This window comes from Balaenoptera physalus (assembly GCF_965194825.1).
Source record: "Balaenoptera physalus genome assembly, chromosome: 3".
Taxonomy (NCBI): domain Eukaryota; kingdom Metazoa; phylum Chordata; class Mammalia; order Artiodactyla; family Balaenopteridae; genus Balaenoptera; species Balaenoptera physalus.
Window position 1 is genome coordinate 1281142 of NC_138890.1, and position 274536 is coordinate 1555677.

The window sequence follows — 274536 nt, forward strand, 5'->3', positions numbered from 1 at the left end:
TTTAATGACTCTCCAAAGAGGTAGGTAGGTAGGTTATACAAGAGGGGAAACTGAATCCCGGAAAGAAACCCGGTGTCACGCAGTGGCCCAGATGGGATTTGGAGCCCGGCGGTTTGGCTCCGGGACAGCGCGGGAAACTGAGCGGGAGACTACAGCTCCCGGCGTGCCGCGCGCGGCGGCGGCCGGACTACAAGTTCCAGGCTGCCCCGCGGTGGCGGCGGCGGCGGGCTGCGGGCGCCATCTTGGTCGGCGGGTCGGATTGAATGAGCCCGCCGAGCCGCGGCCGCCGTTCCGAGCCGCGCGGACACCGAGCCGCCGCCGCCGCCGCCTCCATGGCCACGCCGCCGCCCGGCCGCGCGGGCGGGCCCGCCACGCCGCTGTCGCCCACGCGCCTGTCGCGGCTGCAGGAGAAGGAGGAGCTGCGCGAGCTCAATGACCGCCTGGCGCACTACATCGACCGCGTCCGCGCGCTCGAGCTGGAGAACGACCGGCTCCAGCTCAAGATTTCCGAGCGGGAGGAGGTGACCACGCGCGAGGTGGGCGCTGGCGCCGGGGGCTCCCGATGGGGCGGGCCGGGCTCTCAAGGTCCCCGGGGGGCTTCGGGGACGCCCTTGCGAGAGGGGGAGACTGGGGCGGGCCCTGCCCACTGAGGCGTCCCCAGGGGGCTTCGGGGGCCCCGGCGAGGGTCGCACGCTTGGTTGGGCCCCGGCCTCTGAGTGTCCCCGGCGGGTTTCGGGGACCCCTCCCGTGCGAGAGGTGGAGACTGTTTCCGGCCCCGCCCATCGAGGAGTCCGGCGAGATCTCGGGGTCCCTCGAGTGAGGGGTGCACGCCGGGGCGGGCTTCTGCCTCTGAGAGTCCCCGGGGAGGTTCGGGGGGCCTGAGTGAGGGGTAGAGGCCAGGACGGACGCTCCCAAGGGATTCCCGAGGGGTTTCTACCCCACCTCCTAGTACGAGAGGTGGAGACTGGCGCCGGCCCCAGCCCCCGAGTGATCCCCTGAGAAACGGGTGCAGACTAGGGCGAGTCCCGTCCTCTGGTGGGTCCCCAGGGTATCTGGGGGGCCCCGAGTGAGGGTGCACCCTGGAGCAGGTCCCCACCCACCGGCGGTCTCCTGGGTGTTTCACGGATCCTATTAGTCTGGCGCTGACCAGTCCCCTGAGGGGGGTTGGCCTGAGTGAGGGGTGCAGACTGGGCAGGCCCCCTCCTCTGAGGGATCCCCAGGGGACCTTGGGGGGTTGTGCCTGGGGAAGTGAAGGGGGCCCTGCCTGGGCGGGGGGAGATGGGGCAGGCCCTGCCCACCAAGGGATTCGGGGAGCTCTAGGGGGCCCCTGAGTGATGGGGTGTGAGCCAGGGTGGACCCCACCCCTAAGGGAGTGAGCCAGGGTGGACCCCACCCCTAAGGGAGTTGTGGTGAGTCTTGGGGGATGTGTCTGGGTGTTCGGGTGTCCTAGGAGAAAATGGGGGAGGTTCTCGGGTCTCTGGGGAGACTGGGAGGCTCAGACCCTCTGAGGGGGCCCTAAGGAGGGGTGGGGGGGGTCTCAGGGGGTGTCTCTGGGGTGAGCCAGTGGTCTCAGTTCTCCTTGGAACTTTGCAGGGGTCCTGTAATGAATCCTGGGGAGTTCGGGGATTGGGGTGGGGTTAGGCAGGAGGTTCTGTCTTTTACCAGGGCCTGGGGTGGGCGGGGGTCAGAGGGGGGGAATCTGATGTCTCCCAGGTCCCATGGGAAATTTGGGAGGCCCTTAGTTGGGCCCTGGGACCCCTTGGCTGGTGAGCAGGAGCCTAGTAGTCTGGTAGCCCCTGCCCTGTCCTGGGGGATGTGAGGGGAGGGGGAAGCATGAGTTCTTGGGGAACCAGCGGGAAGTTTTGGTGCAGACTGAGGGAGAAGGGGCTGGACAAGCCCTGTCCCCTAAGGGGATGTGAGGGCAGCTGTCTGGGGGTCCTGGGTGGGGTGTGTCCGGACTGGCTGCCAACCTAGTGCCCTCCTTTTCTCCCACTGGCGCCCCCCCCCCAACCCAAGGGCAGGTCCTCAGAATAAGGGGGAGGGAGGTCCACCATGTGGTTCCCCTGTGGGCCCCGTGCAAGAGTCATGGTCTGAAGCTGGCACTTAGCTCTCTGAGCCTTGGCCTCCCACTCTGGAGAATGGGCCCAGTGACCGACTTCTGGGAGGAGAGCCTCAGGGGGGTTGGGAGGTGGGGGGGTGGGTCATTTCTGGGAGCCACGTACCCTCTGTGATCTTGGGCAAATTACTTAACCTCTCTGGGCTCAGTGCCTCTTCTGTAAATTGGAAATAATAATAAATACCTACTTTTGGGGCTTGTTTGTGGGGCCACAATGAGTTCACGTTTGTTTTGTAGAATAAAAGCAATGAAAGGAAGGACCCCATGCGTTCTGTTGTCCCTGTTTGATGGTCCCTAGGATAGGGATGGGCCCAGAAAGTGTGGCTTGGGCATCCAGGGAGGCAGAAGACTTGGTGGCTGGTGGTGCTGTATTAGGTTGCCTGAGATTGGTTTAAGACTCGGGATCCAAACCCTGGTTTTAATCTGTGACCTTGGGCAGGTCACTCAGCCTCCCAGAGCCTTGGTTTTGTTGTCTGTACAATGGGTCTGGAGTGGCCCGACCCAGAGCGTGGCCACCTGCTTCAGCAGCGCGTGCACGTCCTCGGGATGCAGGCCCAGGTCCCCCCTGCCAGGCTGGTCAGCGCCCGGGGTCATTCCCCCCAGCCTCTTGTGCCACCTGCGGGGTGAACCACCGTGCTGACCTTTGGCGGGGGTGGCCTGGTGGGCCTGATGGACGTGAGGTGCTGGCCCCCACTGGATGGACGTTGTGCCCGAGGGCGCATGCAGAGGCTGGGCCTGGGGAACCTGATGTGTCTGGGCAGCTGCCGAGGCTGGTTGGGATGCAGGACTGCTGGGTGGGAGCGGGGGGCCCGGCCCCACGGTGAGCACCCCGGGCTGTGCTCAGGGTCTGGGGCCACCCAGGTGACGGCGTGTTTGCAGCGGGAGTGGGGAGTTCCCACTGGCTTGCTGTCCTAGAGCTTGGGGGTGAGATGACAAATGCCCCTCAGCTGGACAGTGGAGACAGCCGGTAACCTACTGGAGCAGGAGGTGGTGTGGTCATGTGGGCTGTGCGGAGGGAGTGACCTGCAAGTGGCCAGGGCTACAGAGGGGCGGGGCTTGATGGGCGGGCCAGGCAGGGATGCACAGAGGGCGTGGTGGGCGTGGTGTGTCAGGCCTCCCAGAGGGCACTTTACTTGTTCAGCAGCTCCTCACCTGGAAGGAATCTGCCCCCAGGGGACACTGGGTGATGGCTGGGGACATCTGTGGTTGTCACACTTGGGGGGGGGGCCCTGGCATCGAGGGGCTGGGGGCCAGGGATGCTGCTCCACACCCCGCAGAGCCCAGGAGGGTCCCCCACAGAGGATGATCTGGCCCCAAATGCCATTAGTGTCAAGGCTGAGAAGCCACTTAAGGAATCCTGTGATGATGCAGTTTAAAATGTTGTGAGCGCACTGTGTGCTCGTAATCAATCCGAAGGGTCCAGGGGCATAAGGTAAAAAGTCAGATTCCCATCCACAAGCCTGGGCTGGCCACTTGTAGACTCTAGCCTTTCCCATCGGAAGTCAGATGATGCATCTTCTGGCCGGGTGAGCGGTACTGGGGCGAATGCCACGTGCAGATGTCACTGGAGGGTTTCTGGGAGGCTGGGGGCTGGCCAGATTTCTGTTTGGGAAGGATCATGGGTGCTGAGGGGGCAGGAGTGGGCCAGGGAGGGAGGGGGGTTCTCCGGGGAGCCTCCCCAGCCGGATGTTGAGTTCCTCTGGGCTTCGCTTTCTTCCCCCTCTGCCCAGGTGTCCCATTGCTGCGGGGGGCGGGGGGGCTCCCCAGGTGGACCCCGGGAGCAAGAGCTGAGCTGGGCTCTGGGAGTTTGGGGAGGGCCAGTGTTTGGCTGTGGTTCTCAATCCCAGGGCAGTTCTGTCCCCCAGGGACGCAGGCAGGTCCTCACAGGGTAAGCCTGGGACCCCAGGAAAAGGCCGCCTCAGGTGACGTGAACCCTGCTCCTCCACGGCAACACGTGCTAACACATTTGTTGGGATTCCTCAGGCTCGGCGATTGTGCAGCCCCGGCCGTGAAAGACAGAACTAAAGGCCCAAGTTGTGCCCGGGGCTCCCACAGGACTGTCCCAAGTGTCACAGTGCAGGGAGGTACAGGCCTGCCCGGAGAAGCCCTGTTCACTGGTCTGAAAGAGCCTTTGTGACATCGGCCGTCTGCGCGTCCTCCTCTAGATAGAATTTTCTGCATCGTCCCAGTGCTGTCGATTGGGTTCGGCAGATGCTTTCTGGAAAGGGCTGGAGTTGTTCTCAGCTTTGTGGGCTGACGGTTTCAAGCTTGAGCACTCAGCTCGGCCGTTGTGGTGGGGAAGCTGCCCCGGGCAGTACATGGAGGAACGTGCAGATTGCCTGACAATAAAGTTTTATTTATACACACTGAAATGTGCATTTCATATGGGTGCCTGTGTCACGAGATACCTTTTTCTTTTTTTTTTTTTTTTTCACCCAGCCAATTTAAAAATATAAAAACCATTTTAGTCCCACAGGCTGGACAGAAACAGGTGGTGGGCTGGAATTTTGGCCCCTGGGCCTGAGTTTGCAGCCCTGGCTGTAGAGGACTGCCTTACTAAGACACACAGATGGGTGTGCACACGCGCACACATGCCCAAAACACTGTGAGAACCTAGCACAGACACACCTCGGGTCATTGCGCTGCGCAGACACTGCATTTTTACAAATTGAAGGTCTGTGGCAACCCTGCCTTGGGCAAGTCTGTTCCCTTCGGGTCTCTGTGTCACATTTTGATCCTTCTCCAGATATTTCCAGTTTCTTCATTTGTGTCATTTGTTATGGTGATCTGTGATCAGCGACCTTTGACGTTACTATTGCAAAAAGATTACAGCTCGCTGAGGCTCAGGTGACAGCATTTTTTAGCAATAAAGTATTTTTATTTTTTAAATTTAAAAAAATTTTTTAAACATTTTATTTATTTATTTTTTTGGCTGTGTTGGGTCTTCGTTGCTGCGCACAGGCTTTCTGTAGTTGCAGCGAGCAGGGACTCCTCTTCGCTGCGGTGTGTGGGCTTCTGACCGCGGTGGCTTCTCTTGCTGCGGAGCATGGGCTTTAGGTGCGCGGGCTTCAGTAGTTGTTGCTCACAGGCTTAGTTGCTCCGCGGCATGTGGGATCTTCCCGGCCCAGGGATCAAACCCATGTCCCTGCATTGGCAGGCGGATTCTTATCCACTGCGCCACTAGGGAAGTCCTAATAGAGTTTATTTATTTATTTATTTATTTATTTATATTATTTATTTAATTTATTTATTTTTGGCTGCGTTGGGTCTTCATTGCTGCATGCGGGCTTTCTCTAGTTGCAGTGAGCCGGGGCTACTCTTCGTTGTGGTGCGTGGCCTTCCCATTGTGGTGGCTTCTCTTGTTGTGGAACACGGGCTCTAGGCACGCGGGTTCAGTAATTGTGGTGCACGGGCTTAGTTGCTCCATGGCATGTGGGATCTTCCCGGACCAGGGCTTGAACCCGTGTCCCCTGCATTGGCAGGCGGATTCTTAACCACTGTGCCACCAGGGAAGCCCTAGAGTATTTTTAAATAAGGGCTGTGCATTGTTTTTCTTGCCACAAGGCTATTGCACAGTCAATAGACTACAGGATAGTGTGAGCATAAATTTTTTTTTTTAGCTGAGCCATGTGGCTTGTGGGATAAAGATCCGTTCCCAGGGATCAAACCCGCGCCCTTGGCAGTGAGAGTGAGGAGTCCTAACCACTGCACCGCCAGGGAATTCCCTGGGCATAACTGTTTTTTTTAAATATTTATTTATTTATTTATTTGGTTCTGCCGGGTCTTAGTTGCAGCAGGCAGGCTCCTTAGTTGCAGCTCGCCAGCTCCTTAGTTGTGGCATGTTGGCTCCTTAGTTGCGGCATGTGAACTCTTAGTTGCAGCATGCATGTGGGATCTGGTTCCCTGACCAGGGATCAAACCTGGGCCCCCTGCATTGGGAGCGCACAGTCTTAACCGCTGCGCCACCAGGGAAGTCCCCTTGGGTATAACTTTTATATGTACTGGGAAACCAAACAATTTGTATGACTCGCTTTATTGTGATACTCGCTTTATTGCAGGGGTTCAGAACGGGACCCTCTGTGTCCCTGAGGTCTGCCTGCTCTTTAACAAGACCCCCGAGAGTCACCCAAGATGGCCTAGGGCAAGTGAGGCCCTCGCCTTGGGCACGGAGTCTAGCAGGACACCCACATTCTTGCTCACGGAGATGAACGCACGATGTACTTTGAATTGCTTGAGCTTACTTCTTGGGTCAGTGTTAGGTGTACAGACAGAGGTCGAGGGTGGTACTGGGTCCCCATCAGTATCTCATGTCAGTGGGTCTCACAGCTCACTCTCCGACAGTGCTACATCACCCTTGCTTTGCTCAGATCTCCTGAGCTGGCCCCCTATCCTCTCTGCCCCAGGACCCCTCAGGACCCCTGTGACATCCAGGTCTCCCGTCTCCTGGGCCCCTGTGGGCTGTGCTGGTTCCCCACCTTTCCTGGTTCCTGGGGCCCTGAGCAGCTGTGAGGTGGGGACAGGAGTGTCCCCATTGGGGTTCATCTGGTGTTTTCTCATGGGCAGGCCGGGTTAGGGGCGGGAGTGTTACCTTTTTTTTTTTTTGGCCACCCCGCGTGACACATGGAACTTCCCCAACCAGGGATCAAACCCACACCTGCTGCAGTAGAAGCGCAGAGTCCTAACCACTGGACCACCAGGGAAATCCCCATGAGTGGTATCTTAATGGGATATTTTAAAGTCAAAATTAACGCTGACGTCCACGGTGGATAAGCGTCAGGCGTACGTGCAGGATCTCGTGCTGGGTTTCCTGCCCCCTGAGCCCCAACAGTTTCTGTTCTGATCTCGCCTTGGTTTCCTGTCGTGTTGGTCCATCTGCGCCCCTCGTGCCATGAGGGGAGGCTGGAGAGACAGGGCCCCAGTAGGAACCCAGCCTGTGGGGCCAGAGATTGTATCTGAGATCCCTGCCTAGGTGCCAGGCCCTCCACTGGGATTAGGAAAGTTCTGGAAGTTGACATGGGTGGGGAGAGAGGGCAGAGACACATCCCCCGCGTGTCCCCCTCTCGGAATTGCCCCCAGCGGACTGCTCTGCCCCGTACCTTGACAGGTCAGGAGAGGGCAGTGTGCTGTCCTGTGCCTCAGTTTCCCCATTTGTGAAATGGGGCTAAGAGCCCATACCCCCCCTACCTGTGGGATGAAATGACCAGGAGTGCTGGATTGAGGTGGGAGAGCCAGGCCCCAGCCGGAGAGGGTGGGAGTCTGAGATCAGACTGGCTGTTAAATCCCACCTCTTCTGGATTTGTTCTGATCTGCCTGGGACGTTCCGGTTTGAACCCTGAAAATTCCCACATCCTGGAATCCCCTCGGTCCCAGGCAAACGGGGATGGTGGTCACCCAACCAAGTGGCAGGCCCTTGGCAGCTCCCCTGAGCCTCGTCAGCTCAGGGGCCTTTCCTGTGCAAGGGAGGGGAGTGACCCTCACAGGCCTTAAGCTGACCTCCGACCCCTGGCACAGACACTCACTGCCCTGTTGTAGTTTTGTGGGAAATGGTGCCACTTTCAAAGCCAGCTTCCTTGTCACCCTCTGTCTGCCTTCTGTGTCAGCCCCCGAAAGTGTTTTAACCGCTTCATTGAGGTATAATTCCCGTCTCACGAAGTTCACCCAGTTAAACTCTGCTCTAAGTTCAGAAGTGGTTAATATATTTAGAGCTGTGCAGCCATCTCCCCAAAGGAAACCCCTTCTTGGGGAGGGGCAAGATAGGGTAGGGGATTAAGAGGAACAGACCATTATGTATGAAGTAAATAAGCTACAGGGATATACTGTACAACACAGGGAGTATAGTCAATATTTTTTAGTAACTATGAATAGAGTATAACCCTTAAAAATAGCGAATCACTGTGTCGTATATCTGTAACTTATATAATATCGTATATCAACTATATCTCAAAAAAAACACAACAAAACAGAATTGCACTAAAAAAGAAAAAGAAGAAGAAGCCCCGTCCCCATTACTGGTCACCCCCTCACCCTCCTCCACTCCCTTGACATTAACCCACCCTGTCCCCGTGGATCTGTCTGTTCTGGATGTTTCCCATCGATGGAGTCACACCCTGTGGGTCCTTCTGTGTCTGGCTTCTCTCACTGAGCATCGTGTTCTCAAGGTCTGTCCTCGTTGTAGCGAGTGTCAGGGCGTCACCCCTTTTCACAACTGAGTGGTGCTCCCATGTGTGGAGGGACCACATGCTGTTTATCCGTCATCTGCTGATGGGCATTTGGGTTGTTTCCACTTTGGGGCCATTAGGAGTGATGGGGCTGTGAACGCATGCGCATGGGTCTTGTGCAAGATGTGTGTTATATCTCCTGGGTAGATGCCTGGGGGTGGAATTGCTGGGTTGGTGGTTGCTCTGTTTGTCCATCTGTGGAAACACCAGACTGTCTTCCGTGGTGGCTGTACCGTTTTAACCCCCTGGCCACGCGTGGAGGTGCCGATTCCTCCCTGTCCTCACCCGCATTTGTTATCGACTGTCGTTTCCACGGTAGCCATCCTCGTGCGGGGAGGTGGTGTCTCACTGTCCTGTTGGTTCCAGATATTTGTAAACACGCTCACGGCCCTGTGCCCCTCGGCGTGGGGCAGGTGGGGCAGGGAGGCTGATGGGAGACCTGAGGTGTGTGCCCAGCTGGCAGGAGCGACCTAGCGGCAGCCAGTGATGGGGGCCAGTGACCTGGGCAGGCTGGGGTGGCCCGGGGCTGGTGGGGCAGTGTCAGGGTGAGCGGGAGCCGTGTTGGTGGGGAAGGGTGGGCTTCACCTCGGCCTGGCTGTCCCCCCAGGTGAGCGGCATCAAGACGCTGTATGAGGCGGAGCTGGCTGATGCCCGCCGGGTGCTGGACGAGACGGCCCGGGACCGAGCCCGGCTGCAGATCGAAATTGGGAAGCTGAGGGCCGACCTGGAGGAGGCCAACAAGAGGTGGGGCTGTAGCCGGCGCGATGTCGCCTGATTCCGGGGCGCACGGGGGGCTGGGGCAGGGGTTGTCGCCCTGTGCGAGGTGGCGGCTCCCATCTGAGCGGGGCCCCCGGCTCAGGCAGCCCTCCTGGGAGTGGGCCGTGTGGGTTCTGGGGGCCGCTGGGTGGGTGGGGACGGCCTCTGTGGCCTGGCCCTCTGGCCGCCCCGTCTAGAGCCTTTATCCCCCAGTATAATTTGGCCCCAGGAAGAGTTAAAACCCAGCAGCTCTCCTGGGACTGAATCCCTGGTAGCTGGTAGCCCTGTGCCCCTCCCCTTCCCCAGAGAAGGGGTGCCCCAGGTCACAGAGCCCAGCCTGGGTCCCCGAGTCCCCTGGGGGCGCTCACGTGGGAAGCCGGGGGCGGCGGGTGACCTTCTCTTCCCGTTCTCGAGCACCATCTCCCACCTGCTCCCGAGTAAAAGGCTCAGGAAATTTGGAGGACAAGGCGGTGCTGGTGGTGATGGTAGCAGAAGGAACAAAGTGATGTAAACTCGATGAGTGTTTAGATAAAGGACCCCGTGAGGGACACCAGATCCCCTCCCCGCTGACGGCGACCCCAGCAGGTCCTGGCTGGCATCACCTCCGGTTGCAGGGGAAGCTGAGGACGAGGTGTGGGGAGGAGTCATCCATGGTCCCTCGGCGTGGCAGGGACCGGGGCTGAGGCCTGGGCCGGGGCTCCTGCGTCCCTGTTCATAGGCGCCGCAGCGGCTGACTGCCACCTTCACGTTTGCAGCGTTCTTTTTCATTTTTTTCTAATTAGTAGACTTTTTAATTATCATTAATAGAGATTTTTTTGTTTTTGTTTTTGAGCAGTTTTAGGTTTACAGGAAAATGAGTGGAAAGTACAGGTTTCCCCAAATCCCCCTCCAGGGTCCCCGATGATGACCACCTTGCAGTAATGGGTGTGACACTTTGTTAGGATTGAAGAGCCAATATTAATACCTTCTTCTTAGCTGAAGTCTGTAGTTGACGTAGGGGTTCTCCGTTGGTGTCCTGCAGTCTCTGGGTTTGGACACATGTACGCTGACTCGCGTCCACCATCATAGTATCACACAGAGTAGTTTCACTGCCCTGAAAATCCCCTGTGCTCCACTGACCCATCCCTCCCCCCAACCCCTGGAAACCAAGGATCCTTTTACTGTCCCCACATAGCTCTGCCTTTTCCAGAATGTCCTGGAGTTAGAATCACTGTGTGTTGCCTTCTCAGACTGTCTTCTGTCACTTCGTGATGTGTTTCTGGTTCCTCCGTGGAACAGAACAGAGAGCCCAGAGACAGACCCACACAGTATAGTCACCTGGTCTTTGATGAGCCGCAAAGGCAATCTGTACACTTTTAAAACAGCCAGGTAAACTGGATATCCCATCAATTTATTACTTTTTTTTTTTTTTCCCTTTTGGCCACACCTCATGGCTTGCGGGATCTTGGTTCCCCGACCAAGGATTGAACCCACGCCCTCGGCAGGGAAAGCGCGGAGTCCTAACCACTGGACCACTAGGGAATTCCCAATTTATTACATTTTTTAATTAAAAAGGGACTTGAGCTTCTTGGAGAAGATTAGGAGAATTCTGGAATTCCCCCAGCCCCTCTCAGCCCCAGAACCTCCCAGACACCTTTAACCTGCGTGTTGCTCCTCGTCTGGGCCGAGAGGTCACGTTTCTTTCTGCTTATCAGAGTCATAGATACTCCCTGGCGAGAAAGCAGATAATGCATTTAATTTAAAGAGAAAAATGAAAGTCTCCATGAGCCTCCGCCCAGACAGAATCTCCGAGGCCGGTCTGGTGCATTTCTTTTCCACCTTTTTAAATTTAAACTCAAGGTGGACGCCGTCAGACAACAGAAGGCTTTCCTGACCTCGAGCCTGGTCATCGATGGCACCTGTGTCGTGATGCCGTCCCAGCCCCTCGGCCGTGTTCCAGGCTCCTGCGACAGCTTCGGGTAGCAGCTGTGCCCGCCGTCGGGCACCCGGGCTGGTGGCTTTTACTTTGGCCCCTGCTCTGGGAGGACAGCTTCCCAGGCTGTGGGCACTCACATCCGCAGGTGCTTCGTGCGACAGCCTCGCTTCCCGCTCTTCGGCTCAGAGCCCTCGCAGACAGGTGTGGGTGGCACGTGACAGCGAGCAAGGTGAACCTCCTGACAGGTTACAGCCAGTGCTTTTCTTTCCCTACCAAATGTATCGCGAAAACCCTGTGATGATGGAAACGCAGGTGGTCGAGTGGAGGAGTGACAGGCCGGGTGCTCCCGCCTAATCCTCCAGGAATTAGGGCTCCAGGGGAGGAATCTGCTTTCGTGCCTTGAAGCTGTTAAGAAGCAGGCACTTAAGCCAGTGAGGGCTGCTGGCACCCCTGCTTTCTGGACCATTCTGTGTCGTTCTGTGGAACCCTAGAATGGGGTGAAGATGTCTAGAAATCTGTCACGTTTCCTGATCCTCTGCTCCCGTCGCCCTCGCCTCATGGCTGACCTTGACCTGCCTGCACACCTCACCCCAGGCCTCTGCATTCTGCTCTGCCCGACGCCCCGATCCTGCCAAAGACAAGGCCCAGCCCCTGGCTTCACGGCTCCGGCTCAAGGGCCACGCCCAGCAGCTCCTGCCCCACACACATCCCTCCCCTCCCGCTTCATCCAGCCTCGGAACACGCACGTTCACGGCTGAGGGCAGCAGGTTGCACTGCTGTCTGCACCCATGAGAAAGTTCTCCATGAGGACAGGGGTGTTGGCAGATGTATCTCTAGTGTGAGGACGGTCTTTCCATGAAGCTGGTCCTCAGGAATGATGTGTCAAATGGTTCTAGTTTCCCCAAACCCTCCAGGGATGTGGGGTTTGCAGCCCCACGCCGTGAGTGGAATAACCAGGACCGTGTGGCTTAAGCTCAGGAATGTGGGCTGCAGGGCCCCCAGACCCTCATAGAGGCCATCGGTGCAGCCCCTGCACAGAGCTCCTGTGAGGACGGGGTCAGCCTGGAGGCTGAAGTCACTGGACTTTATGCCCCGTCGCCTGGAACTGGTGTGGTGTTCCCAGTGGTTGTCACCCAGGGTGGTCCTGCCCCCAGGGGACACCGGGCATTGTCTTGGGGGCGTCTGTGGCTGTCAGGACCAGGGAAGGGGGTGGGCTGCCAGGGCTGCTCCACCTCCTGCAGTGCCCACCGGGAGAGACCCTGGGTGGCCCCACTGCTGCCGGGCAGTTTCAGTTCCTTGGTGGGGAAGTGGGCAAGCTGTCAACCCCAAGGAGGTTTAGAGCAGCGTTCAGAAACGTTCCCCCTTTTTTAAGAGTTGTGTGTTAGAAAAGTCTATTTGGCATCTTAAATATTTCATGTTGGAGATAATTGTCTGTTAGAAGCTGGGCAAGCCCACCTGAAACAGCTTAAGTTTACAAATGAGATCGACTTTTCAAAGGCCGAGGTTTTAATTTGTTACTTTAATAAATTATACACAGGGAATTCCCTGGTGGTCCATTGGTTAGGACTCGGCGCTTTCACTGTCAAGGGTGCGGGTTCGATCCCTGGTCAGGGAACTAAGATCCTGCAAGCCGCACGGCGTGGCCAAAAGAAAAAGTAAATAAATAATACATTAAAAAAAAAAAATCAGAGTTCTCCTCTAAATGACCCTTCCTGTGCCCAAAAGTCTTGGAAAAGGACATGAAAACCCACGTCTTGAGGGTTATTTTGAGCGGCCGGCGGGGTCCCCCTGGTACAGAGTGGGTTTGAAGATGGGGCACCTTTGGTGCCAAGAAGTGAGGGATGCTAGGTCGGGGCCCAGGGCCCAGAGGCAGATGTGAAGTTGGCCTTGGGCATCGGGGCTGCCTGCTAACTTCTGCCCCTGACTTTCAGCGCAAAGAAGAGGGAGGGCGAGCTGACGGTGGCCCAGGGCCGCGTCAGGGACCTGGAGTCCATGTTCCACCAGAGTGAGGCGGAGCTGGCCGCCGCTCTCAGCGACAAGCGCGCCCTGGAGAACGACGTGGTGGAGCTGAGGGCCCAGCTGGCCAAGGTAACTGTGAGTGGGCTGCAGGCCCCCGAGGACCGTGTGCTGAGGCAGACAGCGTCACCAGCTGCTTGTCCCACGTCTCCAGGCGGAGGATGGGCACGCGGTGGCCAAAAAGCAGCTGGAGAAGGAGACGCTGATGCGCGTGGACCTGGAGAACCGCTGCCAGAGCCTGCAGGAGGAGCTGGCCTTCCGCAAGGACGTCTTTGAGGAGGTGGGGCCCCGCCTGGCGGAACCAGGGTGCGCCCTCCTTCCTGCGTCACCCTGATGCCCGCCTCTGTCGTCACGTGGCCGTCTCTCTCTGTCTCTCCCCTGCTCACCTGTGTCTTCCAAGGACACTTGTCCTTGGATTTAGGGCCACCTGGATAATCCAGGATGGTCTTGAGACCCTTAACTTAATCACATCTGCAAAGACCCTTTGTCCAGGAAGGTCACACTTGCAGGTTCTGGGGACCAGGACGTGGGCACACCTTTTGGGGGGGCCGCAATTCAGCCCCCTGCAGACCCTCCCCTGCCTCCTCATCTCTGGGCCTCGGGGCTCCCCGGGCCCTCCCACCTCATCACAGCCCATTGTGCTGTCATGGTGCAGAACAGAACCCTGGTGGCTGGGCCACTTCCTGCGCTCACTGCCCTGGAAGAGCGCTGGCGGGAAGGGTGGCCATGCAGCCACAGAGCGGCTTCCAGCTCCAGCCAGGCCCCGCTCCAGCCAGAGCGGCCAGGGGCGCCAAGCGGAAGCCCACATCTGTCAGGGATCCCGTGAGGAGGCCGCGGGGGGCTGGAGGGTCCCTGAGGCGGGCCTGGGGTGGGGGGTGGGTGTTCGGCCGAGGTTCCACCACGCTCCTTTGTAAATGCGTTTGGCTTTCTTTAGAAACAATTCCTATTGTTCCACAAACCGGTGCCAGAGATGAGTGACTGATGTCTGTGGAGTGAGTTTCATCCGAGGCCCTGAGCTCTGGGGCTGCCCCCCCTGCCCTTGACTCCACCGCTGTCTGGTCAGCTCCTGACACATGTGGCCGGGGCATCTGTCAGCTGGTCACTGTCTCGACCCACTGCTGTCCTATCTCGGACCCCAGACACCTGGGATGGGCTCCATCAGGAATTCTTTTTTTAAATAACATTATTGAAACATTCCCATACCAGAAATCTTTCAAAGTTTACAATTTAAACTGGATTTTAGTCCATTCACAGAATTGTGCAGCCATCACCGCTTAATTCCAGAACATTCTGTCACCCCCTAAAAGAAACTCTGTACCTGTTACCATTAGCATTCCAGTTTTTTTTTAATATAACAAAACTATTTTAAAGTATACAACTAATTTAATGAAATTTAGCACATTCACAGTATTGTGTAACCATCACCTCTATCTAATTTCCAGAACATTCCATCACCCCAATAGAAGCCCTGTCCCTATTGGCAGTCACCGCATCCCCCTCCCCAGCCCCTGACAACCACGAATCCACTCTCTGTGTCTGTGGTTCTGCCTGTTCTGGACGTTTCCCATCAGTGGAATCACACGCTGCGTGTCCTGTGTCTGGCTTCTCTCACTGAGCATCGTGTTCTCAGGGTCCATCCACGTTGTAGCGAGTGGATGTCAGGGCTTCACCCCTTTACATGGCTGAGTGGTGTTCCCGTGTGTGGAGGGACCCGTGTGTTGATCGGCCGTCAGCTGGGAGATGCTGGGCGGCCGCTCTTCAGTGGTTGTGAATTGTGCCGTGGGGTGTGAGCAGGCCACCTGGCCCCTCCCCAGAGGGTCACGGTTGGCACAGTTTCGTGTCCTCGGTCCAGCCCCTGGTGGGTCGGGGACGCTGGTGAGCAGGCCGGGGCGGTGAGCGCGCAGCTGTGTCCCCAGGAGGTGCGGGAGACGCGACGGCGACACGAGCAGCGCCTGGTGGAGGTGGACAGCAGCCGGCAGCAGGAGTATGACTTCAAGATGGCCCAGGCGCTGGAGGAGCTGCGGGCGCAGCACGACGAGCAAGTGCGGCTGTACCGCCTGGAGCTGGAGCAGACCTACCAGGCCAAGGTGCGCATGCGCTCCTCTGGCGGTTCCCCGCCCCGCCCAGCCCCGCGCGGGCTCTCACGCACTCCCGTATCCCCGCAGCTGGACAACGCCAAGCTGATCTCTGACCAGAACGACAAGGCCGCCAGCGCCGCTCGGGAGGAGCTGAAGGAGGCCCGCATGCGGGTTGAGTCCCTCAGCTACCAGCTTTCCGGCCTCCAGAAGCAGGTGACTCGCCAGAGCCCCCTGTCCCCTCCTCAGGCCCTGTCCCGTCCCTCCTGCCGTTGTCGGTGCGGGGAAGAGGCCCGGAGGTGGCCGGGCTTCCCCCTGTGACGCGCGTGGACCCCCGCCCCAGGCGAACGCGGCTGAGGACCGGATCCGGGAGCTGGAGGAGACCATGGCCGGGGAGCGGGACAAGTTTCGGAAGATGCTGGACGCCAAGGAGCGGGAGATGACGGAGATGCGGGACGTGATGCAGCAGCAGCTGACCGAGTACCAGGAGCTGCTGGACGTCAAGCTGGCCCTGGACATGGAGATCAGCGCCTACCGCAAGCTCCTGGAGGGCGAGGAGGAGAGGTGGGCGCGGCGCGGAGTGGGCGGGGGTGGGGCGAGTGTGCTGTCCTGGGCAGGGCCAGTGGCAAACCCCCCCCCCGGCCCCCAGTCACCCCGCGACCCCGCCCCCAGGCTGAAGCTGTCCCCCAGCCCGTCGTCGCGCGTCACCATCTCGCGGGCCACATCGAGCAGCAGCGGCAGCAGCGTGTCCGTGTCCGGGCGCCTGGGCCGCAGCAAGCGGAAGCGGCTGGAGGTGCAGGAGCCGCTGGGCACGGGCTCCAGCGGCACCGGCTCGGGCAGCAGCGGCAGCAGCAGCTTCCGCCTGGCCCAGCAGGCCTCGGCCTCGGGCAGCATCAGCATCGAGGAGATCGACCTGGAGGGCAAATTCGTGCAGCTGAAGAACAGCTCGGACAAGGTGAGGCCCCCACCCCACCCGTGGGGAGGCCCGCGGGTCTTCTCGGAGCCATGGGCCAACACCCGTCCCCTTTGCCAGGATCAGTCTCTGGGCAACTGGAGGATCAAGAGGCAGATCCTAGAAGGGGAGGAGATCGCCTACAAGTTCACGCCCAAGTATGTGCTGCGGGCTGGCCAGACGGTCACGGTAGGTGGCTGCAGAGAGGGAGCGGGCAGGATGTGAGGTGCGGCTGCGATGGGGTGGGGGGACCGGGGTGGGGGTGGAGAGCATTACAGGGATGGAGCCCTGGCGCTGAGAACAGCTGCCCGCTGTCACAGATCACCTGTGTGCCAGTGTTTCTTCATCCGGGTTCCCTGGAGCCCGTGGGAGGGCCTAAGGGATGTGCGGGGGTCCCTGGTGGAGGTGGGGCTGAGTTCAGGCTGGCTGGGCTGTCTGTCCAGGCACTGGCGAGACACATAATAGTCAACAGGCATGGACTCCAGGGCTTCCGATTCCAGCCTGGCCCATTGGCCAAGATGAGAGCCCTTGCTCACTGTGAACCTCAGTCTCTTCCATACCCTGGCGACTACCATCCCTAGCCAGGACCCAGTAGGGCCAGAAGGATTAAACGCCCAGGGCATCGAGGGAGCCTGTGATAGAGGGCCGGCTGGTGGTACATGCCACTGGGACCGGAGCTGACATTAACCGGAGGCCCTCCTGTGTCCCCAGGTTTGGGCAGCCGGTGCAGGGGTGGCTCACAGCCCCCCGTCCACGCTCGTATGGAAGAGCCAGAACAGCTGGGGCACGGGCGAGAGCTTCCGGACCGTTGTGGTCAATGCTGATGGGGAGGTGAGCACCTCCCTCTGCCTCGGTCCTGGGGTCCCTCCTGGGGTGGGGCCTTGGCCAGCAGGGCAAGTGAGTGCAGCCTGGGCCTGGTCCTGGGCATGCGAGCATCCTGACCACCTCGCCTGTGGGCTGGGCCCCCAGCACCTGGGGTGGCTGTCTGCAGCTGCTGTGTCGTCTCGCATAGGAAGTGGCTATGAGAACCGTGAAGCAGTCCTCGGTGGTGCGGGAGGCCGAGAACGGGGAGGAGGGTGAGGACGAGGCGGCCGAGTTTGGAGAGGAGGATCTTTTCCATCAGCAGGTAGAGGCTCCCAGGCGGTACGCGCACACACGCACGTGCACACGCCTGTGGGCCCTGTTTACGCGGCTGCCCTGGGCACCACCCAGGTTTCGCCCTGGCTCGGCCCGGCTGCAGAGCTCACAGCCAGAGGCAGGCCGTGGAGCCGGCTGCTCTCGCCTCCTGGGCCTGCTTGTTGTGTGGACCTCAGGGTACTGGCCCGGGCACCCTGGGAGTGGGGTGTTCAAAGCCTATTGCATCTCAAAGTGACTCTGGTGCAGCCCTGAGGGTTCTCAGCGAACCCCCTGTTACCACATTTCCTCCAGAGTGGGGTGCTGGTGACTTAATAATGGCTTTGGGGGGAAGGTGGGGAGCCAAGGAACCACACTGAATGAGATATAAGTGCAAGACTCTCCGGGGTCTGAAACAATTGTACCGTGTTCTGTAGCTCAGAACAGAGATGAGGGAGACATGGAAGGTTCTGGAACAGGGACCATTGAGGCTGGGGTCATCTTGCTGGGAGCTGAGCTTCTCATGGTGGCTCAGGCCCTGCCCCGGTCCAGCCCCTCCTGGAGGGGGCTGGGGGCCACCAGCTACCTTCTTGGCCTCCTCACTGGTGCCGTCCTTCCTTGCAGGGGGACCCGAGGACCACCTCTCGAGGCTGCCGCGTCATGTGAACCGAACATGCCTCATCACACGTCTTTCTTTATCCAGGGCCACTGAAAACTATTTTTATATCATTGGCTTCTTTAGTCCTTGGTACATTTCTAGAGAGTTTTTAAGCAAACTGCCAGAGCGTGGGGGTGGGTCTCTGCTGAGCTTTCCTGTCGCTGGGTTTCCCTGGGCCCTTCATCACCACTGTCCAGAGTGTTCAGTGCCCCGTTCTCACCTTTCGGTTGAGTTCGGGGCCCAGGAGCCGAGTGGCTAGCGGCCTTTGGGCTGGGAGTCCAGGGGGCCCGTCCACCGCTTCGGTCTCAGCTGCAGCCTGGGGTCAGGGCGGGAGAGGAGGCCTGAGGTGGACAGAGTGGAACTGCGCGTAGGAATCCAATAGTTGTTTGTTTTATTAAGCTTTTAAAACAACCAGATTCAGAATCCAGGTTCTGACCTGGTGGGGGGAAGGGGCACCCTGTGGAATTTTGGTGGCTCAGCCAACCGAGCACCGGAACAAGGGAATCGCAGGCTTTTACCGTCAGGCCTGGGCTTCGGGGTTTGTCACAATTTCTGCTCTGCTCTCAGGAATTGGGGTGCGTGGGGTCGGCCTCCTGGCTCCCTCTCTGGCTGCTGGAACCTCACGTTTCTGGGGTTTTCTGCAGTTGAGTTTCTCACCTTACGGGGATGATTCCGTTGTAAGACTTGTCCTCAGGTAAGCCTTGAGGGGACAGGTGTGACGAACTCGGAAACAAATGCCTTGGGCTCCAGCACTACGTCCACCTGTAACCACCGCTTCCCACCCTCCCATCGGAGGAGGGCGACTTCAGGGCGAGACGCTGGACTCCCCGTTCTCCGACTCTGTGCCTTGTGCATGGGGCACGCTGACTCACGTGTATTCTTGGGCATATACTAATATCCCGGCTTCCTCTGTAACTTCTTGCTGAAGTGGTGTTTCTGAGACAGACCTGCCAGGGCCAGTTGGCCCCTACGGGATGGCTCCATGTCACGGTCCAGCTTCTGGCTGCCTGGAGGCCCCCTCCCTGCATCAGCTTACCTTCGACGCCTCTGCCACGTAGATACACAGAAATTATTTTTTTAACGGATATTTATTTTTTTACATCGGTCAGTACACACATTGCCGGGATCCCACCTCAGAGGCTCATTCATGCCAGGGTCACCAGGACAGTCCCCCGAGGGGGTGGCAGTGGGGGGCCTGTCTCTGTGGACTCTGAGGCCCCAGACGGCAAACTTCTTTCAGAAAGCGCAGCTCAAGTCTTAAAAGACGCAATACTGAGCCATGGAGGTGGCCTGCCCCAACCCCAGGCCTGGAGCAGCCCGTCTGCCTCCTTTCCCTGGGAATCATGGCGACAAGGGCCCGAGGCCTGAGCCCCAGGCCGGGAAAGTGCCAGTGGCCGATAAAACTAAGCTGCTGCTGAGTCTAGAATCTCCTACAGACTCTGGCTTTAAGTCCGAGCATCTTTCCATGGCCACCTGGACCGCAGGCTGTTTCCTCTGTGGAGGGAGACATCTCTTACCAGAACAGCTCCTTGGGGACAGGGCAGCCCCTGGAAAGCGTTTCTTGCCCTGGCAATGCGCCCCCCCCCGCCCCCCAGTGTGCACTTGCCCAGGAGTGCTTGCAGGCCTGTGAGGTCGCAGGCTGTCTTCCTTCTCCCAGACGTAGCAGGAGCTGAGGGAGCTGTGAGGGTCTGGGGAGCCTGATGAGATGCTGGGAGAGTGGGGCTAGGTGGCCCTCAAGCAAGTGGGAACTGCACTGGCTATATCCTTCAAGGTATTTTGGGAGTCTCTGGGGAACAAAGGTCTGTCCTGGAATTTGGGGCCTGAATTGCTGAAGTAGTTTTGCAGGCTGGGCTCGAGGACAGGAAAGAAGGGAGAGGGCCCCACCCTCCCTGCAGGCCCAGAGGTCCTGAAAAACAGCCCAAGGGCTGCCCTAGTGCCTGCAGAGCCCCCAGGCTCACTGGTAGGGGTTGTTCCCAGCAGCTGAATTTTCTTGCCTGCTTGAGATCTTGGGTGGAGCCTGGAAGTGGCCCAGACAGGTGCTGGGATGCCCTTGGCTGGTGGAGGGAGGGTGCACTGGACTGGTGGCCACTTGTGGCTGGAGGCTGGTGACGGTCATTGGTAATCAAGTATTTGAAAACACGGAGCAGAGTCCAATGTTACAATGTCAGCCAGGGCCTGGGAAATCGAATTTGCATATGTCCTTAAACATACTTAAAGCCACTTAAAATGATGCAGAAGCGATTCTTTTTTCTAAGCCCCTGTCATGTGATGAGCACCTTTCTGGAGAAAACCCATGCTTCCCAGCCCTGCGGAGGGACGGCCTGCGGGGATGTGGCCGGCAGGAACCAACCCCTGGGAGACACCAACGCCTCCCCCCGCTCCCCGCCCGCGGTCTGGGCGCTCAGCTGTTTCTACAACAGCCAAGCTCAGACTTGGGCTCGTTTTTACCCACACCATCTACCCAGCAGTTCTATTTATATCAGCATATCCGAGCTGGGACTGACATTCCTCAAGGACATTAAAGCTACTGGAAAGGTCTTAATTCTGAGCCCGAAAGGTATCATCAGCACTACACGCTAGTGGGCTCGGTTTCAAGAACTCGGCTGTTTAGACACGTCTCAGAGATCTGTTGGTGATTTTTACGATGCATGCCAAACGTGTGGTCTTTTGTTCTCTCCGAGGATTTGTAATACACATTTTATGACTGGAAACTTTTTTATACAACACTCCAATAAACATTTTGGTTTTAAATTCTCCCTCTGAGTCTGCTTCCACGCCAGGCTGCTGAAGCAGGAGCCCCAGCCCCTGAGTGAAGGGGGCGTCTTAGGAGCCTACCCTCTGACCCCACGGCCCCCTAGTTTTCTGCATTCTTTTTTTCAATTTATTTATTTCTATTTTTGGCTGTGTTGGGTCTTCGTTTCTGTGCGAGGGCTTTCTCTAGTTGCGGAGAGCGGGGGCCACTCTTCATCGCGGTGCGCGGGCCTCTCTTGTTGCCGAGCACAGGCTCCAGACGCGCAGGCTCAGTAGTTGTGGCTCACAGGCCTAGTTGCTCTGCGGCATGTGGGATCTTCCCAGACCAGGGCTCGAACCCGTGTATCCTGCATTGGCAGGCTGACTCCCAACCACTGCGCCACCAGGGAAGCCTCAGTTTTCTGCATTCTTTTCCCACCTGATCCACTGACACTCCTCAGTGCTTTTGGTCACATGACGCCCTGGTTTACCACCCCACCCCACAGCCCAAGGCGCAGTGCAGACACGCCCACCGCCCCGTGCGCAAGTGCGGAGGGACCCTTGGGGGGGCGGAGCCTGAGCGCGGAGGGGCGGGCCTCTGGCCCCGTGTCCCTCCCTTCTCCCCGGAGTCCTACACGGGAAACCGACTTTGGCCCGCTTTTGTCTGCGCATGTGCGGGAGGCCCCGCGCGGCCTTATTGGAGCTGTAGTCTCGGCCCCAGCCCGCTCGGACTCCATTTCCCGTGGGGCCCTGCGGTGTCCGACTTCCGGCGTGGGTGCGGGTGGGCACACGCGGCCGCCGTCTGGTTGACTTTGCGGAGCCATGGAGGGTGGCTTCGGCTCGGATTTCGGGAGCTCCGGCGGCGGGAAGCTGGACCCCGGGCTTATCATGGAGCAAGTGAAAGTGCAGATCGCCGTGGCCAACGCGCAAGAGCTGCTGCAGGTCCGGGGCGGGGGCGGGGGGCAGAGGGTGGCGGGGTCCGCCGGGGGCCGGCGTCGCAACTGAGGGCTCGCGTGTCCCCACAGAGGATGACGGACAAGTGCTTCCGGAAGTGCATCGGGAAGCCGGGGGGCTCCCTGGACAATTCGGAGCAGGTAAACGCGGGGGGCCGGCGGGGTCGCGGGCCCTGACCCGGCGGGGAGGCTTCTCCGCGTGCACGCGGACTAACGGGGTGACGCGGTGGGGCCGCGGCGCGTGCGCAGTCCGCTGCCGGGGGGGTGGGGGCGCCGGCTGCGGTCCAGACCTGAGCCGTGCGCCTTCCCCGTCCCTAGAAGTGCATCGCCATGTGCATGGACCGCTACATGGACGCCTGGAACACCGTGTCCCGTGCCTATAACTCGCGGCTGCAGCGGGAACGAGCCAACATGTGACCGCGACGCGCCAGCAGGCCACCCCCCAGCCTTGCCCCAGCCCCGGACCCATTTCCGTAAATGCTGTTTGTGAGGCGGGGTCAGCCTGTGCGTACTGCCTGCCAGAAGTTTATGAGAACAAGATTGGTGCTGGGACAATTGGGACTCTGCCCGGCCCCTCCGCCTACATGCACACGTGTAGTGGGTGTAGCTTGGGTCTTGGGAGGGCCCTGGCCCCGGTGCCACCTCCCCTTGTGCGCCCGTTACCGAATTAAGTCCTGTGGACCCTGCTGGGGCCGCAGCAGAGTTGACACAGCACGAGTATTATTCGGTGGCCGAATAAATGGAACAGCGGGAGCTAAGTTCACAGCTGAACTTCTCACCCACCTGGCGAGGGGGATTTAATTTTAAAGGGAGGAGTGAGGTTAATGATGGGGAGGTACACACATTAGTCTACTGGGGAAGGGGCAAGGCTTTTTTGAGGGAGTTGGGGGGGGGACACCGTTTTTATCCTGTTTTGGTCTTTAATGTATGTACCGGCCTTTGGTAGATGTGTCATTTAATATGTTAATATAGTAAAATCAACACATAATGAGGTTCAGGGTCTGTTGGAGGTTGGATTTGCCGCCATCTTGGTCCCAGCTGGTTCCACTTGGTTTTTTCTTTGTGCGTGTAGCTTCGTCTCTTATCTCTGGACCCTTTAACTTACAGATTTATGTTCACTCCTGCTGAAGGTGTGGCGGAGAGGGTGGCAGGTTTTGAGCAAAGACCTGGTTTAGGTCTGGCAACAAAATCCCCCCTTCCCTTGTCTGCTCCTCATTCTTGAGGGGCGCTGAAGGGCGAAAGTTTGATTTCTGAAGCTGCTTTTTGCTGAACGTGGGTGTAGTTTTTTCTTGGATTAGAGGAACAGAACTGTGCCCTGACTAACCTAAAATAAGTTTGATTGTCACCAGGATGCAGTCCCAGTTGCTTGTATCCTTGTGTTAGTATCATCTGAAGTTTGATGGTTTCAAGCCATTTACTAACGAAGTTGACAAGGCAGTCAAGGAGACAAAGCCCGAAGGTGAGCTGGAGGATGATAGCAGTTAGTGGACCAAGCAGTGGAAGAAACCCGTTCAGCTGCGGGGGCTCTGTGTGACCATATCCCAGATGGAGCTTGGCTCTTGACCTTGTGTGTTACATCTATGTGACCACTCAGCTTGTTCATAGATCTCTTTTTTTAAAGGTTTCACATTTTTAACTAATTAATTAATTTATTTATGGCTGTGTTGGGTCTTCACCTCCACGCGAGGGCCCTCTCTAGTTGTGGCAAGCGGGGGCCACTCTTCATCGCGGTGCGCGGGCCTCTCACTATCGCGGCCTCTCCTGTTGCGGAGCACAGGCTCCAGATGCGCAGGCTCAGTAATTGTGGCTCAGGGGCCTAGTTGCTCTGCGGCATGTGGGATCTTCCCAGACCAGGGCTCGAACCCGTGTCCCCTGCATTAGCAGGCAGACTCTCAACCACTACGCCACCAGGGAAGCCCCATAGATCTCTTTTATGTTGACCTCAGTCTGACCAGAGTTATCGACGTACATGCAGCAGGTTTCATTCAAAACTGCGCAGACTCCCCTTTGCTCAGCCAGGAGATAGTCAAGGGCTAGCCTATTGTCGAGAACAACGTTTGCTAGTGAGTCTAGAGAAGTACGGGGTCTTTATAAGGCAACCTCCATGTTTTTAGACGAATTCTCAAGGGCCGGTGTGAGATCTTGTAGAGTGATTTCATGGTATGTGAGACCTCCCCAGGGGGCCAGCAGTCGGAGAGCTATCCCTGCTCCTGCCAGAATGAGTCCCATTGCCCTTTGATCTCAGGGCTGGGTGATACTGATGTTATGAATGGTTATACCTAGGTTCCTAGAACTTGGCCGGCCTAGTGTTCATTGTTTCATAAATTGGGCATTATTTAAGCAAGGAGAGGCTAGAGCCCACCGCAGAGAAGGGAAGGAGTTGGGGTTGTTCTGATGGGGCAATTGGTTTATTCTCGGGCCGCAAAGGAACCAGGTACCCAGGGGGAGCGCATGCCTAGCGCACTTCTGAGGAATTGAACCACCTCCCTAAGTGGCTAGCCCAAGAGGGGGTTCCCTTGCAGTGTGAGGGGAGAGGCCCACCTGGGTAGCAGGGGTCACTGGGGGGTTCTTGACTAGCGGCTTTTCCCCAGGCCTCAGCAGGGCCCCACACTAAACCCCAGACAACTGGCGTCTTCCCTCCCCGATAAGTGCATCTCCTGTCTGGTCCCTGTGTGTATTCGTTGCGTGGGTGCAGAGGGCACCAGTGGGTGAGATTTCCATAGGAGTCAGTCCCGGGGCACTTAAATTGTGGGGCAGTGGAAGAAGCAGCGCTCAGAGTCCGGAGCAGCCCCAGGGCATTACTGCAAGTTTCTCCCTTTGGTAGGGGCTGCTGACGTGGGCAGTGGCAGCAAGACCGCACTTTAGAGTGAGTGCTTTGTATTTGCTGGAGGTGTTAACTTCAGGGATGAGATCCAAGCAGGAAAGCTGCGTTCAAGAGGGGTAGGTTTAGCAGGCCCGTTAGCCAAGGTGAGAGTGATGCTGTCATTCTTAGGGGTAAAATGTAACACCTTTAATCCACAGGCATCACTTTGTGGGTGGGGCTGACAGACCAGCACTGGGACAGAGTCTGTCCGCAGGCTGTAATCCCCAAGAAATGCACTGTTGCGTTAAGCTCTCATTTCACGTGGACAGTTACAAGGGACAGGCTTAGCCAGCTGCTAAGCCTGTCCCCCACCTTACTTATCTATCAGTAAGTTCTTCCTTTTGAAAAGTAACTTAAGGTCTCTAACAGGCTCACAGGTGTATGGAGCGGTGGCTCAGTAACTCCTTCCTCAGGTGTGGGTGCTGCCTTCACTCTGGTATGGCGGGTCCCCGGGGCTGTGCCGTGTAATTGTCAGGCAGTCTGAGTGGTCAAGATTACTAGATAAGGTCCTGTCCACTTGGGGTCTAACTGGTCTTGTGGTTTTCCAGCCTTCTGGGTTCTCAAATAAACCCAATCCCCAGGGGAGAAAGGATGGAAAGTGATGTCAGAAAGGGAAGGCAGTTCCGGATCCCTGTAGGCGTGTAAAGCTTTGCATATTTCCCCTTTCTATAAGGCATATTTCAGTCACTCCATATCCCTCAGGTTGGTCTTGGAGCCAGGTCTTCAGGAACGGGCCTCCAGTACACGAGCTCATATGGACTCAACCTGAGCTTTCCTTTGGGGGCTATTTGCATTCTTTTTTTTTTTTTTTAATAATTTTATAAATTTATTTATTTGGGGCTGAGTTGGGTCTTCGTTGCTGCGCGCAGGCTTTCTCTAGTTGCGGCGAGTGGGGGCTACTCTTCGTCGCGGTGCTCAGGCTTCTCATTGCGGTGGCTTCTCTTGTTGAGGAGCACAGGCTCCAGGCGCACGGGCTTCAGTAGCTGTGGCTCGCGGGCTCTAGAGCGCAGGCTCGGTAGTTGTGGCGCACGGGCTTAGTTGCCCCGCGGCATGTGGGATCTTCCCAGACCAGGGCTCGAACGCGTGTCCCCTGCATTGGCAGGCGGGTTCTTAACCACTGCGCCACCAGGGAAGTCCGCTATTTGCGTTCTGAAAGGTGTTGTGGGGAGACGGGACATCCAGGGTTGATAAGTGTCGGGACCTAGTTTGCCTAAGTTTCTTTTGAGGGTTTGATTTGTTCTACTTTTCCTGAGGACTGTGGTGTCGAAGTGGAGTGTAAACCCCATGTAATTCCTAGAGCTCTAGAGAGTCCCTTAGTAATTTGGGAAACAAAGGCAGGCCCACTGTCACTCTGGATGGACTTGGGGAACCCAAACCGAGGGATTATTTCCTTGAGCAGGGCCTAGACCTCCAAGGCAGTCTTGCTTCAGGCGGGAAACGCCTCCATCCAGCCGGAGAAGGTGGCAGTCCCAGCCGGCAGAAATCTGACATTTCCTTGTGCCTGGGGCATTACTATAAAATCAGCTTGCCAGTCTTGACCTGGACATGTGTCTCCATACCGGGTGGCGGTCGCTGCCTTGACCCCAGTGGCGGGTGTAAGTGTTGGGCTGATTCCGGAGGCAGATAGGGCAAGCTTCATCCCCCTGTTTAAGGAGACGGCGGAGACTGGGGGTAGTCATGGACTTGATGAGCCATTGATACAGGCCTCCTGCGCATAACGTGTGCTCGGGCCAGCTTCCCTGGTGGCCTGCAGTGCAGAGGCCGACAGGAGGAACCGTCACCCCGGGTATCCTGGGCTTTTAAAATAGCCCCATCCCAAAGCCTTTTTCCTTTCTTCTGGGGGGTGGATGGGAGTTAGCGTCTGGGGGACCCGGCAGGAGTGGCATCGGAAGTCCGTCCCCACCCTCTGCTGCTTGTTTAGCTGCCCTGTCCGCCCCGTTGTTTCCTCTTATAATTCCTGCTTCTGTCTTTTGATGGCTTCTGTGGTGAATGCCTGCTGCTTCCACAGGCGGGAGTGTAGCCTCCAGCAGCTACATCATTTCTCCCTCCTTCTTTGTTCCCTGAGGTCAGCGTTCCCCTCCCCCTCCACACGGCCCCGTGGGCGTGTAGGGTTGGACAGGCATATGCAGCGTCAGTGTAGGTAGTGACAGCTTTCCTTTCCCCGGCTCTAGTGCCCCGATTAGGACAGTTAATCCGGGCAGTTACCCGGGCCTCTGAGCAGAGCGGCCAGAGGGCAGAGCTTTAGCCTCTACCCCTTGAGCGATAGAAACCACCTGGGCCAGCACGTCCTGCCTTTCGTGTCCCGTCTTTCCTAAAGCTTCTCCCGTGCGTGAGCCACTCTGAGTCTGCATTCTCTCCAGGGGAGCTCTTCAGGTCAGGCTGACAGGGGTAACCCTGCTCCATAGCTTTCTCACGACCACGGGTTCATCTGGGACCTGGCTGAGGGAGCAGCGGGGCAGGGTGAGGACATTACAGGGCCTCAGTCACAGACGTGTTGTCCAGAAGTGCGGCTTGGACGTGCAGGGTTATGGGGGGCTGGAGGTGGTGGGAGTACCAGATGGTCAGGGCCTGTCCAGAGGTTAATCTGTCAGCCTCTCTGAAGAGCTGGGAAGTACCAGCTCCAGCCCGTAAGCACGGGGGACACCCTTAGCTACGACCCGAGTCAGAGGTCTCAGTTTTGTGAAAGCTCCCCCGGGGCAGTTCCTCCTCTCATGTACATATAGATGGAGGGAATGGCTTAGGTCGTGGGGGAGGGAGGGGGCTCTCACGAGACGGCTTTTCAGTTCCAGGAGTGCCCGGTCACAATTGGGGGTCCACTCCAAAGGTCAAGGTTCTTCCCTTTTAATTGTTCATACAAGGGTTTAGCAATTAAGCCAAAGTTGGGAATCCCTATACAAGCATCCCCAGGAAACTCTGGAGCTGCTTTCCCTTACTAGGGGTGCCTGCCGTCTGGCACATCAGCCCCTTCCTCTCCTTAGATGGCGCCCTGTGCCCCTTTTCTACTATAAATCTTAAATGTTCTACCCGCTGGAGGGGGATCCGGGCTTTTTCCTTTGAAACTTCCCGTCCTCTCTCCGCCAGATGATTGAAGGCGTTAGCTGTGTTACAGTCGGAAGGCTCTTTGCTGGGGCTGGTGATCGGAATGTCATCCGCATGCTGAAGTATAGTTCCCTGTTCTAACTCGCGGTCACCACGATCTTCAGGGCAGAACCACCCAGCACAGTTGTTTCCTCGTGCTGTCGGGGCTCCTGCCTTTCAGTTGCAAAATCTTAATGAGATTTTGGGGTTAGGGGCACACAAAGAAGGCATCTATTAAGCCTAACAGAGTCCCAGGTCCTCTCGGGGTTTAGGGTAGAGTAATGTGTACGGCTTTCGCACCACAGGGTGAATCTCCTCCGTAGCTTCGTTTATGGCCCAGGGGTCCTGAACTAGCTGGTAGCTCCCATTCGGCTCCTTTACCGGCAGAATAGAAGGGCTGCCAGGGCACTGGCAGCGTCTGAGAAGCCCTTGCTTGAGTGGGCTTTGTGCCCACCAGGGCTTCTTTGCTCAAGCGGTGTTGCTCTTTATCTGGGTGATTGTGGCCGGGTCGCAGCTTGATTAGGACCGGCGGTACCCTCCTGGCTCTGCCCACAGTGTTGCAGGACCATACAGAGGGATTAACCCCCTTAAGGATAATTGGGCCATTTTTTAAAATATTTATTTAATTAATTTATTTGGCTGCACCGGGTCTTAGTTGTGGCACGCAGGATCTTTCATGGTGGCGCGTGGGCTCAGTAGTTGCGGCGCACGGGCTTAGTGCCCTGTGGCACGTGGGATCTTAGTTCCCCGACCAGGGATGGAACCCAGGCCCCCTGCATTGGAGCGTGGAGCCTTACCCCCTGGGCCACCAGGGATATCCCTGGGCCATTATTTTTGGCCGAGGGCAGTAGCACTAGGGCTCCGGAACGGAAGGGGGTCTTAGGTGTTTCAGTGGTAAGGTTTTTGTCTCAGATAAAGCGTAGCTGCCAATCTGTATAGTAAGTCTCTTCCTATTAGAGAAATTGGGCGTTCCGGGACATAGAAGAGTGAGACAACATTCTCTCTTCCAAACCACACTCAAAAGAGCTCTATAAAATTACGTTCCTGTGACTCCCCTTCCACTCCCATCCTTTTACATTTTTCTTTGGTCATCCTGCCTTGTTGGGTGTTCAGGACTGAGTAGGTAGCCCATGTGTGACTAGAATGTCAACCGTTCTACCCCCGACGGTCAGGGTCAGCCGAGGCTCCTTCAGGGAGCCCCTGGGCCCCTTCAGCCCTCTGCTTCTTCCATGTGTGGGACCAGCGAGGGTGGGCCAGGACACCGTGGTCCCCTTGGCTTCCTTCCGAGACCTTTGGGGCACCCCCTTCCAGTGGCTCTGCTCCAGGCACTGTGCACCCTGATTGGCTTGGAGCCCTGCTCTCCACTGTGGGTGTGGTCTTCGAAACCCAGGGTGACTCTTCGATGTCACAGGGTCGCTTCGGTGGTGGGGAGGGGGGAGCATCGTCACTGGGCGGCTGGTTGGCCCTGAGTCACGGAAGCCGGAATACTGGCAGTTGGTTCTGCTTGTCTGTCTTCCTCGGCGTCTGCCCGCAGATCCCGGTTGTTGAAGCCCCGAAATGCTGGCTCCAGCCCTGGGAAGTGGGCCTGGGGGCCCTGTCTCCAACTTCTGTCATTTTCTCCTCGTGTCTGGACGCTCTGGGAAGTGGAATGGGCCGTGAGAATGGCCTGCCCTGCCCCTGACCCCAGGCTCACGTCCGTGTACACGCCGGCACTCCTGAGGCGTTCCAGGAAAGCCGGGGGTGTCTCCCTTCCGCCCCGGATGATCCCTGAACCCTAGTCGCGTTTATGGGTTTCTTCTTCGCCAACTGAATGCCCTTCACAGTCACACCCCTGAAACGCGTGAGGTGCTGCCGGCCGTTTTCCTCTCGGCAGCCCCACCCAGGGTCCGTGCTGGGAACGGCCTGGATCTCAGGCTGGTGTAGAGCGTGTCCTGCATTATTTTGATGGGTCTCATCAGTTTCCTTCCTTGCATTAGTATAATCGGTGCCTTTTCTTCCCCGGAGAGTAAGATGTTCAGGAGGGTTTGGACAGCCGCCAAGTGGGGAAGTGAGTGTGACTATTCCCTGAACTAAATTAAGGACTCCCTCGGGGTATCCTTCAAACCCTTGGATCTATCCTTCCAGTTATGTAGGTCTGGGAAGACAAGGGTACGTACATAATGGTCAGACTGCCTCCTGCTTTGGGGACCTCCTGAGGGGGAATAGCCCACTGATTCCAGAGGGCTGGTACTGAATGCGGCTACGGGTGTGCAGTGGACTGGTCCCCGAGGGAGGTGTGTGGAGAGATGGAGGTGGGAGAGTCGGGGAGGGGGCAGCAGGTAGGGGGTGGCGGATTGGGGGGAGTAGGAGGCATCAGAGAGCCAGGAGGGGGAGGAGTCTCCGGTGAACTGTCAGAAGGGGCAGTAGCTGCCCTTGGTGGAGGGAGGAGGTCACGAGGGCCCTCAGGCTGAGACTCCAGTACCAGGAGCGAGATTAGAAGTAACCTCGTGTTTTGCGGTTTTTTTTAAATTTATTTATTTATTTTTGGTTGCGTTGGGTCTTCGTTGCTGTGCCTGGGCTTTCTCTAGTTGCGGCGAGTGGGTTTCTCATTGCGGTGGCTTCTCGTTGCAGAGCACGGGCTGTACGCGCGCGGGCTTCAGTAGTTGTGGCGCATGGGCTCAGTAGTTGTGGCGCACGGGTTTAGTTGCTCCGCGGCATGTGGGATCCTCCCGGACCAGGGCTCGAACCCATGTCCCCTGCCTTGGCAGGCGGATTCTTAACCGCTGCGCCCCCAGGGAAGCCCGCTATTTGCGTTCTGAAAAGTGCTGTGGGGAGACGGGAGTTCCAGGGTTGGTAAGGGTCTGGACCCCACACCAAGAGGTCTCGGCGCTCTAACTGAAACCCGAACCAGTCTGCATAGGGGCTGGAAGGGGAGGCACTGTCTGAGAGGGCCTGGGTTATAAGGTCCCCTTTTAATTCAGCGACTTGACATTCCCAGACCCATTGTGGGGCTGTAGGAGATACTCAGTGTAGGTGGGTGCTTTCAGCCACCGGCCCCTGGAGATCGGGTGAAGGCGGAGTAGGAGATAAGGGTTCTCTCTCCAATCAGGCGAATCGCCCGCAGGGCCTCCCTGGCAGGCAAGGAGGTCTGTTCAAAGAGGGCGTGTCCCTGCTCGGTGACAGGTAACCAGGCAGGGAGGCCGAATGCTCATTTGGCATGTATCCAGTTTTCTCTACTCTCAGCTACAAGGACCCAAGGCCTTCGGACAATGTGGAGGTCCTCTTCCTTCCCCAGCCAGGCAAAGTGATTTTCCTGAAATCTGGCAAAAACAAGATTTTTAAAGGGTTTGTGTCTCAGAGGAGGGGTCCCTAGGGTCCTGCGATGGAGGGTAGTGGGGAGAGACCTGCCCAAGAGAGACGTGGACCCTGCCCGGGATGGCCAGTTAGGGCAAGAGGAACCAACACAAGATGTGCTCTTGGGTTTCCGAGTAGAGCCTAGAGGTGGGAACTCCGCAGCGGTGGGGCTGAGTGTTCTACTGCGTGCTTCCGGTCGGCAGTGGGCCTGGTGCTCACCTACCCTGGTCCGCGACCAACGCACTCTTTCACGAGAGTCTGTTTGGTGGCGAGCGCCCTAGTGGCCTGTAAGCGCTCAGCCTGTACCCATGGTTGCGGCACATACTACTTCCAAGAGCACTAGGACAGGCAAGGCCACAGAGATCAGAGCCTGACGCTTCCCTGCGCCAAGAACAGAGACTAGGGCTCACATCACACACACATGAAACAAGGAGGTGCTCTTGCCACGCCGTGGCCTCTCGAGGGCTTCCCGTGCAGTCCAGTCCCCTTGCCGGGAACCAGTCCAGCTGGGCAACCAACTGTGCGACCTCGCCTCTCCCCTTGCCAGGGGGTCGGCTCTATTTAGATGACCAGCTGCCCAGTCCAGCCCTCTAGACTGAGGTCTGTCTCCAACGAGACGACCAGGATCCTTTCCCTTAACTTGCCAACCCTCACAGCCAAACCTCGGCCGGAGCGGCGTCAGCGCCCACCCCGTGTCAGGTGTCCCCTGGACACTGCCTCAATCTGTAGCAAGCGTCCTTGCTGTAGATACGCTGCGCGGGGGGCCTTTACCTGGGGAGCACTCCACTTGATCCTTGGCTGCTTTTAGATCTCAGACTAAATTCAGTAGTCCTCGCTGGCCCAGAGGTTCAGACTTGGGGCAAACTGCCCAGTTATTTAGCTGGCCTTGCCAGCCCCGGGTCAGTGAGTTCAGCCCTGAGTTACAGGACGGAATGGGCCCCACGTTGGGCGCCAAAATTTGTTTCCGAATTAAATCGTATGGACCCCGCTCGACTGGCCAAGGCTTGCTGCCTCGGGATGGGGGTGGGGTCCTTTTCGAGTTCGGGAGTAGGTGAATAAGGAAGCGGAAGCTGAGATGCGCAAGCTTTATTCAGGGGCCAAAGACTGGAGAAGCCTGAGCTAAGTTCACAGACTTCACAGACGAACTTCTTGGCCACCGGGTGAGGGATTTAATTTTAAAGGGGGGAGGAGTGAGGTTAATGATGGGGGGACATATGCAGTAGTCTACCGGGGGAGGGGCAGGGCTTTTTCGAGGGAGTGGGGGGGTCACCCCCTTTTTATCCTGTTTTGATCCTTAATACCTGGGCCTGGCTGCCGGTAGGTGTGTCATTTAATATGCTAATGTAGTCAAATCAGCGTATAACGAGAGAGTCGGTCTGTTGGAGGTCAGATTTGTCGCCATCTTGGTCCCAGTGGTTCCGTTTGGTTTTTTTCTTTGTTTGTGTGTGTGTGTGTGTGTGGCTCTGGACCCTTTAACTTAAAAAGATTGTGTTCACTCCCGCTAAAGGTGGGGGGTTGGAGGGTCGTGAGCAAGGACGCTCCTAAGGGTCGGGGCTGGAGAGTTTTGAGCAAAGATCTGGAGCAGCTCTGGCAACACGCTCGGGGCGATCAACCTCATGCCCTGGGCATAGCATCCGGGTTTGGACTTGGGAGTTGTGGCCACACCTCTCTGAACCGTGGCCTCCTGGGGTCACACAAATAGATGCTGAGGGCGGCGGAGAGAACCCTGTGCGTCTCCCCTGTAGGGGCCGCTGTGGGGACTGAGCCTCAGCGCCCCCCTCCCCTTCTTTCCCGAGCACTCCTGGGTTCCCAGGTGACAGGGAGTGTCGGTCACATAAAAGGGAGCCTCGAAGGTGAGGCTGCCCAAGGCTTGGGGTGGCCCTCTCCTGGAAGGCCTCCCCGCCCCCATCTTTCCTCCCACCTCTGGGCCCTGGCTGAGGGGCGGGCAGTTGTCGTTTCTGTGACACGGAGGGCTGAGCCAGCGGGCTGCAGACGAGGGGCTGTGTTTATTGCAACAAAATATGCAGTTAGATTGCACCCCAGTTACCCACAACCCCTCCACCCCCCGCCTGCCACCTGGACCCCCTTCTCTGGAAGGGTGGCCGGCTGGTTCCTGCCACCTTCACGTCGCTGGTCCCAGGCCTGGGCAGCCGTGTGGCGGTCACTCTTGGATGTTCTGCCCGATCCAACCTCTCACAGCAGCCACCCGGGTGTAGACGCCCGGGAACTGGGGTCGCCCACAGCCGTAACCCCAGCTGGTGATCCCAGTTAGCACCCAGCGGCCAGAGGGCTCCCTGCAGGCCAGGGGTCCCCCAGCGTCACCCTGAGGAGAGGAGAGGAGAGGCGCTCAGAGCAGGCAGTGCCTCCCCGGCAGCAGCCAAGCGTGGGCTGGCCTGATCTGCGTGCTCCTGGGCCACCACGGCAGTGTCACCTGGGCTCCCTCTGTGACCCCAGCTAGTGGCTTCCCCTGTGAGCCTCACTCGTATTATCTGGGAAATTGGTTCAGCGCTCGGGTGAGCGTTCATCCGCCTGGCAGACATTGGTGGGCACCCGCCTGGCGGTCCAGGAGCAGAACCGGGCCTCAGCCCACAGCCTCTGCCCAGCCTGCTCCTGACCCTCTGAGGGGCGGGGGAGGATGCGGTGGGGGGAACGCCGGTTTCTTAGGCATGTCCACTAAGTGGTTGTCCAGTGGAAACTCGGAGGCCCAAAAGGTGCCCTGTTTGATCTAACTGAGGAAGCGCACCGGAGGGTGGGGCCTGGCCCGCGGAGCCCCGGTCCAGTTGCACAGTGCGCTCACCGAGCAGCTGTCCACTCCGCCCTGCGGGAAGCCCGCGCACAGCATGCGGCTGCTGATCTGCACCGGGTAGAAGCGGCGGCACGTCTGCTCACTGAGGAGGCGCACGGCCGCCTTCTGCAGCTGCCGCGCCATCGTGCCTGCGGGCGAGACGGGACCTGGTGGGCCCGCGCCCGCCCTGCGCCGTTGGGACTCCCGATGGGGGCGCAGGCGGGGGTCCTTCCCGACGCCCCCGGACCCTTAACCCTCGGGGGGCGGGGGGCCCATCCGCGCCTACCTCCCTCGCGCACGGAGCCCCAGCCGGTGATGACGCAGCGCGCGCCGTCGGGGGGCCGAGGCGCGGGGTCGGGCAGGCAGATGGGCCGCACCAGGCGGCTGCGGCGCACGGGCCCCGCCAGCTCCAGCAGCGCCACGTCGTAGTCCAGCGTGTAGAGGTTGTAGAAGGGGTGCTTGTGGATGCGCGCCACGCGCTCCAGCTGCCCCTCGGCACCGCTCAGGAACGGCGTGCCCAGGAAGGCCGCCCACTGCTTGGGGTCCCCGTAGCTGCGGGACGTCGGGGACAAGCGTCCACCCGGGTCCCCGCACCCCGGCGCTGCTCGCCGGGGGCTCCCCGGCACCCTGCCCCGCGGGGGCTGCGTCCGCGGTCGGCTGGGGAACCTCAGATCGGGCACTTGACCTCGGTTGAGTCGTCCCTTTGTCCTAGAACAGCGGGCAGGACGAGGGGGGCCCCGCGCCTGAACGCGCCCAGCCGGCCCCCAGGCACTGAGGTGACACTACAAGCTGTGTCCATTTCCACCTAATATTACGGCTCTCCCGCCTCCCCACCCGCTCTGAGCTTGGCACCGCGAGGCGCATCCTGAGCTGGGTTTCTCCGTGGAGGGCAGGGCCCGTACTGCGCACCCTGCCAGGAAGGGGACTCCCCACTGGGTGACCTTTAGGGTGGTGCCAGTCTGAGCAGGATGGCTAGGGATGGAGAGACCCGGCCTGGGGCCGCCCCGTTTGGTGGGGGTCGGGGACTGGACAGAGGTGCCACACCCTGAGGTTTTGGGCTACGATTGGGTCCCGGTGAACCACGGACACCGGCCATTTGGGGCGGGCGGGACTCACACGTCGAAGCAGTGCGCCGCCGACAGCAGCCACCTCTCGGCCACCAGCACGGCCCCGCAGCGGTGCTCCCGCCGCCGCAGCCACAGGCTCACCTGCCACGGCCACTCCCCGCGGCCCGCGGCGCTGCCGCCCACGATCCTGGTCAGCGCTGCTGCCGGCGCCAGGCCGCAGTCTGCGGGAGAGGCGGCGTGGGTCGGCGGTCAGACCGTGCCTCCTCCACGCAGACCGCCCAGCTCCGCCCCGGGAAAACGCCTTCCCCCAGGGACGCTGGGCCTGGCGCTTGGTCCTACAAACGAGCCTCTTCTGGGCTTTTCTCAGATAATGCATTTAAGTTTGGTTCCTGTAACCTCAGCCTTGGGGCCGCACCTCCCCAGCTGGGGGCCAGGCCAGCATCCCCTCTCGCTCCCCACTGCTCCCAGGCCTCTTTCAGTCCCCTAGGAGCCAAGTTCCCTGCTGCCTCAGGGCCTTTGCACACCCCAGCTGCTTGCCAGGAGGCCCTGCCTGGTCTCACCAGCTCCTGCACTGGCTGGTCTTCCTGGATGCCCCATCAGGGGCTCTTTACCTGGGTCTAGTGACCCAGTGTCCTTCCCAGGGTAGCCCCTCCGTCCTGTGACAGACACCCTCCCCCACCTGCAGCACAGGGGGCACCCTCGGAACACAAGAGTAGGAAGACCAAACGGGTAGCGCCGAGGAGTGCTGCAGGGACCGCCCTCAGGACCTGGGCGGGTGCTCAGGTACACATCTCATAATTCCCACAGGCTGTTTTCCAGCTCCACAGCCAGTGCCCCCTCCCCAGCCCTGCCTCCCACCAGCCAGCCGCGTCCCCTGCCCTCCATGGTCTGGGAAGGCCCTCCTGTCCCCACACCGAACAATATGTGCCGCGTCAGGAACCCTCCTCCACCTCCTGGTCCCCACGTTGAGAACCGTAGCTACTGGAAAAGGAAGGATCACCAGGCTGGAGGCCCGACCCAGAGACAGCCGGCTGCAGAGTTAACAAGAACCAGTATTTCTCCCAAGGACACGCTGCAGCCGTAAAGTATCAAAACACCCCCTCCTCTGAGCAGCCCTGCTGGATGGGCAGGGCAGCGAGGTCCCCTCGAGCCTGGAGGATCTCAGTCACAGAGACTCTGCCCCGATTTCCAGCCCAGTCCAGCACCTCAGCTGAGGGGTCTCTGGACTCGACTTTCCACCTCTGTCTTAACCTTGTGGTCCCCAGAGAGGCACCATGTCCAGACCCCTGGCACGTGGTCTGCTTTGCTCTGAGCCGGTCAAACTCTGCTTCCTCTGTGCATCCCCTCCCCCCCTTCTGCCCTGGATCCCACCGCGCCTGCCTCTCCCTCTGTTTGTTGAGCCGCCCCTTGGTTCTTTGGTGCGCGCTGCCTTGCTGCAGCGAGCCCATAACCCTGACTTTGTGGATGCAGGTCTGTGTCTGGGGACTTGGGCTGACTGGGCCAGCCTCTGTGTGAATTGGGGGGCAACGGAGGGCGGGGAACAGAAGCCGGGCCCCATTCTTCACTTGGTGCCCGGGACACTGCGGACGGCATCTATTTGAGCCATAGGAAATTGCCTACATTTGATGGGGCTTTATTTTTGACCCAGAAATATGGCAGTTTCGTATGGTTCTGATTAATATTTAATAAAAATGGACTCCACATCACAGACACAAGCTCAGGGCCATGTTCTCTGTCACATCTGTCAGCCAGTTACTGCCCTGTCGTATCCCCCCTTAGGCCTGTGGCACCAGCCGTTACGTGTGCATCTGCCCTGTCAGTGCCGGGTCCCTGCCGTCAGGGCCTACGATGGTCTGACTTGTGTCCCCTCCAAAATTCATAAGTGGAAGCCCTGACCCCCAGAACCTCAGGATGGGACTTTTGGAGATGGGGCCTTTAAAGAGACGATTAAAGTAAAATGAGGTTGTTCGGGTGGCCCTAATCCAGTATGATTGGTGTCCGTATAATAAGAGGAGATTAGGACACAGACACCCACAGAGGGGAGACCGCATGAGGACGCGGGGAGAAGATGGCCGTCCTCACAACGAGGAGAGAGGCCTCAGAGGGGACCAGCCCTGCCGACACCTCCATCGCCACCCCCCGACTGGGACGCTGTGACAGCAGCCCCAGCAACTGACACAGGACTCCCGCCACCCACCCACCTCACTCCATTTCTCTGGGTACCTGGTGGCTGGGAGCCCACGGTGGTCTCCGTGGCATGTGGAAGTGGTGTCTGTCCCCTGGTGGTGGTGGTCATGGCAGTGGTGGTCCTGTTGGCAGGTTGGCTGGTCACCCTGCTGGTGGCCCAGGGGGTGGGTCTGCTGGCCACGACCCCCAGGCCCGTGAGGCCAGCCGTCGTCCTGGCAGGGTGACTGCTGGTGGGCGTCCGCGTGGTGGACGGCGGGGGCGTGGCGAGGGGGTGGGAGGACATGATGTCCAGGATCCAGCCCTTCAGCCGGGTGATTCGGGTGTACACGCCCGGCTTCCTGGCCTGAGCACAGCCGATGCCCCAGCTCACGATCCCCGCCAGATAGAACACGCCAGGCGTCTCCTCACAGGCCAGGGGTCCCCCAGAGTCACCCTGAAGAGGAAGGACAGAGGGCTGGCTGACCATACCGGCACCCTCTCCGCAGAGGCACTGCCAGGCCCTCCCGTGCTGCCACGAGTGGGAGAAACTCCTCAGCAGAGCTGGACACGCACAGGACCTCAGCAGGACGGGCCTCGCACCCACGTGGGGCTGTGAGACCTTGTGTGACCTTGAGCAAGTCACCTCTCTCTGAGCCAAGATTGCTCTTAGTTTTGCATTGGAAACAAAACAAAACAGCAGAAAACCCTAAAGAAAAAAACAACTCTCCTGGGCAAGAATATACAATGGGAAAAAGACAGTCTCTTCAGCAAGTGGTGTTGGGAAAGCAGGACAGCTGCATGTAAATCAGTGAAGTTAGAACACACCATGCACAAAAATAAACTCAGAATGGCTTAAAGACTTAAATGTAAGCCATGACACCATAAAACACCTAGGAGAGAGCATAGGCAAAACATTCTCTGACGTAAATCGCACCAGTGTTTTCTTAGGTCAGTCTCCCAAGGCAATAGAAATAAAAGCAAAAATAAACAAATGGGACCTAATCAAACTTACAAGCTTTTGCACAGCAAAAGAAACCATAAAAAAAAAACGAAAAGACAACCTACAGAATGGGAGAAAATACTTGCAAATGATGCAACCGACAAGGGCTTCATCTCCAAAATATACAAACAGCTCATATAACTCAATAACAAAAAAACAAACAACCCAATTGAAAAATGGGCAGAAGACCTAAATAGACATTTCTCCAGAGAAGGTATACAGATGGCCAACAGGCACATGAAAAGATGCTCAACATCACTAATTATCACAGAAATGCAAATCGAAACTACAATGAGGTACCACCTCATGCTGGTCCAAATGGCCATCATTAAAAAGTCTGTAAATAACAAATGCTAGAGAGGGTGTGGAGAAAAGGGAACCCTCCTACACTGTTGGTGGGAATGTAAGTTGGTGCAGCCACTGGAGAACAGTGTGGAGGTTCCTTAAAAAACTAAAAGTAGGGACTTCCCTGGCAGTCCAGTGGTTAGGACTCCATGCTTCCACTACAGGGGGCACGGGTTCAATCCCTGGTCGGGGAACTAAGATCCCGCATGCCATGCGGCGCAGCCCCCAAAAAAACTAACAATAGAGTTGCCATATGATCCATCAATCTCACTCCTGGGCATATATCTGGAAAAGACAAAAAATTTAATTCAAAAAGATATATGCCCCCCCCAACATTCATAGCAGCACTATTTACAGTGGCCAAGACATGGAAGCAACCTAAATGTCCATCAGCAGATGAATGGACAAAGAAGATGTGGTACATTTATACAATGGAATATTAGCCATAAAAAAGAATGAAATAATGCCATTTGCAAAAACATGGATGGACCTAGAGATTACCATACGAAGCAAAGTAAGTCAGAAAGAGAACGACAAATACCATATGATATCACTTACATGCAGAATCTAAAATATGACACAAGTTAACTTATTTACGAAACAGAGACTCACAGACATAGAGAACAGACCTGTGGTTGCCAAAGGGGAAGGGGAGGGGGGAGGGATAAATTAGGAATTTGGGATTAACAGATACACACTACTATATATAAAATAGATAAACAACAAGGCTTTACTGTATAGCGCAAGGAACTATATTCAATATCTTGAAATAAACTGTAATGGAAAATAATATATATATGTATATATGTATATACATACAGACGTATAACTGAATCACTTTGCTGTACACCAGAAACTAACACAACATTGTACGTAAACTATACGTCAGTAAAATAAAGAAAAATTTAAAAGCATGATGTTTGCTGTAGGTTTCCATTATATGTCTATCATAGGGTTAGAATTTTTTAATTTTTTAATTAAAAACGTTGTTAAAAATTATCAGATGCTTTTTTCTGTGATTTTGACGATGGCCCTGTGTCTCCCCTTCAGGGTACTAATGCAGTGAATAGCATTAATGGATTGTCCTGTGTGGAGCCAAACTTTTTATGACATCAACTCACTTTGGTTGTGATGTATTTCCCTTATAATAAATACCCTGCTGGCTTGAATTTGCTAATATTTTATTAAGGGTTTTTTCATCTATGCTTCTAAGTAAGACTGGCCTATGCATTTCTTTTTTTTTTTTTTCTTTCTTTTTTTTTCCGCCGTGTCACGCGGCTTGTGGGATCTTAGTTCCCTAACCAGGGATTGAACCCAGGCTACGGCAGTGAAAGCGCCAAGCCTAACCGCTGGACCACCAGGGAACTCCCTGAATTTCTTTACCTGTGTGTTTCTCTGGCCTTGATAGCATGGTTCAGCTAGCTTCTTTTTATGTTCTGGAGCTGATTTGTTTCCCCTTAAAAATGGGTCAACCACGTGTCAAGTGTGACAGGGTGGTCGTATACGTACTCATGTATGATTAGCTTTTCTTCAGTTAACATATACGAGACGGCTTTTAAAATCAGTGTGTATATATTTTGTGTAGATCTACCACATACTTTGAAACTGCTGCCTCATCTTCTGTTTGGACGTATCACGATCTCTCTAAACCGGGTCCCTCCTGGACTCACCTGGCAGGAGTCAACCTTGCCCTCCAGGAACCCCGCACAGATCATCCTGTCCGTGAGCGAGAAGTTGTAGAGGGCACTGCATGCCTTCTGGTCTATGATGCCCACGGATGCCCGCTGCAGGAGGTCAGGCTTGGTGGCTGCCAGGACAAGGAGACCACCCCCCAGGGCCACTTACACAGGGACCACTGTTCAGTAGCCGGCTTCACTCTGACCACAACCCCAGAGGGAGGTGCCATCCCCGCCCTACAGGCCAAGGCCCCGAGGCCCACGGCCTTGCAGGGATGTGTGTAAGTCACACAGTGAGAAGGAGGCGGGTCCCACCCTAGAATCTCACCCCTGTCCCTGAGCGGATTCCCTAGCACCTTGGGTGACCTGCAGGGGGGCTACTCTGAGGTTTCAAAGGAAGCATTAACTCTTGGGGGGCCTCTGAAGGGTATAAGACAAGGGTCCCCAAACTTTTTCCATAAAGGGCCACAGAGTAAATACGTTCTGCTTTACAGGCCAGACAGCCTGTTGGGACCACTCAGCTCTGCTTTTGTAGCAGGAAAGCTGCCCGGGGCTATCAGTAAGTGAGTGGGCGTGGCTGCGTGCCAGTAAAACTTTATTTATAAAAAGCAGCCGCACTGGGCCCATGGGCTGGAGTTTGCGACCCTGAGTTAGTGGAGAGGTGAGTGGTTTGGGGGCGGTGGGACCAGAGCCCCAGGCGGGGGTTGGGGGCGGAGGCTCACCGTTTCCCTCCTGCGTGTTGCCCCATCCAGAGATCACGCACTTGCGGCCCACGGGGAACTTCTGGATGGCCAGGGGCAGGCAGACAGGCTGCACGTACTTGTTGAAGACCAGGGGCCTGGCCAGCTCCAGCACGGCCACGTCGAAGTCCAGGATGCTGGGATTGTACTGGGGGTGCAGCACCGCCCGCCTGAGCCCCATCTTCACGGGGCTCCCGCCGACGCCCGAGAGGGACGCGGTGCCCAGGTGGGCCCACACCAGCTCCACCTTCGTGCTGCCGGGAAGGGGCCGCTCAGACTCCCTGCCGCCCCCAGGGCACCGGGCAGAGCTGCGGGACCCAGGCCCCGGGGAGGGCACCACGAGACCGTGGGCAAGGCAGGGAGCCTCCCCGGGCCTCATTTCCTTCTGGGACAAGAAGGCATGAGAGACCCCCACGGCTCTGTGACAATCAGAGGTCAATGCCACCTGCCCTTGAGTGGAGGGGAGGAGCCTGCCCCCCAACTCGGCCCCTCTGTGTCCCTCCCAGACCAGCTCGACAGGATCCTCCCGGAAGCCACTCCCCAGAGCCCCCTACTTCTTCACGCTGCCCCCCATCCGCCCCCTACCGCCCCGCAGCTGGACGTGACCCTGGCCATGTGCTGGGTCCTAAGCGGTCTCTGCATGCACGGGGATTTGATGGTGGGGGGACCCGGTGATGACGGGGGAGCCGAGGGGGCCTTACTGGTTGAAGCAGTGGGCGGCAGACAGCAGCCAGCGGTCCCCCACCACGGTGGCTCCACAGAAGTGCCGGGAACCCTCCTTCAGGCTGACCTGCCAGGGCACCTCCCCGGAGGCGGCCCCGAACCCGCCCACGATCCGGGTGGGCTTCTCCAGCGCCGGCCTGGCCCCGCACTCTGCGGGGATGAGACAGGAGGGCCCGCGCATCTCAGCCCGCTCGGCGGGCGGCGGGACCACCCTGCTTCCAGAGGGGCCTCGGGACACAGGGCACAGCCTCCGGGCTCTGGCTGGGCCAGGGCACAATCATCCCGTCACACACATGAAGAAATGGAGGCTTAAAGGAGCCCTAAGGTCTCAAGCAAGTACAAGTACGCGGCCCAGCTGGGGGGATATGGGTGAAAAAGGAGAAGATAAAATCACAGCAGCCCTGTTCCCACCAGTGTCAGCGCAGCAGACACAGGCCACAGCCCGGGGCGGCTCTGGACAAAGGCAGAGTGGGGTTGTTACGGGGTTGGGGGCAGGGTGGGTGCAGGCGACTTTAAATGAGGCAGAGTTAAAACAACTACACTCCAATAAAAATTATTTTTAAAAAATAATAAAATAAGCAGAAAAAAATGAAAAAAAGTTAATTTGATATTCATTTCCATAGGCAAAAACAATATAATATCAAAAATTTTTCATTTTTATTTGTTACATATAACTTTTTCTATATTATGTGTTGTGTGATGTTTATTTGATTGTATGCATGTGTGTGTACCCCTGTGTATGTGTGTCTTTAGCAATATATCTTTGGCCAGGTACACAGTACTTTGAAAAACTGGTATGTACTCAACATAAATCATGTATTCTTTCTAATGGGAGTGTATTATTCTTCCTACTCTTTATTTTTAAATATTTAATAAAGATGGGGAGCACATCTTAGTTGACTTTGTATACCACTGTCTGTCAGAATTTCACATTATTAATTACAATATAAATCTTGAATTGTTAAATGATTGAGTAGGAGCAACCAAAGAATAAAGGAGATTTTTGTGTTTAAAAAAAAAAAAAAAAGAGGCAGAGTTTCGACTGGCTTTGAGCCTCGCAGGTCTGTGGGACCACAAAGGCGGATCAGCATCAGATCCGGGCAGTGACTGGCCCTGGGTCCTCGGAAACCACAAAGTCGAGACAGGTGGAGAATCTGTGTGCTTCGCGTGGGTGCCTGTGTCTGCGATAACCCCAGGTCAGTCGCTCTCCCACCCTGGCCCCATCGTCACGGTCACTGGCCTCTTGCTGCCCCTTCAGGATATTCTGAGTACACCCTCCTCCCGGCCGGCAGTAGGTGTTACCAGGCAGTAAATGTGAAGGATGACCACTGGCCTTTGCCTGGGCATTTGACAGACATCACTAATCAATCACCCATCTCTTCCCCACAGAGAGCTTCGGAAAGCCAGTACCAATCCACCCAACCCCGCGCGGAGCGGACACCCACTTCTGCTGTCTCCCCAGAAAGTACCTTGTGGCTTAGAAGCAGTGGCTGAGTCGAGAGGCACGGTGCTGGAGGCCAGCGTGGGTCTGGTGGGTGTGTTGACCGCCGGGCTCTGGGGGCTGGTGGGCCAGGCGGTGCTGGGGATGGCCGGGGCAGGAGCCGCCGTGGGGGCCGGAGGCTTGCTCGCCGCGGCAATGGCCTCCAGGATCCAGTCACGCAGCCTGGTCACTCGGGCGTACACCCCCGGATGCCGGGCTTCTGCACAGCCGATTCCCCAGCTCACGATGCCGGCCAGGAAGAACCTTCCGGAGGGCTCCTCGCAGACCAGGGGGCCCCCCGAGTCGCCCTGGGAGACAAAAGCACACCCTCAGGAGGGGTCGGGGCTCCCTGGCTGCAGCCGGTCCCAATCCCAGAGCCACAGGGTCAGAGAAGGAGCCCTGGTTGGGGGCCTTCTCCCCACGTGCTCACAGGGCACATGTGGGCTGATACCTCACATCTCAGGACTCCTCTTCTAAAAAAATAAAACAGGACAGTTGGACTATGAGATCTCTAAGACCTCTTTCAGTTCTACCACTGGCAGTTAAAAAGCCAACCCAAATAAACAATATCCCCTCCTCTCCTTAGCCCAGCAGACGTTGGGTAATGTCACCAGTGGCTTAGGAACCTCCAATCATCATGCGGCGTCCTCCTGCAGGGCCGCATCTGCCCTCACTCATCCTGTCTTGCTATCCTTTGCCTTCTCCTCACACCCAGCTCACCGTGACTCTTTCATCCTTAAACACAAGCTCTCTCTTACTATTTCCCGCCGTTTTCTCCAGCTTCTGGCTCTGACGTGGCAACCTGAGCACATGTAGCAGGCGCTCCCCACCCACCAGGCCTTAGAAAGGAGAGCAAAGATATAAACTAAAAAGAAAAAGGAAATCCACAGCCATGTGACAAACCAAGCAGAGGAAATCTTGGTGCTGGACCAGCAACAGAAGACTCCCCCTTCCGGGGAGAGGGGAACCTCGGGTGGAAACCTGGGGGCCTTTCCCAGCCACCTCAGGGGCTGGCAAGGCGTCATTTGGGGCCTCTGGCCTCTCTCCCAGGCGCCAGGCTCACCTGGCAGGAATCCACCTTCCCATCCAGGTAGCCGGCACACAGCATCCTGTCGGTGAGCGAGTGGCCATACAGGCTGGCGCACAGGGCCTGGTCCAGCAGCTCCACGGTGGCTTTCTGCAGCATCTCCGGCTTGACCACTGCCCAGGATGGAGAGAGACAAGCAGGGTGAGCACTCCAGGACCCTGGCAGCCACCCCGAGCCAGGAGGCTGAGCTTCTGTTTCCCCAGCTGCGGTGGAGCGGCTGCAGCCCCAGATCAGAAGTGAGCCAGGTCCATCAATGCCCACTGACCACCCTCTCGGCCTGGACAGCTAAGTGGCATCAAAGTTAACACCCCAAGACTAGGCTCCTCACCTCCCCTCCCCAAACCTGCCCGCCCTGAGCTCCCCCTTACCTGCTGGAATCTTTTCTTAGCCCAGCTGTAGCCCCATCTTGGCTAAACATTAAATCAGATTAGGTAGCCTTTTCCTCAAATGCTCCAGGGTGTTCCCCCCCGCCACCCCCCCAGCTCAATCCAAATACCCAAGCTTGGCCCACCTACCCCGGCACCCCAGGCCCTTTGCACATGCCGTTCCGGCTGCCTAGAATGCTTGTCCCTGCAGAATCTGTCCGCCTTCCTCATCTCATCTCCTATTTTAAATTGCAGTCCCCCCCCCCCCAATCCCTGCCTTATTTTTCTCCATTCTGTACATCACCATCTGACACTTATCTTGTTCATTATCTACTGCCCCCTGGAATTGTTCTGTCTGGGTATGGTAGCCACTGCCCACATGAGGCTATTTAAATGCAGATGGAAATTCATTACAATGAAGTGAAATGTAAAACTCGGTTTCTCTGTAGCGCTAGCCCCTGTCATAGGGCTGCTGGCCCCCGTTGTGGATGGCACAGATGTGGCTTGTGTCCACCACTGAGGGAAGTTTTATTGGGAGGCGCTGGTCTGGACCGGGGGCTCCATGTGAACAGGGGTTTCTGTCTGATTTGCTTCCTGCCAGTCCCTGGAGTAGGAAGCATGGTCTTAGCTGAAATGTCACCATCTCAGGCCCTTTCCTAACGCTGTCCCCACCCCCAACTCATTTTTCCTACTGGTTTCCTTCCCAGCATTTATCACCATCAGGTTACAGTCGATATGAGGCAGTTCTGTTCTATCAAATTGCCCAAACACTCAATCAGTGAACACTGCCCCACTGCTCCGGGGGATACACGGGGTCAGGTTCCTGAGAGCCTCTGGTCACAGCCGATCCACACGTACGTAACCTCATGATGGTACGTGTGTTCCTGCTTAAAGACACTTCACTTAACATACATTGTTGACGCGTTAACACTGAGCTCACAGCCCACAGCGCTGTAACTCTTGCCTGAACGAAGCTCACCTAACACACGTACTTTCTGCCCATAAGGCACATCCCAGCCCTCCTGCACTTAGGACGCTAGCCAGCACTTCAGCTCTACGCTTGGGGCCTGTTTAGATTTTGTGAAACCTGCCACAAAAAGCACAAAAATGCAGAAAAAAAAAAGTGGCAGTAAACAGTCCACGAAAAGGACACTGGTTTCCAGTCTGAGCTGAACCAAGAGGCAGGGAGGGCATTGCCCAGCTCCACCTCAGCTGGGAACGACTCAAATTGCACATCAGGGAACAATCACAGATTCCCCCCACGAGCGTCCGCTTGGGGAGACAAATGAATTTTAGCGAGTAGGCGAATTCGCAAATACAGAATCCGCGGCTAATGAGGCCGGACTGTGTGTTGCTTGCTTGGCTGGGCTTTGCTGGCTGCCTGGAGAGGCTGCGGGGGGTAGGTGCTTACGGAAATCCTCCTTGAGGTAGCCCCAGCCCGAGATCAGACACTTCTTCCTGGGCGGGAAGACGTGCACGGCGGCCGGGAGGCACACGGGCTGCACATGCCTGCTGAAGGGCAGGGGGCCACCCAGCTCGAGCACCGCCACGTCGAAGTCGGCCGTGTCAGAGTTGTAGAAGGGGTGCGTGATGATCTGGGCCACTCGGGCCCGCACCGTGCTGGCCTCCAAGCCGCTGAGGTAGGTGCTTCCCGCGTAAGCCACCCACTCGGTGGGGTCTTGGAACCTGCAGGGCAGACAAACCCCCGCTCAGAGGCCCACCGAGGATGGGGCCAGAGGGTGAGGAGGGCGAGGCACTCACCCGGCGGGCAAGTCTTAAGGAGGCGCCCCAAAACTCAGCCATCGAGACTAATAATGATATTTAAGGACTTCCCTGGTGGCGCAGTGGTTAAGAATCCGCCTGCCAATGCAGGGGACACGGGTTCGAGCCCTGGGCCGGGAAGATCCCACGTGCCGCGGAGCAACTAAGCCCGTGCACCACAACTACTGAAGCCCGCGCGCCTAGAGCCCGTGCTCCGCAACAAGAGAAGCCACCGCACTGAGAAGCCTGCGCACCGCAATGAAGAGTAGCCCCCGCTCGCCGCAACTAGAGAAAGCCTGCGCGCAGCAATGAAGACCCAATGCAGCAAATAATAATAATAATAATATTTTCATGCAACATTGTCAAAAATCAGAATGATTGCAAAAGAAAAAAAAAACCCCAAAAAAACACTCAAAACATGGTGCACGAATTATCAGTATTTTAAACAAAGACAGGATTCAACAGCGCTGGGATTAGGGTGAGGCGAGTGAGGCCTTGAATATGGATTGGCTACTGGATAACATTACGTGGCTGTTTTTAATTTTCTTGGGTGTGATAGTGGTATGTGGGTATGCGAGAGACTCTTGTCTATTTGCACAAATGCATGCGGGAGATTCTGAGGCAATGCATCATGATGTTTTCTACTTAATTTCAAACGGTTTGACAAAGATATATATGTATGAATGTGTGTGTGAATAATTACAGACGCAGATAGATGGAGAGAGTGGGAGAGAAAACGAATACAGTGAAATAGTAATAACTTTTGAAATCAGATACTGGCATATGGGGTTTTGTTGTCCTATTTTTTCATCTTTTCTACTTAAATATATTCATAGTAAAATATTAAGAGAAACAAAATTTAAAATGATAAAAAAGCAACTCTTCTTGCCCTGAATGTCAATGCTTATGTGACCTGTGTCCCCCAGACCGTCACTTCCTGGGGCAGGTTTCCCTGGGATTCCCAGCAGGCTGTTCCATTAGTGACCCTGGGGCAATTAGTAGGTAATGGTTTCCCAGGGGAGCCCATGCTTCCTGTTGCCCTGTCCTGTCCCTGAGGACTCCTCAGATGGAAATAACCAAATAGCAATGCCTGGCACTGCCAGAGGCTTCCAGAACCTTCTCCCACCTTTGGTGAGCTCCATTCTGATTGGCCACTCTCACTGTTAAAGATTCTGACCATCCTCAACAACAAAAAACAACCCAATTCAAAACTGGGCAAAGGGACTTCCCTGGTGGCACAGTGGTTAAGAATCCCCCTGCCAATGCAGGGGACAGGGGTTCGAGCCCTGGTCCAGGAAGATCCCACATGCCGCGGGGCAACTAAGCCCGTGCGCCACAACTACTGAGCCTGTGCTCTAGAGCCTGCGAGCCACAACTACTGAAGCCTGTGTGCCACAACTACTGAAGCCTGCATGCTCTAGGGCCTGCGTGCCGCAACTACTGAGCCCGCGTGCTGCAACTACTGAAGGCCATGCGCCTAGAGCTTGTGCTCTGTAACAAGAGAAGCCACTGCAATGAGAAGCCTGCGCGCTGCAACAGAGTAACCCCCGCTCGCCACAACTAGAGAAAGCCTGCACGCAGCAATGAAGACACAACACAGCCAAACAAACAAACAAAAAAACTGGGCATTGCTCCAAAGAAGATGGAGCAATGTCACACAAATGTCACACAAATGGCCAATAAGCACATGAAAAGATGCTCAACATCACTAATCATTAGGGAAATGCAAATCAAAGCCACAGTGAGATATTACTGCGCACCCGTTAGGATGGCTATTATTAAAAACAAACAAAGTAACAAGTAATGGCCAGGATGTGGAGAGACTGGGAGATCGGCCAAGATGGCGGAGTAGAAAGACCCTGAGCTCCCCTCCTCTCAGGGGCACAGCCAAATCACAACTACCTGCAGCACCACCATCGATGACAAAGACTGGAACCTACCAGAAAAGATCTTCTCCAACTAAAGACAGAGAGAAGGAACCACAACAAAATGAGAAGGAAGGGCAGACTCACGATGTGATCAAATCCCATGCCCCCAGGTGGGGGGACGCACGAACTGGAGAATAATTATGTGGCAGAGGTTCTCCCGCAGGAGCGAGAGTTCTGAGCCCCACGTCAGGCTCCCCAGCCTGGGGGTCCAGCACCGGGAAGAGGGCCCCCCAGAGCATTTGGCTTCGGAGGCCAGCAGAGCTTAACCGCAGGAGCCCCACAGGACTGGGGGAAAGAGAGGCTTCACTCCTAAAGGACACACAGAGAATCCCACGTGCACTGGGACCCGGGGCAGAAGCAGTAATCTGATAGAAGCCTGGACCAAACGTACCTGCTGGTCTCGGAGGGTCTCCTGGGGAGGCAAGGCGCTGGTGGCTGTGGGTCGCCCTGGGGACATAATGTTGGCGGCCGCCATCGTGGCTCTTTAGTGTGGAGACCGGGCCCCACACAATAGCCCACAGGCGCCAGTGGGGACACAGCCCCACCCATCAGCAGACAGGCTGCCCTGAGACCCCCCTGAGCCCACAGCTGCCCCTAGACACAGTCCTGCCCACCAGAGGGCCAAGACCCAGCTCCGCCCACCAGTAGGCGGACACCAGATGCAAGAAAACCATGATCCCGCCACGCAGGCCAGACCCTAGCCCTGCCCACCAGTAAGCCAAGGCCACCTTTGGGACGCTCCAGAACCCATACCCAACTGTAGCCGGAACCCGCCCCCTCCCCCCACCACCAACAATGACCTGAAACGAGCTCTGGGATCCCTGGGCCCTGCAGCCAGACTCCAGGAACCAGCTCTGCCTGCCAGTAGCCTGGCACTAACCCCAGGATCTGGCTTCACTGGCCAGAGTCTTCAGGACCCTGACTCTGCCCACCAGTGAGCCAGCACTAGCCCCAGGCCCCCTAGGATCCCACAACCGGCTACGTTGTGACCAAGCCCCGCTAAACCGTATCCAGCAGCATCCACATAAGACAGGGCCTGGCAGCCAACCAAGCCCACCAGACCGCCCACAGAGTCAGCCTGCGACAACAGAAGGACCCACGCAGCCCTCTTAGAGGGAACCCCTAGAGCACGTAGCTTGGGTGATGAGCGGGGAGTGCACTGCGGAGATGCACAGGACGCGTCCTACACAGGCCACTTCTCCAAGGTTGAGAAACATAACTAACCTACCACACACATAAAAATACAAACAGCAACTTAGACAAGATGAGGTGACAGAGGAACATGTTCCAGACAAAGGAACAAGATAAAACCCCAGAAGAAGAACTAAGTTGAGGTAGAGATAGGCAACCTACCTGAGAAAGAGTTCAGGGTAGTGATCGTAAAGATTATCATAGAACTCAGGAGAGGAATGGATGCACAGGGTAAGAAGTTAGACATTTTAAACAAAGAGAAAATATAAAGAACAGCTAAACAGAGATGAAGAATACAATAACTGAAAGGAAACATACGGTAGAAGGAATCAAAAGGAGACTAAATGAGGCAGAAGAACAGATCAGTGAGCTGGAAGACAGAGTAGTGGAAATCACTGCCACCAAACAGAAAAAAGAAAAAAAGAATGAAAAGAAATGAGGACAGTTTAACAGACACTAGGACAACATCAATCATGCTAATATTCACATTATAGGGGTCCCAGAAGGAGAAGACAGAGAGAAAGGGCCTGAGAAAATATTTGAAGAGATAACAGCTGAAAACCTCCCTAACTTGGGAAAGGAAACAGTCACCCAAGTCCAGGAAGCATAGAGGGTCCCATACGGGATTAACCCGAATAGTAACAAACCAAGACACATCATAATGAAAAAGACAAAAATTAAACAGAGAATATTAAAAGCAGCAAGGGAGAAGGAACAAATAACATACAAGGGAACTCCTGTAAGACTATCAGGTGACTTTTCAGCAGAAACTCTGCAGGCCAGAAGGGAGTGGCATGATGTATTTAAAGTGATGAGAGGGAAAAGCCTACAACCAAGAATACTCTACCCAGCAAGGCTCTCATTCAGATTTGATGGAGAGATCAAAAGCTTTACAGACAAGCAAAAGCTAAAAGAACTCAGCACCACCAAACCAGCTTTACAACAAATGTCAAAGGAACTTCTCAAAGATGTGGAGAAATTGGAACCCTTGTGCACTGCTGGTGGGAATGGAAAATGGGGCAGCCACTGTGGAAAAGAGGATGGTGTTTCCTCAAAAGGGTAAACAGAGAATCACCATATGACCCAGCAATTCCACCTCTGAGTTTATACCCAAAGCAATTGAAAGTAGTGACTCAGATACTTGCACACCCATGTTCACAGCAGCATTTTTCACAACAGCCAAAAGGTGGACACAACCCAAGTGTCCGTCGATGGATGAATGAATAAACACATGTCCATCCACACACTGGAATATTATTTGGCCATAAAAGGGAAAGAAGCAGTGACACACACTACAACGTGCATGAACCTTGAAAACAGGTTAAGTGAAATGTCAGTCACAAAAGGACAAGTACTGTCTGATGCCACTCACAGGAGGTCCCTGGGGGGAGTCAGATCCGCAGAGTCAGGAAGTAGATGGTGGGGGCCAGGGGCTGGGGGAGGGGCTGGGGAGTCAGGGTTTAAAAGGGATAGACTTTCAGTTTGGGAGGATGAGAAAGTTCTGGAGATGATGGTGGGGACGGTTGCCCAACAATGTGAGTGTGCCTAATGCCACCGAGCTGTGCGCTTAAAAATGGTAAATTTATGTTATATATATTTTGCCACAATTTAAAAAAATTAATGCATTCAGATTTAACAAAAAGAAAAGAGAGGGAGGGACTTCCCTGGTGGTCCAGTGGTTAAGAATCTGCCTTCCAATGCAGGGGATATGGGTTCGATCCCTGGTCGGGCAACTAAGATCCCACATGCCACGGGGCAACTAAACCCACGCTCCACAACTAGAGAGCCCGCACGCCGCAACGAGGAGCCCGTGCTCCGCAACGAAAGTTCCCGCGTGCCGCAACTAAGACCCGACACAGCCAAATAAATAAATAAATAATTTTTAAAAAGGAGAGGGAAGGAAGGAGGGAGGGAGAGAGGGAGGGAGGGAGGAAGGAAGGAAGGAACTAAGTAAGTTCCAAGGGGCTCTGAAGACACCCAGGAAAGGTGGCATCCCCAGAGTGGAAGGCAGGTGGGATACAGGGGTGGGGTGGGCTCTGAGCCCTCAGGGACGCGGACTCACTCATTGAAGCAGTGGGCAGCAGACACCAGCCACCTGGCGCCAACGATGGCGGCCCCGCAGAAGTGTTCGTTGTTTTCCCGGAGGCTGACTTGCCAAGGGAACTCCCCCGGGGAAGCCTCCACACCGCCCACAATCCTGCCGGCGGTCCTCCAGCCAGGCTGCAAACCACAGTCTGCAAGACAGAGATCACTATCCAGGACCCCAAGAAGGCAGGAGTGTGGCCACGTTCCTGGCACGTCTGTCTGCAGTCTGTTGTCCCCATGGCCCCCGCATTCAAAGAATGCCAGAGATGCCAGCAAACCAGCAGAAGCTGGGAGACCACATGGAACAGATCCTCCCTCACGGCCTCAGAAGGAACCGACCCTGCCGACACCTTGATCTCGGACTTCTAGCCTCCAGAGCTGGGAGAGGATACATTTCTGTTGTTTAATCCACTCAGCCTGAGGTCCTTTGATTCAGCAGCTCTAGGACAATCATACCCTAAAGTTAGCTATAAGGATGCTACGTACCTATGTGACCAACCCCCAACACAAACCCTGGACACCAAGCCTTGCCTGAGCTCCCCTGGCTGGAAATACTTTGTGCGTGTTGTCACATATGGTGCTGGGAGAATGAGTTAAGCGCTGTCCACATGACTCCACTGGGAGAGGATAATTGGAAGCTTGCTTGAGCGTGGTCTCTCCTGGACTTTGCACCTTTTGCTTTGCTGATTTTCATCTGTATCCTTTCACTGTAATGAGCTATAACTACGCATATAACAGCTTGACTGAGTTCTGTGACTCCTTCTAGTGAATCACTGAATCTGAAGGAGTCTTGGGGACCCCCCCCGACCACACCTGCCAATTTCAATCAACCTCTATATCATCCTCCACAGCCAGGTACCAGACACTATGAATGTCTCCCTCACCATGTATTTTGCAAGTTTCAAAATCTTTATATGTCCATCTTTTCATAGGATGCTGTGTCTCTCTGTTTATTTAGTCTGCTTTTATGTCCTTCAGCAATGGTTTGTAATTCTATATAATTATTATTATAGACAGGACACATGTTTATTTTATTTTGTGCTGCTATTAATCAAGAGTGTGATTTTTTCCATTATATCTTCTAACCCGTTATTAATTGTATAAAGCAAAACAAGAGCTTTTTTTATGTGTTAGTATTTATCTTATCTTCCCCTTATTGTTGAACTGTCTTATTTTTCTGATATCCTTTTAGTTAATTTATTGATTCATTTAGATAATCAAATTCAAATTATGATAGTTTTCCTTCTTCCTTTCCAATACTTAAACCACTGTTCTCAACGTACTGCATGGGCTAGCATTGCTAGAAAAATGTTGACTACTCTTACAGCATTTCAGTTGTAATTTTCCCTCGCTCAAATCCTTTTGGTGACTCCCCACTACCTATAGGACAGACCCCCAGTTCCTGGCATTCAAGGCTTCCCACGGTTTGACCTGATTTTTTCTCCTTCTCACCCGAGGGCTCTCCACTCCACACACCCCAAGGTTTCCCTTCTCTGCTTGCTGCTGATGTTTCCTGTCATATCACAGGTGCCCACTCGCTTTCTCTGCCCAGCTCCAGTGAATGCCAGGACCACGTGTCTGTGTGTGAGGGGCACAGTGGGCCAGAGAACCAGCACTTGAACCTGGAAAGCGGACACAGCCCAGAAAACAGGCCAGACAGGCAGACTGACCACAGTGGGCCTCATCGGAGCCGTCAGAGCAGTCCGCTGTGTCATCACACTCGGGGTTCACCTTGGTCACACACTGGCTGTTCCCGCAGGAAAAGGCATTCCCTGGACAGCGACCTGAGGGCAGACAAGAACCGCGTTCCTGACCTCACTCCATCTCTCCCGCCTGCTCTCCACGCAGAAACTCTATAGAGCGTGGAAGGCATCTCTTCTCTGCTTCCTTTTCTCTGAATGTTCCTGAAATAATTTTCTCAGAATTAGTACAGAGATGTAACACATGAGAATGCTAGTCAGCACCAGGGCCAGGGCTATGCAACCTAAGCGTATGTGTGCCATGTATGTACTTTTACATTTCTATCCGCCACGTTTTGTTTATTTATTTATTTATTTAAATTTATTTATTTATTTTTTGGCTGCATTAGGTCTTCGTTGCTGCGTGTGGGCTTTCTCTAGTTGCAGCGAGCGGGCGCTAATCTTTGTTGTGGTGCGCATGCTTCTCATTGCAGTGGCTTCTCTTGTTGAGGAGAACAGGCTCTAGGCGTGCGGGCTTCAGTAGTTGTGGTGCGCAGGCTCAGTAGTTGTGGCGCACGGGCTTAGTTGCTCTGTGGCATGTGGGATCATCCCGGACCAGGGATCGAACCCGTGTCCCGTGCATTGGCAGGCGGATTCTTAACCACTGCACCACCAGGGAAGTCCCGCCATGTTTTTAAAAAGTAAGAAATAGGGGGACTTCCCTGGTGGCTCAGTGGATAAGACTCTGAGCTCCCAGTGCAGGGGGCCCGGGTTAAATCCCTGGTCAGGGAACTAGATCCCACATGCATGCCACAACTAAGAGTTCACAAGCCACAACTAAGGAGCCAGTGAGTCGCAATTAAGGAGCCCACGTGCCGCAACTAAGGAGCTGGCAAGCCACAACCAAGGAGCCCGCCTGCTGCAACTAAGACCTGGTGCAACCAAATAAATAAATAATTTTTTTTTAACGTAAGAAATAGGTGAAATTAATTTTTTAAATTGTAATAAAGTACACATAACATAAAATTTGCCACTGAAGTGTAGGTTCACATTTGGGGCCATTCTCTGGGGGGCCGTCCTGGGCACTGTGGGATGTTGAGAAGCACCCCGGCCCCACTCACCGAATGCCAAGAGCACCACCCATCGTGACAACCACAGCTGTCCCCAGACATCACCCTGTGTCCCCTGGGGGGGCAGGATCACCCCTAGTTGGGGCCCATTGATGTAAAGCTAAGTAAATGTATCTGTAGATGTGTCACGAGCCGTCTGGGAGGAAAGTCACCAAAATAGTAAAAGCAATGAGATTCCAGGTGATACCTACTCTTTTTTCTTATTTTTCCCCCCAAACTGTTTTTTGTCTTTTCTTTTAATAACAACTTTCCATCACTTAAAACAAAACAAAACAAAACAATAATGCCTTCTCTTAATCATGCTTGGCTCTGAATAATTCAAAGTGCCTCATTTTTAAATCGTCTGCTCACACAGATATACATTCTTTTTCATATTCTTTTCCATTATGGTTTATCACAGGATATTGAATATAGTTCCCTGTGCTATACAGTAGGACCTTGTTTATTCATCCTATATGTAATAATTTGCATCTGCTAACCCAAACTCCCAATACTTCCCTCCCCCACCCCCCTCCCCCTTGGCAACCGCACGTCTATTCTCTATGTCCATGAGTCTGTTTATGTTTTGTAGATAGGTTCATTTATGTCATATTTTAGATTCCACATATAAGTGATATCATATGGTATTTGTCTTTCTCTGTCTGACTTACTTCATTTAGTATGACAATCTCTAGGTTCATCCATGTTGCTTCAAATGGCATTATTTCATCCTTTGTTATGGCATATATATACCACATCTTCTTTATCCATTCATCAAAACATACCTGATTTTAAGTCTCTTTCTGTCAGCGGCCCCTTCTGGCTTCCTGCAGCAAAATAGAGAAGAGATATAAGCTCATTTAGCAAGCACTGAGGTTCTTTGACAACATCGTATTGCAAAGCAGTGGTCTGCGCTGTCCACCTGGGATCCACTTAAATTCTGACTTAAATCAGCAAAGATGAAATCAGATGAAATACTCCATTCCTCACGATAAGAGCTCAACAGCCGCGTGGGGCAGGTGGCTGCCAGAGTGGATGGCGCCGCCCCAAAACATTTCCATCCCCGCAGAAAGCTGTCTTAGTGCTGGCGAGGTTACTGAGACTCACTGAGTGTGTCAGGAGTGGTGGAGAGGGGACTGTAAATGTCCTGCAGGGCAAGGGCAAGGCAACAATTTTAAAATCTGAGCAGTCTGACCTCATGCCTGGCTCTCAAATCATAACGCACAGCAATCTTAGAATTTTAGAGCATAACATTTACCCTTATTTCTATACCAGGGGCTAGGTGCCAAATCCGGCCCACCACTTGTTTTTGTAAATAAAGTTTTATTGATACACAGTGGTGTCCGTTTGTTTATATAGTGTCTTTGCTGCTTTTGTGCTATAATAGCTGGGTTGAGTCATCTGGACAGAGACCCAATGGGTGGCAAAGATGAAAATATTTATAGGTTGCTGCCCCCTGGTCTAGACCATAGAGGGTAAAGCAACTGGTATATGTTTCCTTGTCACCGAGAGGGGCGATTATGGAAAACCTCAAGTTTAATGCAACTTTCACTCGGCTCCCCTTCCCCAGCATGTCCCTCCGGTCCCTCCCAACGTCGCCCTGTCTCTGGGGCCACTCGCCTGTGAGCTGGGCGGACACGATGGTGCCATAGGGGGCCAGGGGGATGCCGCGGCCCTGCAGCCTCTCTCGGAGTCCCCGCTGCAGCAGCTCCTCCTCCAGGCCCGGGCTCGGTGTCCGCAGGGCCGGCTGCATAAAGTGCAGCCGAAAACGCACCAGGATGCTGGCGTTGCCCTCCCTGCGGGGAGGACACTGGCCCTTGAGAGGGAGGGCGCCTCTCGGCTGGAATCTTCTGCAATCTCTCGGGCAACCACCAAGCTTCCTCCACCTCCAAGGAGGCCCCAACTCACCAGTAACTGAGCACCGTGCAGCCCACACAGCTGGCCTCCAACTCTGTCTCCCGAAAGCTGCTGACAAACTACAACAGAAACAACCAACAACCGTAGCAAATGTGAGACCCTGCGGAGACTCCCTGGGGGGAGAGCTGGGAAGGGGGTGGAAAAGCATCTCCTCTTCAACTCCACGTGTGCGGCCAACTCACAGAACTAAGAGACAGGACAGGCATCTCGAAGTCGTGCCTATGAAAATATAGCTCCGCCAACAGATGATGGAGAAACCCCACGTGGTCCCTCCACACACAGGAACATCACTCAGCCATGAAAAGAGGTGAAGCCCCGACACTCGCTACAACGTGGATGGACCCTGAGAACACGATGCTCAGTGAGAGAAGCCAGACACAGGAGGACACACTGTGTGTGATTCCATTGATGGGAAACGTCCAGAACAGGCAGAGCCGCGGACACAGAGCGTGGGTTCATGGTTGTCAGGGGCTGCGGGAGAGGGGGAGGGGGTGACTGCTGATGAGGGCAGGGTTTCCTTTTCGGGTGATGGAAGGTTCTGGAATTAGAGGTGATGGTTGCACAGCTCTGTGAATGTACTAAATGCCACTGAATCAGTTACTTTAAAAGTGGATAATTTTAGGGAATTCCCTGGCAGTCCAGTGGTTAGGACTCGGTGCTTTCACTGCCGGGGGCCGGGGTTCAATCCCAGGTTGAGAAACTAAGATCTCACAAGCTACACAGCGTGGCCAAAAGAAAAAAAATAATAAAGAAAAGGATGATTTCATGTTATGTGAATTTTACATTAAAATTAAAAAATCCTGTGGCTGAGCCCACTTTGTGCAAGCAGATGCTACCAGGAAGGTCCTTGTCCTCCACGTGCTGTTAGGGTGACCACTGTCTGCGTCTCCTAGGATTGTCTCGGTTTGGGCACCGAAGGGCCCACATCTCTCCCCTCGGCAGCTCACGTCACCTACACATAGGGTGACTGCGTAACCCCATTTATCTGCTCTCCCAATGTAGTCACTGACAGCGTCCCTGTCCCCTGGCAGAATGTCCTGCTTAGGTGCTAAATCCTACGGTCACCATCCTCGCTCCCTAAACACACGTGATGCACGGTCACGCCTGTTCATTCCCCCCATCTAAAACACCCTTAATCCAATTTGCTTCTCTGAACTGCACCCTCTGAGTCCACACCCCCACTGCCCACACCCAGACCTGCACTGTCCTGTAGAACATTCCACAAATTTCCAAAATGTTCTCCACCTGCCTCGCCCCATATGGCAGCCGCCGGCCATATGTAGAAACTGAGCATTTGAAATGTGGCTGGTGCCACAGAGGAACTGATTTTCACATTTTGTTCAGTTTTAGTTAATTCACGTTTCAATTTCAAAACGGATACCTGATTCAGTCACTGGAAAATTCTTAACTATATTTGGAGCATCTTGGGTCTGTAAATGTTACAAATTCTAAATATGGATGGAGTTTTCCCAGTGGAAGCTCAGTATCCACCCTGAGATGTGAGTGTAAAAGACACATCAGGTTTGGGGGGCTTCCCTGGTGATGCAGTGGTTAAGAATCCACCTGCCAACGCAGGGGACACGGGTTCAACAGCTACTGAAGCCTGCGCGCCTAGAGCCTGTGCTCTGCAACGAGAAGCCACCGCAATGAGAAGCCCGCACACCGCAACTAGAGAAAGCCCGCTTGCAGCAACGAAGATACAACGCAGCCAAAAAATAAATAAACTTAAAAAAAAAAAAGACACACCAGGTTTGGAAGCCTCAATACAAAGGAAAGAATGTAAAATATCTCATTAATACCTGCTTTATATAGGTTGATGACATGTTGAAATGATAACATTTTGGATATTCTGGGTTAAATAAAATGTATTATTAAAAATAATCTTACCTGTTTCTTTTTACTTTTTTTTTTTTTTTAATGTGGCTACCAGAAAATGTTAAATTACACATGGGGCTTCTGTTACATTTCTACTGGACCATGCCGCTTTAAGATACGGGATTGAGATTAGCAATACGGCCCATGTGCTGAATTAGAATCATTGCCTGTTTTTGCACAGATCATGGACAAGAATGGTTTTTACATTTTTAAATGTAAAAAAAAACAAAAGAAAAATATTTCATGGTGCATGAAAATGGTATGAAATGCAAATTTCAGTGTCCATAAATAAAGGTTTATTGGCACACGGCCACGCCCACTCATCCATGTCATCTATGGCGGCTTTCAGGCTACAACACAAGGCCCAGCAGTCAAGACAGACTCTCTGGCCCCCAAAAGCCAAAAATATTGACCATCTGGCCTTATGGGGAAAGTTTGCTGACTCCTGGTCTAGATGATGGTGACTCCTAATTGTCCCCCTGCTTCTCTCACATCTTATCACACATTTAAAATGAATCCTTACCTAGTCACCTTTCTCTTTCCCTTAGGATAAAATTTTTAAAAACGTTTTAAAAGTCACCTACCATAAAAACTCACCTTTTACAAGTGTACAATTAGATGGGTTTTAGTATATTCACAGAGTTGTACAACCTCATCACAATTTTAAAACATTCTCATGACCCCAAAAGAAGCCCCATTCCCATTAGCAGTCACCCCCATCCTCTCCCCAGCCCCAGACAACGAGGAATCCACTCTCTGTGTCTGTGGATCTGCCCGTTCTGGACGTTTCCTGTCAATGGAATCACACCCTGTGGGTCCTTCCGTGTCTGGCTTCTCTCACTGAGCATCGTGTTCTCAAGGTCCGTCCACATTGTAGTAAGTGTCAGGGCTTCACCCCTTTTCATGACTGAGTGATGGTCCCGTGTGTGGAGGGACCACAGTTGTTTATCCACCATCTGTTGATGGACATTTGGGTTGCTTTCACTTTGGGGCTGTTGTGAATCACGCTGCCATGAACATTCGTGTACAAGTTTCCGTGTGGACTCACGGTTTTGTTTTTCTGGGGCAGACACCCAGGAGCGGAATTGCTGGGTCAGATAGTAACTCCATTTTTAACCTTTGGAGAAACCGCCAGACTGTTTTCCACAGTGGCTGCCCCTTTTCATATTCCCACCAGCCGTGCAGGAAGGTTCTGATTTCTCTACCGAAATGCAGTTTACAACCTTTCAACGTGGCCTACGGATCCTGCAGCAGTCAGTTCCCATCGAATGCTACCCTCCCCTGCATTCTGGAATGCATCAACCCTGCCCTGTTCACCCCATGGGGCCCCCTCCCTACCTCAGAGCCTGCCTGGGCCTCCCATTGCTCTGCTGCCTCAGTCAGAGCCCCTGGCCGCCCATTTAGCCCCCCTGGCTCCCAGAACCCTCACCAGCGTTTCCAGAGTGGGTGTCAGCGTGCGGTAATAGTCTGAGGTCTCCTGCTGCAAGCTGGGGGCAAACCGGATCCCTCGCAGCTCAGCTGTGTGCTCCACATTGACACCCTGTGTAGAGAGGGAGGCTGCGGACAAGACCAGGGCCCCGTGAGAGCGCCCACCTGCAGGGGCAGGGCTCAGCCAAGCCGGCCTCCAAGGCCCCCCATCACCCTGGGGCGGTCACCCCCAACAAACGGGGGGTGGGCTGACTTCCCGGGGGTTGAGTGATTATTAACAGTGCTCCCTTATCAGCTCTCACCCATCACCCACCCGAAGGCCCCCAGGTACACAAAGCCCCAGGCAACCCCAGGTTTCCTTAAGGGGAGGACTGGATCCTAGCCAAAAATGGCTGAAACGGCCTCAGAAGGAAGACCTTCCCTCGACTTTGGGACAATTCCCACCTCCTCCCTGGGAAGGGGCACCAAATACCCCAGGGGCACAGCCAGGGGTACCAGGACCCTCGAACCCCGGCCCATGACACCACCCTCTGAATAATACCGTTTCCAACGGTTGTCAAAAGTACACAACAGCAAAGAAGAACAGTCATAAAATGTTGTAAAGAATACAACCCTACATGATACATGAAGACACGTGTTTCTAACTGTCGAAAATATGTGAGACTGGCAAAGGGGTCCATCAGTCAAAAATGATCATCATTGCAAAATTAAAAGACTAGAAGTAGGGAGTTCCCTGGTGGTCCAGTGTTTAGGACTCAGCGCTTTCACTGCCGGGGCCCTGGGTCCAGTCCCCGATCGGGGAACTAAGATCCCACAATCCATGTGGTATGGCCAGAAAAAAAACAAAAAACTTAAAAAAAATTTTTTTAATTAAAAAATAGAAGTAGCAGCCACCTACACTGTGAAAGCTGGCTCCCAGCTCTATTTATTTGAATGAATATTCAACCAGCTCGATATTTAGATATTTGTTTATTCAATAGATAGAACAAATAGTCTAAAGTAATTCTAAAATTGGTTTGTTTTCTCATGCAAGGAACTAAAAAGAAAGAAAACAAGAACCCTGCTGTGTAGACCCACGTGCTTATGTTCTGGGCCCCAAATAAGCCTCACACTTTCCCTCTGAAATAACCATGGGCTCCCAGGCAACTGGAGAAACAGCCCAGCAAGGGCCTGTGTAAAATTTTATACTTCCAAATAAAATTTTGAGCTGTCCGGGAAGGGGACAAATTTGAATTGTAATTTAAAAGTTGTTTTTAAATTTTAAGTGCTTCTAAGAGCCTTCCTCAGTTTCAGAGGTCCTGCTGGAGATTTTATCTACCTGTTATCCCAAAATGTAGCTGTGCTTCTAGACTGGAGGTGTGCAACTGTCCCGTCTCTCCCTAGAGTGAGGACATATGGACACACGGACACACGGACACACACACCCACCCACCCCACACACACAGAGCCCAATTTTCATGCACTTCACCCCACAGCCACTAGGGGGCCTCTGTCAGCCGTGCCAGGCTCTGAGTTATTCCAGATATTCACAAATATATATATATATTTAAATATATTATATATAATATATATCTTAAATATATTTTAAAAAAATACATTAAAAAATATATATATATAAATATATATTTAATATATAAATATATATATATATATCCCACATTGGATCACCAACTTATTATTTTGCCGCGTGACAGCATTTTCCCCCCAAACTGCCAGTTACCATCACCATGTCAAGGACGAAAGGTGACCTTTACATCCCCACACAGAACTAGCAAGCTCATCTTAGAAAGAGCCCGGTCCAGAGAAGGGCTGCCCAGCAGAACTTCCCCTGATGACGGAAGGTTCTAGATCTGAGCATCCCCTGCAGGAGCCACGAGCTACTCGTGAAATGTGGCTGGTGGGGACGGAGGAACTGGATTTTACCTGTTATTTAATTTAAGCTGATTCAGTCTAAACAGTGCTGGGGCTCAGGGCTACCACGTCGAGGTGTGGGACAGCCCTGGAATTCTGTGCAGGAGGCAGGGCTCTGTGGACCCTTCCACTGACATAAAAAGACCTTCCTTTGTGTGTTTTTATAACTCAGCCTCACAGCATTCACCACAGGTCATCATTTCATATGTTTCATTGTAAATAATATGAATGTACATTAGAAGCAAATATGAAGTGGGAGCCACTTTTGACTGTGGGAGGTGGGAAAGTCAACGACTGCTCACTTATACTTTTGGGGACTTTTCAAATTTCTCAAGGGTTTTTATTTTTATAAATTTATTTATTTTTTATTTTTATTTTTCGTTGCGTTGGGTCTTTGTCGCTGTACGCAGGCTTCCTCTAGTTGCGGCGAGCGGGGGCTACTTTTCGTTGCAGTGTGCGGGTTTCTCATTGCGGTGGCTTCTCTTGTTGCAGAGCATGGGCTCTAGGCAGGTGGGCTTCAGTAGTTGTGGCGCGTGGGCTCAGTAGTTGTGGCGCACGGGCTTAGTTGCTCCGCGGCATGTGGGATCTTCCCGGGCCAAGGCTCGAACCCGTGTCCCCTGCATTGGCAGGCGGATTCTTAACCACTGTGCCATCAGGGAAGCTCCTCTCAAGGGTTTTTAAAACGTTCATTTCCCTACTGGTCTCCATTTCACCCTGGTTGTGAATCTTCATTAAGCAACTAAGACCCAGCGCAACCAAATAAAAAATAAATAAATATTAAAAAAACCAAAGTCAAATACATGGTATTAAAAAAAAAAAAGAACCCCACTGGTGGGAAACCTGAAATTTGCAGGTATTGCCTCAACACCCAGGCACCCACCGCCTAGCCCAGAACTAAGTGCAGCCATACTCAGCACCCGGTCCCATCACCTTGCTGTTGGGTGGCCTCTGTGTACTGCACGCTCAGCTCTTTGCTTTGGGACACTTTTGAGCCACTCCCAGGCGTCTTAGTGCAAGCTGCCTGCTGTGTGGACCCGTGCAAGTCCGTGGCCACTCACCCACGAGGACTCCCAGGGTGACCATGACGATGCTGGTGGCCACCATGGCCGAGAGGGCTGCCCGCCAGCATGTGGCGTCTGTAGCCTGGATGTCCTTGGTTGCCCTGGGCACCAGCTGTAAGTCACCGGCGGTGGGCTCCATGACTCCCAGACGTGGGGACGACAACCTGGAAGCCAGCAGAAAACAGACAGAAAGAGGAGGTCAGAGCTGGGGGCGTTTCTCTTTCCCTAAGCAAGGGTCTTCCTTGTGCAGGCGTGACAGCCATCAACAGCGCCCTAGGCGTCGGGGGCTCCACACAAAACATAAAAACGGATTCAACACGATTGCTGGCTGGGCTGGCACACGCGGGATCCCCGTGGGGCCCTTGCTGGGAAGAGTATGTATGAGTTTCCTGCAGTTGCTGTAACAAATGACGACAAACCAGTGGCTTAAAGGAACACAGATTTATTATCTTACGGTTCTGGAGGTCAGAGGTCTAAATAATAGAAGGCTGTGTTCCTTCCGGAAGCGGCCGTCTGCAAGCCAGGAAGGGAGCTCCCACCAGAAACCAACACCGCCGACACCTTGATCTTGGACCTCCAGCCTCCAGAAGTGGGAGAGAAAAAATGTCTGTTGTTTAAGCTGCCCCGTCTATGATATTTGTTCTGGTAGCTTGAGGTGACTGAGACAATTGCACAGAGTCCCCACATACCTCACACCCAGCGTCCCTAATATAAAGTCTGGTACATGTGTCACAATTAATTAACCAATTTTTTTTTTTTTTTTGGCCGCACGGCATGCAGGATCTTAGTTCCCCGACCAGAGATCGAACTCGCGCCCCCCTGCAGTGGAAGCTTGGAGTCTTAACCACTGGACCGCCAGGGAAGTCCCTTAACGAACCAATATTGATACACTATTACTAACCAAAGTCCACAGTGTATTCAGATTTCCTCAGTTTCCCCCTAATTTCCTCTTCTGTCGCAGGACCCCATCCAGGATCCCACGTGACCGTCATCACGTGTCCTTGTGACCTCTCTGGGCTATGATGGTTTCTCAGATTTTGTGATGCCCTGGGTAGTCTTGATATTTTGCAGAATGTCCCTCTTTGGGGGTCTGTCTCGTGTTTCTGTCATGGTGAGAGTGGGGTGAAGTGGGGATTGTCTGGTAGACCCCCCCCCCCGCCAGGCCCCACCATCCACCCCTCCATCTCTGCTCATGGGGTGTCTGGAGAAGCCCCTCCACTCTTGGTCTGGGTGAATGTCTCCTCCTTCAGAAAGCCCTCTTGACCTCTTCCACCCCCAGCTACAGACCGCCCTCTGTCACATTCAGGGAGTATCCTCTCTGCAACAAGCTCTTCCCTGAGCTTCCACATCCATCCATCCCCCTGGAAAATCCTCATCACAAAAGACTCACAAGACACTCAGATATTTGTTGAACGAATACGGCTTGTGGAATAGTCACCTGCATTGGGTTTTGGTTTCCCAGGTGTGCCCAGTCAGTTGACAGAACACAATCAGACCGTTTTCTAAACGCATTGTGGTTGGTAACACAGTCCCAGGGTGTACTGACCTCATCTTTTTTTTATTTTGGTCAGATCTCAACTTGATCTTTATTATTTTTTATTTATTTATTTATTATTTATTTTTGGCTGCGTTGGGTCTTCGTTGCTGCACACGGGCTTTCTCTAGCTGAGGTGAGAGTGGGCTTCTCACTGCAGTGGCTTCTCTTGTTGCGGAGCATGGGCTCTAGGCGCTTGGGCTTCAGAAGCTGTGGCGCGGGGGCTCAGTAGTTGTGGCTCGTGGGCTCTAGAGACCAGGCTCAGTAGTTGTGGCACATGGGCTTAGTTGCTCTGAGGCATGTGGCATCTTCCCTGACCAGGGCTTGAACCCGTGTCCCCTGCATTGGCAGGCGGATTCTTAACCACTACACCACCAGGGAAATCCTGACCTCATCTTAAAGGTAAATGTCTAGTCCAGGGTTGGCTGGCCTCACACCTTGTTTTTATAAATAAAGTTTTATTGAAACACAGATATGTCCATTTGATGACATCAGTGGTTCCCAACTGGGAGCAATTTTGCCCCCAATGGTGACACATGTTGATGTCTGGAGACATTTTGGGTTACTGCGACTGGGGGTGCCCCCGGCATTTGATGGGTGGGGACCAGAGATGCTGCTCAACACCCACAGTGCCCAGGACGGCCCCACACAGAGAAAGATCCAGCCCAAGATATCAGTGGTTCTGAGTCTGAGAAACCCAGAGGTATATATTATCTTTGGCTGCCTTCGTGATGCAATGGTGGAGGTGGGTGGTCAAGACAGAGACTGATCTGGCCTGCAAAGCTGAGCGTATTTACTCTCTGGCCCTTTAGAAACATTCGCCCACCCTGCATAAGGCCATCCCCAGCTGATGAGTCATCACTAACGCTTTGATGCGGAAGAGGATTTACGAATATGAATGTCAGAGTTTGCCCTGGTGTCACAATGCAGGTGCTTGCAGAGCAGCCTTCTCCTTCTGCTGGCGGCTCACTCTCTTTGGGGTGGTGGATTCACCCCAGGGTGGCCCACAAAATACTGCACCGTGGTAAACTGGCCCACTAAGCACAACCTGAGAGCTCGTCAGCCCCTGAGAGCTGGAAGGAACGCCATGGCAGACAGAATCCAAGATGGCGGCCATGACCTGAGGCCCTCAGTCCTGCAACCACAAGGAACTGAATTCTGTCCACAACCCTGTGAGCTGGGAAGTGGATCCTTCTCTAGTTGAGACTTTGGATGAGACGGCAGCCTCGACTGACACCTTGATTGCAGTCTTGTGGGAGACCCTGAGCAGCAGACCCAGCGAAGCCGTGCCCAGACCCCTGACCCACAGACACCGAGAGGTAATAGATGTGTGTTGATTTAAGCCACTAAGTGTGTGGTGATATTGTTTTGTGGCATAGAAAGTAAATACAATGCCACTTCACCCATTAAATGCTATTTGAAAGTCAACTGTTGGGTTCGTTTTTATGAGTCTGAAAATTTTGAGCATTACGCTGATTCTCCCTCGTAACAGTTAACTCTATTTCTTCGTTTTTTAATCTCTTATTAGGGAGGATGCAGGGTAAGAATAGCTGTGTGATCTAACAACTCTGGCATCCAGCTTCCTCCTCTGTCAAATGGGCAGAATGTAATGCCTGCCGTCTGGTTGATTTTTCCTCTCCACGATCCAGGATCTCAGGATCTCAGTTCCAAGAAGCAGGCTGAGCTCTGGCACTTTTGCCTCTGAAACTTCTCTGGGTCAAGAGCCAACAAATTCACTTCAGGCTGTTGATTTCTGCTACTAAAAGAGCCTTGAACGTGTTAAGCGATCCCCAGCCCCCTGCTGGATAATTCTCTTCCATTCATGAGACTTGAACAGACCTTTACTCCAAACCCAGCACGTTCTCAGCCTGCAGAGAAGCTTTTTTCTCCAGGGGGGATGAATCACCTTTACATCTCTGTAGAGGTGGATCTCATTACCACCGCTCTGCCTCTGCTCCCCGCGGGATGCTGGTCCAGCGTGGGCGGAGAATGATTCACACCTGGCCTCTGACACACTCTTCCCCATTTGAACACCACAGAGGAGGAAGTGGGGGGACAATCCCATTCCATTTCCCTTGACAGGGCTCCATGAAGGTGCCCACTCGGCCAGGTGCTTCTCTGGAGGGAGTAGAGCTGTTCTTGAGGCCTGTACAGATGAACGGCAGGCCTGGGTGTCAGATAAAATACAGTCAAACCTTCTGGTAACTGACTATACTGCCGAACTGAATGAATAAGCATTTTCAGAACTCTAATGGAAAACTGATGAATTCATAAAAGTGCTAACAAAAGATCAAGATAAAAAAAAATTAATTACATAGGACTGAGTGAACTGATGAGGATGATTATAATTTTTGTGACTTTCTGTTTGAATTAAAAAAAAAAAAATCCCACAAGGACTCAGAGTCAAAAAATATACAAATCAATTATCACTGCAAAGTAAAGGAGCTGTTACAGTGGAGGATTACTGGACTCAATGTCAATATTATGACATAGTATGAGTGTGTTTTGTGTTTGGTAATTGCAATCATTGTTGCTTTTGTCGTGGTCATCCATTTACAAAAAAAAAAAAAATACAGTCATACTTGAATTTCAGATTGACAAGACATAAACAACCCTGTGATGGTTAATTTTGTGTGTCCATGGAGCTAGGCCATGGTGCTGGTTTCTGGTCAAACATGATTCTAGATGTTGCTGTGAACATGTAATGAACATTTAATGAGTTGAGTTGAGTAAAGCAGATAAGCCTCTGTAGTGTGGGTGGGCCGTATCTAGTCAGTTGAAGGCCTTAAGAGAAAAGACCAAGGTTCCCCCCCAAAAAGAGAGAATTCTGCCTCCAGACAGCCTTTGAACTTGAGCTGCAACGTTTCCCTGGGTCTCCAGCCTGCCCTGCAGATTTCAGGTTTGCCAGCTCCCATGACTGTGAGCCAATTCCTGTCTCTCTGTCTGTCTCTCTGTGTGCATCTCTCTCTCCATTCTCTTGGTTCTATTTCTCTGGAGAACCATGACTCGTATAGTTGCTAACATGTCTTGTGCAAAATTTGGGACATACTTGTACTAAGAAAAAGAAAAGTATTTGTTGTTTGCCTGAAATTCAAATTTATCTGAATGTGCTGTATGCTTATTGTTATACCTGGGGCCCAGCCAGAATGTCCCATCCTATCAAGGTAACATGTCTCTGCTGGGAATAGCCACTCTGTGCCTCACTGCCACCGTCCAGAGTCAGCGAAAAAGGGGAGCTGTGCAGGGGTGGAGGGGGGGGCGAGGCTGTACAACACTTACCCCTTTATTCTTACACTTGAGCTAAATTGCCTTCCGAGGAGCCAGAGAATCTCTAAGAATCACTTGATGAAATGTTTTAGGGACAAAGACACCAAGATTCACTTCTGTGATTAGGGCTGGAAACTCAAATGTAGTGTATGAGCTCACTGACAGCACCCCCTACAAACACACACACTGTGTTCATTCAACCCCAGACGATCCTGCCACCCCCTCACCCCGTGGGTTTTCTAAGGATTCCTGTGTTCTCTAAATTGTCTTGTCATCACTGTCATTAGGGCACAGAAGGGGCCTACTGCTACTTAGCATTGAATATAGAAGCTCCATTCATTGTTTCCATCAATCCGATATTTACAAAGGGCCAGGCCTGGCTGCTCTGTGCTGGGTACCCAGCCCTGAATGAGACAGATGTGATTCTCAGCTCACAGAGCGTAAATCTTAGTGACAGAGACCCAAGTAAATTAAAATCGCGGCTACAATAAAGGCTGGAAAGGAGAGATGCATCCATGGGGCTTTGAGTCTCTGTAAAAAGGAAGCTTTGATCTAGACAGGGGGCCAGGGGAGTCTTCATGACGGAGGGATGAGTTATCTGAGTTCTAAAGGATAAATAGGAATCCAGTAAGTACCCAGTGGAAGCAACAGATGTCCACATAGTAAGAACAAAATATGTAAAAGCCCTGTGGCAGGAGGGAGCAAGTAAGGGCCATCTTAGAGGAAGTGTGCCAGTCAACTACTGCCATGCAACAAATCACCAAGACACAGCTGCTTAAAACAATGCACATTCATTATCTCATGGTTCCTGCAGGTCAGGATTCTGGCATGTTTTAGGGGTCCTGTGCTTCGTGTCTCACTCAGCTGCAATCAAGGTGTTAGCTGGGGGAGTTCCCTGGTTGTCCAGTGGTTAGGACTCAGTGCTTTCACTGCCATGGCCTGGGTTCAATCCCTGGTCAGGGAACTAAGATCCCACAAGCCATGCAGCACGGCAAAAAAAAAAAAAAAAAGTGTGAGCTGGGCTTCATTCTCATCCAGAGGCTCAACTGAGGAAGGATCCACTTCTGAGCTCCCTGTTGTTGCTGGAATTTGCTTCCTTGTGATGTAAGGCTGAGGTCTCATTTCATTGCTGGCTGTTGGCCCAGGGCTGCTCTCAGCAATGGGGAGCTGTTTAGTTTCAAGCAAATTTAGAAAGCATTTCCAACTCCCATCTTGACACTCTCTCTCTCTAGATATCTTGCCAACACCTGCAGTGACCAACTGTCTCAGTTTCCCCGGGATTTCTCTGTTTTAGCCACAAAAGTCCCACATCTCAGGAAACCCCTCAATTCCAGGCAAACAGAGTCAGTTGTCACCCCACAGGCAACACCTAAACACAACCTGTCCAAAATTAAACTAATTTTCTTTCTCCAAACCTTCTCTCATCCACACAGTTGCCCAAGCCCTGAATTCTCACTTACAGTCGACCCTCCATATCCAAGGGTTCTTTACCCACAACTCCAACTAACAGTTGATCGAAAATATTCAGAAAAAAATTCCAGAAAGTTCCAAAAAGCAAAACCTGAATTTGCCACATGCCAACAACTATTTACATAGCCTTTACATTGTATTTACAATATTTACACAGCATTTACATTGTACTAGGTATTATAAGTCATCTACAGATGATTTCAAGTATACAAGAGGATTGCATAGGTTATATGCAAATGCTAAGTCATTTTATATAAGGGACTTAAGCACCTGTGGGTTTTGGCATCCACGGCGGGTTCTGGAACCAATCCCCCTCAGATACTGAGGGATGAATGTAATTACCCCCATCATACCTTGTCCGTCACCAAGTCCTGCAGATTTTATATCCTGAATTTCTCTAGAATGGGGGTCATTAAACTTTTTCTGCAAAGGGCCAGAGAGTAAATATTTTCAGCTTTGCAGTCCCACAGTCTATGTTGTAACTACTCAACCCTACCATTATGTCATGAAAGCTGTACCAGGCACATGTAAACAAATGGGTATGGCTGTGTTTCCATAAACAGGCAATGGGCTGGAGTTAACCTGTGGGCCATAGTGTGGCGACCCTTAGTCTAGGATCCAGCGTTTGTCTTTATCCACACTGCCTAGTGCAAGTTGTCACCACCTCGAATCTGAATTATTGCAACGGCTTGGACCCTCCACTTTATTATCTTCACTAGAGCCAGACTAACCTTTCGCCAGGAAAACCCAGTTACTCCTCTGCTTGTAAGCAGTCAAACCCAATGGGTGGAGGACAGAAAAACAAAGTAAAACAAAACCTTTCAAGAGAGACACACCCTCATCTCAGATTCTGCAGGATTCTCACAGATAAAAGCGTGCTAAGGATAAGCTCCCAACCTCAAAATTGCAAAACACACGAGGGAAAAAGCCACCACCAGGAAGAATCAGCAGACACAAAAAGGCACTACTAGACACTGAAGACGTTCAGAAAGTGAAACTATCTGAGATTATAAAACAAGTATGCTTAAAATTCGTTCAGACATAAAATAATTGAAAATATGACAAACGATCTCATGAAAAAATGGGTACAACTTTTAAAAAAATGGAAGTTCTAGCAATGAAAACTACAGTCATTAGGATTAAATTCTCAGTAGATGGGTTAAACGAAAGATACAGATCAATAAAAACTAAATGACTCAGAAGATAGATATGTTACCCAGAATGCAGCAAAGAGAAGTAAAAAGATGGAAAACCTGTGACAGAAGTTAACAGATACAGGACACAGAAAAAATGGAAGGCCCCACTGTATATCTCACAGGGGTTCCAGAAGGAGAGACTAGACAAAGGGAAGAGAGGAAATATTAGAAGAGAAACTAATTGAGAATTTTCTAGAGTTGTTGAAAGACATGCATCCTCAGATTTGAAAAGCACCATGATCTACAGAATAAAAACAAAGAGAAAATTATAGAAGTAACCAGAAAGTAAAGACAGGTTATCTATAAAGGAAGGCTGATTCAGAGTGATAGCAGATTTCTTGGGACTTCCCTGGTGGTCCGGTGATTAAGAGTCCATGCTCCCGCATGCCGTAACTAAGAGCCCACATGCTGCAAGTGAAGATCCTGTGTGCCACAACTAAGACCCAGCACAGCCAAATAAATAAATAAATGGATAAATATTAAAAAAAGAAAAAGAGTGATAGCAGATTTCTCATCAGAAACAAAAGAAACTGGAAGGGAGAGAATAATATCTTCAAATTGCTGAGAGGAAATAGGTCAATCAACAATTATATGCCTAAACCCATTTCGTCAAGGAAGAGAATGTAATATAGACATTTCTAGGAAAAGACTTAGAAACTTAACCACTAACAGACCTTCACTGAAAAAGCTACTAAAGGATGTATCTGGGGAGGAATAAAATTGAATTTACAGGAAAGATGTAAAAAGCAGGAAGCACTGTGAGCCCAGAAACTGGTGAACATGTGGGAACATCTAAATAAGCATTATGTATATAAAATAGTAATAATGACCAATTAGGGATGTATAAAAACCAAGGTTGAACTAGCACACAAGACGGAGGGGATGACTGCAGTCAAAAGACACTAAGGTTCAGGGACTTCCCTGGTGGGGCAGTGGTTAAGAATCCGCCTGCCAATGCAGGGGACACGGGTTCGATCCCTGGCCCAGGAAGATCCCACATGCCGCAGAGCAACTAAGCCCGTGCACCACAACTACTGAGCCTGCGCTCCAGAGCCGCGAGCCACAACTACCGAGCCCGCGTGCCACAACTACTGAAGCCCACGCACCTAGAGCCTGTGCCCCACAACAAGAGAAGCCACCACAATGAGAAGCCTGTGCACCACAATGAAGAGTAGCCCCCGCTCACTGCAACTAGAGAAAGCCTGCGCACAGCAACGAAGACCCAACGCAGCCAAAAATAAATAAATAAATAAATAAATAAATTTTAAAAAAAGACATTGAGTTTCAGGGGAGACTACTGACAAATTCCAAATCTGTTAAGTGAAGCATTCATGATAACATTTTAAGGGTAACTTTAATAATAGAACTAAAATGGATGACTTCCAAAAAAGTATAGTGAAAAAGATATGAAAGAAAAAGGGAGGAAAACAAAGAAAAAGAGAAAGAAAAAGTGCAAATGTACTAAATTTACAAGGTAAAAGACAGAATTTTTCAGGTTAGACTTTTTTTTTAAAGCTATCAGATGTTTTAAGTGGTCTCTTGCAAACAGTGAAAGTCACAAAATGGAAGAGATAAAAATTCTAATTTCATATGTACCAAATAGCAAGCTAGACACCAGATAATCTTGTTTAATGGAAATATATATTCATGGCATTAAAGAAGAAACTTACCTTTTTCAGGCACACATGGAATATTCGCAAAAATTAACCATACAGTAGCCACAAAGCAAGTCTCAACAAAACCCAAAAACTCTCTCAGACCACTTCTCTCACCACAGTGTAATTAAATGAGATGTCTAGAAATAACAAGAAAATTATGACTGAAAATCTAAAATCACTTCTAGTGAATTAATAATTCCAAGAAGAAATTATAGCTAAATTAATAAAATATTTAGAACTGAATGATAGTGAACGTGCTTCACGTCAAAATCCTGGATGCAGGGACTTCCCTGGTGGTCCAGTGGCTAAGACTCCGCACTCCCAGTGCAGGGGGCCTGGGTTCGATCCCTGATCAGGGAACTAGATCCCAGATGCTGCAATGAAGAGTTCACATGCCGCAACTAAAGATCCTGCATACTGCAACTAAAAGATCCCGTATGCCGCAATGAAGATCCTGCATGTGGCAATGAAGATACCGCATGCCACAACTAAGACCCAATACAGCCAAATAAATAAATAAATATTTTTTAAAAATCCTGGATGCAGTCAAAGCAGCCCTTACAGGCAAAGACGTGGCAATCACCATCCACGTTATATCAAGTCGGACAGCTGGACAGGCATTGATTTCAATGCGGCAGTCGCTGGGGTCTCGACCCTCTGTGGAAAGCACAAATCTCTAGGCTCGGCCCCCCCAACAGCACTCACTGCACTGAGGTCAGCTGCCAGGGTCCTGGCAACCCCAGCAGAGAAGGCCACGTTTTGGGTTTTTCTGTCCCAAGCAAAACCCCGTCTTTGCACAAGTGGTCCCAGGAGTACGCATGGGCCATTATACCTGCTTTCTCTTCTCTTAGTTTTTCCTTAAGAAGTGTCTGAGAAGGCAAATCCATCAGGAAGAGAAAGGGGTAGGAATTCAAGGGGGTAGAGATACCTCCTTATGGGGATGTGTAGTCAAAACTTTGGCCTTTGCCAATAAAATTGCCTTGTAAGCGAACTGGATTGTTAGGTCATCAGAAGGTTCTTGTGGGTTTCCTAATGAGCTACATAACCCATGCCCTATTTTCTCTGACATTTCCTCATATTCTATGACTTAATGACAAAACAATGGGAGGTAAAAAATAAAATAGGAAGAACATTCTAAAAACAAAAAGTACAACAACAAAAACGAACAAACAAAAAAACCTTTGGCCTTTGCCTCTGGTTCTGGGAAGTGATCTCTGGGAGGCTGAGGTCAACCACGTGGACAGTCAATGAATCAGTTATGCCCAGTGAAAGCTCTGCACCCTGTAGCTTGGGGGAGCTGCCCTGACTAGCAATACTTCATGTGTGTTATCACACATCAATGCCAGGAGGATAATGCATCCTGAGTGCACGGGGAAGAGGACAGCATCGCTTCATGTCTGGTGATTCTCCTGATTCTGTGGCCTAATGTTTGTGCCCTCCCCCAATTCTTATGTTGAAACCCTAACCTCCCATGTGATGGTGTTTGGAGGTGGGGTCTTTGGGAGGTGATTAGGTCATAAGGGTGGGGCTCCCGTGAATGGGATTAGTGCCCTTATAAAGGGACCCCCCCCCCCACATCAGAGAGCCCCCTGGACCCTTCTGCCGTGTGAGGACACAGCAGGGAGACAACCACCTACAAACCAGGAAGCAGGGCCTCACCAGACACCGGACCTGCCAGTGCCTTGATCTTGGATTCCCAGCCTCCAGAACTGTGAGAAATAAACGCCTGTTGTGTATAAGCCACCCAGTCTGGGTATTCTGTGATAGCAGCCTGAAGGGACTCAGACAGCTGGACTAGCCCCGTGAGTCTCTCCCTTTGGTTGATCTTAATCGATAATCTTAACCCCTCTAACTGTTACAGTTAATCTTAAATCATAACTATGACTAGGACAGCTCTTAGTGATTTCTGAGTTTTTCTAGTGAATTGTCAAACCGCAGGGTGGTTTTGGGAACCACCCCCCTTATTAGTTTCCTGTCATGACAAAGCACCACGAGTGGGGTGACTTATATCAAGGGTTCCCCAACCCCTGGGCTGTGGACCGGCACCGGTCCGTGGCCTGTTAGGAACCGGGCCGCACAGCAGGAGGTGAGCGGCGGGCGGGCGAGGGAAGCTTCATCTGCCACTCCCCATTGCTCGCATTACCGCCAAACCATCCCTCTGCCACCACCGTCCATGAAAAAATTGTCTTCCACGAAACAGGTCCCTGGTGCCAAAAAGGTTGGGGACCACTGCCTTATATAACAGACACTTGTCATCTCCCAGTTCTGGAGGCCAAGAGTCAGAGGTCAGCGTGTCAGCCGGGCTAGCTCCCTCTGAAACCACGAGGGAGAATCTGTCTCGGGCTCTCTCCTGGCTTCAGGGGGTCGCTGGTGATCTTTGATGTCCCTTAGCTTATAGCAGCATCACTCCCACCTCTGCTTCCATCTTCACATTGCATTCTCCCTGTGTGTGTCTATGTCAAAATGTCCGCTTTTTAAAATTAATTTTTATTGGAGTGCAGTTGCTTTACAATGTTGTGTTAGCTTCTACTACACAGCAAAATGAATCAGCCATGCATATACACATATCCCCTCCATTTAGGACACTACAGTGCATTAAGTAGGGCTCTCCATGCTATATAGTATGTTCCCATAAGCTGTCTACTTTATACATAGTATCAATAGTGTATATGTGTCAATCCCAGTCTCCCAATTCCTCCCCTTGACCCCTTTCCCTCTTGGTATCCATACATTTGTTCTCTACGTCTGTGTCTCTATTTCTGCTTGGCAATTAAGGTTTAAATAGAACTACCATATGACCCAGCAATCCCACTACTGGGCATATACCCAGAGAAAACCATAATTCAAAAAGATACATGTGGTGCTTCCCTGGTGGCACAGTGGTTAAGAATCCGCCTGCCCAAAGAATATACAAATCAATTTTCACTGCAAAGTAAAGGAGCTGTTACAGTGGAGGATTACTGGACTGAATGTCAATATTATGACATAGTATGAGTGTGTTTCATGTTTGGTAATTGCAATCATTGTTGCTTTTGTTGTGGTCATCCATGTACAATGCTTGGTGTCAGTCTATTTATCTCTTGTAAAAATAAAATACAGTGTGTGTGTGTGTGTGTGTGTGTGTGAAAAAAAAAAAAAAGAAAATATATAGATGGCAAAAAAAAAAAAAAAAAAAGAATCCGCCTGCCAATGCAGGGGACAAGGGTTCAAGCCCTGGTCTGGGAAGATCCCACATGCCGCGGAGCAGCTAAGCCCGTGCGCCACAACTACTGAGCCTGCACTCTAGAGCCCATGAACCATGACTACTGAGCCCACATGCCACAACTACTTAGCCCGTGAGCCTAGAGACCCTGCTCCGCAACAAGAGAAGCCACTGCAATGAGAAGCCCGCACATCGCAAAGAAGAGTAACCCCCGCTCGCCGCAACTAGAGAAAGCCCGCACGCAGCAACAACGACCCAACTCAGCCAAAAATAAAATAACTAAATTAAAAAAAAAAAAAGACACATGCACCCCAGTGTTCATAGCAGCGCTATTTACAATAGCCAGGCTGTGGAAACAACCCAAATGTCCCCTTTTTATAAGGACAGCAGTTGTCTTGGCTTAAAGCCCACCCAAATGACCTCACTCTAACTTGATTACATTTGCAAAGACCCTATTTCCAAATAAGGCCACTTTCTGAGTTGCTGGGGCTTAGGACTCCAACATATGAATTTCGGCGGGGGGGACACAGTTCACCCAGAACATCCCTGAACTTGCAATTGATCTCAGAATCGAGGACAGTCCTGCGCGGAGACCGTGACCTCTGATCTTGCAGTGGGCCCTACCAGCCTCACGAAGGAAAAGAGTTAAAAAGACAGAGTTCACGCCCCCTAGGACGGCTATCATCAAAAAACAGAAAACAGCAAGGGCTGATGAGGATATGAGGAAATCAGACCCCTCGTGCACTGGTGCTGGGAACGCAAAATGGTGCAGCTGACAGGGAAGCAGTCTGGACGTTCCTCAAAAAATTAAGCATAGAACCACCATACGCTAAAGCAATTCCTCTCCTGGGTACACATACACCCGAAAGAAAGGAAAGCAGGGTCTCAGACAGATATCTGCCCACCCATGTTCACAGCAGCGTATACACAATGGCCAAAGGTAGAAGCAACCCTAGTGTCCACTGATGGATGATGGATAAACACAATGTGGTCCATCCGTACAGTGGAATATTATTCAGCCTTAAAAAGGAAGGACGTTCTGACACCTGCTACAATACGGATGAACCTTGAGGACATGATGCTCAGTGAGAGAAGCCAGACACAGAAGGACAAATACTGTCTGATTCCACTCACAGGGGGTCCCTAGAGAGTCACATCCACAGAGACAGGAAGTAGATGGTGGGGACCAGGGGCTGGGGGAGGGGTGGGGAGTCAGTGTTTCATGGGGACAGAGTTTCAGTTTGGGAAGATGAGAAAGTTCTGGAGGTGGATGGTGGGGATGGTTGCACAACAATGTGAATGTACTTAATGCCACTGAGCTGTGCACTTAAAAATGTTTAAATGGTGAATTTCATGTTATGTATAATTTACCCCAATAAAAATAGATAGGAATTAAGAGGGAGAGGAACTGACATGCCAGAAGCGGAGGTGTGAGAAGGGAAAACTTCACAGACAGAAACATCCAGAATGTGGAGGCCAAGAGCGAGTATCTGTGAACAAATAAGGAAGCTTAGGAGAGGCCAGGCCACCCTCAGGGCCAGCCCCGCCCCACCTCCGAGTCCAGCAAACGCTGGGCTGGATGCGCGCCAGTGCATCTGTGACCCGGCCCGACCCCAACTCGGCCTCCTCGAAGGGCACAGAAACCTCACCCACCCAGCTGTTGGCAAGGCTGGCGGAGTGCAGATAAAAATCAGGCTCCAAAATCTGCCTTGGAACCAAGCAAAGCTCAGAAAAGGCAGTGACTGTTTGGTCCAAAACATCTGACAGTGTCTCCAGGTCCTTCCACAGAAATGGCATTTTGCTTGGACACTGTGACAGGCAAGATAACATCCCCTGAAGACGTCCCCGTCCTGGTCCTGGGACCTGTGGATGTGTCACGGGGCAGAGGGGACTTTGCAGACAGAATTAAGTTGAGGCCCCTGAGATGGGGATGACCCTGGATTCCCCGGGGGGCCCAGCGTCATCCCAGGGTCCTTATAAGGGGGAGGCGGGAGGGTCAGAGGCCGAGAGAGACGGGAGATGCTGCGCTGCTGGCTGTGAGGATGCAGGAGGGGCCGCGAGCCAGGGATGCGGCGCCTCTAGAAGCTGGAAAAGGCGGGAACCGATGTTCCCCTTTCTTTGGGGGAAGAAAAGATGCCCCAGTCATGATGTCCCACCCATCTGGCCCCCAGCCCTGCCAATCACAGTAATCACCCCTCCATCCCTATTGATGACTGGGCCACACTGGACCCAGGCCTGCCAATCAGAGTACCCATCCCCTCCACCCCCATCAGTGATTGGTCCACACTGGACCCAGGCCTGCCAATCACAGTACCCACTCCTTCATCCCCATCAGTGACTGGTCCAAAGGATTGCATGACTGAAGTAGGCCAACCAAATTTCTTCCTTGAATTTCAGCAGTATAAAAATTGCCACTTTGGTAGGCCAAAAACAACAGGACATGATCAATTTCATAGGGTTTAACTAATAATAGGAGGGAGGGAGCAGTCTTCTTCCCAGCGGGGCTCCTAAGCTGTCATGGCTAGGCTTGGGGCCATTGGCTGCCATCTTTGCCTCTAACAGGAAGGAGGGATGAGGTCAATCTGGAAGGAAGAGTCTGGATAGATGTAGGGGGCACAGCCAGGGAAGGACCTCAGGGGACAAGACAGAGTGACCCAGCCCTCCCTGGGGCCAGGTCTCCCTCTGGACTGCCCAGGCACTGGAGCCAACCTTTGCTTGAAATGGTTCAACTTGGGGTTCCCTCTCTTAGGACATCAAGATTTCTGGCTCTTGGACAAACCAAAGCAGGGAGCAGTAACTTCTACAAGGACACTACAGCCCTTCACCACCTCTTCCACCATTGTAAAAAGAGAGCGCTCAATCAACACGACCTCAGGCTTCTCCAAATTCTAGATGGCATCACCTCCCCACACACGGGGACGCCCATTCCCATGAGGCCTGGGCAGTTCCATGCACAGCCGGCGGTCAGGAGAGGACCTCCCTCCTAAGCGCACCTTGCAAGTCTGAAAAGGGGCCCCGGAGATAGAGGAGCCTCACCTGAGGTCTTCGTGTTCTCAATACTGGCCTCCTTTGGGGGCAAAATCTTGATGGGACGACGCGAGTAGCCACAAAATAAACAAATAAAATAAAGCTTGTCGAAGTATTTGTAAGTGCCCACACCACAGTCCGTGCAAAAGCCCTTCTCCCTCCCAAGGAGAGCCCAAGTCAGCAAGGATCATTTATCCACTGACAACCCCCAAATAGAAGTTTCCAGCTCATGTCTCTCTGGAGCTTCAGGCAGGAATGGACACCTGCATATCTCCCCCTGAAGCTCAGCATGTCCCTGGGATGGGGTGTCCTTCCCCTGACAAGCCTCTTACCCCGCTTCTCCTGAGTTCTCGGGTACCACCTCTCCTCCCCCCGATACCCTAGACCAGCCTCTGGGGTCTCCTGTCACGTCTTCATCTTTCTCCTCCTCCTCGCTGGTCACCTTCAAATCTGGCTGTTCCACCTCCTTCCTCCTGTCTAGGGGCCCCACCCAGCCATTCCCGCTCTCACGACCTGCCCCCCTTCCCTGGGCTCGTGGTGGTCTTGCTAACCCCAGGCTTGCCGCCACCTGGCCATTTTTCAGACAACTGGAGAGATGTGCCTAGACCAGGGGGTCTCATCTGGGCTGATCCTGCCCCCCAGGGGACACTGGGTGATGTCTGGAGACATCCATGGTGGTCACTACTGGGGGCTCCTGGCATCAAGGGGGTGGGGGCAGGGATGCTGTTCCATCACTGCACCGTGCTCGGGGTGGCCCCCCAGAGAGAATGATCTGGGCCCCGTGTCAGCAGTGCTCGGGGGGGAGACCCTGGTCTATGCAAATACAATCGTGCAACTCCCCTGCTGTCAGTAGCTCCTCACTACCCTTAGCACCAAGTTCAAAACCTCGGCCCTGACTTCCCTCCCCAGCCTCATCATTCACCATCACCCGCTCTCACCACCAGTCACTCCACGTTTATTCTGCTCCCAAGGAAATTCTGACACTCACTACACCGTGGATGAACCTTGAAGACGTGATGCTCAGTGAGAGAAGCCAGACACAGAAGGACAAATGCTGTCTGATCCCACTCACAGGAGGTCCCTGGAGGAGTTGGATCCACAGAGACAGGAAGTAGATGGTGGGGGCCAGGGGCTGGGGGAGGGGCTGGGGAGTCAGTGTTTCATGGGGACAGAGTTTCAGTTTGGCAGGATGAGAAAGTTCTGGAGATGGATGGTGAGGCTGGTTGTACAACAATGTGTATGTGCTTAATGCCACCGAACCGTGCACTGAAAAATGGTTAAGATGGTGCATTTTATGTGACACACATTTTACCTCCATAAAAAAAATTGTTGAGAGACATCAGCACAGAGTAGACAGGGTGGAAGTTTGTGTCTCTCCTTGTGACTGTGGACACAAGAAAGAGGAACGTTTGGTGCTGGTAAAATAACTTCACACAAGTAGAAAACACTGATGCCATAGAGGCGGCAGACTCCCTGGCTGGGGAAGTGATTATAAAGTACCACAGGGATGCACCTGGTTCAGAGAAACTTCCAGACTCTCATATACTCCTAAGGACAGAGAAGGGCCTTCCACACCTGTCCCTTACCCTCATCTCCCTGCAAAGTCTTTGCAAACAGTTGGTGCAGAAAACGTGTTTGTTTCTCGAGTGAAAAGCTGACACTTCTACCAAAGGAGAAACGGGCGTGTGCTTATTAGCCTTGCAAGAAGTGGACCAAAACCCTCCAAGTAGCAACGTTTCTGGGTTGCTTTATCTTCCATCTAATGTTGAGGCACAAAAAGCAGAAGGTTGGATTGATCCCCTGCGAATTATCCGTCTTCAGTCATAACATAAAGTCCATTTGAAACCCAACTTTCCCCAAACACCCCTATTTCTAGATTGAAATAAACTTCTCAGCAAGATGTAAAGTCCATTTATTTATTTTTAAATATTTATTTATTTATTTGGCTGTGCTGGGTCTTAGTTGTGGCCCGTGGGATCTAGTTCCCTGACCAGGGATCGAACCTGGGCCCCCTGCATTGGGAGCGCAGAGTCTTAGCCACTGGACCACCAGGGAAGTCCCTGTAAAGTCCATTTAGGGTTTTTAAAAAAACAGTCAGCTCAGACAAATTATTTGGTGTTGGGTAGACCAAAAAACAAACCTGCCTGTTTGGATGTATCTCTCCCCTTTCACTCAGATGTAATGGAGACAGCCCGGCTCGGGCCAGTGGGTGTTTTCCTGAAGAGAGAGGCAAAGGGATGGAAGATTCAAGAAGATCCTACACACCCCTAATCTCAGACGGCAAAATATCTTCTAGAATTTGCTTTATTTTTATTATTTGCAAAGATCGGGGGTGGAATACAAAAGCAGAGTAGAAGGAGGGAAGATAAAGAGAAATCAGAGAAAACAGAAGAGGCGATTGCTGGCTCCACATGGAGACCCTGGGCTGAGAGAGCGCCCTTGACAGGTTGAGGCCTAATTTATTTTTCTAAAAGCAATGTTGGAGGATAAGTTACCGCCTGAGCTTGAGAGATACGTGAGAACACCCCAGGCAGATCTGAAGAATGACTGTGCAGCAGTAAAGCAAGAGAAAGGAGTAGGCGGGAGATGCTGTCCCCGGTTACGGGAATGACCCGTGAAAGCTTCCAGAAGGATCCGTATGGGCTCTAAGATCTGAAGTGCGGGCCCAGATACAGGGACGGAAAAGGAAAGGGCTGGGGGGGAAGGGTGGAGGGGAAGGGATAGTTAGGGAATTGGGGATTGACATGTACACACTGCTATATTTAAAATGGGGGCTTCCTTGGTGGCACAGTGGTTAAGAATCCGCTGCCAATGCAGGGGACATGGGTTCGAGCCCTGGTGCAGGAAGATCCCACGTGCCGCGGAGCAACTAAGCCCGTGCACCACAACTACTGAGCCTGAGCTCTAGAGCCCACGAGCCACAACTACTGCGCTAGCACGCCAAAACTACTGAGCCCGCATGCCACAACTACTGAAGCCCGCGCACCTAGAGCCCGTGCTCCGCGAAGAGAAGCCCACGCACCGCAACGAACAGTAGACCCGCTCACTGCAACTAGAAAAAGCCTGCACACAGCAATGAAGACCCAACGCAGCCAAAAATAAATAAATAAATAAATTTACAAAGAAGCAATATTGATTTCATTAAAAAAAGAAAAATGTTTTTAAAAAATAAATAAATAAATAAAATGGATAACCCACAAGGACCTACTGTACAGCACAGGGAACTCTGCTCAATATTATGTAACAACCTAAATGGGAAAAGAATTTGAAAAAGAACAGATACATGCATATGTATAACTGAATCACTTTGCTGTACACCTGAAACTAACACAACATTGTTAATCAACCATTCTCCGATATAAAATAAAAAGTTTAAAAAATAAAAAAATAAAATAAATAGAAAAAAGAGAAGAAAAGGAAAGGGCTGTAGAACAGATGACCACAGCACAGAGACTGCAGAACCAGACTGCGAAGGGTCAGCTCTGAGGTCTCCAGCTGAGCCCACGGCTGCATCAGCATCCCCTCCCCCATAACATCCCCCACTGTCATCTCATGACCTGACTCTCGCCCCAACTAGGCAGTGATGGGGTGACACTGAGCAAGTCACCCCCATACGGGGTGACCAATCAACCCAAGTCTCCTGGGACTCTTCCAATTTTAACCTGGAAATCCGGACATCTAGTCACCCTACTCCCCCTCTGTCTTCACATGCCAGAGAGGGTCTGGAGGCATTTGGGGGGTCCCAAGGAAGGGCTCAGCCAGGGGACCCTGAGACCTGAGCCATAATAGTGAATGAGGGAGGAACAGTGTCTGTTTCCAGCCTCCTGACGTGCCACGGAGAGGCTCGGTGTAAAGCCAACGTGTCCTCAATGCCACCCGAACGCCTGCCAGAGTCTGTTTCCAGAGAGAGGGAACCTCAGGTGCAGGGCCTCCAGGGAGGATGCCAGGCCAAGCAGGGGGTGGGGTGACGAGGCACTGGCCTCAGGGGACACCAAACACCTCCGTCAACAAGATCAGTGGTGGGGGGAGGGATAAATTGAAAGATTGGGATTGACACATACACACTACTATATATACAATAGATAACTAATGAGGACCTACTGTATAGCACAGGGAACTCTACTCAATACTCTGTAATAGGCTATATGGGAAAAGAATCTTAAAAAGAGGGGACATATGTATATGTATAACTGATTCACTTTGGTGAACAGCAGAAACTAACACAACATTGTAAATCAACTATACTACAATAAAAAAACAAACAAAAAACCAAGATCAATAGTATTTTCTGGGCTTCCCTGGTGGCGCAGTGGTTGAGAATCTGCCTGCCAATGCAGGGGACACGGGTTCGAGCCCTGGTCTGGGAAGATCCCACATGCCGCGGAGCAACTAGGCCGGTGAGCCACAATTACTGAGCCTGCGGGTCTGGAGCCTGTGCTCCGCAACAAGAGAGGCCGCGATAGTGAGAGGCCCGCGCACCGCGATGAAGAGTGGCCCCCGCTTGCCGCAACTGGAGAAAGCCCTCGCACAGAAACGAAGACCCAACACAGCCTAAATAAATAAATAAATAAATAAATAAATTAAAAAAAAAAAAAAAAGGCTATGCCTTCCTGGGACTGGGTGTGCTAATGCCTTAATAAAGTTAGTAGTCCCTGGGGGGGGGGGGAAATCCATGACCAACAAAATATCAACATTTTAGGGACTTCGCTGGTGGCGCAGTGGTTGAGAATCCACCTGCCAATGCAGGAGACACGGGTTCGAGCCCTGTTTTGGGAAGATCCCACAAGCTGTGGAGCAGCTGGGCCTGTGCCTGAGCCTGAGCTCTGGAGCCTGCGAGCTACAACTACTGGGCCCGCATGCCACAACTACTGAAGCCCGCACGCCTAGACCCCCCGTGCTGCACAACGGGAGAGGCCACCGCAATGAGAAGCCGGCACACCGCAAGGAGGAGTGGCCCCCGCTCGCCGCAACTAGAGGAAGCCCGTGTGCAGCAACGAAGACCCAATGCAGCCAAAAATAAAAATTAATTAATTAATTAATAAAAAAAATAAAAGACTTAAAAAAACCCCATTAAAAAAAAGAAAATCAACATTTTACATAAAGCCGGGGTCCCACCCTGCGCTTGCTGAACTCATCTGTCTCTCCTCCTCCTGATCCCAGCCCTCTGGGTGCCATCTTTGCTTCAAATCTTGATATTTTGCTTAAGGATTCCTCTGCATTCACTTGGTATGTCCAGTACTGCACTACAATATCATTTCCCTTGATCTTGAGGTTTTTGGCATCTCCTGAAATTCTGTGCCCAAGGTGAGTGTCCTGCTGGCCTCCCCAACTTAGTGTGGGCCCTAGAGGATGGTCATGATTGAATAGCACTGTTTGGCTTTCTCACCATTTTGTTTCTTAGTTCCACTCTCTTGTCTGTTTTCTGTTTGTGCATGTCAGCAACTAAGTTTCCTTTTTTTAAAAAAAAGTTTTTAGGTTTAAAAAGTAGACCACTTCATAAATTTTAAAAAATAAATCAGGACTTCCCTGGTGGTGCAGTGGTTAAGAATCCGCCTGCCAATGCAGGGGACACGGGTTCGAGCCCTGATCCTGGAAGATCCCACATGCCGCGGAGCAACTAAGCCCGTGAGCCACAACTACTGAGCCTGCGTGCCACAACTACTGAACCCACGTGCCACAACTACTGAAGCCCGCGCACCTAGAGCCCGTGCTCCGCAACAAGAGAAGCCACCGCAATGAGGAACATGCGCACCGCAACAAAGAGTAGCCCCCGCTCTCAGCAACTAGAGAAAGCCCGCGAGCAGCAACGAAGACCCAACGCAGCCAAAAATAAATAAATAAATAAAATTTTAAAAAATAAAATAAAAAAAAAAATAAATCAATAAAATGCTCTAAAATTGATTGTGGTGATGGTTGCATATAGCTGTGAATATATAAAAAAAACCACTGAATTGGTTTATATGGATGAATTTTATGAGATGTGAATTATATCTCAATACAGCTGTCATTTTAAAAATCAAAAGAGGGAATTCCCAGGCAGTCCCGTGGTTAAGACTCTGCGCTTCCACTGCAGGGGGCGTGGGTTCAATCCCTGGTCGGGGAACTAAGATCCCACATGCCGTGTGGCACAGCCAACAACAACAAAAAAAAGTAGACCACTTGAAGGTTAAATAAACATTCTCACAGACTACCTGCAGATATGCGCCTGGCCCCTGTGATCCCATCCTGTCTGTGGTTTTAATAACACCCCTGACGCCTCCAAGCTCCAGGCCAGACTTATCTTCTGAATGCCCAACTCAGGTTGGCTTCTGGAACCTCCTTCTGGGTGACCTAAGGTGACCCCCCCCCCAATGACCCCCACCTCCTGGTGCTCACACCCTTGTGTAATCACCTCCCCTTGACTGTGGTCAGGGCTCTGTTTCTAAGCAGTAGGATATGGGGAATTCCCTGGTGGTCCAGTGGTTAGGACGCTGTGCTTTCACTGCCGTGGCCCGGGTTCTATCCCCAGTTGGGCAACTAAGATCCCATAAGCCACGTGGCCAAAAAAAAAAAAAAAAAAAAGGCAGTAGGATATGGCAGAGGTGATGTGTTGTCACTGTCATGGCTAAATTACATCACGTAAGACCCCATCTTAGCAAGAGGGAAGAGATATGGGAACATATGTATATGTATAACTGATTCACTTTGTTACAAAGCAGAAACTAACACACCATTGTAAAGCAATTATACTCCAATAAAGATGTTTAAAAAAAAAAAAAAAAGACCCCATCTTAGCAGACTTAAAACCCTCCTGGCGGACTTCCCTGGTGGTCCAGTGGTTAAGACTCCGTGCTCCCAATGCAGGGGGCACAGGTTCGATCCTTGGTCAGGGAATTTCCGAATGCCGCGCCACGTGGCCAAAAAAAACAAAACAAAACAAAACAAAACAAGAAACCCTCCTGGCTGTCCTGGTGAATATGTTGGCTTGCTGGAAGAGGCTGTATGGGAAGGAAGTGTGAATGCCTCTAGGAGCTAAGGGTGCCCACCAGCTGGGCCCCTGGTCATCTGCCAGCAACCTGCACGAGTTTGGAACTGGATCCTTCCCCAGCCCATCTTTCAGATAAGAACAGAGCCCAGCCAGCCTTCTGATCACAGCCTTGTGGGACCCTGAGCAAAGGACCTGGCTAAGCCACGCCCAGACTCCTGACCCACAGAGAACAGGAGATAATAAACACGAGCCGTTTCAAGCCACCAAACTGGTGGCAATTTGTTACCGCAATCCAATGACTGACAAACTTCTCAGATCTGACACATGCCAAACTGGCAGCCCTTCTCAGCCCCTAGAATATCTGTTCCTCCCATAGTTTTCCCCATCTCAGATGGAAGCTCCACTTTTATGATCACTCAGACCCCAAAGCCCCAGGGTCATCCTGATGTCCTTCTCACAGTCCCCATCCAATCGGCCTGAAAATGCTGTCAGCTCCTCCTTTGAAATGCACCTAGGATTGGACCACCTGCACGATCTCTACCCAGGGCTAAGCAGAGATCTCCCAGGCCTTATCATAGGGCCAGCTGCTGCCACCGACACGGCAGCCTCAGAGAGCCAGCTGAAACCTGACCCAGGCCACATCCACCTCTGCTCGGACCTCCGCCTGGCTCTCGTTCAGGGCAAAAGCCCCAAGTGACCTGATCTCACCCACTCTTTGCCGTCTGTCCTTAGCTCCCTCCCTCTGCTCCAGCCATACACAGACATGATGGTCCTGCCTCAGGGCCTTTGCACCTGCTGTGCCCTCTGCCTGATGAGCTTTCCTATACCCTCATGGCTGTCACCTCCACTTCCTCCGCTGCATCCCCTGCTTTGCTGGGTTTCTCCTGAATTGTGCCAGCTGCACTCATGGGGGTATAAGGTAAGATGGTTTCTGCCAAGGTGCAGAGCCTGGAGTCCCCTCGAGTCCCTTTGGGAGAAGTGGCTGAGCACTGGAAAGGGAACCAGGGAAAGAACAAGTACAGCCCAATATGTATGGAGAAAGCGAGTTATCTTACTCTGCACCCTGACCTCACAGTTCCTGGGAGTTCCGGTTTGATCACTCCAGCTGGTACATCGTTCCTCAAGAGAATGGAAATGTACTGGGGAAAAAAAAATGCCTTCAGTAAAAATAAGTCAACAAGCATGTTCTTCATGGCAGGCATTGCACTAAACAATATTTACATGTATTACCTACTTTATGACCACAACCCTCCTACAAGACCAGCTGCATTCTGATGGAAGAGGAAACAGAGGCACACAGAAGCAGGGTCACTTGCCCAAGGTCACGGGATGTGGTGGTTTTAAAGGAGGTTCACAAATTTCTTGCCACTTTTCTCTTTGGTGGAGCCTAAGTTTCCTTCCTTAGAGTGTGGGCTGGACTTGATTTACTCCTAATGAATAGAAAGTACCAGAAGAAATGGCGTGAGACTCCTGAGTAGGTCATAAAAGGCACAGAGGTTTTCCCTCACCTGCTCTGTGTGGGGCCGGCTGCCATATAGTGAGAAGGCTCAAGCAGCGCCTGGGAGGTCCACGTGAGGAGGAGCCACGTGAGGGGGCCTCCTGGAAGCTGCAACTCCTGCCCCCATTGGGCCCTCAGGTGAGGCAGCCTTATGAGGGACCCTCAGCCGGAACCACCCCCCCCCCAACAGATCACTCCCAGATTCTCACCCACAGAAACTGGCATAATAAATACTTGTCTGAAACTGCTAACTTTGGGGATAATTTGTTACGCAGCAACTGCTAACTAATACACAAGACCCCAGGCCCCAGGACCTTTCTGTCTGGCTTCCCATTTTCCCTCCCAGGAGCCACACCCTCTATTCTCAGTGGTCCATCCTGTTCCCTTCTCTTTATTCACTCCTGCAGCCCACCAAGCACCCACCATGAATCTTCCACTTGTCTTTTTTTTTTTTTTTAATTTTTACTTTATTTTTTTTTTGGCTGCGTCAGGTCTTAGTTGAGGCATGTGCGATCTCTGTTGAGGCATGCAGGCTCTTCGCTGTGGCACACGGGCATCTCTCTAGTTCTGGTGGCGGGCTTTCTCTTCTCTAGTTGTGGCACGCAGGCTCCACGGCACGTGGGCTCTGTAGTTTGCAGCACGCGGGCTCTAGTTGAGGTGTGCGAGCTCAGTAGTTGTGGCGGGCGGGCTCAGTTGCCCTGCCGCATGTGGGATCTTAGTTCCCTGACCAGGGATTGAACCCACGTCCCCTGCATTGCAAGGTAGATTCTTTACCACTGGACCACCAGGGAAGTTCCTTCCACTTGCCTTTAATGGCCGATTTTATCTAGTCGGTTCAAATAGTGGTTCAGCCTCTCCAAGGGGAAATACAGCACTTGGGATCACTTTTTTCCAAACAGAGTCAACTATCAACTTTAATAAAACCCCAAACTTCATCCCAGCTCTGCTCCTGGCTCCTACATTTCTTCCCCTCCTCACTCTCAACTCTTTGCCCATCTCTCTGTATAAGTTTTTCTCTTGCCACTCATCCAAGACAATCACCGTTTTCCATCCCGTATGTCTCCGCTTCTCTGCTTCCATGGCAGCCAATGCTGGTCTATGGAACAGGCATCTCTTGTCTACACTACACCCTCTCCTGTTTCTCCCTATCCTACTTCTCAGGCTCAGATCCAGCCAGGAAACCTCCCCTCCCCCATTGCCCCAACTCCATGAAATCAATCACTCAGCAAGCCTTTAGGAAATTTAATAAGCTTGGTCTTTTTTTTTTTTCCTTTTTGTCTGTGGACTTTTTGTTAGGTTTTCATAGGAAGAGGAGTTTGTGAGAGAACTATTTGCAGTGATGATATCTCATGTTTTTGTAGCTTTTTAACGTGCACAGAGGAAAAGGAGTCAGAGATCTTGGGGGGAGGGGGGTGTGCGGTTGAGGCCAGAAGCTGATAAACACGAGCGATACCCAGGAAAACGGATAAAGACGCGTAGATTAAAGAAAGAAACTTCCAATCACTTTCGACTTGTATAGTTTAAATTAATACAGGGGGGCTTCCCTGGTGGCGTGGTGGTTAAGAATCCGCCTGCCAATGCAGGGAACACGAGTTCAAGCCCTGGTCCGGGAAGATCCCACATGCCGCGGAGCAACTAAGCCCGTGCGCCACAACTATGGAGCCTGCATGCCACAACTACCGAAGCCCGCGCGCCTAGAGCCTGTGCTCCGCAAAAAGAGAAGCCACTGCGATGAGAAGCCCGCGCACCACAACGAAGAGTAGCCCCCGGTCGCCACAACCAGAGAAAGCCCGCACAAAACAACGAAGACCCAACGCAGCCAAAACTTAATTAATTAATTAATTTTAAAAAATTCATACAGGGTCTCAACACAGTGGGGCATCTCAGATTGGATCCCTGAACAGAAAAGGCGTTAGTGGAAAAACTGGGGAAATCCAGGCAAAGTAGGCTGCGAGTGTTTATGTTCATTTTCATGTCAGTTTCTTAGTTTTGATCCACGGTGGCGCAAGGTTTGAACGCTAGGAGGCGCTGGGTGAAGGGTGTACGGGGATCCTCTGCAACACTCTTGCAATGACAATTATTCTTAAATCACTTTGCTTAATCAATAGAGGTAAAGCGGGAAAAATGGCAAAGCCTGATGCCGACGTGAGCCAGAGACCCAGAACATGTGACCCTCTGCCTTACTTTTAGAGCCACGCATGTTCAAATAACTGGGAACAGCTGTTTCCCCGTTCTGACTTTTATGTGGATGGGATGTGCTTATGCCCGAAACACGAGCAGCCACGAGCAGAAAGTTCATGCCTAAAATCTGTGTGGGGTTCACAGCCTCAGGTCAGTTAGTTCAGACCTCCCAGCACTCCCATGGGGAGGGGGCCGGCACCATGATCCCCACTTTACAGATGAGGACACTGAGGCTTGAAGAGACTATCTCCTCTGTCTCTGTCTCTCTCTCCCTCTTTCTCTCCCTTTGTCTCACTGTTTGTCTCTCTGTCTCCCTCCCCCTCCCCCCTCCTCCCTCTTCCACACAGAGTTCTTAGAATTCAGGAACGGCTCCCCCAGGCCCCTGTGGTCCAGGTAAGGCAGGTGAGCCCAGGGGACGGGGACCAAGAGCTCGAAACCCTGCCCCAGAGCAGGAAGACAGATGGCGAGCGGCCAAAGGGACGACGGAGGTCAGCATCCACGCCCCGGTTCAGGTCCCAGCTCCCCACGTGCCGGCCACAGACCCACACGCTCGCCCCGCCGGTTTCTTTCTCGTTCCTCGACTGCAGAGGCTGGAAGGAGGCGCCCAGACCTTCGTGTCCTCCTCCAGGAAGGACACACTCACCTGCACGCGGCCTCGGGTCCCTCCCAGGGCCTCTTCCCTGTCACTGACAGCCATGGTACCCCGAGCGGACCTGGACCTGTCTCCCCGCGCAGCTTGTGCCTAGACTTAATCAAAGGTCACCCGGCTTGCCTCTGTTCAAAGACTCTCCCGGCTCCACACTTTACACCCTAAACATTCAGAATCCTGCCAAGTGCACATGCTGAACGCTGAACAGCACGCAGATCTCCTGGGGGTGGAGGGCTGCAGGGTCCCCCCTCCAGTCCGTCACCGCGGGCAGATCAGGGGCAACACCTGACGTGCTGTTTGGAGGAACATGAGGGCTAACCACCACGTCCTGGGGGCTCCCAGGGTCTTCCGTCCCCACTTCCCAGGCGAGGAAACAGGGAAGGGGGCGTCCACACACACACACACACAACCACGCACAAAATCATACACGATCTCACAGTGCAGTCACGCACACGTGGTCACACACTAGTTACACAGACACACAGGCAATGACACCACCCCACACAGCCATACACAACCCCGCGCCTGTAACCACACAATCTCACACAATCCATCACAGGCACAATCGCGCACACGCCACACCTGCTGCCGGCAGCTGACTCTACGGCCCCTCCCCCATACGACCCCCAGCCCAGCTTTAGGCCTTGTGACCACACCCTCCCCAAACTGTTACCCCCCAAATCCTTGTCGTGTTTTTACTCACTAGCAAGGGATTGGCTGAGAGAAGCCACAGGGAGGAAAGCAAGGGGCCCCTCACCAGATCCCTGGAGACCTTCTCGCCGGCTCTGCGCGCCGTTTCCTGCCGGCCCAGCCCCACCGCGGGTTTAACCGAGTTGATGGGTGGGAAGGCTGGAAAGCGGCCGTCGGGGTTGGGGAGCCCTCGGGGTCCCGAAAAACGCAGGGTGCCCGGCCGTGTCTACACGGCCCGGCCTCAGTCACACTCCCCGAGGGCGTCTACACAGTCCGACGCGTCCCCCGCACGGGCCGGGCGAACCGAGGCGCGAGGAGAGGGCTGCCGCCTCATTTCGGGGGACCCCGGACTCACCGCGCTCCTCCCGAGGCTGCACCGCGGCCCGGCTCCCCCCGCAAACGACCCGGACTCCAAGAGGCTCAGGGATGGGGCGGGGCTGGGGGCGGCACCGGGTGGGAGAGCCGCCCTCCTCCCCGACCCGGGTATCAACCGGGGCTGGGGGCGCCGCCCTCCCCCGCACCCGGACAGCACCGCCTTCGCCAGCTTCCGCTGCCCGCCCCCCCACTGCACCCCTTCCCCTGCGCACCTGGGACCCATCCGGGCCGCTCCCAGCTCCCAGAGGCTCTGAAAGGACAACTGGGTGTGGGTCGCCCTGCGCACCTGGTCAGGAGCCCAGGTGGGTCCCATGACAGAGCTGCGTCAGCAGAGGGAGGGGAGTGGGCGGGCGGTGCCGCGGGAGCCACGTGGGGAGATGGGTTCTGGACCCTCCGGCTTTCTGGAAGCTGCGGGAGGCCGGTGAGGTCCAGGTGGAGGGCATGACCTGGGCAGGTGAGCCCACGCGGGCAGGTGATCTGGGACACAGGGCAGGGGAGGGGTGCCCGGGACCCGGAGGAGCAGATGCTCAGGGCGGGAGACAGCTTGTGGGGAGGAGTGTGCATGCGAATAACTACGGTAGTTTATTAAATGAACTTTAAATTTTTGAACAGTTTCAGGCTTATGGAAAAGTTGTGAAGACAGTAGTGAGAGCTCCCACATACCTGGCCCCGGGTCCCCATTCCTGACAACTTACTTTAGCGTGGTAAGTAGTCACAATCACCAACAATATTCGTTAAGCCCGTGACTCCTGGGGGCCACCCTCCTCCCTCCCCCAGGCCAGCCGAAGGGCTTTCTAGAACTCCAGAACACCTGAGGGTGATACCCGGCAAGTGCCTTGCCCACGTGGCTGGCAATCCCCACCCCTCTCCGGCCAAGCTCCTAACCTCCTCTCACCTCCCCACCGGAGCCCAAAGCAGCCCCTCCAGTGTCCCTCGGGCTGGACAGTCACCTCTTCCAAGCAACCTTCCCTGCCACCTGCCCCCCAAGACAGAGCTGGGGGCCTCTCCCGTGCTGACCCTCGGATGGACTGCCTTCCCAGACTCACACAGGCATCCCAGGCCTGAGCGGAGGCCTGGCACACAGCAGGCGTGCAATGAACCAGTGAGTGAATGAGCAGGTGAATGAATGAGAAATGCATAAGATCTGGTCTACTTAGTGAAAGAAAATCACTGTGCTCACAGCATTGGTCCTCTTTGTAGCTCAAACACAAGACGCTGATGGTGATGTGGCGAGTGGCACAGCCTGGCGTGAGCCTGGAGGCGCTGGCCCCAGAGACTCGACTTCTGTGTGTGTGAAGCTGAAACACGCCAGCACACGGGCCCCCGCCCCACACACGGCCTGCAATCCTCACCACCTGCGCTCCTGCAGGCCGGGGTCTGATTGCTGGGGCCGCCACCTGTCTTTGCTGAGCTGCTTGCTAAGCAAGGGCTTTACGTTTTTGAATAGTTGTAAATGAGAGTATTTTGTGACCTGTGAAAATGACACGAACGCATTTTGGTGTCCACCAAGTTTTTGGCCACAGTCACGCCTGTCTGCTTACACGTCGTCTGATGCTTCTGGCTACACAGCTGGGTTGACCGGTTGTGACAGTGACCATGTGGCCCAAAAGGGCCCAAACATTGACCATCTGGCTCTTTACAGAAAGTCCACAGGCCCTGCTACAGGTGACTCCCTCCGTGGTTCTTAGATCATCACAGACAAGCTAACAGTATCCAAACACAGGCAACAGCAGGCTCTGCTACCCTCCCCTCCCCTCATGAGGACCCCGCGCACCGAGTAAAGACAAGTAGCCACATGGCGGCAAAGCTGAAACCCCACTTGGGCGGCACCAGCGGCCACAGGCTGCAGGTTTGCTCCGGACACCTCCATCCACACAGGAATTCCTGCAGGCTGAAGGCCACCAGGGCCCAGCCCGGCCCACCGAGGGCTTCCCCGCAACGCCCCCGAGCCCCGCCCCCCACCCCCGGCTCACTGCACCACAGAAAAGGCAAAGGCCCAGCCGTAAGTATCAAAAGCTGTGTTTAATTATAAGATTCAAACAGAAGCAAGGCAAAAACTGCAAACGGAAACTTCAGAAACTAACATCCGCCTTTGAATTCCTTGACGTTTATCAAACCTCCAAAACAGAAAAAAGAGAGATTCCGCGCTCTTTACCGACGTACAAAATGGCTTAGAGGAAGGCGCAGTCCGTAGAGGGAGGGCAGGGGTCCGCTCGGGCCTTCCCCCCAGGCTGCCCCGCGGCTGCGTCCTGGTCCCGGCCTCTAAGGTCAGGGGCTCCCGTGGGGCTGGGCAGGTCCAGCTGCTCCAGCCCCGCCCTCCCACCGGATCACCTGTTCTTTGAGAAACACACAGAAACAGGTGGAAGACGTCTTCTGGTTTTTTTAAGGAATAAACATCGTCTCTTCCTCGAGAGGCGTGGCTGAGAGGCGGTGAGTCTGGCTGGCGCTGGTATCGTTTGGAATGGATCATGGTCTGCCCCCGCCTGCTGTCTGCAGCACAGCAGCGGGCCGGAGGGACACAGAGCCGGCGTGCGGCGTGGGGTCTGTGCCCCTCCTCACGTCGTGGACGGGGAGGAGCGGGCCGGGGCCCTGGCGATCAGCAGCCCCGGGTGCCTGTCCGGGCGCCGGCTCTGTCGCCAGGCGGTGACACGGGGGCCGGCGGCATCTCCGTCGTGAGGTTCAGAGAACCCTGTCCGTGAGGTAGAAGACATAACGCCAGTTACGGAATATCCTCCCACATTCCAGAAGCTCCCCGTCCCCCGTGCTGGAGTTGGAGGCCGAGGTGCGTGCACTGGATGGGGTGCTGAGAGCGTGCGGTTGCCTGTGGCGAGGGTGGGGGCCGAGTTCCTCTGAGCTGAAAGGCAAGATGGGGCGACCGGCCTGGCACCAGCCCCGCCCCCGAGAGGGGCAGTCCGAAGGGCTCGCACCCCAAGAGGCGACACTACCAGAATTTCAGAAAGTCGTGGCCGTTTATTCAAACATGTCGGAGCTGGAGCACAGGCGCTGGGCGCTTCCGGGCGATGGAAGGGCCGGGAGCAGGGCTCGGCGCTCACCGCGGGCCCCCAAGGCCGCGGCGGGGTCCAGTCCAAACCCCTGGGGGCCCTGCTGGGCAAAGGCGCCCCTCCACCAGGAGCCAGAGCCGCTCCCTCTCCCGGCCCGGACCCGAAGGGAAGCAGCAGCAGGGTAAGCACCAAACTGGGCGTGTCCGCGGCCACCGGCGGAGGTGACAGCTCCGCCCTCCCCCGGGCACCACCGCCGCAGGAAGCGGGGCGCGCGCGGGGATGGCCTCAGCCGGCCGGGGGCTTCGTGGCCACGCGAGCTCGGAGCAGGGCTGGGGTCCGGGGTGTGGCCGGGCTGGAGCAGGACGTGCGCATCGGCCAGACCAGAGCACCAAGTTGGGGGCCGCGCGGGTCCAGTCCCGGGGCGCGGGGGCCGAGTCTGCGCCCTCCCCTAGGCCGAAGGGCCGGGGGCGAGGCCGGTCGGACTCTCGGTCTCCTGGGGAGGCGCGCCGGCCCCGCTCTCCTCGGGCGCGGACGGCTCCGGGGGCTGCTCCGCGGGCGGAGGGGACAGGGCCGCTTCTTGGCCGGGAGGCGGCCGGGAGTGGGTGGCGTCGGAGTCCGCCTGGGGCTGCGGGCCGTCGGCGGAGGCGGGCGCCCACGGCGACTGAGGTAGGTCCTTCTGGGGGAGGGAGGAGAGAGGCCCGGGTTGGCGGAGCCGCGGGGAGGGGGGCTCCGGGCCCAGGAAGGAGCCGCGCTCCCCAACCGACACCAGCGCCGCATCAGGGCCCCAGGAGGGCCCCACCCTGCCTTCTCTGGCTTGCTCTCCCTCGGGAACCTTCCAGAACCAATCCACCCGCTCTGTAGCAAAGCCAACGCCCGCCGGGAGGGAGACCTTTGGGGACAGTGGGCACTGAGCCCAGAAAGCCTTCCCGACTCACTGGGTCACAACAGTCACACCACACGTAAAGCGTGTTCACATCTACGTGAACAAGTTACACACACGCCGGAAGTGCTCAGAGCCCCCATCAGGGCAGGGCGGGTTTCCTAACAGGGCCCACTAGAGACCCCGCAGGCCCGGAATGCCCTTGAGTTGCGGGGATATAGCGGTCGCCCTGCGCTGCACGGGGAGTGGCCTCTGTTCCTTTCCTCTTCAGTTTCAGACAAGAACAAGGCCCGGCCCACCCCCTGCCCGCAGCAGAAGCAGCTGGAACCCCAAGTCCAACCAATCCAACCAAATGGGTTAGGGTTAGGGTTAGGGTTAGCAGCGGGGCAGCAGCGTCACCCCAAGCCGCACCACTAGCACACGTACCCCTCCCCGCCCTGCAGCCACGGGAGCACCACACCCAAAGCAAAACCTTCCAGAGACGGGACGCGGGCTGCGGGGTTTAGTTGTAACGCTAGGAGGTCTTACTCAACTTTAACTCTAGTTAGGGCTTATTAGGCTATTATTTCTCGCAGACAGTCATAGCAAACTGGTATTCACCGCAAAGCCGCTGCCCGTCCAGAACATGCCCAGCTCCCTGCGCCAGAGCGCCAGGGCGCAGCTGGTGACGAGCGTGCAGGGCACCAGGTAGAGGAGGGCGGGCTGGCCGCGCTGCATGAGGGCCAGCGCCATGAACGTCACCAGGAGACCGATGCCGTAGGCTGCGGAAGCAGAGACAGGCAGCACGTTACCCTGGCCGGTCCCAGGCTCACCACCCACTGCTCACAGGGGCAGGAGAGGCAGAGCTCGCGCCAGGGCCGTGACCGTGACCCACGGGCCAGGCCAGTGGGTCCTCCCCACCCACACCTTCCCGGACGCTGGCAGGCGAGAGTGCACGCAGGGGTCAGCAGGGAAACAAGAGAGCGAGGGCCCAGCCGCCAGACTGGGGAGAGGAAGTGGGCGGCCGCTACGGGAAGGTCTGGAATCCCAGGAGTGTCTGGAGAAGGAGCTGCGAAGGTGCCCCAATATCTCATTTTTGTAAGCCTCTAGTTGGAAAAATAATTTGAACTGAAGTAACATAGGTACAGAATTAGGAAATCAAACCTTTCATAACTGAGTTGTGACCACATGAAAGCACTGAGGGGTGAGAGGCGTCGGCACTTGCTGCTCACCGTTCAGCATAAAACAGCGGGTGTTATCTAGGGATGTGCGAGTCCAACGTATAAAGACCCCCACGCACGTGGAGCGCAGGGACGGACGCACAACACAGCACACGAGGAGTCAGAGGGGTCGGCCTGAGCGCAGCGGCTCGGGGCTCACCGTACTAACCTTGCAGCCGTACACGTGCAATTACTCCCAGGTGAGGAGTTACAAAGAAAGACACCGTTTACTGGCACATCCCCTCCGAGGCAAAGAGCCCCGTCTCCAGCACCTGCGTCCGCTCGGGCTGCCTGCCCTGCCCCTTACCTCCGTGTTTCCAAGCGATAGGCTTGTGCAGGGAGAGTTCCTGCTTATCGGCTGTGGACTAGCCACCTGTCCTAAAGAAGTGATTCAACCGAGCCAACTACAGGATTTCAGTGACGGGAACTACAGAACAATTTGACAAACTGTGGTTCACATGGAGAAAAGCTCTGCAGGCGCATCTGGATGAGCTAATCATGGAGTCTGTGAACCCAGGGGGCAGGGGCGGGGAGCACGTGTCTGGACCTTCAGGAACCCGGTGGGAAGGGGCGGATGGCAATGGCCCAAAGTAGGCCGAGATGGCCAGCCTGCGTCCGCCTGGCACTGCTGGGGGCCACGGCGGGGCCTCCCCTCACCCGTGTCGGCTGGCGGGGCCTGTGCGTTCTGCACCCCTGCTCGTCCTGAAGAGCTGACCCAGCAGGACAAGAGAACTGGTTTGGACATTTTTAGAAATGATTGGACTCAACAGAAAATGAGAAAACATCCCTTTGGTGTAAATGGCTTTAGTAACAAAAGAAACAAACAAAAGACGAAAAAAGAGAAAGACAAGACCAAAAAGAAGAGAAACAACGACCACCGTGGAAAGTGACAGGAGGCCTGTGACGCGGGCGCAGGCCTGTCCCTACCACCCCGCGGCGGAGGACGGGGCACGGCCGAGCCCCCGGGGCAGCGGGCTTACCGATGGTGCAGGCCACGAAGTAGACCCTGGAGGACTGCACCTGGCTGTCGAAGCGGTGGCAGTAGGCCACGAGCAGCCCTGCGGGAGAGAGGCCGTGGGCTGAGGCCGGGCTGCAGCCCCAGCCAGGCACCGTGCGTTCCTCCCGGCTCAGGAGGGAGCTGGCCCGGTGCCACCCTCGACTCCTGGCAGGTAACCAGACCTCCAGCGAGCACAAACCCCGGCTCAGAGGCCGCCTGGTGGGGGGAGGGGCCCGGAGGGGGACCCTGGGGGCAGTGCGGCTGGGACACCTCTGGGGGACCGCCTCCCTGCCCCCCAGGCCCCACTGGCTCAGCTCTGCCTCTGCCCACCAGCCCCTGTGGCCTGACACCCCCAAGGGCACCCAGGCCGCCCAAGCCCGGCCGCAGTACCTGGGACCAGGATGTCCCCGAAGCCCAGGAGGGAGAAGGGCCGGTCACACAGGGCCAGCGGCGAGGCGTTGAGTCTGGGCACCTTCAGCACCATGGGGAGCTGGGGAGAGAGGGCAGCGTGTCCAGGACCCGCCAGCCCGCGCTCACTCCGCTTGCTCAGCACCTCGGCCGCGCGCACCACGTACCTTCTCGTGGGTGGCCGAGTCCGACGGCCCGGTTGCCACCTCCACCATGATGCTGTTCCCACTCTAACAGAAGGGGGACTGCGTCAGATGCGGGAACGCGGGGGGGGGGGGGGGCGGGGCGGGGCCCAGAGCCCACCTTGGTCAGGAAGGGCGTGATGAACACGAAGAAGACGTCGTAGATGAACAGCACCAGCAGCAGCAGCGTGCAGGCCTGGGAACGGGGCGGCCTGAGGGCTCTGCTCGGGGACCTCCACCGGCTCTGCCCTCCACCCCGCCCCGCCCAGGGTCCCAGACGCACAGACCCTCCGGGACGCGTCCCTGCCTCTCCCAAGGCTCAGAGTCTCCCTGTGGGGACGAAGCCTTTAGGAGAAAGTCTGAGCATGGGCAGCCTGACCTTCGGTGCCCTGGAGGCAACGTCAGGCCCGAGGCTCGGGGAGGGCGACTTTCTGATGGGACACTCGAGAGAGACACAGCCGCGACCGGCCAGCTGCGGGTCTGGGCAGGTGACGCCCGGCTTCACGTTTGCCTGTGTTTCTAGGTTCCTCCTGCTGGGGTTGGGCCTTGGCCCAGGGTCCCGGCCCGAGCCCTGTGCTTCTGCCCCCTTGGTTTCATCTGGTTTTCCCTCCTCTGTTCACCTCACCAGCAAGGAGGCGGCCCTGCTGCGCGCGCCCGCCCAGGTGTCCCCTCAGCCAGCAGTCACAGACGCTGCCGCCACACTGGGAGACAACTCTGCACTGATCCTTAAGCCCCATCCCCGGGAGGGTGGCCAGAGGGACGGACGAGCCAAGACCACATGGCCCACACAGGGCCAGGCTCAGAGTGGAAGGCCCTGGGCAGGGCTGCGTGGCTGGCGGGCACGGGGCTGACCCCAAGAGACCCCGTCCCCTCGTCCGCGGAGCGCCCCCGCCACCCCGAGGGGCCCTCACCTTGAACGTGGGGAGGCGGATGGTTTTCAAGGTGTAGAGGCAGAAGGCGATGCCCAGCGCGTCCTGAAGGATCCAAGCCCACCTGGAAGGCAGCGCAGCCACCCTCGGGCGGGGTCTCCACCAAGAACCTCTGCCTGCCGGGCCCCTCCCCCACCCTGGAAGCCTCAGCCGCCAAGTCCAAGGCGCCCAGCGCCCAGGCGAGCCGCAGAGACCCTTACGCAGACAAAGGCAGTGGCCGACGTCCTGAGGCCCGTGGGGGGACAGGAGGGGCAGCAACGGCCGGTAGGAGCAGGGGGGAACCGAACCCCCAACCCCGACACCATGGCCAGAGAAAGGCGGGCGCGTGCCAGGGCCTCTGTCCCTCTGCAGCAGCGGCTCTCCCACCCAGATCACAGCCCAGGGCAGAGGGTGCAGGGCACGGGGGGCCATGCATCCAGCGGATTCAAATTTCTTTTCAAAAAAAAAAAAAAAATTTCTTTTTTTTTCTGGCCGTGCCGCAGGGCTTGTGGGATCCGAGCTCCCCAACTAGAGATCGAACCCGGGCCCTCAGCAGTGAGAGTGTGGAGTCCTAACCACTGGACCTCCAGGGAAGTCCCTCAAAAATATCTTTTAAGCAATTTAGAAAAGCAAAACTTGCACCCACCCAGCCAAGTACCACATACTCTCTGGGGAAATAGGGGCTCGGGGCCCTGAGGACACGATCTGGAGTCCCGGGAAGCAGGGCGCCACCTTGTGGGGCCGCTTCCGAACTGGGACGTCAAAGCTGTGCGATGAGGCTCCCTGCCGGGACACGGCCCCAGGGCCGCCCCGTGCTCCCTGCCCCTCAAGTTACTCATCAGAGCCTCACCTGAGCGCAGGATGAGACCTTCTCTGGGCCAGGGCACTGGTGAGCACAGAGAAGGCTCACCAAGGCCACGTGGGCGCCCAGACGTGGCGGAAACCGTGGCCTGTTCTATTTTATGCGAAGGAGCGAGCCTTCTGGCTTGGATTTAACCGTGAGCGTCCCTATTCTCTTTGTGTACAAAAGACTCAAAATATTTTCACGCTTTCCTTCTGCCAGTTAAATCTGTTGTAGCTCCAAACAGCAGCACAGCCAAGAGCGTTTAACTGCCCCGGGAGAAGCTCAGAGAAAGTGCCAGATGGTGTCAGTGACGGCAGGCGGTGGCGCGCTGCCTCTCGGGGGAGGCTGGCCCAGGGGAGGCGGGTGGTGGGAGGAGCAGAGCTAGCTGAGCAGGCAGGCGGGCACACAACGGAGCAGCGGCTGAGCGGCGCCAGGCCACATCCAGGCTGCCCCGGAGCACACGGCTCGGCGCCCGGGCAGCAGTGCTGGCGGCATCTCACGCCCAGATTGCGATCGCAGATCCCGGGGCACCGGACAAGCCACAGGGCAGCCAGGGCCAGGCCTGGACGGCGTGCGGCCACTGCGTCCAGAGCACTGACAGGAGAGCCTTTCATAACCGGGAGCTGGCCCGGCTCCAGGCGCCCCGAGCGGAGGGCTCGGGGAGTCGCGGGGAGGTCAGAGCACCCGAGGACAGCTGCCCCCACCCCCAGCAGGGCCTCCAGGGCTGCACTCACTGGTCCTCGTTCCGGAAGACGCCCCACACCACGCTGACGGCCAGGCACAGCAGCGCCAGGAGCAGCGTGCGGACCTGGGGGCGCTTGTGGAAGTAGGGCAGGCTGTTGTCGGGGACCCTGAGGGCGGGCAGGCGGGTGGGGAGGTCAGCGGCCTCTGACCCTCACAGCCCCGTCTCTGCCCAGCGCCCGGAGGGTCAGCTCAACTCCTGCCCAAAAGCCCGCGGCCTCCCCGTCTGTCCTCCTGCTGTCCGCTGGGCTCTGCTCCCTTCCTCTCCTTTACCTTATCTGTTAAACTCACCATCCCTCACCTTTCATTTCTAGAAGGGAGGCTCCCAAGGGCAGGGCAGGGCAGGGCAGAGCGGGCAGGGGCAGGGCCTTGGGGGAAGCGGACCTCAGCCAGTCGCTAAGCCGACCCCACCTGCAGGAGCCCTCCGTCGGGTGCTGTGACCCCTCTCGCACAGCCCGCCCTGCTCCAGGCCCTCCCCCAACCCCCCTGAGCCAAGCTTCCTGACCCCCGTCGGACCTCATCTAAACCCTTCCGTTTCCCACCTGCCCCACGAGAAGCAGACCAGACCCCTGACCGCAGGGAACCTCCGGAGCCTGCATCAGCGGCGCAGCCCGCCTGCTGCCCCCAGCCGGTGTCCCCCAGGGGTCCCACGGGCCCTGACCCAGCGCGGGAGGTCGGGGGAGGGAGGCCCCCCCAGCCAGCACGGAGCGGGCGCCTGCTGTGACGCCTGCACCGTGCCAGACTGACCGAGGGCTCCGGAGAGTGAGGGCCCTCGGCCTCAGCGAAGCCGTGGAGCCTCCGGGGGCCGCGTAACGGGAGGTGGGAGCGGACGGGCCGCAAGGCCGCAGAGGGGCACCCCCGCGAGCAGGGCCAGGTGGGGGTCGCCCGGGGCTCACCTGCACCTGCAGAACGGCAGCCTCTGGAGGAGCGGCGACAGGCAGCTGTAGAGGCCCGTGGAGGAGGCCAGGCAGAAGATGCCGATGATGACGTAGACTGTGGGGCGGGGCGGGGCGGGCGGGCGGTGAGGGGAGCCTGAAGGAGGGCTCTGTGCCTCACTCCCCGGCAGGGTGACCGCCCCAGGGGAAGGCAGGGGTAGCCCCAGGCCCCTCCTGGTGAGCCAGCAACAGGGGCCTCCAGCCACCGCCCACCACATGGCCCCTGGACTGCCCCCTTGGCCGACGCCCTGAGAGCCGGGGCCGGGGACCCACCGAGCTGGTCGTAGAAGTGGTAAAGCAGCACCAGCATGGAGCAGCACATGACCACAAACACGCAGATCATGACAGGCGTCACGTCCACGGCCTCGTCCTCGTGCTTCTCGGGCCCGTCGTCCCGCTTGTGCTTCATGTACCTCCTTGAAAGACAAGAACGGGCTGGGGGACGCCCTGCCGGCCGGCACCGCTCCCGGGGGCCGAGGGCCACAGAGATGGGGAAGGACAAGCAGGGGCAGCCTGACACAAGGGGTCGGGACAGGCTGAGGGACAGCTTGCCCGGAGGTGACCACCATCACCTGCCCCGTCGGCCAGTCCCCCGTCCCCGCCCACCATGTGTACCTGGGGTCCCCCCCGACGGAGCCAGTCCTGCCGGAGGTGGGGCTCCGGTCCCCAGGGCCAAGCTGTGGTGGCCTCATGGGGGCCACCCTGGACCCTGGCCCTGCACCAACCCCACCACCGCCCTTCCCTGGGCGGCCCTTCCCTGGGCGGCCGGGGCGAGGTCTCCCGTGGATGCCCCCGCCGGGCTGGGCCCGGGCCGGGAACCCTGAGGGCAGGACAGAATCGTGGGGAGCAGGGTCCTCGGGGCTTTCAACGGGTCTCCTGGGTGTTTATAGCAGCTGTTTTCCAGAAGGCTCTCTGGGCGTGCGGACTCTCGTGGTTACTCGCCCAGCATTAGGGCCGCCCATCCGGGACGCACGCACACGCGCGGGCCACTCACTTCCTCACGTCCCGGCTCCCGGCCCAGTAGCCCCCGAGGGCGACGGTGCCCACAGCCATGATGAAGATGATGACCATGTTGTAGTCCAGCATGGGCTCCTTGGGGGCATACAGCGCCGCCCGTACCGCCCGGCCAAAAGTCTGCCTCAGGGAACACAAGGGAGCTAAGGTCGGGGGGGGGGGCCCACCCACCCGTCCCCTCGCCACCCAGAGGGCCGAGGCTGGCCCACTCGAGGAGCCGGCGGCAGGGAGATCCCGCCTCACCCCACGCCCTCACCCGCTACTCCTGACCCCAGAGAAGCGGGCTCTGCAGGACGAGCTTCACACAGGGTGGGCGACAGGGCCGCGCGTGCGGGAACACAGACCCCACCGCCAGACACACATGAGTGAACGAGGGTGGACGTGGCCTGGGAGGCGGCCCGGAGACGGACGGTGGGTCCCTTGGGGGAGACGCGAAGCCTGCAGTGGGGAACCTGGCTATCCCCACGTCACTGTGTGCTGCAGCTCGCCTGCTCCGGACCCAGCTCCCCAAATCAAAGACGCACCGGCCTCTGGTCAGACAGGGCCAAGCCAGGCGAGGGGCCGGGCAGGCCTGAGCAGGGGGTGACGCTCAGGGTCTCTGGCACGGGGGCAGGGCCGGGGTCTCCATTCCTGACGTTCACAGCACTGCGGGCACACCGTCTCCTCAGGCCCTGGGCCCAGCTGCAGACAGGGTGGGGGACGAGCCTACCTCGAAAATGTCCAGCATGTCTTTGTAGCTGAGTAGGGCCACAGGAATGCCGATCTCGTCGTACTGCGTCTTGTTGCCTCCTGGGGGGACCTGGGGGAGGGGGGAGAGGGCGGCTGGATGTTTTAGCAAGGCCCACCCAGGGCGGGGCAGGCTGCCAAGCGCTCCCAACGGCGCGGTCCGCGGTTCCAGCTCTCCCCGAGGGGGCGGAGGAGTCCTGCGTGTGTGTCGGGGTCCTCGGGGGCCAGGTGGGAGGGCCACACCGCTGGGAGGGCAGGACTGCGGGCTCGGCCCCTCCCTCTGGGGGAGGACAAGCTCCCCTTCCCTCTCAACCCTGGGCTTGGGTGACTCCGGTCGGCCCTGAAGGGCCTGAGGGAGAGGGTGGCACGCGGCCCACGCCACCCACTCCTCAGGCGGCAGGCCCAGAGCTCCGCCCCAGGCCTTGTCGGACCCCAGCACTGCCCTGGGACAGGGCCCCTCCAAGGCCACAAGTAGGCAACCAGACTCCTCGCCTCCCCTGGCCTGCCCCTGCCCCCCAGGGCCCCCGGCTGCCCAGGAGGGGCCCGGCGGCCGCACCAGCGTCTCCTTGCTGATGATGAGCAGCCCGCGCGCCCCGCTGCCCTGCGCCAGCCGCACTTTCTCGTAGAAGGTGCAGTTCCCCCGCGCCACCAGGGGGATCTGGTTACTGAAGCCTTTGGCAGGGAGGTCGGCGGGAGAGCAGAGCACGGAGGTCGTCCAGTCCCGCACCTGCAGGAGAGACTGCAGGAGGGCGGCCTTCACGTGAGCCGCTCCAGGGAAGCCAGGGCGCGCAGCGTCCTCGGGGAGACGGGTCGGCGGAGGCCACTGCAGCGACCACCGCCCCTACGCAGCCTCACCTCAAGCCCACGGGATCTCAGCCCTGCACACACACGCACGTGCACAAGCGTGTGCGCACACCCACCCCGAGCACAAGGCAGACGGGCGGGGTACAGGGCGGCGTGTGCTCAGGAACCCTCCCCGCCTCTCTCGAGCCCGTCACAAACAGCACAAGGCGCGGGCGGGAGTGCTGGCCTTCGTTCCACCCGCCAAGCCAGGCACTGGGCACCCTGAGTCCCTCTGGGAGGAGTGAGGCCACAGCAGGGAGCAGAGCGTCCAGGCTACCGTCACTCCTCTCGCCAGCCGCCCCAGCCCAGCACGGGCGGGTGCGGGGGGAGCCTGGCCGGCGTCCCCGCCAGGGGCTGGCCCTCGGCAGCGCTCCGACATCTTTCATTTATGACCGAGGAAACCGGGGCCCCGAGAGTTCGGGGAGCTCCTCTGGGGACCCATCCCACCTCCGTTTCCCAGCTGAGGCCCTTCCTCCATCCTCAACGGCTTTCCGCAAGACCCATCCTCCAGAGGCCCTCGGGAGACCCAGGGGAGGAGTGGAGGGAGGGCGGCAAGCGAGACAAGACCCTGCGTCAGACAAGACCCTGCGTCGGGAGGGGGCGCCGCGCTGGCCGGTACTCACCGCTTTGCTGAGGTCGAGCGGCAGGTGGGCCCACTGCGGGTTGTAGAGGATGCAGTAGTCTTTGCCTTTGGGGCCCCCAGCCTCGGACACCACGTGCACCATGCCGTACTCACAGGCCACCTGGATGGGCGCAGCAGTCAGAGAGCCGGCACGGGGCCGCCCAGGGCACGACCTGGCTGGGCTGGTCCCTCCCTCTGACAGCACAGATGGGGCACGACTGTCACATCTTAGGGGGGACATGATGAGGAGGGCAGGGCCGAGCCTCCTCAGGGAGACCTGGGCGCTGACAGTGGCCATGTCAGGTCCCCTCCCTGTGGCTCCAGTGGCAGGAGCGGGGGAGTCCCCCTGGGACTACAGGGAGAACGAGAGCCCCACGCCGCTGCCATAAGGCAGGAAGGGGACGGGGAGAGTCAGCGGTGCCCCAGCAGGTTCCAGGCTCCCCGACGGGCTCACGGGAAAACAGCCGACAGGCCCCCTGCCAGCGAGGCCAGCAGGCTCAGGGCAGAAAGGGGGTGGCGGAGCCCGGGTCAGGTGACCAGCACCTGCCAGGCCACAGGCCAGTGGGAACCCCTGGGTCAGGACCCTGACCTTCCCTGCTCGGAAGCGCGGCGAGAAGTGGACGGTGCGAGAGGCAGGGCTGCTCTGGGCAGGGGGCGCTTCATGACAGATGGCGTCACCAGGACCCCAGCAGGGCCCAGGCAGCTGACAGAACCTCCTCCCCAGCACATCCCGAGCAAGTAGAGCAGCGCTCCCAATGGGCACGGGCAGAAGTGCCCGGCTTCCTGGCCCACTACTCCCAGGAGGACGACAAGGCCTCAAGCTCCTCCTGCCCAGGTCCTCCAGGCAGCAGGCTGCTCGTGGAGGGCCCCACAGAGAGTCCACACGGACCCCGCCCGCTCTGACATGGAGCAAGGTCGAGGGCAGCTGGCTGACCGCGGAGGACGGGGCGGGCTGGGCACACGGGCCATCGGGGCCTTTGCTCCCAGCGTGAACTCAGAGTGAGGCAGAGGGACAGGCCCCAGAGTCCTTGGAACTCCAGCCCCTCCGTTGAGGGCAGCGGGGTGGCCAGGGCCTGGGAGCAGCTTTATCTACATGAGAAACCAGTATCGCACATGAGTGTCCCCCACTGCCTGCGGTTGTATCGCACACGAGTGTCCCCACTGCTCGTTCCTCTCCCGCCTGGACCGCTGCGTCCCTGCCGGGGCTGCTTCCTCCTATAGGCCGGGCTCGGCTGTGGAGCCCCCGTGAGGACCTCGGCCCCAGCGGGTCTCACGCTGTCTGGCCCAGGTCTAGGCTGCTCCCTGGGGCTGTGGGACCTGCGAGGGAGGAGGGGTCCCGGAGAGAGCCTTGAGCCGGGAGCCCGGCCACACCACGCCCACAGGGGCCCGGGCCCACCCCAGCCCCTTGGCTTCTTGGAGCTGGAGGGGCCCAACTGGAACCCACCTCTGCACACTCCGGCTCCCGGGCCGTCCCTCTGTACCGCCCGGAGGCCGAGACGGAGACCGCACCCCTCGGTGACAACAGGCAGTAGCCTGTCTGTGCGGGGACAGACCCCCACCCCCCCACCTGGCCTTCCCAAGTTGTGGGCGGCGGTGCTCCGACTCAGCTGGGGTCCCGAGGGCCCGTGGCCCCGACAGCAGGCCTGGGGCACAGACCAGCTCAGGAGGCCAGGCCCTCCGTGAATGCATAACGGGGCCCAGCCGCTCTGGGAGGTTCTCCCCACAGGCCCACCTCTGCTGGCGGCGTGGAGAGGAGCCGGGGCCCCCACTGCCCCTGCCCAGCGCTTTGGTTTGTCGCTTGGAGCGAGGTGCCGACAGCCGAATGGGCTGCTGGGTGTGCTCAGTGAGGCTGTGTTTGCAGGGCACGTGGGCACTGCCACCAGCGCTCGAGGGAGGGAAGCGTGGTGTCGTCACCCACCCATCCCTGCCTGGCCAACCTCGTTTCCTGGACCAGAGGCAGGACGAGGAGCCCCCTCTTCCGGGTTCTCCCCACCAGGCTGCCCCCAAGTACAGTGCCCGGCCCTGCGCCCCCCCACCACGTCAGCCCTGCCCTGCCCCCCACCACCTTGGGCCACTGCAGGGGTTCTGTGATCCCTCAACCGCCAGGCCGAATCCGGCCCACCTTCTGTGTTTGTCAATAGTTTTATCGTAACATGTCTGCCTGGTTGCTGAACGTAGGGTAGGGCCTATGCTGCTCTCTGCAGAGCCGGGGAGTTACAACAGAGGCCATGTGGCCTGAAAAGCCACAAATACTGTCTGGCCCTTTGGAAAATGTTTGCTGACCCCTGGTCTATGGGATCCGAGTTGCTGGTGAAAACTGTCGGTTGTATAAAATGGGAATGACTAGAAGCATTTGTTTTTAAAAGGTCACTGAGAAGCATAAGGGCACACTTCACAGCTCTCCCCTCACAATGTGCACAACTGGCTTTCTGTTAAGAAATAAGCCTGGGCTTCTATCAAACACCCGAGAACACAGTCTCGCCGTGAATACGGTCTCCTCCCCGGGGACTTAAAGGGCTAGGAGAAGTTCCTCCAAAGGGCCCAGGGCTGTGAGTGCCCCCCGTTCCAGCACAGCACAGCCCATCCCAGTTTGGAGGACGAGAAACAGCCGGGGCTACCGAGGACAGGCCACTTCCCGATGCGCCACAATCATGTCGGGCTCAGGAACGCCTAGGGAAACTATGCTTCAAGATGACGGTGAAAGCATCCATGTCAGGGGACTTTGAAAGAAGCTAAGGGGTCCAGACGGGGAGCAGTCTTCCTAAGATTTGGTGAATTCTAGAAGGGGCTAATTAGGACCTAGGAAGCTTAGAAAAAGACGTTCAGGTGGAGGAAAGTGGGAGAGGTGAAGGGGCAGTGGAGGGGTGAAGGAGCAGGTGGAGGGGGCAGGCAGGGAGAACACCAATGTGTTCAGATCTGCCGAGTAACAGGCCCCACGTGGGCTGTTATGTGCACAACTTACAGCAACTGGGCAGGGGTCCAATCCCTCGCCCAGGGTCACAGAATGGTAGGGAGTGAGTTTCGGGCCATGAGCAAGCAGCCTCCCGCCCCGTGGAGAGCTGGCCTTACTGGGGCGCCATGAAGAACCACACGCAGGGTTCTGTCCTGGAAAGGGCTGGCTGGCCCAGGTGCTCTCCCGCTCGCTTCTACACTCTACTTGGCTCCCCAAACTCAGGGTAAAGTTCCAAATCCTCAGCCAGCCGGGAGTAAAGTCCAAACGTCCCAGCACCCGGCTCTGACCAGCCCAGTCTGCTCCCCTGGACTCCAGCCCGGAGAGGCCACACGTTCAGCCTGCCCTTTACCCCACACGCCTGGAGCCACTCCCACTGCTGCTCCCTCCATGGCCTTCCCTGCAAGGGCACCTGAAGGGCCTCCACTGGGATGACACCTTCCTCAGGTGTAACCACTGGATTATCCTACACGCCAGCTGTAGTGGACTCTCACCGTCTCCAAGTAAATCATCAGCTCTCGAGGGGTAAGGGGGAAGAATAACTTGAAAGACTGGGATTGACACATACACGCTACTATATATAAAACAGAGAACTAATAAGGACCTACTGTATACACAGGGAATTCTTCTGAATACTCTGTAGTGACCTATATGGGAAAAGAATCTAAAAAAGAATGGATATATGTATATGTATAACAGATTCACTTTGCTGTACGCCTGAGACTAACAACATTGTAAATCAACTATACCCCAATAAGAATTAAAATAAATAAATCTATTATTAAAAAAAAAATCATCAGCTCTCACACCTCCGGCCCTGCTCCCATCACCTGCAACAACCTTCTCTACCTTCTTGACCTGGCAAACACCCACTCATCCTTCAGATCGCCCCTCAGGCACCTCTGCTTCTGAAAAGCATTCCCAGGCCAACTGCGTCCCTCCTTCTGTGGTGTTCCCGTGATCTCCGCCTGCCTGTCGCTTGGCCCTCATTTGAAATACCCGGAGAGCTTCAAGTCCCTTCCTCCAAATGCTCAGGCTGCTGGGGAAGATGAGCGAACAGGGCTGGGGGAAGTACAGGGGGCTGGCAAAGCAGCTGGGGAGGGGGCGTCCCAGAGAGCTTCTGGGAGGGAGCGACAGCTAAGCTGAGACCAGAAACATAACCGGGGAATTCAGGGAAACAGAGACTAGCGAGCAGAGTGCCTTCAAGACACTAGAGCTGGAGAGAAACGGGACGCTTCCTGACAGCCAGATCACAGAGGCCCCCCAAATGTGCCAGGAAGCCACCAGAAGGCTCGCATCTGGACACAAGACCTGACACACTTTGAAAGGGATCACTCCTGCAGTGTTGAGAATGAACTGGGGATTCAGGGGGACAAAAGTGGCCACGGGAGAACGCCAGCCGCCTGGAGCAGAGGTGGGGGTGCTGGAGCAGAAGGGTCAAGGTTAACGGCCCAGTTTGTAGGGCTGTTGGGGGGGGGTGCATTTCCTGATCTGTGGAACCTGGCAGGGAGACGGAGGATTTGGAAATAAAAGATGCGCTTATGACAAAGCACATCAGCCATTTCCTGGTCGGTCCCCCCCTAGCACTGGAGACCCTGAAGATTTAGTGACAAACAAGTAGCATGCTGCGCGCTCGTGATCCCCTACATCATTTCACTGACTCTGCACTGTATACTTATCTTCCTTTTGCAGACGAGCAACGGACGCTCAAAGCGGGGAACTCCCTTGCCAAGGTCACGGGAGCAAAAGATGGGGCGGCGATTCGACCCCACTCCAGGGCTGGGCTCCGGGCCGTTTCCTGACACTACCAGACACTGGGTGCCGCGCTCGACAGTTTACCACAACCACGGGGAAAGGGAGTAGTATGGCACTCAAGGGGAAACTGAGGTTCAGAGAGGGGTAGCCCCCCGGCCAAAGCCACGGAGCCAGAGAGGGGCGTCCCCGGCGGCGGTGGGAGACCCCGAGACGGACCAGCAGGGGCCGGGGCGGGAGCGGGTGACGCTGTGGCTGAGAAGGACTTCCAGGCGGGTAAGGGAGACGGGCCGGGGACAGGCCCGCAAGGTCACGACCGAGCCCCGGGCCAGCGGGCCGCCCGCGCGCGGGGCGCGAATCCCCTAAGCTGGCCCCAGGCCGGGCCGGGCGGGGTCCTGCGCGGGGCCGGGGTGGGGGGCGAGGGGCCGGGGCACCGCGGCCGGCGAGGCCGGCGGGGTCGGTGCCGCCCTCACCTGGGCCGCGAGGAGGAGGAAGGCCGCCGCGAGCCGCGCCAGCGCCGCCGCCGCCACCGCCGCCGCCGCCATGTCGCCCGGTCCCAGCCTCAGGCGTCGGCAGATGTTTCCCAGCAACGCCTCGGCGCACGGCGCCGCGCAGGCGCCCTGCGTCCGCCGCGCATGCGCGCGGGGCAAGGTACAAAGGGCGCGGCGGCGGCTCCTGCGCACAACGAAGCGGCCGGGCAAGATGGCGGTGAGCGTTCGGCGCGGCTGGCGGGGTTGGCGCGGCTGGCGGGGTTGGCGCGGCTGGCGGGGCTGGTGGGGCGGAGTCCGGCCGCGCTCCCCGCCTCACAGAGCTCTGTTTCCCCTGCAGGACAAAGAGAAGAAAAAGAAGGAGAGCATCTTGGACTTGTCCAAGTACATCGACAAGACGATCCGAGTGAAGTTCCAGGGAGGCCGAGAAGGTAAGGCCCCTCCTCCCGCCCCCTCCACGGTCCACGAGGAGTAACGGGCGGCGGTACCGATAACGGATGCCTGGACTACGCTTTAAGCGCTAGGCTTGGACAACTCGTGCTGGCCTGACGGCGCCGGCAGGTAGGAACGGTTACGCCCCTTTTGCAGGTGGGGAAACTGAGGCACGCAAAGGGGCCCCGACCTCACTGGAAGCTACAGTGGCTGGGATTCACGGCTCTGCTTCCTGTGGGTCCTGCCTCACTCAGGCGACTGTCCCAGCTCCTCACGTGTCGTCCTGCACCTGAGGGTTTCCCAGGCTCGGCGCTGCTCACATTGGGGCCGCATTTTTCTCCACTGGGGGTCGTCCTGCTCCCACCCCCTCGGTGCCAGGAGCCGCCTAGTCGTGACGTCCCAGACATGGCCTAGTGTCCCCTGGGCGGCAGAATTGCCCCAGTTGCGAACCACGGCCCTATGGTCAGTTTCCACCAAACTGCTTTAAAGGTTTGTTTAAAACAAATCTCGTCTCCTTGTTCACGGTTGTTCCAGGGTAACGGGATGAACGTTTTGTACCTGAGTAATGCAGGGAGCTCTCGACTGCTCTGGGAAGCTTTCCCTGACCCCCACGCCTCCACCCCAGGTCAGGCCCCTCTTGTTATAAGTTCCTGGTAGCACCTGTCACAGTTTGCGGCTTTATGCTGTTATTGTGAGGCTTTAACTCTGAACTTGCCGTTGGAGTCTGATGCGAAGACGGCAGGAAGGTTGCTGCAGGGTTATGCGGGGAGCGCCGCCCATGGCACAGCCCCAGCTCACTGGCTGTGGGACTTTGGGCAAGTTGCTACCCTCTCTGAGCCTCAGTCTCCTCATTTGTCAGAGGTTATTAACTCCACCTACTTCAGTAGTGGCACTGAGATTAAAGGGTTTAAAGCAGGTAACGTGTTTTTCTTTTTTTTTTTTTTTAATAAATTTGTTTATTTTTTGGCTGCATTGGGTCTTCGTTGCGGTGCGCGGGCTTCTCATTGAGGTGGCTTCTCGTTGTGGAGCATGGGCTCTAGGCGCACGGGCTTCAGTAGTTGTGGCACGAGGGCTCAGTAGTTATGGCTTGCGGGCTCTTGAGCGCAGGCTCAGTAGCTGTGCCGCACAGGCTTAGTTGCTCTACGACATGTGGCATCTTCCCGGACCAGGGCTCGAACCCGTGTCCCCTGCATTGGCAGGCGGATTCTTAACCACTGCGCCACCAGGGAAGCCCCAGGTAACGTGTTTAACAGGGTTCCCGACACTTAGCGAGAGCCCGGTCAACATTTCACTTATTCAGCTGCTTCTGATCGTCAGTTTCTTTATTTTGTAAGACAGTGATCTGGACCCCTCCTTCCCTGAGATGTGGATGAGTGGGCAGCGTTAGAGGGCTAAAAACACAGCGCTTGCCCGTCTAGGTACCCAATGCAGTGAGGATTGGAATCTTAACAAACACCTGGCACCGTGCTGGCTCTGGGATGTATGAAGAGATGGGGCTCTTGCTTCTCAAGGCGCTAGTGTTCGTTTTCTACGCTTGAACAACACATGTTTCTGTCTCACAGCACCTGTGGTTCCAGACTCTGGGTGCCTCAGGCTCAGGTCTCTGATGAGGTTGCAGTAAAGGAGTGTCTCTGAGAGCCTGTCATCTCAGGCCCAGGGTCCTCTTCCAAGCCTGGGGTCCCCGTTCTCTGCCAAGAGTTGGCCAGGGACCCCCTCGGCTCCTAGAGGCTGCTCACTGCCCCTGCCACGGACTCTGTCCACAGCATTGCACTTCACGTCTTCAAGACCAGCAGGAAAATCTCATTTTTCAAGTCTCTTTTTTCAGAAAGGGCCCATCCCTTTAACGGCTCCCCTATCAGGTCAGGCCCGCCCAGCATAGCTTCTCTTTAGATGCACTGGAAGTCGACTGACTCATGGACTTTAATGAGATCCATGAAGCCGTCTGTCTGTCGCAGCCTGAGCACAGACTGACGTCCCATCGTGGGTCCCGTCCCACACTAGGGGGTGGTGGGGGAATGCTGGCTCTGTCCGGGCATCCTGCCCGCCTGCTGCAGCGCCCCCGTCCTGGTGAGGAGGGCAGCCCCGCGGGTGCAGGCTCGCTGCCCGGCTGGGGCCAAGTGCCTGGATGTGTTACTGGATTTGTCACTCTCCGTAACCCCATTGGGTGGGTGCCTTCACGGTCTTTGTTCTGCAGGGGAGGGATGAGCAGGAGAGGAAGAGAGCCAGGGCCTCGCACTCAGGCGGGGCTGGTAGACTTGTTCTGTAGGACACCAGACAGGAAACATTTTCAGCTGCGCCGGCCAGACGGTCTCTTGTCGCGGCTACTCCACTCTGCCATTGCAGCAGGAAAGCAGCCACAGGCGACATTTAACAAATGAGCATGGCTAGGTGCCAGTAAACTGTTTACAAAACAGGCGCAGGCGGATTTTGCCGACTGTGTTGTGGTGGCAATGGTTTTGGGGTCTGCTGTCACTGCTCCCTGTCCGGGAGCCCTTCCCTTGCTTCCCCCGTGGTCTCCCATCTGTCCCGTCCCTGGAGAGGCTGCTCCCACACCTGCATCCGGCAGGGGCACCCCAATCTCACGTGCTGACACCCGGCGACAACTTGCATCTGCCCAGGATGACCGTTGATCTTACGCCTGTCTGTCTCTCTTCTCTTCTCGGTGATTCCGACAAGCCAGTGGAATCCTGAAAGGGTTTGACCCGCTGCTCAACCTCGTGCTGGATGGTACCATCGAGTACATGAGAGGTGAGTGCAGCGCGTGGGGCTCGGAGGCATCCTCGCTGGGCTTTCCTTACTGTTCGTTCCAAAGCTGCTCCGCCGCCACCCAGCTGCTGACTGTGAACGTGGTGCCTTGTGGATCGGACGGCTGACAGGTGTGTTGGATCTCCCGCTGTCCCGGCGAGGCTCAGTAGACCATCGTCTCAGGACTTGGTCTGAGGTGGAGGTGGAGTATTTTCCGCATCCACTCCTCACCAACACTGAGCACCTGCTGGGGCTGAGGCGTGCCCAGCGGGGCTAGAAAGATACTGCGCCCGCCGTGAGAAAGCCGGCTGCCCTGGGGCTCGTCCTGCCCCCTCATCTCCTGCTGTCCCTGTGTGTTAACCCCCGGCTGCTGACAGAGGGCCCCCTCCCCCTTATCCCCTGTCCCCCCAGGTCCCCAGACCCTTCGCATGGTGGTCAGGCCAGCCCTTGCCCATCAGCCAGCAAGTTCTCCAGCTCAGCCTGACCGTAGCATGAAGGGGACGCCAAGGCCTAGGAGAGAAGCGGTGTCTTTTCTGGGGACTGTCGATGTTGAGACGCACGTTAGTCTGGTGAAGAGTTAATGGAGCCACACGGAAGTGTCAAAGGGCCCCCAGGGAGAGGCCCTCTTTGTGGGGAAGCGAGCCCGTGGGGCCTCTTGCTTTGCCCTCGTCTTCCCTCTTCCCGCTGAGTCTGCCCAGAGTCCCCCCCGCTGGGATCCTGGCCTGGCCTCCTTGGGCGGATGACTTTCTGGAAAAGGACAGCCTCACCTCGTGGGGCTGTGGGGAAAACCAGGGGAGCGGGGTGTGCCACGCGCTTAGACGGCCCGCGCGGGGCAGCCCTGGAGGCCTGGCTGCTGTTCCTGCGTCACAGGCCACTCCCACCTGGGCCCTGGCTCGCTCCTTGGCTGAGTCTGCGCCCCCTCCTCACCCCCAGAACGGCCCCGGGACGGAGGCCCTGACGCAGGCACGCGGTTCCGGGAGGGGAGGGGCAGGCTGGGACAGCTGTCACCCTGCGGGGTCTGGGAGTCGGGAGTCGCACCCCAAGGCGGGCCTCCCCAACCCGCCATCGTGCAGTAGCAGTAATGGAGGCCTCGCCGCCGTGACCTCAGGAGAGCTCTCCTCGGCGTGCCGTCACTTCCCCGGGTCCCTCGCCCCACCGTGAACAGCCCTTTGGCACTGGGGTGAATGGTGGCCCCGCAGGGCTTCCGAGATTCTGCAGAATGGGGTTTTTCTCTGCCGCCCATCTGAGAACTCGGTCTCCGCTGTCCCCCGGGCTGTGTCCTCATTGTAGAAGGAGGACAGGCTGCACGCGGCTATTTCCAGAGCTCTTCCTGAGCCTCGTGGTCCGTCTTGGGGAGAGGCTGCCAGCTGGCTTGGGAGTGGGGCCCTTGGCCTGCCCCCCCATCCCCCCGCCGCATCCTCCTGGGCCTCTGAGCCCACGCCGCCTCACTGCTGCCCCTCTTCCTGCACAGACCCTGACGACCAGTACAAGCTCACGGAGGACACCCGGCAGCTGGGCCTGGTGGTGTGCAGGGGCACCTCCGTGGTGCTCATCTGCCCGCAGGACGGCATGGAGGCCATCCCCAACCCCTTCATCCAGCAGCAAGATGCCTAGCGGCCGGGGCCGCCCCTCCCCCAGGACTTGGGCCACCTGTAGGAACGGAACTTTCCTTTTTGTGTAGCTTATGTTTTTGTTTTCTTTATAAAATTGCAAACCTCAAGTGTCCAGGAGCCCTGGACTCTGGCTTTCAGCCTTGGTGTTCTGGCAAGACCTGGGCCCCAGGGATGCGGTCCATCCAGCAGAGTTTGCGCACCGTCTGGGGTCCAGGCCCAGGGCTGGGGGGCTCGGAGGGGACTGAGCGTGCACAGTCCAGGTGAGGGCACGGGACGTGGAGGCCGGAGCCTTTCCAGAGCCCCCCTGGGGCCACAGCCCATGCAGACCCCCCGGCCAGCCTTCTCAGCGGCAGGCCCTGTCACTTCAGTGCCTCTGTACACCGGCCCGAGTGGTCCCCCAAAGCCGGGTCCTTTGTCACATCCCCGCACAGCCGTGACCTCACAAAGAACAAACTGGGTGGAGCCTTGCTGTCCGCCCGGTCCCACGACCTCCTAGCCCGACCTGCTTCCCGCCTCAGCTCAGAGGACGAGCCCACCTCTGCGCCTCAACTGGCGACTCCGGGGCCATGGTCGTGAATGTCCCCATGCCCGTCCTCAGGAAGCAGGGCTTTCTCCTGGCCCCATTTCCTAAACCCAGTGTCCTCGTTAGGACCCGGCCTCCATGGCACCGGCTGCTGAGGGCAGGCACGTGTCTGCTATTTGTCACTCAGGAGCGCCGAGCATGTGAGGATGAGCGGGGCCAGGAGTGAGTGGGAGTCGTCCTGGCGGGAACTGTAGACCAGGGCCCCTCCGCCAACGGCTGGCGACACACAGGAACCCGCCGCACAAGGGGACCCGGCTGGATGGCTCCCACGCTACCTGTCCTTCGTTGCCACCAGATAAACTGAAAGCAGCTGGCTTATCGCGGGGATCTGAGCTCTGCTGTGGCCCTGCTGCCGGGGATTAGTCGTGGGGCCGCGTAGCCAAGCCCCGCGTGCTCCTCATCCCGTCCGCCCCACTTCCCTGCCAGCTGGCGGCCCTTCCTCGTCCAGCTCCCTCATCTGAGGCCTCAGCCCCAGCAGCTGGGCAGCGGGGGGGCCTGGGCTAGCCGGGGTCACAGCCCCAGGGAAGGCTGTGACCGAGAACTTGGGCGCACCCAACCTGCCCACATCCAACCCGACGCGTCCTGCTCTTGGGGGCGATTCCCGTGCCCGTTCAAGAGCCAGGGGACCGCGACTCCGGCAGGGGGGACACACGGTGAAGGGACCGAGAACCTGGGCACCGGCGCCTCTGTTCTCTCCACACACCCAGCCTGTCCTATCTGAGGCTGAGACACAAAGGCTGAGACCCAGATATCGGGGTCAGAAGGCCCAGGGGTCCAGACCCCAGGGTGGGGTGGGGTGAGGGAGCAGTGAGGCCTGGAGGCTAATCAGACCTCGTTAGAGCCCCGGGGCAGTCGGGCCAGGACAGAAGGACAAGGACACCTGGCTTTCCAGCTCCCAGCTTCGGTTGCGCAGAAAGCAAGGCTTGTCTCAGGAGCCTCTCTGCTCCATCACTACAGCCCTCAAAGGCTTCAGACCGCTCTCCACCCACCCCTCACCTCCCAGCCGATGAGCGCAAAAGTTCCCTGTGACCACAAAGTCTGGGGCCCCAATCTCCTTCCACCACTTGCTGTGTGGCTGGGAGTAAGTGTCCCGACCTCTCTCAGGTCCCATTCCTTCTCTCTTAAGCTCAGGAAAAGTCATCCAGTACCCACTCTGTGGCCAGGCACTGGGCTGCTGTTGGGTGGGGAGTTGGTTAAGAGCACAGATCTTTGTGTTCAAGTCTGAGGCTGAGAACAAGATGCTCCAGGGGCCCAAGAGAGGGAGACCCTGACCTCCTGGAGGCTCAGGCAGAACTCCCCAGAAAGGGGGATAAGATGAGCTTGTTCCACTGAACCGTATCCACCCTAGAGAGTCACTATGACCCCGTTTGTAAAAGACTGTAAATAACCTAGCTGCCCATCACCGGGGGATCTGCTGGAGAAACTCAGGTTCCTCCGGCCAAATATCAATACAAAGCAACTTTTCACAGAGAGGTAGATAGATCTCTTTGTGCAGCCACTAATTCCCTGCAGCTTCCCTTGCAGGAGGGGGAGTCTGTTTCTCCACCCCTTGGAATCTGGGGACTTGGTTTGATGGTAAGAATATGGCAGGAGTGACGTTGTGGCATTCAGAGCTTAGTTTGCCAAGGAGCCCTGCGGCTCCTACCTTTGTCCTCTTGGAACACTGCCCAGAGGCAGCCGTGTGTCTGAGGCCTCCTGAGTTAGCCCAGGTGACACTGAGTTAGCCCAGCAGAGGAACTTTGCTGCCAACCCACAGAATCATGAGGAATAATAAATTTTTATGCCCCTACGTTGGGGGATGTTTGTTACGCAGTGACAGGTCACTGAGACTTGCTGACATACAAGTGTAGCATGTGTGTGGTGTAACACCATTTCTTTAAGATGATCCTTATTAAGAACTTATGTTTCAAAAAAAAAAAAAAAGAACTTATGTTTCTATGCTTTTAAATATATAGAGAAGGATCTAGAAAGATCCTGCTGACCCAGGATTGAAGATGGTGATGAAAGGGGGATATTAGCCTATCCTTAACATTTTAATATTTCATGAGGAGAAATTTAATATTTAATATTTTACAGAGTGTTATATTGAAATTTTAATATTTTACAAGGAGCCTGAGAAAGAGAAGGCCAGAGGCAGATAGGGAGACGCAGGGGAAGACTGAGGGAGACTAGGAAAGGCAGACACAGAGGCGGAGACTAGAGCAGGAAGAGGGAGAAATGAGCCGGTGACACGGATCCCGCCCCCTCCGCCCCCTGGCCCCCGTGTAAATCCCTGGCATCCCCGGCTGGCCAGCTCGCCAGCCAGCTCACCATGCCGTCCGGAGGCTCCCCGCTGACCCCTGCCCAGTTCCCACCCTTTCAGCTCCCTGCCCACGGTCAGCGCGGGCCTCGGAACACCGGGCGGGGTCTGCGGCCATCGGACGGGGGGCCGGTCCTGCTCCACGTGCCCACGGTCACCACAGCCCACAGCTTCCAGGTGCTGTCTGCCGAGGCCCCGCTCTGGGCGACGTCGCCAGAGGCCCCGGCAGGCCCCGCCTTGAGCCCAGACCAGCCGGAGAGCCCCAGGATCCCGCCCCACGGCAGATTCCAGAGTCTCCTGAAGGTGGACAGGATCTTGACATGGCTGGCGGTCAGCTCTGCCCCTCCCCACAGCTTCCTTGTCCCCAGAACAGCTTTAGCAACAGGCTGGGCTGACGTACACCTTCTGGTTCACTCAGCCCCCCACCCCAAACCCTTTCCTTATCCCCATTCACAGATGAGGCAGCTAAGGCCCAGAGAGGCTGAGCAACGTGTACCGGGTCACACAGCCGGGATCCTAACCCCGGGGGTGCGCTGCCCCCCACATCCCTCCTGTGCTCTGAAGGCTGTCTCGTGGGTGAGAGACTGAGACCCAAAGCCAGGTGGGTGGGAAGCACACAGGGGAAGGAACCACCTGCCCACCTGGCCCCAGGAGCTGGGAGGGAACAGCTTCCCCCGTTCTCACGACCAGGTCTGGTCCTGCCACCCACAGACCTGGGGAGCCCTCATCTCCACCCTGGAGCACCAGTGATGCCGCAGAGCCCTGCAGCCCCCCATGGCTGGCCAGTGAGGCAGGAGAGGAATCCAGTTCCTTCTGGACTCAGACGCGGATGTGGATGTAAAAGGAAGAAGCTTTTGTTGACTTTGCAAATGGGGTGGGGGGAGGGGGAGGGGGTCTTGGATCCCTGGGGCTGTTGGATTGCGATGCCCCGGGGGTCTGGCCCTCCTGCTTCTCGCTTCCTCCTCAGCTCCAAGCCCGCCGGCAGCCCTCTCTGTCCGCAGGAATAGTGCCTCCCACCCCCGCCCCACCCCGCCCCACCCCGCCCCACCCCGCCCCATCCACTCCATCAGACCGGGAACTTCTTGGCTCTGATGCGCAATAAATGTCCTCTGCTGAAAAGCGCATGTCTCTTCATGCTCTCTGCCTGTGTTCAGGGCCCAGGTCAGCTCCTTGACCCACCCTGTCCCGTCCCCAAGCCATGCTGACTGGAGCCTGCAGGGGTCAGGACTCACCCAGGCATGAAGAGCCCAGAGAGAAAACAACATTCCTGGCTGAGGGGGGCTGACCAGGAGCCTGGGATCCAGGCGGATATGCCTTTGGGCCCCACCCTGTCGCTAATTTCTGAGTTCCCTTTCCCCACCTCTGCGCCCCACCCCCACCCCGTCTCCCCCAAAGCACCAGATCCACACCCACTGCGTGTCTTAGAGGAACCCCAAATTAATGCACCCCAAGCTGATGCTCCCCCTTCCGCCTGCCACCTCCCCAGCTTTCCTCTTCCCAGGATCCATCCCCACAAGTCCCCCGCTTGCCCAGGCCCCAAACCTTGGGGTCACCCTTGACCCACCCCCCCCCCATGCATCCCATCCGTCAGCAAGTACTGACAACTCTACTTCAGAACTTATCCCGAAGCTCTTAAGGGACAAATAACACCAATCCAACCTCGGACACCAGAGGAGGAAGGAATATTCCCCACCTGTTATATGAGGGCAGTGTAAGCAAAACCTGTCAAAAACACTGCAGAAAAAGAAAACCACAGACCAATACCCCTCACGAATACAGACGCAAGGACCCCTCACAAAACATCACCAGATTGGATCCAAAGGATTGCACATCGTGACCACCAAGTGGTCATGGCCAGGAATGCAAGGTTGGTTTAACACTGGAAAATCCATCTTTGTGATTCACCACATTGACAGAATAAAGGAGAAAAAAAACCATGACCATGTCATAGCTGCAGAAGAGGCATCTGACAAAATTCAACACCCATTCAGGTTAAAATCGTGGCAACTAGAAATAGAAGGGAATTTCCTCAACCTGATAAAGGCCATCTGTGAAAAAACTGACAGCTAAGATCACCGTGAATGGTGAAAAAACGAATGCTTTCCCCGTAAGACCAGGAGCAAGGCAAGGACACCCACGGTCACCTTGGACATTGTACTTGAGAGCCTCAACAGTGAGATAGGACAGGAAAACAAAATCAATGGTAAGTGTTGGAAAGGAAGAACTAAGATGGGCCCTATTTGCAAAATCTGAAGCTGCTTGCTGCTGCAAGATTTACTTGCTGAATTACAATTACCTGCTGAAAATACTTGCTGTGATTCAGGCCCCAGCACCCCTCAGCTGGATCAAAATGGTACCTGCCCCAAGGGTGGAGCACTGTGGGGTCCCCAGGCTGAGGCCAGATTGGTCAATTTGTCAATTCAACCAAAAAAGAGGGGGGTTTTGGTAAGCTCCATGGGGTGCACGTAGGGAGGCCCTGAGGGTGCTGTTTCTCACAATCGTACCAGGGACCTACACTTACTTGGGACCCTGGGAGTTGCCGACTAGGGCCTGCCTTGCACAAGAGGCTAGTGTCAGTTCGAGGCCCCCACTTGACCACACAGAATGGCTGCAGAGGCCCCAATGCCACGTCTGGGCAGCCCTGTGGGCTTTGCCCTCACCGGGCCCTCTGCCGGCAGGCCTCTCCCACCCTCTGGGGCCCTCAGAGCTTGTCCTGTGATGTTTGCCTTGCAGTCTGGCTTTGGGCCCCTTTTTGTGGCGGGAGCCGCATTTGGGGACCAGCATCCCCATGCACAGCCCGGGAAAATGCTGACTCAGTAAATAACATCAGCTAACCAACCACTCAAGGCTGTTTACCGAGGATCGGGCAGACAGACTTGTGAATCGTACAGGCCTGTGTCATCCTCCCAACAACCTCGAGGGACTGGTTGCTATGATTCCCACATTACAGATGAGGTTCCTGGGGCTCAGAGAGGTTAGGTCATTAGTCAAGGTCACCCTGAGGGGCCCCGGCACAGACCCAGGGGCCTGGAGCCCAAGGCCTCAATCCCTCTGCTCTCTGGCCTGCCAGAAATCCAGGACTCTGCTCCCGTTACAGAGGGAAAGCCACTTGTCCAAAGCCATACCTGAGGCTCCCAGGCCATGTGACCCCTCCCTCCCCTGGCCCCGACCGCCAGTCCTGCACATCTCGCCAGAGAACGAAGGAGAGAAGAGCTTTTAATTTTAGAAATAATTACTGCCACCTAAGGGTTCCTGCTGGCTTTCCCAGGCATGAGGACGCAGGATGGGGAGAGCCATGGCCCCGCGACACTCCCACCCAGAGGGACACACGGGGGCTAGGGAAGCCCCCTGGGCTGGCAGCCACCTCCAGGCCCCCTGCCCCTGCCACAGCTCCCCCATCTGGAGCCACCCTCTCCTCCCAGGGGGTGTGTCTCCACGGCAACATCCCCATCGCAGGTGGTCATAACCTTGGCGACCAGGTACTGCCACCCCACCACCTGGGAGGCTGGAACCCCTGGCCGCATCCCCTTCCCATGCCCCCCCTCGGCCCCCACGGCAGCATCCCACTGGGGATGCTGGGCCGGGAGAGGCCACCCGGCCGCTGAGCCCACCTCCCTCCCCTTGCTAAATGCAACGGAACAGCAATGACGATGTGCACATTCTAGCCAGTTGCTGAGGACCTACTATGTGCTCCCAGGCTCCCTCTTGGCGCACAGAGTAGGTTGATGCTGACCATGGACAGAGAGAAGACAAGACAGTGGTTTTAGGCAGCGGTAGATGCTTCCCTACTCAGACCCCCAGAACCTCCACCTCCGCGGGCAAAACCTACAGCCCTCAACGTCACTGAACTATTGGTTCAGTCAGCCAGTACTTACTGGACACCTACTCTGTGTCTGCTGGAGCTGCAGCCGAGAAGAAGGCAGGGCCTACGATAAACAGGATAAATCAGTAAATTACACAGTGTCTTAACTGGAGAGAGTGCCGAGGAGGCAGAGAGGGGACAGAAGGAGGCAAAAGGTGGAGCCATGAGTCAGGAAGGGGTGAGCCGGGCTCATGGCTGGGGGAAGGCGCTGCAGGCAGACAGGACAGCTGTGCAAAGGTCCTGAGGTGGGCAGTGTCCGAGACCTCATCCTGCTCTTCAGCCAGGCTTCCTTCCGGAGCAATGAATGCAAGCTGGGCAGAGCCACTGAGCGCCCTGGTGTCCCCCTGTGGACACTGAGGACAATGATGTCCCCCTCCATCATTGAGTGGGGTCTCTGCAGCCCTAGAAGACGGGTACTGTTTGGGTCCCCATTTTACAGATGTGGAAACTGAGGCTGCAGGGGAGTCTCCCACAGTTCCACAGGCAGGAAGTAGGTTCGAACCCTGACCACCGCATTGGTTACCCCCTTCTCCCTGCAGGACCCATCTCAAGCACCCCCTCCTTGGAAAAGCATCCCTGACCCCCAGCCTAGGCTGGGTACCGGGTATCATCTGCTGAGTTTTCCGCCACCCCCTTTTGTGATAATCTCACAAGTCTGCTCCCCCAGGCCCATGGCGAGCCCTCCCCCACTGCCACGTCTCCTCCCTCCGGCCCAGCGCTTGACCTGGTACACAGACCTACTGGCACACAGTAGGAAAGTGCTTGCTTTCCTAGAGCCCTGGGTGGCAGGTATCAGAGCCTCATTTTACAGAGGGAGACAGAAGCTCAGAGCTGGGAAGAGACTGCCCTGAGGTCACACAGCCTCTGCAGCAGTGACTCCTGTATGCGGGCGCTGGGCTGTCCGTGGGGGTGGGGAACCACGAGGGAGGGGAGCCCACGTCCTCCTCCTGGACCTCTGCTGGCCAGGAAAGGGATCTGCCCCCTTGTCCCATGGGGACCTGGCCTGCGGCCTCCTGGGATGCGGTTTCCAGGCCTCTGGCCAACACAACAGTCTGGGAACGGAGCCTGCTTGAATCACAGGTGGCTGAGCTGACGCCAGGCCACCATGGAAGCAGCTGGGAAGGCGCAGCGGGCAGGGAAGGCCGGTGGGGGTGGAATCATGCGAGGTTACACGCCTAGCCCCCTGGGCAGCCAGGCCCACCTTGAGCCCCTCGCTTGGGACAAATGGTATCTCTGAGCCTCGACTTGCTGATCTGTGAAATGGGAATAATAAGTGTCCGCCTGTAACCATGACCCTGCAGCAAGCACAAGAGGGCCCGTGTTTAGAACGGAGCCCAGCATATAGTAAGTACTCAGTAATCTCGCTAATTAATCGTGTATTAGCATGATGGTGGTGGGGGGGGAGGGTGCCCCCACCCCATCCTCTGCCCCTGCGCCTCCCACACTGCAGTAATGTCCTGCCTCTCACACTGGACTCCACAGCGTGAGCTCCCTAAACAGGGCCGATGCTGGGCAGGCTCTGTCCTGGGGGTTCAGGACACTCCACTCCTGATTCCATTTCTGCCCTGGCTTGCACAACATCCCAACCTGGGAGTCAGGGTAGGGACACTTCACCCCAACTTTTAGTGATTCTAGGACATCTGCTCCAACAAGACGCCTTTCATCAGATGAGGCAGACCTCCCTCCTAACTTGAGGTTCCCAAGCTTGGGGGTGCCCACGGCTCCCCAAACCACCACAGTAAAAGTAAAAGGGTCATTCTTTCCACAAACATCCATTGAGCACAGCATTGAGCTGCAGCATAAATAAGCGATTACAAACTGGCCAACAAAGGATGCAGGGAAAGGCATTCCAGGCAGAGGGAACAGCGAAGGCCAAGGCCCTGAGACCGGCAGGAGCCTGGCATGTTTGAAAAGGGGCAAGGGGGCCTCACTGGGAAGGAGTGAGGCGGGCGGCGGGAGGAAGGCATGGGTAGGGAAGATGCAGAAACATACACCGAGTTTAGACATGAATCTGAGGGCAACAGGGAGCCGTAGCTGGTTCCAGAGGCCAGTGGTTAAGCATCCTCTGGGGCCCAAGTGAGGAATGGGCCTGGAGCGCTGGCTGGATCGGAAGAGGCTGGGGCAGGTATCCAGGTGCCAGGTGGCGGAGGCCTGGAGTGGGGTCAGCGAGGAGGGGCCAGATCCCAGAGGGTCACAGATGGGGAGCCCTGCGTTTCCTGCACCGCAGCCTCTGCAGGCCCACCAAAGCCATGGCCACGGGGTGGCCCTCACTCGCGCCACCGCGTCGGGTGCGCACCGAGCGGCAGGCGCTCCCGGGTCCTGGACGCCCTGCCCTTCCCCCGCCCGCCGCCCTGGCGCAAGTCCCGGCACCTGCGCGCACGTGTCCTCGCGCCCCGCAGCCCCGCACAACTGCCTGCGGTCGGGTCACCGCGCAGCCCAGCCGGCGGGCCGCGCGCACGGCCGAGCGCAGCCCCACGCGTCCCCGCTCCGCGCGCCGTGGAGGGCGGCGGCGGGCACGCGCCGGCGGCGGCGCGCACGGTGGACCCGGGAGGTGGCGGCTGCTCTTGTCGGCTCCGGACGGCCTCCGCGCCGCAGCCCGCGCCCTGTCCGCGCCGGAGCCGCCCAGGTGAGTGGCCGCGCCGGACCCCGAGACCCCGCTGCGCCTGCGCTCCGCAGCGCCCCCCCCCAAGCCCCCACCCTCGCCCGGGGACCACTCTCACTGAGCGCCCCTCCCGGGCTCATTGCTCCTCGCCAGGCCCCCAGCGCTCCCCCTGGAAACTTTGGGGGGCCACTCCCCATGCTGGGGTCCCCCGTTCCTCCCCTGGGGCGCCGAGGAGCAGGGAGGCAGGTGGGCTTCTCTCTGGGGCAGTGGGTACGCCTGGGGGGATGCGCCCCCTTCCATGAGGGGAAGGAAGGGGGACTGGCTGGGTCTGGGGGTGGACGACGGTCGGGATGGTAGCGTCAGCCCCAAGCCTTCCTGCCCTCCCCTCCAGCGGGGTCTGGTCCAGCCAAGGGGGTGCCGAGCTGCCAGGAAGGAGAAGGAAGCGTTTGGGGTCCACACCAGGACCTGCTGCATCCCTGGGGCTGGGGACAGCTCAGCCGGGTGGGAGGGATTTGGGAGCACAGGGCCAAGCCCCCTGCACTGAGGGCCTGTGTCCAAGCAGCAGCAAGGATGGGGTCGGGGGAGCTTCTCTCCATCCCGTGAGGTTGGGCATGGGTGCCCCCCAGGGCCTCTGGGGCCAGGCCTGGGAGGCCACTGAGCCCCATTCAACAAGTTGTGAGGGTGGGGGACAGCACCTTGTGCCTTGCTTGATCTGGGTGCAGGTGCAGGAAAGGACCCGGTCCTTATTTTTGAGACCGCCTTGTGACTGGTTTTTTCAACATGTGCCCCAGGCACTGACAACACAGGCACCCCGGCCCCCCAGTTCTGAGGAATCAGAACTTCTGGGGTTTGTGCCCCAGAACCTGCATTTTTAACAAGCAGTGCCATGTTTGTACAGAGATGGTTGCTGGTGGGGGCATGGGGAGGGGGTGTCTGCTGCAGTATGGTAGCAGCAGAGGGACCATCTGGGGCTTGATGGGGGAACTTACAGGGACAGCAAGGCTCTGAAACCTGGAGCAACCCAGGAGGGCTCCCTGGAGGAGGTGTGGAGGCTGGGACGGCTATGGCGTGTGAGTGCCCAGAGGTGGAGGACACAGGGTCTCTGTGGATGAGACTGGTGGAAACCAGGTGCAGGCAAGCGGGGAGAGGTCTGGGGCCGTTGGGCTGCGGGCATACTGCCTTGCTCCATTCCCCACTGAGCTGGAGTGGCAGCCATCTGAGACAGGATCTGAGCTGGAAGACCCCGTGGGCCCACCCCATAGGCTTCCCCCGCAGATGCAGCTCCTCCGCTCTACCTGGATAGCGTGGGGAGATGGGAAGGGGCCGCCCAACCTTGGGACGAGGGCTCAGTAGGGCTAAAGCCAGCTGTCCTCGGCCTGCTTCTCTGTTCCCTGTCCCAGCTGGTGACTTCCGGCAAAGGACAGCCCCTCTCTGAGCTCCAGTTTTGAGATGGACATCAACACGGGATGTAATAAATGGAGGTGCATTGGACCCCCGGCATGGGGCTGCCATGAGATAGACGCTCTGTGACTGTGGGGCAGCCATGATCATCCTCTCTGGTACCCCAGCAGCTCTGCCTTGCACCTGCTCGGCCTCAGTGTGCTCATCTGTAGAATGGAGGGGGCTGCTCCTAGCCACCCCCGCATGATGCCTGGGATCCGAAGGTGCCTTGCTGAGTGGGAATTACAAAGCAGATCTTAGGCATCAACTTGATTTCTCTTCCCACAATGCTGTCATTCTTGGGCTCCCCTGAGTCACCACCTAGTCACCAGGTAGAGAGCCCCTTGGAGAACTCTCCAAGCAAAGCTTGTCCTGGGTGGGCCCGGGCGAGCCGCACACCACCCCATGTCAATCCTGGGCCTCTTAAGAGGGCCGTCCATCCACGCTCCAGTAGGGCTCTGGGATTCAGTGAAAGGGAGCTGGCATCAGACCCGGGTTCAAATGTTGACTCTTAAGCTGAGTGCTGCCAGGCAAGCTGGGGACCACTCTGACCCTCAGTCTCCTTTTCTTCAAGTGGGTTTCGTTATTCCCCCACCTCGGGGCTCGGCTGGGCTAGTGGCTGAGCGGCTGTGCTATACAGTGGGCATTCAAAACGTGGTTCCAGATCTAGAGGCCTCACCTGCAGAGGGCGGTCCACAGCCCCCCTGCACAGGCTGGCAAGGAAAGTGGGTCAGGAGGCCCCCAGCCCCCCGAAGGGTTAACGGGGACTAACGGCAGCTGGAGGCTAATTAGGGCTTAATGAATTGTCATGGATCAAAGTCCCAGGAGGGCCCGGATCTAGGACGAAGGCTGCACCAATCCTGAGGGGTCGGCAGTGCGTCCCCAGAAGCAGGCCTCAGAGGGCCGGGCGCTGCTTGTGGCTGGGCCCCACCTCCCAAGTCGGTCTAGCCGCTTGAACAGGGAACGCTTCGAGGACCTGCCAGCCGCACTGCCCTTGCTCCCTCTGGCCCCAGTTGTGGCCCCGGGGACAGAGGGGCTGGCTGCAACGATCTATTCCCCCCGCCCCCGCCCTCCTGGTGGGTTCAGCTGCTGCCTGCAGGCGGGGGCCTGGCTCAGCCTTGCTCAAGGGAGTGTTCAGCATCCCCCAGCCTGAGAGGGGTCCGGAGGATGAGTCCCCTGTGGCCAGTCGGGGGCAAAAGCTGGCTCAAGATAGAAGGGATGGGAGGGGGAGGGGCCCTGGCCAGGAGGGAAGGAGGGAGCTAGCTACCTGGCCAGGGGTCCTGGGGCTGGGCTGCCTCTGCTCCAGGGGAGGGGCCCCGGCAACCCCAGCCCCCTCGGCTTAAGAACTTCCTAGTAAATTTGGGTAAAGGACAGCTTGGGGCGAAGGGGAGGAGGGGTCTCCATTTCCCAGGTCCTGCCTGGACGGACAGATTTCGGGCTCCTCCCCCGGGGTAGGTCCCTGCCCTGCAGCTGAGGCTGATGGCAGACCCTGCGGGGAGCTCGGCCCCCTCCACCTTCCACCCGGAAGAGCAGGCGCACAGCTCTGGGGAGGCCTCCACCCACCTCCTCTTCAAATCTGCAAAGACCCTGCGTGAGTCTCCTGAGGTTGCTGCCGCAAATCACCACAAGCCTAGTGCTGAAACCACACACACTGATTCTCTGACAGTCCTGGGGGTCAGGAGTCCGACTGGGGTCTCACGGGGCTAAATCCAGGCGTGGGCAGGGCTGGTCCTTCTGGAGGCTCCAGGGGAGCAGCGATTCCCACCTTTTCCAGCTTCTAGAGGCGCCGCATCCCTGGCTCGCGGCCCCTCCTGCATCCTCACAGCCAGCAGCGCAGCATCTCCCGTCTCTCTGCCTCTGACCCTCCCGCCTCCCTCTTATAAGGACCCTGGGATGACAGTGGGCTCCCCAGGGAATCCAGGGTCATCCCCGTCTCAGGGTGAACTGTTCAGCATCCTTGATTTCATCCCCCTTTGCCACGTAAAGTAACACTGGCAGGTTCCAGGGATCAGGTCGTGCGCGGGCATCTTTGGATGGGGGCGTTGTTCTGCCGACCACAGACCCCCACCTCCCCCGTTCTTCCTCTCCGTAGCCCTGTCCACACGTGGCCTCTGTTTTACTCCTTCTGTTTATCACCCGTGGATGAGTGGCAGGGATTCCGTCCGTATTGTTCAAAGCTGTTTCCCTCAAAGAGCAGCGCCTGGCACACAGAAGGTGCCCATTCAGTGCTTGTTGAATGAATGAATAAATGAATGAACGGATGAGGTGAGGACTTGGCCGAGGGCAGAACAAGGTCTAGGGGCGCCCGACCCCAGCCGGCACCCAGTGGAGACTTTTCTGAAGGCGCCCAGGTTATGAAGTATCTTCTCTCCGACTTCTCACCTGCCACTCCGTCAGCCCCGGGGGGCGGCTGTCAGTCACATGAGTCGCTTTTGCAGAAGAGGAAGCTGAGGCTCAGGGCCTTAAAAGTCTCTTCCAAGGCGGTCGGGGGCGGGCTCTGATGGAGACCCGGAAGCGCTCGTCCTGGCGTGGGATTTCGCTGATTCTCTGCTTCATTGGTTGGATATTCCTGGGCCCTCAGAGCACCCAGCTCCGTGCATGTTGGCGGTGGGGGGTAGAAGGAGGACTAACGTGGGCCCCGCCCCTGGGACAGTGCTGTCCAGGCAGGAGACACAAGTTTCCAGCCTCAGATGATGCGGGGTGACAGGGCCGGAACACACACAGCCAGACGCATCTTCAGACTCCAGCTCAGATACGTCCTGCTCCTGCCCAAAATCCCCCCATGACTCCCCCGCACTCTCAGAATCAAGTCCCAACACCTCACTGTGGGTTCAGAGCCCTGCGTGGTTCCACCCTTGCCAACCCCGACCCCCCAGACCCAAACTCAGACGCACCCTGAGCCTCCAGCCTCAACCCCCCTTTCTGTCCTCCGAGCACCAGCCTATTCCCGCCCCAGGGCCTTTGCCCCGGCGGATCCCTCCACCCGGAACACCATTTCCCGGCCTTTTGCCTGCTCACTCCTGCCCGCCGCTCAGGACTCAGCTCAGACAGGCCCTCCCGGCCATGCTGGACAAAGCATCAGACCAGATAACAGACCCCCACTTTTCCCAAACGGTCTACTTCATGGATGTGTTTGCATGTCTTGCCTGTTTGCCCACCCGACACGATGCTCAGTGAGAGAAGCCAGACACAGAAGGCCACACAGTGTGTGATTCCATGGATGGGAAACGTCCAGAACAGGCAGATCCACAGACACAGAGAGTGGGTTGTCAGGGGCTGGGGCAGGGGGTAGGGGGTGAGTGCTCATGGGGACACGGCTTCTTCTGCGGGTGATGGAATGTTCTGGAATTAGAGGTGATGGCTGCACATATATGTGAAAATACTAAAAAAAACACTGGACACTTGAAATGGGGAAAAAACGCCCCGAGGAAGGCCCCGGTGCTGCTGAGCCCCCAGCACCCACGCTTGGCCCACTGGGGTTCAGAGGGAGAGAGGGAGTCCTGGAGTGTGGCCAGGGCAGCCCTGCCACAGTGGGATTTGCCCCTCGCTGGGGAGAAGAGATGGGAAGGTTCTCGGCCACCAGCCCTGAGGCTCTGGCTCCCCGGCGTGGAAAATGAGGGGGGGTGGCCCTGGGTATTCAGGGGGTCTGGTCTGCACCACGCTCAGCGTGAGCGGCGCTCAATCCACGTGGCGAGGAGTTTTTCCCACACCAACAGTCACATGGGGACTCGGCCCCAACACAGGTGCACCCGCAGCCCAGGAAGGGCCAGGCTGGCCCCCAGGGCCTCCTCCACCCTTGGCCACGAGCCGCGTGCTCGCTGACCATGGCGTGGGGGGAGGGAGCCTCGCTCTGCCAAGGGCAGCCCCGGGGCCTCACAGTTCTGCCCGGCTGGCACAGGGCAGGCTGCTGGGTCTGCAGAGCTGAAGGAAGTCAGGGTCCCACGAGGATGGGCTCCCACCGCCCCGACCCTGGAAGAACCGTGGGAGGACAGGGTGTGGAGTCCTGGATCCAAGTCTTACATCTGCTTCTCACCTGCTGTGTGGCCCTGGGCAAGTCACTTCCCCTCTCTGGGCCTCTGCTTCCCCATCTATAACACAGGCTGATAATCAGCCTGTCTCCTCCTGGGGCAGCCACTGGATGCCTGCTCTGTGCCCAGCATCCTCTACGACAGCGGGTCTCACCCGGGCGATCCCGCCCCCCAGGGAATGTGGGCGATGTCTGGGAACGTCTGTGGTTGTCACGACTGGGGGGCTCCTGGCGTCGATGGGGTGGGGGTCAGGGATGCTGCTACACACCCCACAGTGCCCAGGATGGCCTCCCACAGAGACTGATCCAGCCCCGGAAGTCAGCGATGCTGAGGGACCTCACACAACCCCAGTGCATTCTGAAGGTGGGGACACTGAGTCCTGAAGAAGGCAGGGTGTCTGTTGAACGGTGGTGGGTGAGCTGGAGCCCATGCTGACAGGAGGGGGGTTTGGAGTGGGTTGGTGGTGGCCTGGCGGTGGCAGAGATGCAGAGCAAGGTGGATCTGGGATATATTTGGAGGTGGAGCTGACAGCACCTGGTGATGGATTGGCCGGGGGTGTGAATGAGGAGCTGCCAGGGGACGGGTGACGTCGGGACACTGTGGGGCCTCCGGGCGATGTCAGGGATGTGGCTGGTCCCCAGGGCTGGAGCTCAGGAGAGACACAGGGTCAGGAGTCATCAGTGAACAGATGGTATTTAGTCCTGGGTGGAGAGGGTGGCAGGTCCCTGGGGGGAAAAGGAGTGTCTGGAGGGCAGGTGGTGACCTCGACCGCCCTGTGGGTGTCACCTCCCCCAAGGCCCCTGCCTCAAGGAGGAGGGAAGGGGCAGAGAAGGTGCAGAATCAACATGGACCTGTCCACACGGCCTCATTTTGCCATCCAGCACGGCCCCACTGAGTGGCCTTTGCCAGCCCTGTCCCTCCCAGCCCCCGCCTGCCCTTCCCACCAGCATTCACAGCTGGCTGGCCTTCTCACCACCTTTCAGGAAATGGACCCGATGCCCTAAAAACTTAGCAGCAAAAGCAGGACTGGAATCCAGACCCCCACCCTAATCGGGACCTGGGATCCTGGCCTTCTAAGCCCACCTCAAGGCCCAGGCCTCCAGGCGAGGAAACAGGCCCAGAGAGGGTGACTCACTTGCTCAGGGCGCCCAGCCCTCCACCGAGACCACCCTCCCGAGAGCTCTCCCGCTTCCCAGTCCAGCCAACGTCGGGGTAAGTGAATGAACGGGGTTGCTAGAGACAGAGTCAAGTCCCCGCCGCTCCCTCACCCAGACCAGACCTTCCCACAGTGGAGGGGCCAGAACCCTGGGGGGGAGGGGCCAGAACCCTGGGGGGGAGGGGGAGGCATCACAAGCCCCAGCCCAGCTGCGAGTCCACCCACCCCGCACAGAGATGACAGGCCCATGCTGGGGGGAGAGGTTATAGCTCACAAACTGGGTCACAGCTGGAGCAGGCCCCGCTGGGCGCCAAGGACCAGCTATCCTCTCATCCCGGGAGCAGTTACAGCGCGAGTGCTCCGAGGGCGCCCCGGGACTTGCCCCCTTTGACAGGCGAGGTTCAGAGAGGGTGCATTTTTCATTGGAGGTTACACAGCACGTCAGAACCGAGGTCTCTGCCGGCCTTTCTGCTACTGTATCACAGTGGCTGTGCCCTGGCCGTGCTGACCTCTCGTCACTTAAGTACTTCCTTCCTGATACTGTTCTGCGACAACTATTTTTTTAAAACTTCTTTCCAACTTAAAAAAAAAATTTTAAGTTTGTAAAAAGTCCACCTTCCTCTCTCTGCAGCGCCCGTCCCCGGCCTCCTTGGCTGAACGGCCCAGCCCTGCTACCCACCCTCACCCCCCCGCTAGGCTCCCTTTCTCCCTCCCTAAGTCTTTGTATGAATGTCCCTTTCTTGGCAAATTAGATCACTGCAATCCCCTCAACACCCCCTTCGCCCTTTTCCTGGATTTATTTCTCTCCACTTATGGCCACCTAAGGCGGGAGAGAGTGTATTTACTTACCTCTTTTATTATCCGTGGGCTCCAAGAAAGCTGACCCCTTTGTCTCACGCACTGTGTGTCCTCAGCACGTGGAAAATGCCTGGCACAGTAGATGTTTGTTGACTGACTGATGGACGGAATCAACGAATGAGAGGAGACCAGTGTTACAGGATCTCCACAGGGGATGATGAAAACAGGTCCAGCAAAAACAGAGCCGTAGTTTGAATTCTAGCTGGATGAACTGCCAGGACCCTCTCCTGCCTCTGTTAAAAAAAAAAAAAAAAAAAAAGATTAGCGAGTGTTACAGGGTGTAGCACCACCCCACCTCACTCTGAGACTGTCCCCTGCCACCTCTGACATGCGGTGTGAACCTGAGAGGGTGACTTATGTTGCTTTGAGCCTCAGTGTTCCCATCTGTAAAGTGGGCGTGACAGTGGGGACCCACCCCTGTGAGGTTGTTGTGGGAATTAAATGGGCCGATCCAGGTGGAGCCTTAGCCCAGGGCTGGCCCAGAGCAGGGGCTATAGCAGAGTTTGCCATTTTGATGAAGATGATGATAATGATGAAGATGATGTTTCCAGTCCAGGAAGAGAGACCAGCTTTGAACAGGGGTTTAAGGTGCATTTCAGAGAGCCTGGGGGGAGGGGAGGGGTAGTTTAGTGCAGAGAGTCACCGGGGAAGTGACACTGGGGGCGAGACCCAAATAAAGTCAGGGAGAGAGCCATGAAGGGACAGTGGTCTGGGTCTCGCACAGCCCGTGCAAAGGCCCTGGGGCAGGACCATAGCGGGCATGTTGGAGAAACAGCGAGGAGGCCTGTGGGGCTGGAGCAGAGAGCGAGGGGGAGAGAGGGAGGAGGGGAAGGCAAGGAGGGGCCGGGCGCATGAAATTCTCTCCTGCAGAAGGAACAACGCAGGCAGCTCTGCCCCCACAAGGAGTCTGTTTGGGGGGCTGAACAATACCAGCCATTTCCTTCTTGGGGCAGAGCCAGGGAGGGCCTTGCTCCTCCAAAGCAGACTGCTGAGGAGCTGTGCCCCATCCCCGGCTGGGGGACAGTTATCCCTTGACCACAGGGAGCGGCCTGGGCTGGGATGGCGACCTGGGAGTGACCTCAGAGCCCCTTTAACATAGAAAGAGATGGCTGAACAGGGGACCATCAGTTCTGTCATGTCCCCTCCTGGGACACGGCCTCTCCACATGCTGTCCAGGGCAACGACACGGGAGAGAATGACCTAGAAAAAGAGCCTGGGAAAGGAGTTTGCCTCGGGGAAGGGTTATGTTCCCTGCAATGCCCAGGTCGGGATTAAGGACAGTTGCAGTGGGAAGGCACAACCAGATGCCTCTCGCTCCCTCCCTCTGCCCCCCTGCTAGGTTCCCCAGCCGGGGACAGGGAGCTAAGACCTGTGACCTCCTGGAGGCCAGGGGCGCCTCGGTTTGCTCATGATGTGACCACACTCTCCACTACGGCAACTCCCTTCCCGCCTCTCACAGTGCTGCCCCGAACGGTGTGTGAATTCCCAGGGTTTCAGGGGCACCTGCGCTTGTGTTTATGTGCCCACCCAAATCAAGAACTGAGTTTGATGTTTGATTTTATTTTGCCATGAATAGGATTGTGCCGTCTGTGATTGTTTGGCAACCTTGATCCCCCCTGGCCTGCTGTGGAACTACACCTCAGCCAGCTTTCCTTGTGGGTACATTTGAATCTCCCAGCATTCCACAATAACCATAGATTATGGCTTATTTGATCCCCTATTGATGGGTGCTTAGGTTAGTTCCATTTTTCCTCCATATAACTAGATCTCAGCTCTCTTTTCCTACTGTGTACATACAGAGCTCCTTGATTCCACAGCAGGCACAGACCACAGTTTATTTAACTAATCCCCTATTGATGGACACTTAGGTTAGTTTTGGGATTTTTATTCCCCCCCCCCCATATAACTACATCTCCACTGTCTTTCTTCATTGGCACATACAAGTCTCCCTGTGTTCCACAGCAGGCACAGACCACAATTTATTTACCTGATCCCCTATTGATGGATATCTAGGTTAGTCCCAGTTTTTGCTGTTCCAAACGACTCTGCAGCAAACCTCCTTGTTCACTCTGCTCCCATGTGTGAGTTTTTCTTGTGGATCCATGGATATTCCTTTAGGTCTTGTAGCTGCCATAATGAAATACCACAAACATGGTGGCTTAAAACAACAGAAAGTTATTCCCTCTGTTCTGGAGGCCAGACATTCAAAATCAAGGTGTCAGCAGGGCTGTGCTTCCTCCAGAGATTCTAGGCGTGGATCCTTCCCTGCTTTTTCCAGCTTCTGGTGGTTATTGGCAATCTTTGGTGTCCCTTGGCTTATAGATGCATCACTCCAGTCTCTGCCTTTGTTGTCACGTGGCTATCTTCCCTGAGTGTCTGCATCCAAATTTCCCTTTTCATAAGGACACCAGTCATTGGATCAGGGCCCACCCTGCTCCAGTGTGACCTCATCTTAAATTGATGACACCTGCAAAATACAAACTCTCCCCCCCAGTGACGTATGGTTCACCTCTGGCATTAAGCTACTCGGGGCTCTGTGTGTGTTAATGCTCACCTAAAATTCCCAAAAGGGCCCAGGAAGGCCGGAGCTGGCCTCACCGCTGTTTAGCAGATGAGAATCTACAGCCTGGGTCCTTGCTGAGCTGGGCCTGTGGGAACAGTGAGGAAACAGGCAGCAAGGATGTGTCAGGGGGAGTCAGGGGATGCCTGGGGGCTTCAGCTGCTAAGATGCTGAAAATAGCTGCCTGGCCAACGGAGCAGCACCCTCAGGCTGCCATCTGCCTATGCCCTCCCCACCCCCACCCACCTTGGCCCCAGGATCTGGGCTGCAGCCCAGCAGAGTGTGGGGACAGGGGATGGAGGGCCAGCTGGCTGTCAGGAGAGATGGAGCAACTCGGAAGGCGCAGGTGCAAAGGCCCAGGCGTGTTGGCATCTGTCCCTCCGGGCCTCCCCAGCCACATCATCCAGCCTCCGTGACCCCTCCAGTGCATCTCCCACTCCCCACCCCCACTCATTGTACTCCTAGCCTCGCCAGCCACTCCTTCTGCCTCAGGGCCTTTGCACTGGCTCTTCCCCCAGCCTGGAACCCTCTTTCTGCAACACCCATGGGCCCTTTCCTGGTCATTCTTTGGGTCTGTATTAGCTTCCTGTTGCCAAAAACAAAGTACCACAGACTGAGTGGCTGAAAACAACAGAAATCTATGCTCTCCCAGTTCTGGAGGCCAGAAGTCTGAAATCCAGGGGTCTCAGGCCATGCTCCCTCTGAAGTCTCCAAGGGAGGGTCCTTCCTGCCTCTCCCAACTTCTGGGGGACCCCGCCATCCTTGGCTTGCAGACGCATCCCTCCAACCTCTGCCTCTATCTTCACGCGGCCTTTCCCCCTCTGTGTGCATCTATGTGTGAGTCCAAACTTCCCTCTTATTATAAGGACATCAGTCACTGGATTCAGGGCCACCCTAATCCAATATAACCTCGTCTCAACTCAGCACATCTGCAAAGACCCTATTTCCAAACGAGGCCCCCTTCCCACGTACCAGGGTTAGGACTTGAACGTTTCTTTCGGGGGAACACAGTTCAACCCAGCACAGGGTCTCAGCTCAAATGTCACCTGTCCTGGTCTGAAGTCACCCCCTCCATGGACCCTGATCACCTTGATCATCCGTCCACACTGCTTCCCTACCCAGCCCTTGGGTAGACACCCCAGAGGGGGATCCCGGGTCCCACGGTGGGTAATCGCTTCCTGAGCGCGCTACTAGGATGGGATGGGCCGGGCCGGGCCGGGGTGGCGGGATGGCGGGTGCTAACGCTGCCCCCGCCCTCAGGTGCCCACGAGGATGGTGGCGCGGCCCTAGGCCCAGGCTCCGCACCATGACCTGCTGGCTGTGTGTCCTGAGCCTGCAGCTCCTGCTTCTGCCCGCGGCCCCGCCCCCCGCTGGGGGCTGCCCGGCCCGCTGCGAGTGTACAGCGCAGATGCGCGCGGTAGCCTGTCCCCGGCGCCGGCTGACCGCGGTGCCCGACGGCATCCCGGCCGAGACGCGCCTGTTAGAGCTCAGCCGCAACCGCATCCGCTGTCTGAACCCGGGCGACCTGGCCGCCCTGCCGCTGCTGGAGGAGCTGGACCTGAGCGAGAACGTGATCGCGCACGTGGAGCCCGGCGCCTTCGCCAACCTGCCGCATCTGCGAGTGCTGCGCCTCCGCGGCAACCTGCTGAAGCTCATCCCGCCCGGCGTCTTCACGCACCTGGACAACCTCACGCTGCTGGACCTGAGCGAGAACAAGCTGGTCATCCTCCTGGACTACACCTTCCAGGACCTGCACAGCCTCCGCCGGCTGGAGATGGGCGACAACGACCTGGTGTTCATCTCGCGTCGGGCCTTCGCGGGGCTGCTGGCGCTTGAGGAGCTGACCCTGGAGCGCTGCAACCTGACGGCGCTGTCGGGCGAGTCGCTGGGCCACCTGCGGGGCCTGGGCGCCCTGCGGCTGCGGCACCTGGCCATCGCCGCCCTGGAGGATCAGAACTTCCAGCGTCTCCCGGGCCTGCTGCACCTGGAGATCGACAACTGGCCGCTGCTGGAGGAGGTGGCCGCCGGCAGCCTGCGGGGGCTCAACCTGACCTCGCTGTCCGTCACGCACACCAACATCACCGCCGTGCCGGCCGCCGCCCTGCGCCACCAGGCCCACCTCACCTGCCTCAATCTCTCGCACAACCCCATCAGCACAGTGCCGCGAGGGTCCTTCCGCGACCTGGTGCGCCTGCGTGAGCTGCACCTGGCCGGGGCCCTGCTGGCCGTGGTGGAGCCGCAGGCCTTCCTGGGGCTGCGGCAGATCCGCCTACTCAACGTCTCTAACAACCTGCTGTCCACGCTGGAGGAGAGCACCTTCCACTCGGTCAACACGCTGGAGACGCTGCGCGTGGACGGGAACCCGCTGGCCTGCGACTGTCGCCTGCTCTGGATCGTGCAGCGCCGCAAGACCCTCAACTTCGACGGCCGCCTGCCGGCCTGCGCCACCCCAGCCGAGGTCCGCGGCGACGCGCTGCGCAACCTGCCGGACTCGGTGCTCTTCGAGTACTTCGTGTGCCGCAAGCCCAAGATCCGCGAGCGGCGGCTGCAGCATGTCACGGCGGCCGCGGGCGACGACGTGCGCTTCCAGTGCCGCGCCGAGGGCGAGCCGGCGCCCACCGTGGCCTGGGTGACGCCGCGCCACCGCGCGGTGACCGCCGCCAGCGCCGGCCGGGCGCGCGTGCTGCCGGGCGGCACGCTGCAGATCCGGGACGCGCGGCCAGGGGACAGCGGCACCTACACGTGCGTGGCCAGCAACGCGGGCGGCAACGACACCTACTTCGCCACGCTGAGCGTGCAGCCCGAGCCGGCCGCCAACCGGACCCCGGGCGAGGGCCGCAACGACACGCAGGCGGCCGCGCGCTTCCCTCTGGACCTCACCACCATCCTGGTGTCTACCGCCATGGGCTGCATCACCTTCCTGGGCGTCGTCCTCTTCTGCTTCCTGCTTCTCTTCGTGTGGAGCCGCGGCCGCGGGCAGCACAAGAACAACTTCTCGGTGGAGTACTCTTTCCCCAAGGTGGACGGGCCCGCCGCGGCTACCGGCCAGGGAGGCGCCCGCAAGTTCAACATGAAGATGATCTAAGAGGCCCCGGCCCACCTCCCGCGGCCCCCGCCGCTGCGCCTGCGCCGGAGGCCGCGTCTCCGTCTCCGCCCAAGTCCACGCCAGCCCGTGGCTGACCCATCTGACACCATCTGTGCGCTTCCCGTAGGGGGCGGCCGCAAGCCGGCTCCTGGCAGAACTTGCCCTGCTTTTGTAGAGACCCAGCCACAGGACTGTTTTTTCATCAGGATGCATCTTTTGCAGAGTTTCTCAAGCGTTTTCTTAGGGTTTCACCCTGTCTTCCTGCCCCTGGTGTGGTCGCTGAGCTGGGCAGGGGGCGGGGGTGGTGCTCAGAGGCCCAGCGTCCTGGGCGTAAACCGCTCACACCTGGTGGAGATGGCCTACACCTGGAACCCCACGGAGGTCAGCAGGGGCATGTGAAAGCCCTCACTGTTCACACCTGCACGCACACACACACACACACCCCGCCCCCGTCCCTACACCAGAGCACACACTCACACCCGGAACATACAACCAGACGCATGGCTCCAGAGTGGAACACACACACCCCACACCCAGCTGACACTGAGCAGGCGCCCCCAGCTCCAGAGCTCACCAAGGGTGTGCAGGGCCCTGGGGAGAGGCCAGCCTGCACGCAGACATTCAGCTCACACCCAACTCCTGCTCAGCTGGCCATCTTGGGGCAGATCTCAGGCGCTGTGCTACTGTCTCGCTGAGGAGGTCAGGCTCATCACCCTGCGGCAGTCCAGCACGCAGGATGGTCCCAGACCCCTGCACCCGGACTCCCGCCCGCCAGGACCTGCTGGCCAAGCAGGGTGAGCTGCCTGCTAGGGGAAGCCGTTTCCCTGGTTCCTCCCACCATCCCTCCCAGCTGCCACCTGCTTCCTTGCCCTCACCACCCGGGAGGGACAGCCGTCCTGGCCCAGGAGCACGGCTTCCAGGTGTCCCTCTCCAGCAGGCCAGTTGGAGTGACCTTCAATCCCGAGTCTGCACCACCCCTGCCCAGTCCCATGGCCCATTGCTCACCTCGGGAAGGAGACCAGAGCGTGGACGGTTCTCAGGGTCCCTGTTATGGGCATGGAAGGGGCAGCGACGGGGAGAAAGGCCAGGACAGAGGTTCAAGCTACAGGGAGGCCTGGACCTGGGTCATTGGGAGAAGGTGACAGAGGCACCTTGGTCTCTGCAACGTTGGGGCAGATCTTGGGCCAAAGAGTAGAGAGGGTCACAGGAAGACTGTAGCTCAGGTGAAAGAAGAGCTTCCCCAAGGTCACTGCCCTGTTGCTCTACAGATAGTGAGTTCCCAGTCACTGGGGGTATGCAAGCAGGAGCTGAGGTTTTGCAGAAGTATTCAGATACCAGACAGGGACCGTACATGACCCTGCCTCGCCCAGCCTGGTCCTTGCCCCGACTCTCTACCTCGGCCGGACCAGTTAGGGCATCCCTTGGGGGAAGGGGCACAGGAAATTTTGTGTGGCCTGGCCCTGGCCAGAAGGGAGGTTAGACAGTATTCTCAAGGACCTTGTAAGAAGGTTCAAAGCCAGCTCTGTGCCCTCGCAGCTGTGTAATCTTTGTTGGCAACCGAGGACCACCTGGACCATTTGTGTCCACATCTATAAAATGGGTCTGACGGTCAAACCTATTGCTACATACGTAGAGGCCAGGCCCATGGACAAGCTTGATGATTGACTTGGATTCTGGATCCCTCAAGATCTTTCTGAGATGAGCCAGAGAGAAAGCTGTCCCTCCTGGAAGTTTTGCACAAAGGATTCAGCCAGAAGGTGGAAGGGGACACTGGCCATTCTCCCTGGGCTGGAAACACCGGGAGGCCCTGATCCTGCTTCCACAGTGTGCACATGGGCCAACAGGGCTGTGTGGCAGGCTGCTGACCACAGCCAGCCAGGGTGGGGACCCCACCCAACCCCATTCATGACAGGAAGTAAGGGAGGGCCGAATGGGGTGTCCAGCAGCCCTACACAGAGTCGAACAGAATGGACTAGTTTTGTTCCCTTAGCATCCTCCTGACCTTGGTTGCCACGACAACACCAAGGGCCCGTCAAAACGATATCCAAGTGCCTTTAACATCATCAAGACAGGAGGGAGTATGTTCTCAGCAGTGTTAGGACTTACAGAAGGTCAGCATATTGAGATCTCCCAGCCCCCTCTGCCCGCCCCCTGTCCCAACATCAACCAAGACCCCTAGCCCCTGCCCCCCCACCCCTACCCTGCTGTATTTGGTTGGAATCCAATAAAAATGAAACCAATTTAATAACAAACTTCAGGGTTTTTTAAAATTCTCATGGGAAGCATGGGGGCACAAAGTAGGGGCTGCTGGGGGTCCCTGAGGGAGATGCCTGGCTTCAGCACCAAAGCTGACCCTGAGTCATAGGGCCTTTGTGGAGAATGCCCCGTGTGGTAAGGTTAGAGGTCACACTTCCGGAGTGCCCGTGCTGTTCCCGGCGCTGTTCCCTGTGCTGCCTGTATTCACTCCCCCGTGAGCTGGGTCCTGTTATGACCCCATTTTACAGGTGGGCAAAGGGAGGGTCAAGTCCCCAGCTAGGGAGAAGCAGGGTGCTGAGAGGGACCAGTGGCACTGGGCTGTCCAGGGGAACTCTTGACCTGAGCTCGGTCCAGGGGCAGAGCCAGCGGCAGGGAGGAAAGGAGAAATGAGGTGCAGACCCACTCCGTCCCTGCTGCGCCTCCGGAGCTGGCGACTTCTTCCCCTGGGGCTTCCCCTGGCCAAGGGCAGCTGAAGGGGGACCCGCCCCGTTGGTGGCTAGAAACCCAAGGCGGGGCCCCTCAGAGGGGTGTCTGTGGCCTCAGTGCTGTGTGGCCTGGGGGAAGTCGCTGCCCCTCTCTGTGCAGTGCGCTCATCTATAAACTGGAGGATTATGGTCCTCTTTTATGCAGGGAACTGTTTGAGCTTCCTATGGCTGCTGTAACAAAACTTAGTGGCTTACAACAACTGAAATTTATTATTTGACAGCTCTGGGGCTCAGAAGTCTAAAATGGATTGGCAGCTGGTCCTTCCGGAGGCTCCAGGGGAACATCGGTTCCCGCCTTTTCCAGCTTCTAGAGGCGCCGCATCCCTGGCTCACGGCCCCTCCTGCATCCTCACAGCCAGCAGCGCAGCATCTCCCGTCTCTCTCTGCCTCTGACCCTCCCGCCTCCCTCTCATAAGGACCTGTGATGACGCTGGGCCCCCTGGGAATCCAGGGTCCTCCCCATCCTCATCTAATCAGCAGCCGCTTCCCCCTGCCGTGCCGCACAGCATATTCACAGGTTCTGGAGATGGACATCTTTGGGAATGTAACCCTGCGCGCCACAAAAAATGGAGGCATTTTTCTCAGAAATGCCAAGTCGTGAGAAATTCGGGAGGATCTGGCATCCCGAGCCCTTGCTCAGGGCGATGCCAGGGATGCAGAGAGCCCGGCCCCAGCCCCCGCAGGGCTCCAGAAACACTTCTCAAATAAAAGAACAGCTTTACCATCTGCAGAGGGTTTGACCCTGATGTGGGGTGGCCGGCCAGGGCTGACACACAGGGGCCACTTTTCAGGGTGAGCTGAGGCAATCGGTCCCCATTTCTAGGCCTCAAGGGAGGACTGTCCATTGGGGCTCAGTGGGGTGGTAGGCACATTGGGGTGCTGAGCAGATGTCAGCTGGCATCTGCTCTCCTCCCCCACAAAGGGCCCCCAACCACTCCAAGGAGGGGTCATCTTGAGGCAGGCAGGGGGGTCCCTGGGCACCAGCTGCCCTCCACCCTGCCTGTCCTGGGTGGAGAAGTCCCCAGGGATGTCATTGCTTGCCCTAGCCTGGCCCTTCTGCCCGCCCCCCAAACCCCACCCCAGGGTCAGGCAAGTGAGGCACTGACCTGGCACCCAGAACTCAGTCATCAAGATCAATAGTCTACAAACAAAATTAATTCATGCCCTGAGTCCACGATGGACACAATAGCAACCTTTTAGATAAAGACAGGATCCACTCTGCCTTGGCATGACCCTGCCTCACTCCCCACACCCTAATCCTGGCCCTGGTGCCAATAAAACTTTATCTACAAAAACAGCCGGCCACCCCGAGAGCCATAGTTTGCAAATAAGATTTTTTTCCTAATATTACATTATTATATTACAATGTTATTTATCTTGATTACTGGGTTGTTGTTTTTCTTTCAATCACCCTTTTAATGAAAAGATCATAAAATAACAGTTTCTCATCACTGTACATTAAGACTGCACACTTCTAAATGGAGAGATCGGTGAACTGCTTTACTATGACACTTGAGGATTGCATACCTGCAGCTCTGACCTGAATTTATCCATACTCTCGAGGGATGTGAACTTGGTGTGATGACTGACCGTAGCGGTGGCCAGTACAGGAGTGCGAGCATGGTCCCCCCTTCCTGGGAAGGGTGCGTAGCAGGACATGATTCCTCTTCCAGTTCCCGATAAACAAAACAGCTATAACCCCATCCCTCCTCCTCCCCCTCGAGGTATTTGTGAATGGGCCAGTGCCCAACCTGAGGTCCCGCAACGGGGGAGGGGGGAAGCAAGTGATGGGTGGGGGCCAGAGAGGTTCCCCTCAGCACCTGGCCCCCCGGGGCCCCGCCAAGGGGAGGCGGGGAGCCCTGGGGGTCCTCCCGGCCCTGAGTGAGGTCTGTTATGCAGCATATTTGAGGTCAATAAATTACAGCAATAAATAGCAAGGTGAGGTAGGGGGAGGGGTTCCCGGTAGAAAATTAAAGTGGGGTGACAAGCCCGGCAGGGTGTGGGTGGTCCTAGGCAGGGGGTCCCGGGCAGCCTCAGTCCCCACAGCGCACACCCACCCCCTGATTTGGAATGTCAGACTGAGGTCAGGCCCCGCTCCACCACCCGCTCCTGGCATCGGGTTCACAGGTTCAGTGATGCCCGACTTGGCTCTGGGGAAGAGCGAGGGCCTTGGTCCCTGCAGGGGGCCGGCAGGGCTGGGATCCCTGGTCTGTTCTGAGGCCTGGCACCTCTGCTTTCGTCCCCCACCCCCCACCAAGCCAAGGGGACGGGACGGGTGCGGCCGCCTCTGCCCTGAACCCTGCCCTCCCGGCTGCCCAGGCCTCACCCCGACTCCCGACGGCCGCGGGCAGGGCGGCTGGGGTCCCTGGTGGATCGCATTCCTGCACACGGCCAGTCCAGCGCATCCTGAAGGGTGGGAGTCGGGGTAGCCCACGGCTGTGTGAGGTTCTGAAAGTCCATCTGGGTACAGATTGTTCGTTTCACAGGCTGAGGTGTGTGGTTATGCTGCGAGTCTCTGAGATTTCGTATTTGCTTAAAGGTTCGTCTTTCCTTCTTTACCTTTTCTGCAATCCTGGAGGAGCCCCGGCGGTGTCGGAGCCTGGTCTGCCACTCGCTCGCCCCAAGTCTGAGAAATAAATACATTCGTCACTGCACAGACATATTGATACAAAAACAACACTGTTCAGAGCGTTTGCACCGTCCGTGCAGTGTTTGCCCAGTGAGCCCCTCCCACGGCCAGGGTGGAGGTGGGGGTTCTCAGGGGGCGGGGACCCGCTGGAGCTCACGGGGCTGCGCAAAGGTCCTGGCTTTTTGGCAGGAGAGGGACCCTCACATCAACCCACCCGAGGGTCACAGGCAGAGCAGCGGGATGGGGGCGCACCTCCATCCCAAGGACCTAAGCCCAGGCTCAGGTCCTGCGGCCACAAGTGACAGCCACCCCTGCTGTGCCAGCTGGCAGGACCGCCAGGGTCTGGCCAGGAGGCCTGGGGTGGGTTAGCCTGGGCCCAGGCTCTGTGGTGCCAGCTGGGCTGGGAGAGGCCGGGCTGGGAGGAGGGCTCAGGGGTCTCCATGCCCCCCCCAGGGCCTACTCAGAAGGGGCTCTGGTGGAAGCTGGGGTTCACTGGGACTGGCCTTTTATCTGCTGAGGTCTGAAACTGTAAAAGTTTATGTAAACAAACAATGAGATAAATATATTAGTATCTTTTTTTCTGAGCCCATTGAGGTTCCATACGCATCCAAAATGTGCTTTGGTTTAAAAAATAGGTTTTGTGCTTTTCTTTTTTTTTTTTTTTGTCGTGTTTATCCTCTTTCCTACATGACATCTGCTATTTTCTGTTTCCTGTTTCTCCGAAACATTCAGGAATTAAGTGACTAAAGCAGAGAACTGTAAGCCGCCCTTTGGCCTCCAACAGCCTAATCTCCTGGTGAGGTTGTAACACACGTCCATGCACACACTCAGGAGCACGCATTCCACATGAAACCAAAGGAAAAGGAAAACAAAACCAAGTGTCGTGTTAACCCCGCCTGCCCCACAAACCCTTAAAGTCTTAAATAGGAAACTAGTGTTTTGCTTTCTTGTTAAAATACAGAGAAGGCTCGATATATGATACAATACTCAGGTGGGTACAACACTACGTCGCACGAAGGTCGTCGAGTGAGGGCCTCTGCGTCCAGTCCCTGAAGCTCTGCCTTGAACCACCTGCTTCCCTGGGGTCCACGCCCAGGGGCGTGTGTGCAGCTCCCGCTACAGACTTCTGTCGTGTGGCTTAAGTGCCGACGGAGTAGGGGGTTCGGGAGAGCAGAGGCGCTGCAGGGGCCCCGCCCGACTTGCTGGAACACGAGTCCCCAGAGGGGAGAGGAGCGGCCTGAGGCCGGGGGCACCCCAAGGGCTCAGCAGGGCCCCGCGTGGCCCTCGTGCCCTCACTCCCGACACCCACCACTCGGGTCCCTGAACTCAGGCTCTGGTTTCAGCTGGAGGGTCTCTGGAGGGGTGGAGGGTAGGGGTTGGGGATGACTCCGGAATTTTTTGGTCAGAACTTAAAGTAGAAAGAAAGAAAAACCTGAAGCAAAACGAAGAAGATAAAGCCGCTGGTCCAGCCCTGTGGCTGCAGCAGGCTGGGGACAGTGGGGCCGACCTCTCGACCTCGGCCTGGCCTTGCGAGCGCAGCTCTGGGCCCATGGACGTGTCTGAGGCTGGCAGGGAGCCCAAGGCGAGAGGTGAGGTTGGTGGGGGACTCAGGGCTGAGCCCGTGGGTGGCAGCCAGCCTCTCCCCAGACCGCCCAGAGGTGCCAAAGCAGAGCAGGTCCCCACCCTGCCGGGGGCTGGGAGAAGAGGTACACATCCCTGTGGTCAGCCCCTCCGCACTGGTCAGGTAGGGGCTGCTGCTCTCCCGAGGTGAGGCTCTTGCAGGCCCAGGGGACAGGATGGGGGGGGGTCTCACTTCCGCCCCGTCCTGGCCTGGCCGGGAGCCGCCAGGAACTTGTCCCACCGTGTGGCTCCCGTCTCCCGGCACCTGCTCCTGTGCCGGGGGCTCCCCAGGGGCTGGAGCACCTATACCCCAACTCGGGCCCAGAGGAGAGGCAGCTCGGGCTCCCTGACAGCAGCACACTCAGAGCACCTTCAGGGTGGCCGGCTGACCACGCGCGCACGGAGGAAGTACAGGTGCCCCTTCTGAGAGGGGGCACAGGCGGGGGGCCCAGGAGGGCGACAGGAGGAAAACACAAGTGTCACGGCCACAACTGCCGTCACCAACCAACGTCCTGTTCTCGCAAATTCAAGAGGTAGCAAAAGGTCAGAAGTCTCTCCACCTCGATGGTTTGTTCTGTTTTGTTTTGTTGGCATCACCTTAAATTCTGTGCCTGAGGTGAGTGCCTTGCTTGCCTCACCCTAATTAGTCCTGGATGGGAGGCGTGGCCCAGCTGGGTGACCCCACAGGGTTTCATGAAGGAAAGAATAAGCACTCATGGTCAGCAGGGGTTTGGTTAGTGAGCAGGCCACTTCCTTGGCACCTCTGGTCCCTTCTGTTCCACCTGGAGCAGCCCAGGATTTGTGGAATCCTTGTCCCATATAATTGGCAAATCCTTCCTCGAGCCCGCCATTCTCCGACTGCATGATTCTGAAATCTGCCCAAATCACGGGCTGCCCCATGGATTAAGACAAAGAGTAGAAATTCTATGAATTACAGAAGCTGAGTGATGGGAAAGACAAAATATTGAATCAAGTTACAGACCCTCACACTTGAGAAGCTGGCTGTTAGCAGGTCGGTGTGGCCCAAACTGTGGCAGGAGACCCACTTGGAGGACTCCGTGAGATGGAGTTGTCTTCTTTCCCGCACCCAGGGGGCACCCAGCGATGGCCTGTGGACCCCTCTGCCCAGCCTGGACCTGCTATGTGACCACGCACGGACTCCAGCCCTCTCTGGGCTCACTGCCCCTACGGGAAACGAGACGGGGCGGAGGGAGAAACTCAGCATGAAAGACACTCAAGCTAGGAAGCAAGAACGTCTTTGCATCTTCACATCTGCAGTGATTTCTTTGTTCTTCCATTACAGAGGGGAAGAGGCTGGGTTTCAGCTGAGACACCTCTCATGCCTCCGGGCATGTAGGGCAAGCCTCAGGCCCCCAGACAGCTTCGACAGTGTGTGCTTAAGCTAGAATTTCACACTGTCTGGTTTTCCCTGGATTTTCACCCTTCTTGATTTTCTGTGTATGGTAATTCTATATCAAATGCCTTTTTCTAAATCAATGCGTTAAGGTGGTGGGGGGAAGGGAAGTGAGTTGATTAAATTTTTAAAGAAAAATCCAGTTTCCGTGGCTGTCAGGAGGCAGCAAGCAGGAGCCACTTTTCTTTATTTGCTGGAACAGAGAGGGGTGGTGACTGGCCCAACATCACACAGCAAGTCAGAGCGGAGCTGGGGCTCAAATGGAGCGGTACCTGCCAAGGGTCCTGGGATGGGTGGGAGGTGGGGGCACACGCAGTGGAGGCTTCTCAGATGATCCTGCAGAAGGGGAAGTGGCTCTGGAGGAAGTGAAAGCCACAGACGAAAGGGTCACCTGGTCAAATCTTTCCCTAAACAGTCACTGCTGGGGTTCCCTGCCCTCCCCAAAGGCGAGGGAGTCTAAAAAGTCTCGATCCTCCCCATCTCTCAGGGCTCCCCTCTGCCACCCACCTCGTGTAAACTTTGGGACCTCCTCCTGTCTTCCCATCTCCTGCCACCCGCTTTCAGCCCTGGAACCGGGTGGCCTTCATGGGGAAGTAATGCAGAAAGCTCCCCCTCCTGCCGGGGCCTGCGGTCTAACAGTTGCCTGGGTGTTTCCGGTTCACTGCCAGCAACCAGTCAGACAGTCCGGGAGGCCAGGGGCTGCAGCTATTGGGAGTTTGTCCCCAAGATCCCCCTGCCCCGAGGTCACTCCAGTCCTGAAGGTAGGGCGCTCCTGGAGGGGGGACTGGGGCAGGGAGTGGGCAGAAGCAGCTGCTTTTCAAGGTTGGGCAACCTGGAATCTGGGTGGGGCAGAGCTGGGGCCCGGGCAGAGCTGGGGCCCAGACTGCTGCTGGCAACCACACAGCTTGAGAGCGCTAAGCTCTGGGGACAAGGCCTAAGCATGGGTTCCCTGGGTATTGTCACCGGCCCCCAGCTTCTTCCCCCACCCCCTTGAGGTCTTGTCCTCACAGCTGGACATTCTGTCCATGTCGCAAAAGTACAGGGTTCTTCTCGCCGCCCTGAAAGGTTGATGGGTGACATTTGCCCAGAGAGGTCAAGCAACCTTCCCAGGGCCACACAGCAGGTGCTGGGCCCCTCCCACACATGCCCTGCACTCTGATCTTCCCCCAGCAGCATGAGCAACCCAGAGCCACCCACCGAGACCCCCGGGGGCCAACGCCCCGACCTGGCTGACCCAGCCCACGTACAGCAACCTTGGTGAGAGCCTGGGAGGGGCCCCGGGTCGGGGTGGGACAGGTGGCTGGTGAGGCAGCCAGAGAAGAAAGGTTGAGTGTTTCATTACCATGTAAGGAACGCTCTGCCCCATGATGGTTTAACTAGATTACAGCAGGGATTTTTTGTTGTTCTCTTTTCGTTTTTTTTGCCGTGCCGCACAGCATGTGGGATCTTAGTTCCCCCGGCAGGGATAAAACCTGTGCTCCTTACTGTGGAAGCGCGGAGTCTGGACCACCAGGGAAGTCCTATAGCAGCTTTTTAACTACCTTCAATGAAACTCTTTGTTTAAAAAAAAAAAAAAAAAAAAAAGCTGGATAACCAGCTTCTAAAAATGAGGAAACTGGAGTTCAGAGAGGCTCAGTCACCTGCCCAGAGCCACACAGGGAAGTGGGGGTCACCTGTGCTGGGCCAGATGTTTCTCTGCCACTGACTTGTCACTCCTCTGAACCTTTGTTTCCTCATCTGTAAATTGGAGATGGCATCCTTACCCCACAGGGCATAACGTAGTTAGAGTTGGTATTTTTTCCTTTTTTTTTTCTCGGCTGTGCTGTGTGGCTTGTGGAATCTCAGTTTCCTGACCAGGCATTGAACCCGGGCCACGGCAGTGAAAGCTCCAAGTCCTAACTACTAGACCACCAGGTAGCTCCCCACTGTTTCCATTCTAGAGATGAAGGAATTATGGCCGAGGGTGGAGTCATGCACACAGGACCCCACTCTGCGTGGCCTCACGCCCTTCCCCCACTCCCTCCCCCAACAGGTGAGGTCCGTGCCCGCCTGCTGCCCTCCCAGGTCTGCTGCTCACGGACATCTGAGCGCCCCGCTACTGACCCGCAGCCCCTACCCAAGAAGACCCTGACCAGGGCTCAGTCGCTGCCCACCCACAAGTCCCCCAGCCCCGGCCCCACTCGAGCAGGGCAGCCTCAGAAGCCCCTTCTGGGATCCCGCAGTGTGGACGAGAGGCAGGCAGGCGACGACAGGGCGGGGACAGCCTGTCCCCCTGCAGAGCTGCCCTTCTTCTCGCTGGACACCGAGCTGGGCCTCTCCCTCCGCCGCGCTGGAGGCCCGGCAGCTGGAGGGCCTCCGCGCCGTGTACGCCCGGCTCCTGGGGGGCCGCCCGGGCCCCTGCCGCCCCGGCCGCCGCTTACGCCTCCTGGACAGCTCGCCCCGCGTGGAGAGCTGCGACGCCCTCTACTACCGCTTGGTGCGGAGGAACAAGGAGGCGTGGCTCCTCCGGGCTGCCAACGTGAGCCCCGCCTCCGCCCCGCCTCCTCGGAGGTTTCCCCGGTGTCCCGTCCAAGGCATAACCCAGGGCTCTTCAGACTCAGGCCCAATTGCTTATTTTGCAACTAACTTACGAACAAACACCGTCAGCCCTTGGAACCGCGTTTCTCAGGTGTGGGGCGACCTACATTCAAATCACCTGGGAGTCTTGTTAAACTCTCCCTCACGACTCTCAGGGCCCCAGTAGTCTGCATTTTAACTCACTCACCCGTGAATTCTGGCGCTAGAAACCCACAGCCGGCTGATAGCTCCCACTTTCCATCATCATCTTCAACAAAATATACTGAGCACTGTTCCTTCATGTCTTGTGCTGTTCTAAGGACTTTTAGACACTTTCATTCAGCTAATCCTCATGCAAGCATCACCACGTTTTGTTATAAGATGCTTCTGGTTTTATGCACCACCGAGAAAAAGAAAAAAAAGATTCCCATCAAATAAACCAGACTACCAAGTGTCAGACACATCACCATTTTGGAGGAACCTCACCCATTCGGCAGAATGTGTTATTATGGACCCATTTTACAGACTGGAGCATGGAGGGAGTAAGTTGCTGCTGGCTGTGAGTTCTTTAGTTGACAGCTCCATCCTGGTTCCATCCATCTCAGAGACACCTGGGGAGTTTATTTTTAAATTACACACTCCCAGAGCTCTACCTCAGCACCTGTCCTTTTCAACCCCTGCCCCAAGGTGATTCAAATGTAATCCCCAGGGCTGATACTCTCCTACTTTCTAGAAAGAGCTTTGCTGTTCAGTACTGCAACTGCTGGCCATGGGTGACTTCTGAGCACTTGAAGTGGGGCTGGTGCCAATTGAGATATGCTCTGAGTACCAAATACACACCAGGTCTCCAAGACTCAGTATCAATAATAATAACAATAATGTAAAACATCTCACTAATACTTTTTTCATTTGGTGACCTGTTGAATGATATCATTTTGGATAAATTGGATTACATAAAATAGATTATGAAAGTTACTTTCAAGGTCATAAAACTCAGTATCAAAAAAAAAAAAAGCCTAATTAAAAACTGGGCAGGGGACTTCCCTGGTGGCACAGCGGTTAAGAATCTGCCTGCCAATGCAGGGGAAACAGGTTCGAGCCCTGGTCCATGAAGATCCCGCATGTCACGGAGCAACTAAGCCCGTGAGCCACAACTACTGAGCCCGCGTGCTGTAACTACTGAAGCCCGTGCCTCTAGAGCCTGTGCTCTGCAATGAGAAGCCCACGCACCGCAACAAAGAGTAGCCCCCGCTCGCCGTGACTAGAGAAAGCCCGCACGCAGCAATGAAGACCCAACGCAGCCAAAAATAAAATAAAAATAAATTTATTTTTTAAAAAGTGGGCAGAACACCTGAAGAGACATTTTTCCAAAGAAGACACACAGATGGCCAACAGGCACATGAAAAGATGCTCAACATCGCTAATCAGAGAAATGCAAATCAAAACCACCAAGAGGTATCACCTCACACCTGTCAGAATGGCCATCATCAAAAAGACCACAAATAACAAATACTGTCGAGGGTGTGGAGAAAAGGGAACCCTGTACACTGTTGGTGGGAATGTAGAATGGTGCAGCCACTGTGGAAAACAGTCTAGAAGTTCCTCAGAAAACTAAAAATAGAACTACCATATGATCCAGCAATTCCACTCCTGGGTATATATCCAGAAAAAAATGAAAACGCTAATTAGAAAATATATATGCACCCCAATGTCCATAGCAGCATTATTTACAATAGCCAAGACATGGAAGCAACCTAAGCGTCCATCAATAGAAGATGTGAACTATATCTACAATGGACTACTACTCAGCCATAAAAAAGAACAAAATAATGCCATTTGCAGCAACATGGATGGACTTGGAGGGTATTATGCTTAGTGAAATAAGACAGAGAAAGACAAATCCAGTACGTTTTCAATTGTATGTGAAATCTAAAAAATAAAACAAACTAGTGAATTTTTTTTTTTTTTAGAAGAAAGAAAGAAAGTTACTTTCACCTGCTCCTTTTCACTTTTTAAAACATGGCTACTGGAAAATCTGAATTCCACCGTGGCCCGAGTTGCATTTCTACTGGACAGCCCAGCTCTGGCACCTTAGCTGTCATCTCCCTTGCTACCAAGTGGCAAGCGTCCGCCCCTTTGGCAGAGTGGAAAGTCCAATACCCTAAACACTATCCTCCCTGGTGTAGCTTTCCTTAAAATCATACTGGCGACCAACATCCGAATTAACACGAACCCCCTGCTTTTGGAGGGATACAACGATGGTGGGCAGGTTGGGTTGGGTGGGAAGTCTTCAGAACAGGTAGAGGCACTGGGCGAGCTGTGCTGGTTTGGTGGCGGGGAGCTCTGAAGTGTCCCTCTATCCCGCAGGTGCCCAAGCCAGGAGCAGACGAGCCCCACCCGTGTGGCCTAGGGCCGCAGGCCTCGCTGGCCCGGCATTTCAACCTCCAGGAGCTGTGTGGTCTGGCGCCCGAGGGCGCACTTCCCGAGACGCCCTGGAGTAGCCCCGTGGCGCTGGCGGCGGAGGTGCCAGAGCTCACGGTGGTCCAGTGGCTTGTGGAGACAGGCGCGCCGCTGCCCGAGGAGTTCGCAAGGCCGTGGCCCTGCTGCTCCTGCAGCCCTGGAGCGCCCGGAGGCGCAGGCTGAGGCCCTGGCCGAGCTGCGGCCCGAGAACCTGCTGCTGGCGGCACCGCGGGGCTGCTCAGCCGCCAGGCCCCAGCGCCTGCTGCTGGTGGACTTCGGCTGCGGTCCCCCCCGTGACCCCCCGGCCGCCCACGCGCGGCAGCTGGGCCGCCCACTCCGAGAGCTGCTTGGCCCGGGCACGCCCTTGGCCACGTCCTTGGCCGTGGGCCTGGAGCACCTGGTGGCCCAGCTGGCCCGCGCGCGGCCCTCGGCGGCCGGGATGCGCGGCGCGTTGCAGGTGCTGCTCTGGGGGCCCGGGCCCGAGCTGCGTGGCCACGGAGCCCCGCTGGGGTCCTGGCTGCGGATGTGCCACGCGCTGCTGGTCCTGCACCTAGCCTAGCGGGCCGTGGGTGGGGAGGTGCCCAGCTTGGAAGACTGGCTGTGCTGTGAATACTTGGCCAAGGCCACCGAGGACTCCTTGTACCTCGCCCTGGAGCTGCTGTGGAACTGATCCTTCCCGTGAGCAATGCACCTGTTCCAGGGCCTCTCTAGGAGGCGGGTCCCCCTTCCCAGGGCTGGGGCTGGTGATAGGGTGGACGCCCCCTTCCAGAAGGGACCAGAAGGCCAGCAGAGGATGCAGCTGGGAACTTGGGCCCAAGGCCCCCTAAGAATTCAGGTGCCCCCCTTCCAGGGCTGGGGGCTAATGGCCAGTGCCTGCTGAGGCTTTCTGATGCCAGAGGTGCCCACCCCTCTTCCAGGTGTGGAACCCCCCGACAATTAATGTCTCTCTCAGTGTGTAGAACCGCTCCTACCGCCTTCCAGCAGAAGCCAGGATGCCCTTCTAATGCTGGGGTCTGATGGCCACTGTCTCCATGACAGTGTGGACACTCCTCCGAATGGCGGCATCAGAGGCATTCCTGGCCCTGGAACACACCCTTGTGCTGTGAACTACCTTGTCAAGAACTGCTTGGGGCCTCCAGGGGGAGGGAGGCTCCCTGGAACCTGAGACAACCAGCCCACTCCAGTGGGGTCTGGGCTCACCTGCCCAAACGTGCCCATGCCCTGCCCCCCACTCCCTCCACCCACCGTGGCCTCCTTGCTGTTCCTCTGTGACCCTAAATTCCGTCCAGCCACCAAGTCTTTGCATGGCCTGTTCCCTCTGCCAGACTGTCCAAATCTCACCTCTTCTAAGCAAATAAAGTTGCCCCTCCTGGGCCCTCTCTAGCTCCGCGCCCTGCCTTCCCCGAGCACTTGTCACCACCTGGAAGTATTTATTCATCTTTTTACCTGTCACCTGTTCACCTCACCCATCAGGCTGTGAGTTCCCTGAGGGCAGGGGCCAGGCTGAACACGCGCTAGGCGTTTAACTGATGGAATAAACAAAGTGGTATACAACAGGGGACCTGAGGGAGAAAATGAGGTCTCGGTTTATACCTCTGAAAAATGGACATAGGAGCCCTGAGGGGCCCCACTGCCGGAGCCTGGGGTCTCCAGTCATGCCCCCTCACTCACCCCAACCCTACCATGGTGATCCTGGGGGGAACTTTCTGACCCCCAGGTATGACCAGGGCCCTCTCCTGCTCAGACCTCTCCCATGGCTCCCTAGTGCCTTCACAGTACAATGGGGCTCTTCTAAAGGCTCTGCATGCTCTCTGGCCAGCCCCGCCTGCCACATCACCATCCGTGGAGGTGCTTTCTGGCCTCCAGGGCTTGCCCGTTGCTCCCTCCACTGCAGACACCCTCCCCCCTACCTCTGCTTCAGACTCCTGTACCTCCTCCAACACCCCGACTCCAAACCCCTTTCTCGGCCCTTGCCCTGTCGACGTGGAATGGAGACAGCTGTCTCCCCAGACCTTTGAAAGCCAACTCCATCATCATTCAGGTAGCTGAATAGCCCACCCAACCCCCAAATATACTTGAATCCCCCTAAACCCCGTCCTCCTCAGTAAAAGATACCCGCTTGGCAGCCTGTTTGTCAATCGCCGGGCCACGCTCGCAGATGCAGCCAGCAGGTGGCGCTGAAGCCCTGCAGCTCTTCCGCCTTCCGCCCCCACCTCACCACAGCCCCCCCCCGCCACTGCAGTATCTTCGCCTTCTGGCTGCCTCAGACCTCCCCACCTCTGCCCCGGCCAGGACACCCACCAGCAGTGCTCCTGCCCCAGCACGACACTGTACAAAGGCTAAAGGGCAGGGTGCCCACGGCCAGACACCACCCCGCCCCCAAGCTGGAAAAGTCCCAGGCGGCCCCTGCCCCACCCCCCCGCCACTTCCCAGGACCCAGTGAACAGCTTCAGACTGGAACCAGGCCACTCCAGCCAGCCTCAGCCACCCCAGGGAATGGCACTGGGAAAGGGGAGTGACGGCCCAAGGTGTGGGGTGGGGCAGGCTGCCATCTGACCTGGAAGTGGCGGGAAGGCGAGGTATGGAGCAGCTGGGGTGGAGCCCCAGGGCCCAGCTGCCCACAGGAGGCCAAGGCTGGCTGTGGCCAGAGATGAGACCGGGCCCTTGGCTTCCCCACCCCTCTGCAGAAAGAAGTGTGTGTAGGGGAGTCACTCAGCTCAGGACGCTCGCACAGCTCCCTGAACCCCAGGCAACCTCGAGGCCCCTCTCCCCTTGGCCCTGGCCCACCCCTCCACCTGCCCTCCATTCAGACAGCGCCCCTGTCAACACCACTGAGCCAACACAGGTCTTGGAAGGGTAATCGTTTTATTTGGATTTTTGAGAGCAATAGAAGGGTAGATTAATACCTATCTTTCCAAGTTAAGAGACCTAAGACTGTTTCCAAAAGACTTCAAATAAGAAACTCCTCCTCAAGGTACAAGGATAACCTGAATCATCTTAAACCAGCAATAAAAAAGTAAAATATAAATTTTTATTTAGAATTAAAGCAAATACTTCAGTATCACAAACACAATATTAAACTTCAAGAAATACACGGCTAATTTGGAGTGAGCATTTATTTGCACAATTACGACATGCGGACAAACCCAGCAGGTGAGCAGGCTGACGCAGGTCAGCGCGCAGTTGATCACACCACCCGCCCGAAGCACGGCAGCAAGTGCACACGGAACGGTCTGCAATCGAGCCCCAGGGGCCTCAGGGGTCTCAGACTACTCCTCCTCACCGGAGGACTCCCTCTCAAACGTGTAGGCCATGAAGCAAGCGTCGGGTCTCTTGGGGACAAGGGGATGCCCCGGTCTCACAATCTCAAAGCCCAGAAAGCTGAAGGTACGGAGCAAGGCGGCTGCGGAGGAGACACCATCAGGTCAGAACCCCCCGTCCACCTGCAGGGCCCAGAGTCCTGCCGGCCCGGGGACCGCCTGAGACAGAAGGCCCAAGTCTAGGGCAAGGGGACTGCCCAGCAGGGTGTAGCGCGGCCCCTGGACCTGGCCTCCAGGCCAGTGGGCAGCCTCTCCCATCTCCTCTCCCCCGCGTGGAGATCACTCACCTCGGTCATCGCGGTTCTTATGGAGGCAAACGAAGACGTGGTCAGCGCGGAGCTGCTCCTCAGCAAACTCGAGAAGAACTGCGAAGCTGAGGTTCCAGCGTCAGGGCCCGCGCCCCGGCCGCCCCACAGGGGCCCTAGCCCAGCTCTCCCACTTCTGTCTGTGGCCTCATCTGCATACTGGGAGCACCAGCCTCTCCCGGGTCTAATCCAGGGTCAGCCTTGCCACTGCTGACATTGGAGCCAGGTCACTCTGGGGGACCGTCCTGGGCACTGTGGGGTATCCCTGGCCCCACCCACTTGACACCATGAGCAACACCCACAATGTGACAACCACAGATGGCCCCTGGTGTCCCTTGGGTGATACTGCTGGTCCACTGCTTAAAAGGGGAACCCTCACTCCGGAAACAATAACCACCGCCTGGCTCCTGACTCAGGCTTCCCTCCTCTGGAGTCCAACTTTGAGGTGCAAACACGGTTTGCCTCGCTCTGCCCCCCAGGCACACACAGGTCCGCCCTCACCTGTCCTTGCTCCCCTCGGGCAGAGCGCCGCCTGGGATCTCAACGTAGAGGCAGCTGTTGCTCAGCACCGCTCTCCAGTTAATGTGTTTGGCATCCGTGAGCCTGGACTGGACGTTAAAAATTCTCGTCTTGTTATTAGACGTTAGTTCCTCTGTTACATTCAGCCGATTATCCTGCGGAAGAAGACCAAATCCAACCTTGAACGCCAGCCTTCACAGCCTGGGGATCTTCCCCCTTGGTACCCTGACAGTCTGGAAAACCCAGAAAAGCACCCATATGACCGTTCACCCCACGCCCTGCAGCGCTGTTTGGGTGTGGAGCCTCCCGGGCCTCTGAGGAATGGTGGTTCCACCCAAGGCCAGAGCAGGAGCCCCAGGCTGAGCACAAACAGGAGCTGCCAACAGCTACTAGAGGCTCACGCAAAGCCTGCGCTGCAGTCTGCACCTTTGTTCCTTCAATCTTGGGTTCAGGAAAACCACGTGGAGAGTTCCTGGCACACGAAAGGTGCATAAAACATTTTGTGGGTCTGGCTACCCCCACCCCCCACCTCACGTACGCAGAGGTCCGAGGAACGAGGATACTTACAGAGTAAAATAAATTAGCTGAAAGATTGTGATCCCTCTGACTATTCCCTCGCCCACCTGGGATCTTCAGGGGTGGGTGAGGGACATCAGGAGCACCACCGAGGCCCTGGACCCAGGTTACTACAGCAGTTGATGGACACCCTGGAACTGGAGAAAAGGCACTGGTGAGCAGCACTGGGGGAGACGCCCCGCCTCCGCTGACAGGGCCCCGAGCCCCAGCAAGGCCAAGCGGAAGACCAAGGCCTACCAGAGCCCAGGTCCCTGGGACGCGCCTCCATCTTTCAAGCGCAATGTTTACGCCGGGTGCAGAGTCAACATCTGCCTCCGTCTGGTCAGCAGCCACAGCAACAAGAAGCCCCTCAAATCCACCTCCTCGGGTGGTGACGCTGGTAAGGTCCAACCCGTCCCCTGGGTGCCTCTTCTACCCTTTAACTATCTTCTGACCGGCGCTAAGTGTCGCCCCACCCAGCCCTGCGCCAGGTTCTACTTCCCACTTCTAAGTCCAGCGCTTCAGCTTCCCCTTTTCCACTTTGCAGGCTCCAGCAGACCTGGAGCTCTAACAGCGTTTTCTTAGGAGTCCAGCAAAGCCGTCCTTCCACTGAAGCAGCCCCTACTGCGGCCCTTTCGTCGTCGACACCCGCCGGGAGGCGCGGGGCCAGTTCGGTGTCCCCGCCGGCGCAGCGGAGACGGGCCCGCGCAGACGCCCTCCCGCGCGCACCCCGAGGCCTCCGCTTGCGTCATCTCGGCAGAGCGGCCCTCGGCCCCGGGGGAGGTTTTCACAATCGCGCAGCCGGCAGCGCCAGCAGCCATTTGCTGCGCAGTGTCAACAGGCCCCGCGGTCGCCTCCATTTTGCTCGGCTCCCATCCGGGGCGCCCGACCCGCGGGCGCCGGCATCGTGGCTCAAGGCCCGCGCGAGGGCACCCCCGGGGCCGTGATCAAACAGCTCGCGATCCGCGGCGAGCGCGGCTCACCTAGACCCCCGACCCCGGCCACGACCGCCCTCGACCCAGCCGTCCTACGGGGGAGAGACAGGCCGGCCGCCACGCCGAGAAGAGCCCCGGGCGCCGTCTACGTGGCGCCGCCCGGTTCCGCGCATCCTCGGGGCTAAAAAATGATCGCGAGGGCGGCCGCGTCCCGGGGCCACGTCGGGGCGCGGGATAGGGGGAAGGGCCGCTCCGCTAAGCGCTTAAAACCTCCGCGCCCGCAAAGCGCAGATTCCCGCGACCCGCCGGCCCGACCACCCTCCAAACCCGACCCCGGAACCTCCCACCCCCAAACCGGACCGTGGACTCCCGTGCCCCCCAATCCCAACCAGGTACCCTGGCGGCCCCCCAATCCAACCGGAAATCCTCGTGTCCCCCCCAATCCGACCAAGTAGCCTGCAGGCCTCTCAATCCAATCAGAGACCCCCTTTGCCCCCCCCACCACGCCGCGACTGTGGCCTCGACAAAGGGGCGGACCTCGCGCTCCCGGGACTTCCGTGGCGCCCCGCGGCCGGCCGCCTGCGGGCCTGCGCGGCGGCGCTTCTGGAAGCTTCGGGCGGGGGCGGGGCGCTCACCTCTCGCTGCTGCGGCCTCCGCGGCTGTGCAGGCTGAGGAGCGGCATGGTGCGGGTGGCGTGGACGGTGGCGCTGGGTTTATCCCCCTCCTTTTCTCTGGCGAAGCAGTGGCTGTTCAGGATCCGCTGCAGGGAGGATTTCACCATCCGGCCGCTGGGGTCCGAAACCAGGAAAACCTCCGCTGCGCCTCTCCGCGCCCCCGCCGCTGCTCGCCGTTCGCAAAATGGCGCCTCCGCCGCCGCCCGCCTTTATACGTACCGCACCCAGGCCACGCCCCCCCCACGCCGCGGGAACGCGGCCGCACGAGGGAGTGGGGCCACCAGGAAGCCCAGGCGTGCCCGCCCCTCTCGGCGTCTGATTGGCAGACGGCGAGGGACCCGGGGTGGGGCCGCGCCTCGGACTGAGCAGGACGCGTCGGGTCCCGCCCCCTCCCCCTCCCCGTCGTAGCTCTGCGGGCGCGCGGAGGGGGCGGGGCCGGCGTGGCGTCGGGAACGCGCGCCGCGCGCCGCGCCGCGCCCCGCCCCGCCCCGCCCCGCAGCCGGGCCTGGGGGCCTGGGCGTGTCGCTGCGCCCGCTTTCGGGGGACTCGCGGTAGCCACGTCTCCGCGGTGGTCCCTGTCGCCCTCGCTAGGGTCCCCTCCTTCTAAAAGACTCCCTCCCCTTAGCGGCTCTTGGCGACAAAGGCCCCGGGTATTTGGAGAGAAGGGTCCCAGCTCCCACACCGCGCCATAGAACAAAACTATTTTCAGTAATAACCTCATAATGATCGATCCTAATAATGGTGTTTCTGGATTTGGTCTTTCACGTGTTAAAACACTTTACAGTTTACTTTCAATGTCAAAGATATTATTCAAATTCAGGAAAATATTTCGCGTCACATTTGGACTTAAGCAAAAATGCTTTTCCTTGCAGATAAACTCACAAAGATATTTCACGTGTGAACTAAAATTTGCCCCAAGCAAAAATATTGTTCTTGCAGGTCCCACTTTGTTTCATGTTTTTACGTTTTAAGCACAGAGTCTCTGAAGAGTTACATGGAATGAAGTAACTCCTACTTGTTTCTTTGTCCTTACAATCCCTGCCTGTCCTTTTTATCTCATTTTTATTTCCAAGCTACTGTGTCCATTGGGATTAGAGGCACAAGCTTTCTGCAAAAGGACCTTGAATTATTACAAAACTGATAGAAATTTACTCTCCAAAGCATGTGGCGAAGTCCCTGTGTGTCTCCAAATACCCTTCCATGTGGAATGCAGAATTTATTGTTTACGTATACAGCATTTATAAGTAATACAAACATCTAATTTACAGCTTCTGTATGTACATGATTAAAACTCAACAGAGACTGTAATAATTGCAAATGTTAGGCCAACCAAAGAAATTTCCCAGAGAAAGAATATTTAACGAATGACATTGCTTAGAATTGCCGCTCATGGTGAAAACCAAAAGCAGATGAATTTGTAGTTAACTTTCTTATTGTTTTCAGTGTTTCTTTTATTGCCAGGGCTCACTCCCACCGACCCACTTAGGGTGCCACTTAAGTGTCCTCACTATTTGTGAGGCTAGTATGCTTTTTTTTTTTTTTTTTTTAACTTTTTGGCCACACCTCATGGCATGCGGGATCTTAGTTCCCCGAACAGGGATCGAACCTGCACCCCCTGCAGTGGAAGCGCGGAGTCTTAACCACTGGACCGCCAGGGAAGTCCCTGGTGCACCATTATTCAGGCTCTGTTTTCTTGAGGCTGGAAGAACCTATGGGTTTCGAAATCTGGGTCTTTGCCTCATGGCAACTCTCGGGTGTGTTACACAGACGGGAGATTCTGGGCTAAGAGTCCAGGATCTGTAACTGCCCATGGCTGGCCACTGGTCACTGGGTCGAGCCGTGTTTACCCCCCATGACTGAGGCCAGGGGGTGACAGGGCTCCCAGCTGACTGCCAGCACAGTGGGCTCAAGCAGCCACGCAGACCCTGGTCCAGGGAGAAGTCTCCAAGAATGCCTCGCATGCCAGGCCAGTCTCTGGGGGATGACATTTAGGCCACGTCCAGGTCTCTGCAGTCCAGGGGAACCAGCAGAAAACTCCAGACCCAGGACTTGGGGTGGGAGGTTCCTTCTTCATCAGCAGGCCCTGCGCCCTTGCTGGCCAAAGCACGCTTTAATTTGGAATCACTGTGGGTGGAAAGGGGAAAAATATGTAACCTCTTGGTAAAAAAAACAAACTGCAGCAGCTGGGGGAAAAAAAATGGGTGGAGGAGAAAATGGGTGTACATGAGGTCGGGGTGAGACGTGTCCGGAAAAGTCACCGTGGGGTCTCCGGGGGTTGCAGGGCCCCCAGCTCTGGGCGGGGATATGGGGAGCAGTGTCACTTCTTCCTCATGGGGAGGGTGGGCTCCGGTTCTAGGGACAGCTCTCTCTGCCTGCTGTCGGGGAGGTGAGAGTGACCTGGTACAGGATGACACAGGATGGGGACCATGTTCCTCTGCTCTATCCCTGTGTGTGCATGTTGGGGGCACCAAAGCACCTGCCACTGAGACTGTAAACTCTGAACAAGACCAAACTCTCCTTCCAGGTTTCATCCGGCACCAAAAGCCTTGCTCGCTGTCAGATCTCGGTTGTGAGCCTGCAGTCAGGGTTGGTTATTTTTGTGCTTTTTGTGGGGTTTTTTTTTTTTTGACATGCCACGTGGCATGCAGGATCGAACCCGTGCCGCCTGCTTTGGAAGCGCAGAGTCTTAACCGCTGGACCGCCAGGGAAGTCCTAGGGTTGGGTTCTTGAGGCAGAAATGAATGCCCACTCTCCACATTCGGGGCCATCCCGGGTGCCGTGGGGTGTGGAGCTGCCTCCCTGGCCCCCACCCCCTCGATGCCAGGAGCCCCCTCCCAGTGTAACAACCATCGAAGTCCCCAGACATCATCCAGTCTCCCCCCCCAGTGTCACCTTCTCTTTCTTTCTCCCACTGATCTGGGGGCACCTGCATGTGCTGGGAAGGGGGAACCTACACACTGAGCAGACCACAGTGGGGAAGGCTCAGGGTGGGCACAGGTGCCCAAGGCAGCCACCCTGGCTGGGCTTGCTGGGGATGGAGAGAGAAATCAGATGGGGCGACGGGGGCGCTGTGGTAGGGAAGGATTGGGAGTTTGGGATTAGCAGATGTAAACTATTATATAGAGAATGGATAAACAACAAGGTCCTACTGTATAGCCCAGGAAACTATATTCAATATCCTGTGATAAACCATAATGGAAAAGAATATGAAAAATAATGTATATATGTGTAATGGAATCGCTTTGCTGTACAGCAGAAATTAACACTACATTGTAAATCAGCTATACTTCAATAAAAAGTAAATATATAAATAAAAATTAAAAGGCCAAAAAAAGAAAGAAATCAGACAGAGGGGAGGTGCCTCACTGGGAGCAGGGAGTCTGTGAGAGGCGAGGGCCCCAGATTGCAGGGAGGAAGAGGGGGGCATCAGGGAGGGCTTCCTGGAGGAGGTGAGAGCTGAGCTGCTGGGAAGGGATAACAGAAGACCTGGGACAGGCACGTCAAGGATGGAGGGCCCATGCCCGGTGTCCTGCTAAAATCAGTATGGCGAGGCGGGAGGATGCCAGGGATCTCACTCTGATTTTTAGAAAGATTCATGGAGTGTAGTCGGCTGAGTAACAGCCCCCAAACACCTCCCCGTCCTAGTCCTGAGAACTGTGAATGTGCCACCTCACCTGGCAAAGGGACTTTGCAGGTGGGGTTAAGTTAAGGCCCCTGAGATGGGGGTGACCCTGGATTCCCCAGGGGGCCCAGCATCATCACAAGGTCCCTATAAGAGGGAGGCGAGAGGGTCAGAGGCCGAGAGAGACGGGAGATGTTGCACTGCTGGCTGTGAGGATGCAGGAGGGGCCGCGAGCCAGGGATGCGGCGCCTCTAGAAGCTGGAAAAGGCGGGAACCAATGCTCCCCTGGAGCCTCCGGAAGGACCAGCCCTGCCCACACCTGGATTTTAGCCCCATGAGACCCGAGTTGGACTTCCAGCCTCCAGGACTGTGAGTGGATAAATCTGTGTTGTTTTAGGTCACTACACTGATGATGATTTGTTACAGCTGCCCCAGGGAGCTCACACACGGAGTGAGGGGAATATTCAGGATCTTCATGGGCCATGGGTGACGTTCGGCACATTGGACAAAACCCATCTGACAGTGCAGTTGGGATGTGTACATTTCCCTCAAGTGAATTTCATCCAAACATTAAAGACACAAACATTTGTCAAATGATTTTTTTTTTTTTTTTGGCCACGCAGCTTGCGGGGTCTTAGTTCCCCACCAGAGATCGAACCCGCGCCCCCTGCAGTGGAAGCGTGGAACCCTAACCACTGCACTGCCATGAAAGTCCCTATTAAAGACACAAACATTTATGGATCCCCAGTAAACAGTGTGCCTGCTAAAGGGGTTTGATGCCTGCAGTAGACTTTGGAATGAAATTTTAAAAGTAAGGTGGGTAAACAAAGACAGGACAAAGCGAACACAGCAAAATATGACTTGTAGAATCTAGGCGGCGGCAGTGTGGGCCTTCACTGTAAATTTCCCTCAACCTTTCTGTCCGTTTGAAAAATTTCGTCATCAACTGCTAAAAAGTAAACATAAAAGGGGCTAAAGTCCTTTCACCACATTCAGCATCCTTTTCAAGCCTGGCCCTCTCTCCTAACCTTATTCTCCAAAGAGAAAGTCAGGAGGCCTCCGGCCTCTTGAGGAAGCAGCCAGAAGAGGGAAGTAAACAAAAAACGACGACTTTTCCTATGCCCGCACAGCCCTCAGTGAGAACCGGGCCAAAGGACAACAGCCTCAAATGGCCGGATTTGGCCACAAATCCGCACACACGTCTGTTGCCGAGTGATAAAGCACAGGACACCCCAACATGCTCCTGGCGTTTGGACAGCCCCGTAAAAACACCATCACCAAGGACTAGAGGGGGTGATGGGGGAAATGAGCAGGCTTATCTCAAACTCTGGGCTACTTTTTATGTTGTTCATATATATTTTTTTGAAGTATAGTTAATTTATAATGTTGTGTTAGTTTCAAGTATATAGCGAAAAGTGATTCAGTTATACATATATATTTATATTCTTTTTCAGATTCTTTTCCATTATAGGTAATTACAAGATACTGAGTAGAGTTCCGTATGCTATACAGTAGGTCCTTGCTGTGTATTTTGGAGTTTCTGCTTTTGTGGTTATTACACAAAGGCTGTGTTGACTCTCTTGGTGTGTACATATTTGTGGCATTCTAGATAATTTTCTTAGGATCAATTCCTAGAAGTGGAATCTCTAGGTCAAAGAAATAGCTATTACCTCAGAGCTTCTAGAAATGTTACAAGAATTTACTTTCCCACAAGCAGCAGAGGCGAAGGCCTGTTTTGCCATGGCCTCACCAAAAGGAAGTAGTATAAAAAAAATGTTTTGGAACTCTTTTTGCCTTGATCTGCATGTTAATGGTCACTTGTGGGGTTGGAGAGTTTCCACGTGGTGAGATTTTTTTCTGCTGTGTTTCTGTTAGTCAGGAAGGCTGGGGTCTGGGGTCTGCTGCAGGAACAAAAGCCCCCAGCTCATTGGCTTAAAGCACGAGGGGCTCGCCACAGTGAGACGCCACCTCACACCTAGTAAGGTGGCTATTATCAAAAAGATGGAAAATGACAAGTGTGGGCGAGGATGTGGAGAAATTGGAACCCTTGTGCACAGCTGCTCCGAAGGATATAAAATGGTGCAGCTGCTGTGGAAAAGTCTGGAGGGTCCTCAAAAGGTTAAACATAGAATCACCGTATGACCCAGCAATTCCGCTCCTGGGTGCATCCCCAAAAGAACTGAAAGCAGGGTCTTTTTTTTTTGTCCATACTGCAGCATGTGCGATCTTAGTTCCTCAACCAGGAATCGAACCCGTGCCCCCTGAAGTAGGAGCATGGAGTCTTAACCACTGGACCGCCAGAGAAGTCCAGCAGGGTCTTGAGGAGATATTTGCACACCCGTGTTCAGAGCAGCTTGAGTCACACCAGCCAAAAGGTGGAAACACCCCAAATGTCCATTTGACAGATGATGGATAAACACGATGTGGTCCATCCACACACTGGAATATTACGCAACCTTAGAAAGGAAGGATGTTCTGACACCTGTTACATCATGGATGAACCTCAAGGACATGATGATCAGTGAGAGAACCAGACACAGAAGGACAAATACTGTCTGATTCCACTCACAGGGGGTCCCCAGAGGAGTCACATCCACAGAGACAGGAAGTAGATGGTGGGGGCCAGGGGCTGGGGGAGGGGGTGGGGAGTCAGGGTTTCATGGGGACAGAGTTTCAGTTTGGGAAGATGAGAAAGTTCTGGAGATGATGGTGGGGATGGTTGCCCGACAATGTGAATGTACTTAATGCCACCGAGCTGTGCACTTAAAGATGGCTCAGATGGTGAATTTGTTATGTGTATTTTACCACAATAAAAAAAAAAAATGGCACCCCACACCCACAATCCAGGGGTATTTCTTCCTCTTGCTCAGTGGCCTTCCGGGGCCCACACGGGGTGCTGCTTCCCAGACTGGCCCGGGCACCCTACCTTCTTGGACTTCACTGTGGCCCTGGAAGGAATCACGCCAGCAGCTCAATACCCCAGCCTGGACGTGATCCCGCCAATGGGTACAATGGTAAATTTCTTCTGGGAGCCTAAAATTATTTCAAAATAAGAAGTTAAAAACGAACCTACTCTCTGTGTCTGTGGATCTGCCTGTTCTGGACGTTTCCCATCAATGGAATCACACCCTGTGTGTCCTCCTGCGTCTGGCTTCTCTCACTGAGCATCGTGTTCTCAGGGTCCGTCCACGTTGTAGCGAGTGTCAGGGCTTCTCTCCTTTCTGTGGCTGAGTGATACTCCCGTGTGTGGAGGGACACATGTGTTTATCCACTCATTAATCTGTCAAAGGACATTTGACTCATTCGCACCTTTTGGCTTTTGTGAAACATGCTGCCATGGACGTGCATGTAGAAATATCAATTCCAGTCCCCACTTTCTCCTCCTTTGGGTGTATACGTAGGAGTGGAATTGCTGTCATATGGTGATTCTATGTTTAGCGTTTTGAGGAACTGCCAAACCGTAATATACTCTTAAGAGGAAAAAAAAAAAATGTAGGTTCCAAAACAAGATGTTCAGACCTTCACTAATGATGCCAGTCTTGTAAAAATAAATATGTAAATAATATTGAAACACAAGGTTACAAAAACATCTGAGGAGAGAACCCTCGAATATTAAACAGCGTCTGTTTTTGGATGGGAGCAGGCGGGTGTTTTAAAAACTGTCCTTTTTGAACTTGGGTACGTTTCTAATGTTCAGGTTTTGCCTGCGTCATAAGGCAGAGAGTAAGAGCTGTTTCTGAGCGAGGTGGGAGGGGGCAGGAAGCCGCCGGCCTCGGCCCCGAAGGTGGGCAGGTGTGTCTGGCCTCCCGGTGCCTCCGCGGGTGGGGAGGGCAGCGGGGTTATGTGTTCAGGATTTTTACTGGTGGTGACTCATTGACGAAATCCACTTCCCTTTCTTCTCAGGGGTCCCAAAGTGGCCCACGCTTTCCAGATGCAAACACCTGGCTGCAGGTCCCTTTGAAGGTTGAGGTCCCCCCAGAGCAGGGGAGCTGGGTTTCTCTGCACCACCAAATGGGGGGGGGTGGGGATGAATATTCAGGGTGTTTGAGTTTCCTGCAGCTGCTGTAACAGGTGACTGCATACTGGCGGGCTTCAGTCAACAATAATTTGTTCTCGAATGTTCAGGAGGCCAGAGTCTGAACCCAGGTGTGGCAGGGCCGAGCTCCCTCCAGAGGCTCCAGGGGAGGGTCCTTCCTGCCCCCTCCAGCTTCTGGGGCTCCAGGTGTCCTTTGGGTTCTGGATACATCACCCCAATCTCTGTCTCTGTCTTCACGTGGATACTCTGTTTCTAAATTTCCCTCTTCTTATAAGGACACAGTCATACTGGATTAGGGCCCCCAACATTCCATTATGACCTCATTTAACTAATTACATCTACAGTGACTCTATCTCGGTCCATTCGAGCTGCTGCAACAGAATTCCTGGGACTTCTCTGGTGGTCCAGTGGGTAAGACTCTGCGCTCCCAATGCAGGGGGCTCGAGTTCAAGCCCTGGTCGGGGAACTACATCCCGCATGCATGCTGCAACTAAGAGCCGGCACAGCCAAAACATAAATAAATAATAAAATAAATTAAGCAAACAAAAAAAGAGAATTCCTCAGACTGAGCGGCTTATAAACAGAAGTGTACCTCTCACGGTTTTGGAGGCTGGGAGTCCAAGATCAAGGCACCGGCAGATTTTGTGTCCCGGTTCATAGCCGGCACCTCCTCTTCGCTGTGTACTCACGTGGCGTAAGGGGCAAGGGTGTTCTCTGGGGTCCCTTTCATAAGGGCACCGATCCCATTCACGAGGGCTCTGCCCTCCTGACCTAGTGTCCTCCTGAAGGCCCCACCTCCTAATACCATCACAAGTGGAGGGCGTTAGGATTCAACATATGAATTTGGAGGCGGGGAACACGAACATTCACCCTATAGCAGACCCCGTTCCAAATGGGTCTGGGCTTAGGACTTGAACGTATCTTTTGGAGGTAGTGCAACTAACCCATAACTGGGGCGGGGGAACACCAGGGAGCTGGGGACCAGGTGATGTGGGGTGACAGCACTCCCAGTCTGAATGAAGGCGGGTTTCCCACAGCAACTCAAAGAGACAGGCACGACCAGTACCTTCCTTCCAGCGAACGACATGGATCTGGACGTGGGAGAATTGGCTGGGGCTCAAACTGGGGCCTCGGAATCCAGAGCCAGCCCTCTCAGCCCCTCCCGCAGACCTGTTTTCATGGGTAACTACTATGACGGCCCATGTGTGCTAAAAGTGTTTGGACTAACTAACAAGGCTTTGTCCTGATGGTATTTTATACTGTGTCATGTTTTTTGATGGTTTAAATTAAACAGGGTCTCCCCCAGCACTGCTGACATTGGGGTCGGGTCACCCTCTGTCGGGGTCCATCCTGAGCGCCGTGGGGCGTGGAGCGGCCTCCCCGGCCTCGCCCGTTTGATGCCGGGAGCCCCCCCTAGTGGTGACAACCAAAGATGTGGCCCGGTGTCCCCTGCAGGCAGCATCGCCGCCAGTTGAGAACCACAGACCTACCATCCCAGACATCACGTCCTTTTACAGATTTCAAAATATATAGCTCAGGGAGAGTATTCCAAAGTTCCTCAGTGCTTTCGAGATAAGCCTGTGACTTGTAACTCTGCCAATGCACGTTAGCTTCTTTGTCAGGGTGAGGTTTGTACAGGCAGCCCTTGTGGAAGGGGGTTAAATTATTTTCGGTCACTTTGTATGCCATTTTGGTAACGACCAATGGATGTTTTAGTAATTATCAGGTGAAGTGGTATTTTAAGATTCTACAGAAGCTCACAGGGCCGGTACTGTTCATTCGACCATAGGAAATGGAATCCATCGATAAGTAACTCTTGGGTTGTCTTCACACATTTCAATATTATTAACTGTATGCTTTTTAAGGGTGAAGAGTACAGTATGTAAATTATATCTCATAAAGCTGGTATAAAAAAAGAAAGCAGGGTTTCACCCATGTTCAAAGCAGTGTATTCACAATGGACAAAGGTAGAAGCAACCCAAGTGTCCACTGATGGATGATGGATAAAGACAATGTGGTCCATCCCTATAGTGGAATATTCCTCAGCCTTAAAAAGGAAGGAGATTCTGACACCTGCTGCAACAGGGATGAACCTTGAGGACATCATGCTCAATGAGAGAAGCCAGACACAAAAGGCCCCATACAGTGTGAACCCACTCACAGAAGATCCCTAGAGAGTCAGAGCCACAGAGACAGGAAGTAGATGGTGGGGGTCAGGGGCTGGGGGAAGGGGATGGGGAATCAGTGTTTCATGGGGACAGAGCTTCAGTTTGGGAAGATGAGAAAGTTCTGGAGATGATGGTGGGGATGGTTGCCCGACAATGTGAGTGTGCTTAACGCCACCGAGCTGTGCGCTTACAAATGGTTGAAATGATAGATTTGGTGTCACGTGTATCTTACCGCAATAAAAAATTGGATATGGGGCTTCCCTGGTGGCGCAGTGGTTGAGAATCTGCCTGCCGATGCAGGGGACACGGGTTCCAGCCCTGGTCTGGGAAGACCCCACATGCCGCGGAGCAACTGGGCCCGTGAGCCACAACTACTGAGCCTGCGCTTCTGGAGCCTGTGCTCCGCAACAAGAGAGGCCGCGATAGTGAGAGGCCCGCGCACCGCGATGAAGAGTGGCCCCCGCTCGCCGCAACTAGAGAAAGCCCTCGCACAGAAACGAAGACCCAGCACGGCCAAAAATAAATAAATAAATAAATAAATAAATAAATAAATAAATAAATAAATAAATAAATAAATAAAAAGGAATTCCTTTAAAAAAAAAATTGGATATGGTGGCGAGTGACTGCTGTGTTGCAGAGCACAAATTTAGAGAAAGGTTGAATGGGGGGGTGGGGAGGTGGAGTGAGGGGCGGCCTGCACACCGTGGTTATGCCCACGACTCTGTTGGGGACTCGGGCAGCTCATTATTGGAGCCCCAGTTTTCTCATCTGTTTTGAGACGAAAACTAAACAAAAGTCCTTGATTCATGGGGTTGAACTAGGATTAATACAGAATTTCTCACCTGGGGGTGATCCTGCTCCCCAGGGGACACTGGGTCATGTCTGGGACATCTGTGGTTGTCACGACTCGGGGGGGGGGGGAGGGCTAAGAAGCTGCAGGAGTGATCATCTCTTTCCCAGAATCCAGCTTCTTAAGTCGGATTCACCTTTTCAGGGCCAATGTCAGCCGTGATGAAGTAGAGAAACTGTGCCCTAGAAAATGCAAGGTAACCCATAGTGATGGAAAGCAGATCACTGGTTGCTTGGGGACAAGGGGTGGGGAGGAAAGGAAGGAGGGATCACAGAAGGGCAGGAGGAAACTTTTTGAGGATAATGGGGGTGTTCACTATCTTGATTCTGCTGATAGTTTCACAGGGTATACGAATGTCAAAGTTTACCAGATTCTGTAATTTACATATGTGCATTTTACTGTATGTCAGTTATACCTCAATAAAGCTGTTATTTTTTTTTTAATGAAGCCCCCCCACCCAGACTTCCCTGGTGGCGCAGTGGTTAAGACTCCGAGCTCCCAATGCAGGGGGCCTGGGTTCGATCCCTGGTCAGGGAACTAGATGCCACATGCATGCCGCAACTAAGAGTTCACATGACACAACTAAGGAGCCCACCTGTCGCAGCTAAGGCCTGGCTCAACCAAATAAATAAATATTTTTAAAAAATAAATAAATTAAAAAAAATAAAATGAAACCCCGTGATATCTGCTCCCTCCCCTGCTGAATTTTTCTCCATAAACTTTATTATCTTCTAACACCATATTTTTTTAAAATAAATTTATTTATTTATCTTTTTATTTTTGGCTCCGTTGGGTCTTTGTTGCTGTGCATGGGCTCCCTCTAGTTGTGGTGAGCGGGGGCTACTCTTCGTTGCGGTGGCTTCTCTTGTTGTGGAGCACGGCCTCTAGGCACAGGGACTTCAGTAGTTGTGGCACGCCGGCTCAGTAGTTGTGGCGTACGGGCTTAGTTGCTCCGCGGCATGTAGGATCTTCCTGGACCAGGGATCGAACCTGTGTCCCCTGCATTGGCAGGCAGATTCCCAACCACTGAGCCATGAGGGAAGTCCCTAGCACCATATTTTTGACCACTAGGCTTATAATCAGTATCCACCACTTCTCCCACCCTGAACTCGAATTCTATGATCTATGGATCTTTGTCTTTTTGTTTGCTGTATGGATAGGTGCTTAATAAATGCTTATTAAGATGATGAAGACTGGGGACTTCCCTGGTGGTCCAGTGGTTAAGACTCCGTGTTCCCAATGCAGGGGGCCTGGGTTTGATCCCTGTTCAGGGAACTAGATCTCTCATGCCACAACTAAAAAATTTCTTGCATGTCGGAAAAAAAAAAAAAAAAAGGAAGAAGATGAAGACTAAAGCAGGATTTTGACAAGAGCCTATTTTTACATTACTGGGAACTGGTGGGCTGCATGCAAACTCCAGGACAGCCAGCAGAGGGCAGTGCTAGTCAGCCTCAGAGAAGGGATGGCTCTTCTCTGAAATGATCTTGGCCTGGAGCTCTGAGCATGGGGATCTGGCCAGAGGTTTGGACACATATGATCAGTCCCTTTTCCAGCCCTGAATCAGTTCCCTCATCCCAAAATGACCCATCCATCCATCTATCCACCCACCCACCCACCCAACAATTTGTCTATCCATCAATCCATCCATCTATCAATCCATCCATCCACCCATCCACCCATCTATCCATCCACCCATCCATCCTCCCACCCACCCACCCATTTATTCATTCATTCAGTAACAGTATGCTGAGTGTCTACTGTGTGCTGACTTTGGCAGTGAGCAGAGGTGGAAAACAAAGTCATAGCCAAGAAAAGTTTTGGGGGAAATGGTCCAGGCAGGTGTCAGGACAAAGTGAAGGATTAGAATGAACTTGTGGTGCTTGGTATGATGCGGGGACAGAGAGGAGGCGAGTGTGGTTGGAACAGAGTGAGCAAGGAAGGGAGTGAAGGAGGGTGAGCTTGGCAAGGTCATCAAGGACCAGATCAGGCATCACCTTATGGGAGAATTTATTGAGTGCCTATGGTATACTGCACACGTGTTCTATTTTGATCCTCGAGACAATGGGTGGGGGTTATCTCCATTTGCTCTTTATTATTATTATTTTTTAATTGAAGTATAGTTGATTTACAATGTTGTGCCAGTCTCTGCTGTACAGCAAAGTGACTCAGTTACACACATATATGTGTGTGAGTATATATATACATACATATATATATATATGTATATATATACATTCTTCTTTTCATATTCCTTTCTATTATGGTTTATCACAGGAGATTGGATATAGTTCCCTGTGCTATACAGTAGGATCTTGTTGTTATCCATTCTAAATGCAATAGTTTGCATCTGCTGATCCCAAACTCCCAATCCATCCCTCCCCCACTCCCTTCCCTCTTGGCAACCACAAGTCTGTTCTCTATGTCTGTGAGTCTGTTTCTGTTTTGTAGATAGGTTCATTTGAGCCATACTTTAGATTCCACATATAAGTGATATCATATGATATTTGTCTTCCTCTTTCTGACTTACTTTACTGAGTATTATAGTCTCTAGTTGCATCCATGTTGCTGCAAGTGTCATTATTTCGTTCTTTTTCATGACTGAGTAGTATTCCATTGTATATATGTACCACATCTTCTTTATCCATTCACCTGTCCATGGACATTTAGGTTGTTTCCACGTTTTGGCTATTGTAAATAGTGCTGCTATGAACATAGGAGTACATGTACCTTTTTAATTATAGTGATGTCAGGATACATGCCCAGGAGTGGGATTGCTGGATCATACAGTAATTCTCTTTTTAGTTTTCCGAGGATTCCATTTGCTCTTGACAGCCAGAGGCTCAGAGAATTGAGGTCAGTTAACCAAAACCCCACAGCTATTATTAAGTTGCCAGATTTGAACCCAGGTCTCATGTTTGCCTGTGCTCCCAGCTACCTTTGGACCCCACCCATCACCCTTAACAGACTCTCATCTGCACTTGGCTTCACTGCTTTGACACTCTCTCAGTCCAACATGGTGGACACCTGGTGTATTAGTCAGCAAGTGTTGTGATAATGCCATGTAACAAACTACACCAAAGCTCAGTGGCTTAGATCATGGTCACCCATGGTCAGCCAGGCTTCAGTAGGTCTAACCTTGGCTCACCTGGTCTTGATTCCAAAGTTTAAATTCACCCAAGTATGTTCCATGCAAGGTGAGCTGGCAAATGTTTAACCATGGGCTCCTTGGGCATTGATTTGTCACCTTTGCCAATTTCTGCCGTGTAAATACTCTCACTGATTTCAAGCTACCATTGTGACATCACTGAGTGCAGAATTAGGAAGAAAGATGGAGGGGTGGGCCATTACACACTGTCTCAGTCTGTTTGAGCTGCTGTCACAGAATATCACAGCAGACTTTTATTTCTCATAGTTCTGGAGGCTGGAAGTCCAAGATCAGGGTGTCGGCAGATTTGGCATCTGGTGAGAGCCCGATTCCTGGCTCCTAGGTGGCCATCTCCTGGCTGTGTCCTCACATGGTGGAAGGGGTGTGGGAGCTCATTGGGGTCTCTTTTACAAGGCACTCATCCCATTCGTGGGGGCTCCACCTTTATGACCTCATCCCAATAGCCCACCTCCTAATATCACCTCCTGAGTCCTCTGTCCTCTTGTGTTTCTCTTTTACTTGCACACTGCTGCCCACTCACATTTCTGACACCAGATACATGGGTTTTTTTCCCCCAGAGCAAGCAATTCTCTGTGACATCAGCTGGGAGTCCTACCATTCAACTAAATCCTGACACGCTCTACCTGAAGATGGCATCAGACCCCACAGGTTAAAGGCTCGGTCCCACAAGACTGCCCCTCCCCACAGATGCCAAACTCAAGTCCAGGTTGTCACCTGTGCTTCTGACCAACTGGCTAGAGATCGGAGGTCTCATGACCCCTTCCTTGGGTTCGATTAATTTGTCAGAGCAGCTCACAGAACTCAGGGAAACTGTTTCCTTACTGCTTATTGCTTTATTATAAAGGGTGTGATAAAGGATACAGATGAACCTCCAGATGAAAGGAGGCATAGGGCGAGGTATGTGGGAAGGGGCACAGAGCTTCCATGCTCTCTCTCCAAGCCCCTCCCCATGTTCACCGACCAAGAGTCTCCCTGAGCCCCACAGTTTAGAGATTTTTATGGAGGCTTCATCATATAGGCACAATCCGTCATTAACTCCATCTCTGGCCCCTCTCCCCCCCCTGGAGGGTGGCAGTCAAGCTGAAAGTTCCAAGTTTCTAATCATGGCCTGGTCTTTCTGGTGACCAGTTCCAGCCAGGAGCCCACCCAGAGCTATCTCATTACACCAAAAAACACTCCAATCAACCAGAAAATTAAAAGAGATTTAGGAGCTTTGGACCCCAGAAACTAGGGGGCAGAGACCAATATATATATATTTTTTCTATTCTTTCACAAATATTATTATCTTGGCTGCGTTGGGTCTTTGTTGCTGCGCGTGGGCTTTCTCTAGTTGTGCAAGCGGGGGCTACTCGTTGTTGCGGTGCACAGGCTTCTCATCGCGGTGGCTTCTCTTGTTGTGGCATGCAGGTCCTAGAGCGTGTGGGCTTCAGTAGCTGTGGCACGTGGGCTCAGTAGTTGTGGCTCGTGGGCTCTAGGGCGCAGGCTCAGTATTTGTGGCGCACGGGCTTAGTTGCTCTGCAGCATGTGGGATCTTCCCGGAACAGGGATGGAACCCGTGTTCCCTGCATTGGCAGGTGGATTCTTCACCACTGTGCCACCAGGGAAGTCCCACAAATATTATTTATATACCATGAAATTTACACTTTTAAATGTACAAATCAGTGGTTTTTAGTACATTCACAAAGTTGTGCAACCATCACTCCATCTAATTCTAGAATAGTTTCATCACCGAAAAACAAAAAAAAATTTGTGTCCACTACAGTCGCTCCCCACCCCCTTCTCCAGCCTCTGCAATCAGGAATCCATTTTCTGTCTCTGTAGATTTGCATGCTCTGGACGCTTCCCATCAATGGAATCACACACTGTGTGTCCTTCTGTGTCTGGCTTCTCTCACGGAGCATCGTGTTCTCAGGGTCCATCCACGTTGTAGCGAGTGTCAGTGCTTCTCTCCTTTTCATGGCTGAGTGATGTTCCCGTGTGTGGAGGGACCACATTTTATTTATCCATTTATCTGTTGATGAATATCTGGGTTGTTTCCACTTTTTGGCAATTTGGAATAACGCTGCTGTGGACATTCATATACAGGTTTTTGTGTAGACACATATTTTATTTCCCTTGGGCATATACACAGGAGTGGAATTGCTGAGTCATATGATAACTCTGTTCAAACTTTTAAGGAATTTCCAGACTGTTTTCCAAAGCAGCTGCACCATTTTACATCCCAATCAGCAATGTATAAGTGTTCCAATTTCTGCACTTCCCCTCCAACACTTGATATTATCTGTCTTTTTTTTAAATATATATATATATATATATATTTTATCTGTCTTTTTGATTCTAGCCATCCTAGTGGAAATGAAGCAATACCTCATTGTGATTTTGACTTGCATTTCCCTGGTGGCTAATGACGTTGAGCAACTTTTAGGAGCGCATTGACTATTTGCATATCTGCTTTAGAGAAATGTCTATTCAGCTACTTTGCCTATTTTTTTAACTGAGTTTTTAAAAATTTTTTGAATTGTAAGAGTTCTTTATGTAGTCTAGATAGAAGTCCCTTTTCAGATATCTAGATGCAAATATTTTCTCCTAGTCTGTGGGTTGTCCTTTCATTTTCTCAGTGGTGTGCTTGGAAGCACAAGAGGCTTTCCTTCCGATGATGTGACATTTATCTAAATGGTGTACATTCTTGGGAGTTCCCTGGTGGCCTAGTGGTTACAAGTTTGCGCTTTCACTGCTGTGGCCCAGGTTCAATCCCTGGCCAGGGAACTGAGATCCCACAAGCTTCACGGAGCAGCCAAAAAAAAAAAAGATGTACATTCTTGTGCATGTTTTTTGGTGGACAAGTGCTCTCATTTCTCTTGGCTATGTATGTGGGAATGGAATCACTGGGTCATGGGGTAAGTGATTGCTAGATTTAGTCATTGATGCCAAACAGTTTTCCAAAGCATTGTACAAATTTACAATCCCAGCAGCAATGGGTGGGAGTTCCGGTGCTATCTATTCTCGCCAACTCCTGGTTTTGTCAAAAAGTTTGTTCAATTAATACATGCACATAAGGCGATAGTTCTGGTGCCCACATGGCAGGTGAGAAAGCTTGCCTGGGTCACTCAGAAGGTCAATGGCAGAGGAACAGCCATCTGGCTCAGAGCCAGAAGACACCTCTGCTTCTGCCTTTGAAAGGTGGGGTCCCGAGGGTTGTGTCTGGCTGGTGTCTGGGTGAGTGATTAGGCACTTCCAGCCCCCAGACACACCAGTTAGGCTGCCTCAGGCCCCTGGTGGCCAGGGAGGAGATCCCAGCAAAGTACCCATCATCTTGCATCGCCTGCGGTACTGATAAACACAGGCACCAGGTCCGCTGGGAGGGCATGGAAGGGTTGGTAACTCCTGTCACGGCTTCTGTGTGAGTTGGGCTGCCAGGGAGGTGGTTCAGGAGCCTGGAGGGGCCTGGTCATAGCCAAGGCTCCACCAGGAACTCAACTCAACAATGTGATCCTGGGCCTTGGTTTCATCAATTGTAAAGTGGGGTTATTGTATTCCCTGCTTGCCTAATTTCATGGGAAGAAGGAAAGGCAGCGCTGACAGGAAAATAAAAAGAAGGAAGGGTAAAGGTGTTAATTATATGGACATTAATAATGACAATAGGACTTTCCTAGTGGTCCAGTGGTTAAGACTCTGCGTTTCCACTGCAGGGGGCCGGGGTCTGATCCTTGGTCGGGGAACTAAGATTCCGCAAGCCGTGTGGCGCGGCCAAATAATAATAATAATGACAACAATGGGCAGATTTATTGAACACTTAGTATAAGCTTTGCCTATGGTGCCTCGATTAATTCCCTTTATGAAGTTCATATAAAAATCTGAGGCTTAAAAATAGATAACTAATGAGAAACTGCTGTGTAACACAGGGAACTCTACTTCACTTTGCTGTACAGTAGAAACTAACACAACATTGTAAAACAACTATACCCCAATTAAAAAAAAAAAATCTGAGGCTGAGGACCCAAAGCACAGCCACTAACGGTCAGAGGCAGGATTTGAACCCACTTCTACTTCTACCTTCAATATTCCTACAGAGGAAGGCTCTCATTGGTCCAGTATGTCACCGCCCAATGCCCCTATTGGCTAGAGCTCCAGGCCACCTGATAGGCTGCTTCTCCAAACATATGGCTGGCAGCTTTGGGAGATCCAATCCCTGTCAAGGAACTATGGTCACGTGACAGGGTCACGTGATAACAAATATGGTTACCCAGGCCCCAGGAATTGCCCAGGACCATTTTTCCAAAAAGGCTGCCAGTATATTTCTGGGTTGGAATGGCACCTAAAATACAGGACTGCCCAGTTAAATTTGAATTTCAGATAAATAGTGAATTTTGTTTCGTATAACCATGTCCCATTCAATATTTGGGCCATATACTACAAAAATTATGGTTTATCTGAAATTCAACTCTAACTGGGAATCCTGTATATTTATTTGCTAAATCTGGCAATCCTAATTCTGGAAACTCTCTACTGCAGACGCTTCACAGGGAGGGAAGCGGAAAGGGACTAAATATCTGGACTGTTGATCCTGTCTCTCCCTCCTCCCACCCACATTGCAGCCTCACCTTTCCCCAAGACCCTTCCTTTCTTTTTTTTTAAAATTAATTAATTAATTAATTAATTAATTATTTTTGGCTGTGTTGGGTCTTCGTTTCTATGCGAGGGCCCTCTCTAGTTGCGGAGAGCGGGGGGCCACTCTTCATCGCGGTGCGCGGGCCTCTCACTATCGCGGCCTCTCTTGTTGCGGAGCACAGGCTCCAGACGCGCAGGCTCAGTAGTTGTGGCTCACGGGCCTAGTTGCTCCGCGGCATGTGGGATCTTCCCAGACAAGGGCTCGAACCCATGTCCCCTGCATTGGCAGGCAGACTCTCAACCACTGCGCCACCGGGGAAGCCCCCTTCCTTTCTTTCCTCCCGCGAAGAGAACAGTTGAAATATGTCTCACTTCTCTCTCCTCTTCGATTCTCACAACATCCACAGAAGTTCACTGGAACAAATTTACTGACCCCATTATGATAATGAAAAAACTGCATCTCAGAACAGCTGAATGTCTTGGGGAACATTACACAGAAAAAAATGAGTCTAAAGACCTGGACTTAGCAAGGGCTAATCCCCACTTCCTTCTCTGTGTTGCAGAAATGGCCCTTCGCCACCCCCATCCCCTTCACTGGTAAAGCCCATCTGATAAAGACCTCCCGGGACACAATTTTGGTCTCTCAAAGTTAGGCTTAATAACTTGCTGCAGCAAGAGACACCACCTAGTAGAGAAAGTATGGGGTGTCTCCCCAAACAAAAAAACAAAAAGACAGACACATATTATAGGATTTGGGGGAAATGTAGAGTTTAGGTAATATTTACATAAAGTGGAGTTTGTTAGGCTCAAAGCTAGACAGAGCTATGAGTAAAGAGGTTGGCATTAAGCTTGGGCTGATGGGAATTCCCTGACAGTCCAATGGTTAGGACTCTGAAATTTTACTGCCAATGGCCCGGGTTCAATCCCCAGTCAGTGAACTAAGATCCCACAAGGTGTGCAGTGTGACCAGAAAACAAAAATTTTTATATATATATATATATATATATATATATATATATATATATATATATATATATATATATATATATATATATATGGCTGAGATGAGGATGCAGGGTCCTGTTTCCTTGGAAACTACCAAATGGAATGTTGTGTCTAGACAACCTTTACTTGAAGCTCCACACCTGGGCTGGAAAACCAGGCTGCTTCTCTGGGTCAAAGTGACCTACAGGGTTCACACTCTCCAGGCAAGAGCAAGATGTTGCATTCTCACTAACGGGACTCAAAACAGCAATGGCAGTCTATAATTTTAGAGTACAGTGTGGTCCAGCACTATATCCTCAATGTGATTCATAAAAGCCATTTATACAGACTCACATCACATATCCCTGCCCCATCACATGGAACACTTAAAAGTTCATGACACCCAGCACCCAGATCTTGGTTTCTAATACCATTCTCCAATAAAAGGAACCAGAGCTTTGTGGAGAAATGGCTGATTCTAGGCTGGGGCAGGAAATATAGAAGATGAGCCTGGAGCATCTTGTGCTACAGAAAGTAAGTGTTAAGAAATCTACCACAATTGGGACTTCCCTGGTGGCATAGTGGTTAAGACTCCGAGCTCCCAATGCAGGGGGCCCAGGTTGAATCCTGGTCAGGGAACTAGATCCCACATGCCACAACTGAGAGTTTGCATGCCACAACGAAGGACCCTGCCTGCCACAACTAAGACCCAGTGCAACCAAATATATAAATAAAATCAATATGAATAAATAAATAAATAAGACTCCACGCTCCCAATGCAGGGGGCCGGGGTTCTATGAAACAGAAACAGGCTCACAGACATAGAGAACAGACTTGCCGTTACCAAGGCCGGGGGTAAGGAAGGGAAGGATCGGAAGTTTGGGGTTAGCAGATGTAAACTATTATATAGAGAATGGATAAACAGCAAGGTCCTACTGTATGGCACAGGGAGCTATATTCAATATCCTGTGATAAACCACAATGGAAAAGAATATGAAAAAGAATGTATATACATGTATAACTGAATCACTTTGTTGTACAGTAGAAATTAACACAACATTGTAAATCAACTATACTTCAATAAAATAAATTTTTAAAATTTATTTATTTAATTTATTTTTTTGGCTGCATTGGGTCTTCGTTACTGTGCGAGGGCTTTCTCTTGTTGCAGCGAGCAGGGGTTACTCTTCGTCGTGATGTACATTCTTCCCTTTGTGGTGGTTTCCCTTGTTGCGGAGCACAGGCTCTAGGCACGTGGGCTTCAGTAGTTGTGGCACACGGGCTCAGTAGTTGTGGCTTGCGGGCTCTAGAGCACAGGCTCAGAAGTTGTGGCACACGGGCCTAGTTGCTCCGCGGCATGTGGGATCCTCCCGGACCAGGGATCAAACCCGTGTCCCCCGCACTGGCGGGCAGATTCTTAACCACTGCACCACCAGGAAAGTCCCAATAAAATAAATTTTTAAAAAAAGTATGTGCTGGGCTTCCCTGGTGGCACAGTGGTTGAGAATCTGCCTGCCAATGCAGGGCACACGGGTTCGAGCCCTGGTCTGGGAAGATCCCACATGCCGCAGAGCAACTAGGCCCGTGAGCCACAACTACTGAGCCTGCGTGTCTGGAGCCTGTGCTCCGCAACAAGAGAGGCCACGATAGTGAGAGGCCCGCGCACCGCGATGAAGAGTGGCCCCCGCTTGCCGCAACTAGAGAAAGCCCTCGCACAGAAACGAAGACCCAACACAGCCATAAATAAATAAATAAATAAAACACTGACATTATCGGAATATTCTGAACATGAAATAAAAAAATTAAAAAAAAAAAAAAAGTATGTGCTGTGCATTTTGACTTCTTTCAAAAGAGTGTGGGCTGGAAAGACTGTGGGGAAGAGTAAATTTACGGTGGAGAAAACTGACAAACACACCTCAGCCAGGTGATCAAGACCAGCATCCACAGGGATAAGTCATGTGGATGGCACAGACCCTTGATACGACATGATGAGAAGTGCCCTTCACCTCTGCAGTGTCTTCCTTCCTGAAAACCCATCACCACAGCCTAATCATCAGAAAAACACCAGACAAGCTGCATTTGAGGGATATTCCAGAAAATTTCCAACTAGCACTCCTCAAAACTGTCAAGGTCATCAAAAGCAAGAATTTCTGAGACACTGTGTTAGCCAAGAGGCACTTAAGAGAATGGACGTGACATCTAAGTATCACGTGGTACCCTGGATGGGATCCTGGAACAGAAAAAGGACACAGAATTGGCAAATCCATAGAGACAGAGAGTAGAACATAGAATGGTGGGGGCCAGGGGCTGGGGGAGGGGTGGGGAATCAGTGTTTCATGGGGACAGAGCTTCAGTTTGGGAAGATGAGAAAGTTCTGGTGATGATGGTGGGGATGGTTACACAACAATGTGAATGTGCTTAATGCCATTGAATTGTCACTTTAGAATGATTAAAATGGTAAATTTTATGTTATGTGTATTTTACCAAATCTTTAAATTTTTTATTTTATTTAATTAATTAATTTATTTTTGGCTGCACCACGTGGCAAACGGGATCTTAGTTCCCTGACCAGGCGTCGAACCCGTGCCCCCTACAGTGGAAGCCCAGAGTCTTAACCACTGGACTGCCAGGGAAGTCCCTACCACAGTTTTTTTAAAAAGCACATCTGGAGATTCCAGGGATCCTATGTGGCTGACCAGATGGCTTCTGGAGGCCACCATGAAGTCAAAATAGCAGAAGAGAATTTGTTTTTTGTTTATTTTCCCTTTGTTTTTAATCAGCATGCTCAAACCAACTGGTATAATTTGAAGCCCAAACCTGGACACTTGATCTTGCCTAATTCCTAAGAGACGTGTCAGTAAAGGGAGCGCTTCCTTCAGTTACAGACCTCCCCTACTTCACATCCATTGAGTCTCTAAGTGCAAAAATATTTAGAGGTTCCAGGAAAGATCCAAGATATGGGCTGTCCTAGAACTTGAGGATGACCCCCAGCTTGAGACCAAGTAAGGATCTGGAAATAAGGAGGCCTGGGGTGTAGTCAGCAAGACAAAGCAGGAGCTAGAACTTCAGAGACCCTCACCTCTCTCTAGAGACAAGCTGGGTGGGGGGGGGGCATTTCAGTACCACGGAGAGCGCCAAGCTGCCCAGAAAGAGACAAGAGCCCAGGTCCTGCTGAAGTGGGGAGGACGCAGCAGCCTGGACTAAGGGGGCAGAGGAGATGCAACCTCAGACCCCAGGGACTTTATGGGGAATGTGGAGTGTCCTAAAATAGCTCCGCCTACTTAGTGAAAGACCAGGTTTTCACTTTTCTAAACCCTGCATTCAGCCCTCCACTGCCTTCCTTCTGTCCACAGGCACTTGGGGCCCTGACAATCACAGCTCTGGGGAATAGCCTGGGCTCTGGAGTTGGACCACCCAGCCCAACCACTGACTAGTCCCTTGTGACCCAAGCAAGTCACTGAACCCATGGGATGTTTTATAAAATATGATAGGCAGGTAAAAGGGTCTCCCCACAAAAGATGTCCACATCCTAGTCCCCAGAAGCTGTGAATATGTTAGGATAAAAAGGAATTAAATAAACAACAAGGTCCTACTGTATAGCACAGGGAACTATATTCAATAACCTGTGTCAAATCATAACGGAAAAGAATATGAAAAAGAATGTATATACTTTTCTGTACAGGAGAAATTTTTAAAAATATGTAGGTATGTATGTATGTATGTATTTGTTTGTTTGTTTGTTTTGGCTGCACCGGGTCCTAACTGTGGCACGTGGGATCTTCAGTGCGGCATGCGGGATCTCTTAGTTGCGGCATGTGGGAGCTAGTTCCCTGACCAGGGATTGAACCCGGCACCCTGCAATGGGAGCTCGGAGTTTTACCACTGGACCACCAGGGAAGTCCCTGTACAGCAGAAATTAACACAGCATTGTAAATCAACTATACTTCAGGGACTTCCCTGGTGGTGCAGTGGTTAAGAATCTACCTGCCAATGCAGGGGACATGGGTTCGAGCCCTGGTCCGGGAAGATCCCACATGCCGCAGAGCAACTAAGCCCGTGTGCCACAACTACTGAGCCTGCACTCTAGAGCCCGCGAGCCACAACTACTGGGCCCACGTGCCACAACTACTGAAGCCCGCATGCCTAGAGCCCATGCTCCGCAACAAGAGAAACCACTGCCATGAGAAGCCCACGCACCGCAACGAAGAGTAGCCCCCTCTCGCTGCAACTAGAGAAAGCCTGTGCGCAGCAATGAAGACCCAATGCAGCCAAAAATAAATTTAAAAGAAAATCAACTATACTTCAATAATATTTTTAAAAAAGAATTAAGGTTATAGGTGGAATTCACGTTGTGATTTAGCTGACCTTGTTGAGAGACCAACTGGGGATTTTATCTTAAACGGGGAGTTTATCCTGGTTTATGCTGGTAGACACAAGGTAATCCCAAGGCTCTTGAAAAGTGGAGAAAGGCCAGAGGGATGGCAGCATAAGGACTCAGCCTGATGTTGCTGACCTTGAACATGGAGAAAAGGGCCACGAGCCAAGGGTTGCAGGCAGCTCCCAGTAGCTGAAAAGGGGAAGGGAATGGATTCCCCCCCACCAGACCCTTTAGAGAGGGATGCAGCCCTGATGACACCTCGATTTTAGCCCAGTGTACTAGTCAGTGTTCTCCAGGGAAACAATATATGTATGATAATGAATTTGTGTTGTTTTAAGCCACTAACTTTGCGGCCCTTTGTTACAGCAGCTGTAGGAAACGGATATGAAAAGAATGTCTCCCACGGGGGTCCTTGAAGGATCGAGTGAGGATTGTGTGTAAAGTGCATGGTCCAGCCCAGGAATGCAGTAGTCGCTCAGTAATTGGAGGTGTTTTAGTTGCCTAGGTCCCCAGTAGCAGGGAACTCAGAGACTCTGGGCTCCGGAGGGGTTGGCAGGCTGGACTTTGGCCCAGCAGAGCCAATGTGATTCTTCTGTTCTCTGCAGCCCTTGCTGTCCCTCTGTTGCAGGAAGGGGGACCCCTTCCAGGTCCTGAGAGTGGGCTCTTGCCTAAGACTCAGCAGTGAATTGTCCGAGGAGACACATGTGCTGACAAAGCAAGAGACTTTATTGGGAAGGGGCGCCCAGGCAGACAGCAGCACGGTAAGGGAAGCCAGGAGAACTGCTCTGCTATGGGGCTCACAGTCTCGGGTTTTATGATAATGGGGTTAATTTCAGGGTTATCTCTGGCCAATCATTCTTTTTTTTTAAATATTTATTTATTTATTTTGACTGCTAGGGGTCTTAGTTGCAGCGTGCGGGATCTTTAGTTTTGGCACGCGGGATCTAGTTCCCTGAATAGGGATCAAACCCGGGCCCCCTGCATTGGGAGCACAGAGTCTTAACCACTGGTCCAGCAGGGAAGTCCCTCTGGGCAATCATTATGACTCAGGGTCCTTCCTGGTGGCGCGTGCATCACTCAGAGGAGATGGATTCCAGCGAGAAGGATTCTGGGAGTTGGTAGGACATGGACTGGTGTCTCCTCTCTCCTTTTGACCTTTCCCAAGTTCTTCCAGTTGGTGGTAGCCTGTTAGTTCCACATCCCTACCAGGACCTCCTGTTGTAAGATAACTCATGCAAGTGGTTACTATCGTGTCTGGCCGGGCGGGACGGGGGGTTTCGGTCAATGGTTCCCTTAACAACTCCAGAGACTTTTTCTTTCCTTCTTTCTTTTTCTTTCTTTTTTCTTTCTTTGTTTCTTTCTTTTTCTTCCTTCCTTCCTTCCTTTCTCTCTCTCTCTCTTTCCTCCTTCCTTCCTTTCTTTCTTTCCTTTCTTTCTTTCTTCCCTTCCTTCCTTCTTTCTTTCTTTCGCACCGCACGGTATGTGGGATCTTAGTTCCCCGACCAGGGATCGAAACTGCGCCCGCTGCAGTGGAAGTGCGGAGTCTTAACCACTGGACTGCCAGGGAAGTCCACCTCTGGAGACTTTAGTAGGCCTCGAAGAGCTGGCAGCTCCATCATTTCAGTTCGGAGGGAAATTTGGCAGCTCGGCAGCTGATTCCAAGGGGAGGGTGTTCTGATGCTTTACGTCAGGGGCTGGCAAACTTCCTGTAAAGGACCAGGGAGTAAATGTTGTTGGCTTTGCAGACCAGGTGGTCTCTGTCCGATGGTGCAACTGTTGCAGCGGAAAAGCAGTCACAGACAGTGTGTAAACAAATGGGTGTTCTGATAAAACTTTATTTACAAAAACCAGAGGTGGTCAGGATGAAGACCCTGTCGTTAATCAATCCTCCTTAGGGGAGAAAGAGTGGGCCCTTAAAGCCTCTCCAAATGGCCTCAAGAGGTCTGGAAACTTCCATCCTTGTCCTCTTACCGGAACATCAGGATGTACTGTACTGAAGTCCGGTTTGCCTCCTGGAGGACCAGGATCAGAGATGAGCCAGCCCAGCTGAAGCCCTCTAGAGCAACCAGCCTGCCGCCCACCGGCTAAATGAGCACATATATGTGAGTGACCCCCGGCAAGACCAGCAGGGGAACTGCCCAGCTGGGCCCAGTCCAAATTGCTGATCTACACACTAATTATTAGAGAAATGCAAATCAAAACGACAATGAGATACCACCTCATACCGGTCAGAATGGCCATCATCAAAAGGTCTACAAACAATATGGGGCTTCCCTGGTGGTCCAGTGGAAGCACCCTTCTAACACAGAGGGTGTGGGTTCGATCCCTGGTCAGGGAGTTAAGATCCCACATGCCATGTGGCCAAAAAATCAAAACATAAAACAGAAGCAACATTGTGACGAATTCAATAAAAACTTTAAAAATAAATAAATAGGGCTTCCCTGGTGGCGCAGTGGTTGAGAATCTGCCTGCCAATGCAGGGCACACGGGTTCGAGCCCTGGTCTGGGAAGATCCCACATGCCGCGGAGCAACTAGGCCCGTGAGCCACAACTACTGAGCCTGCGCGTCTGGAGCCTGTGCTCCGCAACAAGAGAGGCCGCGATAGTGAGAGGCCCGCGCACCGCGATGAAGAGTGGCCCCCACTCGCCGCAACTAGAGAAAGCCCTCGCACAGAAACGAAGACCCAACACAGCCAAAAATAAATAAATAAAGTGTAAAATTTAAAATAAATAAATAAATAAAATTTTAAACTCTACATACAGTAAATGCTGGAGAGGGTGTGGAGAAAAGGGAACCCTCTTGCACTGTTGGTGGGAATGTAAATTGATACAGCCACTAGGGAGAACAGTATGGAGGTTCCTTCAAAAACTAAGAATAGAACTACCATGTGACCCAGCAATCCCACTACTGGGCGTATACCCTGAGAAAACCATAATTCAAAATGAGTCATGTACCACAGTGTTCATTGCAGCTCTATTTACAATAGCCAGGACATGGAAGCAACCTAAGTGTCCATCGACAGAGGAATGGATAAAGAAGACATGGCGCATATATACAATGGAATATTACTCAGCCATAAAAAGAAACGAAATTGAGTCGTTTGCAGTGATGTGGATGGACCTAGAGTCGGTCATACAGAGTGAAGTAAGTCAGAAAGAGAAAAATACCGTATGCTAATGCATATATATGGACTCTAAAAAAAAAAAAAATGGTACTGGCTATTGTAAAAAATGGTCCTGGCTAATAACTAGTGTGTAGATCAGTAATTTGGACTGGGCCCAGCTGGGCAGTTCCCCTGCTGGTCTTGCCGGGGGTCACTCACATATATGTGCTCATTTAGCCGGTGGGCGGCAGGCTGGTTGCTCTAGAGGGCTTCAGCTGGGCTGGTTCATCTCTGATCCTGGTCCTCCAGGAGGCAAACCGGACTTCAGTACAGTACATCCTGATGTTCCAGTAAGAGGACAAGGATGGAAGTTTCCAGACCTCTTGAGGCCATTTGGAGAGGCTTTAAGGGCCCACGCTTTCTCCCCTAAGGAGGATTGATTAAAGACAGGGTCTAGAGTTCTCAAAACATACACCCCTGCCCCACTGACCTCAGGCTTGATGATGCAGAGCAGTTACCTGTTGCTGCGTACAAACCAGCACACAACTTAGAACATCCACCATGTAATACGCTCCTTGCTCTGTAGATCAGCAATTTTTTAAAAAATTTTATTGGAGTAGAGTTACTTTACAATGTCGTGTTAGTTTCTGCTACACAGAACAGAAAACCATGGCAGAAAACCATAAAAAAGACGACAACACAACCCTCAGAATGGGAGAAGATATTTGCAAACGAAGCAACTGACAAAGGATTAATCTCCAAAATATACAAGCAGCTCATGCAGCTCAATATCAAAAAAACAACCCAATCCAAAAATGGGCAGAAGACCTAAATAGACATTTCTCCCAAGAAGATATACAGATGGCCAACAAACACATGATAAGATGCTCAACATCACTAATCATTAGAGAAATGCAAATCAAAACTACAGTGAGGTATCACCTCATACTGGTTAGAATGAAAGAGAAAAACAGGGCTTCCCTGGTGGCACAGTGGTTGAGAATCTGCCTGCCGATGCAGGGGACACGGGTTCGAGCCCTGGTCTGGGAAGATCCCACATGCCGCGGAGCAACTACGCCCGTGAGCCACAACTACTGAGCCTGCGCGTCTGGAGTCTGTGCTCCACAACGAGAGAGGCCACGATAGTGAGAGGCCCGCGAACCGCGATGAAGAGTGGCCCCCGCTTGCTGCAACTGGAGAAAGCCCTCGCACAGAAACGAAGACCCAACACAGCCAAAAAAAAAATAAATAAATAAATAATAATTTAAAATGAATAAAAAAAAAGACTTAAAAAAAAGAATGAAAGAGAAAAACAAATATAGTATATTAATGCATATATGTGGAATCTGAAAAAATTGGTATAGATGATCTTATTTACAAAGCAGAAATAGAGACACAGATGTAGAGAACAAAAATATGGACACCAAGGGGGAAGAGGGGGGTGGGATGAATTGAGAGATTGAGATGGACGTATATGCACTATTGATACTATGTATAAAATAGATAACTAATGAGAACCTACTGTATAGCACAGGGAACTCTACTCAGTGCTCTGTGGTGACCTAAATGGGAAGGAAATCCAAAAAAGAGAGGGAGGATATATGTATGTGTATAACTGTTTCACTTTGCTGTGTAGCAGAAACTAACACAACATTGTAAAGCAACTATATTCCAATAAAAATTTTTTGAAAAATTGCTCATCTACAGAGCAAGGAGCGTATTACATGGTGGATGTTCTAAGTTGTGTGCTGGTTTGTACGCAGCAGCATGTAACTGCTCTGCATCATCAAGCCTGGGGTCAGTGGGGCAGGGGGGTATGTTTTGAGCACTCTAGCGGGAGACCCTGTAAACACACATGGCAGAGCGTGGGGACGTGCACAGTCCTCTTGTTGGGAGAGACTCGAATATTTGGGAATAGCAATCTACCCTTCCCTTCCAGGTACCATGTGTGGTGTGTTTCTTGTGAGCCAGAAAGAGCCCATCATATGCAAGCACATTGTATGTACGTGTGTGTGTGCAAATATGAGTTTCTTCTGCACACCCCTCAGCACCTTGCTTTTTTCGTAGAACGTGTTGTGTCCATCTTTCTCCATGAGGACATCTGTCCAAAGTTACATCTGCTGGATGACCTTCACCTTGGCATACAGATTTCTCATCCTCCTTCCCTGCTGAGACAGATGCATCCGTGCTCCCAGTCTTGCCAAGAATGAGCTCACTGACCCCAGGACAAAGCAAAGGAGGCATCGGGAATGCATCAAGAGGACGCTGAGAGGGGTCCAGATTTCTGGGGCAGAAGCTTTGCCTGCAAAGCTGGTTATTATGATTGTATGTGCTACCACTGTTTTTCTTTTAACTGTGGTAAAATATACATAAACATAAAATGTACCATCTTAACCATTTTTAAGTGCACAGCTCACTGGTATTAAGTACATTCCCATTGTTGGGCAACAATCCCCACCATCATCTCCAGAACTTTCTCATCTTCCCAGACTGAAACTGTCCCCATGAAACAGTGACTCTCCAGCCCCTCCCCCAGCCCCTGGCCCCCACCATCTACTTCCTGTCTCTGTGGATTTGACTGGTCTAGGGACCTCATATAACTGCAATCATATAGTATTTATCCTTTTGTGCCTGGCTTATTTCACTGGGCATCATGTCCTCAGGGTTCATCCACGTTGTAATGAGTGTCAGAATTTCCTTCCTTTGTAAGGCTAAATAATGTTCCATTGTATGGAGGGACCGCATTTTGTTTGCCCACTCACCTGTCGATGGAAATTTGAGGTGTTTCTGCTTTTTGCATACTGTGAATGGTGCTGCTATGAACATGGGTGTACAAATATCTGTTCGAGTCCCTGTTTTCCATTCTTTTGGCTGTCTGCCTAGGAATAGAATTTAGTGAATCATATGGCAATTCTATGTTTAACTTCGTGAGGACGCACCGAACTGTTTTCCACAGTGGCTGCACCATTTTACACTTCCACCATCGCAGACCTAGTTTGATTTTATTCTTTTCTTTCATTTTTATTTTAGGCTGTGCCAGGTCTTAGTTGTGGCACGCGGGATCTAGATCCAACCCGGGCCCCCTGCATTGGGAGCACGGAGTCTTAACCACTGGACCACCAGGGAAATCCCTCACCCGTTGTCTTCTGAAAGGACATTTACATTGTTTCCAGTTGTTGGCTACTGTGAACAGAACCACCATGGACATTCTGATGCACGTCCTTTAGAAGGGAGTAGACATGTTTCTCTTGGGTGTGACCTTTGGAGGGGAACTGCTGAGACCTGGAGTAGTAACGTCAGCTCTGGTGGATCCTGTTGGACAGTTTTCCAAAGCGGTTGCTCCAATCTGCACTCCCACCAGGAAGATGCAGGTGTTCCAGTGACTCCCACCTGAACCAGCACTCCACATTGTCTGTCTCTTTAATTTTGGCTCTTTGAGGAAGAGGCATGTCCACCCGAGTGTTAAAAGACGATACTTGGGACTTCCCTGGTGGCGCAGTGGTTAAGAATCCGCCTGCCAATGCAAGGGACACGGGTTCGAGCCCTGGACCGGGAAGATCCCACATGCTGCGGAGCAACTAAGCCCGTGTGCCACAACTACTGAGCCTGCGCTCTAGAGCCCGCAAGCCACAACTACTGAGCCTGCGAGCCACAACTAGTGAAGACCGCATGCCTAGAGCCCGTGCTCCGGAACAAGAGAAGCCACCGCAATGAGAAGCCCGCGCCCCACAACGAAGAGCAGCCCCCTTTCGCGGCAACTAGAGAAATCCCGCGCGCAGCAATGAAGACCCAACGCAGGAAAAAAAAAAAAAAAAAAGACGATACTGGCCATGTGATCAACGGTAAATTCGTTTGTCATAAGTCCCGTTGATGGTGTGTATCCTTGATGTGACCTGAGGAGAATGGCATTTTCATCTCTGTCTGGATCTTCCGCCCCAAACCCCGTAACTCCAGGCCAACCATAAGAAAAACATCAGAAAACAAACAAAGAAATGAGGGAAAAAATACCTGACCAGTCCTCCTCAAAACTTTCAAGGTATCAAAACCCAGGGACGTCTGAGAAATGTCACAGCCCAGAGGAGACTGGGACAGAAAAAGGATGTTAGGGGAAAACTAGGGAAATTCTAATCAAGTGTGGACTTTAGTTAATAACAATGTATCCATCTTGGTTCTTTAGTTGGATAAACATGTCGTACTAACGTACTAACGTGTTGGAAACAGGGGTACTGGGTCAGGGTCCACGGCACTCTGTACACTCTGTACAGATCTTTGCAACTTTTTTGTAACTCTAAGCTATTCTAAAATTAAGCAAGTACTAAACAGAGATAAGAATGTTATTTCCTTGATTTGAACATGCCTGAGTTTCTTTTCATGGTCACATTTTTGCTATCTGGATGTGTCTTGGAATCAGTAGCAAAGGAGAGTTGCCAGCCCCTGGGAAGATGTGGGTGGTTTGCAGGTGGCTTGCTCTGGAGCTGAAGACCACGGCGGGAAGTCTGCAGCCTCGGGCTGCACTTAGAACCATGGGAGGGGATGGGCCAGCTCAGTTAGGGCTTGAACCTATAAATAAAACTTTCTTTCTTTCGCATTATGGTTTATCACAGGATATTGAATATAGTTCCCTGGGCTAGACAGTAGGACCTTGTAGTTTATCCATCCTATATTTAACAGTTTGCATCTGTTAACCCCAAACTCCCAATCCAACCCTCCCTCACTCTTTCTCCCCCTTGGCAACCACAAGTCTGTTCTCTATGTCTGTGAGTCTGTTTTTGTTTCGTAGATGAGTTCATTTGTGTCGTATTTTAGATTTCACATATAAGTGAGATCATATGATATTTCTCTTTCTCTGTCTGACTTACTTCACTTAGTATGATAATCTCTAGGTCCATCCACTTTGCTGCAAATAGCATTATTTCCTTCTTTTTATGGCTGAATAATATTCCATTGTATATATGTACCACATCTTGTTTATCCATTCATCCATCAGTGGACATTTAGGTAGCTTCCATCTCTTGGCTATTGTAAACAGTGCTGCAATTAACATTGGGGTGCATGTATCTTTTCTTTCTTTCTTTTTCTTTTTTTTTTTTTTTTGTCACATGGCATGTGGGATCTTAGTTCCCCGACCAGAGATGGAACCCATGCCCCCTGCACTGGAAGTGCAGAGTCTTAACCACTGGACCACCAGGGAAATCCCAGGGGTGCATGCATTTTTTCGAATTAGAGTTTTCTCCAGATCTATGCCCAGGAGTGGAATTGCAGGACCCTATGGCAGCTGTATCTGTTCTCTGCACTTCTCACATCAACCACCTGCACTCCAATCCTTGCTCTCAACGTCATCTTCGGGGAACCCAACCTGCGACAGGGACCTTGACAAGAAGAAATGGCTCAGGGAAAAGCTACCTGCACAGGGAGGAGGTAGAGGCCATCGCCCCTGGGGTGCGGCGGGGAGAGTGGGCACAGAGATTTGTCATTTCACCCCCGATACTCATCTCAGCCCTCCTGGCTGCCCCGCTCTAGGTCACCTTGGGATACAGAGGTGACCCGGATAGAGTCCCTGCCTGTGCAGGAACCTGGGGGCACCAGCGGGTCTGAATAATATTAGTGCAGGGTCTCCCCCGTGGCACTGGGGTTATTCGGGGCGGGTCATCCTCTGCTGGGGGCCCCTCCTGGGCACTGTGTGGGGTTCAGCAGCATCCCTGGCCCCACCCATTTGATTCCAGGGGCCCCTCCCCCGCAGTTGTGACAACCACAGATTTTCCCCACACATCACGGAAGAACTGGGTGAGGCGGGGGCAGGATGCCTGGCCCAGGGCCAGGTCTGCCCCAATCCCGTCAGCGCCTGCATTTAGAACTGCCCCTTTCCTCTCCCACTTCCTCTGCCCTGCAGTGGTCTCTGAGACATCATGCCCATGTAATAAATCACACCTTCTCAGTTTACTGTTTGCTGCCCTCGCTAGAACGTGAGCTCTTTGAGGACAGGGATGCTGTTATGTCCCCAGCACCTAGAAGAGTGTCTGCTGTGTAGTAGATGCTTCATAAATACTTGCTGAATAAAGGAGTTGAATAAAGGGATGAGTGGATGAATGAATGAAGGTTACAATGGAAGGAGGGGGGAGATTCCCTTTCTGGCTCTCGGGGGTTGGGAGATCAAGTGAAAGATCCGTCCTAAATAGGCTGACCAGCCTTCTGGGGTCCCCCGGGACTGAGGGTTTCCCCAGAGTTCCAGCGCTCAAACCTGAGCGGTCCTGGGCAAACTGGGGGCGGGTGTCGGTCACCCTATCTAAACACAGTAACAATTCCAGCTGCAGTAGCAATGGCCAATGACCTCTACGGTCTTATTGACCATGCACAGTTCTTTACCTGGCGGGGAAGGGTGGGCCGGGATTGGAATTCTGGTGATCCAGGGCGGGTGAGGGCACACCCCGGGCTTGTGTAAGGGAGTCCAGGAAGGTTCTGGAGGAAGTGACAGTGACACAGGAGGGAGGGAGGAGTCTAAGGAAGAACGTCCCACACGACAACCTGCGCCAAGGGCCCTGGGCCCAAGGTCACACCTGACCAGGGCTTGCTTTTTTTTTTTAATTTACTTTTTCCCACGTGGATATGCAATTGTCCTAATACCATTTATTGAAAACTCCTTAATTTCCCCACTTTCTGTCATATCAATTTCTCATACATCTGTTTCTGGACCTTTATTCTATACCATAGAGCTATACGTCCCATCCTTGCACCACTAGGGCTGTTTCATCACTATAACTTTATTTTTTATTGATTTATTTTTTTGGCCGTGCCGTGCGGCATGTGGGACCTTATTTCCCTGACCAGGGATCGAACCCGCGCCCCCTGCAGTGGAAGCTCGGAGTCTTAATCACTGGACCTCCAGGGAAGTCCCCAGGGCTTGCTTTGACATCCATCGAATGGTGGGGGTGGGCACGGGGAGCAGGGAGCCATCCTGTGTAGAAATGCAGGGTGGAGGGGAGGACGGATCGAGCGGGAGGGGAAGAGGGGGAGGAAGGAGGGAGGGAGGGCGAGAGACAGACAGAGAGTTTCCGGAGACAATAGCTCTGGCCGTGTCCTAGGGCATGAAAGCTGAAAATAGCTCCTAGTGCCTGGAGCCTTGGAGCCGGAGCCTGGAGCCAGGGTGACTGGCTCTCCTGCCTGGTGTGTGTGTGTTGGGGGGGGTGGCTCTGGGCTTCTCAGGCTGGGAATGGGGTGCACAGAGCAGGGACGGAGCAGGGACCCTTCTCTCTGAGACCTCGTGGGCCATCCTCAGCTCACAAAGCTGAGCCACTCCTGGCCCTACGAGTGGGGGGCTTCTCCTCCCTGTCCCCTGGATCACACCCCCTCACACACAACTTCCCCGTGTGTGTTCCCAGCAACCAAGAGAACCTGTTTTTAAAAGATTTGGGGAAGGGGGGTAAACATACAAACAAGAGCAGAATGGATACTTTTTCAGAATGTAAATGGCTCTGTGTAAGCCCACCCCCAGGGTAACCACAGTCCTGACCTCTAACACTCTTGACGAGTCAGCCGTGGTCTGGGCTTGCGGACCCACGGAAGTTTCCTCATCCCCTCCTTCAGATCCCGTCTCTCCCTCGGCGTCTTTGTGAGAAGCACCCGGGGAAGTGGGACTGCTAGGCTGTACTGCTGATAGAACTCCACCTGGGCTCCACCAGGCTCCAGCCCCCCGCCCTGTGCACCTCTCTGACCCTGAGGCACCTCAACTGGTAGGAGCGGCATCGCCTTCCCTCCTGGGACTTGTGACACCTAAGGGAGACACCGAAAGGACAAGCCTTTGGCTCCCTGGCTGGCAAAGAGCAGGTACTCAATTGTCATAAGTGTCCGTATCAGTGAGGGTTCTCCAGACAAACAGGATCCATAGGGTGTGTGTGTGTATACACACACACGTACATATGTACACGCATACAAAAATATACAGCTGTGTATATATGCAGTATGCATACACACATATACACATAATATATACAATACACATACATATACACTATACATACACACATATAAAATGCATAGTTTGCATATATACAGTACATACACATACATAGAACATATACAATATACACACCTAGGTACATATATATCATATATATATACACACATACAAAGATATATAGGTGTGTATATATACAGTATACATACATACACATATACTATACATACACATATAATATATGCAATACATACACATACATACATATGACACACATATACACCTACATATAAAAGCATATAGCATAAAAATATATATGTACTGTATATATAAATACACAGTATATATACATACATATATATAAAAAATATACACATACATATATACAATGTATATACACACATACACACCTATATGTAAATATGCGCATGTATATACACATATAAATACATATGCAAGTGTGTATATATACAGTATATACATATATACATATAATACCTATACAACATATACACATACAGGTATACAACATATATACACACCTATATATAAATATACACTGTATACATACATACAGTGTACATATACTGTATTTATACACACCCATATATAAATATATGGGTGTGTATATATACAGCATGTTCACATTTATAATACATATACTATATATATACATACATACATATATACAATATATACACACAAATATATAGGTTTCTATGTATACTATATGTAGTACTTACACATATACTACATACGCACGCACATATAAACATATGGGTATATACATATATATGTGTATGCACATACCTTATATTCAATATATATGCATGCGTACATACATATATATAATATGGATACACACATATACAAATTAATAGGCTTGTATATATTCAGTATTTTTAGATATATAGTTTTGTTTTAAGGAGTTGACTCACGTGATGGTGCGGCAGGCAAGTCAGGGCAGGACTCTGGGCTGGAGACACAGGGAAGAGCTGATGTCCGAAGGCCATTGGAGGAACAGTTCCCTCTTTCTATGGAACCTCATTTTTCTCTCGTCCTTCAACTGATTGATGAGGCACACCCACGCCGCGGCATTGACAATCTCCTTTACGCAAAGTGGACCGATTTCAGTGTTAATCTCATCTGAAAAATACCTTCCTGGCCATATCTGGAATAATGTTTGTGGTTGCCAGGGCCTCGCGCAGTGCGCACATGAGATTAACCATCCCCGTGGCGTTGATGACACTTTATTTTCTCCCCTGAGCATTGTCACTACTATTCCAATTAAAATGGCAGCGCCATGAGGGCAGGGCATTTCCTTTTTTGCCAGTACTGAGCGTCCAGGGTCTGGTGCCTACCATAGGCTAAATACACGGCATTCTTGTGAACAGAAGCCGGGATTCCGGCTTTCACATTTAATGAGGAATTATAGTCTTATTATTGGGGGGGGGGGGTTGTCACGGTACGCCAAGAGAGGGACTCGAACCCGCCACCGCAGGCCCCGAGGGGTCTCCCCGGGTCCCCACGTCGGGCCGGTGGGGGTGGCCGGGGGCAGCCGAGGACGTGCGTGCGTGCGTGAGTGCGTGCGTGAGTGCGGGCGAGCCCACGGGGCGGGGCTGAGGGGGGGCGCGCGCGGAGCGGCGGGCGGGGCAGCGGGCGCGCGCCGCCTCTTCGCGCCGGGCCCCCCCGCGCGCGCGCCGCGAGTGGTTCAGCCCGGCCCCCGGCTCATTGTGCTCGACTCACGCCGGCCCAAGATGGCGGCGGCGTTGGAGGCTCCGGGCCTGTGACCACAAAGAGGGAGCCGGGGGCCGGACGGGAGCGCGGCGGCGGCGGCTGAGGCCCAGGCCAGGCCCCCTCCCCTCAGCCTCCCGCCCGCCCGCCCGCCCTCCTCCGCCCTCCCGCCTGCCCCGCCCCCGCCGGCGGCGCCCCGCCCCTCCCCCAACCGCCCGACTAGCATGGTGCGGCGGCCGCGCGCGCAGACATGGGGGAGAAGCTGGAGCTGAGGCTCAAGTCGCCCGTGGGGGCTGAGCCCGCCGTCTACCCGTGGCCGCTGCCGGTCTACGTGAGTGCCGCCCGTCCCCTCCCCTCGGACCCCCGCCCCTCTTCCCCCACGGCGCGCGCTGGGCCCACCGAGAAACTGAGCGACTCGAGTCCCCAGACCCTCTTTGGACCCTCCTTCCCACCCCGCCGTGGTTCTCCGCAGCCGTTTCCAGCCCCCGCGCGCAGGGTGGGCAGAGGGGAGCCGGGGCCAGCCTGGGGCGCAGACTTGGCCGCGGGGATTCCGCGCTTCCGAGGGGCGCCCGAACCGGGCTGCCGTTGGCTCTGCCGGGCTGGGGACCCCGGTCCCCCCGGGCCTGGACTGCCGGCGGGCTTGCCCTTCCGTACTTTATGATCTGACATGTAGGGTTTCTTTTTCCTGGTAGTTTATTCTTGGCGCTGTCAACGTGCTTAGCTTTTTTATTTTTGAGGACACCCTTTTCTCCCTCTTTGCAGTTTTTTGTGTTTTTGTTTTGTTTTAGTTAGGCATTTTGTCCCTCTGATCTTGAGTGGGTGGGCTGGCAGGACCCTTGGAACGGAGGCGTTCTGTGCCCTGATCTTGAGTGGGTGGGCTGGCAGGACCCTTGGAGAGGAGGCGTTCTGTCCCCTAATTTGAATGGGTGGGCTGGCTGGACCCTTGGAGAGGAGGCATTCTGTCCCCTGATTTTGAGTGGCCTTTGGAAAATGACAGGCCAAACGGAAATTTACACAGGCGTCCCGGTGATTCCAGAAATGCAGGGTGCCCGGCCGGGTTGGCGCCCGGCCTCTCGTCCCCGGTGGCGGCGTGGTGCGCGTGTTCGTGTCCCAGGGTCCACGCTTGGGCCCTGCAGCCCGCCTTCGGGAGGGAAAGCGCAGCGGGCGCCGTGGGCCGGCGCCTTTGGGGCGCCCTTTCGCGCGCTCGGCTTGCGGGGGACCGGCCTCCAGGGGACCTGGCGGGGAAGCCCGCGCGCCCCGCCCCTCGCGCGGGCTCCGTGTGTGTCAGTTTGTGGAAACTGTGTCGCGGCCGGGGGCGGGGTCGGGACGCTGGGACCGCCCGGGAGCCGATGTTGGCTCCGGGCCCCGGTTCTCCGCGGTTCTCCGAGGTCGGAGGGTTTCCAGCCCGCCACTGCGCACCGGCGCTTTCTATTTTTGCTCTTCCTGCGCCCGGAGGCGCGGCTGAGCCCGGGCTCTGGCTTTTCCGGTTGGGTAGCTCCGGGTGGCCCGGGTGGGCGGCCTGAGCAATGGGCAGGGCGGGGAGACATCCCAGGGCACGGAAACTGAAAGTGGGGAGAACCTTCAGAACTCCAGCTGATCCACTTGCCTCGCCTCCCCCGCCCCTCTTACTGCACTTGTCATGTACCGGTTGGCTGGCCGGCGCATTTTTCAAAATGTAATAATTTGTTTATCCTTAGTAGCCGTGAAGCATAGTTCACTTGTAGTGCACAGTTCTAGGAGTTTTGACAGATGATCGCCATCAGGCGGCAGAGCAATCCCGTCATCCCATTTGCTGCCCTTTGGCGCCAGCGTGCCTCTAGCCTCTTGGCCACTAATCTCCTCTCTGTCCCTAAGGTTTTGGCTTTTCCAGAAAGTCAGATAAACGGAACAACAGTATGTAGCTTTTTGATTCTGGCTGCTTTGGCTCAGCAAAACCTATCAGAGATTCATCCCTGTTTTTTTTTTTTTTTTTTTTTTAATATTTACTTATTTAGTTATTTACTTGGCTGTGCCGGGTCTTAGTTGCGGCACATGGGATCTTCATTGCCGCGTGCGAGATCTTTTAGTTGCGGCGTGCGGGATCTAGTTCTCTGAGCAGGGATGGACCCCGGGCCCCCTGCATTGGGAACGCGGAGTCTTAGCCACTGGACCACCAGGGAAGTCCGTCATCCCTGTTGTTGCGGGTATGAGAAGTCACCCCTTTTTCTTGCTGTGTTGTATTCCATTTTCCGTTTGTCCATTCGCCTGCGGGTGGCAGGACTTGTGGGATATTTCCAGTTTTATGGGGATCAGGAATAAAGCTGCTGTAAACATCCCAAGGCAGGTTTCCATGTGAACTTGGGTTTTTACCTCACTTGAGAAAATACTCAGGAGTGAGACTGGGGTCTGTGCTAAGTGTATGTTTAACAACCCTTCTGCATCTTAGAAATTGGTATTTTTGAGTATTGGAAGAGTTTAGAAATCCACTGTGACCCAGCACCCAGGCACTTGAAACGAAGATGAAGGTTCATCTGGAGATGGTCACGTTGTCCCCATCACCGTCTTTTATTCAAGGCACAGCAAGGCCACAGATTTGTAACCCTTGTAAGAAAGACCTCGTGTGTCCAGGCCATGGCAGGACCTGGCTTTCTAGCGGTGGGCGGTTCTGAACTGGAGAGTGTCTTTCCCTTGCTGGCCGGACCTCGCTTGGCAGGGTGCGGGGTGTGCTGCCTGCCTGGCCGGGCACTCCTCCTGCTGGTCAGCAGCCGTTCCTGGTGTGTCTGTCCCACTACCAGGCAAGCAGTCAGGGGCCCTAGTGAAGTGCTCAGCGAGCTGCAGCCTTCCTAAAGCTTTTCGGGTAACGTCTGCTACCCTCCCATTTCCCCACTGAGGAATTTTGCTTTCTCATGGGAAGTGAGGGGGCGGTACTTTATAAGAGTTCATATTTTGTGATGACTCGATGCTGAATACATTAAGAAAATGGGCTCCTTCCAGAAGCTTAACTTTTCAGAAGGTCAGATTACTCATGTGACCGCACGTTTGAAATGACTGAGCTTGTTTGTTCATTGATTCATTCATTCTGCAAGCACCTCCTGGATATTTACAGTGAGTGTTCCAGGGGGCGCAGAGGACAGTAGACAGTATTCTTATTCTCAAGAAACTTATGAACCAAGGACGGTAGGTGATCTATAAACACAGAAGCTCAGCTGAGGTGTAGTGCCCCGTATATGGGACCAGCTGAGGTCCCAGAGGGTGGGGCTGCCAGGTTTGCCCTGGGGGAGGTGTGAGTGGCTTCTCTGAGGAGGGGGCACCCGCAGGAGGAAGTGCAAACAGCCACAGCCGTCCGCACGCGGAAGTGTCCAGCCTCCAAAATGGGCTTTTGCGCAATTGACAAATGGGAGGGCGGGGTGCAGGGCGAGTTTTGTTCCTTCTGTGACTGAGAGTTACCAGGTATCCACTTGTAGCTCACGGCGGCATTTCTAAAGCAGCATGGCCCTTCCTTTGGTGGGAAAACCGGGTCTCAGCTCAGGAGGGAGCAGGTGGTATCTTTGGCTGCCTGATGGCTGGGCAGGAGCCTGCGAGGGCGTGCAGTGGTCCTTCCCCTCCGTGACTCACTGAGGCTGTGGGCGTGGAGCAGCCCCAGCGTGACTGTCCCCGCCTGCTTCTGGCTTCCTCCTGAGAGCCCACGAGTCTCTGATGAATGCCCGCTGAGCAGTCATGCCCTTCACTCGACTGTGAGTAGTAGCTGATGTGGGCGGCCGAGTGAGCCATCCCTCCCTGTGACTCAGAAAATATTTTCTGATCTGACCTCTGCTGGTGTGAGTCCTGCCTAATCTGAGCTCAGGTGGAAGGCAGGTTAACCCTTTGACGACTTTCCGTGGGTGAAGTAGCCTCTTTAAAGAGGAAGGGATCACCGGAAAAGCCTGATATTCCATACGTACGTGGCTGTTAGCTTTTGTACTTTGGTCCCTAACATCCAAATACCGCCTGTGTGCTCTGTTCCTGGTGGGAGGAGCCAGAGGTGGCCGGCCCTTTGGATATTCACTAGGCAGGAGGTGGCGGAGCTGCCGGGGACCCACCCCCAATCTACCTCTAGGAGCTGCATCCTTTTTTCCTTAATTAAACTTTTTATTTTGAGATTATCGTAGATTCTTGCACAGCCGTCAGAAATAAGACGGAGACATCCCACGTTCTCTTTACTCAGTTTCTCCCGATGGTGGCATCTTACAAAGCTACGCACCGATGTAATGATTTCATTAACATTGGTACAATCAAGATACAGAGTGTTTGGCGTCCCTTTTGAATTTGGGGACCTGTAGGGTGCGACTGGCTGTGTTTGCGCGTCCCTGGGTCCCGGGCCCGGCGCTCGTCTCCCAGGAAACCCCTCTCCTCCCTCTTTCTTTCTGCCGTGTCCTCCTCTCGTGGTCCTGGCGCTCTTCCCCAGTGCGTGCGCCTTGTCTCCCTGGCTGTGGGATGACAGTCCTTTTTCTTTCCTCCCACTCAGGGCGCTGCCTGGAGGCCTCTTTGGCATCTTCTCTGTCCCTTCAAGCTGTCCCTGCCGTTCCCACCAGCCGGGTCTCCTGCCGCACCCGTGGCGTTGAGCGGTCCCAAGGGTGTTCACAGAGGATGTGCCGGGTGTCTGTCCGCGGTGCTCCGCAGCTCACGCATGGCTCTGTAGTGCCTCCCTCACTGCCCGCCTTTGTCGTTCCTTCCCAGACTCTGTCTCCCCACCCACGGCCTCTGTCGCGGTGCCTGGCCCGGGGCTCTGTTCCTCGGCGCCCCCGTGTGGGACCGGGCCCTCTTCCTGTCCATGGCGCCTGGCAGGGCTGCCGAATCACAGGTTCCTGGGAGCTGCAGTTGGGAGGTCGGAGGCTGTGTGCTTCACTGAGTATTGACCTTGGATGACGATGCCTCCTCATCTCTGAGGGGCTTCCGTTTGAATCCCCTCAGTTAGTCATGGGGTGCGCGGCCGATGCCCGGAAAGCGTGTTAGAGTCACGCCAGGTGCACGGGCAGCCGGTGTGTGAGAGAGGTTATCTCTGAGAACGCTTGTCCCTTAAAAACCTGACGCGTCTTTTCCCGGGTGGGGAAGGGGTTTTGCAGGCTGTGTGCTGGGGGCCGGGGGGCCGCCACGGGGTGGTGCCCATGGGGACGGCGGGAGTCGTGGGGCTCGGGGAGGGGAGCTCTCGGGAAGGATTTGCACGTTGCGTGGTGGTGGTGGCTCACGTTTCCCCTGGTCTGCAGGTGGCTCCCTGGCGTCTGCTCTGCGCTCACCCTGCGGGCTGAGTGAGGCTCCCATCGGGGAGCAGGTGCTGGGGCCGCAGGACATGCTGGGCCCACACCTGGTCTGGGACAGACACCAGGTGAAGGGGCGGGACAAGGGAAGGAGGAGCCGTGCTGGGTCTTGTGTCTTTTTAAATAACAGCTTTGTCAAGATAGCATTCACACACCACAGGACTCACCCATATGAAGTGTACAATTTAGTGGCTTTTACTATATTCACAGAGCGGTGCAACGGGCACCTCTAATTCCAGAACTTTCCATCAGCGGAAAGGGCCCGCAGTCCCCTGCCCCAGACCCTGACACTAGGAACCCACTCTCTGTGTCTGTGGATCTGCCTGTTCTGGACGTTTCCCATCAGTGGAATCACACCCTGTGGGTCCTTCTGTGTCTGGCTTCTCTCACTGGGCGTCGTGTTCTCAGGGTCCGTCCACGTTGTTGTGAGTGTCAGGGCTTCACCCCTTCTCAGGGCTGAGTGATGCTCCCGTCTGTGTGGACCAGGTCGTGGGGTCTTGAGGCCCCTGGAGAGGCGTTCGTTTGGCTTGGTCCTGGGGTGGGGCGACGTCAGTTGCACTGATACGGTGCTAACAGGACCCCTTGCTGGAGTGGAGACAGTTGAAGGCTGGGGGCGCGGCTCGCCTTGGCCTTTGAGACTGCGGGGTGGAGGCCGTGCTTCCGCTTCTCGCTCGGGGAGCCCCGGGCGAGTCCTTCTGCAGCTGTGCCCCCTCGGAAGGGCCTCCTCCATCCCTGGGTTTTCCCTCCCTTCCCGTCATGGCCTTGGCCTTGGCCTCAGGCTGGACTGCTCTGTGGCAGTAAAGCATTTTCTTTGGTGACGGCAAGAAAAGTTCTGGTGGTGAACTTTTGGTCGTCGCGTTCCCCCGTCCCACCGGAGTCATTGCATAACGGCCCCTCCACGCGGGCCCCCGGCGTCTGGCGCTCAGCACTTGCAGGGGCTCCTTGGGTGGCTGGGCGGCCTGGGCTGTTACAGGTGGGCTAGTTTGGATTGAAGCAACTGAAATGGTCTTGTCACCCCTGGAGCCACCGTGGCGCCCCGTCCTCCTGGGGACACACCCATGCCCGTCCTACAGAAGGACGGCTGCCCGGACAGCAGAACGTCCCGGCCGGTCCTGGCTCTGCGCAGACTGGCTTCCGTGAGCTGCGGACCCAGGCGTGGAGCTCAGGCTCAGGGTCAGGTCTGGAAACGCTCCCGCAGGTGCGGCGGTAGGTGAGGTGGTACATGAGCCACGCACGTGCCCTCCTGGTAGCCACGTGACAAGTCAAAAGGAGGAGGCGAGGTACGTTTTCACAGCATTGTACATAACTGAGTATAGCCCAAATACTACGTTTTCAACGTATCGTTTAAAAAATTAGCAAAGGGCAGTTTTACTTCGTGTGTGTGTGCATGCGTGCGCTATGTCTTAGAAATCCGTGTGCATCTTGTGCTCACAGCACATGGCACTGGAGTGGGCCAGCGCGCACCATTGCCCCTCGTCCAGGTGGCCAGGGGCCGCTGTGGGCACAGTGAGGCTCTAGACCCCTCTCCCTTGTGAGGACTCCTTCCTTGGACCCTGGTCATCGGGGCCCCTGTGTGCGCAGCGGGTCCCACCCGCCCGGGTCCGGGCCACGGGCCCACCGTGTCCTGCACTGTGTCCGTGGCCCGGGAGCCACGGGCCCGCTCCCTCTTCTCTCTTCCTCCTCCAGCTGGACTTTGGCCTCATGGGGTCCCGGCAGCCCCTTCCTGTTTTCCCATGTTGACTGTTCCTTGCAGTACTGGTCTTGTGGGCAGGTTTTTGCGATGCAGCTCAGTCCCGAGACCAGCCTGGTTTGTCGCCTGGCCCTGCGGGGAGAGGGCCGGGTCGGCGGTGGGAGGAGAGCCTCCTTCCTGGCTCTCTCCTTTGCCTCGCTTTACCAGGCGGTTCCCCTCCTTGGCCTGGCTTGTCCTCCGGTACGGTCCTGGGGCCAGGCAGCACCCCCTTGCTGGGGGCCTGCGGACGTCCGGGGCGGACTGTGGACAGGACCCGTGTGATGGTCCACAGCCAGTCTCTCTGCCACCCCCGCCCCGTGTGAGATGCACTCATTTTCAAGTGAAAACCTGGTCGCTTCTTGAATACGCAGGCCCACCGCAGGCGCTGGCCCTCCCCCTCCCCCTCCCCCCGCTGCTCCCTCCCCCGGTGAGTGCCCAGCGGGGCCGCAGGCTGAGAGGTGAGGCTGAGCGCCTTCGCTGGGCCTCGGGGCCCTCTGCTCACCCGCCTGGCTTTCCTCCCAGACGGAGAGCCTTCTGTGGATTTTCCACTCCTCCAGCCAGACCTCTGCTCTCAAAGCCCTGCCACTGAGAGAGGCAGACAGACAGCCGGCAGACCTCCCGCCGTGTTCCATCTCCCCTGCCTTTGACTCTTCCCGCTGTGCTTCTCCACTTTGGGGAACAGTGCGTGCATCCCACCCTGGCCGCTCTGTCCCACTTGTCTTGGCCCCCACCCCGGGGCTCCGGAGGTGTGCAGAGCCGCGGGGAAGAAGGCAGCGACCCCCAGCCCGCAGGCCGTGCCCCCTGCAGCCTGCTGGGGAGCGGGGGCCGCGGGCAGAGGCCCAGGGTGCTCCCGCTCGGCACCTCCTGGGCACTCGTGCCCTCAGCAGACGGTGATAGAGAGTGTGGTCCCTGCTTGCTTCAGGCCAGGGGCCCCTGGGCCAGCAGCTTCCCCACCAGCTGGAACTGGTTAGGAATGCGGGTTCCTGGGGCCCAGACCTGCTGACTCTGAAACTTTGCGGGTGGCCCCAGAACTCCACTCTGACCAGGGATTCTGACGCTCGTCCCGGTGTGATGCCCCTGCCTCGGAGGCCCCCTGGGTCCCGGCGTCTTCCTGCTGCAAGTGGGAAGAGGAGGACGGAGTCCACGTCTTGCCTCCTCCCTAGTCTCTGCCCCCTGCCTCTCGCCGGGTCCTCCAGGGACGATGTCTCCAGATGTCGTGCCCCTGTCACCGTGAACCGGCCTGCGTGCTCAGGGGTGGGCGGTGCCCTGGCAGCGAGCACCCGGGAGGCCCCCTGTCCAGGCTCCTCACGCCGGGCGCAGGGCCTGCGGGGACGAGCGGGGGCAGAGCCAGGCCTGCGGGCGTCCGGGTGGAGTTCCTGTTCCCACACCTGTCCTCACGGTCAAGGAGGAGGCAGGGGCCTGCCGAGTGGGACAGCCAGACTCCCCCGCCCCGTGGGCGGCCCCCGCCCTCACCTGAGCTGGGCAGGGACGGGCTTGGTGGCGGCTCAGGCCTGATGACAGCCTCCGGCTTCCGCACAGGGTGCTTTTTCAGGCGGGAACGGTTGTGCTTATTGCGGCTGTTTTCCCAGGATCCCGGAGTGAGGCCGCCGGCTCTGTGGTGAGCAGCGTTCCGCTAAGCCTCTGCGCGGCTTCCTGCGGAGGCTCTGTCGCCATCAGTGAGAAGAGCCTGGGTTAGTCACTGACTCAGCAAGCAGCCAGCAGCGGGCCGGGGCTGTGGCTGGGACGGGGAGGCCGGGCGTCCCGTGCAGCGAGCCCGGGGCTGGCCTCAAACCCCGGAGTTCCAGGGCTCCCCCGGGGGAGGAGGTGCAGGTGCTCCTGAGCGCGGGCTTCCTCAGGGCTGTTCTCAGCCGGACCTTTCTGGGTCGGCTTCTGGCGTCGCTCTGTTCTGAAGGCCTGTGAGGGAGAAGAGGCCACAGCCGAGAAGCTGTGAGAGCTTCTGAATCATCGATGGTGATCAGGGCATCTTAAATCATACGACTCAGGACGGTCGCTGGAAGCTGGCCAGTCCCTAAAGCAGCATCCCCAGATCGTAGGAGGCACGTCATAAACTGTTCCCTTCCTTTCGTTCTGGTTGTAAAGCTTGGGAAATCTTGAGTTCATCTCATCACAGATGAGACCACGTTCCAGGCCCCTGTCTTCCCAGGTCGGCGTGACGCGGCCTGAGACGCGGTGGCTCAGCCAGGGCTGCGTGAGGGCCCTTGCCGCCCCTGCAGGAGGAGCGTCTCTGGGGCGCGTCCAGCCTCCTGGGGGCGCCGAGGGAGGGAGCACAGTCCGAGCCGGCACGGGGCAGCCACGCGGCGCACCCTCAGGCACACGCATGTGCTCACGGGGTCCTTTCAGAGCACGCACCCTGTTTTGTAACTCCACAGTGGTGACCGGAATCAGACTCTCCTGGGTACTGTCACGTCCTCCTGTCGCTCTAAGACTTGTTCTTATGGGCCATGCTCTCAGGGTAGTGTATCGGCCTAAACGCGGACGTGAATTTAGCAGCTTGAGACGACGCACACTGATGACCTCCCGTGGTTTCTGAGGGCAGGGATTCAGAGCAGGCGGGCGAGGGGATTCCGGCCGAGGGTCCCTCAGGAGGCTGCAGTAGGGGCTTCAGCCGGGGCTGCCCCATCCGAAGGCCGGACCGGGCGGGATGCCTGGCTTCCAGGAGGCCCCTCCCGTGGCTCCTCTGCACGTGGGCCCCCGCAGGGCTGCTGAGGCTCCTCAGTGCACGGGGGCCGGCTCCCCTCAGGAGGAGTGTGATGCGAGAGAGCGTTGGTGGAAAGTTCTAGATCCTCCTCCTCACCCTGTGACTACTCAGCGCCTTGTACACTGTGCTGTGTGCGTTTGTCTCTGAGCAGACCCTGCGGGACAGCGTGGCGTCTTCTCTGCTTTCAGTGGGTACAGGAGCCCAGGGAATTCAGGGCTGCCAGGACTGTCTGTCTGGACTCACTGAATGTTGTGGAGCAGGAACAGAGTCCGTCGGCCGTGTGAGTGTCTGAGATGCTCAGTATCTTCCTACTGAGGCGGGGGTGCTTCTAACGATACTGTGCGTTTCCTCCTGTAGATTTTGTTGTGGTTTTTTTGTTTGTTTGTTTTTGCCACGCCGTGCAGCATGTGGGATCTTAGTTCCCCAACCAGGGATTGAACCTGGGCCCTCGGCAGTGAAAGCACAGAGTCCTAACCACTGGACCGCCAGGGAAGTCCCTGTTGTTATTGTTGTTGTTGATAGCTGTTTTGAGGTGTAATTTCCACACTCTTCACCTCATCCACCTAAATCGTGCCGTTCCCTGCTTTGTAATGTATTCATTGAGTGCAGTCATCACTACTACCAATTTTAGAACATTCCATCACACCAAGAGGAAACCCCATCCCCGTTAGCATCCCTCCCATCCCCTCCCCAGCCCCTGACAGCCAGGAACCCACTCTCTGTGTCTGTGGATTGGCCTGTTCTGGACGTTTCCCATCAGTGGAATCACACACAGTGTGTCCTTCTCTGTCTGGCTTCTCTCACTGAGCATCGTGTTCTCAGGGTCCGTCCACGTTGCAGCGAGTGTCAGGGCTTCACTCTTTTTCATGGATGGATAATATTTCAATGTGTGGAGGGACACATTTGTTTATTCGTTCATCTGTTGATGGACATTTGGGTGGTTTCCACCTTTTGGCGGTTGTGAATCACGCCTCTGTGAACATTAACGTTCAGGGGTTTTTTGTGTGTGGTTTTTTTTTTTTTTTTGGCCGCCTTGGGTCTTCGTTGCTACGTGCGGGCTTTCTCTAGTTGTGGTGAGTGGGATCTACTTTTTCTTGCAGTGCGCGGGCTTCTCATTGCGTTGGCTTCTCTTGTTGCGGAGCACAGGCTCTAGGCACGCGGGCTTCAGTAGTTGCAGCATGCAGGCTCAGTAGTTGTGGTGCACGGGCTTCGTTGCTCCGCGGCATGTAGGATCTTCCCAGACCAGGGCTCGAACCTGTGTCCCCTGCATTGGCAGGTGGATTCTTAACCACTGTGCCACCAGCCACCAGGGAAGCCCAATGTTCAGGGTTTTGTGTGGACGAATATTCTCATTTCTCTTGGGCAGACACCAGGAGAGGAATTGCTGGGTCATTTGCTAACTGTTTAACCTTTGAGGAGCTGCCAGACTGTTTTCCAAACCCAGCTGTCCTCACTGTTTTCTGACGTTTGCCAGGAGGCCTTGGGGCCGATCAGTGGTTCTTCCCCAGGGTTTCTGGGTCAGCGGTGGCGCTGATGCTGCGGGTCGGTTCTCCCGTTTCGGGAACCACTGGTCTGCAGGGCTGTCCTGTGCTGGACCGCACGTGCTCCATCTCCCGCCCCCGCCTCGTCTAAGTAATGTGAGTTCAATGGATATTTACTGCTCCATCCTTGGTGAGTTGGAGGGTGTTATTAAGAACGATAGAAGATTGGTTTTTTTCCTTTGCCTTAAAAAATAAGACTCTGGGCAAAAGGTCACATATCGTAATTCTATTTACAAACGTCCAGAACTGGCAGATCCACAGAAACAGAGGGTGGATTAGTGTTGTCAAGGGCTGGGGAGGGGATTGGGGCACGTCTGCTAACGGGGTGATGGGATGTTCTGGAACTAGATAGAGGTGATGGTTGCCCGGCTCTGAATGTATTAAAACCCACTGAACTGTATACTTGAAGCGGGGGCCCAGTTTGTGTGAATTATATCTCAGTAGGGCTGCTGTTGCAAAGATGAGGCTTAGGACACGAAGGGTGTTTCCGGAGTTGTTTGACCTGTTAGGAACGCTGCGCCATGGGGGGCCCTGCCCTGGGACCTTCCGGGCATCCGTGCCCTGGCCTGCAGGGGCTCTGCCCGCGTTGCTGTCCTCCACTGTGAAGCGTGGAAATGGTGGCCTGGGCTGAGAGGGGCAGTTGCTGTCCCGGGGCAGGGCTGGCAGCTCTGGGCCTGACCGTCTCACCTCCGGCTTCAGCCCATGCTATTCGCGGCCCCTCCTCTCGCTGTGCGTCCTCTTCGAGGCCCCTCCTCACCGCGATAGAAACCTTCACTGGCGGGGTGGAGGTGCAGTCTAGAGTTACAGACCGTCCACACGATGCGTCGTCCTCACTTGGTTTCTGCGCGGTCTTGGGTTAGCTGGCCGCCAAGACCCCGGCGAAAGGCCAGAGCGACCCCCGACGTGCTCCTCGGGGAAAGCGGCGAGGCCAGCCCGCCGGGCGCAGTGGGGCCAGGAGAGCGCCGCTGTGGCCGGGAGGGAGGACCGCTGCTCGCCTGCTCCCGGTGGTTGCACGACTGGTGTTTCCCCATTTTACAGATGGAAACAGAGGCCTGCAGCGGTTCAGGGACTCAGAGCCAGGCCTGTGGCTTCCAGGCTGCAGGAGCGCCCGGGGGAAGTCCTGGGGAAGGAGGGTCGGGGGCTTAGACTCCGTCCCGGTCCCTTCCCCGCAGCCCGCTGGGCGGCAGGGCACTGCAGGAACAGGCGCTCCCGAAGCCAGCGTGTCCCACGTGGCAGGACATGGCCCCAGCGCTGTGGGTAGGGCTCTCTGGTAGGTCCCGCGGGTCGGGAAATGAGGCGGGGAGTCCTGGGGGCTGCAGCACCCGCCTCCTCTGGTCGCCACCATCACCGGAGGGTGGAGGGACGGCTCTAAACCCTGTCCCATTGTCTTTCAGGACAAACACCACGATGCTGCTCATGAAATCATCGAGACCATCCGGTGAGTGTGGCGCCTGCTGGGGCGGGGCCTCGGGGGCGGGGCCTCGGGGTGGGCCAGTCCTGAGTTCCCAGCAGCCCCCCAGCTGTGCGCTCCCCCATTCCGCCATGCTGATCTGCGTCAGCATCGTCAGCATCGAGGAGGCTTGGGAAGCGGGACTGTGGGGTCAGGGGGTCAAGTCCTCTGAGTGTGACCCAGGACAGGTCTTGGTGCTTCGTGAGCTGGCTTCCTGTGGAAGAGGCTGGAAATCCTGAGTGGCCAGCTTCCCGAGGGACCCCCTCCCCTCTCACCTCATCACCTTGTTTTACTCTTCTCCCGTGGGGTTTGCTGTGACCTTTGGGTTTGGGCTGCTCTTCCCTCTGTGAGCCTGCCCCGTGCTGTGCAGAGGAGGCCGGGTGCCCAGGAGGCTGACCCGGGCGAGATCTGGGAGGAGGGCCGCCTGCTGTGTTTCTAGTGGGCTGTCTCCTCACGTGGGACCTGAGGGTCTGCGATGGCCTCCAGAGTGCCCTCGGGGGCCCATGCGCGGAATCCTGAGACCACTTTTGGCTTTAGATGTTCCACGTGTGTGACCATGGCCCTGGCATCTCGCTGCATTGTTCCTTAAAATCCTTAGCTGTGTAGCCACTGCCTGGGCCACACGCCATTATATCCGCTTGAACCTGGGGCGGACGGGCTGGCAGTGCCCCAAGAAGGAGTCAGGATGGAGGTCTGGGCTGTGATGTGAGGCCCTGTCCTGCCCCTGGTGGCTGAGTGGCCTCAGACTCCCTGAGATTGTTTTCTCTGCTCTCGGGGCTGAGCAGGGCCTCCTGCAGGATTGTCTGAAAGACTGAGTGAAATCATGGGTGTGAGTCTCGCAGGGTGGGCCTGTCCAGGGGTGGTGCTGAGGATTTGGGATCTACTTTTTTTTTGTTAATGGTGTAATCTATCATAAAAATAATGGTTTAGGGGCTTCCCTGGTGGCGCAGTGGTTGAGAATCTGCCTGCCAATGCAGGGGACACGGGTTCGAGCCCTGGTCTGGGAAGATCCCACATGCCACGGAGCAACTGGGCCCGTGAGCCACAGTTACTGAGCCTGCGCGTCTGGAGCCTGTGCTCCGCAACAAGAGAGGCCGCGATAGTGAGAGGCCCGCGCACCGCGATGAAGAGTGGCCCCCGCTCGCCACAACTAGAGAAAGCCCTCGCACAGAAACGAAGACCCAACACAGCCATAAATAAATAAATAAATAAATTTTAAAAAAAGAAGAAAAGACTAGGTGAACGTTTAAAAAAAAATAAATAATAATGGTTTATTTTTAAAGAAAGCTGCTGGTTAGGAAGTGGGGCTGTGTGATTAGGCGGGGGGCACTGAGTCGGCCAGCCTGGGTTCTCACACACTCCCCGGAGCCGAGCGAGCTCCGGGGGGCGGGTTGGCCTCCCCACCTGCTTCCTTTCTGCAGGGAGGGGGTGTCCCTGCAGTGCGGGGCGTCAGGACTGGGTTTGCAGCTGTCCAGCCAGGCCTGGTCCCCTCCCGGGTTGGCGGTGCCTGCCAGCCGCAGGCCTGCTTCTCATCTCACAGGCGACTTCACCTCCTTCCCTCGTGTCCCCGAAGACGGGTTCTGTTCACTGGCAAAGAGAGTAGTTAACCTATTTTGTTTTTCCTCTTATTTTACTTTTTATCCTGGAGGATTTCCGACATGCCCAGAGGTAGGCAGTGGGTGTGATGAGCCACCCAGCCCAGCACTCGCAGACTCTCAGCTGCTTTTGTTTCACCTGTACCTCCACCCACTTTCCTCTTTTCCACGTTAGGGTTTATCATGACACAGTCGAGGTGTGGTTGAAGTGCAGGAGACTGCATGTGTGGAAAGTGTACAGTGGCCGACGTGGATGTGTGGGTGTCCCCATGTACCAGTGTACAGAGGAGTCACCCCTGTGTTTCCTTGTGCGTGTGTGTCGGCCACCTCTCCCTCCCTTCTGTCCCGGGCAGCCCAACCTGCTTTCTGCCGCTGTGGATTACTTTGCATTTTCTAGAATTTTACATTTTTAAAAAACGTAACAATAGTTTTTCCTTTTTATTCGTGAGGAGTGCATCATTGCAGGATGGACCACAGTTCACTTATTCGTTTACCAGATGACAGACATGTTTGGGTGGATCTCGATTTTTGGCAATTGTAAATGAAGGTGTTGTAAACATCCCCCGGAGGTTTTTGTGTGGACACATCTCCCTTCCTTCTGCGTAAATACCCGGGAGTGGGATTGCTGGGTTGTGCTTGAAGACAGGCTGCCAAAGTGTTTTCCAAAGGGGCCTCCCCACTTGGCGCTGCAGGCAGCAGTGCAGGACCACTCCCGTGGCGCCTGTTGTTGGCAGGTGATGTTCACTGCGTTGTTTTTGCTGGTCCTGTTCGAGTCGTGTGGTGGTATCATTGCGGTTTTTATGAGAGTTTTCCTAATAATTGATGACATTCATCATCTTTTGCCTGGTTTTAAAAACTGGTTGTTCTTTAATTATTGAATTTTGAGCATTCTTTATCATTGTGATTTATCCTTTATCAGGTATGTTTTCTTCTGGTCTGTGGCTTGTCTCTTCACGCTCATGACATTGTCTTTTAAAGAGCAGATATCTTAAATTTTGATAGAAGTCCAGTTTATCACCTTTTTTTTATGGTTTGTGGGTTTTTTGCATGCTAAGACGTATTTGCCTAACTCAAGGTCACAAAGATTTTCTCCTGTGTTTTCTGGAAGTTTTGTAGTTTGGGTTTTACATTTACATCTTTTCATCCATTTTGAATAAATTTTTACATGTGGTGCAAAGTATGGGCTCAAGTTTATTGTTTTGCATGCCAGACGTCCAGTAGTTCCAGCAGCATTTGTTGATGAAACTGTCCTTTCTCTGTGGAATTTCCTTGTCACCCTTGTGAAAGATCAGTTGACAGTGTACCAGGTGGTTTATTTCTAGGCTCTGTTCTGTGCCGCTGATCCATGGCTCTGTCCTTTGGACAGTACAAAACCTTGGTTACCACAGCTTTATGGTAAGCTTTGGAATCAGACAGAGTCAGTCCTCCATCTTTGTTCTTCTTTTGAAATGTTGCTTTGGTTATTCCATCTCCTTTGCATTTCCATGTAAATATTAGAATCAGCTTGTTGATTTTTGCACAGTTTAGTTAGGAATTGAATCTGTAGGTCATCTTGGAGAGATTTGCCATCTCTGTTGAGTCTTCCAATCCATGAACATGGTATACCTTTGCACTTACTTAGGCCTTTCAACATTTCTTTTGGCAGCTCTGGCATTGCAGTGTGGAGGTCTTGGACAACCTTTTGTTAGGTTTATTCCTAGCTCATTCATGCTTTTGTCACTACCATAAGTGGGATTGTGTGTTAAATTTTAAGTTCCATTTGCCTTCTGCTACTGGGTAAAAATACTGTTGATTTTTGTGTATTAACCATGACCTTGTGCTTAATTCATCAATCCTAGTGGTAGTTTTATAGATTTCCTGGGACTTGCTGTGGAAATAATTGTATCACCTGTAAGTGGGGACAGTGTTACTTCTTCCTTTACAGGCTTCATGATTTTATTTCTTTTTCTGGACCTTATTGAATTGCCTGGGACCTTCAAGACTGTTTTGTAATGAAGTGGTGAAATCTGGTGTTCTTGCCTTTTCCCTGATCCTGGTGGGAAAGATTTAGCCTTCCACCACTGAGGTGATGTTAGCTGTAGGTTCTTCACAGATGCCCACTATGAGTTTGAGGAATTCTCTACTATTCCTGGTGTTATTTTCCCTAGGTGTGACAGTGGCATCCACTTAACGTTTAAAAAAAAAGAAGCCATAAGTTTTACAGTTAAATACTGAAATATTTATGGATGAAAACGTCACGTGTGGTCTGCTTCCAAATAGTATGGAATGGGTGCAGAAAAAGCATTTGACAAAAAAGTGTTCCTGATAAGAGCTCTGAGTACAGCAAGAGGCATGTGGCATCCACATGTCTTGCCATGATGACATTAACTTGGATCACGTGGTTGAGGTGGTATCTTCCAGATTTCTCCAGTGTAAAGTTACTGTTTTCCCCTTTTTAATTAATAAAAATCGTGGGGGAAATATTGGGTTGGCCAAAAGGTTCATTCGGGTTTCTGAACGAACCTTTTGGCCAACCCAATACTTGAAGGCTGTGCAGATATCCTGTTTCTTCTTGGACTTTTGCCTCTGATTTTAGCATCCAGAAGTGGACTGCAAGGACTAGTTACTGGGGCGTTTGAAAGATGCTTTTTTTTTTTTTTTTTGGGCCGTGCTGCGCGGCATGCGGGATCATAGTCTGAACCCATGCCCCCTGCAGGGGAAGCGCGGAGTCTTAACCACTGGACCGCCAGGGAAGTCCCAAAAGGTGCTTTTCTGTTTCCGTCATTCTCCCACCATTTATTAATTGGAACTTTTCTGTGAGGAAGGGCTGTTCCTCCTCAGGCATTGACTTCATTCTGTGGGTCATACCCCGCTGCTGTATTACTTGTTTTGCTCCTCAGGCTGTTCCTGTGCTGGCCTGGGGGGCTCTTTGTGTTTGTGCCCAGTCCCTTTGACTTGGCCCCGCCCACTCTGAGCACATCCTCACTTTCTGGAGCCGCCAGATGCTCCAGAGTCATCTTGAATTTGCTGTGTCCCAGTGCAAGAGTCGGCCACTGCTCCAGAGAGCTCTGGTTTTTCCCCTGGAGAAGAGTTTGCTGTTTTTTGTTTTTTGTTTTTTTTTAATTAATTCATTAGTTAATTTTTATTTTTGGCTGTTAGGTCTTTGTTGCTGCGCGCAGGCTTTCTCTAGTTGCCGTGAGTGGGGGCTACTCTTGGTTGCGGTGCACGGGCTTCTCGTTGCAGTGGCTTCTCTTGTTGTGGAGCATGGGCTCTAGGCGTGCGGGCTTCAGTAGTTGTGGCTCGCGGGCTTAGTTCCTCTGCGGCATGTGGGATCTAACCGGACGAGGGCTCAAACCTGTGTCCCCTACATTGGCAGGCGGATTCTTAATCGCTGCGCCACCAGGGAAGCGCTGTGCTGTTTTTTGAGAACGGGTTGTTTGTCTTCTTACTGAGTTATAGGAATTATTAACATATTCCGACTGAGTGCCTAGTGAGATAGCGTATTATGCGTAGTGTGGCCGATTGCGGCTTTAATGGCATCTTGATGAGTGGAGGTTTTTAACTTATCAATTTATTCTTTGTTGGTGGGTCGTCTGGGTCATATCCAGGAAATCTTTGCCTGCAGAGTCATGCAGTTATTTTCCTGTTTTCTTCAGGAAGCTTTGTGGTTTTAGCTTTTACATCCAGGTTTAAGATCAATTGTGAATTAATCTTTGTTTATGTCTGATGAGGGTTTGTGTTTATGGGGGTCAAGATTTTTTTTTTCCATTCAATATTCGATCGTTCTAGCCTCATTTGTTGAAAAGATGTTCCTTTCCCCATCAAATTGCCTTGGTGCTTTTGTCAAAAATCAGCTGTTAAAATTTAGTCTATCTGTGGATTCCATGTCCTGTACCATTGATCTGTTCGTTCACCTCTCTGCCAATACCCCACTCTTGGTTACTGTAACTTTACGTTAAGTCTCAAATTAAGGCAGTGTGAATATTGAAACAGTGCTGTTATTTTTGAAGACTATTTCGGCTATTCTAGATTCTCTGCCTTTGTATGTCAGTTTGAGAATCAGCTTGTCTGTTACTCAGAAAAAAGCCTACTGGACTTTTTCATAGGAATTATTTTGCAGTTCAGTTTGAGGAGGAGATTTAACAATATTTAGTCTTGTATTCCATGAGCATTGTTTGTTTATTTATATATTTACTATTATGTTGTCTTTAATTTTTCTCAGTGATGTTTTGTTTTCAATGTAGAGGTCTTGCAAATTTTTCATTAAGATAATCCCTAAGTATTTACGTTTCAATGTTGTTTTTTTGTTTTTGTTTTTACATTTATTTATTTATTTATTTTTGGGTTTGTTGGGTCTACATTGCTGCACGCAGGCTATCGCTAGTTGTGGCGAGCAGGGGCTACTTTTCACTGCGGCGCGGGGGCTTCTCATTTGCGGTGGCTTCTCTTGTTGTGGAGCATGGGCTCTAGGTGCGCGGGCTTCAGTAGTTGTGGCTTGCAGGCTCAGTAGTTGCGGAACGCAGGCTCTAGGGCGCGTGAGCTTCAGTAGTTGTGGTGCACAGGCTTAGTTGCTCCGTAGCATGTGGGATCTTCAGTAGTTGCGGCACACGGGCTTAGTTGCTCCGTGGCATGTGGGATCTTCCCGGACCAGGGCTCGAGCCCGTGTCCCCTGCGTTGGCAGGCGGATTCTTAACCACTGGGCCACCAGGGAAGTCCACGTTTTAATGTTATTTTAAGTAACATATAAAATCGTTCCCTTGGGCTTCCCTGGTGGCGCAGTGGTTGAGAATCTGCCTGCCAATGCAGGGGACACGGGTTCGAGCCCTGGTCCGGGAAGATCCCACATGCCACGGAGCAGCTGGGCCCGTGAGCCACAATTACTGAGCCTGTGCATCTGGAGCCTGTGCTCCACAGCAAGAGAGGCCGCAATAGTGAGAGGCCCGCGCACCGTGATGAAGAGTGGCCCCTGCTTGCCACAACTAGGGAAAGCCCTTGCACAGAAACGAAGACCCAAGACAGCCATAAATAAAATCAGTAAATAAAATTAAAAAAAAAATAAAGTAAAATTGTTCCCTTGGGCTTCCCTAGTGGCGCAGTGGTTAAGAATCCGCCTGCCAATGCAGGGGACACGGGTTCGAGCCCTGGTCCGGGAAGATCCCACATGCCGCGGAGCAAGTAAGTCCGTGCGCCACAACTACTGAGCCTGCGCTCTAGAGCCCGTGAGCCACAATATGGAGCCCGCCTGCCACAACTACTGAAGCCCGCGCGCCTAGAGCCCGTGCTGCGCAACAAGAGAAGCCACCGCAATGAGAAGCCCGCGCACCACAACAAAGAGTAGCCCCCGCCCTCTGCAACTAGGAGAAAGCCTGCGTGCAGCAACGAAGACCCAACAAAGCCAAAAATAAATAAATAAATTTATTAAAAAATTGTTCCTTTTTGGGCTTCCCTGGTGGCGCGGTGGTTAAGAATATGCCTGCCAATGCAGGGGACACGGGTTCGAGCCCTGGTCTGGGAAGATCCCACATGCCGCGGAGCAACTAAGCCCGTGAGCCACAACTACTGAGCCTGCGTGTCTAGAGCCTGTGCTCCGCAACGGGAGAGGCCGCGACAGTGAGAGGCCCGCGCACCGCGATGAAGAGTGGCCCCCGCTCGCCACAGCTGGAGAAAGCCCTCGCACAGAAACGAAGACCCAACACAGCCAAGAATAAATAAATAAATTTATTTAAAAAAAAAAATTGTTCCTTTTTAAAATTCTTTGTTGCTGGCATTTATAAATATAGTTGATCTTTGTCCTGTGACCTTGCTGAATTCACATGAGTTCTGGTAGGTCCTCTGTAAATTCCTTAGGATGGTCTGTGTATTGAGTCATGTGTGTGTGAGTAGGGACAGTTTTGCTTCTTCCTTCCCTGTCTTTATGCTGTGCATTCCTTTTTCCTGCCTTGTGGTGCTGTCCAGGACCTGCGGTAGAAGGCTGAAGGTCCCTGCCCATCCCATCCTTGGGGAGCGCAGGCTCGCACTGCCAGCTTGGTGCTGGCTGCGGGGGCCCTTGCCTTCTGTGCTAGGGGCCTCCCAAGGGAACGCAGGTGTGCTGGACAAGAGCTCGCCAGCAGTGAAGGCGCTCACCCTGAAGGCCCAGGTGGAGAGGCTGTGATGACCGTGGGGGCAGTGACTCCAGGGGCCCTTGGGTCTGAGGGAGCCGGGGGCTGGGGGGGATGACACACGGGAGCCAGCACTGCTCAGCTGCCCTGGTGACTGTGAGCTTGGGCGGGTCTCACAGGGAGGGGAGCCAGACCCCTGACGTGGGAGCGCCGGCCACCAGTGGCTAGGGCCGGTGTGTGTGTTTGGAGGGGCCTGGGGTCTGCACGATGGAGAAAACTACCTGCTGCTGGATGAGGCAGTCTGGCTGGATGACACAGGGACCCAGGTGGGCACAAGAGAGCCGGCTCTCCTTCCTCTCCAGGCCTGTGGTCTCCTTGTACCCCTCCTGGCAGAGCCCCAGGCAGCAGCGGGCTTGTTGCTGAGAGACAGCAGCTCCACCACGACCCCATGCCCTTCATCAGGTGGAGGGTGGCTCTTTCTGTTTCTGGTTTCCTGAAAGTTTTTATGTGAATAGGAATTGAATTTCGTCGTGTGCGTTTTCTGTATCTGTTGAGACGATTGTATGACTTTTTTTCTCTTTTATTCTCTTAATGAGGTAAATTACAGTGACTAGTTTGTTTTTGTTTTTGTTTTGGCCGTGCCACACGACATGTGGGGTCTTAGTTTCCCAACCCGGGATCGAACCCGTGCCCCCTGCAGTGGAAGCACAGAGTCTTAACCACTGGACCGCCCGGGAAGTCCCTGCAGTGACTAGTTATAAAATGTTAAACAACTTTTCATTCCTGGGATAAACTCTACGTGAATAAGATGTATTGCTGACTTCAGTTTACTAATATTTCTAAAGGATTTTTGTGTCTGTGTTTGTGAGGGATACTGGTCTGTAGAGTTCCTTCCTCGTGATGACTTTATGTTTACAAGGCTTTGTCTTTCTCTGGTTTTGCTGTCAGGGTAACGTTGGCCTCATAAAGCTGAAAAGGATTAGTGTTACTTCTCCAGTGATCCATAGAATTCACCAGCGAAGCTACCTGGGCTTGGAGTTTCTTTGTGGGAGGTATTTGATTAGGAAGTCACGTTCTGTAATAGGTATAGGGCTATTCAGACGTTCTGTTTCTTCTTCTGTCAGTTTTGGTAATTTGTGTCTTTCAGGGAATTTGTTCCTTTCTCCCAAGTTGTTGAGTTTATTGACATGGCATTTTTCATAATATCCCTTATTTTCCTTTTATTCTCTGTAAGTTCTGTAGTGATGACTCCTCTTTCACAACTTCTCTCAAGATTGTATCAGGATCCACTCAGGGTTACACCTTGGGTTTGGCGGATATATTTTTGTCTTTCAGTCCGCAGGTTCCCCCTCCATCTCTTTTTTTTCCTTGCAGTGTTTTTTTGTTTTTGTTTTTGTCTTTTGGGATCTTAGTTCCCCAACCAGGCATTGAACCCAGGCCCTTGGAAGCGAAAGCTCGGAGTGCTAACCACTGGCCTGGCCCACCAGGGAATTCCTTCAGTGTGTTTATTGAAAAAGCCCCGTTGTTTGTCTCGGGATTAGTTAATTCTTCAAATAATAGTTCCCTTTCATTTCTGGTGGATACGTTGCTTTTCAGACTCCCTGATTTGAGCTGATTTGGTTTCCTAGACCCTGTAACACATTAAGTCCATTTAGCTCCCAATGGACAACATTGTTGGAACTTGAAGCAATGTAATTGCTTGAAGCAACAAGCAAATACTTGTGTAATTCATAAGGACAGCATCATTGTAATGACAGCATTGTAAACTTCACAGCCTTTGTTTTGAAGTAACACCTCCCTTCACTCTTTCACATTTTGAGTTGGGTAATGAGGATGTTTTGTTTTTGTATTTGTAGAGTAAGCAGTGTTTAAGAACAGTGTTGAGAGTAAAAAATAGAGCACTAATACTAGTTTTCTTTGTGTTTCAGGTGGGTCTGTGAAGAAATCCCAGATCTCAAGCTCGCTATGGAGAATTATGTTTTAATCGACTACGACACCAAAAGGTAAGCCGGGTCCTGCCTGGGCTGCGTCTGCACTTGGGACGGGCTCAGCGTGTGTGGACGCAGCCTATAATTAGATCTTCCTCGATGCTGCAGGCTGATGGGAAAGTTCCTTTTAGAGTTTCCTTTCAGAGCCAGCATTGAGTTATTTTGGTAGGAAATGTTTATCCAATATTGGCAGAGGCTGTCAGAGTGAGGACATAATTGGAAACTGCACGTTGCAGCAACTGGGATTGGTGTGTGTGTGAAACTACCCCAAGTTAGGAGTCACTCTTCACGGCAGGCAGCTGCCAGCGCCGGCGGCCTGGCCTGGGGAGCCTTGGGCCCTGCCCAGCTCTGGTCAAGGTCTCACTTGGCTTTGGCCACGTCTAGCAGTTTCCTACAGCCACATCCTGGGTCTCCGAGGAGAGTCCTGTGGGTGGGGAAGGGCGAGGCCGTGTCTGGAATGCCTGCCTGGAATTTTTTTTGTTTTTCTTTGAGAACCGCTCCTGCCTGTCTCCGTCCTTGGCAGTCTCGAGGTGGCACGCAGGCTCCAGCTTAGGTAGCTGCTCGTGGCAGAGAACGCGGCCCCGAGGCGCCCTCGAGCCCCACACAGGCCCTGCTGCCAGACCTGCTCACGTGGGCTCACTTCCGCGTTTGGAGGACTTGTGGTCCTGGCCGGCCTTCCCAGCCTCAGTCAGCCCCTGGTCCCACCCCCTTGCCTCCCCCTCCTCCCTGTTCAGTCATCAGTACTTGCTGTTGTGACAAGAGGCCACCCGTGCTGGCCCCTCGTCCAGAGCAACCAGACCCCCGCAGCGTCGGCACAGGTGGCCACACGGGCTCGGGCGGCCAGCGCATCCGTGGGTCCTGACCCCTGATGAGGACGCCTCCTGCCCCTGGGGTGAGGGCGGCTGTGGCCGCTGACCTTGAATGATGGTCTTGAGGTCCGTGCAGCTCATGTCTCATGACGGTTGAGTGCCATGGGCCCGGCCTAGAGCAGCCGGGGTGCTTAAGGGCGCTTTTGGTGCAAGGTGCTTGCAGGTGGGGGTTTGGTGTTCTTCCCTCCGTGTTCAGCCGGTTGAGGAAAGACTGGAAGGACGTGGGGCTGGGCGAGGGCACGGGGCGGTCTGACGGCGCCCACCCCAGGGACCCGTGCGACCTCAGGGTCTGTGACGGCAGGGCCGGCACAGAGGGCCGAGCTCCTCTGTCGGGTGGATCCCGGCAGGGATCAGGGTGCCCAGGTTCCCCTGAGCTTCCGTGTTGCTCATCCTCCCAGGAAAAGGTCTCTTCCAGGGTGTAGCCAGAGGCTTTGAAGGAGGTGTAGAAGTCAGAACACAAGGAAGTGAGGTTGCGAACTAGTGCGTTGTTTTCTCCCTGAGGCCTGCGTAGGAAGACAGGAGCTGGAAATGGACTGGCCATCGCGTCCACCCTTCCATTTCGAAGAGTGGGTGCCTGGGGCCAGGGACGGGCATGTCACTCACAGACACTGCACTCGGGTGGCTGCTGGGCCGTGCTCCCCGGGACCCCGCGGCCCGGTGCTGGGCTGGACCCCTCGTGCCTGTGCACGTGGTTAGCTCCCCCGGAATGTGGGTTTCCTGCCTTGTTGCGGCGTGTCAGCCTGCTCCCAGCGTGTTGGAGCCGCGTATCCCTCTCTGTGTGTCTGTGTGTGAGTTTCACAGGCTTCAGCCGTGCCTGCTCTTTCCCGCTTGAGATCTCTGGCTTTTCAGCTGCAGCTGCCATTCTAGGAAACTGAACTTGCCATCTGGTTACAGGTCCCAGTTGAATTCTTTTACTTGTGTTAGGAAGGAAGGAAGGTGCACTTAAATTCCCAGGGTCCTTCCAGGGCCAGGGTTGAGGGCCGGGGGGTCTCGAAGATGCAGGTGGGGAGGGGCTGCGGGGGATGCTCCCTGCACCCCTGTGTGCATCCTGGGGTTCCCCGGGGTCCTGGCGTCTCACTGGGGAGCAGCCGTCTTGCTGCCCTGCCTGCAGGGGGTGTTGGACGAGCCCCCGAGTGACAGCCCCTCCCCTGTGCCGCGCAGGCACCAGGCACAGCCCCTCACTGCGGGCCTCGGGCAGGTCGTTCTCCGCGGGGCCGTCCCAGGCAGCCCCCGCCCCATCTCTCAATGCCACTGGTGACAACCACAAATGGCCCCAGATACCGCCCCGGGGTACCCCTGGGTTAGGGGATTCCGTTGAAAACTCATTCCCTTGGTGTTTGGGAGAGCCTAGTCTTGTTAAAAACTCCTGACAACTCCCTTGTTAGGCGTCTGACACAGGCTGCTTATATCTGTGAAAGTGTCAGAAACTTAAACAGGTATAGTAAACAGAAGTGATGTCGGCGTGAGGGGGGAGGTGCTGACCCTACTCTCTGCAGAGCCGGGGTGTCGGCTGTCATCCCCTTCCACCCGACCAATAGAGCAGGAGCCCGTCTGCCTCCACGTGGCCCTTGGTGCCCCGGCTGTCCCCCCGCCCACTCAAGTTAGGCCGAGGGGTAAACATGGAGGCTCCCCCCGGCTAGGACAGGGAAGGGGCGGCCCAGCCCTGGGGCGGTGGGACTTCATTGCATCCACGGGCTGGGGGTGAGGCAGCCTTGGTCCCGCCCGCCTCTCTCTGCGGATGGCTGTGCGTAGCCCTTTCCTCACCCAAGGCCTGCAGGGCGCCGCTGCCCGAGGCTTTGACCCGTGAGCCGACCCCTCCGCTCTGGTCTCGAGGCCCCATGATGCCCCTGGGACCTCTGCCCCCTCCCACGAGGCCCGGTGGCTTGTTCCGAGCTCGGCAGTGGCCAGCGGCTATCCCCTGCCTATTTCAGCTTCGAAAGCATGCAGAGGCTCTGTGACAAGTACAACCGGGCCATCGACAGCATCCACCAGCTGGTATGTGGCCTTCACCTGCCCCTCGGGCCCGCCTCCTCCTCCGGGCCCACGCTGTGCTTCAGGACCCCGTTGCCTGTCGAGTCGCTTGGGTGCTTCAACCTGACCCCTGTGGCCCTGGGAGTGCAGAGTCTGCAGCACCCCAGGGCGTTGGACCGTGTAATGGGGAGGGGGCGGGGAACCGCAGCCGCTGTGACGCAGACAGTCGGAACTGAGCGACCTCGTTACTTCCAAGGGGGTCCCGGGCCCTGGTCGCCCCTGGGGGCCACGGCAGGCGGGCGGGTGACGGGGAGCCTTCCTGGGGCTTCTCCGTCCTTCACCCACCCCTCGGGCACTCTGGGCACTGGGACAGACCAGCTAGGAGAGGGGAGCTGTGCTGGGGAGCTCACACTGCTTGGGTCCAGGGGTGCACACGTGTGCACACGCACCCCCACACGGGTACACGCGTGCACGCAGGTTCATACTACACACATCCACACACAGGCTCACACACACGCTCCCGCGCACACGCGTCACCATTGGGGGCAGTGGCGTGGCCGGCGGGGCGGGGCCCAGGTGGACCGACTGGCGCCCCCTGTGCCGCAGTGGAAGGGCACCACGCAGCCCATGAAGCTGAACACGCGGCCATCCACGGGGCTCCTGCGCCACATCCTGCAGCAGGTCTACAACCACTCGGTGACCGACCCCGAGAAACTCAACAACTACGAGCCCTTCTCCCCGGAGGTGTACGGGGAGACCTCCTTCGACCTGGTCGCCCAGATGATCGACGAGATCAAGATGACCGAGGACGACCTGTTTGTGGACCTGGGTAGCGGTGAGTGTGGGCCAAGCCCGTGTGCCCGCCGGGAGGGGTCCGGGGCAAGTGCTAGGCAGTGGGGGAGCCCTGACCCTGCAGTCCTAGTCAGCACACCCCTCCCCCCACCCGGCAGGCCGCAAACCAAGCCTGCCTTTCCAGTGCCCAGAAACCTGCCCCTTCACTCCTGCTCAGCCAGCCTGAGAAGGTCCGTGGGCTCCGCCCAGCCGCCAGCGCTGAGCTGCAGCTCTGCTTCCCACCCCCCGCTCCCCCCACCCCCCGTGCCTGCGGCTGCGGAGAGGAGAGCCCTGCTCCCTGTGCTCCCAGGCCTCGTGGCTGCACTCCCTCCTGCTCCCTCCTGGGCCTGGGGCTGCTCCTGTCTCTTGGCCCACAGGTGGCCCCAGGGACCACCGAGGTGGACCAGCCCCCACCTTGCTGGCAGTCCCTCCCCCCGCCCGCACTCACCAGCCCAAGCGGCCTCCTTGCTTGCTCACGGGGCGTCCTTCTGCACAGAGTGGAGACTCCTGGGGTTAGGGCCTGGCAGGCGCACACGTGGCACGCCGTGCTGCCTGAGTAAGCATTGGGCTGACTGGTTCCTGGTGGGACCCGTGAGGTCACGGGCTGACGGGGGTGCTATCTGGCATGTCGTTGGGCGGCTCCATCAGGAACCCCCAGCATAGCCCGCTGGGGCGTCTCTGCCACCCCATGTGACCTGCTCACAGACCCGAAAGCCCTGTCTCAGCCGGGCAGGCGCCCTGCAGATGGGGACGAAGATGGCTTCTTTCGTGGTGTCATCGTTGGTTTAAGTCCTCTTTAAGTGTACGATTCATATTTTAATAAGAATGCACGTACTTCAAAGGTCATTCCTTTAAAAGCCTGTAAAATTCCTCTAGTGTCAGAAGGCTTATGATTTCTGAGAAGCGCCAGCCTCCTCAGGTCCAGCTCTCCACACCTTCCCCCTGTCCCCTGGGAGGGACCGCACATCCTCTCCCGTGTTTACCCCGTGTTTCTGAATAGAGGTTTGTTTTCATCGTTGGAGTACATTCTATTCAAAATGGGAAATCAAGGGGCTCCTGACACTTTATTTAAAGTGCAACTGATCTAAGTTCAAGGAGAGACCATTTAAAAAGCTTCCTTTCGTCATGAAGCCTAAATGCCCGCAGACTCTGCCTCCGTCCTGCTGGCATGTGTGGTGTGGGGCTCTCCCGCCCCCTCTCTGAGCCCGCTTCAGACTCGGCTGAGGATGCGAGCTGGCCGTGTAGTGGAACCGTGGTGTGTCCGGGGCGGGCGGGAGCCTTCCCGAGGGGTTCCTGGGTCTCACACAGCTGGGTCTGTGTCTGGACAGTTAATGCCACATGGGGCCGTGGACCAAGGACGGATTCTGGTTGGGGGGCCGTGGAGTGTTGTCCTTGGATGATGAAGTGGAACCCAGATGGCTGTCCCCTGGTGGTGGCTCAGCCCACGGCCTGGGGCATTTGAACACATTCTGTGACCTCGGAGAGCGCTCGGGCACCTTCGCTGAGAGCCCGTGGCCTCTGCCTGGTGACCTTGTGGCCATCGCCCCAGTGGCTGGGGTGTGGCCTCTGTCACAGTGCACATCTGACACCTGCTGCTGTCTCTCTCTCTCTCTCTCTCTCTCTCTCTCTCTCTCTCTGAAGGAGTGGGCCAGGTTGTGCTGCAGGTCGCCGCGGCTACCAACTGCAAACATCACTATGGTGTCGAGAAAGCTGACATCCCGGCCAAGTACGCGGAGGTGAGCGCTTCTGGGCCCTGGGCACGGTTGCATCTGTCACTTTTCTTTCCAACCTTGGTTTGTGGTGGCCTGTGGGGCGAGGGCGTGGCCTGTGCCGGGGGTCAAGGGGAGGGCGTTCCCCCAGCACCGTGGGGTCAGCTGTCTTCACCCTTGTGCCAGCGTCTGCCTGGGGGGCGGCAGGGTCTGGGAGAGCACACGTCTGAGCGGTGTCATCCCCACAGGAACGTGTTTAGAGTTGTGGTCCGCACGCCCGCTGACTCGGGTTCCCTGTGGTTGGGAAGCCTTTGCCAGCGACCCCGGAGCGGGCGGGCGAGGGGAGGAAGGGGGCTTGGGGAGCCGTGGGTGCCCTCCCGGCTGCCTGGTTCCTGACGGGCTGTCTGGTTCGGCTCCCTTGCAGACCATGGACCGAGAGTTCAGGAAGTGGATGAAATGGTATGGAAAAAAGCATGCAGAATACACAGTGAGTGCCACCGCTCCATGCCCCGTGGCTGCTGGTGCAGTGCCTGCCCTGAGCCTCCGCCCCCGGGGGCGGGGGCAGCTCCCCTGCCCGGAGCGCCCTCCCCACGCTTTCCAACCTCTGCCGGCCACTCTCGTCCTCCCTCCTGGGGGCCCTTGCGGGCGCTCAGAGAACAGAGGTGGCCCACGTGGCATTTCTCTTCCTCAGCCCCCCAGGCACCGGCAAGGCCTCAGAGCACCGGCTCTTTCAGAGGCAGCGCCCCTCCCGGGTCGGCAGGTGGGGGCGGCAGGGTGTGGGCGAGGCGACCTCTGCCCTGTCCGCGGGCCGTCTGAGGGCATCTTTCTCCTGCTTGCCCCCCGCAGCAGTGTGGGGCCCAGCGGATGAGTCCCCCAGCTGTCCCGGTGCTGCCTGCCCCTCTGCCCCTCACTCAGCATCGCTCAGCCCGGCCTTTCGACGCCGAGGTTCCTCAGGTCTCGCTCCTGGATCCTGGACGCTCTGGCCTCTCTCTCTGCTCCTCCTGCCCAGGGTGTCCGCGTCCGCATCCTCGGCTCGAGTGCGTTTCTGTGCTCAAGGCTCCATCAGTCTTCCTGCCAGGTTTCAGTTGCCTGTGGACGCACGGCCGCCACGCAGCCACCATATCCTGGGCCGCTGCTGGGGCATCGCAGGGGGCGGGGTCCGCAACCGGATCTTCACCACACCCACCACTTCCCATCTCACGCCCCCCCAGGTCACTTAGACCCCAGCTGGCTGCGACGTGGTCCCGACGCCCCCTCCCAGAGTTCCTTGCCGTGCTCGCTGCTCTCCCTGCGCCGTCCTGCGGGCAGGGTTGTGGGGCCAGAATCGGCGTCCCCGTCGTCTCGGGGACCCAGAGTGGGTCACGTAATCGTAGGTGGGAGGCAGATGGGGGCGCAGGAGAGGGGGCTCCAGGCTCTTAGAACAGCCTAGCCATTTCTCCTTTCATGGGTCATGCTTTCGGTGTCGTGTTTAAAAGCCAAGCCTCAGCTCACCTAGGTTTACCCTCACGGTATCGTATAGGAGTTCTGTGGCTGTGCGTTTTGCCTGTAGGTTCGTGGTTTCTTTCTGGTTACTTCTTGTAGAGGGAGTGAGGTCTGCGTCTACATTCATTTCTCCGTGTGCAGACATCCAGCTGCCCCACCCCGTCTGCTGCAGGGCTGCCTCTGTCTGCTGAGCCGTCTTTGTTGATTCGTCCGAGGCCAGCGGCCGCTCCGCTCCGTCCCACGCTCTCCCCGTCTGCTCTCTCAGTGGCACCACAGTGTCTTGACAGCTGCGTCTTCGTGAGAGTCAGTCCTGAACCACGTGGCATCGGGCCTCCAGCCTCGTTCTCCTCCTTCAGTGATGTGCTGGCCACTCTGAGGGGTTTGCACTTGACTTCTGTCTGCTCCGTGCTGACGTACAGCCATACCCTCATCCTGCAGCCTTCCTGTAGCTGCTGTGTTAGTTCCAGGGTTGCCGTCGCTGTCGTTGATTCTTTTGGATTTTCTGCATAGACGATAACATCACCTTTGAGCAAAGGCAGTTTTATGTCTTCCTTCCCGATCTGTACCCTTTCCTTTTCTTGTCTTATTGCATTAGCCGGGGCTTCTAGTATGGTGTTGAAGAGCGGGGATGAGAGGGCATATCCTTGCCTTGCCCCTGATCTTAGCAGGAAAGCCTCAAGCTTCTCACCATGGGTGTGATGTTAGCTTTAGGGTTTTTTTGTGGATGTTCTTTTGTAAGTTGACGAAGTTCACCTCTGTTGTTATTTTTGTGCTGAAAATCTTTATTGTGAATGGGTATTGGGTTTTGTTAAAGCTGCTTTTGCATTGTGTGATTTTCTTCTTTGGCCTGTTGAGGGGACAGAGTACAGAGGTTGATGTACTTCCACGCCTGGGGTAAATCCCACCTGGCCCTGGGGTATAGCTCCTATTTTGTTGAGGTTATTTGCAGCCAAGAGGGATGCTGGTCTGTAGTTCTCCTTTCTCGTGACGCCTGGCTTTGGCATCAGGGTGGTGTGGCTTCGTGGCGTGAGCTCGGCCGTGCCCTCTCTGCTTCTGCTCTGCTGTTCTTGGACCAGGAGTTGCACATCTACAGGCTGGGCCCAGCTCCCCTCCCCTTTTTCCTGGTGGGATTTCTTGCAGGATTCTCTCCCCTCGGTGAAAAACGAGGGGTGTATCCTCTGTCCTCCTGTGTCCCTCCTGCATCTCAAGTCCTCTGGTGTTCGTTGCTCAGGCTGAGGGCAGTCAGTCCAGTTGGTTTCTGTTTCCAGGAAACTTCTTCCTGCCCAGTCCCTAGATCCACCGGCATGCTGCTAAGAGTTCCTGGGTGGTTTACCATTTTCCTAAGACCTCATGACGTCCTAAAACATAGGTTTTTAAATTTAAGAAGTGCCTCCTGCTTCTGGTGAGAGGGCCAAGCAGTTCAAGCCCATAGCATAGAAGTCTGCATTGACATAGGTCCCAGGGACGCCCCGATGGATCCGCGGGCAGCCTTCGCTGCTTTATTCGGAGTGTGGTTCTAGCTGCTGGTACAATCCCCGCTGCTGGAGGGAGAGGCGGGGGTGAGGTTGGTGGGCTGCCCGCCCCGGCGGGTCACCTCTCCTTCCTTCCTTCCCTCGTCACCTTTGGGCGGCAGCGCCTGGCCTGGTGGGTGTTTGGGGGTCAGTGGCACGTCAGCTGGCTCCTTGGCGGGGCTCCCTGTGTGTGAACCTTCTCGCTCTTTGGCCTCGTGAGGTCCGGGGCGCTTGTCAGTTGCCCTTGCTCTGCGGCCTCGCGAGGTGGCTGCGAGCAGAACTCGGCTCAGAGGACTCCTGGTTGCGGCCTTGGCGGCCGTGTCCGGAGCGGCAGCCAGCTGTGCCTCTGGCGTCCACGTGGCCCTGCTCCAGGAGGGTGTGGCGACAGTCCCTGCCCAACGCCTGGATTTGGCAGGAGCTTGCCGGCTGGGTCTGGAAAGGTGCCCCCACTGCGGCTCTCTGTGGCTGGGAGCAGGTGCCCTGGTTGGCGGGCAGGGTCCTGCCTCTGTCACTTAGTAACTGAGCGGGGAACGAAGCCAGCAGGAGCCTCCGAGCCCAGTGTGTTTCCTGGCGCCCGAGCCGCCTCTTCGGTCCCTGCCCGGCCCTGCAGCCCACAGCTCTCCTCCTGTCGGAGCCCCTGGGCCCTCCCTACGCCCGGCTTCTGCCTGCGTCTGTCACACCTCAGGGCGCCCCCTCCGCCTGGCAACAGCCGGGTGACCCCGTGCTGTCGGCCCCTGGCAGTGGGCTTGGCACACAGGTTTCGCGTGCCTGGGGCGGTGGCGGCCTCCCGGAAGTGCTGTGTGGGGAGGTACCCCCGGCCAGGTCCCCGGGCAGGCAGTGGCAGCCCCTGTGCCTATGCGGGCTGGAGTCCGTTCTTCTTTCTTATCCCCGCGTGCGTTTCTCCACACTGGAGGTGTTGGTTATCTTGGGGCCAGTCACGGGTCCTTGGTGGGGGGTGACATCTTCCTGCCACGGTTAACTCGGGCACATTGGCCCCAGCGACACAGAGCCGACTCGGCCAGTGTGTGTCAAGAGGCAAATGGCGGCGGGGCCGGGACAGTGGCTGTCTTCTTGCCTTGAACGTGAGGCCACAACAGAGCAGTGGCGCTGTGGCTTGAAACGGTGTGGCTTGGATGGGTGAGCCCCCATGGAGAGAGAAGCCGCATCAGGACAAGCCTGCGGGACCCCAGGACGCGGCAGACGTCGTCCTCACATTGCAGTTTATTCAGAGACAGGACGGAGCAAAACCAGCGGAGGGAAGAGGCGTCGGGTGGGTCCAGGGGACCGGGCGCAGCTTCCAGACTCCACAGGGCGCGCTTCACTCCCCCAAGCGAGACGCGACAGCACGAGCGAGGTGCGGGCCCCAGGGAGGCTCACAGGACCCAGCCCAGGGTTCTCACTGGGGGCCGGTCAGCCGAGACCCCAGACTCCGGGAGGAGAGCAGGTGCCCATGTGGACCCCATGTTTTCCCGGAGAGTGTGCGGACAGGGAGCCCCTGAGGTCCGGTTCCAGACACCGAGCGGCCTTCCCAGGACACGGCCTCAGGCCTGCAGCTTGAGCTTTTTCCTGTGCGGCATCGTAAGGACTTTGGACTTGGGTCAGTGCCCCGAGCCTGCTGGGCTGTGTGCAGGGAACCGTGGCAGCCTCAGGAGGGGAGAGGACCCAGCGAGCAGACGCGGACGTCCGGGACGTAGACCTCCCACGGCACCTTCGTGTTTTAGGACAGCCATCTCCGTTCTGCCCTGCGGGGCTCGGCCCCTCATGTCCCTGGGTGACTCCTGTGTGCTGGAGGGCGCCGGACCTGCAGCTGCTCTGCCTGGGCGCTGTGGCACTCACAGGCTCCTCCGCTTGGGGTCTTCCCTCCTGCCCGTCCGAGACAGGCTCAGGGGCCAGCCCTGCTGGGTGGTGCTGCCCCATTGCTGCCTGGAGGGCCTCCGGTCACCTGGTGGCTTGTGGGGTGCAGACGGGGGCCGCCAGCAGCCACCTCCACCCTCCCCCAGAGACGCTCTGTCTTTGGGTCCGCCTGTCCTGGACATTTCCCATCAATGGAATCACACACTGTGTGTCCTTCTGTGTCTGGCTTCCCTCACTGAGCATCGTGTTCTCAGGGTTCGTCCACGTTGTAGCGAGTGTCAGGGCTTCACCCCTTCTCAGGGTTGAGTGATGTTCCCGTGTGTGGAGGGACCACAGGGTGTTTATATGTTCACGTTCATGACGGACACGTGGGCTCCCACCTTTGCTGCTGCGGACAGGGGTGTGCAGGTTTTCCTGTGGAGGTCTGTTTTCATTTCTCTGGGGTGGACACCCAGGAGTGGGATGATAGCCTTTTTTTGAAGAATTATAAAGCCAGATTTCTTGGTTTGTTAAATGGTACAGTTCTGGGCGCTTAGGTTAATAAGGTCTGAGTTGTCTCAGGCAGACTTTGGCCTTGAGGCACAATGAGATTAGTCGTCTAACAAAGATAGTGGTCAGGGCGTAAGGACAGCCCTGCTGCCCGGGAGACAGGCGAGGTGGTGCAGGAGAGCTGCGCCCTCGCCGCGTGTGCTCTGTCCAGCACGGCCGCCTCGGGGCGCCCCCTGCTGGCCCTGCATGGGCATGGCGTGGTCTCGGCCTCTCCCCGCCGTCCCCTTGTGGGAGCCTGGCCCCAACGCCACCGCCCTGCCGCGGCCTCCCAACTCAGGGCCTCTGCTCATTCCATCTCTTCTTTGGGGGGCAGGTGGGGGCGGGGTGCAGAGGCGAGTGAGACCCCGGAGTGATGGGCTGTCTCTCTTTTCTCCTTTCAGCTGGAGAGAGGAGATTTCCTCTCGGAGGAGTGGAGAGAGCGGATCGCCAACACGAGGTACGGCCGGGCCAGAGTGAGGCTGCGAGGGCCGCGGGGGCCTGCCGGGCAGGGAAGGATGGCGCGGGGCGGCGCAGCTCCCCCTCCCCGGGGGTCACCCCAGCAGGCAGGGGCCGGAGAGCGCGGGGAGGGCCTGGGCTCAGTGCAGGTTCCTGCCGTCGGGCCTTCCCGGGATGGATGGTAGCACCGTGGCAAGCAGTCTCCAGGCCGACACCGCCGCGTGTCCTGAGCTTCCCGGCAGCTCTGCCTCCGTGGTTCCTTCCCTTGTCCTGCCCAGACCTGGGGCCGGGGAGCGGGCTGGACCCCGCGCTTGCGCACCTGGCGGCAGCAGTGGCAGTGCTTGTGGAGCGCGAGGCGCTCTTGTGGCTCAGTGCGGGTGGCCGGGCCTTGGTGACCGCGGGGCGGGCGTGTCACTCTCTCAGCTCTCTGGAGGGGGGCGGGTCACACCTTTTCCCTTCGACCTCGTGGTCTGGCCTCCCCTCTTCCTTCTGCATGTGCTCGCTGCACGGCTCCCCGAGGCCCCACCACTGGGTTCCGTGCAGGCAGGTAGGAAACAGGCATCCTCGTTCACAAAGGCCTGTGCTTGTCTCGCTCTCCCGTGAGAAAGTCTCACCTGATTTGGGCACGCCGTCCCCCTTTTCTTGAGGGGACTGTGCTGACCCCGTGGGTGTCCCCATCAGATGGGGTCGGGCGGCTCTGGAGCAGCTGCCGTGGGGGCCTCTCCCGTGGGGGGCGCCCAGCAGCTGTGGCCCGGCGAGGGAGAGCTCGCCCCGAGCACCGCGAGGCCCCGAGGCTGGGCTCTGCCGGGGCCCCCAGACGGCGAGCATCCTCGGCTCTGCCTCCTTCTGGGGGCGTCCCCGCCCTGACCAGCTCCTCTGCGCTCAGGGGCCTTCGCCCTGGCTTCCGCGGGCCCCAGGGAGCGTCCTCGTTTCCTCTCGGGTGATTCTAGTTCAGGCAGCCCAGGGTCTGTCCCGGCTTAGCCCCCTCCCCACCTTGGCCACCTTGAGGCCCTGGCGTGCAGCCTTCCCAGGCTCCACCCCAGAGCAGGGACCTCTCCAGGCCGGCCCCACGCCCTGTCGGAGCCTCCCCAGCTCGCCGCTCTCATCAGGGCTCTGCCTGTCGGCCCCAGCCCGAACCGCACCGCATCTGGGTTTCTTTCCAAGCGGTCGGCAGCGAGAGAGCTTGGCTTACACCTTCAGTGCTTCTCCTGCTGCCCGTGTCCGTCCTCGCCCCGGTCAGATCCTCCGTTACTGTCCTAGTACCGAGATTCCAGACAAGTGGCATGGAACAGCAGACAGCTCGCTGCTCTCCGTCACGTTCAGATGGGGAAGGGATCCCTGGTGGGGGTCCTACATGGGGGCAGGAGCCGGCGGGCAGAGGAGGGGACAGGTTGGGGGCCTGTGCGGGCAGCAGCCTCCTACCGCCCGGTGGGTGTCTTCAGGCAGCGCTTCCTCGGGCCGTCGGGTGCCAGAGAACGTTTGAGAAACGGGAGAGGATGGGCCAGGCCCTGCCTCGGAAGAACTTGGCGCTGGGCCCTCGGGTGGTGGTGCAGCTTGACGGGTCTGTGCTGCTTTCCTGCCTGGGTGTCCTTGCACCTCTCTGCCCAGCTGGCGCTTGAGCTGCCCACTTTCCAACCCCGGGGCACCTGAGGGGCAGGCAGGGCAGCCCGTTGCCCTGGGCCCGTGTCCGTGCGCGCCTTGCCAAGGGAGCTAGCGGTCTGCTTGTCGCGGTGTCCGTGTTCACGGCACCCAGGGTGGCAGTCACAGCCCGTGGGCCCCGGCACCCGTCCCCAGGCCGGGCGGAGGTGGTGCGGGCAGAGCCGGTGGCAGAGGCGGTAGGCGTGGTAGGCGCTGCGGCTCTGTACGTGTGTGCAGGTAGAACCTCTTTTCACTCAACTGGAATATTATTTTGCAGTGTTATATTTGTGAATAACTTTGCCTTTGGTCCTGAGGTGGATCACCAGCTGAAGGAGCGGTTCGCAAACATGAAGGAAGGTAACGAGCTCCCCTCCCTGCCCTGTGCGTCCGCGCCTGCACCTGCTCGGGGCTGGGTGGCTGTGGCCCTGGTCACAGGCGGCGGGGTCCTGACTGGCATCGTCAGGTTCGGCCCTGGTGGAGAGGCCTCAGGCAGGGGGTCCCATCCATCGTGGTTCTCACTGTCACCTAGGTTGTGGGCGGGTGCCTCGCAGCGCGTGTGGTGGAATAGACCTGACGCCTCCCCCGCTCAGGCCCCAGCTTGCAGCCGGCCCAAAGGACTGGGGCGGGGCCAGGTTAGCAAGGGAGCTGCAGGCTGTCTGGTTAGTTCAGATTTCGGGAGACAGGGAGTGACTTCTTAGTTCAAGGACATCCTACCTTCCTAAGGGATTCTTCACTGTGTATGGGAAACTGAAACTTGATTGGGTGTCCCCATGTGATCTAGAACCCTAACCTGGGGGCGCTGAGGGCACGGGGGTTCCCCTGGCCAGCCCCTGCGACCTTTGCCGGCCGGGCCTTTCCTGTACTTGGACCCGGGCTGCCTGGCCAGAGCCGCCCCCGCTGCTTCCCCTTCCCCCTCACCCTCCGTCCCCAGGCCAGTCGAGACCCGGAAGCGGGAGGGGACCTCACCTTTCTTGTGTCCGAGTCTTGGAAGTGCTGCCAGAACTGCTCGGCACAGCTCTGGAAGGAGAGGTCACGGGGTGAAGCTGAAAGCTGAGTCTGTTCTCAAGTCAGGATCCGTTTAGCATGTAGGAGGGGCGTGTTCTCCCCGTGCTTATGAAAGCGTTTAGACTCGCGCGGGTTACCTTGGTGCTTTTGCGGAGTGAGTGCTGTTGGCATCTGGCCAGAACCTTGTATGGGGGAGGTCTCGACAGGCCATGAAGAGACTGGGAGGGAAGTGCCAAGGCCGAGCGCTTGGACGATGGGAGCTCCTGGCGTCTGAGCGGACTCTCCCCTCCTCAGGAACGCGGGTCGGGGTTGTTCGGTCTTCTTGTGTCCCGAGCTCCTCCCTCTGGCGTGGTGGTCCCCGAGTGAGATCCCTCCAGGCCACTGAAGGTGCAGGGAGGGAGCTGCGTCGAGGCCCGCCCAGGCCCAGCAGCACCCGTGAGGTGTCCCTTAGCTGTGCCTGGGGCGTCCTCATGCACGTGGAGCATCAGACCGCATCAGACCGATGCGGACACCTGGGCGGAGCCTTCTACACAGCTGGGAGCTGACCAGTTTCATTTGAGCCTAGTGTGTGTGCTCGTGCCCGCCCCTGGGTCCCACGGTGAGCTGGGCTCAGGCTCAGAGTGGGAGAGCAGGTCCGGTGTGTTCCAGGAAGAGGGGACGGAGGAGCGGCTGCTTCTCCAGGCCGTCCTCCTCAGTCCGTCTCCCTCAGAAAGCTGGGCGCTTTCTGTCCCAGCACCGTCGATGGTCCTGACAAGCAGGGCAGCAGCTGGGGGACCCGGGGAGGGCCCGCGTTTCCCCTTGTCCTGTGCCCTCGCGCCTGCTTCTCACCTGCTGCTTTGTTTCTTCCCCGTGGGGAGGCCAGTAGCTCCCCACGTGTGGTGAACACTCGGGGTGACGGCGGCTCTGTCTGTGCCCTGTGATGCGTTCTGCTCCAGGAGCGTGGGGGTCATGCCACCGCTGGTGGAGTCGCGGGCTTCTTTCCCTGGACGCCCAGGCGCACACGGCCGGGCTCTGGTCCTCGGCCGGGGGCTGCCGCCATCCGTGTGAGAGCTCCAGCCTCAGGTGCCCATCCTTCTCGGGGTCCTCCTGGCAGGACGGCACCCGTCTCCCGGGCCCCCTGTGGGCTATGACCTCAGCGTGAGGTCGGATATGCCGCCCCGCGTGCCCACGGTGCTGCTGGGCTCTGCCCGCTCCCCTTCCTGGGGCCTGGCCAGGGATGCGGCCCTGACAGGGTGTCCCCATGCTTCTCCAGTCGTGACATGAGATGGCAGGAGTCACCTGTCCTGCAGGGAGGTCTCCAGAAAGCGTCTTCGTCCTCGGGCTCAGGAGGGCGGCTTCTGCTGCCGCCGCTGCTGCTGCGATTCCCACGTCAGGTCTTTGCAGACGCGCCGCGCTCTGTCTTGCTCCCTGTCCCCGCAGCTGCGGGGAGGCCCCCATGCTGTCCTGACCTCCTCTGTGGCCGGGAGAGAGGAACGGGGTGTGTCCCCCAAGTTTTGTTATGAAACGTTTCAAGCAAACAGGAGAGGGGAAAGGATCACCCAGCATAGGCACAGAGAGTTTCCAGCTGCCCTCAGCACTGCCGGCTGCGCGTGTGTTTGCGTGTGTGCGTGTGCGGGTGAGCGCAGGGTCGCTCCTGATGGTTTTGTGGGAACGAGCGCCGTGCCCGGGCCCTTCTCCTGAGCACTCGGCACCCATCCCCGTGCCCCACCTGGGAGAGGAGCGTGGATTCCTGCTCTGCCAGCTGCCCCGGGCGCCTCTTGGGCTGTGCGGTCCCGACTCTCTAGCCTTAGGGCCTCGGGTCGTGGCCCCTCCATCTTTTTGGACGCGGCCCGTTGGGCATCTGGCCTCGTTGTCTCGTGGGATGTCGCCCGTTCTGCACTCGTCCCTCTTGGTCATCTTGACCTCGCCCTCCGCACCCCGTGTCCCAGCTGAGCGCCCGGGTATTGCACGCAGCCGGCTCGGGGCCCCTGGTGACATGCCCACAGAAGTCCCCTCAGGGCACCTGTTGTCCCGGAAGCCTTGCAGGGGGCACATTCCTAATTCGAGCGTCCTCCCTTCGACACTCTTCAGGTGCGCCCAGGGGACCCCCTCAGCCTCTGGCTGCCGTGACTTTGCTGGCACAACCAGCCGACTGCCCAAACTCGCCCCTGGCCAGCCCGGGACCTGGCATCGCCGCCTCCTTGGGGTGGGGGGCGCCCAGAGGCCAGGCTGGGGCTCGGGGAGCCGTGAGCGCGTGCGCTAGCAGAGGGCTCATCCTGACTGCTTCAGTTTACTCGTCACGCGTTTTCTTTGACTTTTATATTTGGCTCTGCGCTGGAACGTTCCGGTGTATTACGTTTCCTGACAGTGTTTCGTACAGGATGGGGGAAGCGTCTGTAACCTGAGGGTGACATCGTCAATCATGGTGACCTCTCTGCAGGAGGCTGCGAGTCCGTGTGGTTCTTTTCCCTACAATGACTGCACACATGCCGGGAGTTAATTGGAAAAACTGTTTTCTGTGCAGCTGTTCCCGACCTGACCCTTTCGCGTTCTGTCTGTGTGGGGTCAGGGCCCGGTTCTGCCTTAGGTTCTGTCTGTTCCTGTGGATCAGGACCCGGTTCTCCCTCAGGTTCTGTTTGTGTTGGGTTAGGGCCTGGTTCTCCCTCAGCTCTGTGTGGAGTCTGGGCCCGGTTCTCTCTGAGGTCCTGTTTCCCTGGAGTCGGGCCTCGTCCTGCCTCGGGTTCTGTCTATGTGTGTGGATCAGAACCCGGTTCTCCCTCAGGTTCTGTTGGTTCTGTGTCAGGGCCTGGTCCAGCCTTAGGTTCTGTCTGTGTGTCCGGACCCGGTTCTCCCTCAGGTTCTGTCTGTCTCTGGGGTCAGGGCTGGTTCTGGCCCGGATCTGGTGTGGGTGTGGCGCATCTAGACAGCGCAGAAGCTGTAGAGGGGGTGCCCAGCGGGCCCCACGGCGAGACCCAGGGGACTGTGAGGCCCTGAGCGCGTTTTGCAGGAAAGCAAATCGTGAGACGGGTCGGAGCTCTCAGGCGCCGCTTTGCTTTTAGCTGTGAGATTAGCTCAGGACTCCCAGTCCCTCGGCTTTTCTGTGTTCGGAGGGCCGGTTTCTCTGGATGCTTTTGCGTCCTGGTGCTCTAACCTTCATCAGGCTCTTGCTTGTATCGCGCGCTGGGTCCCCACGGCCGGCACTGATCCCCCTCTGTGTTTCAGGTGGCAGAATTGTGTCCTCGAAGCCCTTTGCACCTCTGAACTTCAGAATAAACAGTAGAAACTTGAGTGGTAAGAGCTCTCGTGTTGCCGAGTTCTTAACACGTGCAATTATGAGCACCTGCCGTGGGTTAAGGCAGGGTCGCCCGCCAGCAGTGGTGACGGGGGTGGGGGGCGTCCCGGGCGCTGTGGGATGTGGAGCGGCGGCCGCACTTACTCCATGCGGGAGGCCCCCAGTTGTGACAACCCCAGACGTCCCCAGACGTGGCCCTGGGCAGGACCGTGGTGCCGGGACCCGAGGGAGCAGTGACAAGGACAAGCAGCAGTGTGTGCGGGGCCGCGGGGAGGTGGGACCCTCAGGCGCTGGGCATCCTCGCGGCTGCTTGCTTGCCACATCGGCCCCCGTGGGCCTTTGGAGCCCGCCCTGTGGGCTCGTAGCCCTTGTCCTTGGCCAGGCGCCTGGGTGCGGGGAGGGCCATGGGCACCTCCCCAGCCGGCGGTTGGGACTCGCCTGGGACCTGAGCCCCGCCATACCCCTCCGCCTGGTGCCCTGGCGACCCCTGACCCCTGCGCCCCGTTGTGCGCAGACATCGGCACCATCATGCGCGTCGTGGAGCTGTCGCCGCTAAAAGGCTCGGTGTCGTGGACGGGGAAGCCGGTGTCTTACTACCTGCACACCATCGACCGCACCATAGTGAGTGGCACCCCTTCCTCCCCGACCCGCCTCCAGCTGACGTGGGCGGGCAGAGGTCCTGCTCCCAACCCGGGGTCCCGAGCGCTCACCGCGCCCATCACTGCCTGATGTCGGTGGGTCTGGGCTGTGGCTCTTGTCCTGACAGGGTTTTCCATCGCTAATGAGACGTTTTCTTTTCCTTTTCCATTTTTAGCTTGAAAACTATTTTTCTAGTCTGAAAAATCCAAAACTCAGGGTAAGTTTGTGTATTTGTCCTTGATCTCTAAGCTGACCAGGGCCCGAGGCATCCCGAGTGGCCGGGCGTGGGCCTGGGTGCCGGGGCCCCCTGGCTGTGGCGGCCGCGTCTTGAGCAGCTTCACCCTGGCCACGTTTCTTGAGAGATTTTTGGGGGAGATAGGTTGGAGTTACAACCTTTCAAAATGTCCTGCAGCCTTGTGGTCATCACTTTGTCTCTGAACCTTGTGGGACGTCTGTCCCAGAGTCTTTCTCTTTGGAGGCTCAGACAAGCACGTGAGCCTTGAAGGAGCCCCCCGCCTGGACCCTTCCTGCCACACTAGGGCCTCCGGGTCAGGGCATGGTGACGGCCACACCCACCTGGAGACAGAGGACGGCCTTGAGGGTGGCCCTGTCCTCCCTCCTGTTGCCGTGGGTGTCCCGCAGCCGTCGCCTGTGGACAGCGCGCCCCTCGGTGGGGAAGTGGCTGTGGGGACCTTGGGACCACCCGCCGTGGGGGGGGAGCCAGGCCAGGCCGTCCGGGGGGCCACTGGGTTCCCAGCAGAGACGGGATGTGGGGTGTGTGCACCTCGCTTTCCCCCGGGGCCAGGGCTGCAGGGCCCCTGCAGGCAGGAGGGTCTCCGCGGTGCCCGCGGTTCAGAGGACGAGCCCCCGCTTGCTCCCCAGGAGGAACAAGAGGCAGCTCGGCGCCGGCAGCAGCGGGAGAACAAGAGCAACACGACCACCCCCACCAAGGTGCCCGAGAGCAAGGCGGCCATGCCCGCCGACACCCCCATGGTGAGCGCCACGCCCCCGGCCAGATGGGCCGGCCCCGGTCTCAGGGGAGGGAGCCAGGCTGCCCTCGGGAGCCCACGTCGCCGGCTGGTCCCTCACACGGTCTTCCGCTAGGACTCTGGTGCTGAGGAAGAGAAAGCCGGGGCGACCGCTGTCAAGAAGCCGTCTCCCTCCAAGGCCCGGAAGAAGAAGCTGAACAAGAAGGGCCGGAAGATGGCTGGCCGGAAGCGCGGACGTCCCAAGAAGATGAGCACCGCCAACCCCGAGCGCAAGCCCAAGAAGACCCAGAGCGCACTGGACCTGCTGCACGCCCAGACCGTGTCGCGGGCGGCGTCACCCTCGCCGCAGGGTGAGTGCCTCCTCGCCCCCGCCCCGCCGTGCTCTGGGGTCCCGGGGAGCCTCACCGCTGTCCCTTTTCCTGCCGGCTCGGGCAGAAGCCACTGCGGCAGCGTCTGCGCTGAGTACTCGGTGGGGGGGGGGTGCTGCAGCTCCAAAGCCTCCCGAGGGCTCCGCGGGGGTCCCGTGCAGAAGCCCCGCTCAGGCAGGGCGAAGTGCCGCGGTTCGGGGTCTGGTGGCGGCTTGGCTGGGCAGCTGGGGCGTCGCGCAGGGCCTGGCGTCTAGGGAGCGTGACCCGCTGTCTCCCCGCAGGCGCCCCCTACCAGCTACCTCCCAGCACGCAGCGGCGCCCCCCTGAGCAGCTGCTGCTGGCGCCCGCCCCGCCCGCCCTGCACAGGCTGCTAGGTGAGCTGCCCCGGGAGGGAGGCCGGGCGGGCGGGGCGGAGCGCGAGGAGCGGCTTGTCTGCAGACCCCCTGGGAAACCCACACTGCGTGGCCAAGCGCACCACTCCCAGGGGTCAGGCTCAGCCCTGCCAGGGCGCCCCTGGGCTTTGGGGTCAGCGGGGCCCGTGCGGCGGTCTGAGGCTGCGGTCCTGCCCCAGGGGAAGCGAGGCCACGTCTGGGGGCATCGTCACGACTGGCGGGGGGGGGGGGGGGGGGGGCTCCTGGCGTCGAGAAGGTGGAGGCCAGGGATGCTGTTCCACCACCCACGGTGCCCAGGGTGCCCTGCAGAGGAGGACCCAGCCCCGTGTCTGCGGTGTCAGGGAGACCTGTCTGGGATGAGCCCGGTGCCCCGAGGGAGCAGGGCTCTGTCCTGCCGAGTCGAGCTCGTGCTCACGTGGCTGGGCTGCCTTGAGATGCCTTGTCCCTTCAGAAAGTGGATAAAGGAAACTCCTGTACAGTTTTCTCAATTCAACATCGGTAGCACATGTTTGCCAAGAAGACCGGCAGACTGGCTGGCTGCAACCCACGTGTCCTTGGGGAGAACGAGAAAGCGGGCTGGGGACGGCAGGAGCTGCCAGGGTCCCCACGTGGGGCGGGACATGCTGAGGCAGTGTGGGGACACGGGCCCCGGCACGACAGCGGCACCGTGTGACCCCAGCACCACTCGGGCCCTGGGGAGCCTGCGCATCATTCCCGAACCCCACCCGCCCCCGCCTCGAGCCTCAGCTGGAGGGTTTCTGAGTTAAAACCTTGTCTTGGCTCCCCTCGTAGAATCCTTCAAGATTCAGTACCTACAGTTCCTGGCATACACAAAGACCCCTCAGTACAAGGCCAACCTGCAGCAGCTGCTGGACCAGGAGAAGGTGAGCCGCACCTGGTGCTGCCAGGCCCAGCTCCCCTCACCTGCGGGGCCCGATGGCCCCCGGGCCACGGCTGGCCGGGCCCTGCTGCCCCGTTTGAGGCGTCCTCTTCTGGGGACAGTGTGCCCTGCAGCCTCGGTGGCGGAGCTGGGGTTGGGGGCTGTGTGGTGCGGCCGCCCTCGGGCCCGGTGCGGGCACCCCGGCTTTCCTGAGGGCGGGAAGCGTCAGGCTCTGTGGCTCCTGGTAACGTGGTGCCACGTTTCGGGGTGAGGCCTTGACAGGGGTCTGGCCAACCTCCTCACGGGTGCGTGTCCGCCGCCGTGTCCGCCAGGCGGGCTGCGAGTCAGGCGGGGCGCCCATCCCGGGGGCCTCGCGCTTACGGCCCTGCCCCGCAGGAGAAGAACGCCCGGTTGGTGGGCGCCGTGCAGCAGCTGTTCGGCCACTGCCAAGCTCAGAAGGAGGAGATCAAGAGGCTTTTCCAGCAGAAACTGGATGAGGTAGACGCCCTGCCCTGGCCACCCTGAGGCCACGCAGACGGCCCTGGTGCGGGATGGGGGGCAGGCGGGGCCCAGGGCCCAGCCCGGACGTCTGGCCAAGATCCAGAAGGACTGGTGCCCTCCTGGTGCTCTTCACGTTGCAAGTGTCCCTGATGAAGCGGCCTGGAGGTGGTCAGAGGGAGGCTTCCTGCCTCGTGATGCCCCCGGCCCCCCGTGAGAGCCCCCCCTTTGCCGTCGTTTGTCCTCAGCTGGGAGTGAAGGCGCTGACCTACAACGACCTGATCCAAGCGCAGAAGGAGATCTCGGCTCACAACCAGCAGCTGAGGGAGCAGACGGAGCAGCTGGAGAAGGGCAACCGGGAGCTGAGGAGCCAGAGCCTGCGGCTGGTGCGCGGGGCGCAGCGGGGCGCGGGGCGCGGGGCGGGGCGGGGCGGGGCGCGGCGGGCAGCCTGTTCCAGGCCGGGCAGGGTCCCGGGGCAGAGAGGTGACCGAGGGCGGGCCCTGCGGCTGCGGCAGTGGGGCGCCCAGGGCCCTCCGACGCCTCACGGCCGCCCACCCGTCCCCACAGCTCCAGGCACGGTGCGAGGAGCTGAAGCTGGACTGGCCCACGCTGTCCCTGGAGGGCCTGCTGAAGGAGAAGCAGGCCCTGAAGAGCCAGATCTCGGAGAAGCAGAGGCACTGCCTGGAGCTGCAGGTAGGAGGCCTGTCGGAGGCGGGGGTGCTCAGGCTTCAGCTGGGGCACCAGGACCAGCGTCCTAGGCCCAGTCCCCGCCGCACCGCCCGGGCTGGCGAGCGCCTTGTTTCTGAGGCTGCCACTGGAGGCCCTCACTTGCACCGTGAGAACAGCTCGTGCTGACAAGGTGAGCAGAGGACGGTGCGGGAAGGAAGGACGGACAGATCAGCGCGCGGGTGCGGGCTTCCCGGAAGCCCGTCTGCAGGCCGAGGCCTCCCGCCGCGTTTGCGTCTTCCCAGTGAGGTTTCGTGATTTACGTGAAGCTTTCGCCGTTGCCCGGCCCTGGGGGCTCTTTCAGGGATGGGTTACTGCAGAATGGCAATGCAGTGAATTCTGCACCGGAGGCTGCTCTGGAGGCTACGTCCCTAAAGACACGCGTCCCCCAAGTAGCCGTCGGAGCAGCTGTAGGTCCCAGGATACGGTGTCGAGCTGCCTTCTGTGGTGGCCCGGCCCTGCTGCCAGCCTGTGTGCAGGAGGCGTCTCAGGAGGCTGCGTGCTGGGTCCTGACGCTCCTGTGTAACCGAGAGGCGGCCCGAAGCTGTGGGCCCTTGATTCATTGTAGGGAGAGCCAGACAAACGATGCCTCGGGCCCCAGCCCCCGGGGCCCCCCCCCCCGGGGCCGATACCTTACCCTCGCGGTCGCGGTGACAGCCACAGACTGGGCCCCTCGCTTCCTCAGGCCGGTGCGTCTGCGCGCCCGCGCTGACGCTCGTCTGCCCATCACACTAGCTGGCCCACGTCCCTCTAGCCGGCCCACGTCCCTCTCGCTCTCGCAGGACCGGCCCTGCCAGTGAGGTGCTGGGCGTGGGGCCTCTCAGGCCTGATGCCTCCTCTCGTCCCCCAGATCAGCATCGTGGAGCTGGAGAAGAGCCAGCGGCAGCAGGAGCTCCTGCAGCTCAAGTCCTGCGTGCCGCCCGACGACGCCCTGTCCCTGCACCTGCGCGGGAAGGGTGGCCTGGGCCGAGAGCAGGAGGCTGAGCCCGGCCGGCCACACCTGGAGCTGGACTGCGCCAGGTTCTCCCTGCCCCACTTGAGCAACATGAGCCCAGAGCTGTCCATGAACGGCCACGCGGCCGGCTACGAGCTCTGCGGCACGCTGAGCCGGCCCTCGCCCAAGCAGAACACCCCCCAGTACCTGGCCTCCCCCCTGGACCAGGAGGTCGTGCCCTGCACCCCGAACCACAGTGGCCGGCCGAGGCTCGAGAAGTTGTCCGGCCTGGCCCTGCCTGACTACACCAGGCTCTCCCCTGCCAAGCTGGTGCTGCGGCGCCACCTGAGCCAGGACCACACAGCCAACAGCAGGGCGACCGCCAGCGAGCTGCACCCACGGTGAGCTCGTGGTGGGGGGCCTTCTGACCGGGGGATCGTCAGTTTGGAAGAGAATCTCGGGGGTGGTTAGGCCCAGGCGGCCAGCTCTGAACGCAAAACCGCGGCTCTGAGGGCTCCCCAGAAAATGACCGAGGACACGTCTCGTTTCCAGAGCTGAGCATGCCAAGGAGAACGGCCTCCCGTACCAGAGCCCCGGCATCGCAAATGGCATCAAACTGAGCCCGCAGGACCCTCGGCCCTCGTCCCCTGCGGCCTTGCAGATGACGGGAGAGAAGGGTAGTGAGAAGGTGAGGCCACAGCTCTTGAGAAAGCGCCCGCGCGCAGAGTGGTGTAGGGCTGAGAGGGCGGGTGGGAGGCTGCCTGGCCGCGCCCTAGCCCTGGGGTGAGGCTGGAAGGATGGGGTTGTCTCTGAGGAAAGGAGAGGGCGGGTTGAGCAGCAGGGGAAGGGAAAAGCCTGCTGCGCTCCCGTGATGGGGTGCGTGCTGGGGTGATGGGCTGGGGCCCTGGCAGGTCGGGAGGATCGCTTTGGGGTGGGGGTGACTTGTCACTGGTTGGCGGGCTGCTGTGTCCCTCGGGGCGGTGCTCAAGGCCCAGTGTCCTGGTCAGCGGGAGCAGGCCGGCCCGGTGGTGTGTCTGCAGGGTTGGAAGGAGCGCACCTACGCCAGCAGCGGGGAGGCCATCACCAGCCTGCCCGTCAGCATCCCGCTCAGCACCGTGCAGCCCAGCAAGCTGCCAGTCAGCATCCCTCTGGCCAGCGTGGTGCTGCCCAGCCGCGCCGAGAAGGTGGTGAGTGAGGCCCTCGGCCTGGAAGCCTGGCGTCCCCAGGCACCGTGTGTGGGCACCGAGAGAGCCGTTGCTCTTGTTCTTTCCCCTCGAGGCCTAGAGCCGCCTTGTTCAATTGCACGTGGTTACGTTTTGAGCTTACCGTGATGCCCGAGAAAAACGATGTCTGATGTCCACATTTAATTCCAGTAACATTTTGCCACTTTCATCTTAGATCCTTTTAGTAAAAGGTGACGTGTGCAAACGGAGAGGGACTAAAACTTCCAGATTCTGTAGAAATTTCTCCCTTTCCTTCTAGTTCACATGTGCATTCAGCCTCACACGCATGGACTTGGAAATGACACTCCTGTGGAGTGGGCTGTTCGTGTTTATGGAGATGTCACTCACACAAAACTCACCCACCTAAGGTGTTCGGTGCAGTGGGTTTTAGTACATTCACCAGTCTTGCAGCCATCTCTAGTTCCAGAACATTCCATCCCCCCAAAAGGAAGCCCATCCCCACCAGCAGTCACCCACATCCCCTCCCCAACCCCTGACAACCAGGAGCCCACTGTCTCTGTGGATCTGCCTGTTCTGGACGTTTCCCATCAGTGGAATCGCACGCTGCGTGTCCTGTGTCTGGCTTCTCTCACTGAGCATCGTGTTCTCAGGGTCTGTCCACCTTGTAGCGAGTGTCAGGGCTTCTCTCCTTTCCATGGCTGAGATGTTCCACCGTATAGACGGACCGCATTGTGTTCGTCCGTCACCTGTTGGTGGTCACCTGGGGTGTTTCCACGTTGGGGCTGCTGTGGACGTGCATGTGCGGGTTTTGTGTGGGTACTTGCTGTTGCCTGGCTCCACGTAGGAGTGGAGTTGCTGGGTCAGATCGTAACGGCTGCCCTCACTGCTCTCCCTGCCCGTTTATCCCTGGCCCAGTGCTTGCCCATTAGCCAGGGCCATCCCTTAGAACCGAGGTCAGACACCTGTGCCTCACCTTGTGAGAACCTTCCCGGGGCTGCCCACCAGGCTCACACCCTGAGCAGCCACTTGCCCTTCCGTGCTCGCGGCCTCGGGCCCTTGGCACGTCCTGCGGTGTGTGGCCGGCTCAGCTGACAGTCTGCACTTTCTCTCCGCAGAGAAGCACCCCCAGCCCCGTGCCGCAGGCCCGAGAGCCCTCGTCCACGCTGGAGAAGCAGATGGGTGCTGGCGCCCACGGCTCCGGGGGCAGCGCTGCTGGGAGCAGAAGCCTCGCCCTGGCCCCCGCGGGTAAGGGCTCCCTCCCGTGCGAGGACCCAGAGGTGCCGGGTGGGCTCAGCACGTCAGCTGCACAGTGCGGCCTGGGGCTCGGGGGCTCCGAGCTGGGCTGTCCCGCTCTGCTCATCTCAGCTGGCTGTGCTCGGCCTGGGCCCATGCCGGTCCTCTGGGCGGTGGCATCCTCGTCCAACCGCGTTCCAGCCGGTTCTGCTGCTCCTCAGAGAGCTCCGAGTGAGGCTTCCGGGCGGGGCCCTGCGACCTAGAGGGTGCCTGTCGCCACTGCCCAGCCACGGAGCCCGTCGGGGGCGGCGGGCGTGTGTGGTCGGGTTGCTTGCCTGTGTCCGCACGGCCTGATCCACGCCTGTTCTTCTGGGGGTAAAGAGCACAGGGAGGAGGCTGCTGTTGGGACGGGCGTCCCGCCTCGGGCGCCGCTGCTCTCGCGTGGGGCGGGCATCACCGCTGGAGGTGCCCGGGGTCCACCGGCTTGTGCGTGAGCTCCAGGGCCCAACCATCCCAGGCCCAGAAGTGGGAAGAGCACACAAGTGACGGCCTGGGGGCCCCCACTTGTCCTCACCCGAACCTGGTTCTGTGGTGCCGTCTCAAGGTGCTGGGCACTGAGCACGCGGAGAGCTGAGCTTCCTTGCGCTCCGCCGGGTTCGGCCAGGTGGGCATCCTTTCCCGGATGAGCTCCCCTGAGAAAGCGTGTCCTTCCCACAGGCTTCGCCTACGCCGGCTCGGTGGCCATCAGCGGGGCCCTGGCAGGCAGCCCGGCACCACTCGTCTCTGGAGCCGAGCCCCCCGCCCTGGACGAGTCCTCCAGCTCCGGAAGCCTCTTCGCCACTGTGGGGTCCCGCAGCTCCACCCCTCAGCACCCCTCCCTGCTGGCGCAGCCCCGCAACTGTGGCTCGGCCTCGCCCGCCCCCCAGCTCTGCGCCAGTCCCCGGCTCGGCGCCCAGGGCCCGCTCCCCGACGCCAGCAAAGGAGACCTGCCCTCTGAGGCCGGCTTCTCGGATCCCGAGAGTGAAGCCAAGAGAAGGATTGTCTTCACCATCTCGGCCGGCTCCAGCAGCGCCAAGCAGTCGCCTTCCAGCAAGCACAGCCCTCTGTCCTCGGGTGCCCGCGGTGACGGTGGCCAGAGCCACGGGCAGGACAGCCGCAAGAGGGGCAGGAGGAAGCGGGCCGCGGCAGGGACCCCCGGCCTCAGCTCGGGCGTCTCCCCCAAGCGCCGGGCCCTGCCGTCCGTCGCCGGCCTCTTCACCCAGTCTTCAGGGTCCCCCCTGAACCTCAACTCCATGGTGAGGCTGGGAGTGGCGTCGGGGGCGGTAGGTCCAGGGCGCTCCAGGGGCCTGCTGACGGGCTTGTGTGTCTGACCCCTCAGGTCAGCAACATCAACCAGCCCTTGGAAATCACGGCCATCTCATCCCCCGAGAGCTCCCTGAAGAGCTCACCTGTCCCTTACCAGGACAACGACCAGCCGCCCGTGCTCAAGAAGGAGAAGCCCCTGAGCCAGACCAACGGGGCCCACTACTCCCCGCTGACCTCGGATGAGGAGCAGGGCTCTGAGGACGAGCCTGGCAGTGCCAGGCGAGTGGGGCCGACGGGGCAGGTCCCTGTGGCCGGGACGCAGGGCAGGCAGCTTCCCACCTGCCGCTGGGCGGTGGGCGCAGGGTCCCGACCCCACTTGGGGCGCGTCCTGGAGCAGACAGGCCCCTTCCCGGATTGTTCACTTTTAACTGTGTAAGAAACAGCCCGTGAAGGGCCCAGGGCATCTGAGAGCATCTCGCCACGTGCGTGTGGGGCGGGGCTGACCCCTGAGTCTGCAGCTCCCGGGGCAGCAGTGCATGGCGGGTGTTTCTTGGTGGCAGAGAGAAGGGGAGGGCGGCCGCCACGGCGGAGAGCCAAGAGGCAGGCGTGCAGGCTCCCATCGGCGCCTGGTGTCCACTCAGCTGACGGTGAAGAGTGTTTGCTTTCTGGTTTTTTTTTTTAATAACAGCTTTATTAGGTATAATTCACATACCACACCGCCCGCTTGAAACGTGTGACCCAGTGGTTTTTGACGTATTCGTGGGGTTGTGCAGCCATCACCACTGTTGGTTTTAGAACATTTTCATCGCCACAGAAAGAACCCCTGTACCCTTAAACACTGACTCCCGAGCCCCTCCCCCAGCCCCGGCCCCCACCATCTACTTCCTGTCTCTGTGGATGTGACTCCTCTAGGGACCCTGTGAGTGGGATCAGGCAGCGTGTGTCCTTCTGTGTCTGGTTTATTTCACTGAGCGTCGTGTTCTCAGGTTCATCCGTGGTGTAGCAGGTATCAGAACCTCCTTTTTTAAGACTAGTATTCTTCTGTGTGTATATATCACGTTTTGTTTATCCACCGTGTGTCCGTGGATGCTTGGGTTGCTTCATTTTCAGCTGTTGTGAATCATGCTGCTATGAACGTTCCTATACTACATGTGTTTTTACTTGAAAATGTGTTTTCAATGTACCCAGTACTTAGGCGTGGAATTGCTGGATCTCGTGTGGTGAGTCTGGGTTTAACGTTTTGAGGAACCACCAGACTTTTCCACGGCAGCTGCCCCATCTCACACTGCTGCCAACCATGCACGAGAGTGCCAGTTTCTCCACATCCTCACCAGCACTGGTTATTTTCTGGGTTTGTTTTTAGTACGGTAGCTATTTCTGTGAGGGTGTGGTGGTGTCACCATGGTTTCGACCTCATCTCCCTCGTGGCCAACGCCGCTCAGCATCATCTGTTCCTCAGAGAGATGTCTGTTCAGGTCCCGGGCCCACGCTTGAGTCGCGTTGTCTTGTGCTGCTGTTGTTATGTCGTGAGAGTTCTTTAGACGTCTACGTACGGGATCCCTTGTCAGGTACGGGATCTGCAGCTGTGTTCTCCCGTCCTGTGGGTGGTGTGTTCACGCCATTGCTGGTGTCCTTTGAGGCATAGGAGTGTTCAGTGTTGATGAGGCTCCGTGTGTCGTGTATCTGTGTTTTCTTTATTATTTTTTTAATTAATTAATTTATTTTTGGCTGCGTTGGGTCTCTGTTACTGCGTGCGGGCTTTCTCTAGTTGCGGCGAGCAGGGGCTACTCTTCATTGAGGTGCACGGGATTCTCATTGTGGTGGCTTCTTTTGTTGCAGAGCAGGGTCACTAGGCACGTGGGCTTCAGTAGTTGTGGCATGCAGGCTCAGTAGTTGTGGCACACGGGCTTAGTTGCTTCGCAGCCTGTGGGATCTTCCCAGACCAGGGCTCGAACCCGTGTCCCCTGCATTGGCAGGTGGATTCTTATCCACTGCATCACCAGGGAAGTCCCTTTCTTTAATTTTATTTAATGCTTAATTTATTTATTTTGGTCACTCGGGTCTTAGTTGTGTCATGTTTAGTTGCGGCATGTGGGATCTTCAGCTGCGGCATGCAGACTCTTAGTTGCGGCATGCGTGTGGGATCGAGTTTCCCCACCAGGGATCGAACCCGGGCCCCCTGCACTGGGGGCGCGGAGTCTTACCCGCTGGACCGCCGGGGATGTCCCTGTGTTTTCTTTAGTTGCCGGTGTTTTCAGTGTCTTGCTGAGTTACTCTTCCACGTACGAAAAGTACGTTGTGCAAGTTCTGGATTCTTTGGCGAGTTCTGTGTCTCTGGAGGTCGTAGTTCTTCAGGACGGTCCACAAAAATCCTGACACGTGAAACACACACTGCTGTGTACTTCGGTGCAGCTATGGGTACAGCTTGCTGGGGAGTTAACGTGTTAGGTGCTGCGCATCCGCCTCTGTGGACGACGCGGTCTCCTAGAGCTCGAGAACACGTTAAGCACGGAGACAGTTCTGTTTGGGACTCGCGGCTGTCTCTGCGTGTTGGGAAACGGCATCCCTGCTCCTCCGCCGGGGCCCGGCTCTCAGCTGTGTCCCCCACCACGGCCGTCATCGTGCCGGCACAGGCGCCACCGCACAGGCATGGGGGTGCCGGGGGGCCCTGACGGCGGGTCATGCATTGCCGGCTTACCGACCCCGCTGGGCGATTTGGTGTAAACGTATAGCGCTCTGGTGTGCCCGTGGACTGCCATCATTCTTCATCTCTTTTTTTTCCTGATAGAATTGAAAGAAAAATTGCAACAATCTCCTTAGAAAGCAAATCTCCTCCGAAAACCTTGGAAAATGGTGAGTTCAGTGCTCCTGATGCCCGAGTCCTTGGTGCCTGGCCTCTGCGGAGCCACGTGGGGCTTCCCGAGTGGCCCCTGGGCGGTGTGGGTGCTGCCCGGCCTCCTGGCCCCTTTCCCTGCGGACGTGGCAGGCGCTCTGGATGCTGCCTGGGTAGATCGGGCACGTGTGGTGCTCTGTGCTGACACGCCGGCCCTCCTGCACAAGCAGCCCTGCTCCCTGAGCTTCTCCCACGGCCCCACCCTCACCAGGTCAGCCCCGTCCTCCGCCAAGGGGGCTTGTCTTGGGGGCGGGGGTCATTCCGAGCCGGTGGGGGTCTGGTCCCCGCAGCTTCCGCTCTGCCCCACCCGGCCCAGGCCTCACAGCTGCTGCCTGTCCTGGCAGGTGGCGGCCTGGCGGGAAGGAAGGTGCCGGCCAGTGAGCCGGTCAACAGCAGCAAGTGGAAGTCCACCTTCTCGCCCATCTCCGACCTCGGCCTGGCCAAGGCAGCCGACAGCCCGCTGCAGGCCGCCTCCGCTCTGAGCCACAACTCCCTGTTCGCTTTCCGGCCCGGCCTGGAGGAACCTGGCGCGGCTGACGCCAAGCTGGCTGCCCACCCCAGGAAGAGCTTCCCAGGCGCGCTGCCGGGAGCAGGCGGGCTGAGCCCCAGCAGCCATCCCGCCAGCGGCTTCGCCCTGGGCGGGGGCCTGGCAGCCGACCTCAGTTTACACAGCTTCAGCGATGGTGCTTCTCTCTCCCACAAGGCCCCCGAGGCGGCCAGCCTGGGCGCCCCCCTGAGCTTTCCCGGCCCGCGGGGCAAGGAGGGCGGCGCCGCAGAGCCTGGCCCCTTCGTGAACAAGAGGCAGCTGGACGGACTGGCCCCAAAGGGCGAGGGTGGCCCGCCTGTGTGCGGGCCCGCGGACAAGGCCTCAGCGACGCACGGCAAGGCGGGCAAGGGCCGTGACCGCGAGCCCGACGTCAAGAACGGCCACAACCTCTTCATGGCCGCCGCTGCCGCCGCCGCCGCCGCCGCCGCCGCGCCCCCCGGGGGCCTCCTCAGCGGTCCGGGCCTTGCCCCGGCGGCGTCCTCGGCAGGGGGCACGGCCCCGTCCGCCCAGACCCACCGCCCCTTCCTGGGCGCCTTCGCCCCCGGCCCGCAGTTCGCGCTGGGCCCCATGTCCCTGCAGGCCAACCTGGGCCCGTCCGTGCTGCAGTCCCTGTTCAGCTCCGTGCCCGCCGCCGGCCTGGTGCACGTCTCAACCGCTGCCACCAGACTGACCAACTCGCACGCCATGGGCAGCTTCTCCTCCGGGGTGGCCGGCGGTGCAGTCGGAGGTAGGCAGCGCCCTCCGGCCGCGCGGGACCCGCTGGGGGACGGGCCGCGGGCCGCACACTGTCACCGGCGCCCTCCAGGACCGCTGGGTTTAACCACCGCTGTTTGCAGGTTCCCTTCCAGGGCCCCCTGAGGGGGGAGAGGCTGTGCCCGCGTATCCCCTTGGGTCTACTTTGCACCCGTCACCTCGTTCCTTTTCGCGAAACGCAGACGTGACTGTCGTGTGGGCAGAGCGCTCAGGCGTGAGTCGGCCTGTGCCAGGCTCTCTGGTCTGACGGCGTCCCTCTCGCTCTCGGGAGCTGGCGCCAGACGAGGCTCTCTCCTTCCTCCCCGCGAAGGTCACCTGTCAGGCCTGACGCGGCCCGGACTCCGGGCAGCCTTGGGGCCGGTGCTGGGGAAGAGCCAAGGGCCGCGGCACCCGCCACACACACCGTGGTGCGTGCGGGGTGGAGAGGAGTGCAGGGAGCCACAGCCGGCCCCTTACTGGGCACGGGCGCCGGGGCTGGGCAGGGGAGGGGAGGGGAGCCGTCCTGCAGGTAATCCTAGCGCCTGCGCTCCCGCTGCCTGCGCTTCGCCCTCACCTGTGCCGCTCGCACGCGGAGCTGGAGCTGCAGCCGCCGTCGGCTTCCCCTTCTCCGCGCGCCTTCCTTGGCTTGGCTGGCGATGCCCGCCTGTTGAAGCTGGGTTTTTCTCTCCTGTTTGCAGGTGCCTTTAACCACGCGGTGCCTCCCGCCTCCGCTCATCCGTTTGGAGCCAGTTTCGGCAGTGGGGCTGCATGTCGCAGCGCCACGCTGAGCCTAACCCCGCTGCAGGCGGTGGCCAGCACCCCGGCCTCTTCCTTTCAGGCCCCGTCCCCTGCGGAGCCGAGGCCGCCCCCGCCCCCTCCGCACCTGGGCCGGCCCCCTCTGGGGCAGCCCGCCCTCCACGCCCCCCCCCCTCCTAACGCCGCCTTGCCTCCGCCCCCCGCGCTGCTCCCGGCTAACTCTGAGCCCGTGCTCCTGCAGAACCTCGCGTCCCTCCCAGCTAACCAAGCTTTCTTACCTGCCTCCTCTGCTGCCTCTGTGCCGCCTGCTAACGCCTCTCTGTCCATCAAGCTCGCCTCACTTCCGCACAAGGTGTCCCGCCCCTCCTTCACGGTGCACCACCCGCCCCTGCCCGGGCTGGCCCTGGCCCAGGCCGCGCCCGTGATCCCGCAGGCCAGCTCCACGGGGCCGCCCGCCGTGTGGGTTTCCCTTGGCATGCCACCTCCGTATGCCACGCGCCTTGCGGGGGTTAAGCCGCGATAAAGACCTTGCTTAGCTAGCAGTTCGTATTCTGTAAGGTAAGGCTAGAGCTCGACCAGGCGGCCCATACGAGAACCTGAACTGACCTTCCTTTGCAGAGAGCAGGCGGGCCCGCGGGGCTCCATGGAGGGGCCCGGGGGCCAAGGCTGCTCTCCTGCGGTCGGGAGTTGCAAAGGCAAAGAGCCAGGGAGGCAAGGGAACCCGGGCGGCGAGAGCAGAGCGAGGGAGGGTGTGGCTGGCCCCCCCCCCACTTCCGCCGCTGCTGGTGGGCCCTCCCACCAGGTCACCGAGGGAGGGGGCCAGGAGGAGTCAGTCAGGGCTGGCATCCTGGCCGGGTGGAGCCCAGCTCGAGCTTGCCGCCGCCCTAGGCTTGGCATCTGCAGCAGCTGGGGACCTGGGCAGCCCTGGCATGGGGTCATGGGGGCAGCTCAGGATCCCAGCTTGGCCTTGTGTGCGCTCGTGGGTCCCTCAGCCCGTTTCCATAAACGTGCCTTATGTAGGGTTTGGGGGGAGCTCAACGCGTTTAAGGCCCCAGGTACATGGCAGGCCTTCAGGACGTGGGGGTCACATCTGTTGGGCTCCTTCGCTAGAGGGCCTGCCTGCAGGGGCCGATGGGCAGCAGGGTGAGTGTGGCGCCAGCCCCACAGGCAGGAATGCCGGGCGGGTGGTGGGGCTCTGTAGTTGTGGCCGTGGCCCGGCTCCTCCGGCCCCCGAGGCGCACGGCCTGGTCTGTGCCTTTCAGACCGTCCGTGTGGGGTCAGCGGAGACAAGCGTAGGAAGGGCCCGCTTTCGAGAGCTGGACAGGGCAGGTGCCTGCGAGGCCTCCAGGGAGGGTCCTGGGCTCCGGTGCAGCTGGCCCGGCCACTGCTGGTGCCGCGTCCACATCCCCCTGGGGCCAGGACTGGAGCAGGGGGTCTGCCTGCCGTCCTTGGCTGTCTGTCGTGTTTTTAAGTGGAAACAGATGGGAGGCCGCTGGAGTCTGACGGGCTCCTGGTCAGGGTGCAGGTCAGCAGACAGCCCTACCCGAGGCCTGGGGATGGGCTGTGCCTCGGTTGTTGGAAAAGCCCAGAAGGTAGGGCGGCTCAGCCTGCAGTGGCCTCGCGCCATCAGAGGAGCTTGGAGAGGGCAGACGTGGATGTGCACTGGGAGGTCTGGGGCCAGGCCCACGGTGGACGCTGCCTGCCTGCCATCCTGGCCACGCCGGCCTCACTCCTGGCATGTGCAGGCTTGTCCTGGAGCGCTGCCCGGTGTGGGGACCGGGGGGGGGGTCTCCTGGGGAGGAGGGGAAGCCAGGACCCAGCCAGCGCCCCACACGCGCTGGAAGGGACCGGGGACAGGACCTCCTGCTTCTGAAGGGGCCCAGGGGCGTGGCTCAGGGTGCTGCCACCACCACGTCTGCCGTCTGTCGTCTGTCCGTCCGTCTGTAGGCGGCTCTGGCGCCCTGGCCTGGGGGTGCAACGGGCTCGTCTGGACGCGAAGCTAACGCTATGCTGCCTTTCCTCCCGCGCCGTGTCCGCAGGTAACTAGGATTTCTACCTCAACCGCGAGACTATGCAAGGATGGGGCGGGCTGGCGGCGCGGGCCCCCCCACAGGACGGCGAGGACGGACGGAGGCCAGAGGACAGGCTCTACTGTGAATCAGCGCCGCGCAGAGCTGCGGAGACGGCGCGCTGGGGCCTGGCTCCAGCCTGTACTGTCGATAGTTTTAGATAAAGTATTTATCGTTTTTTAAAAAGTATAAACAATTTTGACTTATTTTATTCCACCGAAGTCGTGAAGGCAACCTATCGAGAGATGTAGATACTATATATATGAGAGAATATATGTAAAGACATCGCCGAAGGACCGGCCCACCGCGGAGACGCCGCCAGCTGGCCCGGTGCTATCTCGTCGCCAGGCTCGCGCCTCCACGTGCTCTTGGTGCTGACTCTCGAGGTTGACCATAACGCCAGGCCCTAGCGCCTGGCGTGTTCATTCCCGCCGCTCTTCCCATACCAAAGGTGGCGTCTCCGGTGGAGGCCCGCCCCGCCATCACTGTGAACGGCCTCGGCTCAGCCCTCGGGATGGCGCCTTTGGCATCGGAACGGCGGTCCTGCGCGGCAAGGCTGCGGTGGCGGAGCCTCGAGGAGGGGACCCGTTCTCAGTGGTGCTTGTGAGGAGGGTCTGGTACCCGACTCTGCTGCCTGCCTGGCTCGCTCGTGTGACAGGTGCATTTGTACGTCTCCACTCGCCCTGGGCTCCCGCCGCAGCCCCCCGCTGCAGGGTCGGCTCCTGTGGTGGCCGGGGCCGCAGGCGGGTTAGTCGTGGGTGCCTGCTGTGTCTACAGGGGAGTCACGCTGACAGGTGACAGTATTTTATAGAGAAGTGATGAAAATTTATAAATTTCATAGACGGACTTCATCTATTTTTAGACTGTATGACGAATACACAGTAAACTAAAGAGAAAAGGAAGAAAGGAAAGTGGGAGGAAACCCTCCCATCTGTTCTAGTGCACAGCGGCGCTGGCCCAGGGCCCGCCTGCCCACCCCACTGGGGTGACACCCGCCCCATCTGAGCAGCCACGGTGGTGCTTGGGAAGGGATGCGCTGGGGGTGGCCGGGCAGGAGGGCTGCTCCCTGAGGCTCCGAGATGGCCGGTAGGGCTCTTGGTCCCTCAAGCACAGCACCTGTGACCGGTCCTGGGCCCCTGGGTGGAGCAATGTTGTCTGTGTGCCTCCTGAGAAGCTCTCGGTCCCCCGAAAGGGCCGACATCGGCCAAAGGTGCTGACAGCGGGCCTGAACCCAAGGTTGGGTGCCCCAGCGAGGGCTGAGCGTGGGCAGTCGGAGCACCATCCTCAGGTGCTTGCCCCCCAGGTGGCACCCATCAAGGAGCGCGGGAGGGGGGCCTCTGTGTGGCGGCCTAATGTGAGCCTTCCCCGGCCTGGCCGACTCCACACACCCTCCAGAGGTGGACGCCACGGGCCCTCTGCCTGCCCGCGAGCAGGGTCAGTGTGGTGGCCGAGGCCCGGCTCCGCTTCCTGACCCCCGGGACGCAGGCCATGAGGGTCAGAGCGGGCCAGTGCGCTACCTGCAGCCACCTCTACACCGTGCGGGGCAGCAAGCAGGCTAGAGACGGAGCCTTCCTCCTGTGACCGCCCACCCTGCCCCCTTCCCCCCAGGTCGGTGCTCTCGGTGCACGATGGTGCTGTCCTGACCCCCGACCCCCGGCCTCTCCAAGAGGCTCCCCTCCCCGTGTCAGGAACACAGGGCTCCCGAGAAAGCTGCGGCGCTGCCAGCGGAGCCCCCATCTGAACAAAGGACACTGTACAAAACACTGCGTCACTTCGGGAGGACGACCGCGCCGCGTCTGTCCTCTGCACGCACACGCAGGCACCAGGGGACGGACGACCCGCGCGGGGTCTGCCCCACAGCGGGGCCCAGCTCGGCCTCTCCACACCCACCCTCTGGTCCCAGCCTGAGCGCCGCCGCTGCCGCCAGCCACAGGAGTAGGGCGCCGACTGGCGTGCGTGGAGAGCGGCCCCGCGGGAGCCCCACCGCTGCTGCCGACGCGGGCGCTCCAGGTCTGACGGCTGCCGTCGCTTTGCTCAGGAAAACCTAACAACTAGGACAGCCTCCGGTCAGGGGATGCGTCCTCTGTTCACCTATGAATTGTGACCTATTTAAGAACCACCCCCCCACCCTTATTTATCCTGCCAGCCAGCCCGTCTACAGTTAGGACTGTTTGTTCTCATTTACACATCCATCCACGCTGGCTCTCGCATCCCTGCCTCGGTTTGTAACGCAGATGGGCTTTGCTTTCTTGTTCTGGTAGCCTGTGTTTCAGTTGGGGCGCTGGCTCCACCCCCTCTTCCCAAGGGAACCCCACTGCACTGCGTTTCCATCTCTAGACGCTGTAATAAAATACCTGTTTTCACTTGAACCTGGTCTGGTGGCAGTGTTTCTTCCCGACCGTGACACGGCAAGGTCCTGGAGCGCAAAGAGAGTCCCGGGCCGTGATCACCATCCCCAACTGGGGAGGACGGTCACTCGCAGAAGCCCCACCTGCTCCGGAAGGCAGGCCCTGTGACCACAGCAGACAATGAGCCCCACCTCAGGGAGGCCCAGCCCCTCCTCGAGGGCCGACACCTGACTAGGTCAGGCCCACCCAGGGTGGGCCTCCTTCTTGACTAACTGAAACCAACTGCTTGGGTATTTTTCACAACACCAACAAAACCCTTCCCGAAGTCCCGCCTGCACTCAGAGGGAGGCCTGTGAGCCCCAGAGGCCCTGTGGGCTGGGCCCCAGCCTCCCTACCTTTCCTGGCTCTGGGTTCTAGGCCTCCTCTCCTCTGTTCCTACTGGGCACTTAAACCTTGAACCTGGGCAGGGCCTCACTTCCCTCAGGACGCCGCTGTGACTCTGCGGGACCGGGAGCCTGCGGAGGACAGAGGTCCCTCTCTGCATTCACTGCACCGCCATCCCGTGTGAAAAAGAGGTACCTTTATTTGAACAGAACAAACTGGCCACCTCAAAGGCGCACCTTCCAGCTCTGCCCAGAGGCGTCCGGCCGGGGCCTGCCCCTTCAGCAGGAGAATTCACAGCGGCCCCAGCGTGGGCCCACGCCCTTCACAGCATCACCTAATGTTGTACATTCAGCCTGCACGGCGCAGGAGAGTTGCATCAGCCTCAGGCACCTGCCAGGCCTGGATGGACGCACCCAAGGGGCCGGGCACAGCTCCTGGGAGGGGACACCTGTCCCCTGGCAGCAGCATGTGGCACTGAGGTGCCAAACCAGTCCAGTGGGTCCCAGTGCATCCAGAAGGGGCTTGCTGGGTTGTTTCTTCAAAAAGGCAGCCCCTGTGGGCCCTGGGGCTTTTAAAATCTTTAAACCAAGACACCTCCCACGGCAAATCCAGGCTTGGCCAGGAAACCCGGGACCCAGGGAGGGTTCATCCAGCCCCCAGCAGGAAAGCTGAGGAGCCCCGCACCCAGACTCATGCCTTCAGGCCACTCAGCTGGAACCTGGCCTCCTCCGATATGCCGAACTGCTCCAGGGGATCCTGTGTGGGTGGACGATGGCGGGGGGGGGGGGGGGGGGGATGGCATGAGCCTGGGCCCAGGAGACCCCCACCTCCCACCCCTGCACCCATGCGCACCTTGCCAGTCATCTTCTGGATCTCGTTCCTGTAGAAGATGAGGCTCCTCCGCATGAACTCGTAACTGGGGAGGAGGGTGGTGTGAGTCCACAGGGCCTGCACCGCCCCTGCCCCAGGCCCCCAAGGCGGCCGCACCCCACCTGGCTCGACGCAGAGCAGTCACCCACTCCTGACACTGCTCCTCACTGCAGCACTCAAAGTGATACTTCCTCTCCGGGTCCTCCAGGAAGCCTGCGGAGGGAGTAGCCCCCATCTGTCCCCGCTCGCTCCCACCTCCCCCCAACCCAGCCCTCAACTTCCTCTTGCCATTGTCCACGACTGTCCCCTTTCCAGCCCCGGCCCGCCTGGGCCCACTGCTTCCCACCAGCTGGGTGTCAGTTGAACTGTGTCCCCCAAAAAGATGTATGTTCGAGTCTTAAAACATGAGACATTTCCCAGGACTATGAATCTATCTGGATGTGGAATCACTGCAGGTCTAAGTAGTTACAAGCAGTTAAGCTGAGGTCACGCTGCACTAGGGTGAGCCTCTAATCCAACAGAACTGGTGTTCTTAAGAAAAGTGAAACCTGGACACGACCACACAGTGGAGAAGATCCCATGAAAAGGAAGGCAGAGATGGAGTGACAACGGTCGCCAACGACCCCCCAGAAGCCGGGAGAGAGATCGTGGAGGCAGATTCTCCTTCAGAAGGAACCAGCCATGCCAACACTCTTGATGTCACACTTCTTGCCCCCCAGAACTGGGAGAAATAAATTTCTGCTGTTTAAGCCCCCCATTCTGTGGCACTCTTCTTGCAGCCTCCCCAGGAGACTAGTTGGAAGCTCCGTCTTCGCCTGCAGACCCCACCCTCTCAAGACGACCCAGTTGAATCCTCCCAGTCCCCCAGCACAGGGCCCTGATCCCAGGAGAAGTGAAACAGTTACAGCGAGGCACCCCGAGAGGGCAGCGCTCCCCAACAAGACAAGGGCGGCCTCTGGGGTAGTGCGCTCGGCCTGGGCCCCCACCCGGAGGAGTCAGCGCGAGTGGGGCTGCCCGGGACACTGGACTCAGCCTCTGGGGACTCAGGCGGGGCCGCGCCGGGGTGGAGCGGGGCGGGACGGGGTCAAGTAGCCTCGCCCCAGGCCGCACTCACTGATGGAGAAGCCGCTGGGCTCTTCCTGAGTGACTCTGCAGTGCTCCAGCAGCAGAGCTCCGACGGGCTAGGGACAGACAGGCGCATGGGGGCGGGCGCCGGGAACCTGCCCGCCCCCCGCCCCGCCCCCGACTGCAGACCCCGCCCTCCAACTGCGGCCGCCCCCCCCCCCCCCAAACTGCGGACCCGGACCCCGACCCTGATCCCAACCCCCGCCCCGGCCCTCCCCGCCGCCCTACCTCCGCCTCGTCCGTCCGGAAGTAGAAGAGGAAGTTGACCACCAGCTTCACCAGCCGCCGTTTCACCACTGCGGGAACAAGGCGGGCTCGCGCGGGTTCCGCGGCTGCCCACCCCCGCCCCCCGGCCGCCTGTCCGCCCGGCCGCCCGCCCGCTCCGGCGCCCCGGGCCGCTCACCGCTGCCCTTCTTGGGGCCCCGCATGCCCAGCTCGGCTGCCATCTCGGCCGGCTGCCGGGACAGCGCCTGAAGCTCCTTCTCGTTATAGCGCATGGCGCCGCTGGGACCCAGAACGCGGAGCGCTGGGCCGCGCCCTCCGAGCCGCCGTCCCCGCTCGCGCCGGTGCCGGCGCCAAAAGAGTCCCACGGCGCCGTCCCGGAAGCGCGGCCGGAGCTACCACGCCTGCGCGCTCCCGGGCTGCTCAGCCTGTCCTACACCGGCGAGTGGCAGAAGCGTCCCAGGGGCTGCCGGGGCCGAGTAGAGCCTTCGTGGGGCGCATGGGGCAGTAGGCAAGATGGACGGTTGTCATGTAACCAGGCAACAAGGTGGACCTGGGGTGGAAACAATAAAGCACCCCCACGACCGATAGCGCCCCGTACTCAATGGAACAGGCGGACGGGAGTGGGAAACGAGAAGCAACTCGCTTTCCCGCGAGAACTGGCTCCGCGCGAGTTTGCCCGACCGAAAGGACATTGAGAGCCGGTGCGCACGCGCGCTTCGGCTTCCGGCCTGCACTCCCTGCTGCCCGCTTTCCTCCAGCCTCCGAAGCGTCTAGCCCGCGCCGCTGGGCGGGCCGGGCATGCGCACACGGAAGACCCCACCGCCCCGCCTGCCCTCGGAAGTGCTTCCTTAGCCCGCGGCGCGCATGTGCAGAACGGAGTCGGCGCGGCGGCAGAGGTGGCGGCTGAACAGGCGACGGCAGTGCGGCCGCGGGTGAGAGTTAAGAGCCGCGCGGGGCTAGGGCGGTGACCGCGAGGGGCTCCCTGGAGGGGAGTGGGCGAGGGGCGCCTCGGCAGGGGCGCGGGCTGGGGGCGGGCGCCGGCTCCCCGTCCGCGCCCGGCGCTGGGCAGGCCCGACCCACCCCCACCCCCGCCCGCTAGGAGCTCCGGCTGCAAAGGCCCTTTGGGTCGGGTTGGGTCGGGTCGGGTCGGGTGGCGGCTCCCGTGGTCCGGGGCGCCTTCCCTGCGCCCGGGGACTCGTCCGTTGGCTTGCTGGCTCTGTGGTCCGGGACTCACCTGGATAGGGGTGACGGTGGCCCCAGTTCCAGGCCCACCGAGTAGAAAGGAAGGTCTGGAGGCGGAGCGCCCGGCACCGCGCCCGAGGCCACCAGAGCCCGTTAGCTGGGCCCGTTTCGCAAGCGAAGCCCCGAGGTTAAGTGACTTCCCCGCCTGTCAGTCTAGGTGTCCGTCCTCTTCTCCTTTCTGCCCTTTGGCAGCTCAGAGCGACTGATAGAGCTTGTAAATAGCGTGAGTTTTTCCGGATGCGTCGGGCGTAGACGTGGTCTCTCGATCTCCTACCGTGATTGCTGAGGTCTTACGTCTGCCTCCCGCCCACCTGCTCCAGCTTCACCCTACACTTCCTGCACGTGGTTGTAGACACTACTTTAGCCAAGCTGTCGGTTTTCTTTTCTCTTTCTTTTTAGTATTTATTTATTTATTTGGCTGCACCGGGTCTTAGTTGCGGGCCGTGGAATCTAGTTCCCTGACCAGGGATCCAACAGGGGCCCCCTGCATTGGGAGCGCGGAGTCCTAGCCACTGGACCCCCTGTCAGTCTTATTTTCTAGGGCTGAAAATACTGTCCGCTGCTTAGGCGGGTAGTGTGTTGAGCTGTGCTGCTTTTCTTATACCATTCTCGCTCCTGCCCCCCAAAGCTCGTTAACTTCTTCACTTTTCTTATTCGCCTGATTTTCTTTGCTTGTTTTTAAACCTTTGTACTCAAAGCGTTTTCACCTCAGACGCCTAGCGGTTGTATTTTCCCACACGTTGAAACAAATGGATGCCTTTTTTCCTTCCCCCGTGGAAACTTCCCTCTCAAAGCTGGCATCCTCCGGCTCCGGTCGGGACTGGAGCCCCACCTTGCAGCTGAGTAGCTGTCCTAGAACGTGCTGTCCGGGCTCCCCTGGGCTGGCTTGTTTTCAGTGTGACCATCTACTCCCCTTCCTTTCTTCCGTCAGAGCTCATCAGGTAGCTTTTGAAAAAGTCGACTCATTTGTTTATATTGAGCTCTCGGTTAGCTGAAAACGGCTTTATTTACCCTCACAGTCAGAAGTGTGGGTGTAAAGTTCCAGGTCAAAAGCCCCCGGTGGGAATTGTGAAAGCATTGCCCGTCTTAGGAGTTCCGTGCTGTTCTGAAGGGTCTCATCCCTTTCTGGTTTCCGACCTCTTGTTTCTGATTTTCTTTCTGTCTAGTAGAAACTTTAGGTTTTCATTAGTGCTGTGAAATTTCATGGTCTCTTCGTTTGAGAGTGTTTTTCTTTGTTTTTGTCTGAAGATTAGGTCCTTTCAGTCCTAGAGTATTTTCTTTTATTTCATCGGTCATTCCTTTGATGATATTCTTCACGTTTGTTCTTTTTAGTTGTTATTTTATGTGGGTCTGTAGTTGATTTACAACATCTTGTTAGTTTCAGGCATACAGCAAAGTGATTTATACACATACATGTGTCCACTCTTTTTCAGGTTCTTTTCGCATATAGGTCATTGCAGAGCATTGAGCAGAGTTCCCTGTGTTATGCAGGAGGTCCCTATTGATTGTCTTTTTTTTTTTTTTTGAATAAAGTTATTTATTTTATTTATTTATTTTTAGCTGCGTCGGGTCTTCATTGCTGCGCACGGGCTTCCTCTAGTTGTGGCGAGTGGGGTCTACTCTTCGTTGCGGTGTGCGGGCTTCTCGTCGTGGCGGCTTCTGTTGTTGCGGAGCCCAGGCTCTAGGTGCACAGGCTTCAGTAGTTGTGGCTCACGGGCTCAGTAGTTGTGGCTTGCGAGCTCTAGAGCGCAGGCTCAGTAGTTGTGGTGCACGGGCTTAGCTGCTCCGCGGCATTTGGGATCTTCCTGGTCCAGGGCTCGAACCCATGTCCCCTGCATTGGCAGGCGGATTCTTAACCACTGCACCACCAGGGAAGTCCTGGTTATCTATTTTAAATATAGTAGTGTGTCCACGTTTCGTTCTGTTTTCAGTCCGGGATTTCTAGGTTCTTGCTTTGCTTCTTGTTATTTCGCTATTGTTGTTGTTATTGTTGTTTATTTTTCTGTTCTTCTTTATGAAAGCCTTCTTTGACTCTTACCTTCAAGCGCTTGTATTCATTGTTTTGTCAGGTGCATCACGTTTGCTTTTAAAGGGTTTGCCTTTTTTTTTTTAACTTTATCTGTTTATTTAGGCTGCACCGGGTCTTAGTTGTGGCATGCGCACTCATAGTTGCAGCATGTGGGATCTAGTTCCTCGACCAGGGATGGAACCCAGGCCCCCTGCATTGGGAGCGTGGAGTCTTACCCACTGGACCACCAGGGAAGTCCCAGGGTTCGTCTGGTTTTAATTCACCGTGCTCACCTTTGGCACCTGTTTTAGTTTCACGGTGTGGTAACGTCTCCTGTCATCCATTGACGTTTCCAGCAGGTTTTTTTTTCTCTGATATACACGTTTCTTTGCATCTGTTTATGTTAAGTTACCAGTCTGCGTGGAGAGCAGTGCTTCTCATCTAGTGAGCTCAGTGGGCCTGGCAGAGTGCTGGGGTTTGGGGAGTGCGGGGGGGGGGCCCCAAATGTGAGTGTCTGAGAATACTGTCTCTGGTACTCTCCCCAGAAAAGACTCCTGATCTCCCCTGGGCTGGGAGCACCAGCTGGGTCTCCTGCCTGCTGGACACAGACCAGGGGAAGGGGTGTTGCCTGCTGCTCAGCGGGTGGGTTTTTTGTTGTCTTTTTTTTTTTTTTTTGGCTGCATCAGGTCTCCGTTGCTGCACGGGCTTTTCTCTAGTTGCGGCAAGCGGGAGCTACTCTTTGTTGTGGTGCGTGGGCTTCTCATTGCGGTGGCTTCTCCTGTTGCGGAGCAGGGGCTCTAGGTGCGCAGGCTACAACAGTTGCAGCACGCAGGTTCAGTAGTTGTGGCTCACAGGCTCTAGAGTGCAGGCTCAGTAGTTGTGGCGCACGGGCTTAGTTGCTCTGCAGCATGTGGGATCTTCCCGGACCAGGGCTCGAACCCCTGTCCCCTGCATTGGCAGGCGGATTCTTAACCACTGCGCCACGAGGGAAGCCCCAGCCGGTGGGTTTTGATGGACCTGCCTCCTTTTCACCCCGGCCTCATCTCAGTCTCTGATAGGTACTGGCGTTCACTGTAACGTGGTGAGTGATTATTTGTCTGCATTTGGGTTTCCTGAGCCAGTCAGATCCTCTCCACAGGTGCTTTCGCGACACCTGTGGCACGTACTCCCGGTTAGAACAAGAGCTTGTTCTGGCTGCTTAAGAAAAACTGGGCTCCCCCCAAACCGATTGGAACTGTTGGCTCTGTTAGTGTTTTGCCTTTACCAGTTGGCGGCTCTGGGTGGACTTGGCGTGAAATAAAAAGTCTAGCCCTGGGATCCTGCAGCCAACTAGGTCACCGCACTGGTCACCATATGTGAGGTTTTTGTAAACTCATCAAGTCACACTGCGGGTCGATGGCACAGCTGGCTGGTGCCTGGACTGTTAGTTTCCTGTGGTCGGTGCAGCAAACCACCACAGACCTAGTGGCTTAAACGACCTAAGTTCATGATGCAGCTCTGGAGGTCAGAAGTTCAACGTGAGTCTCACTGAGCTTTATTCCTTCCGGAGGCTCTAGGGGAGCAGCGGTTCCCGCCTTTTCCAGCTTCTAGAGGCACCGCATCCCTGGCTCGTGGCCCGTTCTCCATCCTCACAGCCAGCAGCGCAGCATCTCCCGTCTCTCTCTGCCTCTGACCCACCCCCCCCCCCGCCTCCCTCTTATAAGGACCCTGTGATGACACTAGGCCCCTTGGGGAATCCAGGGTCCTCCCCATCTCAGGGGCCTTAACCCCACCTGCAAAGTCTTCTCTGCCCCGTGAGGTGACACGTCCAGGAACCCCTGGGATTGAGATAGGGACGTCTTTGGCGGGGGTCATATTCACTCCTGGGCCCCATCCCTGTGAATTTACCCCAACAGAGACAAGATACCAGACACCTGGGGCCAACATTGACCAGTGCGAAAGGGAGTGTAAGATGAGAGAGAGGTATCTGGAGATTGGGTCTGAGCTGAGCCTGAAGGAGGGTGGGAAACAGTGGCTGGGCTGGAAGAGACATCAAGGGCTCGGGAAAGCCTTCCTCAGCCACGAACGAGCCATGAACATCTTGTGCGTTAGGCAGTGGTGGTGGTGGGGGGGATAGGTTGGTAGATGTGTTCCTTGTTTCCAGCAAATGTACAGTTGAGCCAGAGAAGCAGAATTTAGGGTGCAAAAAGTAAGTGTAAGACAATCAGGGAATTCAGAGGAGGGAGTGAACAGCATGGGCTTGGGCGGTCTGGGGAGGCTTCCTGGAGGAGGTGAGACTAATTAGTGAGAGCTTGGTCTCATTTTGCCCTTTGCCATTTCGGGTCCTTGGGCCTTTGCACTCCTCAGGCTGGGGGGACTTCCTTAGTCCACCCCCAAGGTCACCTGGAGATGCCCTGTTTCTCCTTCTTCCTCGTTTCCATGTGTCTGGCCCATCGTGGACCCTCGGCCACTGGAAGAGACTTGGTGAAGCCTGGGCGTGGGGCTGAGGGCGGCGAGAGCGGGGCGGGGGGTGAGGCTGAACCAGGAGGGCGAGGCCTTCTGCACAGCCTCACAGCTGCCCCTTGGCCTCCACAGGTTTCCCCTCTGGTCTGGTAGAGCCCCAGGATCCTCACCATGGACTTCCAGCATCGCCCCGGAGGCAAGACCGGGAGCGGGGGCGTGGCCTCCTCCTCTGAGAGCAACCGGGACCGCAGGGAACGCCTCCGGCAGCTGGCCCTGGAGACGATCGACATCAACAAGGTACACGTGCCCTCCCACCGCCTGTGCCCACCATGCACCAGGGAGCTTCACCTGGAGTGGCAGCTCTCAATGTCCACCAGAGGCCGGCTGCTGTTCGTAGCCCCACATTTGAAGGGTCTGTTACCACAGGAAGCTATACTTAACCAGAGGTGTCGGGAGTCGCCAGTGGTGGGGGCCCTGATGGCCCCACAGGCAGCGAAGGACAGCAGCTTATCCATACAGAGCTGTAGGGAGACAGGCCTCCGCCTCGGCCCTGGGGACACGTATGTGGGCCCCCCTGGGTGCTGTGGGGTGTGCAGCAGCATCCCTGCCCTGCCGCCGCGCCAGATGCCAGGAGCTCCCCAGTCACAGCGGCCACAGATGTCCCCATATGTCGCTCAGTGTCCCTTGGGGGTCGGAATCACCTCCGGTGAGACCCCAGGGTTAGGGATTCCACTGACCCCAGGAGACTGGGTTCCATGACCACCTGACCTCTGAGGTCCTGGGATGCTGCACACATTTTAGTCCACACCTGAGCGGGAGGGAGAGGAGGTGACACAGATGCTGGGGGCCCCCCTGGTTTACCATTTCAGTCCACACCTGAGCGGGAGGGAGAGGAGGTGATACAGATGCTGGGGCCCCCCTGGTTTACCATTTCAGTCCACACCTGAGCGGGAGGGAGAGGAGGTGATACAGATGCTGGGGGCCCCCCTGGTTTACCATTTCAGTCCACACCTGAGCGGGAGGGAGAGGAGGTGACACAGATGCTGGGGCCCCCCTGGTTTACCATTTCAGTCCACACCTGAGCGGGAGGGAGAGGAGGTGACACAGATGCTGGGGGCCCCCCTGGTTTACCATTTCAGTCCACACCTGAGCGGGAGGGAGAGGAGGTGATACAGATGCTGGGGCCCCCCTGGTTTACCATTTCAGTCCACACCTGAGCGGGAGGGAGAGGAGGTGATACAGATGCTGGGGCCCCCCTGGTTTACCATTTCAGTCCACACCTGAGCGGGAGGGAGAGGAGGTGATACAGATGCTGGGGCCCCCCTGGTTTACCATTTCAGTCCACACCTGAGCGGGAGGGAGAGGAGGTGATACAGATGCTGGGGCCCCCCTGGTTTACCATTTCAGTCCACACCTGAGCGGGAGGGAGAGGAGGTGATACAGATGCTGGGGCCCCCCTGGTTTACCATTTCAGTCCACACCTGAGCGGGAGGGAGAGGAGGTGATACAGATGCTGGGGCCCCCCTGGTTTACCATTTCAGTCCACACCTGAGCGGGAGGGAGAGGAGGTGATACAGATGCTGGGGCCCCCCTGGTTTACCATTTCAGTCCACAGCTGAGCGGGAGGGAGAGGAGGAGATACAGATGCTGGGGCCCCCCTGGTTTACCATTTCAGTCCACACCTGAGCGGGAGGGAGAGGAGGTGATACAGATGCTGGGGGCCCCCTGGTTTACCATTTCAGTCCACACCTGAGCGGGAGGGAGAGGAGGTGATACAGATGCTGGGGGCCCCCCTGCTTTACACTGGCTGACCATCGGGGGTTTATCCTGGTGTCCAGTGTGAGCAGGGAGCAGACTCGAGATCTTCGCGAATAACTGACTACGGGTTTGTCAGCGTGGACTTTGGCGTGCGGCCGGGCCACTCCCTGGGGGGTGGGGGCCGTCGCGGGCGCTGTGGGGTGTGGAGCAGCACCCTCGCCTGCACACTTGATGCCGGGAGCCCCCGACTCGTGACAACCACTGATGTCCCCAGACATCGCCCAGCGGCCCCTGGAGGCAGAGTTGCCCTCGGTGTGCCCCTTGGTGTCTGGGTCCTCTTAGACTTTGAAATGCCCTGAGGTGTGTCGAGCCCTCACCGTGTGCCGGGCACCCCCAAAGTCCCTCACAGGCCTGGTCTGGGAGGTCAGTTCTGTTACTCTCCCCGTTTTCCAGATGAGGAAACAGAGTTGGGGGTGGGATTGTCATCGCCAATGACGACACGGTCTCTGGGCGGTGGCGTTGGGACCTGAACCCCTGCCGTCTGCTCTGCGCCTCTTGGGTGGTCACCAGTTGGCCCTGGAGTCCCTGCCCCACTCATGGGACGTGCAGAGACGGGGTCCCCTAGGGCCTCGGGTTGGCCCGCTTGCTTCTCCTCTGCCCGCATCTGGCTGTGCTGCGGCACGAGGAGTGCTGGCCTGGTCGGCGACAGAGCCCAGTCCGCGCCGTGGAGATGGATGAGCGGCGGTGCTGTTTCGGCTCTGCCTCCTGGACCCCAGGCTGCCGAGGACGTGGGGACGGGGCTCCCGGAGGACCCCTCCCCGGAGCTTGCTGCAGGGGCGCGTGGTCAGCCCCAGCCCCACCCAGTGGACTCTGCGGTGCTGCCCTGGGGGCTCCTGCGTGTCCTCTGCCCCCCCCCTCCCCCGCCGCGAGCGTTTGCCTGGAAGAGAATGGTGGTCTCTCAGCGCCCACCAGGGCCCCGGGGCCCCTCCCACCGCGTAACAAGCGTGCTTCCTCCGCAGGACCCGTACTTCATGAAGAACCATCTGGGCTCCTACGAGTGCAAGCTGTGCCTGACGCTGCACAACAATGAGGTGCGGCCCTGCCCCGCCCCTGCCCCACCCCACCTGCCTGCACAGCGCACAGCGCTGCTGTGGACACGCCGAGTCCTTCCGTCCATTTCCTTCAGTACCGGTGGCACCGTTGCCACAGATGTGTATCTGGGAACGTGGGGACACCCTGGCACGTTCCACGTCAGGATCGGGGTCGTGAAATCTAGCCGGTGTGGCTCTAGTTTGCACCTTTGAAGCAGGCGAGAGTCTGATGCTCCCTCGCGCTGGGCCCCTCCCCTGGCACGAGTAGGTCCCTTTGTCCCTTTTCTCGCGTGGAGTACGTGCTTTGTTTCCGGTGTTTCCCAGCCCCAGACGGCAGCACTGAATTGAACAGCCTGATATGGGAGGGTCTCCCCACGGCAATGGGGCTGCTCATCCTCCGGGGAGGACCGTCCTGGGTATGGTGTCCCCGGGGGTCAGAAACCACCCCACCCCCGCCTCCTAGTTGAGAACCACTGATTCGCGTGTCTCATCCCTGGGGCATCGTGGAGATGGAATCACGGGACATGGTCACTCCCGGGTTTCCCCACCACTTCCAAGCAGTGTCCACAGCCCACACTGCACCCCAGCAGCTGCGAGACTGCCCGCGTCACACCCTCTGGAGGCCCGCCTCACCTCCGGCTTTTGGGGGTCTCGTTCCCCTAGCGCTCGTCTACTCAGCAGCGATCGGGTGCCTACCGGCACCTCCCCGCTCGCTTTGTCCTGAGCTGTGCGTCCCTCTCCCGTTCTAGGGGAGTTACCTCGCGCACACCCAAGGGAAAAAGCATCAGACTAACTTGTGAGTACCTCGCGCCCCTTCCCATGCCCGGCGCTCACCCCCACCAGAGCTGTCACCTCACTTGGCCCCCGTCCCCCCCGACCTTGAAGCTCCAAGGTTGGCTGGGGCAGGGCGGGGGGGTGGCACTCCTGGCACCTGGGCCTGTGGCCTTGGCGGCCTGTGTGGAGGGGCCTCAGCACCATGTCCGTCCTGCCTGCAGGGCCCGGCGAGCAGCCAAGGAGGCCAAGGAGGCCCCCGCCCAGCCGGCGCCAGAGAAGGTCAAGGTGGAGGTGAAGAAGTTCGTGAAGATCGGCCGCCCGGGCTACAAAGGTAAGGGTGCTCTGTGGCCTTGGCGGGCAGCCCCTCACCCACCCACACCCACACCCACAGCCCCATCATCCGCCTCTGGGGAGTGTCTCTGCTTCCCGTCAGAGGGCTTCCTTCTCTGGGGGCCGGGACCCGCCTTCCCGCTGTGAACTTTCACACACATGCCGGAGGAGGGGTGGGGAGCGTGGTGTCCCGTCCGTGCCTGTCATCATTCTTTACGCTCCTAGCAAAGGTGGGTGAGCTTGTGGGATGCGACCACGGGCCCTGGTGTGGCTCTTTCCTCTGACCTCGGAACTGGGTGCTGGCTCCTCTTCACCTGAGGAGAAAGGAGGGGGAGGGGGAGGGTCTGCGCGTGCAGTATCGCCTGAGTTACCTGGTTCGGAAAGCCAGTCAAGCTGCCTAGCTGGAGTACAGGGGATACAGAGGACCGTGTTGCCGGGTGGGGGGAAGGCAGGCCACCTGGCAGGTGTCCTGCTAAAGTGGGGACATCCTGCGTGTGGTTGGCGTTTCGGGGCGTGGCGTGCAAAGGCCCTGGGGTGGGCCTGCTTGGTGAGCCAGGACAGGGATGGCACCATCCCCCTGGGGAGGCCACCACAGGCTTTTTGGCCAGTTCAGGCCATCTGGCGTCTCCCTGGGTGTAGCGGGGAGACACTGAGCACCTGTGTGGAAAGCAGCCAAAGCCGCAGAGCTCTGGCAGTGGGCACCCTCTCCCAGAAGTGGGGGCACAGCCTCGACCCTCACACTCGGTGCTCCCCAGGTCGGGGGGGCGGGCAGTGGGGAGGCCTCCCTCTCACCACCACCCCCACCCGTGTGATCTGGGGCAGATGGCACCCGGGGTGCAGCCCTCCCAGCCCTGGGCGGTGCCCATCCAGCTGCAGATGGCTCTTGTGCTTCCCCAGCCAGGTGACCACCCCCATGCCTGCTCTCCCGTTCGTGGGTGGTGTTAGGCCAGCCCCAGGGCCCCTTAGCTGGTCCTGACACCCTCCTGTGTTGCAGTGACCAAGCAGAGGGACACGGAGATGGGTCAGCAGAGCCTCCTCTTCCAGGTGAGCAAAGGCTGGGGACCCAGTCCTGAGGGGAGGGGCTCCCTGAGAGGCAGTGCTGCCACCCGGTCGTGTCCCCACAGATCGACTACCCCGAGATCGCCGAGGGCATCATGCCCCGCCACCGCTTCATGTCCGCCTACGAGCAGAGGATCGAGCCTCCGGACCGGCGCTGGCAGTACCTGCTCATGGCCGCCGAGCCCTACGAGACCATCGCCTTCAAGGTAGCGCGCGCTGGACCCCCGAGAGGTGGGGAGCCGGCCGAGGAGTCTGCTCCATCCAGCCCACTCCAGGATGCCCCTCCTGCCAGGCCCGGGGGTGTCCCTCTGGGCCCTTGCCTCTTGATGGGGTGGTGAAGGACGAGGCAGCACGAGGGCCGGGGGCTGGGCGTCCGAGGTGGGTGTCCGCCAAGAAGCAGAGACTTCTAACGTGGCCCCAGCAGTAAGGTGTCCCTGCTGCTGGCTGTTCGTGGATTCCGTGACCGGATCTGGTCCCCAGACGGACGTTAATGGGATAGCATAGCTCACGACTTTCTCAGGGTTGCAGGCTTGCTGAGCAGGGGAGCGAGGACATCAGTCGACTCTGTTACCCCCACGCTAGACCCTGTCCCCTCACAGAAGGGCCTCCTCAGCCGGGCCATTTCGTGGTCCTGAAGGCCCGTCTCTGCCCTCTGCTCCACCCCACGCAGGTGCCGAGCAGGGAGATTGACAAGGCTGAAGGCAAGTTTTGGACTCACTGGAACCGGGAAACTAAGCAGGTGAGTCACTGCAGGTCCAGGCAGTTCCCGAACCTTCTCCCAGCCCAAGGCCCAGGGGCCGCACTCAGCCTCTCCTTTCTGTCCAGTTTTTTCTCCAGTTCCACTTTAAGATGGAGAAGCCACCGGCCCCACCGAGCCTCCCCGCCGGGCCTCCTGGGGTGAAGCGACCCCCACCCCCGCTGATGAATGGTTTGCCCCCTCGGCCACCACTGCCCGAGTCGTTGCCCCCGCCCCCGCCAGGAGGCCTGCCCCTGCCCCCCATGCCGCCCAGTGGGCCTGCGCCCTCGGGACCCCCGGGCCCTCCTCAGCTGCCCCCACCGGCTCCCGGTGTCCACCCCCCAGCACCAGTGGTCCACCCCCCAGCGTCTGGAGTGCACCCCCCAGCTCCTGGGGTCCACCCCCCGGCACCAGTGGTCCACCCACCAGCATCTGGGGTCCACCCCCCTGCTCCAGGGGTCCATCCCCCAGCCCCGGGGGTCCACCCTCCAGCGCCAGGGGTCCACCCTCCAGCCCCTGGGGTCCATCCCCCATCTGCTGGGGTTCACCCCCAGGCCCCAGGGGTGCACCCACCAGCTCCTGCAGTTCACCCCCAGGCCCCGGGGGTGCACCCACCAGCTCCTGCAGTTCACCCCCAGGCCCCAGGGGTCCATCCACCAGCTCCCGGGGTCCACCCACCAGCCCCCGGGATCCACCCCCAGCCTCCTGGGGTCCACCCCCCACCTCCTGGGGTCCACCCATCAGCTCCTGGGGTCCATCCTCCAGCTCCTGGGGTCCATCCCCAGCCTCCTGGAGTTCACCCCTCAAATCCCGGGGTGCACCCCCCGACTCCCATGCCCCCGATGCTGAGACCCCCGCTGCCCTCCGAAGGCCCTGGGAACATTCCTCCCCCTCCCCCTACCAACTGAAAAGCCACCCCTGTCCCAGCAAGCCTGGCCTTGTTTTCCTGTGTTACCCCACCCAGAGTGAAGTTGAGTTTTTTGTACAGGGCTGGGCCGTGTTTCCAGAGCCCATTAAAAAGTCTCTGCTAACCCTGGAGTGCACTGCTGTGTGGGCTGGCCAGCGGGCGGGCGGGTGGGCGAGAAGCACCCAGTCGCTGTGGGTGAACACGCACGGCTGCCTTCTGCCACCTATGGGGGTGGCTCAGGGTCGGGGCCCCACCAGGACCCCAGGGGGTGGCCACTGGCGATGCTGTGCCCTGGAGGCTGCTGGGTGAGGACAGACCCTGCTGGTCAGCAGTGGGTCTGGGGTCGTCCTCTGGGAGGAGAGCAGAGCAAAGGCTGCTCGCTCTCCTTGAGGGTCTCTGTGGGCCCCAAAGGCGTGGTGAGCGAGCGTGCAGTGGGCACGGGGGGGGGCGCCCCCCACCCACCTACCCAGTGGTCCTGTGGGGCAGGGGCTCTGCACCTCTGCCCTCCTCCAGCACCCTCCACCCTCCCAAGTTGTTGATCATTTGGGCCACACACTCCCTGCTCACATTCCTGCTCCTGGCTCCAAAGGGGAAAACTAGTCAAGGACAGTCTGACAAATGGGTCACAGGCCACACTTTGTAGCACTGGTGAGAAGGAGATAGATAGGCAGCCGGGCCGGAACAGAAGGGGCTTTGAGAAGGCTGCCGGCCTGCCCGGGCTCACGGCGGGCACTGGCCCCCAAGGTCACATCCCTGAAGGAGATAGGGGCCGCCCTCTGGCACAAACATTCCTGCTCCCCCATATAAGCTGGGGCAGCCCGGCCCCTCCAAGCTCCCACAATGCAGGGTCCACCTCTCTCTCAGCTGGCCCTGTTGCTGTCGGCAATGGGGGCCCTGTTGGGGGCCAGGACCCTCAGGGGAGAGGTCCCCAGCACCCCGGCCCTGCCCAGGGAGCCAACCCCAGGCAGCGGAGGGCTCATCTTCCACCAAGACGGGGACTGGCCACCCCCTGGCATCTGGCCACCAGGCAGCCCTCGGGACCCCCTGTGCCTGGTGACCCTGGATGGGGGTGGCAACAGGAGCAGTGCTCCCCTGCGGGTGGTGGGGGCCCTGAGCGGCTATGAGCGGGCCTTCCTAGAGGCTGTGCGGCGCGCCCACTGGGGTCCCCGGGACCTGGCCACCTTTGCGGTCTGCCCCCACAGAGATGGGCAGCCCGCCCTGCCCCATCTGCGGCAGCTGCAGGCGTGGCTTGGGGGGCCCGGGGGGCAGCGGCTGGTGGTCCTACACTTGGAGGAAGGTACGTGGGGCCCTAACCCGGGGGCCTGGGGTGGGGCCGGCTTTGGTGCCCCGGGGTGGAAGACCCCTCGGGAAGTGGAGGCTGATGGCCACAGAGATGGATGACCTTATCTTTGCCCTGCCTGGGGCCGCAAGTCTTCCTGCAGTGCCTGGAGAGGGTCCCCTCTCCACCAACCTGGGAGCCACAGGGGGCAGGGCCAGCACAGCCTGAAGGTCCAGCGGAGGAGGGCCCCTCCCCCCACTCCCGCACCAGGCTGCCCAGGGGGCCTGTCCCCAGGGACCACTGGCCTCAGACCCACTACGAGGAAGGGCTTCCCCCCAGGACATCCCCAGACCAAGAGACCCCAAGGGCTCCACCCCACTGCCTACAGTGTCTGTCACTCCTCCCAGGCCACCCGTGTCCCAAGAAAGCCCTACACCTGGGGTCCAGGGGCGTCAAGCCTCTCCCACTAGGTTCCCCCGGGCTCTGGGTGGGGTGGGGGCTCTCCCTCCTGCAGGACTGGGACAGGCTTGGGGGAGGGGCTCAGGTGTCCCCTCCCCCGCTGTCCTGGCTGCAGTGACGTGGGAGCCGACACCCTCGCTGAGGTTCCAGGAGCCTCCACCTGGAGGAGCCAGCCCCGAAGAGCTGGCGCTGATGGTGCTGTATCCAGGGCCTGGCCCGGAGATCACCGTCACCGGGGCCGGGCTGCCCGGCGCCCAGGTACCAGGGAGTTGAAGGGGACTGCCCCTGGGCCACCAGGAGCCCTCGCTCAGGGCGAGGAAGGGGTTACGGTTTTGTTGATTTTTTTAACTGGGTTTAAGAAAAAGGCTGCAAGTGCCCAGGTTGGAATCTTGAAGGGATGTTAAGGGCAGCAGGCAGAGCAGGGCTGGTGTCCCGCGCACCCACTGCCTGACTGAGCCCCCATTTCCGCAGAGCCTCTGCCTGAGCCAGGACTCCAGCTACCTGCCGTTGGTTGTGGGACGCCCCGAGGCGGCCTGGCGCGGGCCTGGGCTCGCCCTGACCCTGCGGCGCCGCGGAAATGGTAGGTCTCACCCAGACAGGGACAGGAATGCCGCGGGGCGTGGGGACGGCTGTCCTCGACGCCCAGACCCCCGGCGCTGAAGCAGCGCCGCGCACGCGCCTCCCCTCGCAGGTGCGCCCCTGAGCACCGCCCAGCTGCAGGCGCTGCTGTTCGGCGCCGACTCCCGCTGCTTCACACGGATGACCCCGGCGCTGCTCCTGCTGCCGCCGCGGGGTCCCGCGCCGATGCCCGCGCACGGCCGGCTGGACTCGGTGCCCTTCCCGCAGCCCAGGTGCGCGCGGGCCCGGGCCTGGGGTCGCGGGGAGTGGGGGGCGGCGCAGCCTTGCGCCCTCACGATTCCCCACTCTGCCGTCCAGGCCGTCCCCAGAGCCCGAGGAGACGCCGCCCAGCGCCGATCCCTTCCTGGAGACGCTCACGCGCCTGGTGCGCGCGCTGCGGGGACCCGCGTCCCGAGCGTCTCCGCCGCGTCTGGCCCTGGACCCGGGCGCGCTGGCCGGTTTCCCGCAGGGCCAGGTCAACCTGTCGGACCCCGCGGCACTGGAGCGCCTGCTCGACGGCGAGGAGCCGCTGCTGCTGCTGCTGCCGCCCACGGCAGCCACCGCCGGGGTCCCCGCGCCACTGCAGGGTCCGGCGTCCGCACTGTGGGCCGCGGGCCTAGCGCGCCGGGTGGCCGCCGAGCTTCAGGCGGCGGCCGCGGAACTGCGCGGCCTCCCGGGGCTGCCGCCCGCCGTCACCCCGCTGCTGGCACGCCTACTGGCGCTGTGCCCGGGGGACCCGGGCGGCCCCGGCGGCCCGCTGCGCTCGCTGCTGCTGCTGAAAGCGCTGCAGGGCCTGCGCGCCGAGTGGCGCGGGCGGGAGCGGAGCGGGTCGGCACGGGCGCAGCGCAGCGCCGGCGCCGCGGCCACCGACGGGCCGTGCGGGCTGCGCGAGCTGAGCGTGGACCTCCGCGCCGAGCGCTCGGTGCTCATCCCCGAGACGTACCAGGCCAACAACTGCCAGGGCGCGTGCGGCTGGCCGCAATCGGACCGCAACCCGCGGTACGGCAACCACGTGGTGCTCCTGCTGAAGATGCAGGCCCGCGGCGCCGCCCTGGAGCGCCCGCCCTGCTGCGTGCCCACGGCCTACGCCGGCAAGCTCCTCATCAGCCTGTCCGAGGAGCGCATCAGCGCGCACCACGTGCCCAACATGGTGGCCACCGAGTGTGGCTGCCGGTGACCCCGCGCCGTGCCCTGGCCAGCCCATATTTATTCGGACCCCTTCATCGCCCCCAATAAAGACCAGAAAGCACGCGGTTGGGGTGTCCGTGCATGTCTGGGGACAGGCGGAGGCCTCCTTCCCCCATTTCTCCTCTGGCGGGCAGGGCCGCATCCTCCCCGTTGGTACCCACTGCCTCCCTGCCCCCGACCCCCCACCCCCAGCCGCCTAAAGCTCCCCATCCCTGTCACTCAGGCCCCGGGCAGGTTCTGGGGTCCAGGCACAAAGGAGCAGGCGATGAGGGGGACCACAGCACTCGCTTTATTTGCTGGAACCGCGGGGCGGTCGAGCAGAGGTTCAGGGACCCCCGTGCAGGACCCAGGTCTGGCTCAGTCCCGCCCCTTGCCCGCGTGGTGCTTCTGGCGGCCGGGAGGCCGGTCCTCCTCGTCGGGGCGCCGCGGGGAGGCCCAGGCCTGCCTCTTCCTATGCTCGGGGTCTCTGGACTCTCCCGCCCATGCCCTATGGCCCCCTTCACGTGCCTCCCAGCGTCGGGGTAGGGCCTCCCCGGCAGCCCGCGGCCTCTCCTCTTTCCAGGGTCTCTCCCTCCTCGGCCTCTCCTCCTTCTGTGGCCTCTCCTTCCGGGGCCTCTCCTTTCTTGGCTTCTCCTCCTTCTTCCGCCTCTCCTTGGGCCCTCGGTTGGCAAGCGGCACGCGCTCCTCCTCAGCGGCCTCCTCAGACTCCCCTTTGTCCTTCCCTGCAGCCCCGCTGCTCCTGGGAACCGCGGCCCTTTCCTCTACCTTCGCCGGGGGCTCCGGCGGTCCCAGTGGGGGGACCCAGGCCACGGACTTTGGCTGCAACGCGGACAGTGTAGGGTGGTGGGGTCGGCGCAGGGTTCCACGGCCCAGGCCCCTTCCCCCAGTGAAGGCCCCACTGACAGGTCGCTTGAGGAAGTGCTTACCAGGGGTGACGCTGGCTCCTTCAGGGCCGAGCTTGGCGGGACCCACGGCTCAGGGACAGGCGCAGGGGCTTCCGCCTCCCCCGCCACGGCCTCTGGGAGGGGACGGGAGGGGATGCAAAACAGCCTGGCCCAGGGGACCGACCACTGCACACCGTCCATCCCCGCCCTTGCCCCCAGAGCCCCCTCTCCTTGGGGACATGCAAGGGGGCCCAGCCGGACCCCACCGGGTACGCTGAGGCTGGGCTGGGTCCCTCCGAGCCCTGGGAAGGGGTTCGGAGTCTCCGCTGCTGCGATGACCTTCCCTTCAAACCTCCCTCATTCAGGCTGCAAAAGGATGCTCCCGTTTCTCTGAGGGCCGCAGGAGCGCCCGCCCTGGCGCACAGAGAAAGCGGCACGCTACCGAACGGGGGCGCACACGCCCATCCTGGGCCTGCAAGGCCCGGGGTGGGAGTCGGGGGCGGTGAGGGTCGGTCACCGGGGAAGGGAGGTGCACCGAGGTCCTTGCTGGGGGGTGGGGGGGCAGGGCTCCTCTTAAGGTCTATGGGAGACGGGGGTCAAATCTGGTCCTGGATAGAGGGACTCGGGCGCGACCGTCGGGGTGCATAAGGTCAGTCTGTCCCTGAGCAGGAAGTGCACGGGGCGGGGGAACCCCCCCGTCACTCACAAGGTCCATACTGGGGGGAAGGGGGCGCGCACGGCCTAGAGTGGGATCGCACAGACCCGCCCCCTGGGCTGTCCGCGCTTCTGGGAGGGAGTAACCACGTGCGGAGGCGCAGGCTCACCGCGGCACAGCTGGAAGGCGGAGCCCAGCAGCGCCACGAGCGAGGCGAGCACCAGGCACTTGTTGAGCGTCAGGTGTCCCCAGAGCAGCTCCTCACTCGGGACCGGGGGCGGGGGCGGGGGCGGCGGCTGCGAGGGCGACGCGGCCTGCGCCTTCTTCCGCGCGGGGCTCCGGGGGCCTGTGGGAGCAAGTGCGGGCTGGGCGCAGGCCGCGTGGGGCCGACCCGCGGCTAAACTCAGTTCTGCCCTGCCCGGCTGTGCGGCCCTGGGCCGAGGAACTAAGCCCTGCGGGATTGGCCGCTTCACTGGGATGCCGAGAATATTCTAGAAGATAATTAGCTGAAGCTTAGTGGCACCTAAGCTGGTGTTATCATGAATTAGCAGAGGCTCCCACAGCCCACTGAGTTACGGCCTGTGACACCCAGGCACCCCCCAGTCAGGAGCCCCATGCACGCTATCGCCCTGCCCCCCAGATCCAAGGACCCAGCCCAGGACCGATCCCCCACCCCCATGCTGGTCCACACCCACCCCCCACCTCACCCCTGCCTCCCGGAAACCCACTTGCTCCTGCTTTCAGCCTCTCCTTACCAGGTCCAGAGGCCACTTTGGCCACAGGCTCCTTTTCTGTTTTCTTGGGCCAAGCATCCACACCGCCTGCGGGGCTGCCCTCAGCTGCCGGCTCCTGAGAGTCCTGTGGGGAGTAACATGTCATCCTGGGTGTTTCCCTAAGGGAGACCAAACCCTTCCCATGGGCTGCAGAAACGCACCCTCTTGGCCAACATGTCCCCTACTCTAGGGGCACCCTGGGCTGAAACCCCAGGGCCCTGGCTACTCACACGGGGCCAGCTGCTGGAGTCGGCCAGCCTGGATGTCACTGTTGGCGGGAAAAGAGGGACAGTCACAGTCGTGGAAACCCCCAGGCTGATCCCACCCTCCGCTCAGTTCTGCTGGGTGAGGGGCAGGTGACTGCTCCCATTTTGCAGATTAGAAAGCAGACAGACTCAGAGGCAGCCTTGCACAAAGGCACACAGCACGTCACTGCCAGGCTGGGATTCAAACCCTGACCTGTGTGGCCCAGCACCTGTGTTCTCTGGGCTCTTTACAAACCCCCGACACACTAATGGACACAGGTTGGAAATGGGGGGCATGGTTTAAGTCAGTCCAGTGTGGGAGGCTAAGTCCTGGTCCCTGACGGTGAGCCACCTGGCTCAACAGGAGGATGGGGGCGTGGGCTTCATCCTGTGGTACCCTCTTGGCTACCTTGAGCCCTGTCCTCCCGGGGCCGGCCTGGGCAGGGGTCAGGCAGTGCAGAGAGGTCCTCCTCCACTTGGCAACTGCCCAGGCCTCCATCCAACTCCTCCAAGGCCCTGGTTGTCATGGAGACGTCTGAGAAGCAGCAGGTCCAGAGTCCGGCTTGGGGGATAGGGGGAAGAGGCAGCCTGCATCTGCTGAGCCCCTGGTATGAGCCTGGGCCTGGGCCTGACCTGGGGAGAAGGGGGCTCCCTACCTCCCCACACCGCCTTGCTTGTCCCTCTGCCTGGAGCCACCTTTCCTTGGTAGCTTCACACGCAGGGCACGGCCACAGCCCTCCGCCAGGCACTCTCCCTGACCCCCTCAGGCCTGCCTCAGGACCCCTCCTGACAGGCTGCTGGGCTGCTGGGGCCCAGAGTGGGCTGGGTTCTGGCCATGGTCACACAGAGGTGAGCAAAGAGCCCAAACCGGAACCCTTGGCCCCAGGGTCGGCTCATGTTCTCAGAGACCAGCGACTATTTTTATCCAGTGCCCGAGGCCAGCAGGACAGGCCAACGTGGGGCCCAGCCCCTCCTAGGCCCTTGCCCCCCTGGGGTCTCCCTTTGGACCATCCTCACCCCCTATTCCTGGCACCCAGCCTCCCCCCAGACACCCTGGGTGTAGGAGCTCAAGCCCCAGCAGTCGGGACCAGCCTGGTTCTGGCCATGGCAGGCAGGGGCAGGGGTCCCGGGCCAGCAGACCCCAACGCTGGGGTCGCCGCCTCCTCTGGCCGTCTCTGCTCCCATAGGGCAGATGAAGAAACTGAGGCTGGAGGTGGAGCCGTGGGCCAGAGGTTGTGCAGAGCTGAAGCCAAACCCGTCTGTTGGCTTCCACAGCCCTGCTCTTTGGGGTCCCCAGGGTCTCCGGCGCCAGCGTTAGTGTGACCCATCCCTGGGGCCAGAGCAGGCCGTGGGGAAGGGGCCCAGTGGGCCAGGGGGTGCCCCTAAGGGTGTGTGTGGCAGCCACAGGAGTCGGGGACCCCCGTGGACCTCAGGGACGCCCTCCCAGATCCCAGGGACCCCCACTTCTGCCCAGGCCTCCCTCTGCCCCTCTTACCCCGCTGTTGCCACGCTGGGCCTGGTGGGCAGGATGGAGCACGGGGCTTGTGGCCCCAAGACAGACAGCAGCAGGTGGCTGGAGGCCGCGAGGTGGGCCAATCAGCTCCTCAGCCGCCGCGGGGGTGGAAGGAGGGCCAGCCTGAGGTCCCTGCTGGGGCACATCTCCACCTCGGAGCAGGGCCAGGCGCTGGCCCCACCCCCATGAGCACAAAGCCACCGCCAGGCTGGCGGCGGTGACTCTGGGAGTATTGCTTCCTCTTTCAGCCTCAGAAAAGAGGGTCCCGGGGGGCGGGAGCACCCACAAAGCGTGGTTACCTCGCCTTTATGAGCACCTGTTGTGTGCCGGACTCAGGAGCAGCTAAACAACCACATCCCTGTGGAGCCGGGGTCCCTCAGGGAGGGCTTCAGGGAGGAGGATGACACCATCGAAAAGAACCCAGGCTCTGCTGGCTGACCCGGGTCAGGCACAGCTCAGAGGCCTTGGTTTCCTCATCTGGAAAGTGGGGTCATTTCCTCCCAGGGGGGCAGTGAGGCTCAACTGTGGGCTGTTTTTTTTTTTTTTCTTTTAATTGAAGTATAGTTGATTTACAATGTTGTGTTAGTTTCTGCAGTACAGCAAAGTGTCTCAGTTATATGTATATATATTCTTTTTTCATGTTCTTTTCCATTGTGGTTTATCACAGCATATTGAATATAGTTCCCTGTGCTTTATAGTAGGACCTTGTTGTTTATCCATCCTATATATACTATTTTGCATCTGCGAATCCCAAACTCCCAATCCATCCCTCTCCCACCCCCCCCTTTTCCCTTTGGCAACCACAAGTCTGTGAATCTGTTTTTGTTTCGTAGATAAGTTCATTTGTGTCATATTTTAGATTCCGTGTATAAGTGATATCATATATTTGTCTTTCTCTGACTTACTTCACTTAGTATGATAATCTCTAGTTGTATCTATGTTGCTGCAAATGGCATTTTTTCATTCTTTTTTATGGCTGAGTAGTATTCTATTGTATATATGTACCACATGTTCTTTATCCATTCCTCTGTCGATGGACATTTAGGTTGTTTCCATGTCTTGGCTATTGTGAATAGTGATGCTAGGAATATAGGGGTTCACGTATCTCTTTGGATTAGAGTTTTGTCTGGATATATGCCCAGGAGCGGGATTGCTGGAACATATGGTAACTCTATTTTTAGTTTTTTGAGGAACCTCCATACCGTTTTCCATAGTGTCTGCACCAATTTACGTTCAGTTGTGGGCTGCTTTTGTATCATCCCACCTAGTCACCCATCCACACCTTTGTTTAGTCAATCATCGAACACACACCACTCAGCCCAGCCCAGCTGTACTGGAAATTACTTTGTCATTTTCTTAAATAACAGCCTTATTGAGATACAGTTCATGTGCAATTCACTCTGTAAAGTGTACAATCCAGTGGTATTTAGTACATTCCCACAGTTGTGCCACAATCATCTCTATCCAGTTCCAGAACATTCCATCACCCCAAAAGAAGCCTGTCCCCATCAGAGTCACCCCCCATCCCCAGGCCCTGGCAACCAGGTATCCACTCTCTGTGTCTGTGGATCTGCCTGTTCTGGACATTTCCCATCAGTGGAATCACACCCTGTGTGTCCTTCTGTGTCTGGCTTCTCTCACTGAGCATCATGTTCTCAGGGTCCGTCCACGTTGTAGCGAGTGTCAGTGCTTCTCCCCTTTTCAAGGCTGAGTGACATTCCAGTGTGTGGAGGGACCACATTGTGTGTATCCCTTCACTTGCATCTGACAGGGCTGGGATTAGGAGGAGGAGAGGAGGAGATTTGGTCAAGTGCAGGTTCAGATCCTGTCTTCCTGTAAAATGTTGATATACTGTTCATAGTGGATTTTTATGCATTAATTTTTAATTGTGGTAAAATACACATAAACATAAAATTCACCATCTTAACCATTTTTAAGCGCACAGCTCAGTGGCATTAAGTACCTTCACATTGCTGGGCAACCATCCCCACCATCCATCTCCAGAACTTTCTCATCTTCCCAAACTGAA

General features: G+C 56.6%; 13 protein-coding genes and 1 long non-coding RNA gene across 28 annotated transcripts; 8 read left to right on the forward strand and 6 right to left on the reverse strand.

Annotated features, from left to right (window-relative positions):
* Positions 1–211: 211 nt before the first annotated feature.
* Positions 212–20570, forward strand: LMNB2 (lamin B2). Of its 4 annotated transcripts, none has more exons than XM_082456016.1 (12): positions 213–536; positions 8942–9078; positions 12937–13093; positions 13176–13301; positions 14938–15108; positions 15187–15312; positions 15440–15660; positions 15769–16051; positions 16130–16237; positions 16760–16879; positions 17018–17174; positions 17786–20570. In XM_082456016.1, the coding sequence occupies exons 1-11, from the start codon at positions 264–266 to the stop codon at positions 17126–17128; spliced, it is 1833 nt and encodes a 610-aa protein (XP_082312142.1). In that variant the 5' UTR covers positions 213–263; the 3' UTR covers positions 17129–17174; positions 17786–20570. The 4 variants fall into 4 exon arrangements, with proteins under 4 accessions (XP_082312140.1, XP_082312142.1, XP_082312143.1 ...); XM_082456015.1 differs by having other exon boundaries at positions 214–536; positions 17061–17174; XM_082456014.1 differs by having other exon boundaries at positions 212–536; positions 15769–16237; positions 17061–17174.
* A 719-nt stretch (positions 20571–21289) lies between these two features.
* On the forward strand, positions 21290–42787 carry TIMM13 (translocase of inner mitochondrial membrane 13). Of its 2 annotated transcripts, none has more exons than XM_082456051.1 (3): positions 21290–21491; positions 21575–21643; positions 42668–42787. In XM_082456051.1, exons 1-3 carry the CDS (start codon positions 21372–21374, stop codon positions 42770–42772), a joined length of 294 nt encoding a protein of 97 aa, XP_082312177.1. In that variant the 5' UTR covers positions 21290–21371; the 3' UTR covers positions 42773–42787. The 2 variants fall into 2 exon arrangements, with proteins under 2 accessions (XP_082312177.1, XP_082312178.1); XM_082456052.1 differs by lacking the exon at positions 42668–42787 and adding an exon at positions 21821–22255 and having other exon boundaries at positions 21302–21491.
* TMPRSS9 (transmembrane serine protease 9) lies at positions 22637–90099 on the reverse strand. 2 transcript variants are annotated; one of them, XM_082456005.1, is made up of 19 exons: positions 90082–90099; positions 62153–62319; positions 59185–59312; positions 55872–55939; positions 55584–55759; positions 54749–54790; positions 52846–52959; positions 51153–51324; positions 45622–45896; positions 43822–43958; positions 42748–43066; positions 41257–41428; positions 40538–40809; positions 39810–39946; positions 36852–37248; positions 34678–34849; positions 33848–34113; positions 33574–33710; positions 22637–33099 (listed from the first exon to the last, which is right to left on the reverse strand). In XM_082456005.1, exons 1-19 carry the CDS (start codon positions 90090–90092, stop codon positions 32938–32940), a joined length of 3324 nt encoding a protein of 1107 aa, XP_082312131.1. In that variant the 5' UTR covers positions 90093–90099; the 3' UTR covers positions 22637–32937. The 2 variants fall into 2 exon arrangements, with proteins under 2 accessions (XP_082312131.1, XP_082312130.1); XM_082456004.1 differs by having other exon boundaries at positions 33574–34113.
* Positions 90100–93178: 3079 nt separating this feature from the next.
* On the reverse strand, positions 93179–108465 carry SPPL2B (signal peptide peptidase like 2B). 3 transcript variants are annotated; one of them, XM_082455993.1, is made up of 15 exons: positions 108346–108465; positions 103172–103291; positions 102262–102444; positions 101689–101778; positions 100960–101099; positions 100239–100381; positions 99927–100023; positions 99024–99140; positions 97449–97530; positions 96659–96733; positions 96523–96585; positions 96338–96437; positions 95931–96008; positions 94352–94512; positions 93179–93547 (listed from the first exon to the last, which is right to left on the reverse strand). In XM_082455993.1, exons 1-15 carry the CDS (start codon positions 108415–108417, stop codon positions 93320–93322), a joined length of 1749 nt encoding a protein of 582 aa, XP_082312119.1. In that variant the 5' UTR covers positions 108418–108465; the 3' UTR covers positions 93179–93319. The 3 variants fall into 3 exon arrangements, with proteins under 3 accessions (XP_082312119.1, XP_082312117.1, XP_082312118.1); XM_082455992.1 differs by having other exon boundaries at positions 93411–93547; positions 94285–94512; XM_082455991.1 differs by lacking the exon at positions 102262–102444.
* Positions 108401–113275, forward strand: LSM7 (LSM7 homolog, U6 small nuclear RNA and mRNA degradation associated). The gene is made up of 4 exons (XM_082455994.1): positions 108401–108580; positions 108701–108791; positions 111469–111540; positions 113009–113275. The coding sequence occupies exons 1-4, from the start codon at positions 108416–108418 to the stop codon at positions 113149–113151; spliced, it is 471 nt and encodes a 156-aa protein (XP_082312120.1). The 5' UTR covers positions 108401–108415; the 3' UTR covers positions 113152–113275.
* Positions 113276–122310: 9035 nt separating this feature from the next.
* On the forward strand, positions 122311–139745 carry LINGO3 (leucine rich repeat and Ig domain containing 3). 2 transcript variants are annotated; one of them, XM_082456971.1, is made up of 2 exons: positions 122311–122520; positions 133799–139745. In XM_082456971.1, exon 2 carries the CDS (start codon positions 133845–133847, stop codon positions 135621–135623), a length of 1779 nt encoding a protein of 592 aa, XP_082313097.1. In that variant the 5' UTR covers positions 122311–122520; positions 133799–133844; the 3' UTR covers positions 135624–139745. The 2 variants fall into 2 exon arrangements, with proteins under 2 accessions (XP_082313097.1, XP_082313096.1); XM_082456970.1 differs by lacking the exon at positions 122311–122520 and adding an exon at positions 130226–131633.
* Positions 128271–133768, reverse strand: LOC309658428. The gene is made up of 3 exons (XR_014262233.1): positions 131966–133768; positions 129970–130211; positions 128271–128689 (listed from the first exon to the last, which is right to left on the reverse strand). It is a non-coding gene; the product is annotated as an uncharacterized lncRNA (long non-coding RNA).
* Positions 139746–145201: 5456 nt separating the features above from the next.
* Positions 145202–151003, forward strand: PEAK3 (PEAK family member 3; the record flags this gene model as incomplete). Its single annotated transcript, XM_082456863.1, is given in 8 exon segments — positions 145202–145225; positions 145227–145284; positions 146060–146348; positions 146350–146545; positions 148951–149167; positions 149170–149196; positions 149199–149599; positions 149603–151003. Coding segments are annotated over 8 exon segments (1323 nt in total). The 3' UTR covers positions 149714–151003.
* An 888-nt stretch (positions 151004–151891) lies between these two features.
* Positions 151892–155549, reverse strand: OAZ1 (ornithine decarboxylase antizyme 1). The gene is given in 6 exon segments (XM_082456041.1): positions 151892–152446; positions 152651–152736; positions 153170–153342; positions 153755–153841; positions 153843–153900; positions 155313–155549. Coding segments are annotated over 6 exon segments (684 nt in total). The 5' UTR covers positions 155459–155549; the 3' UTR covers positions 151892–152312.
* Positions 155550–191948: 36399 nt separating this feature from the next.
* DOT1L (DOT1 like histone lysine methyltransferase) lies at positions 191949–249963 on the forward strand. 4 transcript variants are annotated; one of them, XM_082455995.1, is made up of 30 exons: positions 191949–192283; positions 204609–204652; positions 214265–214339; positions 217125–217188; positions 217771–217999; positions 219637–219731; positions 220129–220191; positions 220551–220658; positions 225481–225536; positions 227451–227530; positions 231380–231448; positions 231964–232070; positions 232264–232305; positions 232971–233081; positions 233193–233427; positions 233727–233819; positions 234630–234721; positions 235114–235215; positions 235464–235601; positions 235783–235908; positions 236792–237276; positions 237428–237563; positions 237865–238062; positions 239175–239304; positions 240010–240587; positions 240671–240876; positions 243386–243450; positions 243835–244764; positions 245468–246083; positions 247565–249963. In XM_082455995.1, the coding sequence occupies exons 1-29, from the start codon at positions 192203–192205 to the stop codon at positions 246046–246048; spliced, it is 5319 nt and encodes a 1772-aa protein (XP_082312121.1). In that variant the 5' UTR covers positions 191949–192202; the 3' UTR covers positions 246049–246083; positions 247565–249963. The 4 variants fall into 4 exon arrangements, with proteins under 4 accessions (XP_082312121.1, XP_082312122.1, XP_082312123.1 ...); XM_082455996.1 differs by having other exon boundaries at positions 237883–238062; XM_082455997.1 differs by having other exon boundaries at positions 237916–238062.
* A 539-nt stretch (positions 249964–250502) lies between these two features.
* PLEKHJ1 (pleckstrin homology domain containing J1) lies at positions 250503–253194 on the reverse strand. 2 transcript variants are annotated; one of them, XM_082456049.1, is made up of 6 exons: positions 252725–253194; positions 252550–252617; positions 252311–252377; positions 251319–251409; positions 251179–251242; positions 250503–250679 (listed from the first exon to the last, which is right to left on the reverse strand). In XM_082456049.1, exons 1-6 carry the CDS (start codon positions 252816–252818, stop codon positions 250605–250607), a joined length of 459 nt encoding a protein of 152 aa, XP_082312175.1. In that variant the 5' UTR covers positions 252819–253194; the 3' UTR covers positions 250503–250604. The 2 variants fall into 2 exon arrangements, with proteins under 2 accessions (XP_082312175.1, XP_082312176.1); XM_082456050.1 differs by having other exon boundaries at positions 250503–251082; positions 252725–253159.
* A 137-nt stretch (positions 253195–253331) lies between these two features.
* SF3A2 (splicing factor 3a subunit 2) lies at positions 253332–265017 on the forward strand. Its single transcript, XM_082456022.1, has 9 exons — positions 253332–253478; positions 258371–258535; positions 261016–261087; positions 261837–261883; positions 262083–262192; positions 263186–263235; positions 263316–263456; positions 263921–263989; positions 264076–265017. The coding sequence occupies exons 2-9, from the start codon at positions 258410–258412 to the stop codon at positions 264892–264894; spliced, it is 1434 nt and encodes a 477-aa protein (XP_082312148.1). The 5' UTR covers positions 253332–253478; positions 258371–258409; the 3' UTR covers positions 264895–265017.
* A 43-nt stretch (positions 265018–265060) lies between these two features.
* AMH (anti-Mullerian hormone) lies at positions 265061–268509 on the forward strand. Of its 2 annotated transcripts, XM_082456019.1 has the most exons (5): positions 265063–266190; positions 266747–266889; positions 267103–267211; positions 267323–267482; positions 267568–268508. In XM_082456019.1, the coding sequence occupies exons 1-5, from the start codon at positions 265734–265736 to the stop codon at positions 268424–268426; spliced, it is 1728 nt and encodes a 575-aa protein (XP_082312145.1). In that variant the 5' UTR covers positions 265063–265733; the 3' UTR covers positions 268427–268508. The 2 variants fall into 2 exon arrangements, with proteins under 2 accessions (XP_082312144.1, XP_082312145.1); XM_082456018.1 differs by having other exon boundaries at positions 265061–266190; positions 267323–268509.
* Positions 268510–268703: 194 nt separating this feature from the next.
* Positions 268704–272622, reverse strand: JSRP1 (junctional sarcoplasmic reticulum protein 1). 2 transcript variants are annotated; one of them, XM_082454416.1, is made up of 7 exons: positions 272490–272622; positions 271404–271556; positions 270980–271017; positions 270732–270834; positions 270146–270322; positions 269364–269455; positions 268704–269256 (listed from the first exon to the last, which is right to left on the reverse strand). In XM_082454416.1, exons 2-7 carry the CDS (start codon positions 271519–271521, stop codon positions 268795–268797), a joined length of 990 nt encoding a protein of 329 aa, XP_082310542.1. In that variant the 5' UTR covers positions 271522–271556; positions 272490–272622; the 3' UTR covers positions 268704–268794. The 2 variants fall into 2 exon arrangements, with proteins under 2 accessions (XP_082310542.1, XP_082310543.1); XM_082454417.1 differs by lacking the exon at positions 272490–272622 and having other exon boundaries at positions 271404–271573.
* Positions 272623–274536: the final 1914 nt, after the last annotated feature.

Bases quoted from the DNA above. Each gene is read 5' to 3' on its own strand.
- DOT1L (XM_082455995.1), top strand. From the start codon at position 192,203: ATGGGGGAGAAGCTGGAGCTGAGGCTCAAGTCGCCCGTGGGGGCTGAG. The intron at 218,000-219,636 runs GTGAGTGTGGGC...CTCTCTCTGAAG, and splicing joins GTTTGTGGACCTGGGTAGCG to GAGTGGGCCAGGTTGTGCTG. The intron at 237,564-237,864 runs GTGAGGCCACAG...GCGGTGCTCAAG, and splicing joins GAGAGAAGGGTAGTGAGAAG to GCCCAGTGTCCTGGTCAGCG.
- TIMM13 (XM_082456051.1), top strand. From the start codon at position 21,372: ATGGAGGGTGGCTTCGGCTCGGATTTCGGGAGCTCCGGCGGCGGGAAG. The intron at 21,492-21,574 runs GTCCGGGGCGGG...GTGTCCCCACAG, and splicing joins ACGCGCAAGAGCTGCTGCAG to AGGATGACGGACAAGTGCTT. The intron at 21,644-42,667 runs GTAAACGCGGGG...TCTTCCCCACAG, and splicing joins CCCTGGACAATTCGGAGCAG to AGAGCTTCGGAAAGCCAGTA.
- SPPL2B (XM_082455993.1), bottom strand. From the start codon at position 108,417: ATGGCGGCGGCGGCGGTGGCGGCGGCGGCGCTGGCGCGGCTCGCGGCG. The intron at 101,779-102,261 runs GTGCGGCCGCCG...CCCCTCCCCCAG, and splicing joins TCATCAGCAAGGAGACGCTG to GTCCCCCCAGGAGGCAACAA. The intron at 96,586-96,658 runs GTGGGCTCTGGG...CCCTTCTGTTAG, and splicing joins TCACGCCCTTCCTGACCAAG to AGTGGGAACAGCATCATGGT.
- AMH (XM_082456018.1), top strand. From the start codon at position 265,734: ATGCAGGGTCCACCTCTCTCTCAGCTGGCCCTGTTGCTGTCGGCAATG. The intron at 266,191-266,746 runs GTACGTGGGGCC...TCCTGGCTGCAG, and splicing joins GGTCCTACACTTGGAGGAAG to TGACGTGGGAGCCGACACCC. The intron at 267,212-267,322 runs GTAGGTCTCACC...CTCCCCTCGCAG, and splicing joins CCTGCGGCGCCGCGGAAATG to GTGCGCCCCTGAGCACCGCC.
- LSM7 (XM_082455994.1), top strand. From the start codon at position 108,416: ATGTCGCCCGGTCCCAGCCTCAGGCGTCGGCAGATGTTTCCCAGCAAC. The intron at 108,581-108,700 runs GTGAGCGTTCGG...TTTCCCCTGCAG, and splicing joins AGCGGCCGGGCAAGATGGCG to GACAAAGAGAAGAAAAAGAA. The intron at 111,541-113,008 runs GTGAGTGCAGCG...CTTCCTGCACAG, and splicing joins TACCATCGAGTACATGAGAG to ACCCTGACGACCAGTACAAG.
- PLEKHJ1 (XM_082456049.1), bottom strand. From the start codon at position 252,818: ATGCGCTATAACGAGAAGGAGCTTCAGGCGCTGTCCCGGCAGCCGGCC. The intron at 251,410-252,310 runs GTGAGTGCGGCC...CTCCCTCCGCAG, and splicing joins GCCCAGCGGCTTCTCCATCA to GCTTCCTGGAGGACCCGGAG. The intron at 251,243-251,318 runs GTGGGGTGCGGC...CCTCCTCCCCAG, and splicing joins ACTGCTCTGCGTCGAGCCAG to TTACGAGTTCATGCGGAGGA.
- SF3A2 (XM_082456022.1), top strand. From the start codon at position 258,410: ATGGACTTCCAGCATCGCCCCGGAGGCAAGACCGGGAGCGGGGGCGTG. The intron at 263,236-263,315 runs GTGAGCAAAGGC...GTGTCCCCACAG, and splicing joins AGCAGAGCCTCCTCTTCCAG to ATCGACTACCCCGAGATCGC. The intron at 263,990-264,075 runs GTGAGTCACTGC...CTTTCTGTCCAG, and splicing joins GGAACCGGGAAACTAAGCAG to TTTTTTCTCCAGTTCCACTT.
- LINGO3 (XM_082456971.1), top strand. From the start codon at position 133,845: ATGACCTGCTGGCTGTGTGTCCTGAGCCTGCAGCTCCTGCTTCTGCCC.
- LMNB2 (XM_082456014.1), top strand. From the start codon at position 264: ATGAGCCCGCCGAGCCGCGGCCGCCGTTCCGAGCCGCGCGGACACCGA. The intron at 16,880-17,060 runs GTGAGCACCTCC...CGTCTCGCATAG, and splicing joins TGGTCAATGCTGATGGGGAG to GAAGTGGCTATGAGAACCGT. The intron at 17,175-17,785 runs GTAGAGGCTCCC...CCTTCCTTGCAG, and splicing joins AGGATCTTTTCCATCAGCAG to GGGGACCCGAGGACCACCTC.
- TMPRSS9 (XM_082456004.1), bottom strand. The intron at 41,429-42,747 runs GTACTTTCTGGG...TCATCCCCGCAG, and splicing joins CACTGCTTCTAAGCCACAAG to AGTGCGGGGCCAGGCCGGCG. The intron at 37,249-39,809 runs GTGAGTCCAGGA...CTTCCTCTTCAG, and splicing joins GCAAGGTTGACTCCTGCCAG to GGTGACTCTGGGGGACCCCT.
- JSRP1 (XM_082454416.1), bottom strand. From the start codon at position 271,521: ATGACAACCAGGGCCTTGGAGGAGTTGGATGGAGGCCTGGGCAGTTGC. The intron at 271,018-271,403 runs GTAGCCAAGAGG...TCCCGCCAACAG, and splicing joins CCGGGAGGACAGGGCTCAAG to TGACATCCAGGCTGGCCGAC. The intron at 269,257-269,363 runs GTAAGCACTTCC...TCCGCGTTGCAG, and splicing joins AGGAGCCAGCGTCACCCCTG to CCAAAGTCCGTGGCCTGGGT.